The 247207-nt window shown below is 55.3% G+C and overlaps 8 protein-coding genes across 15 annotated transcripts; 6 read left to right on the forward strand and 2 right to left on the reverse strand.

Annotated features, from left to right (window-relative positions):
* The first annotated feature begins 19962 nt into the window (after positions 1-19962).
* Positions 19963-74989, forward strand: SRRM3 (serine/arginine repetitive matrix 3). Of its 4 annotated transcripts, XM_045994005.1 has the most exons (17): positions 19963-20083; positions 40072-40321; positions 46770-46871; positions 55456-55584; positions 55671-55751; positions 56195-56224; positions 56672-56734; positions 56853-56888; positions 58754-58804; positions 59236-59340; positions 59707-59888; positions 68876-68895; positions 69906-70273; positions 71119-71343; positions 71446-71583; positions 71924-72003; positions 73476-73670. In XM_045994005.1, the coding sequence occupies exons 2-17, from the start codon at positions 40089-40091 to the stop codon at positions 73535-73537; spliced, it is 1905 nt and encodes a 634-aa protein (XP_045849961.1). In that variant the 5' UTR covers positions 19963-20083; positions 40072-40088; the 3' UTR covers positions 73538-73670. The 4 variants fall into 4 exon arrangements, with proteins under 4 accessions (XP_045849961.1, XP_045849958.1, XP_045849959.1 ...); XM_045994002.1 differs by lacking the exon at positions 71924-72003 and having other exon boundaries at positions 73476-73853; XM_045994003.1 differs by lacking the exons at positions 68876-68895; positions 71924-72003 and having other exon boundaries at positions 59707-59884; positions 73476-73853.
* Positions 74990-80189: 5200 nt separating this feature from the next.
* HSPB1 (heat shock protein family B (small) member 1) lies at positions 80190-81673 on the forward strand. The gene is made up of 3 exons (XM_045993546.1): positions 80190-80664; positions 81180-81243; positions 81349-81673. Exons 1-3 carry the CDS (start codon positions 80295-80297, stop codon positions 81536-81538), a joined length of 624 nt encoding a protein of 207 aa, XP_045849502.1. The 5' UTR covers positions 80190-80294; the 3' UTR covers positions 81539-81673.
* A 12375-nt stretch (positions 81674-94048) lies between these two features.
* YWHAG (tyrosine 3-monooxygenase/tryptophan 5-monooxygenase activation protein gamma) lies at positions 94049-123243 on the reverse strand. The gene is made up of 2 exons (XM_045993733.1): positions 122935-123243; positions 94049-97481 (listed from the first exon to the last, which is right to left on the reverse strand). Exons 1-2 carry the CDS (start codon positions 123019-123021, stop codon positions 96825-96827), a joined length of 744 nt encoding a protein of 247 aa, XP_045849689.1. The 5' UTR covers positions 123022-123243; the 3' UTR covers positions 94049-96824.
* Positions 123244-144473: 21230 nt separating this feature from the next.
* SSC4D (scavenger receptor cysteine rich family member with 4 domains) lies at positions 144474-153258 on the reverse strand. The gene is made up of 10 exons (XM_045994206.1): positions 153093-153258; positions 151459-151494; positions 150885-151190; positions 150131-150208; positions 149040-149354; positions 147618-147695; positions 146970-147044; positions 146547-146858; positions 145438-145515; positions 144474-144816 (listed from the first exon to the last, which is right to left on the reverse strand). The coding sequence occupies exons 1-10, from the start codon at positions 153256-153258 to the stop codon at positions 144500-144502; spliced, it is 1761 nt and encodes a 586-aa protein (XP_045850162.1). The 3' UTR covers positions 144474-144499.
* Positions 153259-162192: 8934 nt separating this feature from the next.
* ZP3 (zona pellucida glycoprotein 3) lies at positions 162193-168447 on the forward strand. Its single transcript, XM_045994060.1, has 8 exons — positions 162193-162498; positions 164108-164226; positions 165079-165182; positions 165262-165439; positions 165537-165654; positions 167506-167597; positions 167736-167878; positions 168227-168447. Exons 1-8 carry the CDS (start codon positions 162193-162195, stop codon positions 168445-168447), a joined length of 1281 nt encoding a protein of 426 aa, XP_045850016.1.
* A 9955-nt stretch (positions 168448-178402) lies between these two features.
* DTX2 (deltex E3 ubiquitin ligase 2) lies at positions 178403-214473 on the forward strand. 3 transcript variants are annotated; one of them, XM_045993116.1, is made up of 11 exons: positions 178403-178534; positions 179693-179857; positions 191395-191750; positions 193885-194521; positions 200956-201056; positions 205616-205756; positions 208668-208741; positions 210130-210288; positions 210866-211027; positions 212228-212317; positions 213281-214473. In XM_045993116.1, the coding sequence occupies exons 3-11, from the start codon at positions 191483-191485 to the stop codon at positions 213506-213508; spliced, it is 1860 nt and encodes a 619-aa protein (XP_045849072.1). In that variant the 5' UTR covers positions 178403-178534; positions 179693-179857; positions 191395-191482; the 3' UTR covers positions 213509-214473. The 3 variants fall into 3 exon arrangements, with proteins under 3 accessions (XP_045849072.1, XP_045849075.1, XP_045849073.1); XM_045993117.1 differs by lacking the exon at positions 178403-178534 and adding an exon at positions 178660-178775; XM_045993119.1 differs by lacking the exon at positions 205616-205756.
* Positions 214474-215073: 600 nt separating this feature from the next.
* On the forward strand, positions 215074-219745 carry UPK3B (uroplakin 3B). 3 transcript variants are annotated; one of them, XM_045992550.1, is made up of 6 exons: positions 215074-215151; positions 216031-216180; positions 216402-216639; positions 217831-217910; positions 218714-218843; positions 219251-219745. In XM_045992550.1, exons 1-6 carry the CDS (start codon positions 215103-215105, stop codon positions 219408-219410), a joined length of 807 nt encoding a protein of 268 aa, XP_045848506.1. In that variant the 5' UTR covers positions 215074-215102; the 3' UTR covers positions 219411-219745. The 3 variants fall into 3 exon arrangements, with proteins under 3 accessions (XP_045848506.1, XP_045848507.1, XP_045848505.1); XM_045992549.1 differs by lacking the exon at positions 215074-215151 and adding an exon at positions 215799-215908; XM_045992551.1 differs by lacking the exon at positions 215074-215151 and adding an exon at positions 215751-215908 and having other exon boundaries at positions 216031-216639.
* Positions 219746-230222: 10477 nt separating this feature from the next.
* UPK3BL2 (uroplakin 3B like 2) lies at positions 230223-234403 on the forward strand. Its single transcript, XM_045994178.1, has 6 exons — positions 230223-230427; positions 231847-232119; positions 232316-232535; positions 233007-233083; positions 233327-233447; positions 234248-234403. Exons 1-6 carry the CDS (start codon positions 230307-230309, stop codon positions 234354-234356), a joined length of 921 nt encoding a protein of 306 aa, XP_045850134.1. The 5' UTR covers positions 230223-230306; the 3' UTR covers positions 234357-234403.
* The last annotated feature ends 12804 nt before the right edge of the window (positions 234404-247207 follow it).

Below are 247207 nucleotides of genomic sequence, written 5' to 3' on the forward strand. Positions count from 1 at the left end.
CCCCGGTCGGGGATACTTCTCCATCTACAGCAGCTTTCCTTAAAATGGGTGTTACCATGACATCGTTTCCTTACAAGAGTAATGGGCATCCGCTGTTTAAAACCTAGCAAGTTGGGTACCTGGGTGGCTCAGTCTGTTAAGCGTCTGCCTTCGGCTCAGCTCATGATCCCAGGGTCCTGGGATCGAGTCCCACATCGGGCTCTCTGCTCCGCGGGGAGCCTGCTTCCTCCTCTCTCTGCCTGCCTCTCTGCCTATTTGTGATCTCTGTCAAATAAATAAAATCTTAAAAAAAAGAAAAAATAATAAAAAAATAAAACCTAAAATGTAGCCCCAAAACAGCAGAAAATAATCCCAGATCAGATGGTATTTGTCCTCTTAATTCTGCTGCTTTCGTAAGTTGAGATAGGGCCTCAGGTGCCGTCTTGTGGCCTGCTCTTCCGGGGAAACATGCACCCGCACCTGGTCTGGTTGCTCTAGAGCCATTTTCTGTGTCCTCATCCGTTGTCCCCCCGCAGCCCCTCTGCAGGTCAACAAGTCTCCGCTGGCTGCTGCTCCCCCAGCCGCAGGGCACAGCAGCAGGCCGGCACGTCCGCGACAGTGGCTCTAGCGTGGCCGAGGTGTAGGGATGCCAGGTGGCCGGGCTTGTCATTCTTCACGGGGCCTCTGCTGCAGAGCGGGCAGATCTCTTACTGGATGGCTTGGGGTTCCCGAAAGCGTAAAACCAGAAACTTCCTGGTGGTAGGACAGGCCAGAACCGGTCCCATCCGGAAGCAAGTGCAGGGGCAGGCCCAGGCGTGTAGTGGGAGCGGACCAGCCACACAGGGCGGGAGTCCTGGGAAGGCCTGGTTCTTTGGGGGCCAACTTGGGAGACACGCTACCACTATAAGCACAGGTATATCCCCCCGCCTTTTTTTAAAGATCGTATTCATTTATTTGACAGAGACACAGCGAGCGACGGAACACAAGCAGGGGGATTGGGGGAGGAAGAAGCAGGCTTCTCCCTGAGCAGGGAGCCCCGTGCGGAGCTCAATCCCTGGACCCGGGGTTCATGACCTGAGCCAAAAGCTGAGCCACTTAGGCGCCCCCTGGTGTATTTTCCCTTATCGCTTGTCACCACGGGGTCACCCTTACGGGGAGCCCACGGTAACTACGCCACTGCCGTTGGTTAATTAAGTTGTTGAGGGTTTTGCTGTTGTACAGAGCTTGACTCTGGACACTAACTGCTCCCGGAAGCTCTATGTGTGAAACACACCAGCATCTCGGGGGCCATTCGCTGCGTCATGGGGTCCTTGCTGCAACCCTGGTGCCGGTGACTCAGAGGAGGCTGTCTCGTTCGGGAAGAGCCTGTGCATCTCTGTGTACCAGCGGTCACCGCACGGGGACGGCGGCGGGGGCCTCCCAGATGCTTTGCTAAAGATGCCAACCCCCCGCCCCTCAGAAGTTCTGACCTAGCGGTCTGAGAAGGGGGGTGGCCAAGAACAGAAAACACTGCAGGCTCTTCCAGAATTTGCTGGGGAAGGGAGATGACACACCGCGCCTTTGATGCTGGCTACCCGAGAGCTCTCTCTACTACGCAGGCCTCCTGCCTTCCAGGGCTCAGGTCGGGTACGGGACAGACAGCCTGTGAGAAGAGCGCGGGTAAGGCAGTGCGGGACTCAGGACCCAGGTCTTTCTGGATATTTTGGCAGAGACAGCGAGCAAGCTCAGCAGGGAGGAGGGGGAGCGTTTGAGTAGGTTCTGCGGGCTGCCTCGGATGCCCACGGCAGGGAGAGCAGGACCCGCTTGCCTGGCAGCTGCTGGAGTGCCTGGGCTTAAGAGGATGGGCCCATCGGGCTTGAGGAAAGGCCGAATGTTGGGCTTGCGGCCTAGGGCACAGGAGGAGGGAAAGGGACTATTCTGAGAACGGTCTGGAATGCCAGGCTGAAGAGCTTGGACCTCCTTCTGTGGAAGTGGGGACAGGGAGGGTGACACGATCCCAGGGGCCTGGGGTGGGGCCCAGGGGACGCCCTTGCTCCAGGCCTGTAGTCTGTCCTCTAAGCAGGAAAGCTGTGGCGTTGGGGCCCACCCAGGACGCTCAGCAGCAGAAGGGCTGAGGGCCCAAAACAGGGTGGCAGTGAGCAGGAGGGAAGGGACGACAGGGACACGGGGACAAAGCCTCATCTCCCAGCTCCGTTCCCACCCCTCGGGGGTTCTCTATGCCAGGTACCCGGCAGGGTTAAGCTAAGTGCGCCCCCGCCTGCAAGCTCCAGTGAAGTGCCTCCTGGTCCCCGGACTGGTCGCCATTCCTGCCTTCTGGCCCTGGGCAAGGAACGAAAACCCAGGGATTGGGTGTACAGTGGTAATGACCATGGTGAGCCGGCTGAGGCCCCCCTGCTGGGAGAAGCCAAGAACCAGGCTTTAGAGAGCAGTGGGACACCCGGTGCAAAAGTCACCTGGGCGCCCGCACCTACCGCACCAAGGGGTCATTACGTGGCCGAAGACTTGGTCGTGCAGAGGGACCGCGTGGAAGTCGGGGGCGGACACCGCCAGGCTGGCTAATTGTAAGGAAAGGAGTTCGGCGCCCTGGCGGCGGTGGCTGAACAGCTTAACCTAGAATGACCCTGAGCCCGCCTAGGAGGGGCTCGGGCGCAGCTCCCCCCTCTGCAGTTCTCCCAAGGTGCCTGGAGAGGGAGCTGGAGGCCACAAAGCAACTCCCAGGGACCCGCGGGCCAGGTGGCCGGCGGAGCCAGGATTAGCATTCCAGCGCCAAATCCGGCTCTGCCCTGTGTCGCTTCTGCTCACCCAGACTGGAGCGGTGGCTGCCTTGAACTGGGGGAGAGGAGCTGGGGGCCAGCCCAGGGAGGTCTGCGGAAACCGGCCGAGAGACATAACGGGCAAGGAGGAGGTGGCCGGAGGTGGGGGTCTGGGAAGAACACCCCCTTCCCCATTAACCTGGCCCCAAACCCAAGGCCCAGCCCCCCTCCCCTCCACCCCCCACCCCCACAGTTGGCGGAGCAGCAGGAAGGATAACTTGGCACGTCCGTTAACCAGGAACCTTGCGCTCCTCCAGTCTGCAGTGCCCTGTGCAGACAGCAAGGGCAGGCCACTGCCCCCGACACCCCGAGGAGGTGGTGGTGAATGAACCCAAACCCAGGGCGGACAGAGTCTGCCGGCCGGCCAGGAGAGAGAGCCCCAGGACCACACTAGGCCCTGCAAGGGGATGTGACCTGGGGCCTCCAGGTGCTTGCCCGAGTTCCCAGGCCGCGCTTTCCGGACCTCTCCAGTGTCTGAATTCCCCCGGAAAATCGGACGGGGTCGCTCAGAACCGGATGCCCGGAGTAGGGCCAGGTGGGTTGGTCTTTGGCTGGTTTGCCCCAGTACAGCTAATCTGGTTTGGGAAATAAATCCCTGAAACTGACTAGTAAATAGCTTCTGCTCCAGGCCACTGGTCCCTCCCCTGGGCCCGCCCCCCCCCCCCCCCCCCCGCCCCCGGGCCTCCCAAACAGATTGGCCAGTGCCAACATGCTTTTGGTGGTTAAATTTATTTTTATTTTTTATTGTTTTGGGGGGGCTGGTTAAATATTTTAATACCACCCTGGAGCGGGTCCCCTTCTGCAGGGGAACCTGAGAGGGAGGCTGGAGAACAGGCGCCCCTCCCTGCACAGCGCCCCCTGGTGGTGCTCACCGCGGGGTGCGCGGGCGGGCCCAGCCTGGCTTCAGCGGGGGGGAGGGTGGGTCCAGGTCCTGGGCTTGGGGTAGTTTCCAGCAGCTTCACCCACCCCATCTCCTTCCCCAGGGCCAAAGCGAATAAACGAAGCACCGATTTGACACAAAAGACTCCCCCCCACCTAATAAATGAAAACGAAACTGTGTAATATGATTGCATGTAGGGTAGAAAAACCACAATATTTTTAAAAGTCCCACAGAAGCCCCCAAATACCCATTTGTCTGTGAATATAAATGCGTAGGAAAAGGTCTCCAAGGAATTCATGCCAGTGAGCTTGATATTAACTTCGAGAACGAGGAAGGGAATTGTCTTTGGAGTGTAAGTTTTATGTAGGGTACCCTCAGATTTCTATCCCATATGCTTTGTGTTACGGGCTGAACTGCACCCCTAAAAATTCCCATTGGAGTCCTAACCCCAAGCACCTCAGGGTGCCACATTTTTGGAAATAGGATCGTTGCAGACGGAATTAGGTACAATGAGGCCACACCAGGGTCGGGTGGGGCCCCTAATCCAAGCGGACTGGTGTCCTTGTGTAAAGGGGACATTTGTGCACAGACACACACGCGGGGAGAACATCACGTGAACACAAAAGCAGAAATGGGCGATGCACCTGCAAGCCAAGGAATGGCACATACTGCCAGCGGACCACCAGAAGCCAGGGGAGAGGCGTCGGACGGGGTCTCCCTCGTGGCCCCCCGGAAGGACTCGATAGCACAGACGCCTCGGTCTGGCCCCCAGAACTGTGAGGCTATAAATTCCTGTTGCCTGAACCTCTCTGCAGTGGTTTGATCCAGCAGCCCCAACACACCAACACACTTTGTAGAGCTAAATATTGCACGGTGAGAAAGAGATCCCTCCCAACAGAGGTCGGAATGCATAATGAGTATCACTTATGAAATGAAAATTCGGGCCGCCTGGGTGGCTCGGTCAGCCTGACTCTCGGTTTCAGCTCAGATCATGATCTCATGAGTCATGAGATTGAGCCCCAGGTCGGGCTTCACACTCAGGGGGGCGTCTGCTTGAAGATTCTCCCCCTCTGCCCCTCCCCCTACTTGTGTGTATAGGCATTGGCAAGCGCTCTCTCTCTCCTCTCTCTCAAATAAATAAATCTTAAAAAAAAAAAAAAAAAAGAGGGACGCCTGGGTGGCTCAGTCCTTAAGCATCTGCCTTTGGCTCAGATCATGATCCCAAGGTCCTGGAATAGAGCCCCGCATCGGGCTCTCTGCTCAGCGGGAAGCCTGCTTCTCCCTCTCCCACTCCCCCTGCTTGTGTTGTCCCTCTCCTTGTGTCTCTGTCAAATAAATAAAGAGGTCATGTGTCCTCCATAAACCCAAACCTTAAAAATAATTTTTTTAAATTTAAATTTAAACCTGTGACTTTCCAAAGCACATTATTGAGATGCTAGACCCCAGACTCTAGCCCCATCCCCTGTGTTCACCCCTGGGTCTTGGCGTGTAACGCAGTGGTCATCCGTTACTGCCCCTTTTATGGGTGAGGGTGACTTGCCCCAGCTCACACAGTGTGAGTGACCGTGCAGGGCGGGAGCTCAGGCTGCTGGTCCCCAAACCCAGGGCCCTTTGCTCTTCTCAGGGTGCCGTTCCCACTCCCAGTGTTCCGGCCTCTGACCCATCCCACATTCATCAGCTGTGGTGGGCACAGTGGCACCTGGCGGGCGGTGGGAAGACCCTCCCCCCAACCTTGGAATCCAGCAGCCTGGGATTCATTCCTAGCTCTGCCATTTATACCCAATTGACCTTGGGGGGAAGCACTGTCCACTGGCCGAGCCTCAGTTTCCTCTTCCAGGAGATCACGAAAAGCCCTTTACAAACTACAAAGCCCTGCACAGCAGGGAGTTGTGATGTCTCTGCTACCTTATTCTGATGTCAACTTTTCCTGGCTGCCCCTGGAAGGCCCTACCGATGACACCACCTCCCACCACGTAAGCTGGATCACCCTGTCCAGGCTGTGAGCACAGTTTTTTCCTCTTTCACATCAACTAGGTCCTGCCTACTTCCCAGGTCTTGCAGGAGGCAGAAAAAGAGGCCCCCCCCCCCCAAAGTCGTCCACCTCCTCATCCCTGCAACCTGGGGATATGTGACCTTACATGGCCAAGGGGACTTGGGACCTGTGATTGGGTTAAATACTACAAGCTGGGGAGAGTCTCCAGCAGCGTCACAGCAGGAGGGCAGAAGGGTCAGAACCGGAGGAAGAGGCAGGAGGACGGAAGCAGGTCAGAGTGAGATTGGAAGGTGCTGCTTGGAGCCTGGAGGACGGGCGGGGGCCACCAGCCAAGGCAGGCAGGCAAGGAGACAGATCCTCCTAGACCTCCGGAACAACAGCAGCCCGGCCGCCACTTTGGTGTCGGAACTTCTGACCTCCAGAACTGTTAGATAATTGTTAGATAATAAGCCACCGAGTCTCTGGTGACGGCTGCAGCTGCCACAGGAAGCTGGCGCCCCCGTCCTAGGTGTTGGCAGGTATATTCCTTTTAACCCTCGTCACACCCTTCTCCAGTGGGTACAATTAGCATCTCCGTTCCACAGCCAAGAGAACTGAGGCTCAGAGAGGCCGAGGAACTTGCCCGAGGTCACACAGCAGGTGACATGAGCCGGGATTGAAACGCCTTCAGTAAGGTGCCCGCAGGCCAGTCCGTGCATGGACGTGTCTCCGACATCTCGCCGCTTACTAGTTCCCTCCACTGCGGGGCAAACCCTCCGTGCACGTGGGTTGGTTCTGTCCCTTGAACCCAGATCCTTGGATTTCTTGGGTTTCTGGCTCACTGGTGCTCTGATGTCCTACATGCTTCTGGGTGGGGGTGTAGGAGGGAGTCAGGGGAGGTGTGGAACACCCCACCCACAGGAGGCAGACTCTTGGCTGATCCCCGTAGTGGATGGATCCCTACTAGGGGCCGGAATAGAGGTCATTCACAGGGGGACTGGCATGGCCGAGAGGTCACATCGCAGTCCCTGCCACTGCCCGGCTACCCTCCAAGGCCGGACAGAGAGGACCCACCCTGCTCCCACCCTGTCTCTCTGTGTGTGGATGTCGGGGGGAGGGGCTGTCAGCACGGCCTTCTCCCCAGCCCCCGCCCCCACCCAGTGGGAGCCCTCTGCTAGGGAGCATTGGCAAATCCCCTTCCCCCCATCCCTGGGAGCCCCAGGCTGGCCTGGTCCCTCTTCAGGAGGCCACGGCCAGGCTGCCTCCATCCTCTGACCCGAGCCCTCCAGGCGCCGAGCCCCCTCCTCCCTAAGCCAAGGGCCCAGCTTCACTGCAGACTCCACCCCATCGCCTGAAATAACTCCTCTCCGCGCTGCTCTCTCCCTCCCAGGCTCCCGCTGGTGTTAACATTCTCCCAGCCAGGCGACAGCCAGACCAGGCCAGTAATTAGGTTAACTCCCCTCCCGCTGGGAAGGTGGGCTGGTTGGGTGCCTGGGCTGGGGATGATTGCAAATGCTTTTTCTGCGGGCTGGGGTGACTGTGTGTGTGCGTGCGTGCGTGCGTGCGTGTGTGGTGTGGTGTGCACGGGGGTGTGTGTGCGTGTGGGTGTGTGTGTGTGTTGGGGAGCCAAACCTGGAAGCTTTGAAAGCAAATGCCAGGTGTACCTGCATTGGGTTGGGCTCAGGGGAAAGGGGGGGTGCGGTGGGACCCTTGAGTGTCCGCTGGTGCCCATTGGGAGCAAGCCAAGAAGTGCCTGGGTGCCTCCCAGAGCATCCTGTCCTACCAGAACGTTCCACATCTGCCTGTGGGAGGACTCTATGACAAAGGGTGAGGCACAGGCAACGCTGCCCGGCCGCCCCCTCCCCTTCCCTGCGGGAGCCCAGGGCAACCACGGCCGCCTTTGTGGGACGGCTACTCTGCACCGCGCACCTACTAGGCATGGAAATGGTGTGAGGACAATTAGCCAACTGAGGCTCAAGTCAAGTGACCTTGCCCGTGGTGATTGCTGGCTGGGACCTGGGACCCCAGCTAAGGGGGCTTTCTACAGGGAGAAGCAGGGTCATCAGCCTGACAGAGGGGAGGGACGGTTGCTGCAGGTGGGAGAGGCCGCAGGGCCGGACACAGGGACCATGCGCTGGTGCTGGGCACCAGGCCAGGCTTCTCCATGGGGCCCTGGCGTGGCTTGGGCACACGTACTGCGATGTGTGTCTAATGTTGGAAACCAGCACGTTAAGCCTGCCTCATCCTGGGCCGCGTTGCTCACACGAGGCTGAGCTCAAACACGAGCTGATTTCGAGAAAGCGCTTGAGAGCAAGCAGCATAGAAGGCCCTCGGGGGAACAAGAATGTGGAGACGGAACTTCGAATTGCTCAAATTTCACGGGCAACATGCTACATTACAAATTTGACTCTATGCTCCTCAGGGCGGCAAAACCCTCCAGAAGGGAGGGCTAGTCCAGAAGGACAGCCTGGAAGAAGAGGCTGCTGAGAGCCAACAGGAGGTCACCTCACTCCAGACCCCACACCTCTTGCCCACCCCCAACCCACATACCCTGCCGAGACTGTGGAGCCTTGAGCAAATTACTTAACCTCTCTGGGCCCCAGCTTCCTCACTCGGAACACAGAGCTGACACAGCCCACTGCCAGCCTCGTGGCGAAAACTAAGAAACGAAGCCCACAAACACCATAGGCATCCACTCGATAAATGGTGACTGTCTTTGTCATTTTCCTCCCTTGGAGGTCACAGCCCTCCTGGGGCTCACGGGCAGGCTGCTGGTCTGAGAACAGGGGCCGCTGGGAGGAAGGCTCTGGCCGGGTCCGGCGGGAGTCAGAGATAAAGAACCGGGGGTCCATGGGCCAGCCACAGGCACAGCAGACACGCAGGACCTACCTGCCCCCGTCCTGCTTTGCCCGAGCTGGCCTGGGGCTCGGGAGGCAAACTCAGCCGGCCAGGGGCCCCGCAGAAGTCATTAAAGCAGGGCCGCGGGGAGGAGGTGTTGCTGCGGTCAGTTTAGCCGGAGATCTTTGGTAGCGTGCAATGAAATGCACCACACTTGAACCAGTCGCACGCGTGGGCACGCACACATGTGCAGTCCTTTCCCAGGTAGCCGGCTTTCTCCCTGTCCCACCCTGATAGCCTGCTCCAAGCCATCTGCGCCTCCCCAGATCGGGGCACCCCAGTGGGCGTGCTGAGGATGGGGAAGCCCAGGGAACCTGGAGCTTCCCGGGGGGGTCCCACCTAGCTCTGCCTCGCGCCCCGCCCCCAGCTCACTCTGGCTGCTGCCCCCGCTGCTGGGGCGGGGCCTGGGGCTCTGGCGGATCCCGACAAGGACACCTTTCACGTGAGGCAGGACAGTTGGGCAAGGCCCTCCTAGGAGCCACAGAGCCTGGGTTAAGACCCACGGAAGGACCCTTGGTCGATCCGCTCCTGCCTCTGGGTGCCTGGGGGTCCCGGTTACTGTGGGTGTCCTCCTTCCAAGGCAGGCCGTCTCTCTATCCCGGGGTCCGATGTGCTGGTGCACGCACACACATGTGCATGCCGAGTGTGTGTATGAGCAGTGTGTCAGGACGTGTGCGCTGTGGCGTGTAGCCGCGTTTTACCGGGAGGTGTAGCCATTTCACAACCGAGGTGTGTTGGACGAGTGCATAGGGCGTGAGGGGCGCGGGGCTGGTATGAGGCGTGCACGTGACCTGAGTGTGGACACGTGTGCAGGGTGTGTACGTGAGGCACGGTACGGGACACGTGTGGGGGGCGTGTCTACGGGCGTGTGTAGGGTATGAAGGAGTGTGGGGCACACGCATGGCACACGTATGGGACAGTGCGTGGGGCACGTACACGAGGTATAGTCGAGTTGTGCGTGCGTCTGGTGTGTGTGCTGTGTAGACGTGTGCACGGGGTTCAGACGACCGGAATCTAGTCTGCTGGCAGACGGACACGGAAATGAAACCGGGTCACATCCTCTAAGACAGCCTCAGCTGCCCTCTCCGCAGCCATACTCCCCCCTCCCCTCCCCCCGACCCTGACCCCCAGCCTATGTGCCCTGTCCCAGGTGGAACACATGGACCAAGGGGGTGCTCCAGGCCTTGTACACTCCCCGGGGGTGAGGGTCCCTAAGCCATGGCACCTGCCCAGGGGGACAGCTTGGATGCTTCCTGGACCTGGACACAGCAGGTGTCTGTGTGGGGTGGGGGGACGATGGCTGGTGTGTGATGGCCTACGGTGGCCTGCCAAGGAGAGAGAGGAGGTATCCGTCTCGGGCTGCCCCTCCCCCCTCCCTCTGCTAACACCCACCCCTCGTTTCCACCCCAGCTCCTTCCACCCTTTTCTCTCCACACCCTGCCTTCCCTCTGCTGGGCATTTAAAATGTGTTTTCTCAAAATGCAATAAACATACAGAAGTGCAGAAATTGTACAGATACAGCTCCCTGAATTTTCACAAACAGGATACACCCAAGCACCCAGCATCTCATTCGAGGAACAGAACACTCCCAGCCCTCCATGAGCTCCTTCTAGTCCCTCCCTCCAGGGAAAACCAGCATCCTGACTTTTTTTTTTTTTTTTTAAGATTTTATTTATTTGACAGAGAGAGAGATATCACAAGTAGGCAGAGAGGCAGGCAGAGAGAGGGGGAAGCAGGCTCCCCACTGAACAGAGAGCCCAATGTGGGGTTCGATCCCAGGACCCTGAGACCATGACCTGAGCTGAAGGCAGAGGCCCTAACTCACTGAGCCACCCAGGTGCCCCAGCATCCTGACTTCTGACACCATAGGTTAGTTTTGGCTCAGGAGTCAGTTTTAGCCCCCACATTGGAGCCCCTCCCTCAACCCAGAAGCAGCACGAACTCGTCCCTGAATCTGGGAGTGAGCAGAAAGCCATGAGACCGTGCTGTCTACCCCCGTCACAGACACCTGTTGACGTCTCCACGGCCCCCACTAAGTTCCATAGCTTGACAATGAACAAGTAGCTTCCGTGTGCTCGTTGAGGCAGTGCTAGCTGCTATGACAGGGAACGCCAAGTGTCAGCAGCTTATCACTACTCATCCTTTCCCAGTCTCTACCAGTCCTGTGCTGGTGTGCCTGGTAGGCAGGCAAGCTCTCCTCCACGTAATGACACAGGGACCCAGACTCCTTCCCTCTTGTGGCTCCCTCACCCCTCTGCAGGGCCTTGTGCATCCTGCCAGCAGGTGGGGGAAGAGAGGGGAAAGAGGGCACACCTGCTTCTTAGGCACCTTTGCCAGCAAAATGTCCCTTCTGCCCACATTCCATTGGTGAGAATTAGTCACACGGTCTGTCTGCATGCAAAGAATGCTGGGAGTTGTAGTCCTTGGATGGGTGCTCCCATCCCATTGACAACTATCCTCTCTGGAAGGGGAGCATGAACATGTGGTGGGCGTCTCTGTCACTGTGGTCCTCATGGGAAGGGAGAGCCCAGAAAGGACACAGTGTCTGCCCTGGCATCTACCTTGCCTGGCAAGCAGAGATCACTCACTCAACGCCTCATTCACTTATCCATTCAAGTGACTCATTCATTCATTCAATTGCAAATTCATATAGTCATTCCCCCCCCCCGCATGCTTTCCACGTGCTATATTTGCTCATCTGTGCACACGCATCCATACCCGTGTTTATACCTCCCAGATACCTGTGAGACCTAGTCAAGCCCTAAGGGCACCGTGGCTGGGCCATCGAGGGTCACACACCCACCATGTGCAACGTTCAGAGGTCAGGGTCCCAAAAGGCCCTGGCTGAAAGAAGGACGTACTGAGGAGCCAGGGAATTGGCAGCCTGGTTCTGGGAGGTCTGTCCCTCCTGCAGGGACTACATTCAAGGGCCCAAGTGGGTTCCAGCCTTAGTGGGGAAGGGAAGCTGGTTGCCCTGGTCAGGGCGGTGGTCAGGGCCCCAGACCCAGGGAGGAAAGGTAAGACTGTGTGCAGCTCTGAGGCCAGTGGTTTTGGGGGGACAGTTGGGTTTTGGACTCAAATCATTGCCCTGGTCACCTACGGACTAGGGGGCTGTGGGCAGCTCTGAACCCCTCTGATCCCCGGTGTCCTCATCTGTGAGATGGGACGATGATCTCCAGCTCACAGGCTCATCACGAGGATTTGAAAGAATGAGAAATGAACACAATGCTGGGACCACGGCGAGTCAAGAGTGTGAGCCACTCTCGCTCCTGAGTCTGCTTGACGCTGCTGCTGCTGACAGCCCCCCAACTCTAGTCCATGATAGCCTTGGGCCACGGTGGGGGCGGAACCCCTGGGACGGTTGTGAGGCTTGGTGGGGTGAAGTCCCCTGCAAAGCTCTAAGAATCAGGCAGGGCCCATAGCCTCAGAGGGGAACCCGCTCTCCCCATACCACATCGCCAATGCCACCAAAAGCTCCCTTCCTTCACGTCCCCACACCCCAGGGATTTGTGCCCCCCAAAAGTTCCCTAATGAAGGCGATGCTTACCCCAGAGCAAGTGCCCCCTATGGGAGATTCACAGGCGAAGGAGAAGAGAGCAGGAGGCAAGAGGGAGGAGGGGAGGTGAGCAGGGGAAGCTGCCGCTTCTGCTCATTTTTTATTAAAGATCCACTTCAAGGTCAGCCCTGCCCGTCTGCCACAGGGGACTCCTCAATTTCCCAGGCTCTGCAGAGAAAGAGAGAGAGAAAGAGAGAGGGAGAGAGATGTGCCAGAGGAGGAGAAGGAAATGGACCGGAAGAGGAAGCCTATGGTGGGCGAGGCAGGGGTACAAGGAGAGAAGTGATGGCCCCCTGAATGCAGTGTAGATCCCACATAGTGCTGGGCACAGACGAGACACCAGGGTGTCAGGGATGGGACCAAGGAGAAAGGACCACTTCAGAGAAACACTGATGGGTTAGGCTGCGACAGAGTGAGCAGTTAAAGTACCAGGACAGGGCAAGTGACCCAGATGCCCAGGGCTTGTCATTTACCGGAACATCACTGGCCTTATACCCACATCATCAATCTACTTCAGGCTCTCATCCTGAGAAGAACTATAATAATTGGAAAAGGAGCACAATAGTCAGGCAGGTATTACTGGCCCCATTTTGCAGATGAGAAAACCGAGACTCTGCAAGGCTTCAATCACTCTTCCAAATCTGCACAGCTAGTCAGCGGCCAATCTGGCTCCAGACCCCACTTTTCCCACGGAGTCTGTCACACCCGCCCCACGCTTTGGACCCAGCTCAAGACTCTCCTCCAAAAATACCTCCCAGATTGTTCCCATAGCTTCCTGAGGGCTCAAGTCCAGCCAGTCTTGGAAGACATTTCAAGCACCTTGACCCCTCCCCACTCTTGCTTGCATGGAGGACAGTGGCCGTGCCTTCGGAGTCCCCAGAGCCACAGCCAGCAGGGACACACCAGACACACACTCTTCACCCACTGGGGGATCAACAAGTCCAGGTGGCCTCAGACGGTCACCTCTTGTCTTAGTGCCCTGGGTGGCTTTGCACAAATCCCCTGGAGTTGAGGTTCAAGGGACTATTTTTATCTCCCGGTTCCAGCCCTTTCTCTCCGGGGAGAACAGGATTATGCAATTCGCCCAACATCCACCGCCTGGCTGGTGCGGTCTCTTGCAAATGCCTGCTGGCCGCGTGTGCTTGAATCCTGCCATCCTTCTGTGGCCGACCCACGTGTCTCACACAAGTGTCACCGTGTGCTGTGCGGAGGTAGGCCAAAGAAGGGGACTGCTGAATGCAGTCTAAATCCATGGTGACAGGGCTGGGAGGCATGCCAGGCGAAGGAACAGCCCAGGGCTCTTGGAGGGGTATGAGCTCTTGGGCAGGTGAGGGCCATAGCATCCGGTCTTCAAGTTCAGGAGCGTGATCTGGGGGTCTATGGCAGAGTATGCTCTGTAGTTACGGTGGATTAAAGATGGCCACCACGGGGCGCCCGGCTGGCTCAGTCAGTGGAGCATGGGACTCTTGATCTCAGGGTTATGAGTTCGAGCTCTACCCTGGGTGTAGAGATTACATAAAAATAAAAATAAATGTAAAGATTTTATTTATTGGGGCGCCTGGGTGGCTCAGTGGGTTAAGCCTCTGCCTTTGGCTCAGGTCATGATCCCAGGGTCCTGGGTTCAAGTCCTGCATTGGGCTCTCCGCTCAGCAGGGAGCCTGCCTGTCTCGCCTCCCCCTCTGCCTGCCTCTCTGCCTGTTTGTGATCTCTCTGTGTCAAATAAATACTTAATAAAATCTTTTTAAAAATTATTTTTTTTATTTATTTGAGAGAGAGAGAGAGAGCATGAGCGAGGGGAGGGGAGCCACCCAAGTGTCCCTAAAAATAAAATCTTAAATGAAATGAAATCTTAAAATGAAAAAAAAAAAAAAAAAAGATGGCCAGCCACTGTTTGCTCCTTCTTCCATCAAGAGGTGGGATCTATGTCCCCCACCTTTGAATACGAGTGACAATGCACTATTCTAAACCCACTGCCGTCGATAACTGCTTTGGCCAATAAAAAATGGGGAAAGTTATGCCGTGCCCTACTTCCTCTTCTTTGGAACACTTGCGTTCAGAGTCCTGAGCTGCCATGGGAGAAGTCTGAAGACTCCGCTGGAAACACCACATGGAGAGACCCAAGACTGTATGGAGAAGGAGAGAAGGCGCGCTGATTCCCACCCCGTAGCCGTCCCCGCCAGGGGTCCCGGACATGTGAAGGAAAGTGTCCTGGACCTTCCAGTCCAGGAGCCATCCCTTTGTTGAAAACCATCCCATGAAAACCCCCATTCAATGCCTTGTGGAGCAAAAGAATCACCTAGCCAGTCCCTGCCCAAATTTCTGACCCCCAAACTTGTGAGATATAATAAAATTGGTGTTGTCTTCAGTCGTTAAATTTTGGAGTATTTGTTACACAGCAATAGCTATCGTTAGCGTAAGTCTGGACGGAGGCTTGGACAGCAGCGCATTCAACAAGCATCCACAGGGGCTCTGATGTGGGGGGTCGAGGGAACACTTGGAGCACCAGAAGAGGGGCGCCTGGGTGGCTCAGTCGTTAAGCATCTGCCTTTGGCTCAGGTCATGATCCCAGGGTTCTGGGATCAAGCCCCACATCGGGCTCCTTGCTCCGCGGGAAGCCTGCTTCTCCCCCTCCCTCTGCTGCTCCCCCTGCTTGTGCTTCCTCTCTCGCTGTGTCTCTCTCTCTCTCTGTCAAATAAATAAATAAAATCTTGAAGGAAAATAAAAAAAGAAGTACCGGAAGAGAGGGATAGGCTCTAAGATCAAGGGCCCCGAGTACACGTCTGCATCACATCCTACAGAAAAACAAATGAAAGGAGACAAGGCAGAGCTAGAGAAAAAAGAGAACAGAGTAGATTGAGGGGTGGTCAGGCAAACAAACTTAAAAAGAAGGGGGAAAGACAGAGAGCTGTTTGAAGACAGACAGAAAATTAGACAACTTGATTCAGCAAGCAATGACTCTTATCTCCTGTGGCTTGAGTGGGAGACATGGAGACAGGCAGGAGGCAGCCCTGCTTTCATGGAGGTCATGTTCTAGACAAAAAGTGGCTCAGAAAGAGGGCGGCAGAGACGCAGCAGAATAAGAGAGAAGGGGCAGGGCCTGTTCTGCGGTCAAGGCCACTCTCGGAGCCTGGAACTCTGGTGAGTGAAGGATGCCAGCCTGGCCTGGCCCCTCATGACAGGGTCTTTCCTGCTCTTGCCTCTGAGTGTGAGGCCCCTGGAAGGGCTGATCAGGCATGGGGGGGTGGGGGAGTTCTCCCTGGAGCTGAATGTTGAAGGACAGGGACGTAGGAACCAGTGCTACAGTTGGGAGAAAAGCAACAACCAAGGCCAGCAGGGGATGTGGGGGTTGGGAGGGGAGGAGACGGGGGACATGGGGATTGCCAAGTCGGGTGGCAGGTTGCAGGCAAGTGAGTATGGCAAGGGTGGGGGGGGAATGGGAGAGCACAAATGGGCTCCAGGTGCCAGGCTCTGAATCAGGCCCTGGGTCCTGGATCTACTTTGGAAAGGATCATTCATGGCATTATTTTTTATTTTTTTAATTTTTTTAAAAATATTTTTTTGTTTATTTATTTGACAGAGAGACAGCGATCACAAGTAGGCAGAGAGGCAGGCAGAGAGAGAGGGGGAAGCAGGCTCCCTGCTGAGCAGAGAGCCCGATGTGAGACTTGATCCCAGGACCCTGAGATCATGACCTGAGCCGAAGGCAGAAGTTTAACCTCCTGAGCCACCCAAGCACCCCATGGCATTATTTAAAAAAAAATTTTTTTTTTAAAGTTTTTTTGAGAGAGAGAGAGAGAAATAGAGAGAGCCAACGGGGGAGAGAGAGAGAGAGAATCCCACACAGGCTCCAACCTTATCATCGATTCTAGGACCGTAAGACCATGACCCCAAGCAAAATCAAGAAAGAGTTGGACAGGGGCGCCTGGGTGGCTCAGTGGGTTAAAGCCTCTGCCTTCGGCTCAGGTCATGATCTCAGGGTCCTGGGATCAAGCCCCGCGTCGGGCTCTCTGCTCAGCAGGGAGCCTGCTTCCTCCTCTCTCTTCCTGCGTGCCTCTCTGACTACTTGTAATCTCTGTCTGTCAAATAAATAAATAAAATCTTAAAAAAAAAAAAAAGAAAAGAAAAAAGAAAGAGTTGGACGTTAACCCGACTGAGCCACCCAGGCGCCCCTCATGGATGTCCTTATTGTTCTCACCATACAAATGGCAGGAGGTGAGACGGACCAACTTTTGGCTGCTGAGGCTAGACAGAAGAGGGACTGGAAAACATCTCGGAACACATTTAGACATTCAATCCTTAACTTTTTTTTTTTTTAGATTTTATTTATTTATTTGACAGACAGAGATCACAAGTAGGTGGAGAGACAGGCAGAGAGAGAGGGGGAAGCAGGCTCCCCGCTGAGCAGAGAGCCCGATGCGGGGCTCGACCCCAGGACCCTGAGATCATGACCTGAGCTGAAGGCAGAGGCTTCACCCACTGAACCACCCAGGCGCCCCAGTGAGTAACTATTCGGTGAGCAGACCCACCATGTGTGAGAACTGGGAACAGAGTCCTCGCCCTCATGGAGCTCAAGGTTTCGGGTGTGAGGGCAGAAAAAAACCACAAGCAGGTGAGTAACAGGATAGTGGTTGACAAGATAAACACGACGGAGGTTCTCCGCAGAAGACAGACAAACGGCCGCTAAGCACACAAAGAGGCATTTGACATCACTAGTCATCAGGGAAATACAAATAGAAACCAAAAAGAGACACCAGCTTCACACCTATTATTAACAATTTTAAAGAGGGGGGACGCTTGGGTGGCTCAGTCGAGGGAGCATCAGGTCGTGATCTCAGGGCTGTGGGGTCAGCCCCACGTCGGACTCCACGATAGGCACGGAGTCTGCCGGAGATTCTTTCTCTCCCTCTCCCTCGGCCCCTCCCCCGGTTCATGCTCAATCAATCAAATCTTAACAAAAAAAAAAAATTGGATGACATGAGGCTAAGCGAAATAAGCCAGTCGCAAAAGGGCAAATACTATAGGATCCCACGTACACGAGGTCCCCAGAGTGGTCACGTTCATAGAGAGCGACAGCAAAGAGAAAGATGCCAGAGCACTGATGGGGGAGGAGATGGGGAGTTCAGGTTTCAAGTGTAGAGTTCCAGTCTGGGTTTGGATGATGCCTGCAGAACCATGTGACTGGACTTACTACCACTGAACTATACACCGGAAATGGCTAAAATGGTAAATTTTATGTGTATCTATTTTACCACGATAATTTTTTTTTTTTAAAGGAGGGTAAGAGGGAACAATAGCGCTGAGCGGGGGATGCTGGTCTATACGGGGATTCGGGTAGAGATGTATGTTCCAGGGGAGAGGGAATGGGGAGGAGCGGACACCAGACAGGGGTCCAGGACCTGGACCAGGCATGGAGGTGAAGAAGGGGGACAGTTCCAGGAGGCAGAAGGTCTGCAGGGAGAAGAAAAACCAGAGGGCTTAAGGCCTCACAAGGCTCTGACTTAGAGCCTGGGCTTGGGGCAGGGAGGTGCATGGGGCAGGGACCCGGTATCAAGTAGGAAATGAAGAGAGCTTGATAAAGGGACTTTGCACAGAGCTGTAGATCAGGATCTGAGAACAAGCCAAGAACAACAGAGAAGCATCCAGATTCATAGCGGTAGGAGCCGCCAACACTGCCTGAAGGGCCACAGAGAGGAAACAATGCCAGAGCCAGGCCAGGAGCCCCGGAGGAGGGGTCACCAGACCAGAGCCAGAGAGGAACACATCAGGGGGAATAAATACCTCGCTTCTCTTTCCTCCTGCTTTTCATTCTCCTGGTGATGCTTCCCCATGAATGAACCTAATCAGTAGCCAAGGGTAAGGGAAGCTGGGTAACGGGTCTGCAGAGGTCAGCCTCGTAAGGCCCAGAGGAGGGCAGAGAAGGGAGGAGAATGGACCCAGAGGGGCAAATAGAGAAAACCCAGCACAGATGGTAATGCCATGTGTTGAAATGACTAACCCAAGGGAAGGAGCCCTTTTTGGACAATTAGCTGGCCGGTAGCGAGCCCGAAGTAGAGACCTATGCCTGAGGCAGGGCAAGGAGGTACAAGAGGTAAGGGGGGGTACTGGGGCTGAGGGGCTACTCAGGCACCCGGGGTTCCCCCATTCCAGGTCTAGTAGAAAGAGGGTCCAAGGCAGCTGGGAAAGCTAGCCTGCACCCACTGCAGGCCCCCCTCCCCTTCTGCCCTGAACTACCTCCCACAATGAAGCCGGGGGGGGGGGGGGGGGGGCGGGGTGGCAGAGGAAGACGAGGGGAGGGCAGAGGGGGTGTGCCCGGCTAGGGCAAGGTGTGCCCAGGCACTAGTCCCAAATTGTTGAAGCCAGGGCTGGCCAGGAACCAAATCAGTGTGGTGCAGTTTCCTAAAGCCAATAGGACTCTATTTAAGGAATGGGCTTCCCTCTGAGAATGCCTCCTCCCTGCCCCTTCTCTGGCCTCCCCCACAGCCCCTCCACACACACAGCCATGGCTCCCCAGGCAAAGCAAGTCCCCCTCCAGGGCCCTCTCCCAGCCCTTGATCTGTCTACTCCCCGCTCTGCTTTGGGAGGCCTGGCCAGGCAAAGGAGGCAGGAGGAGCGAGCACACTGGTGCGAAGCCAGCCCCAGGCCCCAGCAGATGAAATATTCATGCAGCCAGAAGGCAGGAGACCAGCCGAGGACTCGCCCCTGGGGCTACTAGGCTTTGGTAATGGAGGCAGCAGCTGTAGCCCACCCCTTTCCCCCACCCCAAGCTTTGTTCTGCAGACTGGAAAGGGCCAGCAGCGCCAGGATCCCAACCACTCAAACCCAAACACACTCCAAAAACATATGTGGGTGAAGAAACGTGGGGGGAGCAGGGAGGGGAGGAGGGCACACACAGACACTCACATATACAGACGGGCACACAGGCACATAAAGCCACACACACCACAAACACACTCCATGCACGGATGACTCTCGGTGTCCTATAAATGCCTTCTTAACACCTGCTCTCCAAGACCGTCACTCGCTTCACCCTAGTCTGGATGCTGCTCAGGCCTGCTCTGGCACTTCCAGCCCTGTTCCTTGGGACAGGAAGCTTCTATGGGGACACCACTAGCGGCCCCACCCCCAACCCCACAAAGGCCTCACATTCCAGGCTTCCACTAGAGAAAGGTCTCTGGGCTTCCAAAGCCTCTCCAGGAGCCTGCCCTACCCCTGAATTCCGCCGCACTCGGCCCGCTCGCTGTTCGGCCAAGGAAAGGAAGGTGGAAGCTGCAGGACCGACAGGCCGCCCAAAGTCACGAAAAGAGGAACCAAAGGGTGACTTGAACTCACGACTCCAGACGCCCAACCAAGCACCACTGAAGGTCCAGAGGTTCCAGTCTCACATTCCTCTCCCAGTTAGGATGGCCCCTCCCCCGTCCCCTCCCAGCCTTGGTTAGCAGCTACCGGGGTGCAGGATGCATGGTAACAGGGGGCTCCTGGGGCGTCTCCCATTGGATCCCAGGGCCCTATTAGACAACAGAGGCGCAGTCAGTGTCCTGGCGAGAACTCAGGCTAGCGAGTTCTGCTTCCAGTTCCAAATTAATAACCTCCCTGGCCCCGGACGCCCCCGGGAGCTGGTGGGCTCCCACCCACAGGGAGTGGAACTGATGTCGCTGCGGCGCTAGTCCTTGCCGGACGCCCCGTTCCTTGCTTCCCCTGCGGGGGGCCCTCCGGGCCTGCGGGGGGCGCTGTGGGGGCCGGGCCTCTCTGGCCGGCGGGCGGGCAGGGAGGCCACCTCCATGGTGGTGCGCTGTCCAGCATTTCAGCAATCGGCGGCGGCGGCGGCGGCGGCGGCGGCGGCGGCGGCGTCCGCGGGGAGACGGAGGGCGCGGGGCCGCGGGGGCCGCGGAGCTGCGCTGCCGAGCCCAGCGGAGGAAGAAGCCGGGACTAGCGGGGCCGGAGGGCCTGGTTTCAGCCCCCGGCGGAGCGTGGCGGCCAGCGAGGAGGTGAGAGCCCCTAGTGGGGCGGGGGCATTTCCCAGAGGGGCTGGGGCTGGGTTGAACCTCGGGCCTCCACAGTCGGACAGGGGCTCAAGAGTCCGCAGGCCCCAGAGCAGAGGGCAGGTTGGGGGACTGCAAGAGTGTTTGATCCGGGGTGCGAGGCACTGGGAAACAGAGATAAGGAACATTGTTCATTTCACTGAGCGGAATGGAGAAAGTGGGAACACTGCGGGGTCATGGGCAGGACTCCCCTGGGCATAAATGACCATGGCCTGTCCCACGAGGATGCTAGGGAGGCCCCCAACTGCAGTCCAATTGCCCTCCCCCCCAACTGAAGAGAAGGACCTGCTCCCTAGGGGAGGGAGAGATCAATGCAGGGACCCCATGGAGATGCTGGTCCCTGGGAGGGGTGGAGGGAGGAAGTCCCCACCTGAATGCTGGGCTTCTGTCCAGCAGAGGGTGGCAGCACAGGGGACAGGCTGGCCCCTTTCCCAGCTGCCCAAATGCCCCTAGGGAGGCAGGCCTGGCAACAAGAACTGGGTCTCACACAGGATGGCAATTACTCTCACACTGGAAAGAGGATGGAGGGCACAGAAGAGAAAATAACCACAAGGAGTTTCAGGGGGTGCTCTGTGGCCTCCCCGAATGCCCAGGGAGAGTTTCTGAAGCTCTGAGTGGGCCCGAGCTCAGAGCAAATTCCTGGTCAAAAGGAGAGAGGAGAGAAGAGACGCAGCCTCTGCCTCACAGCCTCCTCCCCCTCCCTCCCAGGGCTCCTGCCAGGGCAGTGTCGAAGCCTCCTGCAGTTCCTGCTCCTGGCAGCAGGTCCATCATGGGCATGGGTTTGGTGGGAAGCAAGAGAAGGGCACCCAGGTGTAGCCTGCTTCTCCAATGCCTGTGCTCTAGCCCAGCCACGACTTCTCACTCCCCTAAGACCTCACTCACTCACCCACTTCTGGCATCAGAGGGCCTGGGCTGGCCTTTGGTCCTGTGTCAAGAGAAAAGGCAGGAACTTAGATGGAGAGCAGGGCAGGGACTGGAGACTTCTTTGTGCATCTTAAGGTCGTGGCCCCGGCAGGTACAAAATTCTTCCCCAGCCAGAAATAGGACCAAGCTGGCTAGGAACTTGCTCCCACACATTAGCAGCTTTGGGGTTTCTTAACTTTATGCCCCATCCCACTCTCCTGTGAGGAGTGGAGGAGGCATTCTTGAAGGGTGAATAAAGATTTGATTGGATTTGAAGAGGTGGGGGTAAGTCTGTAGGGTGTCACGGACTCTGAAGTCTGAGAGAAGGGTTCCGATCTCAGCTGCATGACTTCAGGTCAGCCACTTCTCCTTCCTGAACCTGTTTTCCCAATTTGTAAAACAGGTGTCATGTGGACAGCATCGACTTTGCTGTTCCAAGACACAATCCAGATAATAGAAGGAGATGAGTGTGGGGCTGGAAAATGCCGGGCGAGTGTTAGTCGATGAAAGGCAAGTAAGAATTTCTTCAGGAGGAGCTGGGTAAAGGTGGGAAAGTTTTCAGCGTTGTTTGAAGCACGTCTGTGTCTTCCCAGAAGAGGTGGACTTTGGCCCAGGGCCTGGTACCAGGCTCCGTGCTAGGCACAGGGCTACAGATGACTCAGTCCGTCCTCACAAAAGCTTCCCAAGGAAGGCACCGTTGTCCCGATTTTGCAGCTGAGAAATGAGACTGGAGTATCTTCCCCAAGGTCACAAAGCCACGCAAGCCATCTTCTCTGGGGCAGGAGTGCAGCTGATGACCTGTCCCAGCCCCTTGATAGCAAGGCCCAGTTAAATGCTAGTTTCTTGATTCGGGATGCCGGCTTTCCAGGTGGGGAGCCTGAGACCTATGAGTGAGGGTGTGCAGCACAGTGGGGAGCTGACTCCCCCAAGGTCACTGGGATATTTGGAGGGGGAACGTGCTTTGAACTGGCCAGCTGGGTGCCCCCAGCACAACCCACCCCTGCCGCTGTCACGCCTGCCAGAACGGGACTCTGGGTCTGGCAGGCCCATCTGCTCACTGCCATGCCCACTTTTCACCTCCTCTGCCTGCCAGCCTCTTGTTGACCTCAGCAAGCCAGAGACTGGCTGTTCCTTTCTGAGCAGACAGCCCCCACCCCCTGAGACCGGGCCATGGTCACACATGGTCACCGCTGGGGTCATCCTCCCCTACAGACTTTGCTTTTCCTCTGCCCACTTCTTACCGCCCCCAAGGCTCCCCCTGTCCCAGCAGCAATCAGGGGCTCTGTTGAGGAGATGAGGGGAGCCCACCCTCTCTTGTTTAACTCCCTCACCCGCTCTGAACCCCAGCCGTGCACCCGTCACTTCACATACGTGACCTCATTTCACCCTCCCAAAACCTGGTATCAAAAGTGTTTTGCTCCCTTTCATGGAGGAGCAAAACAGGGCCTGGGAGTGACGTGACTTCCCCAAGGTCACAGAGCAAGGTCTTGGTGCAGCCCACACCCACTGCCGCAGGCGCCCAGTGTGGCTTCCACAACATCACTCTGTCCTCAATTCCCTAGGCTCTCCTGGGTGACCGTCAGCCGGGGCACTGTGGGCCGGCGGAAGGTGGGAGGACGCGGGAGGGAGAGGTAGCGGAAGGGCTCTGGGACAGGAGTCTGAGGACCTTCTTTCTGCGCCCATCTCTGCCCCTGGTTCCTTATGTGACCTTGAGTAGGTCCCTTCCTGTCTCTGGGCCTCAGTGTCCTCAGCCATAAAATGATGGGGTTTGATTGGATGACCCCCAAAAGCCCTGCCAGGAGCACGATTTTAAGATCTCTCTGTTCTGTAAATCTGGATGTCGGGAAGCCTGAGGTGCTATGGGCAGAGGTCGAAGTCACCTCCAAGTGTTTCCGAATTTGACTTCTTAGTTGAAGCTGAGATTTAAAATTTACCTGTCCCTCTCATCGGCAATCTTGGGGTCTTAGCTAAAGGGAGAGAATATGACTTGGAGAGGCCCAGCGGCTTACGTGGAGACCCCAGGTTCTTTCTCTGAGGCAGGATTTAGCCGTCCTGGCTCAGGATTGGAGGTGACTTACAGGGACACTTCGAAGATGTCTTCCCGAGTTGTTCACCAAACTCCAGGAGGCTCCCAGGACACAAGCGCACAGGCCCCAAACCTAGGGAAGCGGCAGGGGTGAGGTCGTTGAGGCTGATTCGTGGTGTCTGGGTGAGAGGGAGGGGTTTTGCAAATGTTGCTCTGAAAAGCCAGTGCAGGGCCCCGGGAGAGGGCGTGAGCTGGTCTGGGGACGAGTCCAGTCTGAGCAGGGAGAGGAGGTCAGGCAAGAACGTTCCCTCTCAATTCTAACAGCCACCTGTGTTAGGTGTGGAAGGGTGGGGGACTCAGGGAGGTGGAAGGATAAAAGAGGGCACTCGGTGAAGGTGGGTTCAGAGAGGAAGGGGGGGTGGGCTGCTCTGTGAGGGGGGTGGGGTCAGTGAGGGATGAGCAGAGGGACTACGATAGGGAGCGACTCATCACCAACAGTTACAGACCCCAGGCCAGGTTCTCACTGTGGCTCAGGGCCTGCCGACACCTCTGGGTTCTGCTCCTTCACCTTCTTCTGGGCACAGGAGGGGGACAGCTCCATTCTCAGAGGCCAAGCCCTGTTGACTCCATGCCATTCAGAACGGGGGTGGGGTGGGGGGAGACTTTAGGGGGCCGGGGCAGGGGAGCAGGTCCAGGCTGCCCAAGCTGATCCTTTTGGCCTGGGGGAAAGGCCACAGTGGTCATGTGTACCTTAGCCACAGAGCAGCCCCCGACCCCAGGGACACCCCTACCCCCAGGCAAACGCTACCAGCCCATCCACCTGAGGCGCAGGCGCTGCCTCCCAGGTGTCCAGCCTGGCCTCAGCCTCCTGCCAGCCCCTCCCTGGCCTCCTGCCCGCTGCAGAGGCTGCTCTTCCAGACGAAGCTGCCAAGCGGGGCCACAGTTCCCTTAGCATCCTGCTGGGGTCTTTGAGGCCTACGAGGGGGTCTGGGCCCAGTGAACCGGACCCTGGGGTGCAGGCAGCTTCCTGAGCCGGGGAGCTCTTGGCCTACCGATTTTATTTCTACCTTCGAGTAGGGCCTGTGGCTCTGTGACCCCTCCCGTACTGAGCTCCATCCCCACCACCACGCCCCAAAACTGCCCGGTTGGAGACAGGTAAAAAGCAAGTTTCACTGAATTCTTGTGATTCGAAGAATGGCACAAAATAGAGAAGCCAAGGAGAAAATAAAGCTCATCTGTAGTCCCACTGCCCAGAGAAAGCCACTGTGAACACAGGGGATGGTGCCCTCCGGATTTTGTCCGTGTGTTCATAGCGACATGGAGTTAAATGACTGGGAATGCACTGTTCGGGGAAGCCGGCATTCTGTTTTCCACTCTATCATGAGAATTCTCTGATGTCTTTAAAGATTCTTCAAAAAGCTTGCTTTCAATGGCTATTTGAAGGTTGGAGCCGCTTCCCAAGGGAGCCGGTGAGAGCTGGGAGGAGAGCCTTGCCCCCCACCCCAGCCCCTCCTTCTTGGGTGGGGCCACACCTTTCAGGTCTTCTGGCCCGGGGAGGGGCGGTTTCCCTTGGAGAGATGGCTTTGGGCCCTGTGACAGTCAACCAGGGATGGAGGAGGGAAGGGCCAAAGCTGCTGGGGGAGAAGGAGCGTGTGAGGGTCATACATCCCCTTGGATCCAACAAGACCTCAGAAGAAAGCTCAGAATGGGGAATCAGGCGATTACCAGTCTCCTGGGCTCTGATCTCATTTGGGCCCCAACCTCTACACTCAGGTCTGTTTCCTCCCCTGTACAATGGGCATAAGGATACCTGCCTCCAGATGTGCCGTGGGAAGTGACTTGGGCCAGGATTAAGGCCAGGGCACTACCCCCAGACATGGCAGTCAGCTGAGTGTGAGACCACATGGTCAAGCTCTACTGGCTGCCTCCAATTTTCTGGTCCCAGTCTGAGCGCTGAGGACCCAGGTGAACCGGACTCCAACCATGACCTTGAGGAGCGCCCAAACTAGTGGGAAAGGCAGGCACGAGGAAACAGAGCTGATGTTCTGGTCGGGCTGAGATGACCACGCTGGGCAGCCAGAGGAGGCTTCTGGGAGGGGAGCATTGAAGTTGGGCTTTCGAGAACAACAGGGAAGGTGCCAGACAGAGAAGGCAGGGGCATGACACTCCAGAGAACCGCGTGGGCACAAAGGAATGAAAAGTCCTGGTGAGCTAAGAGGATAAGGAATGATCTAATGTGGCCATAGCACACAGAGCATGCCTGGGAGTAGAAGGTGGAGGGCAGCCCAGGGGGCAGGGATAGGCCCCGCCAGGTCGGGAAGGATCTTAAGAACCACTGTAAGAGCTGGGGATTTATTTGGAAAGCAATGGAAGTCAAAAAAGGCTTTGGAGCATTGTCAGGAAATAGTCAGATCTGCACTCTAGGAAACCCACTCTGGTTGCATTCAGGCAGGGGGTGGGGTGGGGATGGAAAGAAAGAGACCAAAGACAAACAGGTCGGGGGTTGGGAGGAGGTGAGCGCAAAGGGGACACGCACTGGAGACACCCTCTGGGAGAGCTGACAAGGGGGTACGTGCAAGGGGGAGAAAGAAAGACCTGTGGGCCGGGGGCAGGGCAGGATGGGGAGCCCAGCCTTGGCTACTGGGCCGGCCCTCAGAATCAGAGAACCCCGGGCTGGGGAAGGAGGCTTCGGGACGGGCAGAGGAGCCAAGCCACCCCTTCTCCCAAGAGAGCACCAGAGGGGGACTTCTGGGATGGGAAGGAAGCTGGAACTCAGCTGGTCCTGCCTCCAGGCAGCCCTGTCCCCTCTCCCTCTCTGTCCATCAGTGTCCCCAGAATTCCTCTCTTCCCTGCCTCCAAATGCTCTCTCCCTCTGTCCCCTGCTCCTCGGGTATCAGAAAGCAGAGATGATCATTCATTCATTCATTCATTCATACATCAGACTTTGGCTCAGCAGTCCTCTGAATTCAACAGCTGAATTACCATTGGCATCCCCAAATTCCGTGCTAGGCCCTGGAGAAAGGGGGGAGCAGCTGTCCGTCCAGTAGGGAGCGAGTCCCATAAACTGGTGAATGTTTTGAGACAGAATATGGGTTAATGAGGGAGCGTTCCAAGGACAGCTGGGGCACTGGCAGTTGGGGAGGTTGCTTGCCCAGCTGACTTTGGAGCTGGACTTAATAGGAGTACAGGTTTGCCAGCGGGAGGGAAAGGGGAAGGCATTTCCGGCAGAGGAAACAGCATGAGCAGAGGTGCGGAGGGAAAACACCAAGCTCTTGGGGGATAGTGTGGCTGGAGAGTCGGGGTCTGGGCCCAGGGCCCAGGGGCTGAGGACCAGGCTGAAGAGGGAGGGCTCATGAAGGATCTTAGTGCCAGTCCGGGGGGGGGCGGGGAGGGGGGCCCTGGCCTTTCTCCTGTGGGCAGTGGAGAAACCCAGGGATGTTTCCAGCAGGTGAGCAAATGGCCAGAGCTGTTTCAGGAAGGTCACCCCCGAAGGGCAAGCATGATGTGGGCAGATGGAGAGAACTGGGGACCTGCGACATGTTGTCACATGGCCAGGGGACTCTCCTACTGCAGCTCAGCTCCTCCCGACCCGGGACACCCAGATCCACGGCAGCCATGGGTCTCTAGGTGCAGGGTACCTACATCGGGGTTTCCAGAACAGCCTATGAAAAGCAGATTCCTGGGGCTCACCCATAATGATGGATTCAGTATGGAGCCTGGGGATCTGCATTTTTTAAAGCTCCCAGGCGAGTGTACATGCCAGAGTCGGAGACCAGCACCTCCTCACCCTGCTCGTGCTGCTGTCTTTGCCTCGATGCCCTTCTCCCCCTTCCTCTACCTCTTTGAATTTCAGCCTTTGCTCATGTGTCTTCTGAACAATACCTTGTTCCAAGCTCTCCTCCCTCCGTGTGCCCCCAAGCGTCCCGTGCTACTTCCTTCCCGGCCCCTCTTGGACTCTGTCCTGGCTGGTCGTCTACCCTTCTGGCTCCCTCGGTACTCACCGTAAACACCCCATTTCCCATGTGCTGGGTCCTGCTCTAAGGGCTTCCCATGGACTAACTCATTAGCCCTCACAACGTCCTAGGAGGTAGTCGGGCCACACTACCGTATCAGGGGGATACTGAGGCACAGAGCGGTGCCTAGCATCACCCAGCTAAGACACGGTAGGAAAAAAGAGGCCTCACCGTTTGATGATACCACAGACTAGGAGCTCCTGGAGGGCAGAAACCCTGTGTTAGCCACTGTTGTGTGTCCCCAGTGCAAACACAGGGTCTGGCCTCAGTCATCTGTAGGATGGGCTTAAGGGCAGTGATTCCCCTCCAGGGCTGCTTGGCAGCTTGGGGAAGTCCATGGCCCTACAGGGGTTGAGGCATTGAGGGGGCACAGTCTGGAGGGGTAGTAGCAGCAGAGACAGGGACGCCTGTCTGGGATTTTAGGGCAGAACAGGTTTGTAGACAATAGCTCTCCTCTGCTGTGCTGAGGTGTGGCCTCTCCAGCATAAATCAGACCCTCTCAATCCTGGCCAGGGACCAGGGGCGGGCTTGTTGGCAGCAGAGGAGGGGGGAAGGTGTCAGACGAGGCCCCGATGAAGATTCTGGGGCTGATGGCAGAGCAAGGTGGAGACTCAGAGAGCAGCCCCCGCCCAGTCACCCAGTCTGACCTTAAGGGACTTACCCCTTCCAGAGCAAGGAGAGCCCCCCACCATCCCTGCCTCCCACCCACAATCCCTCAGGAGCCATAGGTTATTGTCAATGATGTTGTTAATTAACTGCTTAATTAACTATTTAGGCTAATCAGATTAATTGACATTAATTGGCTACCATTTGTCAAGGACCCTGGAAAGCTGTGCCTCTCAGAGTTGAAGTGTGTGATCGGGGCTGAGCAGGGGAGTCAGGGAGGAGCTGTCACTGTACAGCAGAGCTGGGGGGGCAGGTGGCAGGCAGTGGCAGGACCAAGGGCACCCGGACGGCTGCACAGGGACTGTGCATCTCCCAGGGGTTCTCGGGGGCTGGGCCCTTGAACTCCTGAGTTCTGGCTCTTCATACGTTGGGAAACACATCCCTCTTCCTGTCTCTTAGTTGCATTAAGAAAAGGTCTAATGAGGGACCAGAGAGAAAGGGAGATACTTTCCATCCCTCAGGGCTGTAAAGACCTCAGAACGGGGAGAGACCTTAAAATCCTAAATAAGCCATTATATAAGTAGGTCAGCACATCACTGCTGGATGGCATGCATATATTTGGTTAAAGAAAAAAAAGAGAAAGATGAGCAGTATAGGGTAGATGAAACATGCAAAATATTAAAATGTGATCAAGTGAACAGATTTGCATTTGGTCAATTACAGCCCCCAAACCCCACAGTACATTCTTATGCCTGTTTTAAAACACAACTTACAGTTTTAAATTATAACACTTGAAACAAAAAGAAAAAAAAACTACTATGAAATGCATCCTACGTTTTGGAAAAAGAAAGAAAAAAAGTGCCAACCCACTCAAAACTGGGAGTGTGAATTCAGAGCCACTCTGTTCAGCTTAAATGGCTTCTACGTCTAGGAGCCCAATGCTGGGCTGGAAGTTGGTAGCCTTGACTTTTTCTGCAGACCCCCTGTGGGGTCTCTTCTCCTCTCCAGAATCCTAGGGCCTGTCTTCCTGACAGAGTGTTTATGGGCAGCACGGGAGGTGTGAATTTCAAGTATTCTGGAGATGAATACAAATGTGAGGGGAGAAAAGGGGTCCATTTCTGGGGGAGGGTCAAGTTGCCAGGATAGGAAGGGTGTTCCCTGGGTAAGAGGAGGGCCTCGGTGACAGAGATCTCTAGCTCGGTAAGGGAGGACCTAAAGCATGAACATGGGGTCTCTCTCTCTCTCCCCCTTTACTGCCCAATCCTGCGGCCCCTGGGGGAGGAAGGACCAGAAGAGACTGGAGGCGGTTGCCTAGCAACGGGAGGCGCATCTGGATCGATGGGAAAGGCAGAGGAGCCTCCAGCCCCCAGCCCGGCTCTGTCTTTGATCTCACCCGGCCCAGCAGAAACCTGGAGGGGGGGGGGGATGCCCAGGGCAGCCTGCTTGATTAGAGCTGAGTCAATAGAGGGAATTTTCCATAATGAGATTGTGTGGGCAGTGGAGGCAGCTGCCCTGCCTTCTCCCGTCACCCTCCCCGGTGGGTGGAAGGGGTTGTCTATCTGTCCCGCACACATCCTTCCTGCTGAGAGCTCCCAGGGCAGCCCCTCGCCACCAGCTTTGACTCTTCTTAGTCTTAGGCCACCAGAGACTCAGAGTCCGGAGCTACCCTGGCCCCAGTAGTAGTTGCCAGGCCACTGACACTTTGTCCAGATGGGGAAACTGAGTCTCAACAAGGAAAGGAGATCTGATCCTACAGCTTCTGGCCCATCTTCCTCTTCCTCAGTCCAGCTCCCAGGTGTGAGCCTGAGGGATCTGATCCTTACAGGGAGAAGGTGCGGAAGGGCATGACAGAAAGAGATGTGGGCCCCCGGGCTCAGCTGCTTTCACTGCAGCTTCAGCCCCAGAGGCCAGGGAGGGAGAGGCCTCAGAGAGTACGGACTCCTGGCACACAGGTGTCTCTCCCTAGGATGCCTTGCCAAGGCCATCTGGCTTGGACCCTCCCCAGGACACAGAGATCTCTCCCTGGCAGCCCATGCTGTCGGTGACAGCTCAGCCATGAAAAGCTTCTTTCTCAGGTTACTGCCCCCCCCACCCCTGAACCTCAAATCTCCATCCTAGCTCAGGCAGCCAGGGGGACGCTATCTGCTATCCAAAGACCAGAGGGGACCCTGAAGAGAAGCAGAGTGGGCTGGGTGGGACGGGGTTCCTTTGTTCCAGCGGAGTGCAGGGAAGGGCGACGAAAAGACCACTTGTTTGTTTGGAATCAGTACTGGTATGTACAGAGCTGCCTTCCAGGTTGCACTGGTCTGCATTATTTTTGATGACCAGTTTGCATGGTCTGCTCTCTTCCACTGGTCTATAAGGCTGGTCTGCCTTGGTCTGTGGGTTCTCCCCACCCCCGGCCTCTGTGGGTGAGTCTGGTCTGAACTCTGGCTTCAGGCTCTCTGTGGCCTGTCCTGGGCTATGCTGGTCTGTACTGGTCTCGTCTGGGCTGTACCGCCTCTGCTGTGGGCTCCTCTGTGGGGAGCCGACAGCTGAGGCCTCCTGTCCTTAGAGACCTGCCACCCAAGACCTCTGCTCTGGGACCCCAAATCAGAGCCAACAAGAACAGGGAACAGAGGCCCTGGGCTGATCGGCAAGAGCCTGGGTGCCAAGCAAGTCCTTTCTACCCAAAGACAAAGCTGAACTCCAAGGTTTAGCAAGTATATGACAATATGACCTGTGTAAAAATGCCAACGGACACACGAAGTCTGGGCACACTAAAGCAGGAACCAGGGACCTTTCCTGCTGAGGTCTCTGGAAGTGATAAAAAACAAAGTAGTGAGCTCCCCGTCAGCGCAAACACAGGCTGGATTTAAAGAAAGATTCACAGATGGTTTAAGTAAGGTTCACAACGTGGTTGCGCTGTGCCAAGATCTATGCTGGGCACGAGGCACACAAAGATGGATGTTACCCTTGGAGAGCCCCCACTAGGCCAGGGACAAGTCTCAGTAGAAAGAGGTAAAGGCAGAGAGTGGCAGCCGAGGGTAAGGCTCTGGGAGCCCAGCAGAGGGGCACGCGCCACTGGAGGTCAGGGAAGGCTTCACGGAGGAGGAGATGCTTGAGCCGCGTGTCTTGTAGGAAAACATGGAAGGGAGAGGGCATTCCAGGCAGAGGGAGCAGCAGGGACTGGTGTGTTCTAGAGTGCCATTTGGGGCCGGACAGGTTGTTCAGGACCCAGGTGTCAGCTAAGGAGCCTGGGCTTTCTCCCGTGGACAGTGGGCTTGCCCTCCCTCCCCTCCCTGCCCTGGACACCCCATCCCAGCTCTAAGAGCTTGGCCAGCCCCACCCTTCCCACGCCACAGCAGACCCAGACTGTTGGCAGAAGACAGCTCCAAGCCCCGCCCGGGGGCTGGGGGCCTTCCAGGGCCCTGCCATAGAGCTGAACCATAGAGCAGAACCGGCGGGGGGCAGGAGTGGGACCCTGCAGCCCAGGCTGTGGGGCCAGCACCCCCCGTAGGCCAGGCTGCCTGCCCCTCCTGGAACCGGCCCTTCCTCCAACCCCGCCAGACCCAGCCCTGGGGGCCTCTGGCCAGAGCCTGCCTCCTTGTGCTCCGAGGGGCAGCAGGAAGCTCCGGCTGCTGAATAATTAAAAGGAAGGCTTTCTGCGGCTCTCCCTGCCCCCTGCAGCATCTTCCGAGGGTTGGGTAACAAACAGCAGTGCCAGAACCTCCCAAGAGATTCCGAGGAGGCTGGGAGGCGGCGCACTCGGATTAACCCTCTCGTTGCCAGCCTGCCTGAAGACCTTACCCCCCAGCCTCGTGCTGCAGGGTCTCTTACCAGCTGAAAGGGGTCTGTGTGGGTTGGTCGCTGTGAGCAGCCGCCGTGTTGGCCTGCTGGTCTTCGCAAGCTAGTGCTGATCTGGAATGGTACTTATCCACCTGATCTGATTTATACTGATCTCTAGGTCTTACTGATAACTCCCGCCTGTAATGGTTTAGACTGGTTGGCATTGTTTATGGGTAAAACTGGCAGTTAACACTTCTACCTACCCTTAATTTGAGGGCTAATAACTTCACCCCTAAGCGGGGGAGGCTTTTATATTAATCCCATTTTACAGATGAGGAAACTGAGCACAGAAGTTAAGTCAGTTTAGGGCACATAGTAAGTGACTTTGAACAGCCACTTGCAAGTCTATGCCTGGGCTGGACTTGGCCCTTAGGGTCAGACCTCTCTCCAAAGGGCAGGGACCCCTAAAAGTGGGCACTGGGCAGCAAGAGAGAGCTTTCCAAAAATGCAAACCTGACCATGACCTCCCCAGCTCAACAACCCTCACTAGCTCCCCATTACCTGCAGGGTATTATCCTAGCTCCTCAGTTCCCCAGCACCCTGTCCCCCGGCCCTCTGTGCTCAGCCATGCACAAGGCACGAGCCCACGCTCTCCCATCTTTCCTCTTCAAATCTTCTTCCCACACATCTCCACATTCTGCCCAGGACATCCTTCCTCCCCTTCGTTGTCCCATAAACTCCTCCTTATGCTTTCACATCTTGCCTCCAGGAAGACCTCCCAGCTATGCTCCTCCCCACATACCCCAACTCAGTTGCTGCCTCTGCCACACCCCTCATCCCAGCACTCAGCACCAGTGCACCTTCCCCTGGACCTCTTATCCTCTGGGGGCCCCAGAGTGGCCACTTGGGGAACAGCTGTGACACAAATGAGTGGCCCAAACCTTGGGCTGAGGGGGCTGTTCTGTGGCCCAGTGGCCCTTAGCCCCCCAGCTCTATCCTCTTGGACAGGTTGCACGGGAAGGCTTCTAGTTTGTTCTACCCACTACTTGATGACTTTGTCCCTCTCCCCATGCTCATGCTTATGGCCTGGAGGTTGGGAGAAGGGACCCCCAGGGAGGGGAGGGGTACTAGGAGAGCAACCTCACCCCTCTGCTCCAGGGGATATGTCAGCGCCAGGGATGGGAGTGGGGTAGGGACACCCTCAGATTCCTTGGACCCAGCGGAGATGGTCACACACTCACTTTTACAAAGACCCAGACTTAGCTTCCCAACCCGAGTACCTGGTTTCCTATGAGTTTGTAAGTTCCATCACATTTCTGATGGGCCACATCAGAATCTTTTTCGTCCGGGAAACTCAGGAGGCCTGCCCCTGCCCATCCCCTGCCCACACACTGGGCTTCTGCTCTGGGAGGGCTCACGCTCTGTTCAGAAACCTCACCTTCAGGACACTGTGCATCCCACACACCCTGCCCCTCTTAGTCCCAGGTCCCTGGGCCCTGCCAGGCCTTTGCCCTCAGCCTGTGCTGTGCCCCGCCTCCACGCCCTCTCCCTTCCACCGACAAGACTCATCTTTGGAAGAGCCAGTTTCGCAAACAAAGACAGACCCCTCTGGTCTCTTTCTTGTTCCCCCAGCACGGGGTGGGGTAAGGAGGGTCATCAGGATCTGTCTTCCTAGCAAGCTTATCACGGAAAGAATGAACTGTCCCACCACATTATGAAGTAGGGGGTATCGTCTCCATTTTACAGATGAGAAAAATGAGCCTTAGGGAGATTTAAGGATTTCCCCTAGTCACCCAGACAGAAGTGGTAAAATTAGAATTCAAGCCCAAGTCTTCTAGCTCCAAGTCCAGTGCTCCTTGCCTACTCCCCATTCTTGTCTTGGGCCAGTTGGAGAAGGGATCTTAGTGGCACCACTAAGAAGGACCTTAGTGGCAGGATAGTGGTTAAATTGTGTGACCATGGATCCAGAGCTTGCTAAAAGCCACGGGAATCTGTACCTTGAGGGGGTGGTGGCCCCAAGTCCTGGCACTGTATCTGGGGGGGACAGGTGAAGGAGCCCCCAGTGGAAGGGTGCTGTTCTCTAGGGAGCAGAGGGGGCCCTGGGGTGCCTGCCTTGGGGGTGCCCTAGTGCTGGAGGCTGAGATGGGGAGGGGGAGAAGTGGCCAGCAGGGAGGGAAGGGAAAGTGGCTGAGGTCAGTCCAGCAAGCTCCTCGGAATGGTGCCCACTGCCCTGTCCCGGCCAACCTCTGCCCTCTCCTCCCTCCCCAGTTGACTACCTGGTTCACTCTTGGGTTTCAGTCTTCCCAATGTAATGATAACTCCCAAGTGAGGCCCAGGTCATAGCTTCCTCCCCAGTGCCAGACCTGATATAAGGCTCCCTAGGCATCTTCACCTAGACGTGTAGGGGTTCCTCACACCCGCTGTGTCCAGAAGAGGACAGTCGCCCCAACAAGCAACAATAGTGACGACCAGTACTACCTATGAGATGCTCATTGCATGCCAAGCACCCCAATAGCCTTTCCCAGGGGTTAGTCCTTTACAACAAACCCAGAGGGAGGATGCTATTCTTAGTTCCATCTTACAGGTAAGGAAACTGAGTCATAGAGTTTTAGTCATGTGACCAAGGTCACTCAGCTCATGAATTCCCTCCAAAGTCTCCCTGTCTCCCCATCACACCGGGGCTCCCGGGGACCCGTCCCACTCTCCCCCGTCAGACGCATATGTGGTCCACTGTCTTCTCTCCCAGACCTGGCCAGGCCCTGAGTATCCTCCCCTTCTGAGCCCGGGGCTGAGTGATGAGCTTATTAGCTGCACCCGAGCCCGTCAGCAGACTGGACGGGCTGTTTCACTTTCCATTAATCTCTCCCAGCAGAGCTGGACTTGAAGGTACCCGCATCCAGACTGCGTTCCATCCTTTTCTCAGCCAGGCCAGCCCAGGGGAGCCCAGCTGGGGTCTGGGGGATGGAGGCCAGCCCAGGGACTCAGCCACAAGCCTTGGAAGTCAGGGCTCTGGCCCTTGAACCACTTCCCGGCCAGCAGGAGAGGAGATGCTCCCCGTCAGCCGTCAGCCAGCTTCTTAACGTGCACATGCGTGTGGCTGGCCCGGCACCTGGGCTTGCCCTTGGGACCTGAGCCCATGCTGAGGACGGCCTCAGGGCTGAGCTCTGGGGGTGGCTGGCGCGGCTCTGGCCACTGACCACATCAGCAGGAAGGGACTGGGCTGAAGGTTTGGTGGTTACATAGGAGTTCGTATTACTTAGATTTCCAGAGAGGGAAAGCACCTGCAGGATCTTTGAGTCTATAGTCCTCACTGACCTGTGGGGGTTGGGGGGAAGGGTCCAGAGAGGGGGAGTGACTTTCTCAGGGTCTCACAGCCAATCCGCAGAAAAGACTCCCCCATTTCCTACTATATCCCCAAAAGGACTCAATGTATTTGTCCTCAAGGACCTTATCGTATTAGGGTCAGGGTGAGAGTTGGGGCTCTGGTTCCACACCTGCCTGCTTGACCCCCACAAGCTCCTCACTCTCAGCGTACCCCCAATTGGCCCTCCATGTTCCCCATCACCGGAAACAGCTGCACCATCCATCTGGTCTCCCAAACTGGTCCATGAGCTCCCAGATGGCCAGGATAGGGTCATGTTCATCTCCAAATGCCCAGCCTTTCATAGGATCGGGCCCGAGTAGATGCTGGGTGGGTGTTTGTCGAGCGGATGTCTACCTCCTGTTCCAACATTCCTGTGATGGGGAACTCGCTTATATTAGGATGAACTGAACTGCTTAGTTTTTTTCTTAAAGGTTTGATTGCTAAGGGGGAAAAAAAAAATCCTGGCTTGGGCTTAGTTGAAGTCCACTCTAGCTGACTTCCCCGCAGGAGTCCTGGCTTTCTTCTGAAACAGCCCAGATTGCCCAAGTCCTTCCTCTTCTCAGTGTGACGGGGGACAGGCAGAATCAAGGGCACTTGGGAACATGTTACAAATGCAAATTCTCAGACACCACCCCGGATCTACTGAATCAGAAACTTCGAAGCTGTGTTTTAACAAACCCTCTGGGTGACTCTGATGCAGGATAAAATCTGAGAACTGCTGCTCCAGACACCAGCGCCCCACGGCTGGTCCAGAGAGAGTCTGTATCAGAATCACTCGGGAGACATGAACGATGCCTCAGACACTCGGGTTCAGTAGGGCTGGGGTGGGTCCCAGGCAGGACTGACCTAGAAACTACAAGACACCCAGTTAAATTTGAGTTTCAAATAAACAATGATTTTTTTTGGATATGCCCCAAATATGAAATTTATGAAATTCAAATTTAATTTAACTTGTATCTTAGTATTTTTCTTAAAGACATTTATCTATTTATTTATTTGAGTGAAAGAGAGAGAGAGCACAAGCGGGGTGGAGAGGCAGAGGAAGAGGGAGAAGCAGGCTCCCCGCTGAGCAGAGACTCCCATGTGGGGCTCGATCCCAAGACCCTGGGATCATGACTTGAGCCAAAGGCAGACACTTAACCAACTGAGCCACCCAGGCACGCTTCCCTAGTATTTTTTGTTTGCCAAATCTGGCAACCCCACCTAATTCTTTTTCTTTTTCTTAGAGAGAGTGTGGACTTACGTGCAAGGGGGAGGGGGAGAGGGAGAGGGAGAGAGAGAATCTTAAGAAGGCTCCAAGCTCAGCACAGAGCCTATTGTGGGGCTTGATCTCAGGACTCTGAAATCATGACCCGAGCCAAAAATCAAGAGTTGGACACTTGACAGACTGAACCACTCAGGCTTCCCATCCCTATCTGATCCTAACAAGCTTCCCCACAGATTCAGCCAGGTTTGGCCTAAATCCTCTATAATCCTTCAAGTATTTGAAGATAGGGATTCTGACCTCCTATATATTTCTTATCACCTCCCCATTCTAGACATCATGTCTTTGTTGATGCAGCCTAAGATAACAAGCACTTTTGGCAGCCACAGGAGAGTATTGACTTAGAGCAGGTCTGTGACCATTGAAGACCCCTAAATCCTTCCTAAATATGCTGCATCTAAATCATGTCTCTCCTATTCCAGTTTAGAAAGTTCACTTGGGATCTGGCTTCAAAGTGAGGGAATTTTCTCTGTCCTGTTCCACCTTCTTCAATGTCTTCCATCTGTCCAGTCTAGTGAGTCCTTTTAGAAAATGACTCTAGGGGCGCCGGGGTGGCTCAGTGGGTTAAAGCCTCTGCCTTCAGCTCAGGTCATGATCCCAGGGACCTGGGGTTGAGGCCCGCATCGGGCTCTCTGCTTGGCGGGAAGCCTGCTTCCCCCCCCCCCCTGCCTACTTGTGATCTCTATCAAATAAATAAATATTTTTTTAAAAGGGGGGAAAAAAAAGAAAAATGACTATTTATGAGGCTCCCCAGGTGCTGTCATCGATGAATCTGATCATCAGATTATCAGTGTTCCATCCAGTCAATGGCGAACATACCAGATCAGACATGGGTGAAGACAGAGCCCTGTGGCCCTCCACTAAACATGTCCATCTAATGTGATACCAACCCATGAATCGGCTCCCTTGGAGCACAGGTCAGTCTATCCACCAGTTACAACAGTGCAGAATATTCGTTCCAATAACCACGATCGGTCTCTCTCCTTATGCAATTTCACAGGGATTCCATAAACGATAAGGTCAGATGCTTCTGAGAGAGACCTTGTGCCTGCAGTAACTCCCTGGTCTGCTGCCCCAGCACCTACAGCTTGGAAGGAAGTGGGCCGCATATGCAGGGACTGTTCTGAGGGGCCCAGCCCCTCCTCTCGGTGTTCAGGGGTCATCCCTCAATGACCTGTCAATTCCTCAATGACCCTCAATTCCTGCCTGGTGGCCGCCTTCAACACACCCAGTGAAGTTGGCAGAATCTACCGTCTGTCCCAGTGGAAATCCAGATTACCCCTGCCCCCGTACCCATGTACACTCTCTTTTCCTTCTTAGAGCCATTCCTGAAGGATTGCCCTCAGCCCTCTGGCAATCTTAGCCAGGTGTTCTCCTAGAGCTGGGGACGGAACTGCTGGGGGCAGGGGCGGTCCGGAGATCTGAGTGTGCTCAGAATGCTGCCACCAGCTTCCCCTCTCCCCTGCCCTCAAGGAGCTCAGGCCAACTTCTAGCCTGGGGAGCCTCGCCCATGTCAGAGGGGAAGCATGCCCAGCAGCACGGCTCAGAGCCTGGCTCCTTGGGCTCCCCTGGAGCCTAAGCACTTTCTCCCTCTACCCTCCAGAGGCCTCTTCCATTGCCAGGGGCTGGGTAGGCTTTGGGGAGCCAGAATGAAGGGATCCCTCTCCTCAAAGGGCTCATGGTTCAGGAGGAGGGAATCAGATGCAAACAAGATGAGCTTCAGTATCTAAAGAGGTGAGGACAAAAGCTGGAGCCCGAATAGAAGGAACAGATAGTGGCTCATTCTTCCTGAGAAGCCTGGACAGCTTCCCGGAGGAGGTGACAGTTGGGCTAGGCCCTGAAGGATGAGCAGAAGCTCCGCAGTGGAAAACAGAGGAAATAGAATTTCAGCACAGGGGAACTCTATGGGCAAGGGCCCAAAGGAGTGAGAGCGCATATCTGGGGACACATGACCAAGGCTGAGGGGCTGGATGCTGGCTGCACCATGAGGCGTAGCGACAGAGGGAAGTTGCCAGATAGCATCAGGCAAAATGCGAAGAGGTCTTGGACCCTGTTGAGGACTCTGCCCAGTATTCCTCAATCCTGTCTCCCACTTTAACTGTCTTCTATTGGTTCCATACAAGTGCATCGAGCTTCCCCTGCTCACCCAGGCACGTCGCTGGCACTAGGAGTTAAAGCTAGGCAGCCCTCTGCGCTGGCAGGGGCGGTGGGGGGTAGACCTGTGAGCCCTCGGGGACAACGGTGAGTGGCAAGAGCTCTGACTGGGTAGCACCAGCTAGAGGGGGAAGGGAAGCCTTCGAGAAAGTGGTGATGCTTACAAGCAGTGACTCCGAGGACACAAAGGAGTCAAAAAGGTGTCCCAGGGGAAGGGAGCACCAGGTGGAGAAGCCTGGACACCAGAGAGATGGAGAATCTGTGGCAGTGGGAGTGTGGTTACGGCGAGACCCGAAGGCAGGCTGTCTGACTTTAAGCGACAGGAAGCCACTAGAGGCTACTACCCAGGGCATGACACAGTCCGGTGTGCTCCTGGACTGACTCTCAGGTTACTGATGGTGACGGTGGATGCAGGGTGGAGGGCAGGGCAGGGGGGAGCCAGGATGTGGGAGGCAGAGGAGCAGAGTGAGGGACTTGGATTTTGCTGGAGACAGGCATGGAAGCGATGTCGAGAAGAGGGGCTAAGGAACCAAACTTGGTGACAGGTGGTGGGCCAGGGCAAGAGGGGTCTCCAAGCTCCATGCATGTCCCTGGCGCAGGAGACCAACAGCCAGAAGGGTCACCCGCGGCCAAGCACCATGGTCAAGGCAGGTGGAGAACAGGGCTCCCAGAGCTCCGTGTGGGGCTTGGTGAGCGTGTGTTGCAGGAAAGGCCCCATCCGGGATGTCCAGACATGCCCAGTCCCTTCTTCCCACCTCCCTCCACTCTTGCCTCTCTCCCATCCCACTCCCTGGGAAGGAGGCCTCCCTGTTGCTTAGCAACTAGCTGGAGCCTGGGAGAAAGGAAGTGGAAATAGTTGGAGGTGTCCCCCCTCTGTCCAGATAGGTCTGTCGGGACACATGAGTGTGCTTGCACGGGTGCGTGTGCATAGGCTTCTCTGAGCCCTACTGTGAAGCCAGGGCCGCCTACCCACCCCAGGTGGGGCTGACTCCCACATCAGTCCGAGCCTGCAGGAGGATGCGGCTGTCGGCGAAGCTCATGTCAGTGCCATTTTGGTCACATCTGCAGGAGCAGTGTTTCCAGAACAAAGGAGGGGACAGACCTGCGGGCTTCCCTCTGGATCTGGCCCACACCTGGAAGGTTGGCTTTGGAGAAGTTGGCCAGATCGACTGAAAACGGCATGGGTGGTGGGTGGGACTGTAGTCGACTGCGTCTCCCCGTCTCCTGCAGGGCTGCCCGGGAAGCTCTTGCAGCCTGTGACCCCCGGGGGTTGGGAGGTTTCACTGAGGCTGAAGGAAAAAATGAACAGATTTCACCTGGGGCACCTGGAAGAGGACAAAACTCTTAATCTCAGGGTTATGAGTTTGAGCGCCAGCTCGGGTGTAGATTACTTAAATAAATAAATAAACTAAAAAAAAAAAAAAACAACTAATAAATTTTCCCAGAGACCTATGTGGTTGCCTGGGGCAAGTTACAAGCAGGTGTGCAAGTAGGGGCCCAGGAATTGGTACAAGGAAGAGCGCGTTGCCGAAGTGGTTACTAGGTCCCTGGAGAGGACTATCCCAAGCTCACGGCCCTTGGAGGCCTTCTGGTCCAGCATCCACCCACTTTGCAGATGGGAAAGCCTGGTGTCCAATCCCCACCCCCTCCGCCAATGCCCTGAGGTGTGACCCAAAGGTGCTAACCTGACGTCCACCCCGGCCTTCTGCAGCATGAGGGGGAGCGGATTAGAGCCATGAGTGGGCCTTTAAATCTCCAGGATTAACCCGCGGCGCACAGGAGCTTAGCAGGTGGCCGAGAAGTGACCACCGCCTGGTGTCTGTGTCTGTCTCGCAGGGCCGAGGCCAGCTGCCATGTCCTCCACGGTCAACAACGGGGCGGCCAGCATGCCCTCCCCACCGGACGCGGCGAATGGCTTCCCGCAGCCCGGCGCCTCCTCGGGGGCCTGGCCGCGGACGGAGGAGGAGTTGCGCGCCGCGGAGCCGGGCCTGGTGAAGCGCGCGCACCGCGAGATCCTGGACCACGAGCGCAAGCGGCGCGTGGAGCTCAAGTGCATGGAGCTGCAGGAGATGATGGAGGAGCAAGGGTGAGCGGGCTGGGGGCGTGGGCGGGGGCGGGGGGGGGGGCGCGGGGTTGGGCGGGGAGGGCGGGGCCGGCCGGGGCTGGGCGGGGCTGGGAGGGGCGGGAGGGGCTCGAAACCCTGCAGTGAGGCTGGCTCTGGGTGGAGCCCTTGTCAGGCCAGAGGAACTACATTAGTTTTTTAGTTCATTCAACCAATAAGCTGTCTTGAACGCCTGCTCTAGGTCGAGCTCTGAACTAGGCTCAGATTCACTGACGCCTGGGAGACACAGTCCATGTCTTCCCGAAACATCCAGTCCCCGGGGCGGGGCGGAGAGAAGTAATGAAACATCCATGACAAGTCAAGGTCTCAGTTTGAAAAGGGCTCTATCAGAGAGCTCATGGCTCATATATTAATAAAAATATTTTTAAAAAATTTACACTTAAAATGGCTCTATCGAGCTTCCCGGACTCTGGCAAGCAGGTACCGCAGCCAGGCACGAGAGCACAGTGGGCCCTGACTGGGGGGTGGGGGTGGGGGTCCGGCGGAGGCTGCCTGTGGTTGCAGCAGAGGGGTCCCGGCCAGCAGCCACATCTGGAAGCTTCCGTTTTACCTGTGCAGTTCAGAACCAGTCACTGGGACACGCAAGGGTGCCAGGCTCTGCGCTGGGCAATGTTGGGCCCCAGAGCCAGACTGGAGTCATTTCCTCCAAGACCACCCCTCACCCCCCTACTCCCTCCCCATCTCAGAAGAGAAACAAGCATGTTTACAACCAGCTCCACCATAAAACAGATTAGAATCATGGTTCTGGGACGGGACAGGAGAGGGCCAAGTGCTTCAGGAGCTCAGAGCAGAGATTCTGAGAAAAGATGTTTGAATGGCCCTTGAAGGATGCGTAGGAGTTCACCAGCGCTTGTACGATGATCAGTCAGTAAGGATCTTTTTAGGGACTTGCCTCAAAAGTCCAGTGGAGCCAGGAGAGGCCTAGCATGTGGAGCTGGAGGCAAAGAAACAGAACAAAGCTGTTCCCTTTTGTGTAGCTCCAAGAAAGCCCGTGGTCCCAACCTTCCATTTTGCATCCGCCCTGAGTATTTTGAAACTAGTGAACTGGCTGCTGGGGGAGTCAAAGTGGGGAGCTCACCCATCAGGGCTCACCCATCAGACTTGCACTGTCCGTGAGCTGAGAAATCAGAAATGCCCAGTGCATTGGGGCCCCGAAGCCACATGGGGGCAGATGCCTGTGTCCCCAAAGTGCTTCCCAACAACTTCTTTGTCCATCCAGGCCTCCTGCTCCCCAAGAGGCAGCCAAGACATGGCTCACCATCACCAAAGAGCCCAGCATGACACTGAGGCTTAGAGACAGTCATTGGCTGTAGGCAGAGCCAAGGCTGGGCCTGGATCCAGGGTCCTCAGGGGGCAGCGGCCAAGCAGGGCCCCTGGGGCATGTCGACTTGGTTTTCATCTCCAGCTGGGGACCAGGTGGGGATGGGGAGGGTCCCCGCAGACAGCGATAAAACGGTGGAAGGCAGCTGAAGGCGGAAGGTAAGGAGGCTTCCAGCTGGCAGTGAAACCAGGTTTGATGAGCCGTGGATATGGACAGAAGAAATGAGATCCATTAGGGTCAAGTAGGGGGTGGGAAGAGGAGAAGCTGAGGACCTTAATTCAACCTACAAATCCTGCTAAGTTGGGAGACTCAGGCCTTGACGGGATTGTGAAGAGGTGGGCGCGGTCAGGGAACGGGAGTGCCTGGGCCAGAAGAGGGCCAGCCTTCTATACTACACTCTTGGAAACTGCCCTCTTCTCCTCCTAGATCCCCAACACCTTCCTGAGCTCCCTCCCTCCCGCTTGCAAAGCCCCGTCCTCTCAGGGAAGTCCGAAGGCCCCCCCCCCACCGTCTCATGGCACCCCTCCCCTCCTCAAACCTCCTCCCCCTGGCTGAGTCTCCTTCTCCTCTAGGAGGCCCCAGCCCCTCTCTGAACACAAGAGGGTCATTGTCAGATTCAGACAGCCTCAGGCAGAAGGGGAAGGCATTGGCCATGTTTTTGACGCCGGTCCCGGGCATCGAGGACCCATGCCTCTCTGGGAGGCACCCACTAGGTCTCCAGTCAGGGCCCTTTTCCCCACCCAAGCCCTCACTCCAGGTGGTCCTTAGACTGGAGTCTCCCGGAAAGCTAGCTCTCAAGTGACCAGCCCCCCACTCCCACCCCTTAGCAGCACCACTGCTCTGGAACCCCACAATCCAGGCGTGAGCAAGCCACAGCTCCTGGCCTGGGAAATAGGGAGTCGTTCAGAGAGTCCTGCGAGTTAAAGATGTTCGGGGCTCCCCCACCTCCGGCCAGTCCCCGGAAGGTGCTCCACCAGCACTGAGCACCCTCGCTCTGTCATGGCATCCGGTCATCAATATCCATTTCCACAAACACTGGTTCATTCGAGCCTCTTTACCAGGTTCTCGGGCATTTGACAAATATTCCCACTAGTCACAGGAACACACATTCTTTGGCCCCATTAAAAAGCAATCCCTTCGCTAATACTGATGGATGGCCGGCTAATTCACTGGTGATTGATGCTGTCTGGGAGTCGCCTTCCCGGCAGCCTCCGCGGGCGGCCTGTGGTCACCGGAAGGCTGGAGCCGGAGCTCCAGGCCTGTGTGGTGTCTGCTCCCACCCCAGCCCCAACTGCCCGCCACACACACACCTCTGCCCCTTCCTTTGAGGACTCCCAAGGTGCACAGAGCATGGCTCTGCCCCTGGGGCTTGGAGCTTGGAAGCCTCCCTTCTCCCTATTCCGTTTCCTCATCCTTCAAATGGGAAGAGGAAGGCCACCCACCGCCTCAGAGCTGCAGGCAAGAACAAAGTAGTGACCGAGAAAGTAATTCTGGAGGAACCTCCAGGTCTGGGCAGAGACAGGCAGAATGACACATTTTGTATTCTGGGGACCTCCTTGAAAATTCAGTGTCTCCTTACCACACTCCAACCTCAGAGGGTGGTCCAGGAAGCAACAATGAATTTGACCTGTCCCTCCTTTGTGGTCCCTGGAGTGGAGGGAGACAAGAGAGCCTGAGGGCTGGAGGGAGGGGGTGGGGACACTGAGACAGGTGTCCCCGTCCTCCCTGTCCCCAGTTCCCTGGCCAAGCCTTTGACTTGTAGTCTGAGACTTCGGCATGGCAGCTGGACCCCCTGCGTGGCCTTAGGCACCAGCCTTCCTATCTCCGCCCTTGCCTTGAGGAGAACACAGAGAAGAGGCCCAGGTGATTCCCAGCCTGGGATGATGCTGACCCGGCAGTGGTGTGGTATGGAAAAAGGCAAGGGGCCGAGGACCATGAGACCCTCTGTCCCTCCTGCTCTGAGGCAAATAGTTCTTGGTCATTACTATTTATTGAGCAGCTACTATGTGCCACCCACTGCACAAAGTGCTTTTTTTTTTTAAGATTTTATTTATTTATTTGACAGAGATCACAAGTAGGCAGAGAGGCAGGCAGAGAGAGAGAGGAGGAAGCAGACTCCCTGCTAAGCAGAGATCCTGACGCGGGGCTCGATCCCAGGACCCTGAGACCATGACCTGAGCCGAAGGCAGAGGCTTCAACCCACTGAGCCACCCAGGCGCCCCACAAAGTGCTTTTTAGGCATCATTTCCTACAGTCCTTGCGACAGCCTTGAAAGACAAGTTACTATCCCATTTCACAGATGTAGAGGCTGAGGCTAAGAGAGGTGTATGGACTCGTCCAAGGTCACAGAGCTAGGAAGTGGGGGGTGCCAGGACTCAAAAATAGGACGGCCTGGCTCTTGGCCTCTTCCCTTAATCACTGTCCAACGTGGCCTCAGCTGAGGGTTGACCTCCAGAGCCTTGAAGGAGCAGGAGACTTGGAGGTAGTGGTTGTACCTGAGACCTCCTTGCCCAGCCCCGGGTCCCCAGCTTCTCCAGCAAGATGTCCCGAAACATAGAGGGGTCCTCCCCATGTCTCCCCGTCGATTCAGCCCAGCCCTCCTGGCCTCCCAGTGACACGTGCTGGAGTCCATCAGCTTGCCTTGGACCTGCCGGCTGTGGGCTCAGCCCTCAGTCCCTGCACGTGTCCTGCTCCAGGTCTCAACGAAACCCTGACTTCTGCTCCTACCGCCCAGCCTCCACGGATTCCAGGAGTCTGGGGAACTTGACCCTGGCCTGAAGCTCATCCCATTCAACTGAGGATCTGGCCCAGCCTCATTCTTGGACCATGTACTCCCCAACCCCTCCGGGCCCAGGACCCCGTGCCTAACGGCCCAGCCAGCCTGTCTCTCCCTCCCAGAGCCCTGTGAGTCAGGGGCTGGGCGGTACCGAAGGGCCACTACTATTTTTCTCTATGCCGGTGCCAATGACAAGCTGGTCTCCTGAGGAGGAGGTGGGGTGGGAAGAGCTCCTCCGTGCCTCCACTGCTCAGAACGCGCTGCCACCCCTTCTTCCTGGGCACCAGGACAGCCCAGCTGAGCACTACCCAATGAGCAAGGCCAAGGTACCTCCAGCCAAACACAGGTCTGAGGTTAACAGAGACTGGGGTGGACGTGGATGAGCTAAGACCCAGGCTTGGAAGAGAGGGGCCCCTGCTCCGGGCAGGCAGGACTTAATCCTCCCGACGGTGGGCCACAACACATGTGCCTGAACCTGCGGAAGGACAGACCTCAGCTGGGGTCAGGGGATATGTGGCTAAGAAGCAGCTTATGCTTCTCATGCAGCTCCTGACATCCCCAGTCGGTCCCCAGACCCCAGTCATCCTGCGTCCTTGATGGATTGTTGTCCGCTTCTCCCCTGCGTCCTCATGGCCACTCTCTTGTTCCGACTGCGCAGACCCCTGCAGTAGCCCAGGGCCAGCCTCCCGGCCTCCAGATCCCTCCCCTCCAGCCATGCAGCCACCGGAGACAGATGTCCAAAAAGGAACATCCAACCTGCAAACGGTTCGAAGCCTCTCCATCACCAGCCACTCGTTTGTCTAAAAAAAATGTGGACCCCACGTTTGGCAGACAAGGTGTCTGATGCTGAGGACACGATGGCAATCCAGACAGACAAGGCCCCTGCCCTCAGGGAACTCCCAGGCCTACGCAGGACACAGAGGAGTCAGTCACAGGTAGACTAGCTTGTGAGCCACCTGCGGCCCCTGGAAGTACAGGTTGCTATGGAAACGCAAACGTGGGCACCTAACCTGGTGGTGGGGGTGTCTGTCCTGCTGTAAACATCCCATGAGTCACGCCTTTGTGCTTAGCCACGACTATTTTCATGGGGTAAACCTGCAAAGTTAATTTTATGAGTCAAAAGATGTGCTCCTTTTTTAAGGCTTTTGCAAGGACTTGCCAAATAGCTCTCCAAAAAGGGCTGGGCCAATCCCAAATGCCTGCTGGAGAAGGGGAGGGAAGGGGGGAGGAGATGAGGAGGGAGGACAGCCATGGGGTCCCTGAAGGACAACAACCTGCCATTGTCATGGAGAAGCTCCATGCAGAGGCCTGGGTCTGCTGTGTAGACAGAGCAGATGGTGAACGGAGAAGAGACAAGAAGGGACCCCGTTCGTATTTTGCCACCATATTTTCCATCTGGGATAATGACCTGCAGCCCAGGAAGGGAGGAGTGAGGGGTTTAGGACCCTAAGATTCATTCAGCAACAGACGCCTGCTATGTGCCAGGCACAGGGCAAGGGGCTGGGTGAGCAAAGATTCCCCCCACAACCCTGCCCCGGGGCAGTGTGGACACAGGCTGGAAGGGGACATTCTAGAGGAGCTGAGAAGCCCTCCAGAGGCTGTCACAGGGGTGCAGGGAGAGACGGTCGTGATGGACCCCGGAGCATGGAAGCAAGGATGGTCCTTCTGGACTTTGGTCCCTAGCCTGAGCCTGGTCTTAGGGGGGCTAGGGGGAAGGGAACAGAGAAGTCAGGGCATTCATTCAAGACCAGACATCCCTCACCTCCCGCGCCAGATGAGGAAGCCATGGGTCTGTCTAGCACTGGGATCTGGGACAAGCCACTAGGCAGCCTTGCTCATGCAGAGGTCAGGATGATCTTGAGGACTTCCCAAGGCTATGTGAGGATCAGATGTCCTTGAGGCTAGGAAAGCAGACAAGTCCTGGATCTTCGTTTGTCCCTTAATATGTCTCCAGAGAGCGCCTGTAGTCTGGCTGTGGGAGTGCGGTCTGCCGTGGGAGTGGAGGAGGACCGGGAGGAAGGGCACAGCCTCCGCTGAATCGCCTGTCTCCCCACCTCTAGGAACAACCGCTCCTTTAGTTCATTTGGTTGTTTGGCTAGTCGTTGCTTGTTTGTTTAGCTGGTGGGTTGTCTGGTGTGGTGCCAAATGGGTAGGGCTTGAGCTTCCCCAGCGCCGAAACCCTTGCTTGGTGGTGGGACCTCGGACAGGTCCTTGCAAGCTGGAAGGCGCTCTGGTGATGCGGGGGGAGGGACGGGGCAGACAGGGAGGGAAGGAAAGCCAAGAAAGCAGCCCTCACCGTCCCTGTGTCCCTACAGGTACTCAGAGGAGGAGACCCGGCAGAAGGTCAGGACTTTCCGGCAGATGCTGATGGAGAAGGAGGGAATGCTCACCAGGGAGGACCGACCTGGGGGCCACATGTGAGTGCTCCCCTGCCTGGGAGCGGGGCAAGGGAGGATGTGAGTTCAGGCAGCAGTGGGGTGCCAGAAGAGCCTTTCCAAGCTTCCTCTGGGGACTGGGACGGGGGTGCAAGGTGGAGGAGAGGCCGTGCAACCCATCTACTGGAAGCTCGAGTCTAGCCTAGGCACAAATCAGGGGCCACTGGGGCCCCGGCATCCCCCAGAGCTCTCCTGCTGCTCTGGGTTCTATCTATGGCTCAGCAGTTGGAGAGGCAGCCCAGAGCCCAACTTGGGGATCCTGGGCTATAAATCAGGGAAACCTAGAAATATTCTGACCCCGGGGTTGGCCGCTGGTTGACAGTGTGGCCCCAGGCCAGTCCGTCTTCCCCAACTATTACCACCTGTAAAATGGGCCCCAGAGTAAACATGGCTTCTGGAAAGTAGGAACCAACCCACCAAATGCCATTGCTCGCGTGGCCAAAGTCTCGTGGGTAAAGAGAGCAAGGTTTCTGCGGGGGTCCCCTTGGCACCTGTCAAGGGCCAAGAGGAGTATGCCTCTGGGCATCAAACAGGGAAGTGATGGGGAAGCAGGTTTGTCTCATGTCGGAGAACTGGGAACCACTCGAAGCCAGACGAGAATGCAGCAGGCTGCTGTAGGAGGACGGAGGCGGCCTTTCCCTGCCTGTGTCCAGGCGGGGGGGCAGGCGGCGGCGAGTGGCTGCCCGAGCCCCATGCCCGGCAGGCAGTGCACACAGAGGGAGCATCATGGAATCCACCCAGGGGACCTTCCCCTTGCTAAGCCTAGGAGCCCCCACCCAGACTGAGGCCGCGTGAGAAGCCCGGGTAAACGCTCCTGGCATTTCCTGCGCGGTGGGACTAACTTGGGGAGCAGGCATCTTGCTGAGGCCCTAAACCCCTGTCACCTTATGTCACACCAATGAAAAGGACAGCAGTACCTTCTGAGAGATTTTCCCGTTGCTGCTGTCGTAAGGACAAACGGCATTGCGGGTGTAGACGGACCTGGGTGGGCAGAGGGGAGGCCCTTTTCTTCTTCCTTCTGGCAGCTGAGGCTCCGGGGGTCGGGGGGAGTATCACCTTACCTCACCTAAACCTCACCCCTCCGGTCGGGCGTGGGCAGGAGCAAACATGGCCAGAGCAGCCGCAGGAGCCTGAGGGGCTCGTGGGGGGCTCGTGGGGGACTCGTGGGTGATCTGCGGGAGCCAGGCTCAGAGGCGATGAGGTCCCTCTCTCCGGCCACCCTGAACTCACAGCACCCTCGGCCACTCCTGTGCCCTCCCTTCAGTGATGCCCCCCAAGCCCCCCACCCCAGGAGCGGGCCCAGGCCTCTCTCCCCTTCCCAGAGCTCCCGACAACCAGATCCTCCTCGAAACCAAGAAGTCCTGGTTTTCTGACCTGTGCCCCCTCAAATCAGCCCAGAGCCATGCTTTTCCACACAGTGTGAGGGCGGGAGGCCCGTGTGGACTCTTCTGCCACTTTCCCCGGCCCTTCCAGCAACAAGCCTGCCCTTCTCCCCTCTCCTGGGCTCTTTCCTTTTAATGAAATTCCCAGCCCTCCTCAACTCTGCTTCCTGCTCCGGCCACCACACTACCTTGTTTTCTCCTTTCTCAACTGCATTTCCGTAGAGCGTGTGGTACATATTGTCTCCGCTTCCTTAGGCCACGGAGCCACGGTGGGTTTCCGCCCTAACATTGTGACCTGCTTGCCCCGTGGCCTCCAGAGTCCTACTCCTCCTGGCCTGTGCCTCTCTGCAGGCCTGGCCTCTCTCTGGCAGGTGCCACCCCTGGGCTTCCCCTTCTGGAAGCTTCCTTTTCCCTTGGCTTCCAGGATGCATCTCTGTGTTCCCCCTCCTCCCCCGGGGGCTCTCTCTGTCTCTCCTGCTGCTGCCCCCATCCCAGATGTTGGACCCTTCCCTCCACATCCTGGGGGGGGGGACCTCATCTGTGTGCCAGCTAGGACTGCCTCCTATGAGCCGGTGACTCTCCAGTCTTCTCCAGTCGTCTTGATCTTGTCTTCCTTCGGATGAAGGAATGATGCGCTTAAAAACAGGGGATGCGGCTGGGAAATCCGCCAGAGTGTCCGTCATCAGCAGAAATGTCCCTGAGGGTCTGTGCTGCGAGCCTCCCCCTGTGCTGGGGCTAGGAGTAAGGGAGGAAGAGGAGGGCAGGTGAGACCCCCACCCTCTGCAGCCTGAGACCAGGAATTACCTGTAACTCCTGACCAGGAGAGACAACAGCGTGGCCACTTGTACCCCTTAGCCCTCAGGCTTGTGTGCGCTCAGTGGGGGAAGAGAGAGGCAGGCTAGGGGGGTCAGTTGGGAAGGGTCCCTTGGGAGGGGCAGTGTCTGGAAGACTCGGCGGTCAGGGAGGACTCCTGTTCTGGAGGCAGAGGAGAATGTAGCCTTGGCTGGGTCCTGGGACCCACCCCTGTGTTCGAACATATTGACGATGAGATCTTTATAGGTTTGTTTACTGCTATCTCCTTGGGGCCTAGAACAGTGCAGCCTGCCCGATTTCCCCCCAAAGTCTGTTTCCTCCTCCACATGGGAGTAGAGATGGGGCCAGAGGCTTGTCTGGCAGCCCAAACGCTGAACCCAAGGCCCAAGGCAGAGAGGTGACAGGGAGCTGGTGACAGATCGGTCATGTGCCTTCCTGTGGAGCTGGCCTCTGAGCAGGCTTCACTTCCTACCTCAGAGTCTGGGGTAGTGGAGGGAGAGTGTGGGCTCTGGCACCAAACACCTCACCTGTGTAACCTCTAAGCTCAGTGTGAACCCCCTGGGCCCTGGATCTCAGCTCCACCGCACCCCGGCTGTGTGACGTGGGCAGGTCCTTGACTTCTCTGGGCCTTCACTTCTTTATCTTTTTAAAAAAGATTTCATTTATTTATGTGACAGACAGAGATCACAAGTAGACAGAGAGGCAGGCAGAGAGAGAGGAGGAAGCAGGCTCCCTGCTGAGCAGAGAGCCCGACGCGGGGGCTCGATCCCAGGACCCTGAGATCATGACCTGAGCTGAAGGCAGCGGCTTAACCCACTGAGCCACGCAGGCGCCCCAACTTCTTTATTTACACAGTGGACCACCCAGCCGTCCCTGTGCTCATGCCTCTGGCTTCCTGCCCCTGGGACCCCAGGCTGTCATACACCAGCCTTTTGAGACCTGGAGAAATCACGTGGCCTCTTAGAGTGAGGCGGCAAAGCCAAAGCCAGCAGGAGGGTCACCACACCGGGAGGAAGGGAGGAGGGACGTCTGACTTTCACCCATTATGGCACCTCCAAGTCAAGCAAAGAGTCTCAAAGGGGCCGAGTCACTCCTAAAGCTTTTTGTCCCCAGGGATCTTTTTTCCTTAAGTTAATGGACTGGTCTGAGTGACAGTCTCTTGAGACAGACTCCCTTGAGTCCAGTCTCCACACTGGATACGGGACATCCATTCCAGGTGATGGGAGCCAGTGGAAGGTTTCTGGGAGGTGTGATGTGGTCAGACTGGCATCTGGGGGCATTCTTCTTGGGAAGAGGAATCAGAAGGGGGTTCTTCTGATCATGGGAGATCATGGGGCAGCTGGCACGCTAATCAAAGCGAGGTGAGAGAGAGGAAGTCCCAGAGACATTGAGAGAGGACACGCCTTTGTCCTTGGAAACTGGTCTACGTGGGGAGTCTGTTTTGCTGCAGAAACCCTCTGTGGCTCCCCCCGCCCATCCATAGAGCCAAGGCTGGAGGCCCAGCACTGGAGGCTTGTCCGCACTCTCAGCCCAGCCTGGCTCCCCACTCCCAGCCCCACACAGCAGCAGCCCAACATGCTGGCAGATCCCAGGTCCCTCCTGCATGCCCTCCCGTCCAAGCCTTTGCTCATACTGGCCCCTTCTGCCCTTGGTTCACATTCACCCCATCGTCCAGGCCTGCGTCTAACGACCACTTTCCTAATATTCTCAGGATAAAAGTAAAACCTTCTCCTCCTCGGAATCCACACGATGCTTTCTTACTTCTAGTGTGCTAACAGTTCTAGTGGCTAAGGGTCCGTTTTTATTTTTCTCTCCCTCGCTCTGATAGACAGCCGTTCAGAATAATTGCTTTCATAGTTACATAACAGGACAAAATGCTTGGGAGAGAGAGGGTTTATGGAAAACGATATTCATAAGCTACTCCCTCACACAGTGAGCAAATTCCAGTGTTTTGGGTTTGTTTGTTTGTTTGTTTGTTTTCTGTGCATCTAATTTTCTGCATCCAGCCACGTCTCTGGGCCTCATTATTTTATCCATAAAATGGGAGTATTGCCGATGGTACCCATGTCATAGACTTGTTCTGTGCATTAAATGACTAAATGAGATAAACACACGTCAGGTGCTTGGACTAGTCCCTAACACCTGTGTTAGTATTATAACCTGTTAGTGACAGGTTAGTTAATAATTGTGGTATTAGCCATATGCCCCTGGGTGCTGTGAGGAGCCAGAGGAGAGGCCCCAGGCCTGACTCATCCCTGTTCCCGCCACCGCTCCCTCCCTGCCCACCTGCCTCCCCGCTGTCCAAGCCCTAGGCAGATCTGGCTCGCTGGCTGCTGCGAGAATGAGCAGAGAGGGCAGACCCTTTGCTTGAAGTCCTCCCCGCCTCTGTCTGGACTCATTCATCTGTCAGCTGGCCACTCTGCTCCTGGCTAATGGCAAACGGAATCAGTCCATCAGAGAAACGGCTGGCAGGGGAAGGACATGTGATGGGTAGTCTTTACCCAGGCCAGGGCCCTGCCCAGGGCGGCCAGTCCAGCAGGTGACCTGTGCGGTGCGGAACCCCCATCCATGCTTGGTCCCTCTGCAGGAGACCCCCGACCGTGTGGCTGGCTCTGGCCCGCTCTGTGGGGCTTGGTCTCTTCCGTCCCAGGGGAGGATGGGCTCCCCGGCCTAGTCCACAGACGGGGTGAGGCGTCGGCTAGCTAACAAACACGAGGTTAAGAGCAGGAAGTGTGAACCAGTCTGGAATTTGGTGCATACACCTGCAACGGCGTCTCTAAAGCAGAGAGGCCGTGGCTGAGCTGACTTCTGCAGCGGAGGCCAGCCGGGAAAGTCAAGGTCTGTCTGTTTGCACGTGAATTCTCAGAGCCGACTGCCTAAGTGAACTTACGTTCTTAAAGGTTCCAAAACTGTAGGGGATGTTCCTTTCCTTCTCTGGGCCTCAGTTGACTCATCTGTAAAGCGGGAGGGGCGTGCGATTTCTCTCAACCAGGTAGTGGCTCGGATTGCGATTTGTGGACCATGGGGAGTCATGGAAATTAGAGAACATCATTGTTAGGGACATTATCATCCCGGAGAGGCAGGCTAGGAGAACCCAGGGTCCTAGCCTTGGGAGAGCCTACAAAACAGATGTCCTGATACCAGCTGCACAAAGTCAGCAAGAGAGGCCGTGGCCTAGGCCCATTTATACCCCTGAAATATGCAGGGCAAGTCTTACCAGAAGGTTCTGAGATCTTGCGCCTCTCTCCCTGAGCCCGCTACACATGCTCTACGCTTGTCTTTTAAGGCTCCCAGCAGACAAGACCCCAGGTAAACCTCTCAGAAAGGACCAGAAAGTGAGAAAGGCCTCACGAGAGGACCCCAGCCGGGGAGGAGGCAGAAGCTCTGTCCCTGGACCAGAGGAAGAAAGATGTCTATAGGGATGCAGGCGGCAGGGCAGGAGGGCACAGCTCGGGGAAGGAGGAGTTTGGATGTTGCAGGCAGCAAAGGATCCCTGCAGAGGGCAGTGCCCACACGGAGCTATTCTATTTTGTAAAGAACCTTCATCGCGTTTGTGTCGAGATAAACGGAGGCTCCCTCCAGCCATCAGCTCACCCACACGATGTTTGGGGTGCCCTTAAGTTTTGCTAAAACTGTGTTTTATGTGTCAGGCATCTGTGTGGCTGAGGGCTGCGTGGGGGTGACCGGGCTGGGGATGGTGGGGGGCTAGACAGACCGAGGAGCTGGAGATTTTAGGAACAGGAAGGAGGAGGCCGCTGGCTTCAGGGAGAGCAATGTGGGGTGGGGGGGAAGCAGAGAGATTTGAATGGAGGGGTGTGGGGACATATGGCTCTGTGGGGATAGGGAGGGTGACATGAACCCCTTCCTCCACCAGCCCAGAAAAATCTCCCATCCTACCTGTGTGCCCGCAGGTTGCCCAGACCAGGTTAGTGTTTAGGAATCAAGTGGCATTCTTGGGCGCCTGGGTGGCTCAGTGGGTAAAAGCCTCTGCCTTCAGCTCAGGTCATGGTCCCAGGGTCCTGGGATCGAGCCCTGAATCCGACTCTGCTCTGTGGAGAGCTTGCTTCCTCCTCTCTCTCTGCCTGCCTCTCTGCCTACTTGTGATCTCTCTCTCAAATAAATAAATAAAATCTTTAAAAAAAGGAATCAAATGGCATTCTTGATATTGGCCCCAAGGCTAGCTAACTGTCAGATTTGGGTTACCTTCTTTTGGGGGGGGAGGTATTTGTTTGTTCGTTGTTTGTTTAGAGAGAGAGAGAGAGCAGGAGAAGGGACAGATGGAGCCTCAAGCAGGCCCCATGCCCAGCACAGAGCCTGACCCGGGGCTCGATCTCACCACACCAAGGTCATGACCTGAGCCAAAATCAAGAGTCAGATGCTTAACCAACTGAGCCACCCAGCCCCCACTCCCATCCACCCAATTCTTTTTTTTTTTTTTAAAGATTTTATTTATTTGACAGCGAGAGAGAGAGAGATCACAAGTAGGCAGAGAGGCAGGCAGAGAGAAAGAGAGAGGGAAGCAGGCTCCTGCCAAGTAGAGAGCAGAGAGCCTGATGTGGGACTCGATCCCAGGACCCTGAGATCATGACCTGAGCCGATGGCAGCGGCTTAACCCACTGAGCCACCCAGGTGCCCTTTTTTTTTTTTTTTAACACAAAATCAGTTCTTTAAAGAGCAGACTCATGGGTGCTCTCCTGGACGTGTGCCCCTGGAACTTCTTCCGCCTCATAGCTGCGGTCTGCCTCCCTTGCTCTGTCTTCCTTTCTTGTGTCACGACCCTGGAAGAGAAGGTGCCTTAGTGTCTCACAGAGGTCCCTCCGTCTATCAGTGGCGACCATGCATGGGACAGCTGTCATGGGCAGGGCCTGTTGCTTGTGTCGGGACCTTCCAGACAGAATCTTACTTAATCCTCTCCTTAGCGGGGACGTTCTTTTCCTGCTTGTGGAGCTACAAGGAGGTGGAGACTCGGTGAGCATGGTCATGCCTGGGTTGAGACTGTCTGTGAATCCAAAGTTCATGTCATATCCTTAAAGCTCTGCCCCCGCGGGCCTGCCCCCCTCTGGCCAGGGAAAGCGTGAGCCTGGTAAAGGGCACGCAGGAGTGAGGGTAGGGGAGCCCAACCAGGGATGAGCCTCCATCCGGGAGGGGCACTGTCTGAACCAGCCAGGAAAGATGGAAGGTGGGGAGGCACCCCCAACTTGGAGCCCTTGCCCTGGAGGTGGGCCTTTAGAGGGTCCCTTCCGGGCTTGTTCAAGAAAAAAATGAGCTTGTACAGTACTGGTTAGCTCAGCTAATTCTCCCAGCAGCCCCGCAACAGAGTCATCACGGTCATCCTGGAGAAGAGGGGGCAGGACAGGTACCAAGTCACACAGGGACTCAGCCCCCCACCCTCCCCGCGGGCAAGGAGGGCTCGTGTGCAGCTCCGGAGCTCATGCTCTTGCAGGGAGCCCCCCCCCCCCCCCCCCCCCCCCCCGCTGCCTTTAGGAAGCGAGCATCCCCGCGCCATGTGCCTGCAGCAGCGAGCAAACATCTGTGGCAGAGGGGGCTGGGGGCTCCGGAGCCGGCAGGAGGGACGGGCCGTGGCGGTCCCGGGGAGGGCTCTGCAAGATGGATGGGGAGCCTCGGAGGCGGCGAAGGCCCGGGGCCCGCGCTGCCGCCGCCGGACAGTGATGAATGACAGCCGGGCTGCGGGAGAAGAGCAGCCAGGCCTCGGGAGGCCGCGGAGATGAGGGCGAGGACAGGCCGTGAATATTTGAATATTTCAGAGCTGGCAGCCGGGGCTGGGGACGGGGTGTTGGGGGTGGGTGGAGGGAGAGGCGGGCGGGGGTGAGGGGGTGGGGGGGTGGGGGAGGAAAGGGACTTGGCCCGGGGGCCCGGAATAGGGAAAGGCTGACACAGGAGAGGAGGAGTTAGAAGATGGGAAGGGGCTTTGTGGGAGCTCAGGAGGGGAACGGGGGCTGCGGAGGGGGAGTGCGCAGAGCTAGGGGCAGGGGGCCAAGGGTAGGACAGTAGGGCTCAGGGGCAGGGGTGGGTGAAAGGGGCTCTGTGGGTAAGGTGGGCGGGGGAGAGGAGCACCGTGGATGGGACTGAGGGGCTGGGTGAAGGGAGGGCCTCGCTGAGACGTGAGAGCGCAGAAGGGGTGAGGACTAAGCGAGGCGGGAGGGCACCGCTGAGGCGGGGCGGGGGGATGGGGGGGCGTTGCCCTGGAGGCGGCCCTTTGGGTCATCCAGATCCCCGCCTGACCCTCTAAGGGGTCGGGGCGCACCCTGCCGACCTTGCGGGAGACCAGGTCCCGGGGCTCTGCGCGGGGAAAGGGGCAGGCGGAAGGCCCGGCCCCCAAACGCGGTGGTGAGCGTCCCTGTCGCCGGCAGCGTGGCGGAGACCCCGCGGCTGCTCGAGGGCGCGGAGCCGGGCCTGGAGTACGCGCCCTTGGACGAGGACGACGGCCCGGTGGACTGCGACTGCCCGGCCGCCTGCTACCGCGGGCACCGGGGGTACAGGTCAGCGCCCCCCGCGGGAGGGGGCGGCGGGGGGTGGGGCCTGGGGCCGCCCCTCCTCCCTCACCCCTCCTCCCCCTCTTCCCCAGAACCAAGCACTGGTCCAGCAGCTCCGCGTCGCCCCCTCCCAAGAAGAAGAAGAAAAAGAAAGGCGGCCACCGGCGAAGCCGGTGAGAGCGCTGGGGGACGGGGGGCGGGAGGGATGGTGGTCCCCGGGGCGCCCACCCCCCTGTAGGCAGGAGACCGCTATGACCCTTGCGGAGCCCCTCGGCCTTTACTGAATCCCGCCCCCTTATGAGCCCCTCACTGGCTGGGGGCCCCACCCCTGCACCTAGCTCCCTCTCCTCCCCAGTCCCCTCATTGGCACTCAACCAACGGCTCCCGCAACTGGACACACTGACCCCTGGGTGACAGTCCATCTGCTCATGCTTCCGCTTCTGGCCTCCACCATCGGTCCTGCACTCCCTCCCCACACCAAGTGCGAGTGGCCTGGGGAGGAAGGGTCAGCTGGGTCCCATCTGCGGTTCCCCCTCTGTATATCCCCCTCAACTGCCCCTAATGAGACTCTGGAGCCCCAACTGTTTGTCTGTCCTTTTCTCTCCCTGGCCCTCAGCAAAAAGAGGAGACTGGACTCCGAGTGCAGGTCAGTGATAAAGGCCCACAGGGGCTGGGGGCAGCGGTGGGGATGTCTGGGTGGGCAAGACTTCAAGGCCATCCCCCAGGGGCAGGAGGCCTGTGACAGCAGGGCCCAGACCCTGGAAACTGCCCGTGTGCCAGCTTTACCCCCCGGAGGCCAGAAATCCCACCACTGGAGCCTCTGACACTTGGGTGTGAAACAGCCCTCGCTTTCGATGCCGAGGAGGCCGAAGGGTGGCTAGGGGACAACACCGGCAGTTCTGTCACCCACCCTTAGGGACCCTGATGACCCTCGGGGCCCCAGTTCATTTTGTGCAACAGGCAGCTGGCTTCAGCTAGATGCCCCAGGCGCCCTGACTTCCCAGCCGCGTCCAGCTGCCCCCCCCCGCCCCTCCCCTCCCCGGGCAGCAGTTCACTAGAGCACACACACCCCCCCCCATCCTTGTGTCCGCAGCTGTGGCAGCTCCTCACCCCTGCGCAAGAAGAAGAAGAGCGTGAAGAAGCACCGCAGAGACAGGTACCTTCCCTCCCCGGGGCCTCTCCTCCCCTCTGCCAGCCCAGGGCTGTGGCTGTGCAGATTTGTGTCCCCGGGCCACCCCAGACAAGCTCAAGAGAGCTCTTCTGTGGTCCTCCAGGTCTGATTCCGGGTCCCGGAGGAAGAGACGACACAGGTGAGCGATGCCCGGCTGAGGATGTGGACAGAGGCTAGTGCCACGCTGCAGGGACCGCTGCAGGGACCGAAGCCCAGGGGACGCAATGGTGGGAGGAGGGTGGGGAGGGTCTTCCCTCCATCCTCTCCCCTCCTTGGACTGCTTTCCAGAGCCAAGCAGGGGAGGTGGGGGGGGGACTGGGCGGGGAGAAGAGGAGGATGGAGGCCAACTGTTTGCAACACTCACTGGTCCCATGAGTCAGCCTTGACTCTTGACTCGGGGGCCCTAAGAATTTCCAGACAACACAGCAGGTCCGTTATCCAAGGGGTGTGACCATAGAGGTGTCAGAAAGGGAGAAGCATCAGGACCCCGCATTTGCAGGGAAAGGGCACCCGTACAGAAGGAAAGCTCAGTGGGTAGGAGATCGGTAGGCAGGCTGTGGCTAGCCGTGGTGTCTGGGAGACAGGTGCCAGCCCCCAAAAGGCCTGACTGCCAGGCCAAGGAGGTGGCCTCCTAACAGAGAGGGCTGGGAGCCAGCATGGGGCTCTGAGCGGGACAGTGACTCCTTCAGGATGGACTGGGGGAGGGGATGAAAGTCAAGAGCCCTTGGGGTGGGGGTGGGAGAGTAGAACACTCAGTATGGAGGGAAGAAAGATGTAGGGCCATCACATCCCCAGGGCCGACATGGGAGACAGAGCCCCTCCCAGTGGCCCTGAAGAGGGTCAGAGACCCCAGTCTCGTTCCTGCAGTGGGACTTTGCCCATGGCCACTTGCCAGGTGGGGCAGGAGCCTAAACAAACATCTGATCCTGATCCTCCGGTTTTCCCAGTTTCCCATTCCCCCCTTCCTTCCCTTCCTCTCCTCCCCTCTTCTTGGGAGCCACTATGGACCCCCCTACTGCCCCCTAGTGGTCACCATCAGTCTGCACGGATCCTCCGGCCAGCTCCCATGGGTCCTGGGAAGGACCTAGAGGTGACCTAGGGCTAGACCAGCTCCAGATGGGGAGAATGAGGTCCAAAGCAGGCAACATGAGTTCTGGAACTGACATCTTTGGCCTCCTGGGCCTGCTCCCGCCCACTCAGCTCCTGTGAAAAACATATCCTGTTGTTTCTTAGCACCTCCTGGATATTCGGTCAGAAGAAGGCATCTATTCAGGGCTAGAAGGATCCAGCTGGAATCTGGTGGCATCAAGGAGGGCGGGGCTGAGGGCCTACAGGGGCCAGGGGTGGAGTGAGACCTCAGACACCTACTAGGAAGCTTTTCAATCCTTTTATCAAAGATAGAAGGAGAAGGACTGTAGGGCCTCCCCCCGAGAGCTGGATGGGATGGGACAGTATGGGACAGGATTGAGTGGGGTGGGAAGCTTTGGGAGCAACCCTCGATGACCCAAATATCAGGGAGATCATGCCCAAGGGAGATTACTTCTTTCCTAAACCCCTGGGGAGCTGGTCCACAGCTGAGCCAGTCTGAGGGGCCAGAGAGTCAGGAAAGTCTGGGCTCTGCCCTAGGGAGCCCCGTTTGAACGGACCTGGGACCCAGGAGACACTAACGAGGTGTGGATGACTTATAGAGGGGCCTGTCCTGAGACAGATTCCAGAAGGAAAGGACGAGTCAGCCTTCTTTCTGGGGTGGTAGACATATCACTCTTGGCACAACCAAGACAGGCAGTGGTTGTAGGCCAGGGCCTACAGGAGAAGGAAGGAAGGAGGCCTGGCTGAGTGAAAGGAACCAAAGCAGTGGGGTGGGATGAGCAAGTCCAGGCCAGCAGGGCTGGGGGCAGGGACTCAGACAGGAACAAATCTCAGATCCACACCAAGGCACAGTCCTCCTCTTGCCCCCCTGCTGGTCTCAGGCTGAGCAAGTCACCTTGCCTCCGCTTCCTGCAGATCTCGAAGCCCCAAGAGCAAAAGAAAAGAGAAGAACAAAGAGAGGAAGAGGTGAGAACCCTTCCCAGTTCTCTAGCTCCTTCCCCTTCCCCCTTCTAGAATCACAGAATTGGGTCCTTGTAGTTCATTTTGTCCCCGCTGCCCAGATGGAAAATTTCGGACCCAGAGAGAAAGCCAAGAGCCCCTGCGAATCAGCGGCAGGCTGGGAAGTGGAACCCAGGCCTCCTGCCTCCTAGTCCAGGGTTCTTTCAAGCTTGGTCCTTGTAGGACCCACATCCCTCCACCCTAGTCGCAAGAGCACCGGCTGAGGGGTCAGTGGGGTCTTGGGGACCAAGGCTCTCTAGACAAAAAGGTGCCTTTTCCTACTTCTCACCAATGACCCATCTGGACTAGGAGGGCTATCTCTGTAGGAGACTAAAGAGGGTGGGGTCCCCCTCGGGGAGGTCAGGCAGAACTTAAGTACTGGCTGGTTTCTCTCCCAGGCCACACGGGGAGTCCCCAGGTCGGAGGTCCAATCGCCACAGCAGCGGCAGCTCCCAGAGCCCCTCCCTCTCCTCCCGTTACAGCGATTCCAGATCGCCCAGCAGGTAGGTGCTGGGCCCCTGGGAGGAGTTCCAGAGGTGGTTCAGCTGCCTTCCTTGCAGATTGAACACTCCGGAGGGCAGGAGAGGGGGCTGGGGAAGAGGATGGTGGACGGAACAGCAGTGGGGGGGGGGGGGATGAGTCTACCAGGAGTGAGCAGGTGCCCACTCACCTGTCAGTGAAGGGGCAAGACCTGCCTAGAGATGCCCCAGACCCTGAACTGGAAATAGAGGCCGCGTGCAGCCTAGGGCCTTGTTCGCTAAATGCAAGGGAGAGAGCAGGTGAGGGGCTGCCCTTCGTGCAGAGGCAGCGGTTCCACTTGCAGAGGGGGCGTCCCACGCCGGCTCCCCCCGTCTCCCCTCCTCCCCAAGGCTGAGCCCCAAGCACCGAGATGACGTGCGGAAGACAGGCAGCCAGCGGTCCAGCGGGAGCCGGTCGCCCTCCCCCTCTGGCGGCAGCGGATGGGGGTCGCCCCAGCAGAACGGCGGCAGCAGACAGCGGAGCGGAGCGCACGGGGGCCGCCCCGGCTCGGCACACAGCCCGCCAGATGTACGTACGCTTCGCTTTGCACAGGGTTCCCGCGCCGTGCGGGCTGCGCCGCGCCGGGGGAAGGGGGGACGGCCCCGCCGGGTTGGGCGCGGTGAGCGTGTAACCGGGAGGAAGGCGCCGCGTCCCCCTCCTGGCCCGGGGGGCGGCCTGGAATGCTTGGTGGTTGAGCCCACCCGGCCGGAGTGTCGGGGGAGGGGGACCTGCAGGCTTGGGCCACCCTTCAGCTTGGCAAACGGACGGCCAGAGGGGGCTTGACCACTGGGGCTCTCTGCCGGCTGGGAACACAGCTGAGGAGAACCCAGGGTCTCCTGCCTCCCTCCCCCCGACAGGCATATGGGGGTGGGAGGGGCGTGGACGATGCTAGGGGTCGCAGTCAGGAACCGGATTCAAGAGACAGGATCTCCCCTGGGCATCACTGAGGCCCTGAGTCTCCCTCTCCCCACCAAGCCCTCTCCCCTTCTCTGAGCACCCTCCCTCCCTCGACCCCTCACTGCCTCACTCCCCCTCCCTCAGAGCCCTCCCCTTTCTCTGTCCCTGAGCCGCCACTGAGCTGCATTTCTAAAGTCCCTGCTGCAAGGAGAGTCTGTCCTTTTCCCGGGGACTGCCCATGCGCAGACAGATGTCTCAGCCCTGCAGGTCCCCGTGTCCCCACGTCCCATCCTTCCTAAAGCGCCTGCCAGTGTACCCATTGCTCCCTCAGAGACACCGCACCAACACCACTCAAAAACCGGCCCTACCCATCCTGCGGGAGGGGCACAGGGTCCTTGAGACCCACAAGCAGGTGTAGCGATGGTAGGGGCTGGTAAAACAGACAGGCTTCTTGGCCTTTCTCAGGTGGATGGGCTGGGCTGGGCTGGGGGGTGGGGCTCTCTTAGGGAGAAGGGGCCGCAAGCTCGGGGTGGGCACGGGGGACTTGGGGTGAGCAGGCCTGCAGGTTCCCCCCCACCAGATCCAAACTGCCCCAGAGGCCTCAGCAGGGAGGGTGGGGCTGCCCCTCCCCAGACCTCAGGTCTCAGCAGCAAACATGTCCGTGTTGGTCAGTTTCATTTTGATTTTTGGCTGTTTCCTTCACTCCCTTTCTTTTCTCAAACACCCTGACTCCCAAGGCCTTAGGGAGGAAAACCAAAGGCAGCTGACAAAAGGCTCTTGGTCTCAAGGTTAAATCTGAAGGACTTTACCTGTTTTGAGACTGCCCCACTTGGACAGGGTGCCAGGTTCCTGAGCTCCTAGGGACCTGGCTGGACCACATAGGGAAGATCACATCCATGTCCCAGGATCTGCCTTGGGGGTAGAAGAGGACACACAGAGGTAGCTGAACACCAGGACAGGGACTGGTGCCACAGGCCCCAGAGATAATGACTCGATCTGGGGAAATCCAGGAGAGGGTGTACCTAGGCCCCCACCACCAAGGGCACAGAGCCAGAGCCCCAAACACCTTCTTTTGGGAGCTTCCCATCCTCCTGGAAAAGCACAGAAGGCAGCCAGGGCCAATAGTGGGCTTGTCCCACTTCTGGTACCCTCCCCTCCCTAAGCAATGGGCCACCACCGGCCCTGGGCTCTGACAGACAGAACAGGCTTAGTCTTCCATAGACCCCAGGAGAGAGCAGTCAAGGAGGTCAGTCTAGCCTCTAGCCTTGGGGAGGATTCCGCCTCAACAGCACCCAAATCCTGACTCCCTCCCAGAGTGGGATTCCATTTTGGCACTGCCCTGGGACTTTCCTGGGAGGCAGCACTTTGTTACCCCGTTCATGAAGCATGCTCCCCAAATCCTCTCCCTGCCCTTGGGCCCTGCGAGATCTGGGACCTCAGGACATCCAGGCCTCTCACCTGCACCTCCTGGGAGGTGAGACGGGGGCGGGGGTGTTGGGAGGGTCATAGACTTAGCCATTCACCAAAAAATGTCTTTGGGGACAAGTACTTGGGGGGAGCGGGGGTATTCTTGAATGCTACCTTTAAAAAAAAAAAAAAAAAGAAGAGAGAGAACAAACGAAAAAAAAAGAAAGAAAGAAAAGCTCACCATTTTTAACCCCGTCTATGTTTTTGCTTGTTTTTTTAGCCTCCCATTTGAACCGTGGTAATACTGTGATTCCATTTCTTGTTTAGTTGGCAAGGAAAGAGGGTGGGGAAGTTTGTGTAACTTTTCCTGTTCTTTTGTTTTTATTTGTATTTTCTTCCTCTTCGTTTCCTTTGGTAATGTACAGAAATGCAAACTATCTCTCTGGGTTGGTTTGGTTTTGTTTTCCTATCTTCTATGTTGTTCTAGAACTTCGCTTTTGTGCGTGTTACTGTGGGAGCCTCTCCTAATGCAGAGATGGGTTTTGAGTCTCAAGCGAACATTAATCGTATACATACCTCTATATCCTTATTCTTTTTTCCTTTGTAACCAGAATTTAAAAGGGAAGATAACGTAAAAAGTGACCCCCACGCCAACAGCTCCTGGCAAATCTGCAGAAGCAGCCAATCCTCTCCTCGACCCCAGGGCGTAGGTCGGAACTGCCTCAGCTTTTAAATGCATGGAAGTGGCCCAGACCATTCCACCATGTCCCTGTATATACGGAACCTTGGAGGGAAGCTGGGAGGCCCAGGGAGGAAGAGAGCCTTGTCCCAGGTCACCCGGGGAGCATCCCAGGGCAGTGAGCACCTGCTTCCATCTAGTGTGAGACGGCTGGGCATGACAAGGCCAGGCTGCTGAACACCTTCCGTGCCAGGCCTCAGATCCTAGACGAGGGAGCTGTACACCCCCGAGAGAGTTTAGTTCAGGTGAAGGCTTCAAAGCCAGACACTCTCAGGCAAGAGAACAAGTCCGTCCTCGTCTTGAGACTGAGGCCAGTGGGGTGCTGGCTCCCAGCGTATTTCTGTACTGTTCTATCTCAGGCCAAGGAGAAACCCCCAAAGGGATTTCTGGGTTCTGCTATTGACTGCTCCCTGGAGCTCAGAGAGGTCAAGTGGTCAGCTCAGGTCACACAGCTTTTTAGAGGTAGACCTAAAAGGAGACTCCAGTCCTCTTACCTCAAGACCACCAGCCACGGCCAAGACGTGGAGAGAGTGGTCAATGGAAAGCACACTCTGGGAGCCCTAAGTAAGGGGAGGAGGATTCGGGAGGTGGATGCTGGTTGTCTCAGCTCCCTGGCACTAGGGCCTGCCCACAGGGAGACCAGGTTATAGGTGGGCCCAGCATTCAGCAAGCCCAACTCTATATGAGATGCTTCAGCCAGTCGGGGGACCCTGTGCCCTCCCAGTTTAGGCACACATGGGGACAGAAATAGTGAGGCAGAGAGGAAAGGGGGCTGTTTGAGGCCACACAGTTTGGAGCAAAGAAGTGAGATGCTGAGCCCAAGTCCCAGAAAAAGTGTGCAGGGTTTAAGGACTTAGAAGGAGGGCCCCTGCCTTGGCTCCACCTGTCCCTGGCATTGGAAGTGTCAAAGGGAAGCCTCGCTATTCAGTGAAGGGGGCAGAGAAGGTTCCTGAGCAAGGCCCTTAGAGGCGCTCTCTGGCCTCAACCTTTGACTCAAATGGCATCACAACATGGGCAGCCTAGGGTGACCCCAAGAAGAGGTGTCCGTGGCACTGCCTGACCTGTCCCGTCCCAGGCCTCCCCCCTTACCTGCCCCTGGAAAGAGCCGTGACCGCAAATGGAGGGAGGCAGTCAGGATAGGAAGGGGCATCTTGGCCTTTCTTCCAGGATGAAGCCAGAAGGCAGGAGGGATGCGTTTTCCTAAAATGATGCAGAAGCCCTGGGAAAGTGGTAGGCCTGAGGCAGGATCTGGCCTCCAACCGAATCTGTGGTTGCCTTCCCTTTTAAATGTACCAACACCTTCACCCCATCTATCCACTCTGCCTTGTTGAAACAGCTTTTCTCTCCTTTTCCCGTCTGGGCCTACCTCTCTCTATTCCCTGCCTGTCTGTCTGTTTCCTTCTGCCCCTCCCCTCTTTGTGTCTCTCTGTCTCTGTCTCTCTCTCTCTCTCCATCTCTCTCCCCAACATGGGCCTCTCTCCCCACGCTGCCAGCCCCTCTCCTTGGCCCACACTCTGGTTCTGCTTCCATCCGCTTCTTCCTGCATGCCCTCTGGAGGTTTTCTGTTGTTTAAAGAGTTAAGGAAAGCTTGGCTTATTGGAACCTGTGGGTTTAAAAAAAAAAAAAAAGGCAAACAGAACTGCTGGGCAGGAGCCCCCTCCCATCCCTGGGACTAGGCCAGAAGCCAGAGCGGCTACGCAGGTGCTGGTTCCCGAGGGGGAGCGCAGCTTAGAGTCACTGTCTCTCCCTCACTTCTGCATTCCCAATGCGGAGACCTTCTTTTCTTTTTTATTATTGCATTCCTGTCCCTGACCACTGAGAAGGTAGGTAACCCGGCTCAGCTGTGCGCCCGCTCGCTCCCATCTCCAGATAAGCCCTGCCACTCTGCTTGGTTTGAATGTGGTTTTCTCTCCCTTTCTCTCTCGATCTCGCTCTGGTTGGTTTTCTCCCCCTCTCCCTTTTCTTTCTTTATTTTAGTGACTACTCATTTGTAAACTTGCATTTTCTCCAAATGAGCTACAAAGCTGTGTTTCCTGGTTTGTCATTTGGTTTTCTTGACCACCCGCCCCTCCCCGCCCCCCCCCCCCGCAATTTCTCTGGTTCATTCTCCCCTCCCCCCTCCCGTCCACCTGCCCTGCTCCTTCTTCTTCCTCTCCCACCCCAGCCCCCTCCGCCCCCTCTCTTTCTCATTTTGTTGTCCGAATGCATTTCTGTGTGGTTAGCATTCCAAGTTCGTGTTCCCTTCCTGAACTGTATGCTGCGGTTGAGCCGATCTGATTTCTGTTGTCTGGAGTAGCTGCTAAGCCCCCCGCCCCTCACCCCTGCCAGCCCCTGGGGCCCATTTGGGCAGTAAGCAGTGGTGGAGACGCCTGTGCCAGGCCTCTTGGCCTCCAGATCCTGGAAGAAGTTCTGGCTGAGGCCGAGCCTGAGTAAAGAGCCCTGCCTGCCCCTCCCCTTCTCCCGGGCCTGCTGGGCTCCCAAGGGTCCTGTCCTGGTGGCAGGTGGAACTTTAGGGTGGGAGCTACAGACTCTGGGGCAGCAGCTGGCCTCAGGGCTGAACCTCCCAGCTCCATCTTTTGGGTGTAATGGTAGTTGAACTTCAGGGGGCAAGTGAGTTGGTACTGGACTTAGAGGGCCTACTTAGCAAAGTTTCTGTAGGGCAATTTGGGGAATGGAGGGAGACTCTCAGCTCACCCTCCCCCGCCTGGACCACTACGCACCCCAGACAGGGGCTCCTTCCACTCCCCCCACCCCAGCATCTTTCCGTCTTCTGAATTGGAGCTTCATGTGCAGAGAAGGAGTCAGAAAGGACAGTCAGTAGGGGCTAAGTTTCCCCCAAGGTGTTGGAGCAGAAGTGAGCCTAGGTCCTGAGACTTGCAGCTCCCAGCCCAGTGCTCATGCAGTCACATTGAGGGTGCACGTTAGGAGTAGGTCCTCAGGGGACCGACCTCCCCATCCCTGCTCTTTGAGCTGTTTCCTGTCCCATCTGGGAGTAGCCACAGAAGTCTGACATCCCAGCCCTTGTGAGGCTTTGGTGGGCCTCCATCCTCAGCTTGGGAAAGAGAAGGTCTGGCTCTTCATCCTCTCCTCCCCCCATGCTGGCCTCAAGGGCAGGTGGTGAGGAACTCCCCGACTCAGAACATTCCTCATCTGTGAGGGGGGTTGGGAGGGCCGACAGGAAGTTGTTCAGGGAGAGAGAGATTGCCTTTGGTCCCACAGGGAGACTCCATCCCAGCCTGATGGGAGGAGTAGAAGCCCCATCTTCCGGGAGGACCTGATGTGACCAGGGACCCAGAAACAGGATTGTCAAATGCTGAGTTAGGGGGTGTCATTGTGTGAGCCCTGGGGGGAGCAAGGGTAAAGCATCACAGATGCTCAGTGTTCTTGTCCTTAAAAATACCAGGATTGGGCTAGCGCACCATCTCTTGCATCTTTTCCATTGCCTTTCCCCTCAGATTTCTTCATAAGCAAAAGAGAAGAGAGCAGATAGCAAGGAGCAGAGAGGCTTCTGGAAGCCGGGCTCAAAGATAGGCAAGGTCCTGTGCGCTCATTTTTTCGTTCGTTTGCCCACACACTAAGCCAGCATTTGCTGAGCACACCTCCGTGCCTGGGTGTCCATGCCTGGTGAGGGGCAGGCTGACCGGGGTTGGGGGTCCCCACCTGCCAGGCTAGAGGACTGACAAAAAGGACTCAGAACAATTAGAGAGAAAAGCTGAACCGTGGATGGGAAGCTCGGCCCACGGCCTGCCCTAACACAGCCTGGCACAGTCCCTGTTGCAAGAAAGCGCAAGGGTCTGTGGGATCATAGAGGAAAGACCTGACTCAGGGTGAGGGTCAGCGGACGCTTCCTGGAGGAGGTGGTCTTGAGCTCAGGACCCATAGGCATTAGCCAGGCTTTGAGGGACTGGGGGATGAGGGCAGGGAAGGGGAAGAGGGGACCGGAGTCAGAAAGAGCAGGCTTCTGGAGTAGATGTTTGGAGGTCCCTGGCCACAACAGTCCTGTCCAGCTATGAAATCCCATGGTGTTTTGAACTTGGATCTTCCTCAGTTCCTGGGAAGAACGAGACCTGGCCAAGCTGAGGATGAGGCTCACCCTCCAACGGGATCATGGTGACCCTTTCTTCAAGAAGGGATGGGTGATAAGGGTGTGAGATGGACCCTAAGAATCTTCCCCCAGGGAAGGCACCATCTGCCACCCTGCCCAAAGGCACCTTCCTCCTGTCCTCCACCATGCTGTCATGTGGGGGTGCCCAGACTTCTAGCACTGGTCTGGCCCCGTGCATCTGTGAGGGGACTTTCAGTCACTAATGCTCTCTAAAGAACCCCTCAACCCCTATTCAGGCCCACCCAGCAAAGACCCCAATTATCCCCAATTTACCAATGGGGAAACTGAGGCCCCCAAGAGTTAGATTGCTTCCTTGAGGACTCACAGTAGACTCACATCAGGGCTGATTCCAGGGTGTTCCACTTTGCCAGTTACTGTCATCGGAAGCTATGGTATTGCCTTGGAGGAGGGGAGAGGGTTCGACTTCAAGGCACGCCAGGCAGGAAGCGTCCAGAGGAGCCCAGGACGCCTGGTGCAGAGGGTAGTAACATGATGGGGGGATGGGAGGTGGGGGGCATCCACCCAACCCGGACCATTTTTGTTCCTAACATTCCCACCACACTCCCAGCCCAACAGTGGGAAGGAGAGAGGACTCCCACGGTGTCTGTGGGAAGAAACATCAAGGCCTTCAGTCTGGCCTCTCTCCTGGAGTCAGGCCAGTCTCTCTCATCTGGCCTCTTTCCTGGAGTCAGAGGAGGAGGTGCTGATCCAGAGTCTAGGTAGGAGCCAGGGTTCACAGCCAGGCCCTGACCCCCAGTTTAATATTCTGCCTGCTTTCCTTGCTACGCCCCACCACCACCGCAGCAAGCAAGGGCTTCTTCAAGGCTGGGTCCAGTGTTTCCTGGGTATGTAAGGGTCACTATGCCTTGGCTCCCAGGGGTCCCACTCCCCCACCTAGGACTTGTTCACTTTATACTCTTGGACAACCCAGGAGATAGAAAGAACTTGGAAATTTGAAGAACCTGGAGATTTCTCTCTCATTTGCTTCCCCTGGAGGGAACAGAATGCTGTATGACAGAACCTAGTCCAGGGGGCTTGGGAGCCGTAGGCACAGGCCACCTGCTGAGGTGGAGGGGATATGTGTTGGGGAGCCAAGGGTCTCCTGGTGAGGTCTGGTGAGAATGGAACTGCCATCTCACCGGGGCCATAGTTAGTCAGCCCAGTTGCCATGTCTCCTAGCCTAGAACGAGGGATGAGCTGGTGATCAGGAGAGTTCGGGGTGCTCGGAGGGGCATCTCAGTACCCAGCGATATCCACTCTGCCCCAGAGGGAGACACCAGGCTCTCCCAGGAGGCCTTCATGGCCCATTTGACTCTGGACAGCTGCCGCACCTGCTGTGGCCAGTGTTCATTGGCTGCTTCAGCCGCCAATCATGAGCTGGCTATGCCTTTCTACCAATGGGAATGACTTCTTGTCTGCCTCCAAGCCCTGGCTGGATGGATGCTTGCAGAGAAAGGCCTTGGCACCACCCTGCCTCTTGCGGGAAGCGCCAGGGCCATGCCAAGGAAGCCATGCTCCTTCCAGTCTCTTGGCAGCAAGATGCCCTGAGGGATGGTAGTTGGTGTGTTCTCCCCTCCAAAGAGCCTGCCAAAAAAGCTTGGCCCAGACCCTGCCCCTCTTCTAGGATGACCTGGTTTGGCCCCTGACCCTTGTAAAGGCACTTATTCCTTCCTCAACAGAAGGCATTGAGGCCCTCCTAGAAGCCAAGTTCTGTGACCAAAACCGAGGTTACAGAGCTGAACCCAACCCAATAATCTGCCGGGGAGTGCTCAAAGTCAAGTTGGTGCTGGTGATTGGGGGTGGGGCAGGGGTGGGGGACAGACTTCTAAAACAGAGGATTGTAATCACCTATTACCAGAGGGAAACCCAAGGACAGGAGGAGGGGTCAGTTCTGTGAAGGGAAGAGGATGGAGGGGGTGGTCAGGGATGCACAGAATATTTTCTCCGGAAGGGACTTCAGGAAGCAAAGCCTAGCCCTGTCATTTTGTGAATGGGGAAACTGAGGCCCAGGACGGGGAGGTGCCGTAGGCAGGGTCACTCAGTGAGATAGTGGCAGGCTCTCAGACCCCTAGTGGCCAGCCAGGGACATTTCGATGGGACCAGGCTCCCTTTCTGGTTTTCCGAATCCCAACCCTTGTGTCCTAACTGCACTTTTGGAAAAACATTTGACATCTCTATCTGGCAGTCACCCCAGAGGTGCCTGCTCAGGCCCGAGGAGCCGGGCGCTGCCAGTCCTTCTCCTCTCGGCCTAGAATGGGGTGGTTGCGTTTTTTTTTCTCTCTCTCTCTCTATCTCTTGCATTTTTGTGAATCTAATGATGAACTTACGCTACCACACTTTTCCCTTCTCTTACACATCTTACCTACTAAAGGAGGAAGTACCACTTTGTTGGTAAGTGGACGTTAACCAAGAGGGACTTAAAAAAAAAAATCAGAACTTTAAAAAAAAAAAAAAGGAAAAGAAAAGAGAGAAACAGAAAGACAGTCGGGTGTTACTGACAGTTCCACAGGTCTCTGCAGGGCCGGAAAACAAAGAAAGAAAAATGTTAACCGAAAAAAATGTCAGTTCCCCAGGAGTTCAGACATTGTTTTTGATTTTGGTATCTAATGACATTTGTGGATTTTGGTTTTGTTTTGTTATTTTTATTTTTTTCTGTTTTTCCTCCCTTTCTTCGGTTCAGTTTTGAGTTCAGTTGTCCCGCCCCGCCCCCACCCCATCTGTGTGCCGTGTGCCCCCACCATCCCCTCACCCACCCCCACGCGCTGGGGGGCCTGGCCTGGGGGGGCTGGCCCTGGCCCGGCCTCCCGGTGCCCGCCCTCTCTCTACTCTCTGCCGGGATCGTCCGTCCCATCGGGGGGCCAATGCCAGCCCCCGTGCCCGTCCTGGAGCCCCCTCCGTTTCAGCCCCCCTCCCCCCACCGCTCCGTCCCTCTTGTGTTTTGCATGCCGAGAACCTTGCATGAGCTGCACTGTTGAGGCCAGAAGGTGGACACTCAGGAGAGGCAGAGGCAGGGCAGGCGCGGGGAACCGTTTGTGCGATGCTCCGGGACTGGCAGCCCCCGGCCTGGGCCCGGTGAAAGCCCCCTCTCCTTCTCTCCCCCCACCCCACCTGCCCGCTCTCTCGCCCTCGACATCGCTCCTTCTCTTGGTCTGTCCTCTCTGTCTCTCCTCTTTCCCTCTCTCTGCCCGCCTCCGTCTCTGCTCCCTGCTTCTCTGACTGCCCCCTGCTCTGGCTCTGTCTCCTCCGGCTCTCCCTCTCCCTCTCTCTGTCTCTCTCTCCGCTCTGGACTCTCTGCCTCCGGTTCTCTCTGTCTCTGCGGGCGTCTCTCTCGCCCCGTCTCCGTCTGTGCCTCCGTCCCCTCTCCACCCCCTCCGTGCCCTCTCTGCCTCTCTCCCCGTCAGAAGCCCAGCTCGCCCTCGCCCAGGGCCCGCGACCAGGCGGAGGCCGGCGCAGCTACGCCGCCCGCGCGGGGCAAGGAGAGCCCGAGCCCGCGCTCGGCGCCGTCGTCTCAGGGCAGAGGAGGCCGCGCGGCGGGCGGGGCGGCCAGGCGGCGGCGGCGGCGGCGGCGGAGGCGGCGCTCCCGGTCCTCGGCATCCGCGCCCCGCCGCAGGGGCCGCCGGCGCGCCCGGCCTGCGCCGCCCCGGGGCTCGTCGCGCTCGCTCAGCAGGGCCCGCTCCAGCAGCGACTCCGGCGGCGGCGGCGGCGGGGGCGCCCCGGGTCCCGGGCCCGAGCCCGGCTCCGAGCGAGGCCACGGCGCGCACGGGAAACGGTGAGCGGTCCGGCCCCCCAACCCCCGGCCCGCACGCGGCTTCCCTCCCCGCCCTGAGCCCTGCCCCGCCCCCACGGAACACCTGCCCTCACCCGCCCCCTCCATCCCCGTGGAACGCCCTTCCCCGCACTGACTCCCCTCCCTCCGCACGGAGCAGTCCCCGCACCCAGCCCCGCCCCCCCCCCCCGCCCACTAACCCCTCTCCCGGCACCGACCCTCCCCCCCCCCGCCCACTGACCCCTCTCCCCGCACTGACCACTCTCCCTTCTCAATAAGCTCTCTCCCTTCCTTGATCTCTAATCCCCCCAACCATGGAGCACCCTTCCCCACCCGATGGTCTCTCTCCCCGTCACTTGATCATTCCCCTTCCCCAGTCACCAAGTTCCCCCCTCCCTGATCGCCCTCTCCCCGCCCTGGAGCTCTTCCTTCCCCACACCGATCACTCTCCTCCCCAACAGAGTCCCAACCACCCCCCTCCCGTGATTCTCCTCCCATCAGGGAGCACTCTCCTCACACTGATCACCCTCCCTGACACCACGGAACACTCTCTAACACATTTATGTCACTACCCCACGCCCACCCGCAGTCCTTTTCCCCCCTCTGGGAATCTAGTCCCGCTCCACGAACTCATGCTCCACTTCCCCCTCGGTAACCCTTCTCATCCACATCTCCTTCTCTATAGAACTCCGTCCCTACCGAATCCCTTTCCCCTCAATGACCCCCTTGGTCCCTAGCTGAGCCCCCTCCCTGTCACCCGCACCCTTTTAAATCCCTCTCGGCCACCCCGCCCCCGCCCAGCCCACTGTCTCTCTAGCTGAGTCCCTGTCGCTCTGACTCTCCACCAGGGCCAAGGAGCGGCCCCCGCGCGCCCGGCCGGCCAGCAACTCCCCGTCCCCGGGCGCGCACGGCAGGCACGGCGGCCCGGAGGGGAAGAGCTCGTCGCGCAGCCCGGGCCCCCACCCGCGCTCGTGGAGCTCCAGCCGCTCGCCCTCCAAATCCCGCTCGCGCTCCGCGGAGAAGAGGACCCGCAGCCCCAGCCGCTCGCCGTCGCCTAAGAAAACCCTGGGCCGGTAAGTGCGGGGCCCCGGGTCACGCCGGGCGCAGGGGTGGCGACGGGGTCGGGCCCGGGCGGCCGGGCCGGGCCGCGTCGCTCACCTCGGCCGCACCCGCAGGGACAAGGACGGCGAGGGCCGCGCGAGGCACGCCGAGGCCGAGGCCGCCCGCGCGCGGCGCCGCTCCCGCAGCTACTCGCCCATCCGCAAGCGGCGCCGGGACTCGCCCAGCTTCATGGAGCCGCGGCGCATCACCAGGTGCGGAGGGGCCGGAGGGGCCGGGGCGGGACGCACTGAGCCCGGTGCAGGGAGGAGAGGTGGGGTTCGGGGGAAGGAAGAGGGCCTGGTGAGGGCTAGAGGCCCCTGTAGGAGGAGAGAGACTAGAACTGGAGATGCTGGGGAGGGCGGGACGCCCAGGCAGCGGTCTGAAGGCGCACGGTGGGGAGGGGGCTGTGTACTTGGGTCTGAGTGGGGCAGCAGCAGGCGTGCAGTTGAGCTCCGGAAGATTCCAGCCGTCCCTCCTGGAGCCGCTCCCTCTCTCCGTCCTCCCCACGTCCATTTCCCGGCAATGATGTTTCCTTTTCTCCTTCATCTCAAGGTCCAGCCTGCCGAGTGGCCTGTGGCCAGCCTGGGGGCCGGGTGGACCCCCTCCCCACAGGCTGCAGGGGAGATGCCCATGTGAGCTGATCTGGCTCTGTTCAGCTGTCATCTGTCTGCCTCTCCTTTTGTCACTAACCTCACTGCTCACCTCCCAGCGGCCCCCCCCCAGGAATTCAGAGGAGGGGGCACCAGCATCCTGCTCTCTGGGGCAGCTGTGGGAGGGCCTGTCCCTTCCGCTCTCCCCTCCCCCACCCCAGTCCAATGGGGCCCTGGGGAGTGTGTGGCAGATAGGGCAGAAGCCGCAGCAGAGAGCTCCTCCGCCAGAATGCCACAGTGTGGGCCTAAGTCTCCCTGTGAAATTATGGTCTGTGTTTGTGGAAATTACTCTGATAGCCCTAGAGCCCTGTATTGGGGTCCAGGGCTACAGGCAAAATTCTGAGCCCAGCTCTGCCACAGACCTTGCTGGGCAGCCTTGGGAGACGGGTGTGCCTCTCTGGCTCTGGGTGTCCGTGTCTGACAAACGAGCCCCTGCAAGTCCTTGGTGATGTAGATGGCTCAGGGAGGAGAGGGCATCACCTCCTACGCTCAGCCCAGAGCTAGAGGCCAGATGACCAGGCTTGGGACGCCCCCAAACAGGCCATGCGCCCCACCTGTTTGCAGAGAGCCCTAGCCGGCTGGAGTCCTGCACCCTCCACCTGGCACCCCCCTCCGCCCCTCTCCCAGGCTGCCTCCTCCTCCCACTAACTACACCTGTTTTCTTCCTCAGAATTAACCCCACGCCATGGGGCACTGTTGCCCCCTTAACCACTCTCTTTTCTCTTCTCTGGGTCACAGCCTCCTGGCTTCAAACTAACTCCGGGCCGGTGGGAGGTAGCTGAGTGAGAAGGGGCCAGTGGGACTGGGTGGGGCTGTGGCCATGGGCAGCACCGGCCAGGGCTTTCCTCCTTGTCCCCTTGAAGTGACCTGTCAAACCCAAACCCTCAATTCTGTGGGGACCAGAGAAGCAGACCTGGGCCATACCCACAACTCTTTCCATGCCCAGAAACCGCTTAGCTTGGTTGATGTGAGGTGTCTCTATATTTTTTAAAGATTTTGTTTATTTATTTGACAGACAGAGAGCACAAGTAGGCAGAGAGGCAGGCAGAGAGAGAGGAGGAAGCAGGCTCCCTGCTGAGCAGATCCCAGGACCCTGGGATCATGACCTGAGCTGAAGGCAGAGGCTTTACCCCACTGAGCTACCCAGGCGCCCTGGGGTGTCTATATTTAAAAGTTGAATTTACTCAACAAATATTTATCAAGCACCGTCTTGGGCCAAACAGAGACTTGGTCCCCTTTCTCTGAAGACAAGTGAGGAAAAACAAAACGACGAAACTGTCCAATCCCTTTGGGGCAGGGGGCACTCCAAGGCCAGAGCTCAGGGGAAACTGAGGCAGGGAAGCCCTGGCCACTGCTGGGAAAGGGCTCGGGGTCTGAGTGAGGGCCCAAGAAAGAGCTCAGGACAGAGCTCAGGGACTTGAATGGCCTGTAATCAGCTTTTTCCCTCCCGGCAGTGCCCGAAAGCGTCCCATCCCCTACTACCGGCCCAGCCCCTCGTCCTCCTCCAGCTGCCTGAGCAGCGACTACTCAAGCCGGAGCCCCAGCCACAGCCCCAGCCCAGGCCACAGCCACGGAAGCTACAGCAGCCGCAGCCGTGGGACCCGCAGCCGTGGGACCCGCAGCCGCACACGCAGCCCCTCCCGGACCCCCAGTCCCAGCTACCACAGCCGGAGCAGCTCAGAGAGTGGGGGCTTCTGAGCCCAGACAGATCCAGCTTGGTGTCCCCTGGCATAGGGAAAGGCAAGGGGTCAGGCCCCAGGACCTGTGAGGGGGCCTGCACCCCTCTGCTACAAAGAGGTCCCCAGGCCAGGGAAGACCTTGAGGGTGGGCGCCCCGCAGAGGAGGAGGAGCTGGGTTCTGCTGCTTCTAGAGGGTCCCCGCCCCCACCTCCTGCCTGCCCACCGTGTCCAGGGAACAAAGAGCCGTTGCGAACACAGGGATCACCCTGTCCCCCTTCCTGCTTGATGCCAGCTCGCCAGGCTGGGGACAGCTCAGTGGCCCCAGGGACACCTCGGAAGGTGCCAGACCTGGGAGCCTCCCCTACCCTCTCCACGGCGCCCTCGGATCCTCTCTACCAATGGGCAGACAAGGCGGTGGGAAGGCAAGCAGGATCTAAGTTAGACAGAAGGAAGAATGGCCTAACCTTCGGTGCATCACCACCCAGACTGGGATGCTGCTTCCTTCTGGACCGGTTGCAGGATCCTGGCGGAGAGCTGGAGGCCGCTCCACAGCCTCCCACAGCCCCTCCCCTGGCCCAGGAGTCCCCAGACCCAGCGGGTGGGCCGGAGCCGGGGAGCTCACTCTTGGTCTCACCTCTCCTCTCCAGGCCAGGCTTTCCCCTTCAGCCCTCACCCCATGCCCTGGGCCAGGCCTTCTGCATGACAAGAGGGGGACATTCAGACCACACTGCATCTAAAGGGGCTCCTTTGGGTCTGAAGGTGAAGGAGAGGAGGGGTAGATAGAGGAAGAGCCTGTGAGGAGCAGGAGTGGGCAATGCAGGCCGATGACCGAGCAAGGCCTGGTGTCCCAGCGTGCCCTGTGTCCGGGACACGGGCCAGATGGCAGCACAGGATCACCGGCATAAGATAACATGCACTTCAGGGCCTGCCCAAGGAGCACTTCCTTCTCGGGTTTGGTGGGGAGGTGGACAGTGGAGGCTACCCAGAGAAGGGTGCTACAGACCTTTGAAGAAAGGGTAAGATCTAGACTGAGGGCCGTGGCCTGGGCATCGATGGGGAAGCAGTGCCCCCCCCCCCCCAGCCCTCTGCTGCTGCTCCCAGCCCATTCCTCCTGGGGCCCTCAGGGATCTCACAAAGTCTTCCTTGGCCCAACAGGGCACCTGCCCTGGGCTCCCATGGGGGGAGGGGTCTGGGGTCTGGTCCGGGTTCCCCCTCTCTCTATTCCCCCCTCCCTCTTTCTCCGCGGTGCGGATAAAAATTGGACTCTAATAAAACACTTGGTGCCCGGATGGCAGGTGGTGAGACCCGGCCTCTGTGGATTTGGGCACCTGGGGCCGTGGGGAGGGCATAGGGGCCTGGGGTCCTTCCCTCCAAGAAGTGGGAGGGGCGCAGACTCCACCCCAGAGAGACCTGGAACCAATGAGCCAGAAGCTCAGAGCAGGAGCAGAACATGCAGCTTAGTGGGGAGGAAAACAGGGACCCAGGAAGACTTTCCTTTCAGCCTGGAGACTCTGGGGGCTTTGCACATCCCCACTTCCCTTAACTGCCACGCCCCACTTAGCTTCCTCTCCCTTCACTGTCTTTGACTCCAATACACCCATGTCTGGCTGACTGGCCTCCTTGTGCTCTCCATGCATGACCTCTCCACCGGGGAGCTCATGGCTCAAGACCTAGCTCAGCTGCCTCCTACTCCAAGGAGCCTTCCCGGTCCCCGGCTGCAGGCTGCAGGGTACACTCTCATGTCTGGGTCCCTCCAGCTCTTTCGGGTCTGTACCTGCTTTTAGGGTCCCAAGCTCTTGTTCAGCTTACTTGGGGGCATGTCCATCTCTCCCTAAATCCGTGTTTCTGGAGCCCTGGCCATGCCTTCTTGGCCTCTGCATCCCCCAAAACAGGCACCCTGGAGATGTCTGTCAAATGAGTAAACAAGTGAACTGGGGAGCCAGGGAGTGAGCCGGTCCAGAAACCTCGGGGGGCGGGGGGGGGGGGGGGGGGGGGACCAAAGGCAAGGTGTGGTGGTGGCAGATAGACACTAGAGGACGACAGAGAGGCAGAAAATTGCCTGTCTGTGGCTGGCCAGGAATGGCACCGAGCAGGCGGGAAGAGAGCGAGCCAGGGGCAGAGGGTCTATGTCAGCCTGGAAACCCAGAGCTTCTACCCTCAACGCCCATCCTGGCTACTTGGGGAAGCGCTGTCCAATCCCCGGGGAAGAATGGGGACAGTACGAAGCCCCTGCCTTCCCACCGACTGAGGGTTCAGCCTGAACTCTGTCCTATACCTTGGGGAAAGGGAAAAATACCTCCGGGAAGGCAAGCAGGAAAACAGGAAACTCCAATTCTGCATCTGGTAGCTGGGGGTGGGGGTGGAGGGGTGTCTGCACGGGGGAAACTTCCCAGGATGTGGGCCTTTGGGCCTCCTCGTGTCTCTGCAGATGGGGCCTCAGGGACCCCTCTGTCCTTCCCCTTCCCAAACACACGGCAGCCGGGAGTCAGGCTGGGCAGGGCTTCTGGTGTCCTGTCAGATATCTTCTCTTCTCCTTAACTGGTTTCCTGCAGCCCCAGACCCAGGGTAGCACGTTAGTGCGCTCGCCCAGTTTGGGAGAGTTTGCGTCTCCCATCTCCTGCCTCTCTGAGATGCTCTCGGAAGCCCCCTGGCCTCCCACCGGCCAGTAAGTGAATATGCTGCTGGCATATTCAGCAAACCAGCCCCACCACCAGGCACTTGCCCTTCCTTCTCCAGGCCCCTCTTCACTCAAGGACACCCAAGACACGGGAGCGCTCCAGCCATAGAGCCTCCCACCCCCACAGCCACCGCAGGGGAGGCCAGGTCCTCCCTCACCGCCTCCCACCACTCAACACACACACACACCCCCTCCCCCTCCCGCAGGATTAGGTGGCAGGGCGGACAGACCGGGGTGGGGGCAGTGAGGGCGAGTGGAAGAAAAACTGTTGATTCACTATGCTGGAAGGAGCCTTCGAGAACATCCAGTCCAATGGTCTCATTGTACAGATGAAGAAAATGAGTCACGGGAGCCGGCTGCTGGCCAAGGTCACAGAGCCAGAGACATGCGGGTCCCCAGACTCTCCAGCTAGACAGATTGTTTCTGCTAGACATCAGAGCGGGAGGGGCCAGACAATGGATCACCAGCCCTCCCCACATGGCCCTTCCTGGGCCCCCCTTCAGTGGTGAGGGGGTGAGGTGACTGACACCCAAGGCTAGCAGAAGCCTAGGGGATAGGCAGGTTAGAGAGGGACTCCCAGAGAGGCAGTGTCTAGATGCTTCCAGAAAGACCTGGTGCCCCCACCCCCATGTGCTCTAATTACTGTTGCCCACATTTTTAATTCCCAGTAAGCCCAGTGACTGGTGCAATCCATCAGCTGTCAGGTCTCTCCAGGGAGCTCGGGCAGCTGCCTGAAGACTCTCGAGCTTTCTCTGAGGCTGAGCCAGGGAGGGAGGGGCTGGCTCAGCTGCAGTTGGCAAAGGCCTGTCAAAGGTGTGGCCACTGTGGCCAAGGCCTAGGCCTCAGTGCCAGGCAAGGAGGCCGGGAGGCTGGTCTCAGGCTGGGGCGGAGTACCACAGACTCTGGGGCTGCGGGGGGTTAGGGGAAGGCCCCCTCTGATTAAGGAATCCCAGACCCGAGCTTGCCTCCCCCCACCCCTGCCCCTGTGGCTCCTGGGAAATCCATGGGGGGTGGAGTTGTCCTCTTAATCCCAGAAAAACTAGCCCTGGCAGCTCAGTGCCCAGAATGATGGAGTGGAAGATTGTCAAAGAACACGCCGGCAGGTGGGCCAGTGGGGGCTGACATTCAGCCCTCGCTCCTCTTGCCCTGTGCCCAGGGAACCTGGCTGCGACCTCTGGAAAGGGCGCCTGGTCAGGGCTGGAAGGGACTCCAGAGAGGCTGGCCCAACCTTCCCCGCCCCTTGGCTGCACACCTCCCCCAGGGTCCACCAGCCCACGGCCCATAGCCCTCCCGGGACTGCTTAGGAAGTCTCTCCCCTGCTCACAGAGAGTCAAGACACTTAAGTTCCAATCCCTCAACCCCCCTCACCAACTTTGTGACCTTGGGGCAGGTCCAGCTCAGTCTTCTCATCTCAGAAATGGGACTTGCCACAAAGTGCATACAACTGTATACAATTCTTACTAGTCTAAGTCTCAGTATGCAAAATTAAAGGCCCTCTTTCATTAATAACGATGAACACCTACTCAGCACCAAGCGTTTCCCACACCTTATTGCATTTGAGACCCACCACAACCCTAAACGATGGGTGTGTCCTTACCACCCACGTTTCGCAGATGGGGACAGCAGGCTCATGGAGGTCACCAGGCCGGTGAATAGCAGCACCCAAGTTCAAGTCCAGCCTGTCTGACCCCAAAATCCAGTTTTTCCTGCAATCCTGCCCCCTCTTGCCACCGCTCAGAGCCAGCCATGTCCCCTCCCTTGTGAAGAACAGATCCACTGAAGATGGATATGAAGTCTCAGTCCTGCCTCCCCCACCCACCATGGGCAAGGGTGCCGGGAGCTAGGTCCTGGTTGGCACAACTTCCTGGCTGGGGCAGCAGGAATGGACCCTCCCTGCCCTGGCTTCAGGCAAGATGCAGGGCGCTACTAAAGGGAGCCTCTGTCTACAAAGTGTTGGCAGGTAAGGCAACCTGGCCGCCCCCACCCATAGCATGGCTAGGCCTGGCAGGACCACACTTGAAAGCATCCATGACCACACCTGACAGCTCCTGTAGGGTGGGGCTCCTGGACTCCAGTCTGGGCCAAGGTGGGCAAGCAGAGGCAGATGAGGGCCCTCCCTAGCTCCTGACCTCACCTCGACTTTATAGAGCTGGGAATGGGTGGGGCTTGAAGGGCCAAGGAGCCAAGCTTGCTGAAGTTGAGACCCTTGTTGGAGGGGAAGGGGGGTGGTTAGCCAGTAGCAGCCAAAGGAGACCTACTGGACCCATGACCCGATCCAGCAAGGGAGGTGGAACAGAAATGGGGTCGGGCCGGCATCCAGGAGCTCCCTCGTGAAGAGAAAGCAGACACAGAGAAGGCATGAGATTTGCTGCTATCCCCAGCTCATCAAAGCGAGCGGCTGGAGTCTGGGTTCTGGTTTCTCAGGTGTCCTGGGCAGGGCAAGGCCCCCAGTAAAACTGGTGGGGGTTCAGCCTCGGCCCAGCCCTGGAAACGGGGCAGCAAGCAGAGTGGGCCTCAGAAAGAGGAAGTGGAGGACCCCATGGTGGGAGTCCTGCGAGGGTGAGCGCCATGGGCACCAGACAGGCAGGAGGATTGCCCTGCCAGTGTCTTACAGGAGACAGGGCACCAGTCACTGTATCTCTGTGAACTCGTTTCCTCATCTTAAAAAGAGGTATAACAGGGTGTAAATCAGGAGAAGGACGACTGGAGGGGGCTCATGCCTGTGAAGGCAGGAGAGAGGGAAAGTCAGAGACAGCCTAGGTGCAGCACCCTCTCTGAGGTGGGAGATGGGGGCCCGGATCCCATCAGTGGTCAGACAGGAGGTGGGGGGGTCAAGGGACAGGCCTCAGGCTCCAAGCAAGTTTGAGAGAACTGTGCTGGAGCTCTCCCCGCCTTGGTCCCTTGCAAATCATAAACAAAAGGGCTTTTGAGATCATAATCTGCAAAAAGGGAAACTAAGGTCTAGAGAAAGAAGGGGCCTTGCCCCAAATCACAGTAAGTCAACAGCAAAGCCCAGCCTAGATTCAAGGTTACTGCCTTTCAAGTCCCCTGTCCAGGGCTCCTCAAGGAACAGTAGAGACATGGTGGGATTTGACAACCACCTTCCTCTTGATCCCCTCTCAGCACCGGGTTTCTGACCTGGGTCACTGCCTCTACAACAGGGATACTTAAACACTCTCCTTCTGCTGCCCCCACACCTTTTAATTGCAGATAGATAACATAACAATAGTGAACAATTACCAGGTTCTAGGCCCGGACTAAAGTCATTACTTGTACTAAGTTGCTGAATCCTCACATCAACCCAATGATGTAAGCATTTTTATTACTATCGTCATCATCATGTCCGTTCTCTAGATGGGGAAACCGAGGCCCAGAGTCTAACTTGCGTAGGTTCATCCCATTAGTGGCAGAACAGGATGTGAAGCCAGACAGTCTGGCTCCAGAGCCCACACTCTTATCTGCGACGCCAGGCTGGTTTTTAAGACACTATTTCATGGACGCCTGGTGGTTCAAATCCTGTCTCTGCCACTTCTAGATCCATGTGGTCTCGGACAAGGAGCCCAGCCCCTCTGGGCTTTGTGCTCCGGGACCAAAGGATGGGACTGTCCACCGGCTTTAGCGTCCGGGCCCGCCAGTGTCCAGCAGTAGGCAGTGCACCAAGACCGGTGCTCCAGTCATTTGTTTTTTTGAACAAGAGAAGGTTCCAGATGTGGGCAGGGCCTTCCTTGGCCCGCCCCCGCCCCGTGTGCAGGGGGAGGAATGCAGGGGGAGGGGCTGCCCCCAGCCGGTCATTGCCTTTAATAGAGACCTGAAACACCGCCTGCTAAAAATACCCGGCTGGAGTCGCATAAAAGCGCTGCGGGTCCGACGCCCCACACTTCTCCAAGCCTCAGCCAGAAGCGCGGAGCCAAGCCAGCATGACCGAGCGCCGAGTGCCCTTCTCGCTCCTGCGGAGCCCCAGCTGGGACCCTTTCCGCGACTGGTACCCGGCCCACAGCCGCCTCTTCGACCAGGCCTTCGGGCTGCCCCGGCTGCCCGAGGAGTGGGCGCAGTGGTTCGGCCACAGCGGTTGGCCGGGCTACGTGCGCCCGCTGCCCCCGGCTGCGGTCGAGGGCCCCGCAGCGGTGGCCGCGCCCGCCTACAGCCGCGCGCTCAGCCGGCAGCTCAGCAGCGGCGTCTCGGAGATCCGGCAGACGGCCGACCGCTGGCGCGTGTCCCTGGACGTCAACCACTTCGCCCCCGAAGAGCTGACGGTCAAGACGAAGGACGGCGTGGTGGAGATCACCGGTGAGCCCCCGGCCCTGCGGGGACCCGGCTGGCGGGGCGGGAAGGGGGCAGGGAGACTCCACCAGGGACCCGGAAGACTTGGGACTCTGTGCCCCCGGGGCTGCGGCCCCGACTCTGGACTCTAGAAGGGGGGGGGGGGGGAGGCTGCGGGTGGTTCTTCAGGGCCCCTCTGGCCTGAAAAAACACTATGGAGGGAAGAAATCCACCTTCTAGCGCAGAACCCCTCCGAGCCCCGCCCCCAAATGACCAGGTCTCCCTGGGGCCACCCACAGGCCCGGGCGAAGAGCCCATTGTCCCCTGGCGCTGTTCCTTTTCCCTGTCCCCAAAACCGGGTCGCGCAGGGGGCGTGTGCGCTTCTTTGCGGCGCTAGGATCCCCACCCACCCTCCAAAGAACTGAACCCAACTTTACAGAAGCTTCTGAGGGGTCCTGAGACAGTCCGACCACCCATGGGGGCGTGTGTGGATTTGGGTGGGGCCCTTCCCGGCAGCTTCTGACCCATCCCTCTCTCCCCAGGCAAGCACGAAGAGAGGCAGGACGAGCATGGCTACATCTCCCGGTGTTTCACTCGAAAATACACGTAAGTCTTGGCCCCAGATCCGCGGGGACCTGAGGAGGGATGCAGGGGGGAGGGGGCAGTGAGGCCCAGGTGTGTAACTCTTGTCCTCCCTCTCTGCCTGTCTAGGCTGCCCCCTGGTGTGGACCCCACGCTGGTCTCCTCCTCCCTGTCCCCTGAGGGCACGCTCACCGTGGAGGCCCCGCTGCCCAAGCCAGCCACCCAGTCTGCAGAAATCACTATTCCTGTCACCTTCGAGGCACGTGCCCAGATTGGGGGCCCAGAAGCTGGAAAGTCGGAGCAGCCTGGAGCCAAGTAAAGGCCTTACTTAGCCCTGCTGTCCACACCCCCACTTCAGTAGCCGTCACTGACCATCCCTACCCGCCAATCTGTATGCTTTTTTGATACGTCTATCTTCTGTTTTTCTCAAATAAAAGTTCGAAGGGACTGCCCACTACTGTCTCCGATTCTGTGTCGAGGCCCGGGGGTTGGTGCCACTTGCTGGTTCACACGCGGATCACATGTGCAGAAGGCCTGCCGTGTGCCAAGCCCCGTGCTGGGCCCTGTGGGTACAGTGGGTTTCAGCACGGGCATACCCCAGTCCTCCAACCCTGAGTCCAGTAAGAGAGAAGTAATGATTGGAACCAGCACTGAGGGGAGAAACCAGGAGAGGCAACTGGTCCAGCCTTGAGCACTCAGGGACACCTAGGTTGGAGTCAGGTGCAGGGGGACAGAGCAGGGCCCCGGAGGGGAGCTTCTTAGAAGCTAGAGTCCCTTGCTCACTTCATTGAGACTTTGCTGTTCTCCCAGAGAGGGGCAGGACTGTGGAGAAGGCAGGGGAGGTGTGGCACTCCAGGTCACTTTCTGAGAGGAGGTTGGCCTTGTCAAAGGTTTCATCCCTTGATGCCTGTGCCTGTAGGATGAGGCCTGGGCTCTCGGGTCAAGGGCACTCGGCAGAAAGTGAGGGCCATGTGGCCAAGGTTTTGGTGGAAGAGAAGCAAAGACCCTGACAGGGAAGACTAACCCAGGTAGGGAGGGTCACACCTGCCTGGGTCCTCTGCTTTGCCTTCCTCCTACTCACCATCCTCTCACCAGGGCCCGAGAAGGGTTTGGAGGAACCTGGGGGAGGGATAGAGCAGATAGAGGTTTTGAAGCCCAGTCTCAGGTCCCCCCGGGAACTTGAGATCCCACACCATCACCACCTGCGAAGGTCACAGAGCCTGAAGGGGTGGCAAGACACTGTGACATTCTTTTCTAAGCCCACAGCCCTACTTTCCCAGGGTCTCTGAGAGCAACAGCACCCGGCAGGGAAGGGCCAGGAGCACACACACACACTCACTACCCTCGCCACTGCCCGGCTTCTTAATTTCCACTCCCTGGTGCGGGCTCCCTGTTGGGATTCCACAATCTGGAGCAGGCAGGAAGCCAAAGCAGGTCCCAGGCCTCTGAGGCCTCACCGGGACTGGAGGGAGGCCCGCCGGGGAAGCAGACACGTGAACAGCTGGCGGCACGGGTCTGGGCCTGTCGGCCAGGGCACTGCCTGGTCTACGCCACCCCTACCGCCATTCACTGCCCGAGCTGCAGTCTCCTAAATCTGCCATCCTTCTCCCTGCCAGCAGACAAGCCACATCTCAGGTGTCTCCTGGACATGTCCACATTCCTGTGGTCACGACTGAATCAGCCTGTCCGGGGCTCACCCTTGCTCTGCACACCAGCTCCCTTGACTGGCAACACGAAGGCCCCGGCCTGCAGGGCTGTGACTGCCTCTTCCCGACCTGTCAGTCTTGTCAGGGAGAGCGAGAGCAAGGCTGCCAGTCTGCCAGCACCCTGGAAGTGTGGGAAAGCTGGTGCCAAGCCTGACAAGGTAATCCTTGTATCAACACTGAGAAGGGGTGCGGTTAGCTCTGCTGAGCACCTGGGCACAGAGAGCCTTGGAGAGGTGAACAGACTTGCCCGGGTCGACACAGCTGGTCCTGGAGGGACGGGGGCACATCAGTGTGGCCACGAGCAGGGGGAGGGCAGGTTAGCTCCCCCAGCAAGGCTGGAGAGGAAGGGCGGGGGAGGGCTTGAAATGTTCCCTGAAGTGCTGAAAGAGGCTTGATAGGGCCACAGGAGGAGGACTGGGATGCAGGTGAGTCGGGGGTCCCAGGGCTGCTCAAGGGGGTCAGGCAGCAAATGACCTGGCAGGAGCTGCCAGGCAGGGGTCTCAGACCCGGAGTCCAGGGCCATGGCCTGAGGCAGGTAGGAGTCAGGCCTATCATAGGAGAGAGTCCAAGGACAACAGCTTTGAGGTCTTGGGGGCCGAGGCCATTGTTTGGGACACAGCTGGGCACAGGGCAGGTGGGAGGGGAGGAATTCGGTCCCTGCAAAGGAAACAGTCCAGTTTCCATGGGAAACTAAAGTAGGAGATGGGGAACTGTAGCCTGCCTGGGCCACCGCGGGGGCAGAGACAGGAGGGGAGTCAGGCTGGGCCAGCCATATGCCCGGAGCTCCACTCAGATGTGGGGTCTGGGGCAGCGCTTCTGCACAGAGTGAACGGGGCTGGCCGGCTGAGGTCTGTGGGTCTTCCCTGGGACAGGCTGGCAACCGGGCTGGTCTGCCCGGGTCTCCCCTGGGCATGGGGACACCTGGTGAGTTCCTGCGCTGCTGCTGTGGGGCAGGAACAGAGCCAAGCTTCTCCAGGCCTTTCCCTGATTTTCTCTGGGTCCTATCTAAAGGCCTCTGATGAACTTCAAGTCTGCAAACTCAAGATGTTGACCTTGATTCAGTGAATGCCAGCCTTTGGGCCCCTCTGCTCAGCTGAAGTGTGTCTGAGGGGCAACGCTCTGTGCTCTGGGCTGATGACTGAGGCCTCAAGACCCTGTGGCTGCCGATCACCCCTCACCAGCTGCAGCTTCCCGAAGGATCTGTGCAGTGCACAAGCCATCCTCAGTCCCAGGCCCATCCCTAGGTCTCTCCTTTTCTCTCTCCCTCCCAGTTGTGAAATCTGCCCTCCCTGTTGGCACTTCCTCTGGGCCGGGCCTGCAGCCAGGCAGTCCAAGTCCCTGCTCAAGGGGCCAAATGGAGGAAACAGCTCGGTGACAAGCAGCATTATGCCATGAGCAAAGGGGCGTGACATCCTTCGGGGTCTTACTGGAATAGGAAAAAGGGATTTCTAGAAGTGACTTTGGACAGGCAAGTGGCAATCACATAGGCCGGGGCTGGCAGGCTGGAACCGTCAGGCTGGAGAAGGAGAGCAAGTGGGCCGGTGAGAGTGGTGGGTGGAGGCCTGTCTGTGGGGGAGGGGCCTGTCTGTGGGGGAGGGGCCTGTCTGAAGGCCACATAAGTGCAGGTTCAAGCATCCCCGCTTCAGAGACAAGAGTCCAGATCTTACAGGAGAGTGATTGGGAGGAACCAGTCAAGAGGCAGGGGACAGTGTGCTTCTGAGGTGTAGTGGGCAGGAGGGGGAAAAGGGGCCAGGTGTCAGCATGTAGAAGCAGCAGGCTCTGCAGTGTGGGGTAACAGTGTGGGGGCGCAGGGGACAGGGGAGGAAAGGGATCTGCTGAGGCCCTGAGCCCTGGACTCTAATGGGTCCCTGCCCAGGGCTTGCTGACCTCCGTCTCTGCCAGGTCAGGCAGACCCCATGCCTCTGCTGCTGGGGAAGTGAATTGTTTCCCAGTAGCATCATCTTCCCTGCTACAGAATCGACCCAGGGTTTGCCAGGCACAGACTGCCCCACGGAGAGGGTGGGGTGGGAAGCAAAAGCTGCCCGGACAGTGGCTGCAGAGGACCCTAGTGCTGGGTCCAAAGGACGTGGTCAGAGCACCTTTGTGATGGAGGCAGGGGCAACCAAGCAGAGAAAGGACAGGAGGGTCAGGCAGGACTGGAGCCCTGCCCAGGGACTGGCCATGGGGTCCCACAGACACCGCAGACCCCCTGGTCTGTTGGCAGCCACCCAAGCACCATTCCACCCTGGTAGAGCCTAAGACTGGGCAGGGATCAGGCCAGTGAGGGTCTTACATGCTTGCTTTACCCTGGATTCCCCCACACCTCCCCCCCTTGCACACGCCCCCTCCATGCACGAAGTGGGACCCGGGGATTTGGGACAAACCTCGAGCTCAGGGCTTGGCCTCTGGCCCAGACTTGCATAGCAGCCATGAGCTGCCAGCTCAGGACCAAAGTAGGGAGGAAGCTGCACAGGCGAGGACAAGCCTAGGTTGGTCTTAACCAGGATCTGGCACTGGGCCTGGCAGCTCTGACCCAGTGAAATGGGGGCTAAGCCCCACCCTCATGCTGCCCTCCCAGGAACAGGACAGTGGCCCCAGGGAGTATGGAAGAAGCCAAGCGTGTGCCCTCCACCCCAAAATATATAGTCCGGCCACCACAGTCTGTCCACTCACTGCCAGCACTGAGAAGCACAGGGCTCCATGGTAGGGGGGAGACCCACGCACGAGTGGAAACTGTCTCCATCCCCACCACAATCCTCTCACTCAAGGGCTCTGGGTCCTCCCCACCTCTTCCACGAGGCCTATGGACCTCCCTGTGTGCACTTCACTGTCTATCCCAAGGATGGGCCATGTTCTCATGAGCTTCTTAGGAGACAGCTCTGCCCACCAGTCCTTGTGGAGGGAGAACTGGCGGCATGAAAAAGTCAGGAATCCCAGGCACGGTGAAGAAAGTACAGCTCCAGATCAGTAACAGAAGCGCTGGATGGTTCCATGTAGGAGCATGGAGGGCAGAAGGGCCTCCCTGGCCAGCCAGCCAGATCCCTCCATCTCTTCCGAAGGGCAGACTGAGGGCAAGGGAAAGTCAGGTGCCCGGCCAGGGCTCCTGAGAAAAGGTCATGTCTGGGGACCCTGGGGAAAACCCATCAGCCCTGCGAGGGGTCTCGGCAGTGTAATGACCCCTTCTATCCTTCCAACCTAGGACACGTACCAGCCTGGCACACCGCTCTGTCCAAACTATGGTTGAATCAAGGTGTGGTACCAGTGGTCCAGGGGCTGCCTCAGAGGAAGAAAGTCTTACCCCCACTCCCTCCCCTGGGCTGAGCAGGGCAGAACCTTCCAGAAAGGCTTGGATTAAAGAACGGACCGAGGTGGCAGAATCAGCTGCGTTCAGGAAAAGGCACTGGGCTGAGGCCAGCTCTGCCCTTGTCGGAAGTATGGTCTGGGGTGCACCCTGCTCTGGGCTCAGTTTCCATTCTGGGGTCTGGATGACCTCTGAGGTCCCTCTCCTACCTTGGCTGTCTGTGTTGTCAGCCCTCTGCAGGACAGGAATTAAGGGAGAATCATGAAGTCTGGCAGCTGCCCAGGGTCTCCTAACAATGCTAGGAAGGCCAAAGTCCCAAGGGTGTCCAAGGATGTAAGGACAGCTCTCTGTAAGGCCAACAAGGGCCTGGCATGGGGAAGGCCTTCAGTCTTGGCCTTGACCCCAGGGCAGGTCTGGGTAACCCTTTCCTTCTCAAATCATTCTGCTGCCCACCCCCCACCTCCGTTGAAAGTTTCTGCTAAAGACCCTGAAGACTCCCTTCTCTAGGCCTCACTAGCTTGAAAGCCTTGAACCCTGGGAGTGTCCCCAAGGTCCAAGGCCCTCCTTCGGTGAGGTTCTGGAGGAGGAGAAACCAATCCCCGCCAAGCAGGCTGCAGACTCTGCCTGCTCAGGCCTTGGGCAGTACGGGTCAGATACAGAAAGGAAGCCTAGCCTAGACCCCACGTACAAAGCGGATGGAGCTGTGCCAAGGCAGGCCCTGACTGACCCCTGCAGGACCCCCTGGGTCTGGGTGTCCCCATCTTCCCCTCTCCTCCCCTGGGCCCAGACAGGACAGTAAATGACTGCCCCCTGGTGCCCTCCCAGAGACACTCAGAAATCTAACACTGCCTACCCCAGAACCTTCAGCAATCTCTGCCCAGGTTCTAGGTCCTGCCAGGCCCTGAGCAGAAACGGGGCAGGAGACCTAGTCTTGGAAAACACTGACGCCCTCAGCCCCACACCTTCCGTAACTCTGGTCCTGTGCTTTGTTCTGGGGCTCACTCTCTGAGAACCCTCAAGCCTCCCAGAAGAGCCCATCTGAGTACCCAGCTCACTCCCTTCGCTGCCACCCCTGCCTCTGCAGGGTCTGGAAGCCAAGGCCTGAAGCCAGAGCCCCCGCTCTGCCCTGCTGCATAGGTGTTCACCGCTGTTTCTGTTACTGGTCACAACTGGCATGTACTGGGCACCTGCTAGCTGCCAATCACTCCTCGGCTTCTGAAATCCTCACAGCAACCCCATGCCACTGAGAGGCAGCAGAGGGTTGTGGTTATGCTTTCTCCCAGTGGTCAAAACCGTGGGGGTTCAAATCCTCATCGGGTTGGGGGCGCCTGGGTGGCTCAGTGGGTCTGCTCAGCAAGGAGCCTGTTTCCCCCCACCCCTCTCTGCCTGCCTCTCTGCCAACTTGTGTTCTCTGTCAAATAAATAAAATCTTTTTTTTTTTTTTTAAGTCCTCATTGGGCCACTTATTAACTGTGGGACCTTGGACAAGTTACTAAGTCTTGGTTTTTTCCTCTGCAAAGTGAAGCTGATTTTATTAATATTACAAGTGACGTCTGAAACAGAGCCGCAACCACACACTAAACAGCCAGTCACTGCCAGGCATTTTTATGAGGTCGACGGCATCATTCCCACTTTGCAGATAGGGAAACTGGGACACCGTCTGAAAGGCTAGGAGCTTGAGAGGTCACACCACACCACTGGACGCCGCAGGGTGCGAATTCAAACCCTGAGCTTCCAGCCACAGACAGCCCTTTCGTCTGGAACACGACAGACATGGCTGAGGGACGGAAACGTCACCTTTGTAAGCAGTAGCTGGACTGCCCATCTCCCCTCGCCCCCCCTACCCCCCCACCCCCGGGCCCCGGGCCTCCGTTTGTACTAGCTCTGTGTGGGGAGCTGCTTAGGGCAGAAAATGGGGCGCACGCGCTCCCTAACATTTCTGCCGTCTGATGCTGGGGCCGGCCCTGGGCTGCCACCATCCGTTCCAAGTTGGGAGCAAGTTGGGAGCGGCTCTCCAGGGGTGTGGGGGGACAGAAAGGCTTCAGTGCACCCCGACGCCAGGTTACGGGGCCCTGGGGCCTTCGTGTGACAGACCCAAGTCGCCTCCCTCCCTGAGCCCCTTCGACGGCTGTCAGGCTCGGGCAGGCAGCACTGAGCCCCGGCTTCCTCCTCTGCGGCCCCCCGAGGCTGGGGCGCGCAGGGGCGGGCTGCGCAGGGGAGGGCGCACAGCAAACCCGCTCCGGGCGAGGGCGGTTTCGCCAGCCGTTCGGAAACGGAGGGGCAGGCACTGATTCACTGGGAAAGCGGGCGCCTGAGCCCTGTCCCCGCCCTCCCGCCCCCCGCCACGCGCTCCATCCCCCGACCACGGCGCCCAGAGATGTGGCCAACCGCCTACACGGCGTAATAACACCCGCAGCTCCCGGACCACGCTCCGCTGTGCCACAACTGCGCACGAGGAGAGCGGAGGCGGGCTGAGGGAGGACCAAGCCCCGCGGTGGGAGCGAATCGGGCCTGCGCGCCTGCGCAGGCAGATCCCGGCGCAGGGCTAGCAACAGGCCGACCATTGGAAGAGCGGGACAGGCTGGCCTGTGATTGGCTCTTGCCACTGCCCGGGATTGGAAGGCGGGCCGTGTCCCGCCCAGCTCACATCCGGGTGCCTGGCGGGTCGTGGAACCTTCGCGACCCCGGCTTGTGAGGGCTGCGCGTTCTTCAGAGCGCGGGCTTGTCCGTAGTCCCGTAGCGGGAGCGTAGGGGCGGGCGCGCTCGCGTAGGGCCGGGCGGCTCGCCCAAGTGCCTGCGCCGAACTGAGGCCTGCAGGGCCCGGGTGTTCGGGATGGGAGGTGACCCGAGAGAAGCCCGTGCACGGGTATCCCACGTGTGCTGACACCGAGGCTGCCCAGAGGCTGGCAGGAAGCAGAACCTGGAGGAAACCCGGGGCGGGAGCTGGGGGGTGGGGGGGGTGGAGGCAGTGCCTAGGCGGGGCCCGGGCCCAGGTGGGTGGGGGAACCCCCTCCCCCTTACTCCCAACTCCAGTGCCCAGCAAACCGTCCGGTACCCCTGGGAGTGGTACAGGAGTGGCCTGACTCGTCGTCGCTGGTGCATTTGGGGGAAGAGGGCGAGTCGTGAGAGATGGGCAAAGGCGTTTTGGGGTTCTGCTATCCAGGTTCATTTTGTCACCACTAGGCAAAGAAACCTTAAATCCTACCTAATACACTGCGGGGACCAATTATTGCCCCTTTCGCTCAGAAGACGGATGCAGCAGCTGTTTGATTTTGGACAGAATTTGGGGGAGATTACGTGGAAAGGGACTTGCCCCCAAAATGTCTGCCATCATCCATAAGCTGCTCATCCTTTATACCGGTTACCTAGACATTATTCCCGAGATCTTGTCTCTTTCTAAGCCAGTCTCCTCATTTAGGGCAAGGGAATAGGTTTCACTCCTAGTCTGCCCACTAGGCAATCCTCTGCAGCCTAGAATTCATCCCTGAGGGACCACAATGTTCCCCAAAAGAAACGGTTTTAAAACTGAGGTTTGGGGCTCCTGGGTGGCTCAGTTGTTAAGCCTCTGTCATCAGCTCAGGTCATGATTCCAGGGACCTGGGATCGAGCCCCACATCTGGCTCCCTGCTTGGTGGGAGCCTGCTTCTCCTCTCCCTCTCCCACTCTCCCTGCTGGTGTTCCCTCTCACTGTGTCTTCCTCTCTCAAATAAGTAAAATCTAAAACAAAAAAACTGAGCAGGTTCCTAATGGAGAAGGCAAAAACACCTGTAAACATAATGACATTATACCTCCATATCTGGGGAGGCAAGGACTTTCAGAAGGCTTTGATAACAAACCCAACAGAACCCAAAATGAATTTTCCACCAGACTTTAAGGAACCCACCAGCCATCGAAACTTCATTCCTAAAATCTAGCTTCAGGCTAAGTGAAAAAGAAGGGTCTGATTACTCTTTTGGTCCCTAAGAGTAAGTAGGGGAAACGTCCATCACTGTAGGAAGAAGCAGTTAACACCAAGATTGTGTTAAAACAAGTCGAGGGGCACCTGGGTGGCTCAGTGGGTTAAGTCTCTGCCTTTGGCTCGGGTCATGATCCCGGGGTCCTAGGATGGAGCCCCACGTCGGGCTCTCTGCTCAGCAGAGAGCCTGCTTCCCCCTCTCTGCCTGCTTATGATCTCTCTATCTCTCTGTCAAATAAGTAAATAAATCTTTTTAAAATAATTTTTTAAATCAAGTGATGACAGGGCACCTAACACTTTATCCGTGGGGGCTGGAGGGGGGCGGCAGGAGAGGGTTGTAAGGAGGCAAAACATCCTAGCTGAGAAGACTCAGAAAACATTTGGTTCCCATGGGTGGCAGGCACTCCCTCTAGCCTGTCCTCCAGCTTAGTCCTCATGGGCTCATGTAACAGACCCTGGTGCTGACTACTCCTTAAGATCACCTGATTCCCGGTACACAAGAGCAGACTCCCATTCAATTCAAACTCAATTCCACATAAACCACTGAAAAGACTGGATGGAGGAGCAGAGTGAAAAGTCTCACCCAAGACAAAACAAAGATGGGAACCAATTAAGTAACAAGGAGGAAACTGGAAACCCCAGAACGTGGAACATTCTCTAAGACTGTCTCTTGCACTCCTGATCCCGGAGTTGTAAGTTCAAGCCCCACATTGGGTGTAGAGATTACTTAAAAATAAAATCTTAAAAAAAAAAAAAAAAAAGCCACGTCTTACAGATGCCTGGTTTCTTAAAAAAGTCATTATTTGGTTATCACTGAATCATTCTTTTCACCTTTTCTGTTTGAAGTTTCTCAAAAAAGAATGTTGGGGGTGAAATGCCCCCCACCCACCACCACCTCGCTATGCTTAAACAGGGTTAAATCTAACTCAAGAAGTACTTTCCTAGGATCACCAAATTTCAATTAAGCATGTTTAGACTCACAAGGCAAAACCTTTTATGGACCAAAGGTCACTTATTGCTCAAAAGCAGCAGAAACCCATCTCAAAGCCAGTCTAGTCTACTCTGTCCAACTGAACCAGATAAAGAACAGAGAAGAGCTGTTACCTCTGAGAAGGGGAAGTGGGCTGCTGGAAAACAGGTATGGGAGAATGAATTACTGACAAACCAGGGGTCGCCACACTACTGGCCAGATGGCAAATATTTCTAAGTTCCGTGGGGGAACATACTGTCCCTTTGCACTTTCTTTCCCTTCATAACCCTTTCAAAGTGTGGAAAACATTCTTAGCTTGAAGGCAGTACAAAAACCTGTTTTAGACTGCACTTCCATATTTCTCCTGTGTCTGCACTACCTACTGAAATAGAAATCAAAAAAATCCTTTCATGGTCCCCAAATTCCTGACTTTCCTCTCCCCCAGGGGGATCAACTGAATGCCATCTTAAGAGTGGTACTTATATTGGGAAATCTTAACCCATTTGTCTTACCACGTGTGGAGAAACATGAACATGAGATACCAAAAAAGCTGACCTGGTACTAACGACTCCCGGCCCACCCCCTACCAACCACGGGTATCTAGTTAATTAGAGCTCGTGGCCATTCGGATTCAACCATTTATCCTGATCCGTATCAGAACTGGAAAATTCAAACCAGCAGGCTACTTGGCAAGCCGGTGGACCACATTTCAATGTTCTGATTAGGCTGGGTTACCACTTAATGTCACTCCTAGAACCAGAGAAGCGTCACCCAGCTAGTTTTCAGCAGGTCTTTCCTCCAAGCTTGCTTTGACAACTTACACCCCAGAGGCGGTAGCTGCCATTCTTAGCTACTTAGATCAGCCCGTGGGAGTCAACAGGCAGTCTCAGCTGACCAGCAGAGAGGCCAATGCATGCAGTAATTACACATAAATAGAGTGGAGGGAAACTACTGGCATCAAACAGCAACTGGTTTGCTGCATTGAAAGCCCCCGCCACTGAACCTCAGTGGACAGCCCTTGTGTTCTTGGAATGGGGAATTCTGCTCCTTTATTCTGCCTTCCTCCCGCTTTCCGATCTGGAGTGCACTGAGGAGGCCCACGATCACCGGTGCCTAACATGGGGCACTGTGCGGTTTCTGAATTAGAACTTTAAGTCTTTGGGGCCACCCATGTCCGACTACTTATCCTTGTGATGTCAGGTTTGTTGTTTTTTGTTTTTTTTCTTTCCAGATAGTTCAGCTCAAAGAACGTTGTAATGGATGGAGTGCAACAGCGGCTCCGTCAAGTCCGGCTGACCTCTAGGAAGAGATCAGCAGAACTGTAAAACAATGCTCCTCTTCCCTTTTTTGGGGCGGGTCAGAGGGAGAGAGAATAGTAAGCAGGCTCCACGCCCAGTGTGGAGCCCGATGCGGGGCTCACAGCCCTGAGCCGACATCCAGAATTGGGACGTTTAACATACTGCGCCACCCAGGCGCCCCAAAACTGTTACTTATCGCAACATGTAATGGGTTTCTACTATTTTTAAACAAATGAGTATTTTTAATTTCTGGTTTTTGATGCACCCCCCCCCCCCACCCCAGGCAAAAGCTCTAAGCGTTTGTAAAGGGGTCCTGTAAAGTTTGAGAACCACTGCATGAAGGGGAACTATTCCAACTGGATAGAAATGCACCAACGGAGCGTTTTGTCCTAAGACAAATTTAAGTGTACGTGGAAGTACTCTGGGCAATTTCTGATCTTCTGTCAAATTCCAGACACTCATAAATAACGGGAAGAGAAGGTGGAAACAAGAGTGTTAACAGCAGCGAACTTCCAGGAGCCACCCTTCTTCCTGCCGAGCTTTGCTGAGCCAGTGATGGGACTGCTCTGGTGTTGGCCGCCTATGTACTGTCCCGTTGGTAAGATGTCGTCTGATCATCTCGCTACCCTCAGGAACTCCCACACTGAATGAGCTGTCACCGCGTGCTGAATGGTGGCTGCCACTCAGTTTCTTAGTCTCCTGGCTGCCCAGGACTGGGGCTCTGACGTCGTAAGAACTTGGGCACATCGGCTACTTCTCTATCCGCAGCTGTGCCCATGGTGGCACTCAGGGTGGTCCTGAGGGACAAAGGAGCCAACACAGGTGAATTCATCCAGTACGCGGCAATAACTTGGTTTGCACAAATCATTATTCCTACAAGGTGAATCCTGATTACCCCCCAAATTAAAAAACCACCCTCTTTCAAATACCCCCACCCCTTTGCTGGAGCACACCCAAGCTGATGGAGGAAAGCCTTCGCCTTGGCATTTTTCCCCCCTATAGACAAATATCCCTCCCCACAGTGATCGAGGCAGAACACCCCCACACCCAGGGACATGATTCATGCGGTGGGCGCATTCTGACAGCTGCCACCAGCAACAGCAAAGCTCCTGAGAGCTCAGGCCTCACCAACTGAGGCTGCCAACCACCTCGGAAGGACTAGACCGAAGACATTTATGAACATCTTCAACGCAGAGAACCACCTCAGCTAAGACTTACTGAGATCTCCAACAATACCGGGTGCCTCCCTGGGGGACTGAACCAGGCACGTGACCCGGTTTCCATTTAGACCTACACCCCAAAGCTCAGAAGTTTCAGAATTTGCCCCAAGACCAAAAGGAGCCATAATTCAAACTCAGGTCTGTGCTTCTCACAAATCACACCCCCGGACAGGCCTTTGGAGATCTACCTGCACGTGCTCATTCTGCAGGACAAACACTGGAGGCCCAAAAGGTGCAATGATTTTTCAAGGTCCGTAAACCTGGGTCTGACTCCCAGCTCTAGGTACTTTCCAAGACAGTGTTGTCCCTTGCCCCCCAGCCCACCAACCCTTGGAAAGCAAAGGGAAATTAAAGTCATTTAAATAAAACTAAGTGGTACTGACATCAGATCTGTAAGTTTATTTGCTCAATGTACGACAGCTACATAATGACTCACATTCATGATATTCCATCACTGAGGAAAACTGCTAAGAATGGTCCGTGTGTGAAATAATTCCTTAGAGAAACACGGAGTTGGAAAAATAATCACTGATTAGACCTTAAAAATAGTTCACTGCATAACATGACAAAAAGCACAAAGGCTCATTCAGAGAACATAGTCGTTGTTCTCCTACACTGTAATAGTTATCATTTCACCATGACAAACACCAGACATTAAGATTAAGCTAACACTGGTGTTTCTTTGCCCCGCCCCCCCCCTTGAAAACAAAATATATACTGCATGTCACTATAGCAACATCCAAAACAGATCAATTTGTTACGATCACTATTTGGTAGAGCAAACTGTACCCCCAAAGGAAAAATTAAATTAAAAAAACTTTAAAAAATTTGAAGACTTAATTTTTTTTTGTCATAGGAATACATAACACCTACAGTATAAGTTAATAAATTTCAAGCTACTGTATAGAAATACAACACTAGCATGCACAATATTGTATCAATAGAGTAATGGAGGAGTAATCATTTCACTGGAGAGACAGTATCAGAGGCAAGTGCATTTCTTTAAAAATAAAGAAAAGAAAAGAAACCATTCAAGCTGCTTAAATATCAAGTCTCCCGTTCCCTCTTCATTTTTAGCCCTCAGGTATAACTGTTATCTTGCATGATTCTAAAAAGCAGCCAGAGCCAAAGCTGAAATTTAAAAGAAAAAATAGGTTTTGTAATTCCAGTAAATCATTTCCAAAGGCTACAAGGAAGGACACAACACTGCTCACTGGACATGGAGATAAGTTAAGGAAAGCCCCACCTACCCCTCCCCCCCACCCCCAATCATTTCCCATCCATGGCATTGACTTTAGGGCCCCGGTGATGGCACAAAGCTGTACAGCTCTCTTCTAGCTCTGCTAGGGTTCAGTTAATTGGGACTTTTGCTCTAGCGTATGGAGGGAACCTTCTAAGGAAAGTCACGCTGGGTAAACTGTGCCATGCTACAGGGCATCACTGTTCTAGTCCTCACTGTCACCTGGATCCTGTCACACATACTCATTTCCCAACTGTTAAGTCCAATTTTGGTAAACAGCAAAAAGCAACGGTCAGTGTTTCCTCAATTTTCCTCATACCTCTCCTTGACTAAACTGAAGGAACAAACAAAGCGAGTCTGGCGTTACTGCCTCCATCTCCAGAGTTCACACCGTTTCCGGTCTTGTAAAGAAAGGCTGAACACACACTCAACAGGTCACGTTTTTCAGACAGATTTTTCCAAAATAAGAATGAGGGACCTAAGGCTAACTGAGAACAGATTTGTGGAAACAGCAATGTAGTTTCCTTCGATTCCAGAGCATGCGGCAACTGTACGAGAGAGAAAGGACTCTCCCGCTTCGATGCTTTCATTAAAAAGAAAAAAAAAATATGTAGAAAAAGTCTTGGTCAAATAGGAGTGATTTATTATCTGATAATGCCTTTAGTCCATCTTCCTACAACAACTGCTTAGGGAAGGAGTGTTTTCGGGGAGGAAAAACGGACGTGCTTACGAGGCTCCCGAAACTGGACAGAGTGCTTATGAAGAGAGGAGCTCTTCCTTTTGGGTTTTTCTACCAATTAAGCTTCTAGCACCTGAATTTCCACACACTGCACCACAACCTTCCTCAAGATGACTGCCCAGCTTCTCCAGCTCAACGGCATCTCCACCGTCCCGAGAGCCACCAGCAGAAGGTCCAGCGGGGAACACTCAAGAGTGATGGCAGCGTGATCCCTGAGGAAGGAGCATGGCAGCTTAAAAATCAGGAGTTCTCTGAAAATATCAACACAATAAATGACATACAGACCTGAATTTTCTCTATTTTTGTGGTGTTTAACGTTTCTATTAAAGTGATTCATCATTTTTGTGGTGGATTTGAGTTAAGAGGAAAGAAGGGCACAAATCCCACAGCCACCTGCCAAGCACCTAATAACCAAAACCTAAAAGGAGCTGCGATTCCCCTCAGGCAAGTCTTGTGGCCTGGGAGACAGCGAACAGCAAAACCCAACCTGGATAAGGCTGACTACCGATGTAAAGCCAAAGTAACTAGCAAAGGAAAACACACAATCAATGGCTTGGTGTTACGTATGGCTGTCACGGAGAAATACTGTAAACTGCAATTTAGTGTTAATACTGTCAGCTAATCCGAGACTCAGGAAACTGGCCAGGCCTAAACCATAAGGATAAACACGCCTTATGTTCCAAGTCTGTCCGTTCGGGATTTAAACTAGTCCATGGCTGGTCGAGTACACCCTGAAAAGAAGCGCACAGCTAAAACAGATGAGACAGAGTACCCAAAACGTAAGACAAGAGCGTATGTACATACAAATCCTTACTGGAACCACAGAACTCACTGAATGAGGGCCAATCCCGTTTCAGTTTTCTTTTTGTCTTAAAACCCTATTCTCTAGCAATAAGTTAGATTAAAGACAGACAGCTCCGCCTGCATTCCATCTACAGAACAGTCCAGACGCCAGTGTGAGGCTGCTATTCCAATACGAGCACAGCTAGCCTGACTTTCCACTAGTGGTATTTTGGCAAAAATGTCAAAGAGGCGATCAAAGACAGGACAGGTCGTGGGCTTCTCCCTAGGAAGGTCATCCCTCCCTTTCCCTCCCCCACCCGACCCCCAGCTCATGGGAAAAAATAAAGACTGCAGTAGTAGCATCAGCGGGCGCTGCCAGTCCACCTGGGGGCCTTAATTGTTGCCTTCGCCGCCGTCGTCGTCTTGCTGATCGCTTGTCCAGAGCGTTAGGTTGTCGCGGAGGAGCTGCATGATGAGAGTGGAGTCCTTGTAGGAGTCCTCGTTCAGAGTGTCGAGCTCGGCGATGGCGTCATCAAAGGCGGTCTTGGCCAAGTGGCAGGCTTGCTCCGGGGCATTCTGGATCTCGTAGTAGAAAACGGAGTAGTTAAGAGCCAGGCCTAATCTAATGGGGTGAGTGGGCTGCATGTGCTCCTTGCTGATCTCGTGGGCTTCGCTATAGGCCTTCTCAGAGGACTCCACGACGGTCGCCCTCTTCTCTCCAGTGGCGACTTCGGCCAGGTAGCGGTAATAGTCCCCTTTCATCTTCAGGTAGAACACTTTGCTCTCGTACTGGGTCTCACTGCAATTCTTGATCAGGTAGTTATCCAGCAGGCTCAGCACATCCTGACATACCGCCTCCAGCTCCTTCTCGATCTTCTCACGGTAAGCACGGACCATCTCTATCTTCTTCTCATTGCCATCGGCAGATGTCTTCTGCTCAATGCTACTAATGACCCTCCAGGAAGAACGGCGTGCCCCGACTACATTCTTGTAGGCCACGGACAGGAGGTTTCTCTCTTCGTTGGACAGTGGCTCATTCAGCTCTGTCACCTAAGAGGAGGAGAGAATGAAGAATAGTTATGGTCCAGATGATGTCCCTTGGGTTGATCTGATCTCTACGCCACTCAACACTAACAGATGCGCCGGCTGCCTGAAGTGCGCACAGAAAGAACGGCGAGACTGTGCAGGTGCACAGAAGGGGACAGAGGCGGGACGAACGACAAAGGCGGCAAACACTGCAGCTGCAGCAGTGGTGCCCGAACCCCCGCGTACTTTCCCCACAGCTGCTTCACCGAAGGTCTATCAAGGCGAGCTCTCAGATGACAGACTACATTGTGATCTCCATCGTACAAGGTTAGCGGCTCTCGGGGAACGTCACATACACGCCCATCCTGGGGATGTTAATTAAGCACAGAGGGCTATTGCGTACCTCAACAGTTTTTCAGGCAATCAGACTGACACTTTCCTTCTAACCGTGTCCTGTCTGCTCCGTCCTATCCCTTCGCAGTGAGAATATTCTGAAGTCAAGATCAAGCTGCCTTCTGGGAAACGAGGTGGCTTTTCTGCTCCTGGGTTAAGACGATAGGAACTACACATCTCAGGAAGGGAAGTCACGTGGGGGCACGGAACTGAGTCTTACAGAAATGTCAGCAAGTGTGAGGCCACACTTGTTGCAGGCTGAACGCTATGAGCAATACAAAAGACAGGAGAGGCAAGCAAGGTACTTCTAAGCTGGAGTGGCCAAGAGAATTTAATGCTTCTTTCAATACGGGCATTTCTAAGTTCCGATCTTTATCACCCCCACAGTTAATCACCCAGAGGAAACTAAAGCAATGACACGCCAATGCTCTGCATTTTTACGACTACCGAACAACTGCCTGTTACAAAAAAATTAAACTGAGTCAATCACACCGCATTCCCTTATGTCCCCTCATGCCTATCGTATCAGAGCCATATACCACTGTCTACCACGTCAAACAGAAACTTTTTACAAGGAGGACAGAGCTCTCGTTTATTATTCCTAATCAGAGAAGAGATTTTTATTTGTCTGGCTGTTGTGTCTAAAGTGGGGTACTACGTCAGTGGCTAAGCCAAAACACCAAGAATCCCAGGTCATTCCCTATTTCAGAAAGACTAGATACTTCTCTCGCCTGCCCTCTCCTACCTGTGGCTCTAGTCATAATACTGTTAAGTGCAACAAAAATGTCCTACTTCTGTCCCTTGTTCTTCTCCCCCAGCCCGGGAGACTTACACAAGTGTCAAGAACCAAGTTAATAGTTAATATTCACGTCCTCTAGGAATTCTTCCTCATCTCCCCTACCGCCCCATTAAGACTGGCCACTCTCTTGAACCCTCACCGATCCGGGAGAGCACCAACCACAGCATCTACGTTACATTTGTATTAATTACAGGTGTTGGAAGGGGGCAGGCGGGGAGACAGAATCCAAAGCGAAATACCAAAATTATTTTGGTGGCGCTGGGATAGCAAGAGACTTTTTCTACATGTGAATCATTCACATTTAGTATGTATGGCACTTTCTAAACCGAGAGGTGGGGAAGGTTATGCTTAGTGCAACTGGTTGTGTAAATTAAGTATTACCTCTCAAGAGAAAATTAAATCAGAACACAAACCACATCGTACTTATTAGTTTATCGCAAGCAATTCATTCATTCTTTTTTTTTTTTTTAAAGATTTTATTTATTTATTTGACGGAGAGAGAGCAATCACAAGTAGGCGGAGAGGCAGGCAGAGAGGAAGAAGCAGGCTTCCCGCTGAGCAGAGATCCCCACATGGGGCTTGAACCCAGGACCCTGAGACCATGACTGAAGTCGAAGGCAGAGGCTTAACACACTGAGCCACCCAGACGCCCCAGCAATTCATTCTTTGAAAGAATTAATCAAGCTTTGCTAATTCCCAAAATATCTAGCAAATGATATATACTCAAATATTTTTTTAAGATTTTTTATTTGTTTGAGAGAGAGAACAAAAGTTCACACAAGGGGGGGGAGGGGCAGAGGGCAAAGCAGCCGCCACACTGAGCAGGGATCCCCAGTGTGGGGACCCTGGGATAACAACCTGAGCCAAAGGCAGACACTTAACCCACTGCCTTCGGCTCCAGTCATGATCCCAGGGTCCTGGGATTGAGCCCCACTTCAGGCTCTCTGCTTGGGGGAGTTGGGGGGGGACCTGCTCCCACCCCACCCCGCCCCTGCTTGTCTACTTGTGATCTCTGTCAAATAAATAAATAAAATCTTTTAAAAATATATTTCTTATACTGATTAGCAGCCTCTTATGTTACCCTTTTACTATGCATTTTTGATTCTCCCATTATACTAAACAACAAGACCTCTACCAGACATGGCCTTCTTGTGACGGTAGAGTTGGGAGCACAATGTTTCTGTACTACTGGACTTGAGAGCAGAAGGGAACCAGGACAGAGGTGCTTTCTGTTCTATGACCCCCAACCCCATTCCCCTGTGGAGACACCACTTCTCTGGAATAAAGCAGCTCGTATCATCTTATATTCAATTCTTTTTTTTCTTCCCACATCCAATTCTTTACATATTCTAGGCTTTGGAGACCAGACTCTGCTCAACCCACAGATCACTCTTTTTTTTTAAAGATTGTTATTTATTTGACAGACAGAGATCACAAGTAGGCAGAGAGGCAGGCATAGAGAGAGGGGGAAGCAGGCTCCCTGCTGAGCAGAGAGCCCGATCCCAGGACCCTGAGATCATGACCTGAGCCAAAGGCAGAGGCTTTGAGCCACCCAAGTACCCCCACAGATCACTCTGTCACTCCTGCTGATTTCTGATGTGTATTCAGCTAACCCAGAAGACCCATTTTCCCAGTCCCACCAATCCCACTGTACCAAGTGACCTGGAGGGCAAACATTTCATCTCTGGGCCTTGATTTTCCTCTCTGTTAAACTTTTTCTGCCTTTTCCATAAAGTTATTGTAAGAGTGCATCAGATAAACGATAAAGTGCTCTTGACCTAGTAAAGTGACAGAGACATGAGCAATTACTTTTGAGAATACCTTGGATAATTTTCCATCTTAATTCTCAGCATTAAGAAGCCTCTACATTTCTTACATAACCATCTGCCAGCTTATATCCCTGTATCAAGTATCGCGTCTCCGTTTCATCCTGTTTTCTCTTCTAAGTTGAAATTTCCTGAGCTTCCATCACTTCCTTTCCATAAACTTTAGTGTCATATGGCCTGAAAACACTCCCCAGACTGGCTTTCAAACAGGCTGAGGCCTTTGTAAGCCTCAGGCGCGAATACCATAGGACTCCAGCCTATACTCACTGAATACCAAAGGCCGGCTGCCTGGCTGCCTCTAGTGCAACCGATCACCGGTCCCAGTCTCCAATGCAAAGAGAAGCCAGAGTGCCGAAGGCCACTGAGATCGAGTGCTGGCCTTTCCCCTAAATCATGCTGTCCTTAGTCCCAGAGCCAGCAACTATTTAAAGCTCACATGACCTCACCAGTACCCCACACTGCTGGGTCTCCTCCTGCTGCAAATGAAGGTATGGGTGCAGAGCCCGGAGGCAGCGCCGTGTGCGTCTGTAAAGTCTGCACAGCCGCCTGAGACCGAGAGAAACGTGGAGATCAGGAATGGCCGTGTCACCTCTGGATCCCGTAAACTCAACCACACTGGGAACACACCCAGATGTCCTCGGCCACTGAACAACTAAGTTAGAGGGGAAAACCTTTAACTCGTAAAGAGTCTGCTCAAAGTTTCTCTAAAAACCTTACATCAGAATTTCAAAAAAGTCCTTAAGATCTAAAGAACTTGTGTGACAATGAATCTGTGATGTTTACGTTGAAATAGAGATCCTGGGCCCCTGGGGGGCTCAATGGGCTGAAGCCTCTGCCTTTGGCTCAGGTCATGATCTCGGGGTCCTGGGATTGAGTTCTGCGTCAGGCTCTCTGCTCAGCGGGGAGCCTGCCTCCCCTCTCTGTCTCTGCCTGCCTCTCTGTCTACTTATGATCTGTCTGTCAAATAAATAAATAAAATCTTAAAAAAAGAGAGAGAGAGAGAGAGAGAGAGATATCCCAACCACACTAGTTTTAAAAGTTAAAAGATGGGGTGTCTGTGAGGTTCAGGTCATCTCCCCAAGCTGAGATGGAACCCCATATCAGGCTTGCTGCTCCATGGGGAATCTGCCTCTCCCCTTTCCCTGCTTGTGCCCTTCTCTTTCAAATGAATAAAAGTTTTAAATATAGTCAAAAAATAACTTTTTAAAAGGAAAAAAATTATGTTCATAGTGTCCAAGAAAAGGCTTAACCAAGACAGAATGAGAATTCAATGTGGGAAGATGAGAGATAAGTATCATCTGGGAAGGGAGGTAATTATTTTTCCAAATAGTCACTGAATTGTTTCTAAGAATGCAACTCTTGTAAATATGTTCCCTAAAATACATGGTCACCGCTGTTGTAAAATGTAGAAAGTCTGTATCCTCTGGCATGTCACATGTTCTGCTTAAAAACAAAATTAAAGTTTCTCTCTTCTCAAGGACTAGGATACTACCCCATGTTCAGATTTCTTTTAGCAAGTTAAAGATAAACAGAGGAGTAAAAAGACCCCAAAAGTCTGTTATTCTCAGACAGCTGAAGTCGGACAGTTTACGATCTGGAACTCCCCAAATCCCCCGCTAAGGGAATCAGATACTAATTAGCATCAACTGTTCTCCCCTAGGAGCTGATGAAGAGACTTTTCAATGAAGATTAGCAACCCCCTGAGAAACTTGGAAAGCTGTTTAGGTGACTTTCTGACCCCAACATTTAGAGCACCCAGTCTTCTACGATTTCCTCAAGTTATCTATCAAGAATCTTAAATGGTAGTAAATGCAACTTCATTATGTTTAATCTTCTTAAATAAGAAAAAACTTGCATCAGGCTTAGTATATTTAAAATCTATTTCTACCTTGCAAAAGCTTTTGTAGAAGTTACAAAATAAGGGGCGCCTGAGTGGCTCAGTTGGTTAAGCCTCTACCTTTGGCTCAAGTCATGGGACCCAGCTCTGCCTCGGGCTCCCTACTCAGAGGTGAGCCTGCTTCCCCCTCTCCCTCTATCCGCACCACCCCCAGCCCCGTGCGCACTCTCTCTCTCTGCTCTACTCAATAAAAAAAAATCTTTAAAAAAATTCAAAAACAGGGCGCCTGGGTGGCTCAGTTGGTTGGGCGACTGCCTTCGGCTCAGGTCATGATCTGGATTTCCAGGATCAAGTCCCGCATCGGGCTTCCAGCTCCTTGGGGAGTCCACTTCTCCCTCTGACCTTCTCTCTCTCTCATGCTCTCTCTCACTCATTCTCTCTCAAATAAATAAATAAAATATTAAAAAAAAAAAAGAAAAATACCAAAAAAATACAAAAATAAGAGTTAGAGTGGTGAACATAAGACACATTGATTTAAGAAAGCTGAAAGTCTCTACAAAAAACTGGGTTCACATCCAAAAAATAAGATAAATAAGATAGGGGGCGCCTGGGTGGCTCAGTTGGTTAAGTGGCTGCCTTCAGCTCAGGTCATGATCCCGGGGGTCCTGGGATCGAGCCCTACGTCGGGCTCCCTGCTCAGCGGAGAGCCTGCTCCCCCCTCTGCCTCTGCCTACTTGTGCTCTCTCTGTCAAATAAATAAATTAAAATATTTAATAAAAAAATAAGATAAAAGGGATTTTTAGGGGTGAAACTATTTCGTGTGATCATCTAATGGTGGATACATGTCACTACACACTTGTCAAAACCCACAGAATGTATACCACAAGTGTACCCTAAGGTAAAAACCATGGACTGGCTGATAACGATGTGTCACTATAGGTCTCAGGCCACTGACAGTAACAAACCACCGAGATGCTGATAGCAGGTGGTCCTGTGAATGGGGGAGGGGGCCTGTGGGCAGAGTGTGCGGGAACTCTGTGCTTTCCATTCAATTTCACTGTGAACCTAAAACTACTCTAAAAAAAAGGGGGAGGCTAGCAGACACTAGGCATAACATTTGGCCCCATCTTGCATTTTTTTGTGCCCCTAAGGTTTGGAGTACTAATCACCCAGAAGTGCTAAGAGGACATGAAAAAGATAAATACAGTGATTGCTATATACGAACAAAACAGAGAAAATAAGATGACAAGGTGCAGGATGGGCACCAGTGTCCATGTAATGGACACAGTACCTATACACTGTGTAGAGGACTAAACCGCTGGAAATAAATGTGACACTGTCTTGTCTGAATATACAATTAATCATGCATTCTAGAAAGGACTACTAAGTAACTACAGACATTTTCAATCATCTGAAGCTATGTCTTGCCTGAGTAAAATACCTTAAACTTGAATTATGGTCTGTGCAGAAGAATTAACACAACAGGCTTGAGAATGCGAACTTTAGAAAGGTCTGCTTGCAAAGCTGACCCTTGGCTGGCATCTGGAAACTTGAATTTTGGAAGGCTTCCCACCATTCCCAGATAAGAATGGCTCCCTGCCCCTCAACTGTTTGCGTAAACAATGTGGTTTATGGTAAACACCTGTTTTCCTTCTAGGAGTCTTGAATACTGGGATGTGCTGAGCAGACAGTACCTCTGTGCCCAGCCCCAGCAAAACCCTCCCGCACTAAACCTCTTATGACCCTCTCTGGCAGGCACCGTTTCACACGCCGCCGCCTGCACCTGGTTTCTTGCTGTCTTTTTTCCTTGCTGGTTTAGCCCTGTATCCTTTCACTGTAATAAATCACAGCCCTAAGTACAACTACACGCTTAGTCCTAGCACATCACCGACCGTGGCGGTAGTCTCGAGGACCCCGAAACATTCATTCTCAAAAAGTTGATATGACGTGTGCCGGAAGGTCCAATGACAAGGAAAATTACAGAACAGCCGCTCAGGAGCTAACTCCTCAGGCATCTGTTGAGAATCCAGCACGGGTCACACACCACCGCTCTCTGAGGACAGAAAACGTAGTGAGGTGGCCTCAAGGTGCTGCTCCTTGAGGAGGAAACACAAACTGACTCACTTTATTCTCAGGGCAGCACTCCGTCTGGAAAGTTTAGAGGAAATTTTAATTAGAAAATGACACCATTAGGGGCACCAGTTGGCTCAATTGGTTAAGCATCTGCCTTCAGCTCAGGCCATGGTCCCAGGGTCCCAGAATCAAGCCCCACCATGGGGCTCCCTGCTCAGGGGGGAGAATGTTTCTCCCTCTCCTCCTGCTTGTGCTCTCTCTCAATCTCTCTTTTTTAAAAAAAAGATCTTATTTATTCATTTGCCAGAGAGACCAAGTACAAGCAGGGGGAGCAGCAGGCAGAGTGAGAGGGAGAAGCAGGCTCCCTGCCAGAGAGCCCCATGCGGAACTCAATCCCAGGACCCTGGGATCACGACCTAGCTGAAGACAAGCTCTTAATGAACTGAGCCAACCAGGCATCCCTCAAATAAATAACATCTTTAAAAAAAGAAAGGACAACATTAGATCCTGGGGTCCTGGGATAGAGCCCCATGTTGGGCTCCCTGCTCAGTGGGGAGTCTGCTTCTGCCCCCCCAGCCCCTCTCCCCACTTCCCAGCTTGTGCTCTCCACTCTCTCATGCTCACTCGCTCTGTCAAATAAGTAAAATATTAAAAAAAAAAAAAAAAAAAAAGCCACCACCACCCCCACCACCCAGCAGCAACCACCCTGGATAAAAACTGTGCAGAAGGGAAACATTTCAGGAAGGAGAGCATCATAGGAGTCCTGTAACTTCATATTCAACAGGGCCAAGTTCAAGGTCTCACAGACGAGAGATGAGCTGGTCAAACACCCAGGCTCTCTGGACAGCCATGAAGTCCTGTATCTGTTCCACAACTTCTCCACAAGGTGGACATCACACTCACCGGCGGGATGCAGACAAACGAAGTCCATTTCCCCCCAGTCACATCACGAACGCACTGAAGAGATGGGACACAAACACGGGCCCTCCAGCTTCTAAGCCTGCGTCCTTTCTCCCATCCTGCGTCCCTGACAGTATAAACATGACCAATACACCACAGAGAAAGGGCTAACTTCTGTAATACACAGGCCTCCAAAACGAGTTTTGGACCAACTAGTAATAGGAAAAGGAGTAAAAGGAATAGGCAGTGAAAGAAAAGGGAAACACAGGTGGAGCACCCAGTCTCATCCACTCTGCATGCCCGTTCGTCTCCCATCAGACTGGCAATGACTCGCTGCGAAGGTGATACCGGGCGCCAACAGCACTCTCATCCACGGTGCAAAACTGTAACTGGTACAACCTTTATGCACGGCAATCTGGAAAGGACTAACAAAATTACACATATTCAACAACCTTCTGACTCTGCAATCCCCACCCTTCCCCCGTTTTTTAAAGGAAGCTCTAAACCCAACGCGGGGCTTGAACTCACAACCCTAAGATCAAGAGTCTGCTCAGTCTCTGCTGAGACTGAGCCAGCCAGGCACCCCTCTGCAATTCCCTTTCTAGAAACTGATTAACAATATTACTGCTAACAGCTAAAGCCTGGAACCACCTAAATGGTCTTCAATAAGAAACTCACTGGCCAGGGGAGCCTGGGTGCCTCAGTGGGTTAAGCCTCTGCCTTGAGCTCAGGTCATGATCTCAGGGTCCTGGGATTGAGGCCCATATCAGGCTCTCTGCTCAGCAGGGAGCCTGCTTCTCTCTCTCTCTCCCCCTCTCCCTGCTTGTGATCTCTGTCTGTTAAATAAATAAATAAAATCCTAAAAAAAAAAAAAAAAGAAAGAAAGAAGCTCATTAGGGGTGCCTGGGTGGTTAAGCATCTGCCTTCAGCTCAGGTCCTGATGGGAGGGTCCTGGGAATGAGCCCCACATTGGGCTCCCGGCTGAGCTTCTCCCTCTCCTGCTCCCCCTGCTTGTGCTCTCTGTCAAATAAATAAATAGAATCTTTTTAAAAAATTATATATAAAAAGAAACTAATTAAGATTAATTAATCTAATTACTTATTAATTAGTTATTAATTAAACTAATTATGATTAATTAATTAAGATGCCACATCCATACTGTGGAATTCTTAGCCATTCAAAAAGTATCTGTATCTTCTCAGTGTATTTCTAGAAAGGTCTGAAAACAGAGTGGCTGGGAATCAATCAAGATTGAGAAGACTGATTTTTGACCTGTTACAGTACCAATTCAAACAAACCCACTCCACAATTCACCCTGATAATTTTATCTACAATTAAAAGTTTAAAACCAATTTTGAGAACCAAGTTAAAAAAAAGCCCAAAGGCAGTAATTTTTTTTGAAAGATCCTATTTATTTGACAGAGAGAGATCACAAGTAGGTAGAGAGGCAGAGAGAGAGAGAAGCAGGCTCCCTGCTGAGCAGAGAGCCCAATGTGGGGTTTGAGCCCAGGATCCTGGGATCATGACGGGAGCCAAAGGCAGAGCTGCGACCCACTGAGGCACCCAGGCACCCCCAAAGGCAGTAATATTATATAAACAAGTTTACTGATGTAAATAACTGAAAATAACCCCCATTTGTTGAGAATGAGAATGTGCTCACTACCCCACCCCAAGAATATCTTTTTTGTTGTATAAAAATCTTTCACTCTATCTTTATACAGATCAGGGCCAGGATATAGAATATATACTAAAGATTTCAGTCCTGTCTTATTAAACCAATTACTAATTCATATATCTTCCCAGCTGATTCCCTCCATACATAATCTTATGGTTCCCAAGCATCACTCTCTTTCCTGTAGTTATACTCCCTATACCTGTAATGACATGTCACACGCACACATGGGCAATGTTACTAATGCTGATCACAGGCACCTTTGTTTTGTTTTGAATTTAATGGGATACTTCCAGCGTTCTTCTTAAATACTGACTCTGGGTTGAAAAGACTTCTCCTAGGGGTGCCTGGGTGGCTCAGTGGGTTAAAGCCTCTGCCTTTGGCTCAGGTCATGATCTTAGGGTCCTGGGATCAAGCCCCTGCATCAGGCTCTCTGCTCAGCAGGGAGCCTGTTTCTCCTGCTCTGCCTACTTGTGATCTCTGCCTGTCAAATAAATAAATAAGATCTTTAAAAAAATGACTTCTCTAGGGGTGCCTGGATGGCCCAGTCAGTTGAGCATCTGCCTTTGGCTTGGATCATGATCCCGGGGTCCTAGTGATCCAGCCCTGAGTTGGGCTCCCTGCTCAGCAGGGAGCCTGCTTCTCGCTCTCCTGCCTGCCTGTGTGTCCGCTCTCTAATAAAGAAAAGTCTTTTAAAAAATAAAAGCTTGGGCACCTGGGTGGCTCAGTTGGTTAAGCGACTGCCTTCGCCTCAGGTCATGGTCCTGGAGTCTCAGGATGGAGGCCTGCATCAGGCTCCCTGCTCAGCAGGGAGTCTGCTTCTCCCTTTGACCCTTCCCCCTCTCATGTTCTCTCTCTCAAATACATACAATCTTTAAAAAAAAAAAAAAAAAAAACCCGCTTTCTCTATCATGCTAGGAAAGAATCCATCCATTCCATGTTTTTCTAAGCCACTTTTGTCACATCAGAAACGGGTCCTTTACCAAATTTTAATTCCTCTTTTGACCTTCCAAATAACCCTTTATGATCCAGAATTGTTATTCCCATTTTAAAGTTAAGAAAATTAGGGCTCAGAGCCAAAGGATGGAACCCAAATCTAATGGCTCAAAATCCTCTATGCCTTCCATTATACGACTAGTTCTAGAAGAAGCTGCCTGGGGGACTCAGTTGGTTAAGCATCCAACCCTTTTTTTTTTTTTAAAGATTTTATTTATTTATTTGGCAGACAGAGATCACAAGTAGGCAGAGAGGCAGGTGGGGACGGGGGGAGCAGGCTCCCTGTTGAGCAGAGAGCCAGATGTGGGGATGTGGGGCTTGATCCTAGGACCCTGAGATCATAACCTGAGCCAAAGGCAGAAGCCACTGAGCCACCCAGGCGGCCTGCATCCAACTCTTGATTTCAGCTGTGGTCATGATCTCTTCCGGGTCACGGGACTGAGGCCCAAGCTGGGCTCGGCTCTCAGCACAGTGTCTGCTTGGGATTCTCTCTCCTCCCCCCCCAGCTTACACACGTGTGCACATGCTTTTTCTCCAAATACATGAATAAAATCTTTAAAAATAAATTAATTGAAATAAATTAAATACCCCCTACACAGCCCTATGCCTTCAAGATTCAGGGCCGTGTGGAATCCATACTTATCTGTTTCTGCGAGGTAAGATGGCGGCACAGGGGCACTTGGGTGGCTCAGTCGGTTAAGTGCCCGCCTTCGGCTCAGGTCAGGCATCGATCTTAGGGTCCTGGGATGGAGCCCAGCGTGAGGCCCCCTGCTCAGTGGGGAAGACTCCCCACTTCTCCCTCTCCTTTCCACTTGTTCTTTCTCTCCCCCCCCAAAAAAAAAAAAAAAAAAAAAAGCACGCCAGTGCTGTGTTCCTCAAAATGGCGAGTTACCACATGACTCAGCAATTCCACCCCGAAGGTGAATATATACGGGAGAAATGAAAACACAACGTCCATACACAAACTTGTACACAAACGTTCTTAGCAGCATTAGTCAAAACAGCCAAAAGCGAAAACAATCCAAATGTCAACTGGTAAGCAGACTAAATCCAATGCAGCATTATCCAAACAATGGAGCATTACTCACGCACAAAAAGGAATGGAGCAGGACATGGGCTACAACATGGATGGCAGCGAAGAGGCTCCACCTGTCACAAGGGACCACATACTATAGGATTCCAGGAATGGGAAATGTCCCGAGTATCTACAAAGACACACAACAGACTGGAGGCTGCTTAGGGCTAGGGGGCTCCGAGGGTAGGGGAGTGCCTCCCCATGCGGACAGGGTTTCTTTTTGGGGAATGACGATATTTATTCTAGGATTCAGATACTGGCGCCAGTTAACACAACCCTGAAACGCTAAAAACCACTGAGCTGTACACTTTTAATGCGTGACCCGTATGGTATGTGGATTGTATCTCAATAAAACTGTAAAAATAAAACTGCTGCCCCATACCGTAGTCTGTACAGCAACCTCTCACGCACCAGCAATGACACACGAACTCGCGTGTGGTGGCCGAATTCTGAATTCCAAGTTCTTCACAATTCACAGTACGTGGGCTTATACAAAGAAAAGTCACTGTCACAGAGCACAATCCCCTAGCAGTTAATTCTCCTCTTGTGATTTCAAATAAACTCCTGCGTCGTCTTGACGGATGTTAACAGTTAACAGTTCTCATCCCCGCCCCCGATATGAGAGGGAGAGTACTGCTCAGTTACAAGTAAGCAAACTTAAGGGCTAAGAAATGTGCATTTCCTACCGCAGGGTTGTAAAGCATCCAATCCTGCCACTATGGGGGGGGGGGGGGCGACAAGGAGAGAAACATACTGACATTACACAGGTCACTTCCCGAAGCACCGACAACCCACACGAACACCAAACCAGAGCACCTTCCCCTCTTACACACCCTGAGTGAAGGTCTTCCGCCCTGCACCCGCACACCTTCTGCAAGCACTCAGCCTAAATCCACCTTTAGAAACTAGCTTCATGGTAAAACCAAGTTTAGCTCCCTACAACTGCCATGTGCCAGCCTTAAGAATCTTCTCTCTCAGGCTCCTGGGTGGCTCAATGGGTTAAGGCCCTGACTTCGGCTCAGGTCATGATCACGGGATAGAGCCCCGCATTGGGCTCTCTGCTCAGCAAGGAGCCTGCCTCCCTGCCTACTTGTGATCTCTGTCTGTCAAATAAATAAAATAATTAAAAAAAAAAAAAACCAGCTCTACAGAAATTGTCTACTGAGCAAAGGCCAGGGATATACCAAACACCCTGCACTGTAACAGACAGCACCCCACAAGAGTGAAGAAGAACATGGTCCAAATACCAATGGGACCAAGGTAGAAAAACCCTACGCCCAGTTACTAGTACTCAGGTCATTATACTCACGCTCCTCATACCGCACATTGCTGTGCTCTCATGCTTTTCCAACCACCTCAACACACTTCCAGAACCCATAAAGAAAAATTCTCTGTATATCCTTCAAGTCCTAATTCAAATACTACATATACTTCCTTCCTGAAGCCTTCTGGAAAATTCTCAGGCAGCTGTAATCACTGCTCACTGGGTATTAGTAACTTTTACCTTGCATCTTTCGTACTGCTTACTTCTAATGCCCTGTACCACTGATTGTATACCCTTCCTTTCCACAGAAAGACTGAAGTCCTCAGGGGCAGGTACCACACTGCACTCAACAATGAATCACCCTGGTACCCAAGAGTCACTTTTGAATATGTAGGTGACATGAATCTACCCGCAATGTACCAAGCCCAGCTTGTTTGCATAAGCGGCACTAATAATTCCTCCCAGCCCTGTATAGATCTCTGTCCTCTGCAATTTGATTTTGTAGCTCCTCCCATGAAGAAATGGAATCTAGCTCCCCACGCCATCAGCGGCACTCGGTTGTGTGACTTCCTTTAGCCAGTGGAATGGCAGCAAGTATCAGGCAAGCAGAGGCCTGACAAGTGCCTGTGAATCAGGAAGGGCTTGCTGCTGGGAACCGTCCATGGCCCGTGTAGTTTCAACGAGCCACACCGAGCCTGGCCGATCAACAGAACTGTTTAAGAAATAAATCTTTCTTTTGGGTAATCTGACATAAAAAACTAAACTTATATGCTCGTTTTAATACTATTAACCTTGCAGTGCTAAATTCTGCTTAAATTAACTTCTGAAAATCAATCGGCCTCAGTTCACACGGAGATCTCAGTTAACGCCCTATGCCTCTCCCCTCAACAAGTGCTGTTAGGTGCCACCTACACCGAATGTGATCATGAAAAATTGAACCTGGGGCCCAAAGTACAAGACTTTAGGCAAAAAATAAGGCCACTTCAGTAGCCTAGATTCCAACTGTGGCTCCGGTCTGATCCCACTTTCTAACAATTAGGAGATTTGTCAAAATTTTGCAGCTTACTGTTTAACCCCACATACCAGGAAAACACCTGATCGAAAGTCTCGAAGAAATTCAGATATACTAATTCTAGCACTCCCATGGCTAGTAGTCACATAACCTTATTTTAAAAAGCAATTAAATCAAAATTAGTTAAAAATTAAACAGTTTCTGGGCACCTGGGTGGCTCAGTGGGTTAAGCCACTGCCTTCGGCTCGGGTCATGATCTCAGGGTCCTGGGATCAAGCCCCGCATCGGGCTCTCTGCTCAGCGGGGAGCCTGCTTCCCCCACCCTCCTGCCTGCCTCTCTGCCTACTTGTGATCTCTGTCAAATAAATAAAATATTAAAAAAAAAATTAAACAGTTTCTCAGGGAGCCTGGGTGGTTCAGTCGGTTAGGCATCTGCCTATGGCTAAGGTCATGGTCCCAGGGTCCTGGAATTGAGCCCCGTGCTGGGCTCCCTGCTCAGTGGGGAGCCTGCTTCTCTCTCTTCCCGCTGCTCAAGTGCTCTCAAAATAAATAAATAAACAAACAAACAGCTTCTCATACAAACCCATACTGACTCCCCTTCACAATAATTTCCTTTTAGGCTTTTTTTTTTTGGCTTCCACAACTTCCCCTGGAATCAACGCCCTGTTCACGTTCATTGGGATTGTTTGCCTACGTCAAGATCTGTGTGCAGATCTCTGGTTCTACTTCCATTATCCAAGGCTATTCCCCCAAATTAACTAAAAAAAAAAAAAAAACAATAGTTCAGTTCTCTCACCAAATCTGACAACCCCCAACCCACACCCCTGACATCCTTGTTCAAAATCACTCGCCTTTGGGGCGCCTGGGTGGCTCAGTGGGTTAAAGCCTCTGCTTTCGGCTCAGGTCATGATCTTAGGGTCCTGGGATCGAGCCCCACATCGGGCTCTCTGCTTGTCAGGGAGCCTGCTTCCTCCTCTCTCTGCCTGCCTCTCTGGCTACTTGTGATCTCTCTGTCAAATAAATAAAATCTAAAAAAAAAAACCAAAAAAAAAAAAGAATCACTCGCCTTTAAAATGAAACTCCTACAACCTCCATCCAGTACCAGTTCTCACTCCTACCTACTAGCTCGTGCTCCTGAACCACCCTTCCTTTCTCTTTTTCCTTTCAGGCTTTATTCCTTTCTTCGAAGATTCAGCAGTTCAATTACTGCTGTGTGAATATAAACTTTCCTACTGAGGTGAGAGGAGACAGGGAGGGAGGGAGGGAGACACCAACCCAAGACTAGTCCCAGCACATTAAGGTTTTTCTAACCTCAGCGGAGCCCTTTGTACTTACTGCCTTGAGAGCCTCGCTTCCTCTGGCCTCTTCACAGAGGAGAGCAACCACGAGGGAAGCCGAGCTTTTTCTTAGCAAAAAACTGGTGCTATGGCTGCCTCCTCCCTGTGCCAACCCAGTTTCTTCCCCCTCACTGCATGCCCAGCAGTCACTCTCCGCGGGAGCTTCCCTCCTCCTCTCCTGCTCTTTCCCATTAACATATCACCCAAGTTCAGGATGAAAATGAGTAAGGGAGGCCTCTTAATCTCATTTATTTCCCACACAATCAAGCTCCTGAAAATAAGCCTACACTTCTCCGCACTTCCTCACCCTTCATCCTCCCCTCACCCCACCACCCCTGCACCCACTCAAAAAAAGCCATTGACTGTCCTTCACATTTCCAGTCCCTAACCAACGCTTCCCTGTGTCTTCAACTTAAATCTCTATTCCTCAAAGAACCCAACACCGCCGACCGCTCCTCGTTTCTGACCCATTCTCTCCTGGTTTCCTGCCTTCATCACTACCAACTCTGACTCCAACTCTCCACTTTCCCTAGGTGACCTTACTAAGCCTGGTTTTAACCATGACGGACAGTGACTCCCCCCACTAGAATGTCCATTCCATGAAGGCCGTGAGGTAGGCCATGTATTCCCCAGCTCTCGGACCAGAGCCCAGTCATTAACTGGTCCCATAAAAATGTTTATTCGATGAACAAATAATATGTAACAGTGCTTGACTTGCCCCGTAACACGTAGCTGCCTCCACTTACGTGGCCCCCCAAACTCAGCTCGACCGCGATGGAATTCATCTCATCCATCAATTTTCCTCCCGCCTTTCTTCTTCAGTCTCCAGCCATCAAATTCTCTCTCAGGCCTGCCCTCACTGTCCTCGTCCAGGCGCTCATCCCTTCAGACTCGACACCCAGTAACACTCTCATCAGTCTCCTTGCCTTTGCTTCACTGTCCTTTTCAATTTCCAAATCTTTTCAGACCAAAAATCGGATTATGATCCTCTTCTGCCCACAACCCTTCCAGGACTTTCCACAGCTTAAGGAAGAACTCAGACTTCGTGAGGCCCTTTGTGAACTGGCCCCTGCTCCCCTCTGTGGACTCGTGAGCATCCCCTCAAATGCACACTCCTGAGCACTCTCTGCTCCTGGATGCTATGTAACTATACGTCCGCCCTGACAGCCCTACCTCCATGCTCTCCCCCTCCCTCCTATCCCCCAAGACCCTACTTCAAATATCCTCTGAAGTCCACAGGACTTCCATGTCCTGTCACTCTGTTTACATCTGTCTGAAATTTACCACATTACTTTCCTTTCCTCAATAAATGGATCCCCTTCCAAAAATCTCAAGTTTCCCTACAGGACCTTCAAAAGGCAAAAAAATAGATAAAAATGGCAACTTACCCACCTGAATTACTGTAGCATCATTAAATTGGTCAGCTCCATACCTGTGAGTATGGATGCAAAGCCAGGCTGTCTGGGGACAGACAGGATATACGCCTACTCCCTACCCACCACCCACCCATCCACCCGAACACCCAGTGTATACACTCAGTGTATACACACCTGAAGGCAAAAATGATTTTTTAAAAAATGTTTGGCAAGCAACAAAGCCAAACAGAAGCCAAGTTGTTTACTCACATCGTCCTCAACAAATCAACTTGGGTTTTAGCTCTTTTTTCAGGTTAGGGATAAAAGCCAGAACTGATGGAAGAATCTACCTTTCCAAAAACAGAACAAAAATTAAGGCAGTAAAAAGAGGAATCGCAGTCCTGTAAAAATCCAATTCTTTCACATCGTCCTTCCTCTGGCCCCTCAGGACCTACCCAGGCTTTCATCCCCCTCAGGAGAAAAGGCTGATGGCAGGCAGGACTTGCTAACAACTGAAGAGAAGCACCTCTTTTAAGAGAGAAAGTGAAAATCATCTGCCATCTGGAGTAAACGCTATAAAAGCAAGAAACTATATACTTGAGGTGGCCCAATTTGAATGTACAGAGATCTTGCTGGTAACTTGGGCACTTACGGCGAATAAGGGGTAATTTTAGGTCGGTAAGAAGCCATCTTCCAAGATGGTAAATCCCAAAGGGGCGGACCAGGAGGAAGGTACATCGATACAAGACTGACTGCTATGGTGACGAGTGGTGAAGCTGGTTGTATGACTTCTACTATTCACAAGTGTTTGAAAATTTCCGGATTAGTGTTTTCTTTTTATGTTTTGGAAGTTTGTTTATTTAAGTCCCCTCTACACCCAACGTAGGCTTTGCACTCACGACCCAGAGATCAAGAGTAGTACACCCTTGCGATTGAGTCAGCCAGACGCCCCCCGTGGTGGTTTTTTTTTTTTTTTTTTTTTTTGAAGATTTTATTTCTTTGACCCAGAGAGAAATCACATGTAGGCTGAGAGGCAGGGAAGAGAGGGGGAAGTTCGCTCCCCAAGGTCTTAACCGGCAGAGCCACCCAGGTGCCCCCCACCCCGTTTTCTTTTTAAATGCAATCATTCCAACCACAAGAAAGTTAACAAAAGGGAGATTTCCTGCTAACAGTCAAGCTCTCCTCAACTCCATTTTATTTTTCCTCATGATAGTAAAAGCGCAATAGGGCATCCTTAAATTTTGAACCATGTGTATGTAATGCCTACAATTACATTTTTCACTACTTTTAAGAAAACTCATTACCTACCAATGATTTTAAAAACCTTAAAAATTATCCTTGGCCAGCCTTTCAGCAATTCCACTTTTGGGTCTATATATAAATTATACTGGAAGCTTTAGCCAGAAAGGTATTCATGGAAATATTGCTTACAAATTGGGGAAGACTATAAATGTTAAATAAAAACACAATTATGACACATCCACGAAATTATTTGGCCACTGAACATACTAATAACAGGAAAAAAAAAGATCCTCGAAATAATGTCAAGGGAGAAGGCAAGGTACAAAATCAAGTCTAAAGCCTACAGGAAAAGACATGATGGAAATTTCCCTGCATGGGGAATTGTTATGGTGGTACCTGTAATTTTTCCCCCAAATTTCCTGACATCCTAAAGGCCAGACATTTTTGTCATCAGTAATCCGTCCCATTGATGACAGCCTTCCAAAAATCAGAATCCCTTAGCAAATAACAGCATCTACGGGCGTCTGGGTGGCTCAGTCCGTTAAGCCCCTGCCTTCGGCCTCAGGTCATGATCCCAGGGTCCTGGGACTGAGCCCCACATCCTGTTCCCTGCTCAGCAGGAAGCCTCTTTCTCCCTCATCCACTCCCCCTGCTTGTGTTCCCTCTCTCATTGTCTCTTTCTAATAAAAAAAATTTTTTTTTAAATATTCCTTTCTCTCCTACCCACTTGTTCCCACTACCTTTTCCTTGCCCTGGGATGTCCTTTCCTGCTGATCTCAACCTCCTATCTTACTCTCTCCTTGCCTTTCTGCACTGGGTAATTTTCAACTTAACAGTAAAAACTGAGTGCCTGAAGTCTATTTCTATTACACAAATGTAGTTTAAAAACGCTAGCTATAGGTCATATGTGAGGAGTGGAGTAACATTTGAAAATATCATTATCCTATCAGGCAGGCCCCCCGTAAGGCTGTGCTGGCGGAAGGACAGAGTATGTGCACCCCTACAATATCCACGCCCGCCCACCAGGGCAGAGGCCGATTCGTCCACTTTCTCATGTTAGACTGCTACAAAAAAGAGCACTGTGCTGATCTGAACAGCACTGAAACAATTCAGTGGAGAAAAAAAAAACAAGCTTATTCCTGCATCCTTGAACTACTTGGCACCAGAGACTGCTGTTGCCTAGATCCGGGTTATTTAAATATGGTAGGTTCAAGTGTTGTATTAAAAATTCCTTTCAGGGGGCGCCTGGGTGGCTCAGTGGGTTAAAGCCTCTGACTTCAGCTGACGTCATGATTCCAGGGATTGGGATTGGGCCCAGCATCGGGCTCTCTGCTCAGCGGGGAGCCTGCTTCCCCCCTTTCTTTGCCTGCATCTCTGCCTACTTGTGATCTCAGTCTGTCAAATAAATAAAATCTTAAAAAAAAAAAAAAGAATTCCTTTCAGAAAGCCCCCCAAATTGAAATGACCTATCTCCTCAAAACAAACCTGCATCTTTAAAAGCCTTCCTCTTGTTACCTCTTACCCTTCTCTGTGCCGCTGCAGCTGCTCTGCACACTGGGTCATGGGGGGAGGGGGGGTCTAAGGGATTCCTCTTGAGCTCCTGTCCTTACTTGTGCAGCTGCCCACTGCTGTCACTGTCCTATTCCCAGCTTTGACACCCCTGCTCTAGTAACAGAATTGAGAGGAGAGAGCTGACCCTACACCTCAGTTCTACTCAGTCCGGCTTCCGATCTCTCCAAAAATAAAACCTTGCTCCAAAGATTAAGAAGTTGAGATCAATGAATTTACCTGGAAATTTACTTTCTAAATCTCATGTTAAAAAAAAAAAAAAATGTACGGGGGCGCCTGGGAGGCTCAGTGGGTTAAAGCCTCTGCTTTCAGCTCAGGTCATGATCCCAGGGTCCTGGGATCGAGCCCCCCATAGGGCTCTCTGCTCATAAGGGAGCCTGCCTCCCCACCCCCGCCTACTTGTGATCTCTTGTCAAATAAACAAATAAAATCTTTAAAATAAAAATGTAACGTATGTGAGAACACGCTCATTCCCATTTACCTCCTCACAACCCAACCAAGGCTACGCAGAACACGAACAGTATTCAACTTGGGTAAAGAAAAATCCCCCTGTGGGACACACCCTTAACAGGTGAAAAACTGATGCCAATTTGGCTTAGACTTCACTAGTGCTTTAGAAAGGAAGGGGGAAAAAGACCCATGCAAAGTCCTTAACATTTCACTTTTATTGCTGCTGCAAAATCATAGGACCAAAGCAATTCTTTAACCATTTACCTTAAAACTGAAGCTCTCTTTTGGGAACGTCTACTGATCACGTTTCATGGAACTGGTTTTTTTACTCAAATTAATAAATAAGTAAAATCAAAATTCAAGGATCTCTACCAGGTGCCAATTTAAAGTAAGATGATATGGTGGTAGTGAACCCAAACCTGATTTGATATCTGGAACAGAATTTGGAGAAAATGAAAGGGAAATGATTATGAAAGCAAAGAATGTAAGGCAGCAGATACTGGCAGCCTTTTCAACCTACAGAAACAAGCAGCAGTGCCCTTGAGTCTTAAATATCTGCTCAAGCACTAAGAAATACAACTTAGAAAATAAGACAAAAGACTGGGGTGCCTGGGTGGCTCAGCGGCTTAAGGTCATGATCCCAGGGTCCTGGGATCGAGCCCCGCATCGGGCTCTCTGTTCCGCAGGGAGCCTGCTTCCTCCTCTCTCTCTGCCTGCCTCTCTGCCTACTTGTGATTTCTCTCTGTCAAATAAATAAAAATATTAAAAAAAAAAAAAAGGAAAGAAAATAAGACAAAAGAGGGGCAACTGGCTAGCTCCGGTGATAAGGCATACGACTCTTGATCCTGGAGTCCTGAGGTCAAGCCCCACATCAGGCAGAGTTCACTTAAGCAAAAAAAACAAAAGACAGTGATCTAATCTATATGTGATTTGTTTCCCCCTTTGACCATTAAACCTCTACAATGGTCTGTGCTTTTCTTTCACATCCCATGGAATCGGACAGCAATACAGAGTAATCAGATGCCCCGCCAGATAAAAGGGGTGAAGGCTGGTGACAATGGGAGAGACGCTCTCGGCAGCCTAGAAGCCCCCAAACGATGGACAGAACATCATACATAGGGGATTCCCATCACTTTAGCATCCGTGTTTGAATAGCTCACCCTCTCCGTGCTGTACAGTGTTCATCAGGGGGCCGCTGCCACACAGCAGTGAAGCATTGGGGTGGGAAATGAGTCATGGTAAGAACCCAGCAACATTTCCATAATCTCCAAATAGGTAATAGTTTGTTCTGATTTCAGATAAATTGTTCTTATTAATCTGGAGGAACATCAAATGGTTTTAAATCTCTGCAACTTCTTAAATGGAATATAAGCCTAGCTAAAATAGTCTCTTTTTTCAATTTATACTGAAAAGGTTCAAATGTCAGAAAACAAAGACAAAAGGGTGCCAATTACCATTGGCTGTGAGCTGCTGTGGTTACTTCATTGACACATTCCTGAATCAGTAATGGTTTGAAATCCAGCCAGCTACAGCCAAACCATCATCCCTTTTTAGAAATATCATTTTCTCATTTTTTTTCAACTAGAGATGACGGTTGCACAACATTGTGAATGTGCTAAGTGTTACCAAATTGTACACTAGGAGAATGGTTAGTTTTATTACGTGACTTTTACCTCGGTAAAAACAACATAATTTTCTCTACTTTTTAATAATTTAGAGTTTGGCTTAATAAATAAATAAGGCTTCCCAAAGGTACTAGGGGATGAAATTCTCCCCATGGTCTGCTATTAACCCAAAGCTCTGTAATAAGGATATATATTGGGGCGCCTGAGTGGCTCAGTGGCTTAAAGCCTCTGCCTTCCGCTCAGGTCATGATCTCAGGGTCCTGGGACTGAGCCCCCCATTGGGCTCTCTGCTCAGCAGGGAGCCTGCTTCCCCCATCCATGCCTGCCTCTCTGCCTACTTGGGATCTCTGTCAAATAAAAAAATTTAAAAATGAGGGTCTACATTTAGCAACACCTTTTATCTTGATGTAATTCAAAAGATACATAGGAAGCTTTTTAAAAATAATTACAAAAAGCATTTAATATGTCATTTCAGTTATTGCAAAGAATACTGCATAAAAAGCCAACTGTTATCTGTATTCTTTTCAAAGAGAACAATTGAGACCACATGACTTAGAATAATGGCTGGCAGGACTCCACCTCTAAGTCCGCAGAGGTGTCCTTACTCCATTAGTGATAATGGCTATTGATCTAGCCTCCTGGAAGAGCCAGTAGGAAAAAGAAAATATTTAAGATAGCAAGAATTTTTTTTTAAGATTTTATTTATTTATTTGATAGACGGAGATCACAAGTAGACAAAGGCAGGCAGGCCGAGAGGAGGAAGCAGACTCCCTGCTGAGCAGAGAGCCCAACTCGGGGCTCAATCCCAGGGTCCTGGGATCATGACCTGAGCCGAAGGCAGAGGCTTTAACCCACTGAGCCACCCAGGCGCCCCAAGATAGCAAGAATTTTCAACTATACTGATTCCAAGAGGACTTTTTTATATAATTAAGATAGCCTTTTGCAGCCAGTGCCCCCCAATCCAGTCACTTTAAAAAAGATGAGTAGCCCAGAACCTTTTCTCCCTCCTGAGGCAAGTACCAGTAGCCTACTTAGCTTATTAACTTCTGGAGAGGCTATCAGAATCCAAAGGACAATGCAAGAAACATCTAGGTGTTCAATCCCCCCTTACACGGAAGACTACAGGTTTCTCTTAAAAAACTAAACTTCTCGGGTGCGTGACTGACTCCGCATGTGAAGAGCATGTGACTCCTGATCTCTGGGTGGTTAGTTCAAGCCTGGCACTGTGTGTAGAGCTTCCTTGAAAAAAAAATTAACTTAAAAAAAAAAAAAAGAACAAAAAACCCCCCACAACTCTAAACGTCCCCCTTCCTTCCTCAAAACACTGCATGCTATTCCCCATTCTCGTAACCTACACACAACTACCACGCTGCACAAGTCCCAACAGTATTATTACCAGAATAATTTCATTAAATGCAAATAAATTTAAGCTCCCTATCATCAGGATGATTTCAGCCTTAGAAGGGTATTCACTTAAGTGACAGGACGGACTATTTTATTTGTATCTTTCCGTACTTTCCAAATTCTCCAGGATGAGATGACTTTTATAAACACAGGAAGAAACAAAGTTTTACAAATAGTTACTATTTTTGAGCACTACTACTTTCCTTATTTAATCCTCACAAGTTTTTCAAGTAGATATTGACCTATTTTACAGATGAGGAAAATGAGGGTCAGAGGTAAGCATACTTCCTCAGTCACAGTAAACAGATTGGAAAAAAAGGTCTGCTTTATTTTACAAACTGTTCTTTCCTCCATATTCTGACAAGAAGCAGAAGTAACTATGGTAATAGAGAACTTTCCCAAATCTCAATCTAAAAGTGTTTTGTAATGAATTCTCACTCTCACATTACTGAAAATGACCAAGGAAGTCATAATTTTTAAGGCTTTTATTAAAACCTGCCAAGTTAATAATCTGCAATAAACCCAAGCATACAGCCCACCCAGCACTATGATCAGAAGACATTCTTGTTTAAAATCACTATTTTTATTCCATTACTGTTCAATTTTTAACAATAAAAAAATGTTTTAAAATAGAAATGTATCTTATACTCTCCTAAGTAAACTAGAAATTGGAAAATGAACAGGCGTATCTAAAGGTCACTGATTTGCATGCCTAAAGGTAAATGAAATCCTTATTTTGGGGGCCACCTCCTATCTGGTGAATAAGGTGAAGGGCTCAATTCCACCTGCTTATCTGCTCATTTCTGCATTACCTTGGACAAATGCCATTTGCATACTCCCTACCAGCCCTTAGGTGCATTGCAGCCTCTGTGTCATTGTGTGTGACATCACTGGGTTGCTATGGATATAGGTGCGAGGTCACTCACTTTCCTGTGAAACTAGAAATATGGAAAAATTAGAAGAGTCTAACATGAACTAAACATATTTCCAATACTGTTATCTATTAAAAGCAGAAGTTACCCGCTGAGCTTTAAAATGTTTTAAAAGATAGCATCTGGAGCAATACATTAATACAGCAATACTCCCAATTTCAGAATCAGGGCTCTTCCTTAATGAGAAAAATCGTTTTCGTTAAGGCAGCTGGCTTAAACAAAAAAGCATCAGCACGGTTATCCTTTATGAAACAGCAAAATTATTTAAAAATCAACCTGGGATACCTACACTGCTTCATTAAAAAGATTTAACGTGCCAAGAAGATACACTCCTGAATCCACTTCACGCCAGAGATGCATTCTCAAAAACCTTTGTTACATAAGGCAGGAAGTTAAATGTTAAGACAGTGGGAAACCTAAATCATTCATTAGATAATTCTCCGTATTTCATAATGCTCAATACCTGCCCCCTCTTCCAATATCAAACTCCTTGATAGCCCATTAGAAAAATGTAGTGTTACTGACAAAATGGTGCAATACAGGCAAGGATCTGAATCCCAGACAAACTGCGACAACTGGCGATCAGCATTCTCTTTTTTCATCAGTATGAGGATGAGCTAGCTTTTCTTATTTAAAAAAAAAAAAAAAAATCCTCAGCTATACCTACAACAAATTAAAAAAAAAAAAAAAGAAGACTTTTTCCTCCTTTAAAATAACTCCTCCCAGCCTCCACCCAGTCTAGGCTCTCTGCAATATGACAAATGCAGAATCTTCTAGAATGACTTGATACTGCCTCCCACCACTGCTTTGTTTGCAACATCAGATCAGAGAGAATATTTTTTCAACTTATAGGAATTTCAACAGATGTGGGCCTATGTTTAAAAAAGAAACCGCATGTGTCACAAATTGAACCAGTCGGCTAAATGCATAACCTTTATTTTAAAGACAATTACCTACCCGTTTAAATACAAGAAAAATTAGGGGGAAATGGAGAGGGCATGTTGTGAACGATCAATGAAAAAGCTGGCGAGACATACGTTCCCCTTGCCTAAAAGCAAGAGGACTTGCTTTGGGGTATAGAGAAAGAGAAGCCTTTTGTTAAGAAAAACGTGAGAGCAGCAAGGAGGTTTCGGTTTGGCACCACTGAGCCCAGGGTTTCAGGAGAGCCTACATTTTTCCTGGATAGGTTCTAAAGGATCCATCAGGAGAGGCAGTGGGGCAGATCTGGGGGGTGGGGGGGAGGCAGTATTAGAAAACCCGGAGACCTGATGAGTGAATGGGAAAGGCGCCGCCCAGACACCGGGGAGAGAAAGAGGAACCGCATCCATGCGGTCCCCCGCCCCCACGCCCAGGATGGGAGGAGGGGAAGTGGGGCACAAAGGATGTTCACGGCCCCAGCTCAGGTCCCCCAGCGGACCCGGAGACACGGGGCCAGGGACCCCGCTCCCGAGACCAGCCCTGCAAGATCCCGCTCCAGCCCGAGCCCGGGGAGGGCCTACGAGGCAGCACCGCCGGCCCTGGGGGACGCTCGAGGAGAGGCCGCGTCACAGCTCGAGTCCCTATCGCTGTCGGGGCCCTCCCCAGCCCCGCGACTGGGTGGGGAGGGGCGGTCAACGCTGCAGTCGCGACTGGCGACTAGTCCCCGGGCCGTCCACGCGAAGACCGGTGTCTGCGAAGGGACTGGGGCGAGGCGGGGGGAGGGGAGGAGAAACTCACGTTCTTCATGGCCGCGGCCATGTCGTCGTAGCGCTCCGCCTGCTCGGCCAGCCGGGCTTTCTGCACCAGTTGCTCGCGGTCCACCATCTTCGCGGGCTGGGTCGGGCCGGGTGAGGAGACCGGGGCGACCTGAAGGGCTCGGAGGGCGGCTGCGGCGCGGCTGGAGCCCGTGTGCCGGAGGGGCCGACCCACGAAGCAAGCAGCTGAGGCGACGACGGCGGCGCGGAGACTATGGCTCGAGCTGCAACCGCGGGACCGGGCGCGAGGCGGCTGCGGCTGCTGTGCGTGCTGCGGACGGACAACCCCCTGCGGCCCCGCCCACGCCGCGTGACGCAACCGGCCCCGCCCCGGCCCCGCCCCGGCCCCTCCGCTTCTCGGGCTTCCCCTCCCCAACTGAGCTCGCGGCCCTTTTCTGGGCGTCCCCTTCTCCCCCCGACCCCCTGCCAGTGCTCCCCGTTCTTCACTTCGCCCCGATTCCTGCGCCCCAGTTTATCCAGACTACCCTACAAACTACCCCCTCACACCTCCGCCCTGTGAGGCCCGGCGCGTGGGCCCTTGGGAGTTGTAGTTCACCCATCCGTGGGGTGATACGTTGGAGAAATCAAGGACAAAGGGGCGGTCAGGACTACAACTCCCAGTGGTCATAGCGCGTGAACGGTGGCGAAGTTGGGGGGGTTCTAATTCCGCGGCCACTGGGGACCCCTGGCGGGGACTAAGGCTGCATCAGTCCGAGCGAGTGCTGATTCACGGCCCCGCCCCATATTCTCCGGGAAATTACGAGGGGAGGGGGCCAGGACCTCAGCCCTGGCCCCCGTCTCTGAGATCAAGTAGCAGCAGGCCAGGGAGGGACAGACGCCCGTCCACCGCAGATCCAGACATGCCAGGGTAGTGCCCCGCTGCGGGATGCATTGAATTAAGGAGCTTAATATTGGGAGCTAAACTGTCACCCTCCCCCACAAGGTTCTGTTTCCCCATACCCACTTCGAGGTTCGTGGACCCGAAGGGGTGAAAACATGGAAGGACAAATACTGGCCAGGCATTCTGGTTGATTTTCAGAAAGGATGCAGCTGTCCGCAGGCTGACCCCCTGGGGAGCTCCTTCCTCTCCAGGGTGGAGTGTCAAAGATTCAATTCTGTTGCGGAGAGCCTACTGCAGGCTTAACGTGAGGCTGTATCAGAGGATTAACCAACCCTTCCCCTCCCCACCTAGGACTTATACACGCAGAGGTCAGGCTGACAAATTCTTGTTCCTATGCTTCCCTTTTCCACATTCCATGTAGCTCACACACCCGCAGTTTTGACTGTACATTTTATCTGCTCAATTTTTTTCAGCAATTATCCGCTGAGCGCCTACGGTGTTCCCAGCACTGTTCTAAGCAATGGGGGGAGAACGAGGAGCAAAACAAAAAATCCCTATCCCCCCCAAAATAGGTGATACAAGGATACGTATGTAGAGTATGTTAGGAAGTGATAAGGAGTTTAAAAAAAAAAAATACAGGATAGGAAGTGTCGTGTATGAGAATCTAGAACGAAGGAGTCTCTTAAAGGATGTGTGGCATTTGAGAGCATGAAGGGGGTACAGGCAGCAGGACTCAGAGGCTGTTTCTCCCTAAAGCATTTATTTATCATTAGGCAAAGAATCCAATGTGTTTTTTGCCTTAAGTGATGGGTAGTGGAACCGGGGATGGAGTCAGGAGCCAGAACATGAGAAGTCCTGAATGGCAGGCAAGGCAGTGAAGACTTCATCCTGAAACAAATAGGAAACCTGCGGAGAGATTTTAATGAGGGGCAGAAAATGATGAGATTGGCATCTGTGTTCATCACCATTGCCTTCTCAGAGCTTAGCACCTGGCACACAGTAAATATGTAGAACATATGAAATAAATGAATTATGGAACGCATGCACTTCAGGGAGCCTGCTCTGGCAGAAGTGGAGGAGACGGACTCAGTGGAGGAGAGGCTCTAGGGAGGAAATAGCTCTCCCCACCACCACCATGGGATCTAGCCGCTCTTCCCTTACTGCAAACACCCAGCAAAATACAGGCCTGCTGGAGAATAAACCCTCCCACTTCCTTCTGTCTCTTACATGAGTGTTGGCCAATTCATTCCTCTTCCTCTCTCTTCCTGCCTGCAGGCCAGGCCTGAGCCATTCCGGCCTGGGCATCACAGGTCCGTGGCAATGAGCCCTGATTAGCCAACCCTGCTCGTCCTCCTGTGCATCGTAGGTGTCAAGGATTCGGGCCCCAGACACAAAATCTTAGGAACTTCCTGGTACACTTCAGGCTGCCTCTCTAACCTCTCCACCTCATTTCCTTCCTCCACCAGTCCAATGTGCATTACAAATCATCACCATTTTAAAAATCCAGGCCAAATCTGTTTGGGAAAAATAAAGCAGATGCGAAGAAAAGGATGTTCCAAAGCCAAAGAGGAATGACATCTGCAACCTCCACATCAAAGCTTCCCTCCAATGGTGCAGGGGAGAGCTGGCCCTGCCCTCCTTTCCTTTTTGATTTTTTTAAGACTCTAAGCTTAAAGCTGCAGCAGCCCCACAGCCCCTGGCTGTTTAGAGAATAGCTTCAGAGGCGGCATAAAACAGAGCAAATGGCTTAATATTCTGGCTCCTTTCTCCACTGCTGAAAACAAACAAACAGAACAAAAACTACAAAAAAACCTGGAGCAGGGAGGTGGAAAACTAGCTTCCTGGCTTCTGCCTAGCCCCCAGCTCTGTGTGCAAAGCCCGTCCCTTCTCAGGGTTTTAATTTCTCCAACTTTGAAGTGAGAAATCAAACAAAATAAGCACCAAGTGCCCCACCCAGCTGTGAGAAATCATTGTTCCAGTTCAGCGTGTTCCTCCTCTTTAGCTGTGGAAACAGGGAATCGGTACCTGCAGAACTGGGAGATGATTCAGTCCCAAGGGTTGAGCGGCTCAGAATCATCCCTGTTCTGGAGACCAGGAAGCCGAGACACAGAGAGACTGGGTGACCAGCCAAGTTTCACACAACAGTGACTGAGAGCCTGAATTCAAACCCAGGCAGATCTTCCATACTCCCTGCCCAGGCTAGGAGGAATCTACCCTTTGGCATCTGCTTGGGAAGAGGGGGCTCTTGCCCTCTGGTAATGGACCTGATAGAGGGTGGGCACCCTGGACAGCTCACCCTCCGCCCCATCTCCAGTACTGGAGGACGTGACCTTTAGAGGCACGCTCTCTGCCTGAGCTGGCAGACGAGCAGGCCAGCCAAAGACATTAGTGTCCCGCTGTTTCTGTGCAGTCATAAATCACTGCAGCCCCATCCCCTGGTTCCTGGCTTCCTCCTGTGGCTAGAAAGCTCCCTGATTGGAGGGGAGGCAGTAGGAGCAGCAGCATATTCTGATGCAGGCAGTACTCCCCACCCTGTCCTCTGGGAACACTTCCACGACACTCTTCTAGCCGACTGGGCTGTGGTAGGGGCAGAGCACATAACGGATTTAGAGGCCAAGGACAACAGGGAAATCTTCGTGCGTTGCCCCGCTTCCTAAGGAGAGTAGAGCAGCGAAAGAAGCCCAGGCTGGGAGACAGGACCGACACATTGAAGCGTGACTTTGCTATTGATCTTGCTGGGTGACCTTGAGAGAGTCACTTCACCTCTCTGGGCATGAGACAGTGTATCTGTAAAAGAAAAAAATTGGATGGATGCTTCTTAAGGTCTTCTAGCCTGTGGCAGCAGCCCTTCCACTGGCCTGCTTCAGCGCCTGCCCAGCCTCCCCAGTAAAAGATCTGAAAGATCTTTCCGCATATGCATCCCAACTGGAGTTAAAGGCCTTTCCTAAGGGCTCCCTGCCTGTCCCTCTAGCTGTATCTCTCACAGGACACTCGACCTGGCCGTGCAACACCCTTTTCCAACTCTGGGGTTTTTCTTTTCTTTTTTTTAAAGATTTTATTTATTTATTTATTTACTCACTTATTTATTTATAGCAGGAGTGGGAGGGGCAGAGGGAGAGGGAGAGAATCTCAAGCAGGCCCCATGCGCACAGAGCCTGACATGGGGCTTGATTCTACGACCCCAAGATCATGACCTGAACAGAAATCAAGAGGTGGACGCCCAACCCACGGAGCCACCCAGACACTGTAGCTCTGGGCCTTTCCTTCCTTCCTTCCTTTCTTTCATTTTTAAAAAATTTAAATTCAGGGGCACCTGGGTGGCTCAGTGGGTTAAAGTCTCTGCCTTCGGCTCAGGTCATGATCTCAGGGTCCTGGGATCGAGCCCCGCATCGGGCTCTCTGCTCAGCGGGGAGCCTGCTTCTCCCTCTCTCTCTCTGTCTGCCTCTGCCTACTTGTGATCTCTGTCTGTCAAATAAATAAATAAAATGTTTTTTAAAAATTTTAAATTCAATTAATTAGCATATAAAGTATTATTGGTTTCAGAGGTAGAGGTCAGTGATGCATCAGTCTTATCAGTGCTCATTATATCCCGTGCCCTCCTTACTGTCCATCACCCAGTTACCCCATCCCAGCGCCTCCCTCCCCTCCAGCAACCCTCAGTTTGTTTCCTATGACTTAAAGTCTCTTAGGGTTTGTCTTCCTCTTTGGTTTCATCTTGTTTTATTTTTTCCTCTCTTCCCTGATGATCCTCCGTTCTGTTTCTTAAATTCCACGTATCAGTGAGATCAAATGGTAATTGTCTTTCTTGGATTGACTTATTTCACTTAGCATAATACCCTCTAGTTCCATCTAGTTGCAAATGGTGAGATTTCTTTCTTTCTTTCTTTTTTTTTTTCCTTCTGCTGGAAACTCCTCCCCCAATCCCCATTCTACTGTTACCTCCTATCTTTCTGAATCAGAATCAGACACTTCAAGTTGAACTGACGGCTCCTCCTTGGGGCCCCAACCTATGCTAAGCACTTGCAGCCAGGGGACTGAATCTCCTTATTACACTTCTATCTATATGAGTCTCTTACTTCCTGAGGTCTTACCAATGGATTCCTCAAAGAGATCCTTCGGAGTCACCTCTGAGCTCCAAGCCTAGGATGGTGCAGGTGTTCAGAGAAGGTTGGTTCAATGAAAATGACTTTCCACTTCAAGAAAGGTGTGGCGTGGTGATGGTCTTACCTCTTGAGGAGGATTCGAAAAGTTTTACCCCAAAACAAGCAGTCACAACCAAATTGCGGCAAAAACTCAGGAAAGCAGAACTGTAAACAGTCCTAGAACAAATAGGGCCACAGCCAGAAAGGATCATTTTGAAGAAGCGTCTACACAGGATTTCAAAGAAGGGCCTGTTGACAGGGAGCTCACTACCAGTAGAAATGCTCTATTCTGACTCTCTGGGGCTGAACACTCCTTACCAAAACAGCTTCTCTGATCTAGGGCTTAACTCTCAAATCCCCTAAAACTGATTGAGCTGGAAAGAGGGAGAGCTTGAAAACTCTAATATATCTTTACATTTTTTTTAAAGATTTTATTTATTTGACAGACAGAGATCACAAGTAGGCAGAGAAGCAGGCAGAGAGAAAGGAGGAAGCAAGGCTCCCTGCTGAGCAGAGACCCAGATGAGGGGCTCAATCCCAGGACCCTGGGATCATGACCTGAGCCAAAGGCAGAGACTTTAACCCACTGAGCCACCCAGGTGCCCCTTTACATTTTATTTTTAAGATTTTTTTTTTCTTTAAGTAATCTCTACACCCGGTGCGGGGCTTGAACTTACAACCCAGAGATCAAGAGTCACGTGCTCTACTGACGAAGCCAGTGAGGCAACACTAATATATTTTTACATTTTAAGTTTTACATTCCCATAAAAAGAACCAACTTCAGAAGGTACCACACCAAGGAACTGTCCATGGTAAAAAGGGTTAAAAAAAAATGTGCCATTTTCTCAAAGAGAGAAACTGTGCCATTCTCAAGAGATGGGCATTCCAAAGCAGAGGAGCCTGAGATAGAATCTTCTGCCAAAACTCAGCTGTGTGAACTTGGACCAAATGCTTCACCAATCAGGACTTTGGGGTTGCCCCACTGAATCTTCATGGGAAACCTCCATCCTGCTCACCAAAATAAACAGTGACACAGATGAATTCTTTGACTTGGCAGAGGGGTCTGAAGCAATGTTTTGATGCCTGCAACTCTGACGGAGGGCACAGGATCATGGGAGACCGACAGGGATGGGATCGGTGGCAGCCGGCCCTCGATCACACAGAGTGAGGTGACCCTTTTGTCTATGGAGGACTGCTAACTTCAGAGAGCCCACCGGTTCCTGCTTATTTCCAGGAAGCAATTTCTCCATCAGCTGGGATGGTATGGTGATGACAGGAGCAGCGTCTGGAGAGGGTGGGACAGGAATCAGGGGTCAAGGATCAGCAGATAAAAGGGGTTGGAGGACTACCCACTCCCCGGTGATGCTGAGCAGTGGTTCTCCACCTGGCCGGGCATCACTGCTTCCCAATACCTGCGGGGATGTGTCTAGAATGCAGAGTCCCAGGTGCAGCCTAGACATGGCAGGTCAGGATCTCCAGCAGTGGGGTCTGGGAAGCTGTGTGCTCCTGGGAGATTCTTTCCACCACTGGGGGTCTGCCGGGTGACCTTAAAAGGCCCTGGTGACTTGGAAGGAGGCCAGGCTGGGTTTCCTAAGGAGGAAGTGGAGCGGCCATGAGGCATTCTGAGAGCCAGCTAGAAGGGGTGCGGGAACTGGCATTTTCTCGTGTTGGCCATTCTGCCGAGTCAGCCCGGCACTGATGTTTCCAGAGTGCAAATCCCACTTGGTCATGTAATAGGAACTCTGGTGCTGACACAGCAGGCAGACAGGAGCCCAGGCTGCACCAAGGGACAGATACTCTGCAGCAACTCCTCGCTCCGAGCCTGGGGACGGGCAGGGGCCAGAGGCACTCCCTCCACGCCAAGCCTTGAGTGAGCCAAGACGACTCAGGAGCATGGGGCCTCTTCTAGGCTTCAGAACCAGCCATGCTTCCTCGTTGTGTTCCTGGAGTTTGGGGTTCGTGATCGAAAGGGACAGCAGAAAAGGACCCCTGTTCATCCAGGAGGAGGACCCCTTCTGCAGCACCCCATCTCCTGGGTGGCAGCCCCAGGCCATTCATTGTTTCCTGGAGGTCCCCTTCCCTCTGTGGGACAGCACCCTTGTTCCCAGAGCATCTGTCCATCATTCCTCATTCTGCCTCCAGCATTACAAGGAAAAGGAGAACCCTTCTCCCCAAATGCCATTTATGTTTAAGGCCACAACATGTGAAGCCCAACTGTTTCCACACTAAGACAGCTGCCCCGGGCGTGGAGAGTAGGTTCAAGCACGTGTTTTCCTCAGCGGTAGCGCCTGGTGCATGATGGGAATGGAGAGAGGGCCAAGGAGCGGGACCGCCAGGCCTGGCAGTACAGACGTCCCATGGGCCAGAGTATTATACGAGGCCTAAGAGCGCTTCATCACAAGCTGAAGTTTGCTGTCCAAGCCCAGGGCAGCCGCTTCCCACATCAGCTGTATCAGCAGCCTCGCTCTGGGGGTCTTGGGGAGGGGTGGTCTCTAATCAGGGCTCCTGCCACTAAGTCCTCACCTGAGCTTCCAATACTCAGATGGCAGGGAAAGGCCAGTAAGGGAGGGACGCCTGGGTGGCTCAGTCGGTTAAGCCACTGCCTTTGGCTCAGGTCATGATCCCAGGATCCTGGGATCGAGTCCCGCATGGGGCTCCTTGCTCAGCGGGGAGCCTGCTTCTCTCTCTGCCTCTGCCTGCTACTCTGCCTGCTTGTGCTCTCTCTCTCTCTCTCTGACAAATAAATAAATCAAATCTTACAAAAAAAAAAAAAGGAACACACCCAAATCCATAAAATCAACAATGTAACAGTCGTAATCACCAGCATCAAATCAGTATTACTAGACAATGGAGAGAGTAGGCAAATTTAAAAAATTTAAAAAAAAAGGCCAGTAAGGGAGAAAAAAACCAGGAGAGCTTGCTCCCCTGCCCCTATAGCTAGGAGAGAAGCCATAGTACATATGGCAAATGCAAGACACACAGAAGGAAAGGAACCTGTCCAGGTAAGACAGCTAGTAAGTGGAGAAGCTGGGGCATAAGGGAGTTCTACGTGTCTTCCCTCTTCACCGACCGCCCAGAAGCATCACTGTCAGGGGAGATTTCTTTTTTTTTTTTTCCTTTTCTTTTTCTTTCCCTCCTGTGTGTGGGGAGCCAGTGAAGGCCGTCTGACTCCCCACACACAGCTGGGTTTATTTCTAACAGAGGGAGGAAGCGAGCGACCCGCTCACTCATGAGAGTGGGAAGGAGGGTGGTCTCTAGGAGGGTGAAGCAGATCGAAGGCCCTTCTGGAGAAGGAGGGACAGCAGTTTCCAGGTGCGCTGTCTGAGGCTGTGGCCAACCAGGCTGGAGTCAAGCCCTGGGATGGCGAACAGACCACAAGAGACCCTGGCTCCACACATGACTTGCTGAATAACCTTAAACAAATTACTTCTCTTCTCTGGAACTCTTGTCCCTCCTTTGCAAAATGAGGAACCAATGACGCATCAGCCCAACACGAGCCACTTGGCTTAATACTAAAACCTTTACACTTCGTTACCTTCTCTAAAATGATCTGAACTCAGGTGATCCTGGGCAAATCGGAAGCACCCCATGAGATCATGGGCCTTTCCTGGCTATTTACGATATCATGGGGCTTTCCGGGGTGCCGTGGGGGTAGGGGGATAAAGAAAAAGGTGCCAAGAGGGACCAAGGTTGGGAATCTCAGAATGGACCAGATGCTGCCTTTCAGATTCTTCAGGCAAGAGGGTTTTGGTTTTGTTTTTTGTTTTAAGATTTTTAGTTATTTGATAGAGAAACATTGAGAAAGGGAACACAGGCAGGGCTAGTGGGAGAGGGAGAAGCAGGCTTCCCACCAAGCAGGGAGCCTGATGCGGGGCTCGATCCCAGGACCCCGGGATCATGACCTGAGCTGAAGTCAAGACGCCCAACGACTGAGCTACCCAGGCACCCTGCCAAGAGGGGTTTTAAGTGAGGCAGAGGTGGGGTCTGATTTGCATTTGAGAACACAGGGACTCTGGCAGCTGGGATAGAGGACGGACTGGATGGGAAGAAGGCCCCCACTTGAGGGGTTCCTGTAACAGCCCCTGTGAGAGGAGGTGGCTCGGGTTAGGGCAGTAGTAGGGGCTGTGGGAGGAGATGCCCAGCATGACTCGGAGGAAGGTGGGTGGATAGGGAGGGTCCGATTCTGCTACATAGAGCAGGCTTCAGGGAAAGATGATGGGTTCCGTTGGGAAGTGACTAGTACGCAATGCTATCCAAGTGTAGGATTGTTGAATGCCTATATTGGACACCTGAAATTAACATAACAGTATATGCTAATTATACTGGAATTTAGATATAACACTTTGATTTAATAAATTTAATAAAAAGATAAAATTTAATAAAAAATAAAATTTAATAAGAAGAAAGAATATCCAAATGAGATGCCCAGGTTGTGGGGCATGGAAATAGAAATTTGAAGGGTTTGGCCCATGCAGATGGGCTCAGGAGGAGACCTGGAGGGAGCACCAGGAAAGCCAGGGTCCCTGTGTCTCAGGGGTCACAGAATGATGTGACCATCCAATCCGGGATGTCCAGGGTGCTCAATTCCTGGTGCTCCATGGGGCCAGAAGCCTGCAGAAAACTCATGTGAAGACGAGAAAAGAAGGCCTTCTCTTGAGTTAGGGCACGCTTCTTGACCTAGGCAGGAACCATTTCAGATAGCGAGGGGTAGGGGTTCAAGAATTCAAATCTGGAGCTGACTGCTTTCATCCATAATTTAATGGTTAGATGAAGGAGAGAGAAGCTGGTGTTGCTGGTGGCTCAGGCAGAGGGAGGATTTTATTTGTCGGAAGGAGGCTGAGGGTTGTTTAAATGCTGGGAGGAGAGGGTGGAGAGAATGGCAGGAAGAGAAGGGGACTGGGAGGGACAGGTGGGTGAGTTGAGGTGGGGGAGGAGTCAGCTGGGATGGCAGGTGGGCAGAGGGGCCTCCCAGGGAAAAGCAGGGAGGTTCCTGGGAACCTCTTTCTCAGAGAAGGAGAAGCTGAAGTCATTTGCTGAATCATGAGAGGAGGAGGGGAGGAAGCTGGAGAACAGGCTGAAGGTTTGAGGAAGTCTCTGGAGATGACGGGGAAGTGAGCTAGAAAGGCTAGCCCTTTGAGGACCGGCTGGATCTAGAGGCCCCGGGCACAAGGGCCCCAGTCTGCACAGCCCTGTGGTTTTTCTCCCGCAGCTCTTGCAGTGTAAGCCTGAGCCGAGAAGGTGAAGGTCACATCACCCAGAGCAGGCCAGTGGTCAGCTATGGCCAAGGGTGTGGGGGACAGGGAGCCCCATATATCAGAGGAGTGAGTGTCCAGATGGGCCAAGGACTGGGCTAGGTAAGGGAAACAGAGGCCAGAAGGGAGTCAGGGGCTGGAGGCCTCGGGGACACTAAGGCGAGCCCGGAAGGGGAGGTGTCAGGATCGAGAGGGTGGAGTGTTGTCAATCTCAGAGGTCTCGAAAGGGCTGCAGAAAATTCTGGGGGAGAGCACATGGCTAGGGTTGAGGCTCAGGAGGTTAAGGAGGTTCCCCCAGGGGGCTCTGGAGCAAGATGCTGCATCCTGTGGATGCTGGAACCTTGAAGGAGGCAGGGCCTGGGGAAAAAGGCAAACTGCAACCAGGCCACAGGCCTCAGGAATGCCACCCAGGAACAGGCTGTTTGAGCAGAGGGATGAGTCACAGAGCTAGCGGCAAGGCCTCCCCCAGGGAAGGGGACTTGCCCAAGGCATTTGCAAGGAGTCCAGCTGGCAGGAAGAGGTCCTGAGGCTCACCAATACCAAAACCAAAACAAAAAACAAGAGATGAGAAATGATATTGACAGGCAGACACACAGCGGCAGAGACAAAGCCCCAGGGAGAAAGAGAGAGAGAGGAGAGAGGCGAGGAGTCGACAGGGAGACAGACAAGAAGACAGACCGCCTGAGGCAGAGCAGGGACGAGAAGGTGCTGAGCAAGCTGGCCGGGCGCCCATGGTTCATCCGGGAAGCTGCTGGGCTGGACCCAATCAGCGCGAGATGGATGGCCGCTTTGGGAAGGCAGAGGCCACCAGGCCGGGCAGCCGGGCTCTCTCCCACCTGCACAGCGTGTGCCGCAGAAATCCCAGCCAGCTGACCCTGTTTCCCCACAGGCAGACTGAGGAGCGTGCCCTCAGGGCTTCCTCAAGGGCAGCAGGAGGGGAGGGGAGGGCACTGCTTTGGGGAAAAGGACCACCTCCCACCCCACCCCCACACCACTCTGCCCCTCACTAGCTAAGAGGTTCCCCGGGCCACTGGGTCCCCTGCCGTCTTCAGTCCCATTTCTAAAATGAGAACCACTACCACAGCCCTCAGTGATTCTGCCCCACAGAGACAAGGGATCAGGGTAACCCGGGGCATCACAGGGGTCCTTCAGGGCCAACAAGAACTTGAGGGTAACCGCTGCCTTCTGTTCCTAGCTCCCCATGGGGACAGTTCCAAAAATCTGGCCAAGCGGTTTGGGCTGAGGGTGGTTTTGACCCCAGGTCCCGGATTTGCAGAGCTGGTCAAGATCCCACCAATTAAGGGCTCCTTTATCCAGCGCCCCTTATCTCCTGCACTTATGCTGAGTGCCAAACCCTGCTGCAACAGGGAGGTAACGGCAAGCTTCATGGTTCTGTCCTAACTATCCACGGGGCATGCTCCAGACAGTAGCGCTCAGCGGTGGGGCTGGAAGAGACGCTCCTGATCACTGAGGCCACCTGCAAACTGGCCCCATCCAGCCTCTCCACCATTCACTCAAATGTTGAATGTCTACTAGGCTTAGGAAATCTAGTAGGTGTGATGAGTCCAGGATGCAGGAAGAGGACATAGAGGGACCCATCGCCCTCTCCCCACCTATCCAAACCCCAGCTTAAATGGTCCCTCTTCCAAAAGTCTTCCCAGAACTTCTACTAGGATTGATGCCTTTTTCCTCCTCTGAGCCCACAACACTTCTCTAAGCACCCACAGTCTGGGGTCTTATACAAGATCTAGGATTGTATATGCTTTCTATTCCTAGAGATGGGTCTCCTCTCTGGGGGCAGAGCCCATATCCCATTCATCTTTGCTTTCTATGAGTCCAGCACCCCTAGCAAGGGGTGAGAGTTCAATGCATCTGTACTTCCATGTCTTTGAACTCCAGTGGAGTTCAATGATGCATAATAATTACTGTCTTTAAACCTCAATCTTTTCACTTGTAAAGTGGGGATAATAATCTTCGCTTCCCACTGTGGCCAGACGATCGAATGAAATGTTGCACGTGAAGTCTTCTGGCAAGCTAGAGGCTCTATAGCTCTGTGCAGCCATGGGCTGTTGCTAATAATATAGCAATCCTGGGGCTGGAGCTGGGCTCAGAGAGGCAGGGAGCAGGCGCCCCTCTGTCTGACAATGTGAAGGGAGTCTCTGAGCCTGAAACACCCCAAATGTGGGTAGCCAGACTACAGTGAGGAGAGAAGCCATGGGAACCCGGATACCCAGTTCCCAAGTCTGCCTCTAGTTCAAGGTGAGTGACCCTGGTCCGGGCAGTCTGCTTTCTGAACATAAGTTTCTCCATCTGCTAGGCAGGAATAAAAATTCCCGGCTGACAGCAGAGGGGAGTCAAAGCCTGGTGAGGGTTGGAATGCATAGGAGCCCCCACATCAATGTCCAAATACTGTGGAGTTGTGGGGTCACAGAGAGCTCTGAAACAGCCCCTCTGCAGACATTACCCCTTGCCTTTTACCCTGAGAGGGTCAGACAGCGGAGACTGAGCATCATTTCTGCCTCCGAGTGGTTCAGAATATTTTCTGAATGACAGAATGAATGAGTGGGGCCTGAGGAAGCATTAGAGCCCCCTGCTCATCCTGGACTCACCATCTACCACTTTCACCAAAGGCCAGACCACCCTCACTTCCCCTGCATTAATCCATCAGTCTCCAACTGGTCTCGTTGCTTCTATCTTATTAACTTACTAGCTCTCTCTTCGCCACAGGATGCCCAGAGCGATCTCTGTAAAATTCAGATCTTATTATGTCTGTCCTTTATAACCCAATAGTTAGCTTCCCAGTGCCCTCAGGATAATCTCCATAATCGTTAATGACCTACAAGGCTCTCCTCCCTTCTAAACCCACCATCTGGGTTGAACCTCTAATTCTAATCATCCGATTTTCCTCCCATTCCAATAAAGCCGGGTTCCTTTTCCTCTCCTTATAAGTTCCTTTCTTCTCAAAGCAGTTACCTGGGCTCTCGTCCCAGTATAAATTAGGGGCCCCTACGACCTGCCCCTAACTTAACACTGTTCAGTCCCATTGAATGCTCATCAGGCTTTGATGGAACTTTTGCTCTGTCTCCCGCCTGGAATACAAACTCGACCGGGGAATGGACCTAGTAGCCCAGCAATCGACCTTTTCATCCCTGCATGGCACAAGGAAGGGTCTCAGAATATTTGATGAGTAGCTGGACGAGCTGGAAGGGAAGAAAGACTGCACGGAATCTTTGAGAGTAAGGTCAAGCAGACAAGTCACACTAGGAGCAGAGGCTAGCGTCAGAGACCGAGCTGATTATCCGGCCTTGACTTTGAGAAACCACTAAGAGCCAGAGACCACCTTCCCAGCCTTGCCTACATCTCAAAAAGGTTGAGGGCCAACAGGGACCACATCCTCAGTGGGACCCAGCAACCCCATCCCTTTACTGGGGTGGGTCAACCCTCCCCTCTGAAAACAAGGGTAGAGACCCCAGCCCGCCCGATTGGTGGGCCACTCCTCTAAACTGCGAATGGCTGCACAGACTAGCAAAGGCCGTCTTCACCCCAACCTCCTGTAGGCCATTTTCGAGCTTTCCTTTCCGTCCGGGTGTGGGCCGCTCCGGGGCGCCCCGCCCAGGCTCCGGCCAGCCCCACCCCTTCAGTGATCCGGCCCAGGACGCTCCCAAAAGCCCCGTGGGGCGCGCCCGGGAGGGGCTAATTCCTGGGGAGGTGGGGTCGTTTCCTTCGCCTTAGGCTGCGTCCCACCGGCACTCCGCAGCTTGCTGTGATAGGCTGGGCCGTTCCCAGTCTGTCCAATCGGGAGGCAACCGCGGAGCTAGGGGTGGGGCTTCAGTTCCCACGCGGGGCGGGATCTTACCCGCCTCCCCTCCGCGGTCCACCGCGCCCCGCCCTGCGTCGTGGCGGTGACTCAGCAGGAAGGCGCGACCCGACTGGGCTGGAAGGGTCGAGCCTTGCCCCTCTCTCCGAGTCCAAACACTGAGCGGGTGGGGCTTGGGTGACTATCAGTGTTCTGAGATGGGAGTCCCTTCATGGGCTTGACGAATCACCCTCTGTGGCTTAGAGAAAGTCCAGATCCTTCTCTGTCCATAGTTCCTCTTCTCTGCGCAGAAGAGAAGGATCCTGGGCGGTCATGAGATACAATAGAACCAGCTGGTTAGTAGGAACAGGGTGGGGCTTTGGGGAGTTTGCTCTGGGTGCAGATCCCTAACCCTGGTTAATCAGGTTTGTGACTTTGGCCAACCCCTGAATACTTGTATGTAAAATCAGAAGGATTTCACCTTCTCAGGTTGTGAAGGTGAAATGAGAAAAATGATATAGATTCATGGGAGGCAGTAAAATTTCAATTAGGAGAGCCAGCTTTGATTAGCAAAACGAAAAGGACTATATTGGAAAACTAGTCCTGGAGGCTAGGCGGTAGACAGGATAGCAAGACAGTTCTGCATAAAAATGAACAAGAACCCAACTGAAAAATGGACAAAGGCCTTGAATAGATATTTCTCCAAAGAAGATCTATAAATAGCCAATGAATAGCCAATACGAATAGGGAAAGATACTCAACATAATGTCATTAAAAAGATGCAAATCAGGCGGGGGATGGGGAATGGGTATTAAGGCAGGCACTTGTTACGATGAGCACTGAGAGTCGTATGTCAATAACGAACCACTGAATTTTTTCCTGGAACTAGTACTGCACTGTAAAACAACTAGAATTTAAATAAAAATTTGAAGAAAAAAAAAAGATGCAAATCAAAACCAGGAGATACCACTTCACAACCACTGGGACAGCTAAAATTTTTTGGGTTTTGTTTTAGATTTCATTTTATTATTATTATTTTTAATGGGGAGGGAGCAATAAGAAGTAGCAAGGATGTGGAGAGTTGGAACCCAGGTGCATTGCAGGTGGGAATGTGAGATGGTGCAGCCGCTGTGGGAAATAGGGTGGTGGTTCCTCAAAATGTCAGAGGTGGAATTACCACATGACTCAGGAATTCTCTTCCTAAGTACATACCCAAAAGAACTGAAAAATTCTCGGATGCTTGCACGCCAATGTGCATCGCAGCATTAGTCATAATTGCCAGAAGGTACAAACAGCCCAAGTGTCCATCAACAGATGAATGGATAAACACAATTGATTGCGTCCGTACAAAGGAATATTATTTCACCAGAAAAAGGAATGACGTCCTGATACACGCTTTAATGCAGATGAACGTTGAAAACATTATTCCAGGGGATAGAAGCCAGACACAAGGCCTCATGTTGCATGACTCTGTCTCTATGAAATGTCCAGAATAAGCAAATCCACAGAGACAGAAAGTAGATTAGTGGTTGCCAGGAGCTGAGGGAAGAGGAATGAGGAGTGCCAGCTAACGGGTGTAAGGGTTTTTGGAGGAGAAGGGGGATGAAATGTTCTGAAATTAGGTAGTGCCAAGTGCCAATGGTTGCACAACTCTGCAAATATACTAAAAAAAAAACAAAACAACAACAACAACAACAAAAAAAACCCACTAAGCTATATACTTTACAAGGGTGAACCTTATGATAACTGAATTTTATTTTAATAAAACTGTTATTCAAATAGGGGGAAAAGGGGGGCACCTGGGTGGCTCAGTTGGTTAAGCATCTACCTTCAGCTCGGGTCACGATCTCATGGTCCTGGGATCAGGTCCAACGTTGGGCTCTTTACTCAGAGGGGAACCTCTTCTCCCTCTCCCTCTCCCTCTGCCACGCCCCCTGCTTGTGCTCTCTCCATCTCTTGCCTCTCTTAAATAAATAAACAAAAATCTTAGGGAAAAAAAAAGAAAAGAAAAGAAAGCAATGAGCAAAAATGTGGCAGTCAGAGGGCTTGCAAAATGGGGAGGAGAAGGAAAGAGGTAATAGGAGAAAGGGAGGGTCCCAGCACTAGCATAGGCTGTTAGGGCTAGAGTAGAGAAAAATTAGTGAAAACTATCCGGAAATGTTAATGGGGGGGGGGGCAGTGGTGGTGTGTATGAATATACAAGGGCTTTGTAAAAACAAAGTATCTAGGGCACCTGGGTGGCTCAGTCAGTTACATCTCTGCCTTTGGCTCAGGTCATGATCTCAGGGTCCTGGGATCGAGCCCTGCATCGGGCTCCCTCCTCAGCAGGGAGTCTGCTTCTTCCCTCTGCCTCTCCTCCTACTTGTGATCTCTCTCTCTCAAATAAATTTTAAAAATCTTAAAAAAAAAACCCCACAAAGTATCTAATTTTCAATTTTCAGCTCTTCATTGGGCCTTTGCTCCAAATCACCAGCCAAGTGTGTCATGGGTACAGTCCAGAATTGGTGAAACCAGGAATGAAGGGCTTAGTTAGTGAACAAGAGAAAGGAGAATCACAGGGGAGGCAAAAGCAGATAAACGATTCAGAGAGTCAGGTGCCTGTGTGGCGCGCAGTCAATTGAACATCCAAACCTTGGTTTTGGCTCAGGTCATGATCTTGTGGTTGTGGGGTCAAGCCCCACTCAGGGCTTTGAACTCAGTGCAGAGACTGCTTAAGATTCTCTCTCTCCCTTCCCCCTCCCCGCTCGTGCTCTCTCTTGCTCTCAAATAAATGAATAAATCGAAGGAAGGAAAGGGAAAGGAAAGAAAGGAGAGGGAGAAAGGAATGCAAGCAAGCAAGCAAAAGTCAGCAAACGTCAGAAGTGCTCGGCAGAGTCCAAGCTTCTGAAGAATTCCTGGAGTTTTTGGTAGGGATTCTGGGTATCCTTACTATAATGGGAAATACCCAGCTGGCTTGATTCATTCATTCTTTCTTTTCTTTTCTTTCTTTCTTTCTCTCTTTCTTTCTTTCTTTCTTTCTTTCTTTCTTTTCTTTCTTTCTTTCTTTCTTTCTTTCTTTTTCTTCCGAGTGCCAGTGTGTGGATGGAGGGTGGGGCAGAGGGAGGAGAATCCCAAGCAGGCTCCACACCCAGCTTGGAGTCTGAGCTTGATGTCAAGACCCTGAGATCATGACCTGAGCCAAAACCAAGAGTCAGATGCTCAACCAACTGAACCACCCAGGCACCCCGGTGACTGGGTCCTTTTAAGTAAATTTGAAGAGGCAGGGCGCACTCAGAAAGTTGGAAGAGGTGGAAGATATTCAAGAGACTGACATTTCCCAATGGATTCCCATTGTCCTTAGAATAAAACTCCCCACAACTTAGAAAGCCCCAAGTGTCTGGCCCTTCCGGCCAAGCTAAATCCCCACTGAAGGACTTAGAATGTTCCTCCCCAAAATCTTTCCGTGGCCAAAAGGTTCATGGCCACCTCCCTCTCATTACTGAGGCCCAACTCAAGCCTCATCTCCTCGGGGACCTTCCCTGGCCACCCAGTCCCTACCACAACACCCGCTTTATGTTCTTTAGAACACTAATCACTAGCTCAAATTCTCTATGGATATGCTCTATGGATATGGACTATGGATATGCTCAGTGGCTTATCATTGGTCTCTTCTCCTCTTGAAGGTCATCTCTGTGCCTTGCAAACAGGAAGCTGGTGCGGGTCTCTTCTTGCTCTGGAGCCCCAGAGCCTGGCCCTGCACATAAGGGCTTCAGAAATATTTGCTCATGTCCTTCACTCACCTGACAACTAGTATTTGACCAGCCGCTGTGCATGGCATCCTGTGCACGAAGCTGGGCATGACAGCTCCAGCCACAGCCCTCAAAGGCCCTCTGAGCTAGTAGAAGAGACAGCCAAGTCAGCAGTCTCTGCAGGGGTGAGTGCTGTCCCTGGGGAGGTACAGAGTATGAGGCTGGCTGTGCCTCATCCACACTGGGAGGAGGAGGCATCAGAGAGGGCGTTCTGGAGAAAAGGAAAGCTAAGACATGAGGCTAAATTAGAGTTGACTCAGGGGAAGGAGGGGAGAGGGTGACGTGTAGCTCAGGCAGAGAGAACAGCGTGTGCAGAGGCCTGGTGGGAAGGGAGCCCAGACATTAGAGGAATTGAAAGTAGTTCAGTCTGGCAAGAACCTGGCAGCAAGTGGCAAGAGATGATGCTGGAAACACAGGCAGAGCCAGGCTGGAGAGGACCTTGCAAATTGAGCTAAGGAGTTGAGGAAGAGCACTGGGGAGCCATGGGAGGTGTTTGAGCAGGGTAGTGGCAGTGTTAGGTTTGTAAACAGCCCACTGTTCTTGTGGTGTGGGGACTGGGCTGGAGAGAGGGAGCCAGTGAAGAAGCCAGGGTGAGAAATGTGGGATGGAGAGAAGTGAGCAGATTCTAGCAAGGTTTGGGAGATAGAATTAGTAGCGTTTGGTGACTAATTAGTTCTGGGGGGTGGGGATTGCTGGGGATAACACCCAGGTTCCTGGCTTAAGCTAGTGATTGGTAGCGTTACTTACCAAACAGGGAAACCCAGGTTTACGTACAGTTGACAAAAGTTCTGAGTGGGACAGGCTGAGTTTCGGGAAAGCCTGTCCCACTCAGGGACAGCAAGTCAACAAGCGATTATCATGTGAGTTTTCCCAGGGCATAAGCACTGTCTTATTTATCTGTGTGCTCCCAGTCAGCAGGCCCTGGCCCCACAGAACATTAAAAAGGACCCACGACAGGGGCACCTGGGTGTCTCAGTGGGTGAAAGCCTCTGCCTTTGGCTCAGGTCATGATCCCAGGGTCCTAGGATCGAGCCCCGCATCAGGCTCTCTACTCAGAGGGGAGCCTCCTTCACCCCTCTCTCTCTGCCTGCCTCTCTGCCTACTTGTGATCTTTGTCTGTCAAATAAATAAATAAAATCTTTAAAAAAAAAAAAGGACCCACGACAGAGTCATAGCAACAGTGCTAGCCTTGATAACTGGGTGGAAAACAGGTCTCAGATAAACCCCATAGGCCAGGGGCGCCTGGATGGTTCAGTCGTTAAGCAACTGCCTTTGGCTCAGGTCATGATGCCAGGGTCCTGGGATCCAGCCATGCATCAGGCTCCCTGCTCAGCAAGAAGCCTGCTTCTCCCTTTCCCTCTGCTCCTCCCTCCCCCAACTCATGCTCGCTCTCTTTCTCTCAAATGAATAAATAAAATCTTAAAAAAAAAAAAAAAAGGACGATAATGCTTCCACAGGGCTGCTTTGAGAGTTGACAGAATGTTGATGAAAGCAGTTTGTTTAGATGGGTAAGAGGGGTCCAGGGATGGGAAGCTGTGATACTTCTCAGGACGAGGGAGGGGCACCCCTGAATGTGGGTGTGGCCAGAGGGGCTGAGCAGAACCTGAGTGCGGGGCATGCGCTCAGCTCTGGGGGTTTCAGGCTGGCAGGAGGGTCTCCGTCCCTCTGCCTGGACTCCCTGGGTCAAGTATTTTTGTTCCTTTCATTGCTTGGGTCCTCATCCTTCCAATGACACAGTGGGTCTCAGAGCTCCCTGACAAATGGAGACAAAGCCATTCCTGCCAAGTGCTGATGGACTGTGGAGCTCAAGTGTCTGCCTCGCTCCTTGGCTGGGAACCCAGGTCTGTAGCCCGTGGGAGGCAGAATAATGCCCTCCCCTACTCTCCTCCCCCAAGATGTCCCTGTCCTAATCCCTGGAGCTCCCGAATGGGTTACTTTACAGGGCTAAAGAGATTTTGCAGAGGGGATTAAGTTAAAGACTTTGAGATGGGGGAGTATCCTGGATGATCCAGGGCCTCCCATAATCACAATGGGCTTCAGAGGATGGAAGAAGGAGGCAGGAGCATCAGGAAAGGAGATGAGGTGATGGAACCAGAGGTCGGAGTGATGCATTCACTTGCTGGCTGCAAGGAGGTCATGGAGCGGGTATGGGATGTGGACAGCCTGGAAAGTTAAGGAAATAGATTCTCCGGAAAGAACACCAACCTGCCCATCCATACCTTGAGCTTAGCGCAAGGAGACCCACTTCAAACTGGTGACCTAAGAAACCGTAGGATAGGGGCGCCTAGGTAGCTGTCGGCTGAGCATCCGACTCTTGATTTCAGCTCAGGTCATGGTCTCAGGGTCCTTCAACTGAGCCCCGAGTGGGTCTCCACAGTGGGCGAGGAGTCTGCTTCTCCCTCCCCCTCTGCTCTTCTCCCCGCTCACTCTCTCAAATAAATAAAACCTTAGTGGGGGGGGAGCTTTATAGGATAATAAATTTGTGTTGTTTTAAGCCATTCCATTTATGATAGCAGGGTACTGCAGCCATCCAAAAGCAAAGAGCCTGCGGGCCAGACATGGAAGACAGAGGCTTGACCACGACAGTTGCTTTTTACTCACTCTGAGCCTGAGAGGGGCTCTGGCAAGATCCCCCTCTTCTCTCTGCCCCTAGAGCTCTGGGTGAGCTGCCCCAGGAGCAGCCCCTGGGAATGCCCCTGTGCTGCTCTGCTCTCATCAACCTGCCTCTTCTCGAGTTTTGCTTCTAGTGACCCTGCCCATCTTGCAATGTGTCTTGGAGCAGACCCTTTCCTTCAGTGGAAAAATTTCTCTATATGCAAAAGAAAGGCAGAGATGGGTTCGGAGACCCTATGGGGCCTCCCAGGCCTTGTATCATGAGTCAGCATTTCCAAGATGTGGGGCCCTGCTGAAGCTCTCCGGGATGCTTTTGAACTACCCTCCGTTCCCAAGCCAGTTTTCTCCAGAGTCCTAACCAGTCTTTCCTGCTGCTACAAATGATGCACTTGTACCCACAAGTTAAAAGATGGGGGGGCAATGCTTTATTGACTTGGCACCTATGAACAGGTGGCTACAGGCCCCCAGGGTTCTTTTTTGCTGCAAAGTGGGGGCTCTGTGGTGGGGGCAGCATAAATCAGAGATGCTGGTTCCAGCTGCTCGGAGGGGCCACTGTCCCTGCTTTGGCCCCTCCAGTCCCCTTGTCCAGCCAAGCACCATCTGAGACTGGGCCCTCTTGGAGAAGGCCAGGGCAATGACCGGGGTTCTTTTGCAGCCCCAGACAGTCAAAGGTAAGAGCTGTGGGCCTCTCTTGCCTTCCCTCTTCTTGGGGAATCCCAATATGGGTGGGGATAAGGGAGATACCCCATTTACAGAGAGCCCCTGAGCCTCCTGAACCAGGGTCCAGGAAGTTGCTATAACAGGAGCCCCACCAAAGAAGAGAGTTAAGTCATTCCCTTCCCCCCAGTTTATGTTTTGGCTGTGCAGAAAGTGGGAGCTCTCACTGAACAGGGCCCATGGTAGTTGATGACAGGTGAGGTCACACAGGAAGTCGATGGGTAGAGTCAGGCTCTAGGCTCCTCCAGGCAGGACCATACTGTCTGAGTGGGTTCTCTCCCAGGCAAGATGGGGGAAGGGTAGGGTGAACTGAAGTTGTCACAGGAGGAGGGCTTCCTGGAGGAAGAGGGAGAAGCCACAGCAGGCTCCCAGAAGAGATGGTCTGCAGAAGGGGCTGGCTCACAGTGACCGGCACAGGACACTGGCGTCCTCACTGTGGTCACAGTTGTGGGCATCCCAGCGTATGTGAGAACAGAGCAGAAGAGCACTCTCATCCCCTCGGCATTTGACATTGTCCAGGAGGATAGGGCCTCGGCCTGGGCCAAAGTGGGCCTCGCCAGGGGCTGCCAGGGCCTGGCCACAGCCCAGCTGGCGGCACAGGACAGTGGCTGCCCGCAGGTCCCAGGCGTCATCGCAAACAGTGCCCCACCGTTGCCCTAGGAAGAGTTCTACACGCCCCTCACATGGGTGGGCTCCGTTGACCAGACGCAGGTGCCCTGTGGAGACAAGGATCAGGGCTTGCAGGGGCTGGCCCATGCCAGGCCATGAAGGGGTAGACAGAAGAGGCAAATGATGGTGGTCTGAGACACAGCATTGTTCTCGGGGCTGATGGATAAGGGCAGACAAAGCAGATTAAAACAGGTTGGGGCAGCAGCCCAGACTCAGTCTCTGGACTGGAAGAGCATGCCTCAGCCTTTGTGGGGTGCTGTGCACATCCTGAGTGCTCCATGTCTGTTCTTAGTCCTCTGTTCATAATCCCAGACCCTAAGTCCCATTGCTGCTCTCTGGAGGCTGTGATTGTGTCCCCTGAAGGTCATCACTCCACTCACTCACAGGTTTAAAAGTGAATCCTTTCATTTCTCTCTTCAGGAAGGAGCCACATTCCCTTATTTTGGTTCCTGACCCTAGGAATCCCGAAGATTGCTCCCTTAAAACCCCCCTACCTCTTTTTGGACACCATATCCCTATTAATGAAAACAGAGACTAGCACAGAACAAAGATTCTCGAACCTGGTGCAAATCTGTTGAACTGTGTAACCTCAGGCTATGCTCTCCCTGGATTCTGGTCCTTCCTATCCTGATGCCTCTACTTCCATCTTTAGGGCTGTGAGCACCTACCGTCCCTTGGCCGAGGAGTGGGTACCCGGGTGGTCTCAGAACTATCCTGCTGGACTTGCATTCCCAGCTCCTCTGGGCCTGGCTCAGCAAGGACAAAGAAAAAGAAAGAGGTGGCCGTCACATTAGGGAACACGTTCCTTGAGGCCAGCTTACCTCCTGGTCTCCCAAGGGAAGCCCGATTTAGGGGTAGAGAAAAGTTGTCCTGAAGGACAACTGCTCTCTGCCACTTGGATCAGAAATGGGGTTTGCTGGCCGCCTGGGAGGCTCAGTCGGGCTCTCGGTTTCCACTGGGGTCAGGATCTCAGGGTCGGGGTGGGTCTCCCCACTCTCTCTCCCCTCTGCCTGTTCCCCCCTGCTCATGCTCTCTCTCTCTCAAATCAATAAATGAGGATTGTTTTTTGTTGTTGTTGTTTTGTTTTTACCCTGGGACCCAAAGCAGAAGCCTTTGAAGCTACCCCATTGCGGTCAAAGTTATTAGGCCCAGGGCACCAAAAGAGGGTGAAGTTATCAATTTCCACCCCAATGAATGAATACAAGCATTTAAAAATAGGTCAGACTCTACAAACACCCCTTTCCACTGATTCCTCCCGAAGGTCAGACGCTTGCTCCCAGAAGGCTGATGAACTCTCTCTGCTTACTAGAGCTTTGTGGGTCCTTGACTCAGCAGAGCCGAAGTACCGCGGACCCTGCCTTAACACAGATTTCCAGACTTTGTCCCGGGCTTTCCGCCTCTCACCACCCGCCCGCCCCGCCCTGCCGCAGAGCGCACGCCCTCACCAAGCCCCACCCCAGTCCCACTGCAGAGGGCGCTCCCTTCCCGACTCCGCCCGCGCCGCGCAGCCGCAGAGCGCGTCGATGGTCGGGCTCCGCCTCCCTCTGCGCAGTGCGCGCGTCCTCTCCGGTCCCGCTCACGCTGCCGTGCTGCAGACAGCCCCCACGCCTGACCCCGCCCATTCTCTACAGCCCGCCTTGTCCCTCCTGCGCTGCAGTACGCGCCTGCGCGCGGCCCCGCCCATTCCGCGGAGGCCGTGCTGCGCGGCCGAGGCCGTGCTGCGCGGCCCCGCCCGCGCCGAAGTAAGTGCCTCTGCTCGGTCCCGCGGCGGCTTTACCTGAGCAGAGCGCCCCGGCGTCTTCGTGGTGGCCGCAGTTGTGCTGACCCCAGCCCAGATGAAAGCAGTCGCTCAGGCGGGCCTCCGTTCCGGCGCAGCCCACGTTGTCCAGCAGCACCGGGCCGCGCCCGTAGCCGAAGTGGCCGAGGCCGGTGGCGCCCAACGCAGGCCCGCAGCCCGCCTCGCGGCAGGCCACGCGCGCATCCGCGAAGTCCCAGTCATCGTCGCACACGGTGCCCCAGCCCCCGGCGTACATCACCTCCACGCGGCCGCGGCACGGGCCCGGGCCGCCCACCAGCCGCAGCCGCCCGCCTGCGGGGCGCACAGGCCCGCGGCCATAGGGGCTGGGCTGCGGTCTCTGGTTTCCAGAGCCCCAGCCCCACCCTCGCCCACCCTCCCCAGAACCCTGGCTCTGCCACTTACTTTTCTTCCCCGCGGCCCAGGTAGCGGTGGTGAACAGTGCCATCTCCCTGGAAGGCAGGGCACCAACTCCTGTAGCTGCAGAGACAGGGTATCTAGAGCACTTGAAGGGGACAAAGAGGCCTTCTGGCCTGCAGCAGGGCACAGGGACGCCTACGAGATCCCCTAGCTTTACCACACCTGCACCCCACACGGCTTCAATCCTATTGTCGCCATGTTGGTGCCATGTCGGTCACCTGTGGTGCTTGGGAAACTTTACCGGAATGAACAGAATCCTATTTCCAGGCATTATCCTAATTTCGATCCTAATGATAGGTCCAGACCAAATCCCAAATGTGCAGGCAGCCTTCTTTCAACCTTTAGCTCAACCCTCTCAAGGCCTCTCAATTTCCACCCCCAGCACCCACCCAAATGTTACCTCAGAGCTTCAAAGCAATCCCTTACTGTCTCCTCCCACCTTGCTGAACTTTCCAGAGCTCTGGATTTCATCCTTGCTCCATCTGCTCCTCTCACCCACCTCTTCACCATCTGGCCAAAAGACCTGGTGGGCGCGCCAGGGCCCCCTTCCAGTAGATCCAGAACAGCCGTTCTAATTCCCAGCCCTGCCTACCTTGCCCCTACCATTCCAGCCTGGAAGGCTGGGCTCCTTACCTTCTGGCTTCGTGTGCCAGGCCCAGTCCTCTCTTGTGGCCAAGGGTGGTAGTGCTGTAAGAGTCGGGGGGCCCAGCACTAGAGCAGGAGAGAAGGGAGCAGGGTCAGAGGCCAAGGTTCCTGGTCAGCCTTGGGCTGTCAGGGGAGAATGGGAGGGTGTCCCTGGAGAAGACAAAAGATTTTACTTCCAGTAAAAAGCCCAGTGGGGTTCAACCCCACTGGGGTCCAAGGAGATCTGCCCTGTTTGACCGTGTATGTAATTTACTTGGGGTGCACTGTTGTACATTCCACAGTTTATAAGGGGCTTGCAAAACAAGATTCATTCCCATCCTAAAGATAAAACAGGACTAGAAAGAGCAAGGGTCATGCTGGAGACTGTGCAGAAGGTTAGCTGTGGCTTTGCCTGGGTTTGGTATGTGAATATGGGTCAGGCTCTCCCATCGGTAAACCAGGAATGACAGCCCCTGGTTTGCTGTGAGACATGGGCAAACAATTTGTATCTTGTAGACTGGAGTCCAGCTGTGAAGTGCCATTACTGGTCCTATTCTTCTTCTTTTTTTTTTTTTAAGATTTTATTTATTTATTTGACAGAGAGAGAGGTCACAAGTAGGCAGAGAGGCAGGCAGAGAGAGAGGAGAAAGCAGGCTCCCTGCAGAGCAGAGAGCCGGATGCGGGGCTCGATCCCAGGACCCTGAGATCATGACCTGAGCCGAAGGCAGCGGCTTAATCCACTGAGCCACCCAGGCGCCCCCTCTTCTTTTTTTTTTTTTTTAAGATTTTATTTATTTATTTATTTGACAGATAAAGATCACAAGTAGGCAGAGAGGCAGGTGTGGGGGTGGGGGGTGGGGTGGGAGAGCAGGCTCTCTGCTGAGCAGAGAGCGCAGGAACGGGGATCATGACCTGAGCAGAAGGCAGAGGCTTAACCCACTGAGCCACTCGGGCGCCCCTGGTCCTATTATTCTTATTTGCTCAGAAAAACTCTTAAAATAGGAGAAGGACCAGGTGGGTGAAAATGCTATTATAAGAGCTTCTAGAATCTTGATACATTGCTGGACTACAGTGAGAGAATTCAGGAGTATCTCTGGTGCAATTCTAGAGTAATATTACTTTACTCTTTAATATTCCATGAAGGGTACCTAGAAATTGCTAGAAAATTCCGGGGGCGTTCTTGGGGTGCTGCTAGATAATTCTGGAGTATTGCTGGCACAATACTGTGAAACCTACCACAAAGACTTACAGAGGCACTACTAGAGCAGTACTGAGACGGACTTTAAAAGTAATTTCGGGGTCTTCCTGGAAAGAACCCGGGAGCATTGAGGCACCCCCACCCCAGCCTTCCCCCCGGCTCGCCCAGTGCCCCGAGCCCGCCTCCGTCCCCGCCCCCGCCCCCGCCCCGAGCCACGCCCCCCAAGCCCGCACCTGCGCAGAGCGCGCCGGCGTCCTCGTGGTGGCCGCAGTTATGCACACCCCAGCCCAGGCTTAGGCAGGCTGCCAGGCGGGACTCCCCACCTTCGCAGTGTACGTTGTCCAGCAGGATGTGCCCCGTGCCATAGCCGAAGAAGGCGTTGGTGGTGGCGGCCAGGGCTGCCCCACAGCCCAGCTGGCGACAGACCACGGCAGCATCCGGCAGCCCCCAGTCGTCGTCGCACACGGTGCCCCACAGGCCGCCGTGCAGGATCTCCACCCTGCCCTGACAGGGGCCCGTGCCCCCCACCAGGCGCACGCTGCCCTCACCTGGTGGGGGGGGTGGGGACAGGGCGCATCTCCCACAGGGCTCTGCCTCGCCCGCCATCAATGCACCTGGCCTGCCGCACCTACAGCGCTTCAGGCCCCGCACGTACCCACAGCGCATGGTGCCCCAGGACCCAAAACCAAGGAGGAGCTGTTCACCCAATTTCCCCAGGGCACTGCCTCCTCACAGTCCCAGATTAGGGGAACTTTGTGGGATCAGGACAGACTGCCTTTGAGTGCGTCATTTCCTGCCTAAAACCAAACTTCCTAGCCCTGGTTCATGCTCTCATAAGCAATCCTAACCCTACAGGATATGCTGTTTCCTCACTTACTACTTCAGTGAAAGCCGCCTCACCGTTCCAGGTGCATTGCCAACAACGCTTCCTCTAGGAAGCCCTCCTTGGTCTCTGATAAAGGAGACTCACTTCCTCCTTTGGACTTCCTTTTATCTGTCCATCCTTTAGGGCACTTTGCATTTTCTCGCTCTACATCATTACGCACATTTCTGTACATCTCTGACTTTCCCATCGCATTAAGCTCCGGTATTCAGCTCTTTCACTAAACTTGTGCTGACTATTTTTACTCATCCCACAGCAATGGATTCCTCTCTCCCTCGCCAGCCTGTGAGCAGCCTGGGGGGCTGCGAGGGGCTGCATGGGGAAGGAATGACTCAGCTCACCCGGTGGTTATCCCTCTCTTCCCACCGTCAAGGGTAGATATGGGAGACTCCCCTTGGGGTTCTTAAGGCCCAGGTGATCCCCCGTGTTGCCCTTACTTACCTTTCCCGTGCTGGGGAGTTGTAGGGGGCACCCTACTCGTGAACACTTTCCTTGTTGGGGGCTGCGTGGGCAAGAATTCTGGGAAGGAAGCAGGGTGGGAGGGAGGAGGATACATGGATCTTTCTGTTCTTCATCCTCACACCCATGGTTGTCTGAGCAGCAGGGCACGGACCCCTAAGGTACCTGCCATAGGGCCTCTGGCCACACAAAGGGTCAAAGCCAGGAACCCTGGGGTATGAGAGGAGAAGGGGCCCCCTGAGTTCAGAAAGGCATACTTCAGATGACTTCTTTTAGTTCTTGGAGCAACATCCCGTTATTTGAGAACATACTGGAAATGCAAATTTCCAGGCCCCACCCCAGACCTGCAGAATCAGAAACCCACCGTCCGTGTCTTAATGAGCCCACCAGGTGATTTTCTTGGAAAACTAGAACCCTTACTCCCAAGGTCAATGCCTCTCAGGGATTTCTGCTGCAGCTCCACACCAGATGGACCTCACTGCCAGGACCGACCCCGCTTGTTTGACTTAAAAAATGGGGAGAGGCCTCTGCTGGAACCATCAAAGCCCTACACAGAAACAAGAACGCTAGTTCTCCTTCAGCCAAGATCACACCATGAAGCGGAAGGACCGCTGGGACGCTGACACCCAGGACTAGCCAATGCCACCCCTGGCGTGGCCTCCCGTGTGGAAGGCCCTTCCTTCGTCCAGCCTGCAGCCCTGCCGCCTGCCCTCCCTGGCCACAGGTCTCTGCTTACCATCGCATAGGACAGCCACGTCTTCGTAGTGGAAGCAATTGTGGACGCCCCAGCCTCGGCTGCGGCACTGGCCCAGCGCGGCTTCCTGCCCGCCACACTCCACGTTGTCCAGCAGGATGGGGCCTCGGCCTTGGCCGAAGGCCAGAGGCCGCGGCACGGGCAGCGCCAGGCCGCAGCCCAGCTGTCGACACACCACGTTGGCATCCACCACATCCCAGTCATCGTCACAGACGCTGCCCCAGGAGCCGCCGTGCAAGACCTCCAGGCGCCCCCGGCAGCGGCTCGGGCCCCCCACCAGCCTCAGCTCTGTGGAGAGGGTTGAGCTGGCACCAGGGGGATCGCAGGGCCTGATGGGCAGGACGCCCACCTTGCTGTGAAGCCGTGGGAGCCTGAGGATCAGTCCCTTTGGGGCCTCATTTCTCCCTCTCGGTCCAATGGGGAGACCAGCGCAATCCATTTGGGGGCCTCTAGCGTTACCGTGGGCTGGTTAGTCATCACTCCCCGAGGATCTGTTATAGCCTCTGAGTACGTGGGGACAGGGCAGGGTGTGGACAGGAGGGGCAGAGACACCTACCTGGAAAGGGCAGTGGGGCGGACTGTAGGGCACCGGCTGAAAACAGAACGAGGAGGAGCATTGGCCCCTCTACACCTTCCCTGGGCCTCCTGGCCCTAGGGACACAGCCTCCCCCCCCCAACCCCCCACCCCCATCCTTACCACCCCCCCTTCACTTCCCCTGCCTTCTCCAAGCTTCTCCTCTCTCTCCCCGCAACTGCCCCAGTGGGCCTCCTTGCTTCACCCTCCTCCCATTACCCCAGAGAGATCTGCCTGAAACAGGGGTCTTTTTATCCCCCTCCACTGGAAGACTCCACATTTCCCGCAGGAGTCGCCGACCCTGAGCTTTCTCTGCAAAGCCTTCTAGTACCTTCTGACCAGCTTCCCCTGACATTTTTTTTAATTATTTTTTTACATTAAATTTAATTTTTAAAAAAATTTTAAAGTAATCTTGACCCAAAGTGGGGCTGAAACTCACAACCCCGAGATCAAGAGTCATACACTATACCTGCTAAGCCAACCAGGCCCCCAGCATCCCCCTACCTCCGACTTCTTTATATCCCATCAGTCTTGTCTCTGGGCCTTTAACCCTGCAGTGTCCTCTGCTTGAACAGTTCTGCTCATTACAGCCCTGCAGCTCCTTCCAGATACAGCTCGGAACCCCCTCCTCCGGGAAGCCTTCCTGGAGCCCTCAGCTAGAAGTGCTCTCGGTTTCCTCCGCATCCCTGGGCACCAGCTACATGCCCCTTTCCGGGCCTTCTGCCTGGTGATGTGGCTGTGCCCGTCTCAGCTCAGTGTTTCCTGCCCCCCCCCCCACCCCCGCCCCAAGCCAAGGTCACTAGCTCTGCCTTAAGTGCTTTTGGGATTCATTAGGAAATCCCCCCAAACATTTACCTATACAAGACCTTCTGCTTGAGGCCTCATGTCTGTATACGCCAGGCTCTATGCTCATTTCATGTGTCTGGCTCACGAAACCATTAAGAAAACATATGAGGTGGTCGGTCGGGTTGTGCACATGGGAAAGGTCAGGTTTCATGAGTTTAGGCAACTCGCTCAAGGCCATGCAGTAAACAGGGGGTAGAGCTGGGATTCCAACCGACACAGCCACACTCTTCTTCACCACACAATTCTAGGCACATGGCCTGAGCGGCGGGGAGGTAAACAGGGACACTGGCCTGGCATGGGAAATGGAAAACCCCTAACAGCCCCTCGCTTGCATGCAGGGTATTATAGGTCCCAGACACGTTCGTGTACGTTACTTCGTAGACTCCTTACAACAGTGCTCCCAGGTGTGTACTTCTGTACCCATTTTACAGATGAAGAAACTAAGACTCGGTTTCTTCTTTTCTCAAGTTAGGATCATCCCTAGGTCATTTGGTTTATGTATTCTACCAGCTGCCTTTCGCATAGCCACTGCTGAGCCCACTCCTGTCCCTCCTTCCCTACTTCCAATGTCCCCTACCTGCCAAGACTCTGTGTAGGCTGAGTCCTCCATTTCCCCAATGCGGACCCTTAACTCAACCCTGAACAAGTGTCAGCTGGAAAGAACTTCGAAAACCACCTCACTGACAAATCATGTCCCACCATAGTTTTACAGCTGGGAAAATGGGAGAGCCAGAAAGGGGACAGGTCAGGAGTTAGGGGAGGGCACTCACCCAGGGGCAAGAGGAGGAGGAAGGACAGCGCTGGGGGGAGGGGTAAAGGGGCGTTGCTCCTGTCTCCTGGCCTCCACCCGCTGCTCCTCTCTGTCCGCTGGGGATCAATTCGCATCTCTGCTTCCCGGTGCATCCAGCCAGGGGACGGCCTTTCGGAGGGTCCCATCAAGGGGCGGTGGAGAAGTCACAGCTGGAACATCTGGAATTAAAGATCCCCAGTCACTTCCAGCTGGAAGGGGCCCAGCGAGAGCTTCAGGGGAATGTGACATTTCTGCTTGCATCTGGCATTCTGAGTGGAGACAGGAGCAGGGGCAACGGCGGGGACCGCTGGGAAGGACAGGACAGAGCACAGGACTCTAGCGAGCAGGTAGGTCTGGCGGGAGGGGTGGGTGTGTGAGAGCAAGTGGCAGGAGGCAAAGCCGGAGGGTTGCCTGGTCCCAGGCCAACACGGGTCTGGAGGTCGTGCAGAGGGCTCAGCGCATCCCAAAGCCTGGTATTGGTGCCACGGGTGGTAATCCACATAATTTTAGTGGGCGATAAAAGGATGTTTACTCTTTTCTTTTCCTTTTCTTCTGTTCTTTCTTTCTTTCAACAGTGCTTTCTATTTATGGCAAAGGCTTCTGGTTTTCCATTTACTTGGACCAATATAAAGTTCTCTTTAAAGTTAATTTAAAGGGACGCGTGACTCAGTCAGTTAAGTGTCTGCTTTCGGCTCAGGTCATGATCCCAGGACCCTGGGAGCCCTGCGTCTGGCTCCCTGCTCAGCGGGAAGCCTGCGTCTCCCTCTCCCACTCCCCCTGTGTGTGCACTCTCTCTGTCTCTCTCTCTCTGACAAATAAATAAATAAAATCTTTGAAATACATATATATACGTGTAAATAATAAAGTTAATTTAAATCAGAAGAAATGAGTCAAATTAAGGGGGGAAATCGAGGAAACATGGTTCCCATGACTCTCAAATATGCCAAAATGGTGAATGGGTGCGAGACTAGATGCCATGTGGGATGTTCTCTCCCTCTGGAGCAGGAAGCCCTTGAAGACGCTTGCTTAAGTTTTGGATTGAGGGGGCGCCTGGGTGGCTCAGTGGGTTAAAGCCTCTGCCTTTGGCTCAGGTCATGATCTCAGGGTTCTGGGATCCAGCCCCACATCTGGCTCTCTGCTCGGCAGGGAACCTGCTTCCCCCACCCCTCTGCCTCTGCCTCTCTGCCTACTTGTGATCTCTATCTGTCAAATAAATAAATTTTTTAAAAAATATTTAAAAAAAAGTTTTGGATTGAGGAGGGGCTCCTGGCCGGCTCTGTTGGAAGAGCACGTGACTTGTGATCTCAGGGTCATGAGTTTGAGCCCCATGTTGGGTGTAGAGATGACTTAAAAATAAGTAAATAAATTTGGGGGGAGGGTGTCTGGGCAGCTCAGTCGGTTAAGCCTCTGACTGTTGATTTCAGCTCAGGTCCTGGTCTTAGGGTCATGGGATCGAGTCCCACGTCAGGCTCTATGCTCAGCGCAGAGTCTCCTCGTCCCTCTCCCCATCCCCTCTCAAGAAGATGAGTGAACAAAATCTTAAATAAATAAATAAATAAACAAATAAATAAAATTTGGATCGAGGTATATAAGCCCCAAAGTGCGTAAATTGGAAGTGTAGCGCTCAGCAAACATTTGCCCCATGTAAGTGGTGTCCCGGTGAGATCCCACCTCACCCTTCCTGGCAGACTTTCCGTGGGAGTCTGATACAGTGCCTGGACAGCAGTGGGATGGCTTGTGCGGGGGAGATGGGGGTCTGGTTTAGTGGACAGGTCTGGGATGTACTGAGAGGGAGATACCTCCCAGCGGGAGAGAGCCCCCATCTCCCCCTGGCTTGGCCTCCATCCCGGCATACAAATAGTCTGGTTGGGGAAGGACTGAAAACCTATCTGCGTGTGGGCACGGGGTTTTCAATGCTCCATTCATGGGGCCCAGGACAGCCCCCAGTGGAATAATCACCTTTTGTCTTCCCTCTGCCTGACCTGGGAACAGCTGGGAGATGGGGAGTGGAGGACTGGAGGAGGGGCAGCCATGGGCCAATCTTTGCTGAGGGGCTCCATAGTGATGGAGCCTGGCCCTGCCTCACCTCCGGGACCCCAGGTGGAAGTGAGGCTTAACTGTTCCCTGCCCTCTGTGAACTGTGACTGTCTGAAGCTCTCACCCTCCCTCCCCAACCTTTATTAAAGTGCACCTTTTACCTTTATAGCTTCGCGGGGGAGGCAGACAGCATAACTTGATGCTCATCTCTACACCTACTAGCTGTGTGCCCTCACTGTCCTCATCTGTGAAATGGGCTTAGGAATACACTTCGCTCCAACCATTGTTGTTGGGTTAAAGGAGCTAAAGTTTATAAAAGGTTTAGCCCAGTGCCCAGCCCACCCTACACTTGGTACCTATTTTACTATTACTACTCTCTGTGGACCTTTGAGGGCAGAGGCAAAATCTTATCCAACGGCAGCATCTGGCACAGGGTGGGTACTCGAGAAATGTTTGTTGAACGACTGAATGAAGTTTAGGGCGGCAGAATCATAGAATGAAGCTGTCCAAAGGGGCCCGGGAGATCATCAAGGGTAATTCCACGCCTGACCAGTAGAAAACTTGCCATTTTCTCTCTCTCTCTCTCTCTCTCTCACACACACACACACACACACACACCAGCAAAAGTGAAGTAGTCATACCTGGGGGAATGAATGTTCTAGGCTCTTTCTGTCCCCTCTTCCACAGTCTTTCCAAGGTCAAATTTCAAATCACTTTTTCTGCCCCCAGGAGTTTAGGAGGGGGAAGGATTCCCCCCAAAGCAAATCAACACAGACCTTTCTTCTTCTTTTCTTTCCAGAGCTGGAAGATGAGCAGAAGCAAAGTCCCCGTCCATGGAGCTGGCTGGTGGCCCCAGCCTGTCCCCACCCGACCTCAGGGGCAGAGGGAGGCAAAGGGAGAGTGGAGGTGACCCGCACGGTCTGGAGCAGCCCCAGAGAAGGGGCACCCAGGCAGAGGAGGAGCTCCGGGGTGGGGGGACAGGCGTGGACTCTCAGGGCCAGGCAGCCCCTCCTTCCCCTTCCTCCTACCCCAGGGCTCGGGTTTCAGAAAGGCAGCTCAGCCAAGCATCCCTGAGCTCCTGCAACAGGCCCGATCCAGCCCTGACTCTGGTTGCCCCAGGGAGTCCCCTCGATCGGGCCCTGACCCACATCCCGCAGTGGGGTTGGAAACATGGCCCCAGAGTGCGTGCGATGGGCTCCCCATGCAGGTACGGCCTCTGATCTCGCTGCTCATTTGCCTTCCCGTCATTCCCCTTGACTTCTGGTGCCTTTGGAGCTTTGGGGCTTTTGTAGTTATCGGTGACGGGAATAGGCATGTGGCTTCTATAGCTTGAAGCTTCCATAATGCTTTGCTGGAACTGTGCACCTTCCCTCCCGAACCACAAACTCTCAAAGGCAGAGCGCCCCCGCAGGGCACTTCCCCAACCTGGCTGTGCACCCACATCCGCCCCGGGGAAACGTGGGGTGGGGGGGGGGGTCCTTAAAAATATATACAAATTCCTGCCCCCACCACTCTGCTATGGACATTCACAGATAGGGTCCCCCAAAAGTGTACTTCTGAAAAGCTCCTGGGGATCAAACACGTTTGGGGACCAGGGGTGTCCTTCAAAATGTTTATCCTGCAGGGCTAAGAGAGGAAAACAGAAACACAGCCCAGGCGCCTGGAAGGGCTGAATTTCCTGGCTCTGGGGCTTGATCCTGCTTCCCGTCTCTCAGAGAAAGAGAAAACTCTGCAGGGAGGTCTGCTCTCACTCTGCTCCCAAATCTGTTCGCCCTCGTGTGTCTGCACCCAGCCCTCCTTCCCTCTTGGCTCTTTCTTCCTCCCCTGGCCTGACCGAACGGCTCCCCCGCAGTCCAGACCCTGTGTCCTTCTGCCTCGTCAGGGACCTCCCTCTCTCCATCTGTGTATCTTCTCTCCCCGCTATTCAGCTGCTCTTTCCCAACTGGATTCTTTACACAAGGCTTCTGAGCATCCTCTGGTCTCTGTCATGAAAAGCAAGTGACAGGGGCTCCTGGGTGGCTCAGTGGGTTAAAGCCTCTGCCTTTGGCTCAGGTCATGGTCTCAGGGTCCTGGCGCTGAGCCCTGCATCTGGCTCTCTGCTCAGCGGGGAGCCCGCCTCCTCCTCTCTCCCTGCCTGCCTCTCTGACTACGTGTGATCTTTGTCTGTCAAATACATAAATAAAATCTTTAAAAAAAAAAAAAAAGAAGAAAAGAAAAGCAAGTGACAGAAAACCCTTTCAACCTGTTGTTGGTAGGTCCTCAGGGCAGAAATGGTCAGGCCCTAGTTTCCCTGTATGTCCCTGGCTGGAGGATGCCCCAGGAGTGACACCTTGGCTCTGATACTCAGGCCTTAGAAGGTGCTGGAACTAGAGGCTGCCCGCTGCCTGAGCTCCTCACGGATCATCAGCAAGTTCTTTTTAGCAGGGAGATCGGAGCAGGCGAGCATCGGCATGCGTGCTGCCAGGAGACACCGCGAGCCCCCCTCCTGCAGCCGGTGCGCCGTCCCTCTCCTCCCCATCACAGCCACAAAAATGCTGCGCGTACAGGCAGGTCCACCTCCTTACCTCTCCCCATGCCTGGCTTGCTCTGGTCTGCCTTCGGTGCTCACCACTCCGCTGAAGCAACTCTTCCTAAGGTCACCAGGGACCTCTGTGCCCTGAGATCCCAGGGAGGATTTTCATTCCTTGTTTTAGTTAGAATAGGAGATCTGGGGGCGCCTGGGTGGCTCAGTCAGTTATGCGTCTGCCTCTGGCTCTGGTCATGGTCCCAGGGTCCTAGGATTGAGCCAGCCCCACGTCAGGCTCCCTGCTCAGCGGGGAGCTTGCTTCTCCCTCTCCCTCTGCTCTTCTCCCTGTGGTTCTCTCTCTCTCTAATATACAAATAAGTCTTAAAAAATGAAATAAAATAGATAAATCCATAAAAGTGGGGCAACTGGCTGGCTCAGTTAAAAGAGCATGTGACTTTTTTTTTTTTTTTTTAAATACGGTAGATTTTCAAAAATCCTATCACCTAGAAGTTGAACATATATTTCCAGGTTTTAAAAAAATATTGTATTTATTTATTTGAGAGAAAGAGAGAGCAAAGGTAGAATCCCAAGCAGACTCGGCTGCTGAGCACAGAGCCCTAGCCGCGGGGCTTGATCTCACAATGCTGATATCTGGACCAGGGCCAAAAACCAAGAGTAGACTGTTCAACCGACTGTGCCACCCAGGCGCCCCCAAATGATCATTTTCTAAACGATCCTTCCTCCTCTGATAGTGTTCTACTGTAAGGAAGCTTCTTCCCTTTCATGGAAAAATATTCCCATTTTTGTGTTTTTATGCATTGTCAGAAGGATTCTTACTTTATTCTTACTTCGATGTGGAGTCCTTGTTGTCCTCATTCATTTGATGCACAGTTGTCCCCAGCTTGGCCAGTGGGACCACCTCCCCACCCCCCATTCAATTTGGCTTGTGTCCTTTTGACACATCCTTATCATTTTGTGATCATTTTTTTGCCATAACAAGATACTCCAGATTGATCTTGTACTTTCCTGGCCCTTGCTCTGGAATCAGTTAGTCCTCCAAAGAGCCCTGGGTCCCCCAATTACAAAGAATCAGCATTTAGAGACCAGTATCAGGGCTCTAAGGAATTTTAAGGAAAACGCTCTGGGCTGGTGGCTCCGCCTTTGGTGATGTTGGCCACCAGGGGGCAGCACTTCTCAGAAAAATGCAAAAGACCCAGAATCTGGGCTGGCTGGGGAGACTGAGGGCTGGACTGGCCAGTCTCCTCCATGCGGATGTCTTTGGTCCTTTTTCTGGAAAGGGGACACACAAACTTACTAGCACTTCAAGTACATAATGTCCTCACCTCCCCCCCATACATGCCTCACACCCCCTCCCCAATTTCTTCATGTCTTATTTATTTTTTTAATTAAGACTTTTTTTTAAAGAGTTTATTTATTTATTTGGCAGACAGAGATCACAAGTAGGCAGAGAGGCAGGCAGAGAGAGAGGGGCGGGGGAAGTAGGCTCCCCGCTGAGCAGAGAGCCCCATATGGGGCTCGATCCCAGGACTCTGAGACCATGACCCGAGCCGAGGGCAGAGGCTTAACCCACTGAGCCACCCAGGCGCCCCTTCCTGTCTTATTTTTTGTTTACAAACTGTAAGCCCAACGTGGAGCTTAAACCCACCACCCTGAGATCAAGAATCACATGCCCCACCAACCAACCCAGCCAGTTGCCCCGTGTCCTTTTATCCTGGATCCTTCTAGGAGGGGTTGGTTCCGGGGCAGAGAGGGAGAGGGGATGGATCCCTAGGTTTCAAGGAGGCCCTCATTTCTAGTCCCCAGCCCACCGCACCCTATTTCCAGTACAGTCCACAAACACAGCTGTGAGCTACAAGCCTGGAGAGGCCCCTTCCCCAGAGGGCCACCACTCCTAAGACAGAGTGTCTCCAACTAGCTGTTCTTTGGGGCCACAGGCCACAGCGGGCTCCCTTTCTCTGGCCCTGGTAGGTAGGTTAAAAAGAAAACCACAGGCCCAAAAAGGCATCACTTGTGTTAAGGACCCAAGTCAGTAAACCAAGATTTAATACCTAATCTATCTGCAGTTTCAACTCCTCAGAAATGTAACCTTTTTTTTTTTTAAAGTATTTATTTATTTTTGAGATTGAGTTTAGAGACAGTGAGAGAGACCGCAAAGCGGGGGAGTGGGCAGAGGGAGAGAGAGACTCTCAAACAGGCTCCCGCTGAGCCTGGAGCCTGATGTGGGGCTTAACCTCACTATGCTGAGAACAGGATCCAAGCTGAAACCAAGAGTCAGAGATTCAACAGACAGCTATCCAGGCACCCCAAAAGATTTATTTATTTTATAGAGAGACGGAGAGAGAGCATATGGGAGGGAGGGACAGAGAAAGGTGGAGAGAAGCAGACTCCCTGTGGAGCATAGAGCTGGACCTGGGACTCAGTCCCATGGCCCTGAGGTCATGACCTGAGTTGAAATCAAGAGTCAGACACCTAACTGACTGAGCCACCCAGGCACCCCAGAAATGTAACCTTTAACCTCGGAACTTCCTGCACTCGGGTCAGCACTAGAAAGTTTACTGAAAGATCCCTTCCGTTCCCCTTCGGAGGGCGACCTTGCCTAAAACAATGAATTCTTTCTAATTATTTCCTTTGTTCTACTCCCTGTGTTTATTTTTCTTTTTAAGATTTTATTTATTTATGTGAAAAAGAGAGGGAGAGAGCATGAGCGGGGGGAAGGAGAGAGGAAGAGGGAGAGAGACAAGCACACCCCCACTGACCACAGAGCCCAACTCAGAACCTGATCCTAGGACACTGAGATGATGACCCAAGCCAAAGTCAGATGCTTAGCCCCCTAAGCCACCCAGGTGCCTCTTCCTCTCTATTTTTTTTTTTTTAAGATTTTATTCATTTATTTGACAGACAGAGATCACAAGTAGGCAGAGAGGCAGGCGGGGGGGGGGGGGGGGGGAGCAGACTCCCTGCTGAGCAGAGAGCCCCGATGCAGGGCTCGATCCCAGGACCCTGAGTCCATGACCGGAGCCGAAGGCAGAGGCTTCAACCCACTAAGCCACCCAGGCACCCTGCTTCCTCTCTATTTTTAAAAACCTTTCATTTCCTGTGGTCCTTTGGGGTTCTCCTTTACCTGTTAGATGGTGTGCTGCGTGATTCAAGAACCAAATAATAAAGCCAATTAGCTCTTTAAAATTCCCTGAGTTGGGATGCCTGGCTGGCTCAGTCAGTGGTGCATGCGATTCTTGATCCTGGGGTTGTAAGTTCGAGCCCCACATTCGGTGTAGAGATCACTTAAAAATAAAATCTTTAGGGCACCTGAATGACTCAGTCGGTTTAAGCATCCAGCTCAGTTTCAGCTAAGGTCAGGGTCTCATGGGTGGTGGGATCCAGCCCCATATCAGGTTCCACACTCAGCTGTTTAAGCAACTTACATCTGTGGTTTCATTCCTTCCGAAGTAAGCATTTGCAAGTGAGTCCACACTCCTGTCCAGAGGGATTAGGTGCTATTAGTTTTGTATTTTTATTTTTAGGTACTCTCGTGCTCCCTTCGGCAGCACATATATTTTTAGGTACTCTCCACACCCAACGTGGGGGTCAAACTCGTGACCCGGAGATGAAGCGTCCCGCGCGCCGCTCCACTGAGCCAGCCAGACGCCCCAGGGCTGTTAATCTGCGTAGTTCTCCTCTCCTGCTTCCTGGCAGTGTAAATGCAAATGTTAGCCCTGCCGGTCCTTCCTGGCAGTGTAAATGCAAATGTTAGCCCTGCCGGTCCTTCACCTTCTCCCACCAGGACTGATACAGTAGCCCTCTGACCCCCCTTCTCTTAAAAGATTTTATTTATCCAACCAGAGTCCCCCAGACCGCCCCACGCACCTCCCCAGCCCCCTAAACGAACCCTCACTCCCAGGGAACCGAGACTCCAGCACCTATGAGCCCCTGGGGCTTTCCTCCCAAGCCCGCCTAGTCCCCTCTCATCGCCTCTGTTCACACAGCTGCCTCCACCTAAACTGACCTCCCCTCCTACCTCCTGTAAAATTGAGCAACGACCCCTAAAATTCCCTGGTCTCCTAACGAGCCCTCCTCCCGTTCTCTCACTTGGAATGAGCTCCCTGCCGCCCCGGATCCGTCCTCCCCACCCTCCAATCGAGACCTTTCTCCGGGTCTCCCCCGTAAACCTGGGACCGCTCTTAACTCCCTCGCTGGGCCAGCAAAGGGCTGACACATGGCAGCGGGAGTAGGGAAGGGGCACGACGGTCCGCCCACGCTTGTCAGATGCAACTCGAACACAGATCACTTGGGGAGAGAAGCAAACACCAGATTCTGACTTGGTAGATCCGGGGTGAGGCTGAGAGTCTGCCGTTCTAACAAGCTCCCAGGTGATGCGAAGCCGCTAGGTGGGGGACTGGCCCACTGATTGGTTGGGGAAAGGAGGGACGTGGGAGCCCAGGTGCAGGCGGCATCATCGGGGGTATAAGATGACTGGGGTGGCACCCGGGCGTTACCAGGGGGAGTGATGGGAGCAGCCATGGGCCTGAGCTCTGCGGTCTTCATCTGCTTTCTGCTCTTGGGAGGCTCGGAGCTATGCTACTCGCAGACCGCCTGGAGTGGTGAGACCAACTCCCCGTTGCCATCTAGGCACCCCGTGGTGGTGGAGTGTCTGGAGGCCCAGCTGGTGGTCACTGTCAGCAGAAACCTTTTCGGTACTGGGAAGCTCGTCCGGCCTGCAGACCTCACCCTGGGTCCAGAGAGCTGTGAGCCCCTGTCCTCTGCAGACACGGAGGATGCGGTCAGGTTTGAGGTCGGGCTGCACGAGTGTGGCAATGAGGTGCAGGTGAGAATGGGCCCCCGTGGTGGCGGTGGGGAGTGTGGACACAGGGCCAGGGAGAGGTGGGGCTGGGCCGGAGCCCTCTTGCTTGCTGGGGGTGGGGAGCCGCTGAGGCTTGAAGTTTGGGATCGGTGGCTTGGGGGATGGTTGAAAGCGCTCCCCTCTAGTGACTGGAATCAGGTAAGTGGGGTGGAGGCCAGAGACGGCCGTGCACTTGGGGCCAGACAGGGCGTCCCTCACCCTGATTCTTGAGAGTCCCTGAACCCCTGGAAGGCATCCAGGAGAGGTGTGACTTTGAGGGAGGGGGCAAAGGGCTTCTTGATCACCTCTGTGTTAAGGAACCTGGGCCCCTGGGGGTAGTTGCAGGAAGAGGGGTGGGGACGCTTAATGAGAGAGGCAGGTAAGAGCTAAGTAATTCAGGCACAAGGAGGGGCGTCCAGCGAGGCAGGGCTGGTCTGGGCACAGGATCCCTAGCTGGTCCACGATTCCCTGGACCCCTTTCTGCCTCTCCTCTGTCCTGGGCTCTTGCCCACCAGGCCTTGGACTCAGCTTATCTAGGGTGAGGGCAAGCCCAGTAAGTACCCGGGGCTCTGATCGTCTATGCAGCCCTCCCATTCCCATGCCAGGGCTTGCCCTGAGGCCTCCTGGCCCTTGTTTCCCCAGGAAGAGCCCAGAGAACTCCTGGGGTTATTCGAGGAATTATTCTAATTGAGTAACTCCCAAACCTTGGGCACTAAAACCACCGGAGGAGCATTTATAAAACCCCGATTCCCATCTGTGCTAACCCAGACCAGCGGTGGCAGCCAGCTAACAGCATCCTTAAGGCCTCCGGGTGACTCCAATACGCACAACCTGGCCACACCTTTTTCCGGGGCGGGGTCTCCCATTCCCGCCAGATTACCGCTTGGGGCCTGACCCGCGCGGTCTCACGCCGCTGTAGTTGGTTTGATGCCGTGAAATTCTGAACTGGGCAAGCAACAAATGTTGTTGCCGGTCCATCCCAGGCCCCAGCTAACAAAGCCAAGACTCTTCTCTACTGACCGCGTGGTTTGGGCAGGTCCCCTGGCGGTGGTTGGGGGAGGCTTGGAGGAGGTCAGTACCGGCAGCACCTGCCTGAGCTCTCCCTGCCTCAAACAACCGCTGACCCAGTTTCCCCTTCTGTGATGTGGGTACGAGACGAAGTCAGAAAATGAAGGACAATTTGAGTCTTCATGGCTGTGGCCGTGAATTTAAAACTCCTGGAACTTTCTGGGTTCTTCAAGACGGCTTTCTTGGTCCCAGGCCTTCCCTGCCAGCCTTCCACCCCCAAAAGGAAACCGTGTTGGGATGGGGGTGGCAGCCTGGGACGGGGAGCCTGTGCCCGAGACCTCTGGCCGGTGGGCACCGCTTGGGTCTGACACAGCCCATCCAAACGCCTTGGGGTGGCATCATAATTTGGGGGTTGGGGGGGCGGGAAACGGAGGTTGGGACCTGTGCAGGATTTCCCATGAGTCAGTGGGAGGGTGGGCTTTGAGGCCAGGGCCTGGGCTCTCCCCACCTCCGCTGGGCTGCGCTCCCTCTCACCGTCTGCTGAGCCAGTGATGCTCTTGGGGTTAACCCCTCCCGTTCCGTTCAGGTGACCGACAGCGCTCTGGTGTACACCACCTTCCTGCTCCACAGCCCCCGCCCTGCGGGAAACCTGTCCATCCTGAGGACTAACCGCGCCCAGATTCCCATCGAGTGCCACTATCCCAGGTGAGTGTGGGGCAGGGCCCCTCCCGTCAGCGGCATCTGGCAGCCTGACTGCGAAAGGTCTGAGTACTTGGGTTGAGGTCACTGCCCTCTGCCCCAGGAGGGAGCAGTGAGCCTGCTGAGTCCACCAGGAGCCTCTGAAATGCGGCCAGGTTGCCGCTGTCTCTTGGAAGCTGCAGGGCTGCCCAGCCCAGGCCCATCTTGAAGTTTCAAGTTGGAAGTTCAGGGAAAAACTCCATGCAGGGGCACCTGGGTGGCTCGGTGGGTTAAACCCTCTGCCTTCGGCTCAGGTCATGATCTCAGGGTCCTGGAATCGAGCCCCACATCGGGCTCTCTGCTCGGGGGGAAGCCTGCTTCCCCCCCCCCCCCCCCCCGCCTGCCTCTCTGCCTACTTGTGATCTCTGTCAAATAAAGAAAATCTTAAAACAGAACAAAACTCCGCGCAGGGGGAGGTTCAAGGCTTGGGTGATCACAGCCCCGCTGGCTTCCCCCAACACATGCATTCAGGTGAGGGAAACCCATCAAGCCTTAGCAGGGAGGGCTGACTGCCTCAGACCCAAAACCTGAGCCTCTGGGGTTAACCCTGATCAGCCGATCTGGGTCTAAGGCCCAATTCCGAACTCAAGTGTATCCCATTTTCATGCCTCAGCTGCGATGGCCTCACACATCGCAGGTGTGGAGTTTGGAGGGCCGAGGGGTGGGCTTCTGTGTCTGTTCGGTGGCCTTGGACTCGATGCCTGGGTGGGCCCCAGCTGAGGACTCTGCCGTGAGGTAGAAACGACAGACACGCCCCCACTCCACTGAAGCCGGATGGGGTGAGCGCGGGACCGGTGTGGACGGTGCTCTTCTCCACAGGCACAGGAACGTGAGCAGCCAGGCCATCCTGCCCACCTGGGTGCCCTTTAGGACCACGATGCTCTCCGAGGAGAAGCTGGTTTTCTCCCTCCGCCTGATGGAGGGTGAGCGGAGAGGGCCGGCAGGGAGGGGGGCTGGCAGGGAGGGCTCTGGCGGTCTCACCCCAGACTGTGTGACTTTCAGAGGACTGGGGCTCTGAGAAGCGGTCCCCCACCTTCCAGCTGGGAGACGTGGCCCACCTCCAGGCCGAAGTCCACACTGGTAGCCACGTGCCACTGCGACTGTTTGTGGACCACTGCGTGGCCACCCTGACACCGGACCGCAGTGCCTCCCCTCATCACACCATCGTGGACTTCCACGGGTGAGGGCTGGACCACCTCGCTAGGGAGCCTTTAGAGCAACCTGACCTCTACCACCATAGTCAGCCCCTGACTCCTGTCCCCTCCTTCTCTTCAAAGCTGTCTTGTGGATGGTCTCTCCGAGGCCTCTTCATCCTTCAAAGAGCCCAGACCCAGGCCAGAGACCCTGCAGTTCACAGTGGACATGTTCCACTTTGCCAATGACTCCAGAAACATGGTAATGAACCTTCAAAAAATAACCTAGGCGGGGGGGGGGGGGGGGGGGGGGGGCAGTTGACTGGCTCAATCAGTAGAGCATGTGACTCTTGATCTCAAGGTTGTAAGTTCAAGCCCCATGCTGGGTGTGGAGCCTGCTGTGGGGGCGGGGACTTGGAAAAAGATTGAGCCCTAGGGCAGGCTGACCAGCCTTACTGTCTGTGGGTCATCAGCTACCTCCTTAAGCAATGACTTGATTGCTCTGTCCCTGTCCCAAAACTCTGAACGCAGCAGATAAAGCCTTGGGCTCTAGTGAGATTTTCAAGGAAGAATGGGTAGCAGAAACCCATGAAAGGTGGAGAGAATCTGGGGTCTTAGAAATAGAACAAACCAGGGGAGGAGCCGATGGCTCAGATGAAGAGAGGACCACCCACCGTGGCATTGGGGGGGGCAGGTCACTAACCCGGTCTTTGCCACAGGGCGCATAGGGCCAGAAGGCAGAAGGAAGGGTTGAGCGTAGGGGGTTGACAACAGGTGTCAGCCGTCCTGGAGGTTTTCTGGAAGGGCAAGGAAAGCAGGTAGGAATTTCTTTTCCTACAGTAGTCTCTTGAACTTGATCATAAACTAGACCAGTGACTTCTTGAAACTGGAGTGCATCAGCAGCATCTGGGGGGTTTCCTGAAATAGGTTGGGCCCCACCCCCAGGACTTGGTTCTGTGTTCCTAACCCATCTCCAGGTGTTGCTGATGTTGCTGCTCTGGGAACCACCCTTTGGACGGGCTAAGCTAGAAAGCCCAGCCTGAAACTTGGGGTAGGGAGGGAGGGAGCTGAGATGCGGACTGCTTCCGATGGCTGGGGCAGGAAGCACAGGTAGGACTGGTCTCTAGCCAGAAAGTGCTGGTAAAACTCTACGAATAAAAATCAAGTAGATTGTAAGTTTCCTGGGCTAGGAGCAGGGGATGCAAAGTTTGGAATTGCTTGTCAGGAAGTGATTGTAGCAGGGATTTCTTTTTAATTTTTCTTTAAAGATTTTATTTTTTTGACGGAGATCATAAGTAGGCAGAGAAAGAGGAGGAAGCAGGCTCCCTGATGAGCAGAGAGCCCGATGCAGGGCTTGATCCCAGGACTCTGGGATCATGACCTGAGGCTTTAACCCACTGAGTCATCCAGGTGCTCCTGAAATAAGGATCCTGAGGGACACAAGAGCCCTCTGCTGGGGCAGAGAGAAAGCTGGTGGCCTGGCGCGCCTGGCTGGCTCAGTTGGTGGGACGTAGGACTCTTGACCTTGGGGTTGAGTTCTAAGCCTCCCGTTGGGTGTAGAGTTCACTTTAAAAGCTTAAATAATTTAAAAAAAAAAAAAGGTGGCTAGAAGTACATCCTTCCTTTTGCTCAAATTCCTGAGTGGCTTCCCTGCTGGCGTGCTCAGCCACTAGGTGGTGGCCAAGGTTTGTGGCTCTGCAGAACACTTCGGAGAAGGTGGTAGAACTTCTGTGCCCTTGTGGGGTTGGCAGGGGGTGCCAAGACACTACCTGGAGGATGAAGGGGGGAAACCTCTGCCTGGGGATGCCTCTGCCAAGAGGACCCGGGCTGACCTGAGCCCTGGCTTTGTGTCAAAAATTTCCCTAGCCCACCCAGGTAGTAGGGCGGTAAGTGATTGGATGGAATTCGGAGAAGAAAGGGGCTGTGTGTATAAAGCTGGTAGGTTGCAATCTAGAATCTGATCTGCCATTTGCTCAAATCCGGACAGCTTCTCTGACTCTACTCCTGTCTCTAAAATAACCGGAAACCCTGGGGGGAGTTCCAAAGAACAGGCTTACTCCAGTCACCGGTGCAGCCTAGAATTCCACCAAGTAACCGCTGCTCTTGCCTCTAGATCTATATCACGTGCCACCTGAAGGTCACTCTGGCTGACCGAGTCCCGGACCAGCAAAACAAAGCCTGTTCCTTTATCAAGTCCAGCAGGAGGTGAGGGATAGACTGAGACATGGGGGTGGAAAGCCCGAGTGGCCTCCCTGGGGTCTGTTCCCCTATCGTGTACATCAGCAGCTCGCTGCTTCCTGAGGGCAACACGGCCATCCCATCTTCCTGTCTCCCCCTGCTCAGGTGGTCCCCCGTAGAAGGCATTGCTGACATCTGTCGCTGTTGTAACAAAGGCAGCTGTGGCCTTCCAGACCGTTCCACGAGGCTGTCCCACCTAGGGCGAAGGGGGCGCAAGTCTGCTTCCCAAACCCGAAATCGCAGGCATGGTAGGTGTTAGGACCCCTCTGGGGCTCTTACCTTCCCCTCTGTCCAGGCTACCTGCTGTCCTGGCAGGGTGACATTCCTCCTTGGTGCCCCATGTAAGGCTGCTCATTGCTGGGGGGAAGACTGTTCTGGTCTTTCTTACATAGAAGCCTTGGGGGTCTTATGGGGGGGGTCCAACCCCCCCACCCCAGCATCAGACAGGGGTTCGGAGTAGGACGTGATCAGCAGTGTGGGGAGATAACACAGCTTTTAGAGGAAAACCTAGTTCGATCTGCTGAAACAGAGCAGAACCCTCAATCTGACCCCTGCTTTGGGACTAAGGTGACCCTTAGGTGTCCTGTGTCTTTCAGTGACTGAAGAAGCAGAGATCACTGTGGGGCCTCTGATCTTCCTGGGAAAGGCTGGTGATCCTGGGGCGGAGGGGTCCACCTCCCCTCACGCCTCTGTGATGCTGGGCTTGGGCCTGGCCACGGTGCTATCCCTGACCCTGGCTACCCTTGTCCTGGTCCTTGCCCGGAGGCGCTGCACTGCTTCGCGCTCTGCGATCTGCCCTGTGTCTGTTCCCCAATAAAAGAAAGTGAGCTCTGGGGTGCGGTGTGGTGATGTCATACAGGGGGGAGGGGGGCAGACGGGAGAATAGTGCTGTGGGCTCAAGTAGCATCCTCCAGCAAGGACTCTGTGTCCGGCGTGGGCCGGTCTGTCCGCAGCGGAGAGGCCCGACTGGGTGGTGAAGGCAAGCCTGCCTCTTCCTGGCTTTGGGCAACAGGGCCTTCCTGGGAGCGGGGCTCACCTTCCCAGGCGACAATCATCCTGTGGCTCCAAGGAGGCCAAGATGTCAGCTACTGGGGGCAAAAAGGAGCAATGGGCCTTGCCGGTCTGGCTTCTGAGCTAGCAGAGGGCCCGGTGTGTCTCTGGACCCCATGCACCTGAGATGGGGTTGGGGCGGGGCAGAAAGGACGGAGTCGGCTTCTCTAGGGGCAGCAGGCTAGAGACCCAGAGGTGACCAGGTCCAGGGCAGTGGTCTGGACAGTGGTGACCCTGGGTCCGAGGCTGCCATGGGGAGCATGTCTGGAGTGTAGGGTAAGTGGGAGCGGGCTGTGGCCAAGTCCCCTACTCCGACGTAGGATCCTCAGATGGCCTGAGACCTGCTTGAAGCTTCCTGTCACTGGGGGGAGCTGCTTTCCCCTCCTAGGCCCCAGGGGTGCCCGAGCAGCTTGTGGGCCCCTCTCTAGAGCAAGGAACCGGGGGGGATCCTCTTCCTCTGACAGCTGTGGCCCTTAGCTGGCTCCAACCTTACCCCAGACCCCAACTCCTTCTCCGGACGGGGTCAAGGGCCCCCTGACTTGGAGATCCCAGCCTTGCCAGTACCTTCTGTGAGGCTGAGGCTCGTTGGCAAAATGGGGCTGGCACCTGTTGAGCAGGCTTATTGGACATAAATGTATCAGAACCAAAAGGAGCTTAATTGTGCCTCTGGGATAGTTCGTCTCTGCAGCCTGGGGCCTGGCTGAGGGCAGCGGCTCGGATGTGCTGGCAGAGGCCTAGAGACAGGTTTCGAGTACATTCAGGGGATGTTGGGGTGGCTCAGTTAAGTGTTTGCCTTCGGCTCAGGTCATGCTCTTGGAGTCCTGGGAGGGAGCCCCACATCAGGTTCTCAGCTCAGTGGGGAGCCTGCTTCTCCCTCTGCCACTCCCCCTGCCTGTGCTCTCTCACTCTGTCAGCTTTAAAGTACCTTCAGAGCAAGGTTTTGGGATTCTGGGTCTGCCTTGGTTCTGGTTCTTGCCTCTCTAAGTGTGGCGTGTGAACATTCAGCATCACCGAGCGCGATTAGTGGAAAGGCAGAACCTGGGGCCCCGTCCCAGATCGAATCTACATTTAAAAATCTCCAGGTGATTCAGGTGTGTTAAAGTGCAGGGGGGCAGAGGGGGGATTTGCATCAGGAAGGAATCCTATCCCACACTCTTCCCCCCACCCCAAGCAGATCTGGGTGTGCTAGGGGAGGGAGTAAAAGGTTGGAGGCAGGAGGGGGGGGCTTCCCGGAGCTGGTGATCCTGGAGCAAATCCATGAAGAACCAGCAGGTCTTGCTGGACAAAATGGGAGAGGTGGGTGTGGAGGGAGGAGAGGAAGGGAGAGCACTTTCTCATGGAAGAATGGATGGCCTGGATGCCCATAAGAGGGGGGAGGAAAAAATGAGTCACAGTGTGAGAAGCCACCGAATGGACAGTCCATGTCTAGAAGACTCAGGAACGGGGCGCCTGGGTGGCTCAGTGGGTTAAAGCCTCTGCCTTTGGTTCAGGTCGTGATCCCAGGGTCCTGGGATCGAGCCCCACATCGGGCTCTCTGCCTCGTAGGGAGCCTGCTTCCTCCTCTCTCTCTGCCTGCCTCTCTACCTACTTGTGATCTCTGTCAAATAAAATCTTAAAAGACTCAGGAACAGCAGAACAAGGCCTGGAGGCAGAGAAGCAGCCTAGCTCTTTGCCACTGCTGGCCCGGCGTGGCGGGTCCCTTCATGTGTGAGACACACTGTCCAGAGGCTGAGTGAGGAGGGTGCTTGATGGCCTCCTGGTTCACACAGCAGGACTCAGGGCAGGGGTGGGGGGGATTGGGCCTGTGTCCCATCCCGCCGGGCTCGACTCCTCACCCAGCCTGTTTCCCACTTAGCATCGCTGCGTTTCAGATGGAGTTCTCCAGCCTTCAGGGCTCTGGGGAGGAGCAATGTGGTACTTGGGGTCCAATGAAGGGACTCCGGACGAGTATCCCCGACGTGTCCTTCTCAGCCTTCAGCCCAAGATCGGCCACACGCCAATGGAGAGCCAACAGCTTAAGAGAAATTTTTGCCCCTCCCTTAGCCACCTAGAGGTATTGACCTTTGGGTGGGGGTAGGGGGGAAGTGTCTTTCCCAGAATGGGAGTTTTTACCAGAAATTTTTATCTTTTTTTTTTTTTTTTTAAAGATTTTATTTATTTATTTGACACAGAGAGAGATCACAAGGAGACAGACAGGCAGGCAGAGAGAGAGGAGGAAGCAGGCTCCCTGCGGAGCAGAGAGCCCGATGTGGGGCTCGATCCCAGGACCCTGAGATCATGACCCGAGCCGAAGGCAGCGGCTTAATCCACTGAGCCACCCAGGCCGAGTGACGCATCTGTGTGTGTGTGGGGTGGGGTGAGGTCGGGGACAAACTTTTTTTTAAGATTTTATCAGAGTGCCCAAACGGGGAGCGGCAGGCTGAGCGAGAAGCAGGCTCCCTGCTGAGCAGGGAGCCCAATGCAGGACCCCATCCCAGGACCCCGGGATCATGACCTGAGCCAAAGGCAGACACTTAGCTGACTGAGCCACGCAGGGCCCCCAAACCCCTGTGATTCCTGCCCGCCGCCTTCCTTAGCTCAAATGTCCTGTATACTCCACGTCACCTTTGTCTTGGGGATCGCCGCATGCCGGAGCGGTTCCTTCCTACAAAATGCAATCTGATTTTTTCCTGTGCATCCATCTCCTGTCAGCCTGTAATTTACCCACGTCGGTTTGCACGCTGAGATGTCAAATGGCAGCAGGCTGAGCAAATAAGGAGATCAGGCATAGCTTCCCACACCAGGACCGCTGGAGAGATGGAGAGGGGTGGGTGGGTTCCTTTTGTTTAGACCTAAGATGACTAGATGAGGAAGTCTTGCCTTCCAATACCAGCGGGCTGAGTGTAATGTGGCGCATGCGCCTGAAGGAAACACACCAAGGCCGACCTTGTCTTTTATGTAAATGAGGCTGGGTGGAGATTTTAGTGCTCTAACCAGGTAAAGGTGATTGTGGGTGGGTCCAGAGGTCACAGCCCCGTGGGCCATCTGCATGGGCAGGAGTCAGGTTTCCCTAAAAAAGGTCTAGGTGAGGGGCGCCTGGGTGGCTCAGTGGGTTAAAGCCTCTACCTTCAGCTCTGGTCATGATCCCAGGGTCTTGGGATCGAGCCCTGCATCAGGCTCTCTGCTCAGCAGGGAGCCTGCTTCCTCCTCTCCCTCTCTGCCTGCCCCTCTGCCTGCTTGTGATCTCTGTCAAATAAATAAAATCTTAAAAAAACAAAAAAAAGGGGCGCCTGGGTGGCTCAGCAGGTTAAAGCCTCTGCCTTCAGCTCAGGTCATGATCCCAGGGTCCTGGGATCGAGCCCCACATCGGGCTCTCTGCTTAGCTGGGAGCCTGCTTCCTCCTCTCTCTCTCTCTGCCTGCCTGCCTTTCTGCCTACTTGTGGTCTCTATCTGTCAAATAAACAAATCTTTAAAAAAAAAAAAAAGGTCTGGGTGGTGGGACCCCTGGGTGGCTCAGATCATGATCCCAGGGTCCTGGGATAGAGCCCCTCATCGGGCGGGAATCCTGTTCTCCCTCTTCCATTCCCCCTGCTTGTGTTCCCTCTCTCTGTCTCTCTGTCAAAAAATCTAAAAAAAAAAAAAAAAAAGGTCGGGGTGGTCTGGGCCTGTGGGAGGCCTGGTCTGGGCAGCTGCCATCACGGGAGGGGTGGTTTCAGGTTTCATTTGCCTGAGCTCAGAGATGAGCCAAAAGAAGGGCCCAGAAGAGTGGGGGGAAGTGTAAGACGAAGTTGAGTTTGAGCAGGTGCACAGTGAACGGTCAGGTCTTGGGATCTAGCTGGTGACAAAAACCAGCCAGATTTGAGACCTTTTGAAGATGAGAGAATTTTCACTCCCCCCCCACCCCCGCCTCCAACCAGCCTGTGTTGGGACAGCAGGGTTCCATAAGCTACGGCTACTTCCAGGACATGATGCCGAGGGGACTGTCCCCGAGAAAACCACCACGCGTTATCTGCCCTCCGGTCTCTGGGGCTTGCAACATCCTGGGAACTCCTCTCCTTCAGCTTCTGCTGTCCTCAGAATGAGCAGGAGGTGGCTCTATCTGGTGACGGGGAGGAAGTGTGACTAGAATATGACCCCGGATATCAGCCTCAGCCAGTTCTAGACCCGCTTCTGCTCTGGGCAAAGCTGGCCTCGGGGCAGGGTAGGGTCGGAGAGGCCGCCCCCAGCAGTGAGGGCAGAGGGCCCTGCCTTCCAGACTGCTCGGGAAGTCTGGGGAAGTGCCTAAAACAGCCGGTACCTGAGGGTTGTCTGGATTTCCATTGCTTACAACCACTGTTTCCCTGGTGTTTGGGGCAGCTTCCGACCACATCCTGTGGCTCAGTCCTTCCTGGGTTTCAAACTTTGCCTTTGGGCTTCCTGGTAGCCAGGGGGAAAAAGGAGAGGAGGTTGCTAAAAGGGACCAGGCGGGGCAGGGTGGGTAAAAATCATGATTGCACAAATACAAAATGAGAATGTGTCCAAGGTCCGGTAACTCCTCCTTTGAGGGAAACCACAAGATGTGAAAACCGGTTCAAAGGAGAATCCAAAGACTTACATAAAGATAATCAGGAATGCAGAAATGAATTTGCTGATAGATGCAAACTTGGCTTCCTCCAAAGGGCAGAAATCAATTGCATCTTCACAGAGGGGCTGGAATCCTTTGCAATCATTTGCATTGCTACCGGCTTTCTACAATATACAGAATACCTTAGGGGTATTTAATTTAAATACCTTAGGGGTGCCTGGGTGGCTCTATGGGTTAAGAGGCTGCCTTTGGCTCGGGTGTGATATTGGGGTCCTGGGATCGAACTTTGAGTAGGGGTCCCTGCAGAACAGAGTCTGCTTCTTCCTCTCCCTCCCCCCCTGCTCTGTCTCCCCATTCATGCTCTCTGTCTATAATCTTTAAAGTGGGGGGGAACGTAAAAGAGTAGGCAAGGCAGGCTTTTATAGAATCAGATAATCTGGAAGGTTGCTAGAGGACATCAAGTCATCTTTTTGCCCATGTCCAAGACTCACACTGTTGCCTAATGGGTGTTAGATGTATCAGGCATTTTTAGCAAGAGATTCTAAGCAGCTCCTAGGAACTAATGGAAGTTTTGGGGGTGGGGGCTGGACACCACCAGAAAGATAACTCTGTCTCTCGGGGTGGGGGGGGGGTATTGCCCTCAGCCTTTAGGAAACCTGGCTTGAGCAACTCCGGCTCCCAAACCAGAATGCCAGAGTATTAACTTACAATGAGAACGACTGGGGTGGAGGGCAGAGGTCGAGTGAGATTGCCCAGTGTTAAAACAAACTTCTCGGATGAATTAGCTGAGTACATCCATTATTTCAGACTCGCAGCAAGGGAACCAGCAAAAAGGACAAGCCAGTTCAAAACATGTTCCAAGGGGCCAGGACTGACATAAGATAATGCTTTTAGGGGCTTCACTCCTGGGGCTGCAAAGCTATCATGCTTTTGTTGGCTGTGTAGGTCACACCTGGGTCCTGAGCGGGCACCGTTGCCCAGAGATGCCAGGTGCTGTCTATTAATCAGAAATAATGAGCCAGGCAGCTGTGGCTTCTAATCAGACAATCCCCCCAGAGTGTCAGATGGAAGCCAATTAGCCGAGGCACCAAGCAACAAAATTCTGCCTTTCCAAGCAAAACATCAGAAAGTGCTCGAGCCCCTTAGCGGAGAGGCCGGGCCCCCGCGTCTAGCCTTTTCCCACATTTACGTTGATCTTTTCTTGTTCCCGGGTGAGCTGGGGGCCAGTTGCAGGATTGGAACCTTCGGAAGCAGTAAACCCTGGCATCTGGAGTGGAGTCTGAGGACTTTCTGGGGAAAAAAAAAATTAAGTTTCTTTGGCCACCATCTCTCCCTACTCTGTGGCCAAGAGCCACATTCTTTCTCGGGCCACGTCATTCATTCTCAGTTGCTAGGGAGCCTTCCGAGGCCCACGGCCGTGGCACAAACCCCGGTCTTTGAGACGTGAAAAACAAGGACAACAACAAAGCTCCCCTTCTGGGCAGACGATTTCGTTAGGACAGAGAGCCAATGCCAGGAATGTGGCAGCTCCTCTCCTAGGAACACTGTGCCCGGCATCCCTAACCTCCCTTTCCGTACTCTGTGTGTGTGTGTGTGTGTGTGTGTGTGTGTGTGTGTGTGTGTGTGTGTGTGTATGGGCGGGGGAGGTCATATTTTTCAAACCAACCACACAAACAGGTGCACATTCTCTACGCTCTATAAGTTCCTTTTTTTTACTTAACAATAGCTCTTGGCCACCGTTCTGTTAGCTCCTGTGACTCTTCCTCATTCTTCCTACTCATGTTCCAAGGTCATTTAACCATCCCCCTCCTGCTTCCGGTCCTTTGCCACGGCCATTGGTTTAAAGTTCAGTCTGCAAGGGCCAGTCCCGTTTCCCTCCTTCCCAGCTCCCCTCAGACATCCCGCTGCAGACGCAGAACACAGCACACTCACTCCCTCCTACCTAAAAATTTAAAGTCCGTGCCCTACCCCCACCCCCACATTCTCCCTCTTGCTGCTGCCCTATTTCGCTGCTTTTCACGACCCAAACTCTTTATTTTTCCCGAATAAAAATAGTCTTTCTTTTTCAGGTTACAAAAAAGGAAACTATTCTTTGGGACACCCTCAAATGATGGAAGAGGAGTACAAAGAAAGTGAAAGTCACCTGCTCTCCTGCTCATCAGACGTGACTGTTGGCGAGTGTCCTTCCTGGCACATCCGGTCACGGGCGACCTTACGGAAGCAGCCTCATTCCGCCCCCTGCCCTGATGTGTGCCACACAAAGGTGGTTCTTGGAAGAGTGGGCTGCACGCCTGGACTGCACAACCTTCCCAGCCACAGACATCTAAGTGCATCTCTACGCTTGAGCCCATGATTCTCTGTGGAAACCAGTCCGGTCCCCAGTGGCCTTCCTGTGGCAAAGCCGGAGGTTTGGGGGCATTTCCTGAAGACTGCAAGATATGACAGAGCCCAGAACTGGGAGGCAGGGGCCCTGGGTTCTGGAATAGGCACCCCTCCCAGCAGACCACCTTGTGGGTGTCTCAGAAGTGTCTGTCACCACTGAGGGCCGCCTTCGTGGGACATTCTTCTTGATTCTCCGCCACCACGCTCACGCCGGGCTCCCCCCACAGTCCAGCCTCCTTTCTGGACACTTCTAGGTCTCCTCTGTTCTTCAAAACTCAGTGTTCCTTAGCCCTGGACTCACCTTTTCTTATCTTCCGTGGTCTTTCCAGGTGATCTCCATCTCATTGTCCGTGACTCCCGAATCCCTATCTCTCTACCCAGATGTCTGGATTTGCTTGCCTCCCTACCGCACACCCAACTTGTTGACTGAAGCCCCCCTCCTCTTTTCTTGCGTGCACCACCTCATGGGAAGACACTCCATGCACCCAGCTTTCCTGGCTGTGTCCTACTTCCTGCTTCTGGGAAGCTTCTCCACCGGGGCCTTGCCTCTGTCTCCCCCATACTGGTACCAAACTGGGCAGCCCCATCCAGCCGCCCTCAGAGCTGCAGCTCCTCCTGCTGTCCGAGTTTAGATGTCCTCCCTTCTCCAGAGGTTCCAGAACCTTCTGAGCCCAGCCTGCCACCGTAGTTCTGTTTGAGCCTGTGTGTGTGTGTGTGTGTGTGTGTGTGTGTGTGTGTGTGCGTGTGCGCGCAGTGGAATGTGGGAGACAATAGCTATCACTCAAGCATTTCACCGAAGAGAAAGGAAGCACTTAAGAGAACACCTTTTCAGGGTGGGAAGGCTTTTCTAATGCTTCAGACCATTTCATCTGCTCCACCCTCCCCGCCCCCACCAGGCCCCAACGAGGCCAGTCAGATCCGGCTGCTCAAGTCTGGGCTTGGACACGACCAGCTCTACCAGTTGCTAGCTCTGTGACCTTAGACACATCGCTTAAACTGTCTCAGTGTCCCCATCTTTAAAATGAGGATAACGAGGGTGCCTGGGTGGCTCAGCGGGTTAAGCCGCTGCCTTCGGCTCAGGTCATGATCTCAGGGTTCTGGGATCAAGTCCCGCATCGGGCTCTCTGCTCAGCAGGGAGCCTGCTTCCCTCTCTCTCTCTCTCTCTCTCTCTGCCTGCCTCTCTGCCAACTTGTGATCTCTGTCTGTCAAATAAATAAAATCTTAAAAAAATAATAAAATAATAATAAAAAAAAGAAAGTCACCCTTCAGTTCTAGAAAGAGGGCTGGCATCATGGGGGAGAACCTGACTTTGGTGCCTCCCCAGACTCAAGGACTATATCCTTGAAGTCGGCTCCTGTATCACGAAGAGTCCTGGCCTAGGAGCCCAGAAGAGGGCCCGCCACAGGCACTCCTTCGCCTGCTCCACTGACTTTGGTTGGATTAGTCTCCCTCTCTGGCTTCCTTTTCTCTATTTCTTTTCTTTTCTTTTTTGTTAAGATTTTATTTATTTATTTGACAGATCACAAGTAGGCAGAGAGGCAGGCAGAGAGAGAGGAGGAAGCAGGCTTCCTGCTGAGCAGAGAGCCCGATGCGGGACTCGATTCGAGGACCCTGGGATCATGACTGGAACCGAAGGCAGAGGCTTTAACCCACTGAGCCACCCAAGTGCCCCACTTTTTTTTCCTTTTCTATAAAATAAAGTTTTGAACTGAGTGATGGGGGTGGGGGTGGGAGGAGATGTCTCTTCCTTAAATCCCTGAAGAAATCTGAGTGACATATTATGTAAAGATACTCAACTTTAGTCCAAGATTCAGAGAACTCCAAACCCCCTGAAACTGTGTGCAAGACTATATGTGTGACCTGTATGTACACGGGTGTGAGCATTTCTGTCTGAGCATATTTTGGGAATAGCTTTCTTTAGCTCTGTAAAGGAGGTCTGTGATCCCAGAAGAATAGTCACTATCCTGGTTCAGGCCTTCTATCTGGACTACAGAAACAGCCTCCAAAGTGGTTTCCCCGCTCCTTCCTCTGTCCTTTAAACCTATCTTCCACCTACCACCCAGGGTATCCTTCTAAACTGCAATGCTGGCCGTCATTCTTTTGCTTGAATCTTCCTGTTGGCTCTAGTTGCCTAAACTCCTTGCACGGGAATTTCAAGACAACCATGATCTCACCCAGCCTTCTCCCCACACTCATATCCTGGTGCTTTCTAATCTATTTTCTCTGTCCTCAGCCCCTCTGTGTCCCCTCCTGCCCTGGCCACAGGGAACGTTTTTCTGCTTCCTGAATGCGTCAAGCACTTTCACAACTCTCTTCCTTTGCAGGAACTTCCCTGTGCTCCATCTGACAAATCCTGTATGTGCCTCAAAATCCAACTCAGGCGTCCGACCCCTTTGTGATGTCTCCCTGACACCTCCCCCAAATTAACCACACCCTTTGTGCTCCAGCTCTTGAGCTTAAACACATTTATCCCACTGAAATGTAATTACGTGTTTGAGTGTCTGTCTCCCCAGGTAGAGATGAAGCTCTCCAAGGAGAGAAACCAAGTTTCTGACTCATGTTTTAATCCCCAGTGCCCACCACAGGGCCTGGCACCACGTATGTACGGTAAAGACGATCTAAAATGAGTCAATAAGTTAATGAAGGAGGTCAGTGAGTGAGCAGACTAAGAAGGAAGAATGCATACACCTGAACAGGTGCGTGTTGGGTTGGGTTCCGCCCCGCCCCCAGACCATGGAACTACATTTCCCAGAAGGCCGCGCGTTCTGCGCATGCGCACCCTAGCGCTAGGAAGCTGCGACGCCGAGTTTCACTCCGGCTACCTCCTCAGAGTCGGAGCTTCAGTCGGAGCCGTGCCCAGGCCGAACCCGAGCTGTAGCCCGAGCGCGGCGGTGCCCTCCGCCTGCCCCCTCGCCTTCCTCAGCTTCGGTGAGAGGGGCGGGCAGGCCACCTGCCTGTCGCCAGGGCTGGGGTCCCCGGGACGCGGGGGAGACGGAGCCGAGCTGGGACCGGAAGGGGGCGGGCGTGGGAGTGAGGGAGGGCTGGGCCGGGCCGGGGAAGAGCCCCGGGGTGAGGTCCGGGGGGATTGGGAGGACCCGCCGCGGGGCTGGGGCGGCAGGAGGCGGGAGCTGGGGAAATCGGACGCGCTGGCAGCTTGGGACAGGACTGGGTGCGAGGGTGAACGCCGGGTGGAAGGCGAAGGGCTGGAAGGGGGAGGGGCGCAGCCCCTGGGAGTTTGGAGCGGTCGCGAGGAGGGTACCCCCTCCCACAGGGGGTCGGGGCGGTAGGGATATTGCCACCGAGCTGCGTGGTTCGGGGTGTGGATTCTGCCGGGCTCTGCCTGCGGGTGGACGACTCGCTAGAGCCCGGGGCTGTACTTTGGAAGAGTTTGCCCCCGAACTCCGCTTCCCCCGCCTCAAGCAGGGGTCGCCCCGCCAGGAAACTCCTGTTTCTTGGGGTCCTGGGTTACTTTTGAGGGGTGCATAATGTATGTTGAAGAGGGTTTAGAAGACGCTCTTTTCTGAAGCCGTCCTTTCGTGTGTCCCCCGCCCCCCTCTCCCCTCCAGCCAGCTGCTCTCCTCCACACTGGTTCCACTTCCCTAAGTGCCAGTAACAATGGAAATAGTGTGTGCACAGGCGCTTGGACCGTTAAGAATTAACTCGGAATATTTCTGCCTGCCATCCTGACTCGTCTAGAGTTCTAGAAGGCGGACTTTCTGGTAGCCAAAGTCAGGCTTTACCATCGTGCTCGCTATAACGAGGCCTCTTGTTCATTCGCTGTGTGACCTTGGGCAAACTTTTACCCTCTCTGGTGTGCAAATTTTCCTGGATACTTACACTGTACACTGGCTTACGAAGTCGGTTTAGGCCTTCCCATGAAAGAGCTGAGGTGTTTGGTTTTTTTTTTTTTCCTCCGTCTCCTTGATTATTGAGCGGGTAGAGAGGGAGACTGTTGTACCTTCTGCCCTGCCCAGGCTGTTGGAAAATAAATCCGGTGGTTTCCAGCCCCCAGCCGCAGTGCATTCGTTTTCACTGACTGCCGTTTCTCAGTTTAAAACCTGATCATCTTTTTCCTTGTTAGCAAAGGTGCCCCGGAATTTGCGTGACCGAGTCCCCAAGGCTTTCGGATTTGCTCAGTTTCTATTGTTTGCGTTTTCTGTCAAGATGGGAACTCCAACAAGTCATTCCTCCTAGGGATCTAGTGTCTTCGTCGAGAAGAGACAGTTTGTGCCGGCCCTCCAGAGAGAAAAGGTAAGAGTCACGGGGACTTCTCATTGCTGCCTTCTGGATCTGGTTTTTCAGTTGAGGAGATAGAGACCGGGGAGGGTAGAATTTGAGGCCTCCGCGATGAAAGTCAGCCTTGGGAGTCGATTGTAGATTGCCAACTGTCTCAAATAAAGTCAAGTGCTTTCTTGCCAAGGGCTTCTCCTGTTTAACCAGTCCTAGGAGATGCTTTCCACAGTTTCCACTCAAGGCATGCTTTACGGGGTGAAGGACGCAAGTCATGATTTCTGCATCTGAGAAATTGGTATTTCTTTTGTTGCATGAACAAAACTGGGTGCCTTCTTTGGGTCAAGCCCCATACTCAGTGGTGGGGCACCCTGAGGAGCGACAAGGGCTCTGTCACCTTGGAGGCCATCATTTGGTGGAACAGACAGACGGACCGTAGACGGTGACAAGACATTGTCGTTGTGCTGTGTGTTGAGGCAGGAGGAATCACAGGGCAGAGCCCCAGCCCCCGGTCCCCTAACCCCATTGGTTCAGGAAGCGGTAGGAGGGAAGGTTCCGGAAGAGGATAACTAAGGTGAGTTGTGAAGGGGTAGGACTTGAAAAGGAGGGGAGAAGCACAGCAGAGGAGTTGGCATCTGCAGAGTCCGGAAGTTACCTGGTGCGCCTGGGCCACTGGAAGTAGCTCCGTGTGGCTGGGCAACAAGGGCAGGGTGTGGGGTCTTGGAGGCTGGTGAGGTAGGCAGAGGGCTGAGTGTGGAGGGTGTTGTGGGCTGTGCCAAGGCTCTGGGGAGCAGGATTTTAGCAGAATTCCATGAGGGCATTTTAAACGAGCTCACGGGCTGGAAAGTACGGGATGGATTAGACCGGATTATGCTCTTTGTGACTCTTAGCTTACACCACGCCAGCTTCTGATAGGTGGGGAGTTAGACACGAGACGTTGCCTTCGGTTTGCTTATAGCCTCCTTGAAGAGATAGAATGGACGTAGTAGAGAACCGTCCTGGGCAGACAAGGGCTGTGGAAGTTGATAAGAGGGTGTTTTCTTTCAGTTGGGTGCCTGGAGGCATCATGGCCATGGCCGTGCTGTTTAAACCGTTGTTTTGTTTTGTTTTTTAAGATTTTATTTATTGATTTAACTTAGAGAGCGAGAGAGCACAAGTAGGCAGAGCAGCAGGCAGAGAGAGAGGGAGAAGCAGGCTTCCCACTGAGCAGGGAGCCCAATTCGGGGCTTGATCCCAGGACTCTGGGATCGTGACCCGAGCGGAAGGCAGTTGCTTAACCAACTGAGCCACCCAGGCACCCATGGCCGCGCTATTTAAACTGGGTCTTGGAAGTATGGGTAGGGGAGGACAAGTGGCCAGGTGGGCAAATTCTGCATGGAGCCGAGGCACGGGGGTGGGGAAGCTGGGTGTATGGGAGGAGGAGGGGAGCGTTGTCGCTTAAACTATTGGGGACAGTTGGGTTGGGGAAGGGGAGGCGTAGACCAAAATAGGGTACTGAAGGCACTGGTGATAGGGAGGGACCAGGTCGCAATGGGCTTTCAGCGTCAGCCCAAGGAACTTGAAATGTGTTCCGGCAGTATCCTTCGGGAGGCTCGGTCTTGCACGTGACTCTCAGGTGGACCAGGAGGGAGCGCTGGAGAAGCCAGTTGGAAGAGAATACTTAGCAGGGTGAGAGGCACAAAGGTCCCCAGCCGATGCTGGCAGCAGGGGCTGAGGAGGTGAGGAGAGAGGAGAAAGCAAGCCATGGCAGCTGCAGGACTGTGGGGGAAAGGTGGTGAAGAGCTAGAAACCCATGTTTTTCTCCTAACTGCCTGGGGCAGGGACTCCAGGGGGGAAAGCAGAATTAGGAAGGAAAGTGAGTCAGGCTTCAGACCAGGGGCCAACAGAAATGGGGCCACAGGCCCCACAGAAACTGGGTGCCAGGGCTAATGCTTGGCGCTTAGGGTAAGATGTGTTTGTTTTAATGTTTACCTTGGGTAAACACAGAGCTGGGTTAATTCCCACTCATCACCGTTCACGCGTGGCTTGCTTTTGTTTATTTCCTAAGGGATTTTTAGTGAATGTAGCCAGTGCCTGCATTCCATTGACCCAAACCAAAAGCTTGAAAGGAAAGTATACGTGTAATCCTTTGATCTTTCTCCCCATCCTGAGCTAACCAGTACCCCTCGCTGTTGGGTAGTTTTATCATACCCATGTGTTTCTAAGGGGGAAAAAAAAACATTGTTGAGATTTCTCTGAATTATTGCATGTCGTCGTCTGGTTCATTTGTTTTCACTGCCACGTAACCTGTGGAGTGAACACACGGCAGTCATGCGTCTGATCTCCCGCTGGTGGGCACGGAGTTGCTCTCAGATTTCTGCCGTTGCCAGTGTGCTGCTCTGGACATTTCCAGGCACGTCTGTAGCACATGTGCGAGAGGTTTTCTTGGGTTTGAACTTCGGGGTGACATTTTGCTGGGTTATAGGGTAAATAAAGGTGCCGCTCTCATAGACAAAGCCAGACTGTCTTCTCAAATGGTTGTACCAGCGTGTGTATTCCTGTTCCTGCCATCACTCACTACAGGCCGACTTTATTTTTGCCAATTGAGTGGGTATAAAACGGGATCATTGGGATTGTGATTTCTGTGTGCCTGACCCTGACATGGGATAAAAATAAGCTCGTTGGCATACGTGTTTCCTGTGAAATATTTGCTCGTGATTTTTGCCAACATTTTGTTATTTACTGATCGAAAAGGTTCTTTACAGATTCTTGATTTTGATCCGTTTGTTCATATTGTGAATGTTTTCTTTTTTCTTCTTTTTTTTTCTTTTTTCTTCTTTAAGCCATCTTTTGTTGAACCCTTCTTAATTTTAATGTAGTGAAATTTTGTTGCTTGTTTTTCTTTTGTAGTCAGTGTTCTGTGTCATGCTTATTTCATTTATTTTTTGTCAACGTTTTATTTACTTGTCAGAGAGAGAACAAGCAAGGGGAGCAACAGGCAGAGGGAGAGGGAGAAGCAGGCTCCCCACTGAGCAGAGAGCCCGATGGGCTCGATCCCAGGACCCCGGGATCATGACCTGAGCCAAAGGCAGACACATAACAGACTGAGCCACCCAGGCGCCCCTCTGTGTCTCGTATAATACCTCTTTTCCTGACCTTAGTCCTTGCCTTTGGACCCTGTGTCCTAGCGGAGGGCCAGTAGACACTTGGGCTCAGAATGTTACATGGACATTGGTTGTTAGAAGAGCCCCCTTCTGGGGCACCTGGGTGGCTCAGTGGGTTAAAGCCTCTGCCTTCAGCTCAGGTCATGATCCCAGGACCCTGGGGTCGAGCCCCGCATGTCTCTGCTTGGCAGGGAGCCTGCTCCCTGCCCCCGCCTGCCTCTCTGCCTACTTGTGATCTCTGTCAAATAAATAAATAAATAAAATCTTAAAAAAAAAAAAAGAAGTGTCCCCTTCTGCCTGTGGGTAGGAGTGAGTGTAGGAAAGATTTCACAGGGTAGAGAGCCTCAAACAGTAGTTCCTCCTAAGTTGCTGGGGAAAGCCGTGTCTGTAGAGGGAGAGGCACTTTCCTACTTTTTGGCAGAGAAATGGAGTCAGAGAAGTATTTGTCTCAGAGAGTAGGTCCAGGACGGTGGCAGCACGGTGATGGGTGTCGGGGGTGGGGGGAGCCGTAGACTAACCAGTTAGTTTGCACGTCGTCCGTGGCCGGTTTCCCACTCTCGGGGCAGAGTTGCATAGTTGCCTCAGACATCCAGTGCTCTGCAAAAGCCTGGAACCCGTCCTCTTTCGGCCCATAGGGAAAAGCTTGCCGACCGCTGTCGTGGGGCGTCGTGGTAACTGTGGTAACCTGACCAGTGTGTCCCAGTGGTTCAACTGGTTGTTGGATGGGTAATGAGTCTAGGTCAGCGTTGCAAATGTTGCCAGTTTTTCTGCTTTCCAGAAGCTGGAAATTTGGATTTTTTTTTTAAATGGTGAATATTCCAATTTTTAAACAACAGCTCAGTTTAAAGAAACAAAGCAAAACAAAAAACCTGGAAACTGTTGGCGAGGAAAAACCTATCCGGCAGGCCGATGTGTCCAGCATCAGCGTACCCCTCCTGTCTCGGTGGACTCTGGAAACAGATTTGGGTTGCCTTAGGCCTGTGGATTCTTGGGCAGGTTGCTTATGTTTTCTTGCCTCCCGTCCTCATCTGTAGAGTCAACCGAACACCCATGCCTGCGACCACAGGGCTTGAACAAGAACCCGTGTAAAGTGTTCAGCGCGTGGTGCCTTGTAAGCCTTGGGTTGGTGGCCATCGTTGTAACTCCTGCCACTGCTTCCACGGCTCCCCCATTTTGACCCCCTGGGGAGGCCTGGGGCCCAGGGCTCTGTCCTGACAAGCTGCTGGTGGTCACCTCGCTGAGAAAGATCAGCGGGTTCTTGTGCTGGTGGAGGAGGTTGGCTACAGGGAATTGGAAGGTTGCTAGGGCCTGCCCCCTGGCCACCCCATGGCTTGATTTTTATGTATTTACATTTATTTATTGACAGCAGGGGGAGGGGCAGAGGGAGAGAGAAAATCCCCAAAAAGCGCCCCCCACCCCCGCTTTGGCACAGAGCCTGAGGTTGGGCACGATCTCACAACCCTGAGATCATGACCTAGCTGAAATCAACCGACTGAGCCAGCCAGGTGCCCCACCTGTTGGCTTTCTGAGCCCTGTTTGGAAGGTTCTGCTCTGACCTGCCCCTGGAGGGCTCAGGCAGGCACCCACTAGAAGAGGAGTTGTCCCTTCTTGTCCTGCAGCCCCATGTGGAAGGGACAGATCAAGTACTCGTGTCCTTCCATCTCTCCGAAACCTAGTACACTCTGGGTGGCACCAGCTTGAACGATCTGCTTTTTAGACAAAAGCCCCTTCTGCGGTTCCTGCCTGTTGTGGTAGTTCAGGGCCATGGATGGTCTGTTTTATGCTTTTTCTTGGAACTCAGAGATGGGGATGTGCCCTGGCAAAGAGGTGCCTTGGTACTTCGCGGAGGTGTGCTTGCGAAACCGCCCTGGGGTGGTTAGCGGCCGTCAGAGTAATGGTGCTAAGTCACGGTGGTGGGCGTGGGGGGTTAGTTTATATTTATGGTCTTTTAAAAGTGCTGGGCAGGGGCACCTGGCTGGCTCAGGGCGTTAAGCCTGCGTCTTCAGCTCGGGTCATGATCTTGGGGTCCTGGGATCGAGCCCTGCATTGGGCTCTCTGCTCAGCAGGGAGCCTGCATTCCCCCACCCCCTCTGCCTGCCTCTCTGCCTACTTGGGATCTCTTTCTCTGTCAAATAAATAAATAAAATCTTAAAAAATAAAAGTGCTGGGCATTTGAAAGAGATGTGTTGCTCGTAACGGAAGTAATACTTTCCCACTTTAGAAAATGTGAAGCGTTCAGGTAGGTAAGAAAGTCAATCCAGAGGCCTTCTACAGTTTCTCTTGTTGAAAGGCAGCCGTGTAAACACTTCAGTGGGTTTCCGTGGAATTTCCTCTACGCTTCTCTTACCTGGTCAAAATATGGCAAATACCTTTATGCCAGAGGTTTTCTACAATCTCCTTAGATAGAGTACGGGGTCAAAGCCAAGTGAACATTTCTAAACCACTCCATACATATTAGCACACTTTTCTGGAAAGGGTTTATCCTTCCCAGGGGTGGGAGGACTCCGTGTACTCCTGCAGGCACCAAGTTGTTGAAATTAAGCTTTAGTGGTTTTTTTTTTTTAAATTTTTAAACTGTTTTGAATAATGTCGCGTTCTTTTAAATTTGCATTAAAAGCAACATTTCTAGTCAGGTAGGACATTTCTTAGCCGTGTTTGTGTGTAGGAGTGGCCTCTCCCGGGTCAGTGGGAAGGCTTCCTGCCAGGGCCCCTGATGGCTGGCTGTGCTGTCCCGAGGTCTTGGAAGGTCAAGCTGCTCGTGTCAGCTGGTGGGTATGGAGTTTCAGGCCGAGCTTCTTGGAAAGGCCCTGAAGGAGAGGCGGCTTAGGAAATAGGCCTCTGGCTTCCCGTCCATGCTCCCCAGAACTCTTCCGTTCTGCAGGAGAGCATCCTGGGCCGCTGGAGAAGTGGGCGGGGAGGCCATTTCTGTGTCCAGAGCACACCACATTCTTGCATTTTACGTATCAGTGGGCAGCTTGCCATCCCATTTGCAAATAGATTCCCGTGCTCATCAGACTCTGGGAAAACCCATCCAGCCGCCTGAGTGGGAAGTGATTGTCCCAAAGTCACCAAGGGTGGGGCGTGCTTGTCTGTGTGTGGGTTCTGACTGCTATCTCCATCTCCCCTCGGGACAGTGGAGGGTGGGGGCCAGCCACTGTGTCTGATTGGACGGAAAGGTGAACCACTGAGCCTTGGCATGCATGAAGCCAGTACAAATTTCGGTGGGCTTTGGAGGGATGGAATGGGGTCCTCACATGTTGGCAAGGTGACGATCACTCAGCCTGAGCCTTAAAAACCACACTCGGGGCGCACCTGGGTGGCTTAGTCATTAAGCGGCTGCCTTCAGCTCAGGTTGTGCATGATCCCAGGGTCCTGGGATCGAGCCCCGCATCAGGCTCCCTGCTCGGTGGGAAGCCTGCTTCTCCCTCTGCCCATTCCCCCTGCTTGTATTCCCTCTCTCACTGTCTCTCTCTGTCAAATAAATAAATAAAATCTTAAAAAAAACAAACAAACCAAAAACAACCCACACTCGGGGCCCTCTTCCCAGAGGCCGCAGCCATTGTGGGATCCGCTTATGTGGTTCCCCCACCCGGAGGCCCACAGTTAGGCAAGGTGATTTTTGTTAAGATTCTTGTGCCAGCTCAGACCTTGTTCTAAAGCTCTTCTAAATCCTCTGCACGTAGGAAGACTCTGGGACACATGTAAGTTTTTTCTTTTGTGTGACTACGCGTCCGCGGTAAGACAGCCGCAGTCCTCTGGGCCTCAGCGCGGTGCCCGTGGACAGGGTTTGCAGGTAAATCCGGCAAGAGAATATGAAGGAAAGCAAGAAGATTTTTCTCTTGGTCAAAGTTGTTGATATTTTTTAAAAAGTAACTTTGGGCTCATCCTAAGAAGTAATATGACCATTGTGGAACATTTACAGGTACACGAAGGGGCCAAACCAAACCAAAACATAATTCCCTCACTCCTGTTAACATTTTAGAGTTGTTCCTTCCAGCCTTTTTTTCCCCTTCCTTCCAGCCTTTGTTTATTTATTTAAAAGATTTTCTCTCTCTCTTTCTTTCTTCTTTCTTTGACACAGAGAGAGTGTACAAGCCGGGGGAGCAGCAGAGGGAGAGGGAGAAGCAGGCTCCTCACTGAGCAGGGAGCCCGATCTGGGGCTTGATACCAGGACCCCCGGAGTCAAAGATGCTTAACTGACTGAACCACCCAGGCATACCTTTTCTTTTTTCTTTCTTTCTTTTTTTTTTTTTTTAAAGATTTTATTTATTTATTTGACAGAGCACAAGCTGGGGGAGCAGCAGGCAGAGGGACAGGGAGAAAGCAGGTGCCCTGCCCAGGAAGCCCTATGCAAAGCTTGGTCCCAGGACCCTGGGACTTGGTGGCTGTCCCCTGTGTGCCTGAAGGCAGATGCTTAACTGACTGAGCTACCCGGTGCCCCTAGCCTTTTTTATTTCTTTTTTTAAATTTAATTTTATTTATTTGACAGAGCCCACGAATAGGCAGAGTAGCAGGCAGAGGGAGAAGCAGGCTCCCCGCCGAGCCAGGAGCCCATTGTGGGCTGGGAGCTCGAACCCAGAATCCTGGGATCATGACCAGAGTTGAAGGCAGTCGCTTAACCAACTGAGACATCCAGGTGTCCCCTTCTTTCTTTCTTTTTTTTTTTTAAAGTTTGTTTATTTTTAGCAATCTCTACCCCAGTGTAAGGCTCAAGCACATGACCCCGAGATCAGGAGTCGCACGCTCTTCTAACAACCAGCCAGGTGCCCCAGTTCTTTATTTCTTTTGGCCTCAGTTCTCTTATAAAATGGGGGACACACCCTACCTTCAAGGGCGTTTGAGGGATGAGAGAGCCTGGAGGACCAGAGCGCCCCACAGTAGGTGTCCAGTAAACGACACCTTCCTGGCCAACAGCGGAGCGGGTGCTTTTCTGTGTCCTGTATTTCCTGTTTGTCGTGAGCATTATCCTAGGTCCGTAGCCTTTTGTAAATGTCTTTGAGGACTCCTATTCCATCATTAGGTTATACTGTGACTTCTTTAAGAAGTCCCTTATTGTAGGTGTTTAGTTCCAGATGGAGGCTTTTTTTCCATGGCCAATTATAGTAATTATTATTTTCATAATTAAGGACACCCTCAATAGCCCCTGTCATTAAGAGCCGAAACAAATTGGTTTTTGAAGTACAGCTTCACGATGGCTGAGGTGGTTGTAGGGAGCGGGCACCTTGACACGGCCCTTGTGTGCCCGTAATTGCCGAGTTCAAGTGGAAAAGCGGTGGGCGTGGCCGGGCCTCACTTCAAATGTGCGCCAGGCCCCCGGAGCAGAAGGTTCTCCTCTGTTTTGTCCACTGGTGTTTCAGACCCTCGGGGATGTGCGTCATTTGAAGAGCTGAAGCCCCAGCTTCGGGTCAGCCCCGGCTCTGCCCTCGGGGAATTCCTGTTCCAGTGGGGAGACAGACACCGAAACCAATAAATGTAGTTGTTCATGTTCGGATAAGTGTAACAGGCCGGGAAGATGCCCGGGGTGGGATGGGGGTGGGGGTTGGACTCGGCACTTTTCTGGTGAGGGTGTGGGTCAGAGGGCTCAGGAGAGGGGGCTGCTGCGGCTGAGTCTGGAAAGATGGGCACATTCGCTTGGGCTCCTTGGTGGAGAGAGGATCAGAGTCTGGACACATGTAGCACCAGGATAAACAGATGGGAGGCGGTGGGCAGTGGCTTTGAACGTTCTGGCACTTGCTAGAATTAGGCTGGACCTTAGGCTGGGCCTAAGGAGGAGGCCGTGGTTTGATGGGGGACAGCGGCAGTTTGCCATGTCGTCTTCCTCTCGGGGTCTCCAGTACCCCAGCAGTGCCTGGGTGAGGCTGGGCCCTTGGGGTGTGTCGGCCGGACGCATTCATGGGAACCTCAGCTGCTGTGCTAGCCGGTATCTCTCAGGCTGTCTGGCAGAGTTCTGTGAGTTGGTTCATCCGGGGATGCGCGGACATGCTGGAACATACCACGTGCGCTGATACACGTGCGGCCCCCGCTGCCTGAGAGACGAGTGACGCCTGCCAGGAGGTGCCAGGAGGAAAGTCCGGGCTCGGGATTAATGGGCTCTGAAACCAGTCCTGTGATTTGTACCTGGATGTGGTTACAGAGACTTCTAATTGCAGTCACAGAACTAATAAGCCAGCCCGCCCGCCCGCAGGCATCTCAGGTCTGATCCTCCTGAGTGGGAGGTGTGCTTTCGCTGGAGCAGTCGGCTGCCCGGGCACCGCAGGTGTGCTGCCGAGTTCTTACAGGCCTGACTCATCCGTCGCCTGCCTTCTCGTGCTCGGTGCCGCCCCAGGCCAAGGCTCCTCCCTCAGACTTGAAGGGTGGGGATGGAGGTCCTGGAGTGGGGGGTGGGGTGGCAGGGAAAGGGAGGGAGGACAGGCTCCGGGGCTCTGCTGTGTGCGGGGGGGCTGTGCTAGGTGCTCTGTACAGAGCTGGCGGAACACCAGTGAGAGGCACTGAGAACAGATGTTGGTAATCATCATTTTCAGGTGGGAGAAAGCAAACTGGGCGAGCTTAGGTACCTTTGTCAAGACGATACAGCGAGTAGAGTAAGCCGGTGCCTGTTCATTCTCACACATTGCTCAGATCTGCCTTCCATGTGGGGCGGGTGTCTTGGGCCTTCTCGAAGCCTTGGTAGTACAGTGCCATCTCAGGGATGGCCCAGGGTCTCAGCCTTGTTACCAGCTGTGTAAGCAAGTCACTGCCACTCCCTGGGCCTCAGTTTCCTCATCTGGAAGATGGGGAGACAGTTCAGTGTCTGTGAGGGGTTTGTGTAGAAATCAGAGCAGATGCTGTGACTGGGAACTCAGGGCCCTGTCGGGGGGGTGGGGATCGTGCTGTAACAGTTGGCGGTGCTCAGGACTTCAGCCGGAGTCTCCTGTGTCCTCCCTCCTCTCTCCTCACCTGTAAGTGGACCCCGAGGTAGAGTCGAGCTGAGCTTTCCGGTCCAGGAAATGGGCATTGGAGCTGGGCTGATCTGGTTTGCTCTCTGTTGCCGCTTAGCTGTACTTGCATGCCCTTCAATAAGACCTTGAGCTGGGGCGCCTGGGTGGCTCAGTGGGTTAAAGCCTCTGCCTTCAGCTCAGGTCATGACCCCAGGGTCCTGGGATCGAGCCCCGCATCGGGCTCTGCTCCGCGGGAAGCCTGCTTCCTCCTCTCTGTCTGCCTGCTTGTGATCTCTGTCTGTCAAATAAATAAATAAAATCTTAAAAAAAAAAAAATAAGACCTTGACCTCTTTTGAGCCTTGTCACAAAGTGAAAGTACCACTTTGTCAGCCTGTGAGGCATACACGAGACAAGTATATTTGGCATTTGTCACTAAATTGGTCCTGTTCCCCTGGCACTCGGGGGGCCTGCGGCAGTACCGTGTAGCACTCTTCTCCTAACAGCTGCGGGCTCCTTCCCACTCAGCGGCGTTTTGAACTAATACGCATACAACACCTAGGACAAGGCCTCTGCCGGGGCTGGTAGTACGACAGTGCACAAGGCAGACTCCCGGCTTACTGCTCTCTGGAGAGGCAGTAAGATCTGGAACGTCATCCTACCTGTGCATGTCTCTAGGCATCAGAGTTCTGGTCGGTGCTGCAAGGGAGAAGCTTACATGATGGGCCGCCAGGGAAAGCGTCCCTGAACCACGCAGCCCGGGCCTCAAGGCTGAGTAGGCTTGACGAGGGCAGAGGATGGGCTGAGGTGGCCGGGACAGGAGCATCTCCAGAGATGGATGCAAACCCTCTGGCCTGACTGACAGGAGGCCCAGATTGGGGTGCAGAGAGGCCAGGCTTTAGCCTCCGTGAGATTGTAATGTTTAGCTAGGGGACCCTTTGCGGCTAATGATGCCTCCCAGGACAGCCTGGAGCCCTGGGCGGAGCTAGGACGGGGGTACTTTGAGTCCCAGCTCTGTGGTTGACCCTCTAGGTGTCCCCGAGCCCTCCCCTCCCCAGTCCTTTCACGTCTGTGGCATAGCAGGTGTCTCAAACAAACCTGCTTTGGAAACAGTCAAGTCTCCACCACAGTGTAAGTGAGGGTGACCACGGCCTCCGTGCACAAGGGATTTGGGCTTACTCATGAAAACGCAGGAGAAAAGGATACACTCAGTAGTTAGGTCAGAGGGAAATGATCAGTGAAAAGAAGCTGGGCTGGGGATTAGCTTCCAGAATTCACTCCACTGGATCTCCCTGAAGGTTTGAAGAGGCAGGAAGAATGCTTGATTGACTGAATTCTTCCTTCCTGCCGGAGCAAAGAGACGGGATCAGGTCCTCGACTCACAGTGCTCTTAATTTGGGGGAAAAGTGATTGTGGAGAAGTAGGATTTTTTTGCCCCTGCACTGAGACTGACTCCCAGGGGACGCTCTGTGTGTTCGTAACTGTTTGTCCTTTTTACAGGTCTTCCGGAAGCACTGGGCAATGACCCCGAGACTCCAGCCCAGAGTGGTCTGAAACCGTTTGGGAAGCAGAGGGAGTCCTGGGGAAGATGGCCATGGCCCCAAGCCCTTCCCTGGCTCAGGTGTACGCCAGCCCCGTGGCGGTGGCCGTGTGGGAATGGCAGGACGGGCTGGGCACCTGGCACCCGTACAGTGCCGCCGTCTGCAGCTACATCGAGCAGCAGTTCGTTCAGCAGAAAGGCCAGCGCTTCGGGGTGGGGAACCTGGCCCACAGCATCCCTTTGGGCCAAGCTGACCCCTCGCTGGCCCCTTACATCATTGACCTCCCCAGCTGGACCCAGTTCCGCCAGGACACTGGTAAGACACTTCCCGCCCCTAGTACGCGTCCGAGCGCCCATGCTGGGGAGAGTCACTCCTGTACATAGGAGTGACTCTCACAGCTTCATCCTGTCCCTGAAACGCGCCCGCCTGGGAGGCAGGTGCTGTGAATGGTACAGGTGCAGTGTGAAGGTACTTCTCAGTAGTAGGGAGAGCCTTGAGAGCACCGCGCAGGGGCCCTCCTGGCCCCCCCACCTTGTTTCCCAAACCCAGAAGGCCTGCTTCCACCGGCAGAGATCGGAGGGTCTCGCATTCAGGCCGGCATGGATGTGGGATGCTGGTAAGGAGGGCCCAGGAAGGAGTCCTGCCGCCGCTGCACGTGTCTGTGTGACCTGGTTACACGGGTTACTGCACTCGCCTGCGCACTCACGGGTGGGCTTTTTGTGTGTTTGATCCATATTACAGAGACTGGAACCACCACCTTCCTCCCAGAGCTGTGCCCTGTCCCTCTAACCCAGCGGCTCTCCACTGGAGGTGATTTTGTCCCGCAGGACACGTGACAGTGTTTGGAGACATTTTTGATGGTCACACGTGTGGGGCAGGGAGCCACTGGCTTCTGACTGGTAGAGGCCAGGGATGTTGCAAAGACGCACAGGACTAGCCCCTTGCCAGAGAATTCTTGGCCCAGGATGTCACTGGTGCTGGGACTGAGAAGCTCAGCTCTGGTCTCTACACCAGTGTCCTCGGGAGTGCGCGGGCTAAGGCTTCCAGTCAGCCGGCTGCAGAGGGAGGTCCCTGCCTTCGGGTGTTTGCAGTCCTCTGAGCAAAGCAGCAAGCAAGATACATCGTGTGGAAATTGTGCATTGCATAAGGTCGCAGCGGGTATCAGATCAGGGAATGGAGCCATAAAGTGTTGGGAGAGATCAAAGTTTGAACTCAGGTGGCCGGATCACCAGGAAAGAATGAAGATAGGCCCGAGGAAAGGGCAGGTTGTCCCATGAAGGGACTTTGGCTTTTATGCTGAAAGGGGGAGCGGTGGGAGGATTTGGGCAGAGGCGTGCCCTGGTCTGATTTGGAGGTGAAAAGTATCCTTCCGGCTGCCATGTAGGCAAGGCAGGGGCAGGGAGGTGGGGAGGAGAGAGGTCAGGAGACCAGTAGAAGCGAATTGTGGTGGTCCTCTTTTGGCAAGTGCTGTTGGGAGCGTGGCCCAAGTTCATTTTCTTCTTTTTGTATGTAATCTTTGGGTTCAGCTTATTAATAGCATATAAACCAACCACAGGGTGTTTCCTGGTAGTTGCTACTTGAGAAATCAGCGGGAATGGGACATCCATATAAGGGACTTATGTATCCATGAATAATGAGCTTTATAAAGTTTTAGAGACATAAGAAATACTCACGACCTAATAAAAGGAAACAGCCTGAAAAGTTTGGCGGTCAGCTCCCTAAGTGTCTGTGCGGAGGAGACCAGATGGGAGAAGGTGCACAGCCACGTAAGCCGTGTGGTTGTCTGGTCTTGACCGCTGGATTATGGATGGTTTAATTTTGTTTTTGTTTTTGTTCCAGTTTTTTTTTTTTTTTTAAGTGGGGCTGCATACTTTTCGTCACTAGAAATAATTTTGAAAAACCCTGGAGTCTGAGCCGCAGCTGTTCTCTGACCCAGGTTCCCAGCATTCCCCACTCCTGCTGAGGAACACAGGCCCCCTTCTGCCACTAGAACCTTGTGGGCCCAGTTTTTTTCTTCTTCTTTTTTTTTTTTTTTTAGATTTTATTTATTTGAGAGAGCATTTGAGTGAGGACAAGCTGCGGGGGGGGGGGAGGGGGAGGACAAAGGGAGAGAGAGCAGCAGACTCCCTGCGGAGCAAAGAGCCCGATGTGGGTCTCGATCCCAGGACCCTGAGATCATGACCTGAGCTGAAGGCAGGTGCTCAGCCAACTGAGCCACCCCGGCGCCACCCTGACCTGGTTTCCTCACCTAGAGGGAGCTTTCTGCCCCTCCTGCCCCAAATGTGGAAAGCACAGTGGTGTGAGCCTCAAGGTCAAACAGCAGCATGACCCTATACCCACTGTGACCACGCTGGTTTATTTTGGTTGTAGAAAGAGAATTTTTAAACGCCTTCTGTTCTGGGGGGGCTAGCAGGTTCACCATTCACGCGTCCTCCTCCTTTTCGAACAGGCACCATGCGGGCCGTGCGGAGGCACCTGTTCCCCCAGCATTCGGCCCCTGGCCGGGGCATCGTCTGGGAGTGGCTGAGTGACGATGGCTCCTGGACGGCTTACGAAGCCAGTGTGTGTGACTTCCTGGAGCAGCAGGTGGCCAGGGGCAACCAGCTTGTGGACTTGGCTCCCCTGGGGTACAACTACACCATCAACTACGCCACCCACACGCAGACCAATAAGACTTCAAGCTTCTGCCGTAGCGTGCGGCGCCAGGCGGGAGCCCCGTACCCGGTGACCACCATCATTGCTCCGCCAGGCCACACGGCAGTCGCCTGCTCTTGCCATCAGTGCCTCAACGGCGGTGGAACAGGCCCGGTGTCAGGCCGCTACCGCCACTCCATGACCAACCTCCCCGCGTACCCTGTCCCCCAGCCCCCCCACAGGACCGCCCTCGTCTTTGGGGCCCACCAGGCCTTTGCCCCGTACAACAAGCCTTCGCTCTCGGGGGCTAGGTCTGCACCCCGGCTGAACACCACCAACCCCGGGGGCGGGGTGCCGCCCTCCCTGGGGAGCCAGCCCCTCTACCGCTCCAGCCTCTCCCACCTGGGACCGCAGCACCAGCCCCCAGGACTGTCCGCGGCCGGTGGAGCCAGGTACCGTGTCGTGGAGGGTCAGCTTGTCTACCCGCGTGCCATGTCAGCAGGCTTGGGTTGTCGCTTTTATTCCGCTGGGAAGACGTGCCCGCGTACCTGCAGGCCTGGGCCCTGCTTCCGGTGCCTTCTGGTGCCAATGGGCCGGCCGTCCTGCTTTGCACGGAGCCTGCCTGAGCTCCGGTGCCTGAGTGCCGGCGGTTGCCTCGCGGGTCTCGTTCACTCAGCGGAGTCCGGGCCAATGTAGAGCCTTGGGGCTGCACCTGCGGGCGGCATAGCCCTGCCGTGGGCCTGAGGACGTTTCGTTGACTCCTCTGTGCTGGGCACCGAGGACACAGACGTGGAGGGTGCAGTCCCCGCCCACTTGGCCCGAGGAAGGCTGGGAGCCCAGTTCGGTGCTTCACGGTCGCTTGAGTGGAGAGCAGTGTGGCGGGTGCGTGGTGGGTGGCCACGGGTGGCTTGCACGCTGGCGCGGTCGGCCCAGTGTCTCGTGGAGCTCTCTGCGCCTGCAGGAGGATGGTGAAAGGAGCCCCACCCGGACCAGAGGGCACCGAACAGTCAGGGGAGCCCTGGGTTGGCCAGTGGGGTCTTGCTCCTGGGGTGCCCGGAGACCTGTCGCTCATGAGGAGTGTAGTCAGGGTGTGTAATTGAAGGCGTTGGGCTTGGGGGATATTCAGAGACTGCTGAGCGTTAGCCGGGAGGGTGGGGGACTGGTTTCTGAGAGGGTGACCAGTGACTGGACATGGGGCCTGTCCCAGGCCTGTGGCTGCTCTGCCTCGCCCCCCTGTTGGGTGGGGCTGATGTTGGCCTCTGGCATCTTTGAAAGCTGGGTTTCAGAGGTCTGCTGGCTTCTCTGCGACACGGCGACTACTGCCGGTCACGGAGCACGTATAGCTGGGCTGTGTGAGTGACGGCAGTCATCCTCCCAAAGGCCATCTGTCCCAGCTTACGGGGGAGCACACCAAGGCTGGCAGGGCCCCCAGCAAGTGGCAGAGCTGGGATTCAACCCAGGGCGCAGAGCAGGCCCTGAGGGACCCAGGGAGATCTGGAAGCTCTCTTAAAGGTGGAGTGAGGGGAAGGCAGAGGCGTCCTGAGAGAGGGTGTGGCGGAGTCCATAGACTGGAGGGTGTGGGCCAGGCCATCATCCTGGGCATCTGCTCCTTGTGGGCATATGGACCAGAGGCCCTCTCTGGGAATGGGGTGACCAGAACTTTCGCTTGGCCTCCTCCCTGGATTTTCACATAGGCGTTAGCAAGCAGGGCTCTGTGCTGTCTCAGCCCCACCCAACGTCCCGTGAGGCCCCCTCCTCCAGGGTGCCGGCCAGAAGCTTTCAGAGAGAAGTGTGCTGTCTGCCAGCCCAGAATGGTTATCATCTGGGCTAGAGCTGCTTCTACGAGGTCAGTTTTGCTGGGCCTCCTGGGGCTCCTTAAGTTCTTACAAATTATTTTGAGGGACATTTCTTGACAGTTCCAGAGCTAGGATTCTGGGATCGAGCAGGTGACTTAATTCATGGGCTTCGTTGCGTTCTGCTGGTAAGGGGCTCCCATCGGTCTCCCCTGATACTTCTCTGGCGTCCCCCCTCCCCCGCCTGAGGGCCCGGGAGACTGCCAGAGTGGGGCCTCCTGGTACCGGCGGGGCAAGTTCCAGAGGGGAAGGTGGCTGGGCCAGACGGCCATGCCTCTGCTTCTGGGCCGTGCGTGTTGCTACTTGCCCTGCCTGCCTTGGGTGTCAGCCAGGAAGGGAACCAGGCCAGCTGGCTCTGTTAATTGAAACCGTCTCAAAGGGGGCCTGCCTCCTGAGGTGGGCGTTATCTTTATCTCCTCCAGCTTTTCAGGAGCTGGGAGAGGCACTGTTCACTCGCCTGGGCCTATCCCTCCCTATTTTGAAAAACAGGGTTTCCCTATTTTGAAAAACAGGGTTTCCCCATGTCTTATTTGTAGGGTGGCCCTCTTCTGTGAACCCCTTTCTGATGGGTGTTGTAGAGCCGGAGTGGGGGCGCTGCTTGATGAATCCTGTCCTTGACCCAGCAGAGCCAGGAGAACTGAAATGCTTGACCCCTCGGTCTCCGTAGGGGCCTTGGTACGGTTCTCTAGGCGGAGTGAACGTCAGCTGTGTTAGGTGGAACTCTCCCAGGGGGCGGCAGGGCTGGGGGCACCGCGGACTGGGGAAGCCTGGGAAGCAGCCGTATTTACTGGCAGCCACCGGAAAGAACATGCGAGAGTGAGCGAGATCAAAATCTGTGGAACCCGTGTGGTTTTTGTTTGGGAAGCCGTGCGGTTTCAGATCGCTTCTTGCTCAACCTGGGTAAAACCTCGGCTGTCGGGCTTCTCCGGCGGGGGAAGCTTTCCGAGTAGGCAGTAAGTAATGCGCCGAGCTGCCGGGTGTGAGAAAATTTTCCGGTAGCTGAACTTGACCCCTTTAAGCACCGGAACTTGTGTTTTAATGCCTGCCGGTCTTCTTTAGCAGAGGGTGTGGTGGCTTAGGATTTTGATGGCTGCAGGCGAGGACTGGCTGCCGTTGCAGCTTTGGTGTGGCTAGGCCTGGGGAGGCGTGACCCCGCCCTGAGTGCCCCTAGGATAGGGCTCTCCCAGTTTGCTTCCATCCGCTCCGTTTTTTGCTGCTGCTGTTCTCCCAGCTTCCCGAAGCATTCCCTCCTGCTGTCCGCCTGGCTCGAACGCTCGGAGTCCCAGGGCGAGGGGGCTTGAGGGGAGCTGACTGGCTGTAGGCCCTTGGGTCAGCTCTGTTCCCTTGCCATGTCTCTCTTTTCTGCTCCTAAGTAAGATTAAGGATTTGGGCTGAGAAGTCCGAAGTTCCTTTTGCTCTAGTATTGTGGTTTTGGGGATTTCTTTGGGGGGTGCCTGGCGGCCCTTCGGCTTTCCAGTATATCCCCTTAACTGCTCTGAGAACAGGGTAACCGTGGACATTGGTATTGGGCTGCAGATTAAGCCTCACAACCACCCTGAGGGCCTTTTGGAATTATTCTCATCTTGCAGATAGAGAATTTGAAGCTCAGAAAGGGGACTCCACCTGGCCGAAGGCACGCAGCTTGAAGCCAGAGGGGGCGCTGGAAGGGGGTGCTCCAGATTGCACATCTAGGGCTCCTTATAGGGCACCCTGCTGGCAGGGCTTGCTTGCTGGTGCTAGCTCGCTGGCCTGTGCGGAGCTGGTGGGAGGCATTGCGTTTCCTTGCTCTAGCCTCCTGCCTCTGCCCTTTGCCGGGGAGTGCTATGTGCTGCCTCCATAGAACACTGAAGTCCTTGTTTCTCACGTCCTGAGCGCCTCCTGAGCTCCTGGAGATAGTCCTGGACAGGAAAGCCAGGTTGGGCCTAGTAGGTAGACCCATGAACCCGGGGAGGCTGTGACTGGAAGGAATTCTCGGAGAAGGGCACTCCATGGGGCAAATAGTGCCCATGCTGGGGAACATTCTGGTCATCTGGGCCCTTTGAGGATGGTGGAGGGGGTTCGGTAACATCTGAGGTCCTGTCCATCCTGAGGGTCCCCATCTTGGGAACCGCTGTGTCCTTTTCCTGCTCTCATGACTGCAGGGAAGCATCTGGGGGAGGAACTGGGGTGAGTGATGGGGAAGTGGCAACAGTGTGAGACCCACAGAGCTTAGTCACAGTTCCTGGCCCCAGTTCCAGGGTGAGCTTCCCAGTGGGAGCCTTAATGCCTGTCTGCTTTCTGCTCCAGTTCTTGGTGGTGGAACCTAAGGCCTTCTCCTTCAGATATGTGCTTCTCCCCAGCAAAGGAGGACCCCACTTCTGGGACCCCCTCTGGACCAGCGATGAGTAACCCACTAACGTTGAGTTGTCGAGCCAGGCTTCGGCTTTCCGGCTCCCCGGCTGAGGTTGCTCAAGCTCCGTGTCCCCTGCAGAGCTGGCTTGGGAGATGGAGGATGCCTGGAAGGGCTCTGTCATCTGGGACACCTTCACTTTTCTAGAACCTGAGAATTACAAAGACTGTCAGAGATGATCTACTGACTTTTTTTTTTTTTAAAGATTTTTATTTATTTGACAGACGGAGATCACAAGTAGGCAGAGAGGCAGGCAGAGAGAGAGGAGGAAGCAGGCTCCCTGCCGAGCAGAGAGCCCCATGTGGGGGCTCGATCCCAGGACCCTGGGATCATGACCTGAGCCGAAGGCAGAGGCTTCAACCCACTGAGCCACTCAGGCACCCCGTACTGACCTTTAAAAAACCAAAGTGGAGAGACAGGCTCATGGTGGATGGGTGGGGTTTGCTTCAAATTAGATGGTTTAGTGGGGCCAGAAGCTTCATTGGTGCAGGTGTTCTGCACGCCCAGCCCTTCCGCAGCATTATCAGAGCTCTGCGGAGTCAGGTCTGTTGTTTTCTTGGGCCTGAGAATAGCTGAGGAGGGCAAGAAGCCCTGATCTGGGCAGTGCCACACAGGTGATTCTCTTCGGGGAGAACAATCCAGAAGTGAAAACAAAACAACCTCTTTACTCAAACAAATATGGGAGTGCCTGCTCTGCTCCCAGCCCTGTGCCGGTGGGGGGCGGGGGGCCCTGCGGCTTTAGCACCAGCTGAGTGTAAGGTTCTGGTTTGGATCGGAACCGGCCAGCTCCATGTCGTTTCTGCCAGCAGGACCTGTGCCCCCTGGGCTGGTGGTGGGGAAGGATCTGGGGCAGCTTCCAGAAGCACTCACTGTAAACTAGGCAGGTTGTTGGTTTGCTGGCGGCTGCGAGGGCAGCACAGCAGATCGGAGCCGTCCATCATTTCCGGAGCACCATCCTGGCTCCAGGCTAGGCCAGTGGGACAGACGAACACAGCCCGGCCCTGTCTTTGGAGAGTTCCGGTGTAGGGACTGCGTGAAAGGGTTTCATCACCCTTCTCGTGGCGCCATCTTTAACATCGGCAGGGATGGACCCGAAGACACAGGAACTGGGGTGGCAGGTTGGTGGCGGAGGGGTTGTTTGCCAGGCATCTCAGGCCATCTGCACCAACCATTCTCCAGTGGGGGGGCAAACCACAGTGGCATAGATTCATTATCACTTGAGAAATATAATGGCTTAAAACCAAATGAATGATCCAAATATAGTTATGGGAAGCAAGACCCTCATTTAAAAAAAAAAAAAAAACAACAACCCTGAATTTTTTTAAAAAGATTTTATTTATTATTTGACAGAGAGAGCATGAGAGTGGGCAGGGTCAGAGGGAGAAGCAGACTCCCTGAAGAGCAAGAAGCCCGATGCGGGACTCGATGCTGGGACTCCGGGATCATAACCTGAGCAGGAGGCAGTCGCTTAGCTTAGCCAACTGAGCCCCCCAGATGCCCCCAAACCCCTTAATGTTGAACTAATTTTAGATTTACAGAGAAGTTTCAAAAATAGTCCAGCAGTTTGCATCCCTCCCTTCCTCGACTTATCTTGTAAAGCCAGACAGTTGCCATCAGGGGGACGTTACTGTTAACCAAGATGTTTCTTTTTTTTTTTTTTTTTTTTCTTCCCCAAGATGTTTCTTGATTCTCGCGTTTGTCCACTGCTGCTCCCAGTTCTGTCCCGGGATCGTGTGGGATCCTGCCTCATATCCAGCTGTCCTCTCTCCTCCCCGCCCTCCCTTCAGTAGGAGTTCCGCTGTCTTTATCGCCCGTGACCTTGACACTTCTGAAGAGCTATTTTGTCGAATGTCCCTCAGTTTGGGCCTGTTCGGTTGCTTTCTCATGCTTGAGGTTATGCCGTGTGGCAGGAACCACAAAAGAGGTGTTATGTCCTCAGAGCGCTGTTTCTTGGGGTTGCTGATGCTGATGGTCATATCACCGGTTATACCGGTCTGGAGTACGTGTTAGAGTGGTTTCTGCCAGATTTCCCCTCTCCAGGTACCATAGAGCCCTCATTCCGACAAAGCTCGTGAGCTCAAAATTCTCTTAGCATTGTCTTCAGAGTTTGAGTTGCCCAGAAAAAGACACTTTTTTGACAGTTAAGGCTTCCTTGATCGCTTTGCAAACTGCCGAGTCTCCCAGCACAGCCGGGTTCTTTTCCCATCATGGCTCGTGCCGATGCTCCCCCTGCCAGCGCTCTGTCCGCCTCTCCGCCTGGCTTGGAGTTTGACTCTCCCGACTTGATTGTGGCCGTGGCCGTGGGCCAGGCTCTGGGCTTCACATCCTCAGTATCCGGCTTTTCTGGGTTAATTTGAGTCTAAGAGTGGTGAACTTCACATTTTTTTGCTCCTCTTTCCAGGTATCACGGTCTTTCATTAAAAACAAACAAACAAACAAACCCCACAAAAAACCAGAAGTCCTCTGGTGACTCCAGAGGTGAAAACCAGAGTGACCTCCACATGGTCACACAGCGGCGGCCATGTGGAGTGAAGCCGTGAAGGGGCCCCGGCGGTACCCGTGTATTTGCCCCTCGGGCTGGCTCTGGCTCTTGTTTCTGCTAAGTTGGCTCCTACACTCAGCTTTGTTCTCTCTTCTCCCTAAGTGCCTCCCTCCCCAGCGGTCCTGTGAGCAGCCCCGGGAGCGTCCCCGCCTCAGTGCCCGTGCAGATGCCGAAGCCCAGCCGGGTCCAGCAAGCCCTCGCAGGTAGGCGCCCTGCCGGGTCCTGGGTTCCAGAACAGGCTGTGTCTGACGGGGCAAGACACGGAGGCGGTGGGAGAATCCGTGGGCAGGGGAGGAGACCGTGGGACGGGTGTCTGGTTACTCTCTCCGTTCTCACAGAAAGCCACAGCGGCTCCAGGTGGGTGCTCCAGGCCCGTGCCTCTTTTCCGTGTTGGCGTGCCCTCAGTGAGTGAGCCTGTCTCTCAAGGGGTGGCCTGACTGATGACAGCGGGTCCCCTGGTGTGGACCTTTCCCCATCTTTGAAATTTCCACGTCATTTTATTTTATTTTATTTTTTCATAAAGATTTTGTTTATTTGGCAAAGGGCAGGAGAGAGTGAGCGAGCGAGCACAAGCAGGGGGAGCAGCAGAGGGAGAGGGAGAAGCAGGCTCCCCGCTGAGCAGGGAGCCCAGTGCTGGGCTGGATCCCAGGACCCCGGCATCATGACCTGAGCCGAAGGCAGATGCTTAACTGACTGAGCCACCCAGGCGCCCCTCCATGTTACTTTAATTATGGTTCGAGTCACTTGTCTGTCCTGAAATGCTTTATGCATCTCCCTGAAGGGGCCCGCTGGGGAACTCAGCTGTTTTGGCTGGAGTTATGCTTTGAATAAGTGACTTTGCGTCCACGTAAATCTTTTGTTAACCAGACGCCTTCGAACTGTTTTTAAAATTCCTTTTATAGGTCAGGGAGTTACTAAAAGTTACTTTTTAATAAGTGGGAAAAGCCAGGTGTCGTAGAAGGGAGTGTAGCGAGGTTGAAGCAGGTGACTGAGCTAACCCGAGTCTGTGTGTTGAGTGAGTCACTGTGGTAGCACAGGGGGTTCGAGGGACAGGTTGGGGCAGGGAGACCCGTGCGGAGCCTGACTTCATGGCTCAGGGGAGCCAGCCAGGGCCTGACGCGAGCCTCGGCAGTGGTGGAGGTAAGAGCTTCTGACTTGGTGAGCAGGTGGGTCGCGAGAGAGGAGGACTGGACTGAGGCCCGGTGTGTGACTGTCGACGTTACTGGGACACTCAGGAGGGGCTTTGCGTGTATCTTCCTTCATTTCTTCCAGTAACAGCTCTGCGAGGTAGAGGCTTTTATTCCCACTTTATACCTGAGGAAACAGCCTCGGAGAGAGTTCCAGAAACTTCTCTTGATCAACCGACCAGCCCTTGGCAGAGCTGGGACTCCGCGCCAGGCATTCCAGGCCCCAGAACCTGGGTTCTCAGCAGGGTCACACTGTGTCGCTTCCCAGCCCGGTGGGAGCATGGGGAGGGTCGGGGGGCGCTGCTGGGTTGTAGCGGGGCCGGGTCCCGGGGCAGTGGGCATTTGGATGTGCAGCTCAGAAGAGACGTCTAGGGTGGATTGGGGTGGCCTCTGCCCCCTTGGGGTGGGTATATGAGCTCACAGAGACTGCGGGCGGGATGCCGGGAAGGGCCCTGGAAGGAGGTGGAGGGACCAGTCAGAGAGGCGGTAGGAGCCAGGAGAGTGGGCCCTTCTGGACCCTGCTTCAGCCACTCAGCCATCAGCCCTCCGCTGGGGCAGAGAACGGTGAGCAGAGAAGTGGTGGCTGCAGAGTTCCTGCCCAGTTAGGTCTCCTGTGGGCATGTGGGGGGGGGGGTGATCACTGGAGAGAGGTTGTGGGTGACCAGGCGCGGCCGGCACATGGCCAAGCTCCAGCCAGCTCTGTAATCGCTGAGACTTAAATACTGACGCTATAAAAACCTTCCTAAATGTGGCTCAGAAGCGGTCCGCGATGGAGTAGCACTCGCTCCCAAGGCTGAGGACCCTCTTAGCCTGCATCCCAGGGTGTCCTCCGTGTCCCCTGTCCCTTGGCTCTTAGATCAGTCCTGGAAGTAGGCGGGTCTTCTAACTTCTGTTTGATTCACTGGGGAAACAGACCTCGGAGATGGGGGAGCACGGCCCCGGCCAGCAAGGAGTGGAGGCCGGAGCCCATGGCCAGATGCCGCCTTCTCTAAACACAGGCTCTGCCTCATACCTGTTGGTGGGAACCTGAGGTGCCGGGGAAGGAGAGACCCTGGGCCAGCACCCAGGAGGTGGGGTCTGGAGAATGTCATCTTTCCCCGAGCCTCATTCGTGGATTCGGGAATACCCAGGCCGCCGTGAGGGGGACGGGGAGGGTTTTGCGGGTAGATTTACAAACCAGGGGTGCCACTGTGGAAGGCCCGGGTACCCTTCTGTGCAGGCAGAGGACGGTCACGGAGGAGCCGCCTCCAGGTCAGGCCAGCAGGGCCTCGGGTGACAACGTCCCTGGCTGCGGCCTGGCCCAGCCTTCGTGGAGTGCCTGCGTTCCATGCTGCCGCGGCCCCCCCGAGGCCGGGCAGCCAGGGCCGAGTGGAGCTGGGAGCCAGCTCTGTAAGACCGGTCAGAGGCCGGGTGTGGGCCGGAGCCCCGGTCACCAGACACAGGGCCAACTGCCGGTGTCCGAAAGGAGGTGTCTGCACGTCTGGCTGCTGGGGGGGCTGCTGTCTCGGGGGGTCCGGGGGATAAGTGGGACCCTCTCAGACGGGTGGGGGAGCTGTGGCTGTTCGGGCTGCTACGGTCATTTGGGGATGTTAGGATTTGGGGGGACTGTCCCTAAGCCCCGCTGCTGGGAAGACGTGACGGCCCGCTCTTGGCGTTCCCACCCAGCCATCCCGTCCGGTGGGCATTACTCCTGAGAAGTGTGGATATGGGGGGGATTCTCACACTTGCTCCCAGGAAGGCAGACCCACAGAGCAGGCACCGCTGCTTTGCAGGCTTCTCCGTTGAGATTTCTGTGTCTGTGACTGGAGCTCGGGGGCCGGCCCTACGCTGACGAGGGCAGAAGCCTTGTTCGTGCTCGCCTCACCGAGGCCACCCGGCAACGCTCGGGGGTATCTGGGTTCCCCGGCGGACAGGTTCTGTGCACCTGCTGTGACCGGGCCCTGCCCTCGGTGCTCAGCTCCCACACGCGAGTCCTTTCAGGGAGTAAGAAAGCTAACCAGGGTAAAGGACACAGACGGAGGGGACGCGGCCCTTTCAGGGGTGGTCAGGGAAGGGCTGCCTCCTAGCTCACGTGTGGGGAGAGGTCTGCCGGAAGTGGAGCAGAGAGTGCTGGGGCCGGAGGTCACGGTCAGGGCAAAGGCCAGGGTTCTACTAAAGCAAGCATTGCTCCTGTCCCCTCCATCGTTGTGCCCCCGGCCCTCTTCCCTCGCCTGCTTGTCCTGCAGTCTGCCTGACATTTAGTTCAAACCCCCTTCTGAGCTCAGGAGCGAGCAACGTGGAGACGCTGGTGGCATTGCGTGGCCTGATGAGCAGGTGCCCGGGGTGCAGCCTTGCTCTTCTGGTGGGTGCTTTGGGGTCTGTTGCAAGCGGCTGCCACAGTGCACCCTGCCCCGCCCCGCTGTGCTGCCCAGGCTGCTGGCTGGCCTCTGCTTCTGTCCCCGACTGGGCACGTTCGCCACTTTGAGTCTTGGCTCTTAGAGGCCACGGTGACAGGCCTGGATGGGGCCCCGGGGGTAGGTCTCCCCTTACCCGCCTGCATCACCTCCGGAGTGGGCAGCGCCATCTGCCTGGCCCACCCAGGGTCCCGACGTCCTGCCCCAGGCTGCCCTCGGGACCCAGCACCCGAGCCTGATTCTGAGCGCTCGGAAAGGCTCCCTTAGCCTGTAGCGGAGGTGTCACTGAGCGAGACGGACAGCAGGGAGATTGCACAGCGAGGCAGGCCCAGGGTGTGGTAGGAGCTGGGGCTCCCGTGGGAGACCGTGCTGTGTTCCAGGGAGCACCAGGGCCTCGGAGAGTGCCGAGGGAGCGGCCGGCGGTGACGGTCCGCCCAGAGTGTGTGTGAAACACCAGGCTGAGGAGTGAGGCTCCCCCCGTGGGTGTGCCCACGGTGCTACCCTCCAGGACAGAGGAGGCTGTTGGAGCCTGGACTGAGGGTGGAGAAGGGAGCCGCAGCCCAAGGCCTTTGCTGCTCCAGAGGAGCGGCACAGAGGCCACGGGGAGGCCTGTCGGGGAGCAGGCCCGAGGCCAGCATTCCTGCTCGCCCACCCTAGCAATGGCACGGGAAGCATCTAGAAGGGCCAGATGGAAAGCAGATAGCACCCCACTGGAGGGAGGGTGACCAGGAGCCCAGAGGGCATGGCCAGGGGGAGCCCAGGGGGAGGACTGAGCACGAGACTCTGTCCGTGTCTCCGTAGCTTGCCCACGTCCTTCCGTGTCACCCCTTTGGTCTCCTTCTCGCACCTGGCACCAGCAGCTCCCGCCTGGAATGGCGTCGTGCCCCCCCGAAGCAGAAGGCCTCGTCCCACCCCCTTCCCCACACGCGGGGAGCGTGGGCCAGCTGGTGGCTCAGAGCAGACCCCTGTGGGGATCTGATGAGCCGGGCATTTCCCTGGTTCCTGGCCTGGGGCTTAGTTGCCTCGAGCCTCGAGCGGCCGATTCCTCGGAAAGATCCATGGGTCCTGCTGGCCATTCACGGTGCCACCTGGACTCAGCCGGGGTTTGTGGACGTCACATGCCGAATGATTCCTTCTAACGTTTCTCCCTTCTCTGCATGTCTGATCTCGCACCCCGTGTAGGCATGACGAGTATTCTGCTGTCGGCCATTGGACTCCCTGTGTGTCTTAGCCGCGCACCCCAGCCCGCCAGCCCTCCCGCCTCCTGTCTGGCCTCTAAAAGTCACAGCTCAGTTAAGAGATTGAGGAAAATGCCCATGAAAGGTAGTTCCTGCTCACAAGTGCTCTCTGGCCTCTGCTAAGCCTCCGAGTCTTGCTGCCTCTGACTCTCCTGCATTGATCACTCTTCTCTGACCCCCACGGCCCTTCTCTGCTACCTTAACCCCCAGGGGAGGGGCTCAGTGGCCCTTCTGCCTGCCCTCGGCACGGAGGTGGGCCCTGGAAGCCACTTTCCCCCGAAAACCCAGAGTTCAGCTCCTGTCTTCTGCCACAGCCGGAGGGTGAGGGCCTGCTCTTGAGGACTCTGTGACTGTGTAAACATGAGCGTGGGGTGAGGCCAGCTCGGGATGGGGGTGACTCTGTCCCTCTTGGCAGGGCCAGCGTGCATCTCAGGAAAGGGCCCCGGCCCTGTCTGGCCACCACGAAGGGCTGCTTCGGAGGGGTCCCGCAGTGACGCCGCCCTGCCCGTCACACGGCTGGGGAGGAAGGGGTTTCAGAACCGTGGCAGGTGCTGTGGGTTTTAGCCAGACTTACGTGAAGGGGCCTGTGGGTAGTGAGTTCTAAACGTGCCATTTCGAAAGCTGATGCTTCCGTCTTTGGGCTGGAGACACACAGAGCACAGAAAGCCCTGTGACCTGAGTGTGGTGCCGTGAGCAGGGAGCACGGCCCTGGCCCAGCCGGCTTGGGTTCCGGTCTTGGTTCTGGCTTCATGTCCCACACCGGTGTCTCCGTTCGCGAGCCGGCGTCTCCTACTTAGCAGGTTGGCAGTGGGCAGAATGAGAAGAGCACACATGAGGCGCCCAGCACGTAGTCATGGGGGGCTCTGATCGTGGCCACTGCCTGTCTAACCCCAGCCCCGCAGGTGGCAGTGAGGGCCAGGGAGTGGCGGGGCTTTACACCCCATTCTCCATCTCACCCCATCCCGGCAGCTGGGCAGGGCGGGCCCGGAGCTTCCCGAGACACTCGGACTTGCCTGGGAAGAACACGGGCTCTTGGCAGACACTCTGATCTTCCTTCCTGGGCTCAGATGTCCCTTTCTTGGGGTTGGTGGTCCCCTGGCTGGCCCCCTTAAGAGAAGTGTGGCTCCTGGGCTACCTTGGGTTCTAAAAGGCTGTCGGGGGAAGGGCGAGTGGCGGGGAAATGGATGCTGAGCCAGACCTCACCAGAGGTGGGCCCGAGGCTAGTCCTGGCAGATGGGGTCCTGGGGTCCGTGTGCTTCTCTAAAATGCTTCTCCCCTCACTCTGAGTAGCTCCTGGATGGCGGCCAGGGCTGATGGTCCTTGTGCTGTGGCCTGGCTTTCTCCCCGGTGACCAGTCAGTGGCCTAGAAATCTGTGTGTACGTGTTGGGGGAGAGATGCATGCGTGTGTGTGTGTGTGACACGTTTGTGTGTCCGGAGTATGGGGGGATTGTGTGTGTGTGTGGTGGGTGGAGGGGCGGAGGTACATTTGTGTGGAGGGGTGTGTGTGTGAGGGGGTTGGAGTGGATGTTTGTGTGGAGGTGTGTAGGGCACACGGGTGAGGGTGTGTGGGAGAGACATGTCTGATGGGGACATTTGTGTGTGTGTGTGTTTTGAGGGGGTGGGGTATGTTCTTGTGGGTGGGGGGATATGTGTCAGGGTGGGGGGGCCGTTTGTGGGGGGTGTGTGAGATGGTGGGGGTGCATGGGTGGGGGGTGAGGGTTTGGGGAGACGTCTGTCGGGGGGGGTTGTCTCTGTGTTGGTGGGGTGGTGTTCCTTTGTCTGTAGCTGCCTCTCACAACAGTCACGCTGTGGGTCAGGAGGGCGTCTCCATTTTGAGGTGAGGGGAGGTTTAGGTGGTGTGCTTTGGTCCCTGCGCGACAGCCGGAATCAAACCTGACGTCGCCTGCTCCCAGCCTCTGCTCCCCTCCTCGGGTCCCCTGGCTTTCTCTGGTGTTGAGGGCCCTTGGCTGTGGAGCCCTCAGGCTTCTCTGTCTTGGCAGCCACACCTGGTGGCTCTGAGCTTAAGTTCAGGCTGGGGTCCCTCTGGTGACAGAGGCTCGGAGCGGGACCTGCCCAGCGACCCCGAGGCAGGAAGAGGAGCTTTCCCTGGCTGCGCTGGTCTTCCCCGGCCATCCTTTCTGCTCCCGCACGGCTTTGCTGCCATTCGCTGTCATTCTGCCGCTGCCTCTGGCTGGAGAAGCCCTGGGTCTGCCCAGGTCTCTCTCCGGCTGGGGGAGTCTCTCGTTTTAGGGGCATGGGGGTGCCCATGTGGGGCCAGGCTCAGAGTTGATGCCGGCCAGGCCGCCCTCCCAGCTTTGTGCACGTGGGCGGTCTCGAGACGCGTGGGGTGGCCGGGGCGCCCCTCTTCCTGCATCGGGGCTCCTTCCCGGACGCGGCGTGTCGCTGAGACCCCACAGTCCAGGGCCAGGCGAGAGAAAACCAAGGCTTGTCGTGACCGTGTCCATGTAGCATCGTCCCCAGTTGGCGTGCACACAGCCGCCCGCCGGGCAGGCGCCCGCTGCATGTTCAGCTCCCGGACCTTCTCTCGCCTTGGCTTTCTCACAGGAGTAACAGAGGTTGGGCGAAACGGCGGTGCCAGGACTCGCTCCAGAGTAGTTGTGGTCGAAGCTGCTGTTTGACTTCTCTGTGTGTCCTCAGAAGAGCCCGGGCCCAGCCTCCGGAACGAATGTGCGTGGGGATGTGGTGGAGGCCCGGCACGTGGCTCCTGAGGGCTGGGCCCGGCAGCTGTCCCTGGTCCTTGTGCGTCGCCTCCAGGGCTCCTGGGGCCGGGCCTCCCGCGGGGGGACCCCATAGGGCTCTGCCCGGCCGAGCTCCGAGCGTCCGTGCTGCCGCCGCATCTCTCCTCTTGCACGCTTGCCCCCTCTCTGGGTCCCTCCTGGCAGCTTGGGCCTCTCCCTTGCCTTCCTTCCTCTCTGGACTCCGCGACCCCGGTGCGTACTCCTCGGGACACCGCTGACGCTCTTCTCTCTTGCAGGAGAGACTCCAAAGCCTGAGCCAGAGCAGGTGATAAAGAAGTACACAGAAGAGCTGAAAGCGGCCCCGGATGAGGCACGTGTCACGGGAGCCGTGCTGCTGCTGGTTTGCTTTGGAGACGGGGGTGGCTCCGGAGGAGGGTATCAGCCTTTTCTCTGCTGGGCGGGCGCTAACCGAGGTGCCGCTGGGTGCCGGCCGTACTCCGGGTCCTGGGGTGTGATCTCCCGGCGTCCCGGAGGGGGCAGGCCGTCGCAAGGGGAGGTGGCCTGGCCTCAGAGGCCTGCATTCTGGTCTTAGCTGCGCCGCTCACGAGCCGTGGTTCGGAGCAGGGCTCCTCACCGGGCCTCTGCGGGCCCTCTGCCTGTGCCATCCTGGAGACGAGGGATGGGAGAGCCCGCCCCAGTCTCCGAGGACCGAGCTGGGGAAAAGCGAAGTGGCTTTGTCCCCATAGCGGTCCTGCCCCTCTGGCTGTGGGAGAACCGGTTGGCCTTGCTGCCATTACGGGGCCTGCCAGACCCTCATAGTAGCTTCAGTTGGACCCAAGCTTCTGTGCTGAGCTGTGTTTTGGGGGCTGCTGTGCCCCTGGTCTCTGATTTGAGTGGAGAGTCCCAAGGACTCTGGGGCGGGGTGGAGGCATGGGTCGTGGGTTAAAGGGCATTCGTGCCAGGATAGAACGGACGTCCCTGCCCTCTTTTTCCTGCAGCTCTGGCTAGTAAAGGGTTAGTAACCTGGAGGTCATCCCCGTGTCTCCCACCCTCCCTCCAGCGCTGTCTGTGCCCCCAGGGGACAGCACACCAGTCTCTGTTCTTACCTTCACCTTGTGCCCCCCCACCCCTGGAATAACTGGCTTGCTCTGCACCAGCTTCCTGGCCTCCAGGCCGCACCTTGAAACCCCTCAGCCGGTCCGCTGATGTGGGAGACAAAGTCCCGCTCCCAAGCTCGGCCTTCAGAACTTTCGGGATCTGGTCCTGCCCCGCCCGCCCCTTTTACACCCTACTCACCCCTGCCCCTGCTGCTGCCACTGCCCCTTCCAAACTAGGCTGGTTTCTGCTTCAGAACATTCTCCTCCCTTTCCCTGCTGTGCCCATTCCCGTCCTTGTCCGCCTTGTCCCTTCCCCCGTGACAGCCAGCTTTGCAGCTCTGTCCTCTCCTTTCCTGCCCTGCTATTTCCTGTCTTCCAAGAAGGAAGTCTGCTGTCTTCGGCCTTGCTGCTGTGACCTCTAAGGCCCCTGCGGCCCCTGTGCCTGTGGCCCTCTGTCATCCCCTCTGCTGTGACGGGCCCTCTGAGGGCGTCGATCCTGGTGACTCATCTGTCTCCCTGCCTGTGGACCAGCAGACTGAAGGACTGACTGCCCGTAATCCTGGTGTTTCAGCAGCGAAGGCCTTTTCCTATTAGGACCACCCCCCGCCCTTGTGGCGCAGCGGGCCATCAGTGAGCGTGCCCTGTGCTGGTCTCCCTCCAGGACTGCATCATCTGTATGGAGAAGCTGGCTGTGGTGTCCGGCTACAGCGACGTGACCGACAGCAAGACCATTGGGCCGGTGGCTGTGGGCCGCCTTGCCAAGTGCAGCCATGCCTTCCACCTGCTGTGTCTGCTGGCCATGTACTGTAACGGGAACAAGGTGCCTGCATGTCTGCCCCCGGGGGAGCGGGGTCACCTGCCCACAGTCCTTCCCCGCTCCTGCTGCTGCCCTGCGGGGCGCCCGGGACACTCTCGGAGGCGGCCTCGAGCTGTCTGTGGGCCTGGGCCCGTGGCAGGATGGAGGTCGGCCGCTGGAGGGCTGGAGGCAGCAAGTGACCCCTGGCCGCTGTCCTTCGGTGGCACTTAGCCGGAACGGACAGAGGTTGGGAGGACAGGGAGGCAGACTTCGGGGCGTGGCGTGGCCTCTCCTGCAGCGCCGCTGGGCCGCCCTGCGCCAGCCAGTGGGCCTGTGCCAGCAGCTGACCGGGCCTGGGGTCTTTTGTTGGGTCTGAAATCTGTTCGACCATGAAGACTTTCGTGCTCCAACCTGATTTGCCTACTCGATGCTGGTCTGGTACCTCGCGCCTGTGCCGACCATCTCTCTAGGGACGCGGTCGGGTTTCTGTGCTGGGAGGGAATGGAGGTGATGAGCCGGGGACCTGCAGTGGGGCAGGGGGCCATGCTAGGTGCTCTCTCGGGGCCACCGGCTCAGTCTGTGGTGCTCTGCTTTGTCTCAGGACGGAAGTTTGCAGTGTCCTTCCTGCAAGACCATCTACGGGGAGAAAACTGGGACCCAGCCCCGGGGGAAGATGGAGGTGTTCAAGTTCCAGGTGTCCCTCCCTGGCCATGAGGACTGCGGGACAATACTCATAGTTTACAACATTCCTCACGGCATCCAGGTAAGGGGCCCCGGCACGAGAGGAGCCTCCTTGGCCTGTTCTGGAATGGGTCCTTCTCAGTCTGGGGCCCTCTTCTTCCCGCGCTGCCCCTCTCCCAGCAGTCTGGTCCCTGGGGCTCTCAGGAGGCACCGGTCTCCCGATTTCAGGCTCTCAGGAACCAGGAGGCACCGGTGTCTGGGAGTAGAACAAGCTCTTAGGGCTGCGGAAGCAAAGAGATGTCCTTCAGCCCTTTCCTAATGCAGGGAGGGTATCCTGGAGGCGGAGACATCGTAGCTCGACTTGTACTGGGTAGAAGGCCAGGTGTCTAGAGCAGGAAGAATGCTTGTGTTGGGGGTGAATACCGGGGGGTCCCCCAGGGCAGGGAGGTGCCCGCAGAGAGGACTGCTCTTTGGGTGTGGTGGTGCTGGCCCTGATGGCAGGAGCAAGACAGGAGCCCGAGCCAAAGGTCCCAGGGTCCCAGTAGAGACCCACATAGGAGCTCTAGGCCCTTTATCCTCCTGCTTGGGCCCGGGTTGACCTCAGAACTGGTGGCAGGTGGGCAAGGTCCAGGGCAGTGGAGACCAGGACCCACGGGGGCCTGTCTGTGACAGGTGGGGTGTCCCTGTTTTGTTCAATCATGTGCTTTTCTGCGGTTTCCCTCCGTTTCTTCTCAGTGGGTCATAGTAAATTTTAAAAACATCCCTGACAGCCTCAGAGCCCCCGAGCAGGGGGAGTGTGGAGGTGTGTGTGGTGTGCCTCTGAGTGGCAGAGGGCACGAGCAAGGACCTTCCACCGTCACCGCGTGCTCCCCTTCCGTCCTGTTCGCGGTCCCTGCCCCGTGCCCCGCTGCAGGCCCATCTCGAGCAAACGGTGAGGGCGTCTGGAAGGAGGCCCGGCCACCCCGGTCACAGAGCCCAGCGCCCACAGGGGCACTACCGGGGTGGGGGGGGTGTCCTGGCCTTGGATGAGTTCCTGTCTCATCAGGGAGGGCTGGGACACTGGCAGAAGCGTCTGATGCCAAACCGAGTGTCACGGGGTCAGGGAAGGCGGTCGCTGGGGGGAGGCCGTATCACATTGGGTCTCTGAGGGGCGGGGTCTGTGACACGGATTGGGCTGGTCACGGGTGTACGAATAGCCCGGGCCGGAGAGGCAAAGGGTGGGCTGGGCTGCTGGGCGCCTCTCAGGACCCTCCCAGGCCCAGTGTCTGCGTTCCTCCTGCAGGGCCCGGAACACCCCAACCCCGGGAAGCCGTTCACCGCCAGGGGATTTCCCCGCCAGTGCTACCTTCCAGACAATGCCCAGGGCCGCAAGGTGAGGCAGGGCCCCCCGGCTGGTAGGGTCCCGGCTGGGCAGTCGGAGCAGGTGGGTGGGGAGGGCCCAGCCCGGGGGCCATGGCAGCTCTGCCCTGCTCTCCTGCTTCTTGTTCTGGGGCCGCCGGGCCCTCCCTCCCGCGGGTCGCTGTGCGGCGGGCTGGCTCCCCCGGGAGAGATGACTGGAGGGGAGGCCTCTTTCAGCAACCTCTCGGGCCAGGTCACCTGCTCTTTGGTCAGGCTAGCGTGACGACATCAGTGGGTCAGGGTGGGGGGCGGTGGAGGGGAGGAAGGGACAGGAGAGGACTGGGAGACTGGGACAGCCTGCGGAGCTACCTCTCGCACTGGGACTAGGGAGAGCGTTCCCAGCAGACGGAACCGCTCGGGAGTGGCAGCCGGTGGGCCTGGCTGGAGGCTGGGAAGATTCCAGGGGAGAACCAGAACCCGGTGTGGAGGCAGTGGGGCATCGGGCGTCCCTAGGCTGCCCTGGGCATTGCTGGTTGGAGGTTTGAAAACGCTCCCTCGGTGCTGTGAGTGGCCTGCGGACAGCTGAGCGAGGGGAGGAACAGAGAGGCGGGGTTCCCTGACTTGGACTTCAGGCAGAGTTAGCCTGGCCCCAGGTGCGGCTTGAGCAGCGGGTGGCGGCACCCTCCGACGTGGGGTGTCCTCTTGGGCCATCAGGTCAGCAGGGGGAGTTCTGGGAGGGGGTCAGGACTGGAGCTGGAGGCTAGGGACCCCAGCAGGTAGGGCTGACTTAGATCCGGTCACTTAGGAGAGCGGCCAGCCCGGGCCCTGCCAGCGGTTCATGGTACAGGTCGAACAGTCCAGGCAAGTGCCCGCTGCGCCTGCCCTGGTCCCCACTGGTGGGGCACATCCGACCGGGAAAGGGGAGTGGCCAGCGGATTCTGGCCTCCTGCTGCTCCGGCTCAGGAGCCCCTCCTCCCCTTCCCCTCCCCCACTGCAGGTCCTGGAGCTGTTGAAGGTGGCCTGGAAGAGGCGACTCATCTTCACAGTGGGGACGTCCAGCACCACGGGAGAGACGGACACGGTGGTGTGGAATGAGATCCACCACAAGACAGAGATGGACCGCAATGTGACAGGCCACGGCTACCCTGACCCCAACTACCTGCACAATGTGCTGGCTGAGCTGGCGGCCCAGGGGGTGACCGAGGACTGCCTGGAGCAGCAGTGACCCCCCCACCAGCCTGGCCGGGCCCCGCCCTGGCCCACCCGCCTGCCTCCGGCCACCAGCCGCCCCCTCCCCGCGCTGCCGGCTGGGCTGTCCCCAGGATGGGCAGGCAGGAAGGTGCCTTTTCTCGGAGGCTGCGGTGTTTGTCGGGGGCCTGCCTTCCGCCCCCCTCCTCCCCTGCAGGCCTGGATCTGCGTGCGAGTTGGGCAAGCCTGGAGTTTCTGCTCGTGGGGGCTTAAGAGGCAGCTACCTCAGCGCGCGGGGCCCCGGCCTGGGCTGCTTTGGGTCCGCAGTGCCGGGGGCCCGGCGTGGGGTGAGGCGAGACTGCCCCATCGTAGCCCGGTCAGCCGTGGTTCCGGGTCAGCTTCTCATACCTCAGATGTTCTGTTTGCAATAAATGCCCTATAGCCAAAGTCAGCAGGCCCCGGTGTGTTGGTCGGCGGAGAGGCCGTGCGTGCGCCCGCGCGTGTGTGCTGCTGCGTCCCAGCAGGAGGGAGCCCGCCGACGGCCCGTTCGACCCACATGCCCCAGGGACCAGGGCTGCGGTGAGGCCCGAGAGCCCACCCTCCCCACGACCTGGGCTGCTGCCCCGGGCCCTGACCCCATCCTCAAAGTTCTAATTTCTCGACCCTCTTAGGAGGATCCAGTACCCCGGCCTGCCATCTGCCTGGGTTGGGGCCTGGGGCTCCGGGGAGACCGGCCGCATCCTGAGTGGGCCGGGCGTACTTTTGCCTCCATTAAGCCCCTTTTCTCCATAAGAAAAAAAAATTAAAGTCTATTTTGTGTGTTGGTCTAAAGATGAGTATTTTATATGTTAAAGCATTTTTCTTCCATCTGTAAATTTGAGTGTTGCGGCAGGGGGGCCTGGCTGACTCAGTGGAGCATGTGACTCTTGATCTCAGGATCTGGAGTTCGAGCCTCATGTTGGGTGTGGAGATGACTTAAAACTAAGATTAAAAGGGCGCCTGGGTGGCTCAGTGGTTTAAGCCGCTGCCTTCGGCTCAGGTCATGATCTCAGGGTCCTGGGATCGAGTCCCGCATCGGGCTCTCTGCTTGGCAGGGAGCCTGCTTCCCTCTCACTCTCTCTGCCTGCCTCTCTGCCTACTTGTATCTCTCTCTGTCAAATAAATAAATAAAATCTTTAAAAAAAACAAAACAAAACTAAGATTAAAAAAGAAAAGGTAGTTACCCTGTGAGTCAGCGATTTCACCCCTAGGCGCGTATCCGAGAACAGAAAACAGGTCCACACAAAACTTGTACGTGAACGCTCGTGGCAGCATCATTCGTAACAGCCAACAGCCCAACTGTCCACTGTGGAGCCGGGAAGCAAAATGCCTGGTCTCCGTACAGTGGAGGGAGAGTTCTGGAACCCTAAGAACAGAGGCTGGTCACAGGCTACAATAGGACGCTAAGGGGAAGAAGCCAGCCCCAGCTCACCACTGGAGTGATTCCGTCCATGCAAAGTGTTCAGGACAGGGAAGTCGGTGGAGGCTGAGAGCAGATGCCTGGTTGCGGGGGGAGCAGGGAATGGGGAGGGACTTTGAATGGATACAGCGTGTCCTCTCAGGGCGAGCCGCACGTTCCGAGCTGAGTGGTGATGTTTGCACAACCTCGTGAAAGCCCGCTGAGGAGTGCACTTGAAACGGGGGAGTTTTATGTGAGTTATCTGTTTAAAAAAAATTGTATCTTAAAAAAAAAAATAGAACCAAAAAGAGTAAAGTAAGTGCGAGGCTTGTCAGCTGTCAAAGGGCCTTTCGCTGACTCCAGACTCTTGTTAGACAAGAATGTGGCCTTGTGCAGGGAGGGCAGGGGGATTGGCCCCGGGGCTGGAGCTGGACAGGTCAGGTGGGGCCTCTGCATCCCCCATCCTGCTCCCACTCCCTGGGTGGGGATGGAAGGCCAGAGGGCGGCTCCTGGCACCTGGGGTGCAGGAATCTCAGGCATGTGGCCCTGTGCCCATGTTTCCAGAGACCGGGTCCTCTCTGGGGCAGAGAGGCTGGCTGGGACCCCAATTCAGACATGGGACTCTGGGGGGCTTGGCTGGCATCTGGAGGTCTGGGGGCATCCCCCTCGGTCCTGGCATTGGGCCCCGGCCGAAGCACCCTACAGGCCTGCCCAGCTCCCTTAGGGTAGGCTGGCTGAGTGGGAGAGGGTGGGGCGCATTTACATTTTCAGGTCTTTCCAGGCCTCGGCCAGCCTCCCCCTGCAGCCGGACTAACCAGCTCCTCCGGGCGTGGGGCGGGGGTGTGGCAGGAGGTAGCCGGATCAGCCCCAGGCTGTGGATGTGGGGAGAAGGGCGAGCTCAGGGGGCCATCATGGGGTTCCCCCGGAGGCAGCCTGGCCTATGGCGGCTGCTCCTCCTCACGGGGCCACTGGTCTGTCCCCTGCCTTGTATGAGCCTGGGTGAGTGGGGATCCTGGGATGAATTCACCTGGCTGGACCCCAGGGGCTGGGGCACCCCCCCGCCCCCCGCCAACAGGAGAGAGCAGGTTCCAGGACCCTCATGCCTATCTCTGTGGCCACAGAGCTGATCCCCTACACGCCACGGATAACAGCCTGGGACCTAGAAGGGAAGGTCACAGCCACCACGTTCTCCCTGGAGCAGCCTCGCTGCGTCCTGGACGGGCTTGCCGGCGTTGCCAGCACCATCTGGCTGGTCGTGGCCTTCAGCAACGGTGGGTCATGGCGCGGGTCTGGGGCGGAGGAGAGCCAGCCGGTGGTGGACCAGGCATGGGGCTTTACCCTGCCGGGCTCTGGGAGGGTGACAAAGTTACCTGGTTTGTGCCTGGAGGGAGCCTCTGGGCCCTGAGGCATGGAGGGCCAGGTTCTGGGGGGCCTTGGACCCCGCAAGGGGCTAGGCTCCCTTGCCCCACCTGTCTGTCCCTTTCTCCCGCAGCCTCCAGGGACTTCCAGAACCCACAGACACGAGCCGAGATCCCAGCCTTCCCACGGCTGTGGACGGAGGGGCACTATATGACATTGCCCCTGTCCCTGGACCAGCTGCCCTGTCAGGACCCCGCGGGCGGCGGCGGGGACGTCCCCTTGCTGCGGGTGGGCAATGACCCCGGCTGCCTTGCTGACCTCCTCCAGCCGCCCTACTGCAACAGCCCGCTCCCCAGCCCCGGGCCTTACAGGTGGGTCCCCCTGCCTGGATCCTGGGACGGACAGGGCTGTGCTGGGGGAGAGGGGGCTCTCGGGGAGGTGAGCTGCCTTTCCCAGCCTCTCCCCAGAACTTGCCCCTTCACAAGCTCTGGTTTAGGCCTCTGTGGGGTCAAGGAGTCCTCACCCCAGCTTGGGGGCAGGCAGAATGTGGCCTTTCCAGGAGGCCTGCCCGTGACAGGTGGGGCCAGGCTGGGGTCTCTGGCCCAGAGTTGGGGACTGGGGGGGACGCTGGGCTGCAGTCACTAGCCCGCAGGCAGATCTGGCAGGAATGTGAGCCCCCGGCAAGCAGACCAGCACCCACTTTTTCAGGTGAAGGAGCTGAGGCACAGGGCAGCAAGGGTTTGCCAGGGTCATGGGTGGGGGGGGCAGGGCAGAGTGGGAGAGCAAGTGTCCAGATGGCAGCTGCCCGGGGTCCTCAGGGAGTCCAAGTCCAGCCGAGGGGAACAGCTCAGGGCACAGGGAAGGTGGGCATGGTGCGAGCGGGACCGCACTTCCATCCACACACAGCTTCCCCCTGCCCCCTGCCAGGCCCCCCGCCCTGACAGGACTGCCTTCCCACCTCCTCCCTGCCCACTTCCTGGCTCGGTCTCCTCTCACCTCCTGCCCCCATCCCCAGCAGCCACCAGAGCTGGCTGCCCTCTGTGCCCGCAGATCTGGGTCCCTCCACGCTGAGACGCCTTCGGGGCTCCCCTCCTGGAGCAAAGATGCAACCTGAGCTCCCATGCAAAGTCTATGGTGCCCTCAGTGCTCAGCCCGCCTCCCCTCCGGGATCCCAGGCTCTGAGCACGCCCTGACCTCACCCCTCCCTCCCTCCCTCCCTGGACCTTTGCTTAGGGTGCCAGAGCCAACCGGGGGGCCTTGTATGGCTTCCTAGATGCCACTTGGCCAGCCGTTCTCTCTGGGAGTCCTGGGGTTCCGAGCTCCATCCGGCCCACTGAGTCACCCTGAGGCCCTCTGCATGTGACATCCTCCTAAACCGGATAGGGTTTCTGGAGAGCAGCGGCTCAGACGCACTGGGACATGCTGGCCGGGGTCACTGTGGTCAGAGCGGTCTCAGAGGATCCCCCAATGTGCCCCAGAAGAGCCTGGCCCAGAACTGCCTGGAGCTTGGCCGCTGTGGGCAGGCAGCTGGGGCTCTGACCTCCCCCTTCTCCTCTCCGCAGGGTAAAGTTCCTCCTGATGGACGCCAGGGGCTCACCCCAGGCCGAGACCAGGTGGTCCGACCCCATCACTCTTCACCAAGGTAGCGCTGGGGGAGGGTCTGCTCTGGCTCCTGCCTACCCCTGCCGCCACGAAACCAGGGAGACCAGGGACCGGGACGCAGTGTCCAAGTCCAGCCCCTCCCCCAAGCAGAAGCTTGTGCAGGGGAGGTGGGGCACCGGGTCAGCCTCACTGGCAGAGACACCGGGTCTGTCCATGCTCAAATGCTGGCCAACGCTCAGGTGCCCAGGTCCCAGCCCAGTCATGGGCAGAAGCAGCCTTCCCCTCCAACGCCAGCCCTGGGCCAAGCCCTGCAGGTGGAGAAGGGCCGGGACATGAAGGAGGCCAGGGTCGGAGTCAAGGCGGTGGGTTCTGGGAGATTTCCCTCAGCAGGACCCTAAGGCACCCGGGATTCACCAGGCCAAGGAAACTGCACATGAGGGGAGGCCAGTGTCCGCTGTGAGGGACACCTGGGAGGCAGGCTGCAGAGGCCGGGCTGTTGGGGGGGGATGGGAGAGGGAGCGGAGGGGATGGGGGGTTCTTGTCGTCTGAAGGCCTTGAACGCCAGGCTCCAGGGAACGGGGCAGCCACGTGGTGGGTCCTGAGGTCTGCTGCAGCTCTGCCCGCGGGGGCCAGGGCAGTGGGCAGGCACATTGGCAGGAACAGCCTAGAAGGTGGGAATAAGAGGCCGGAGCCGTGGGGGTACAGGCTGGCAGGGCACGGATGCCTGGCTGAGATGGACAGAAGGGTGGGCTCAGGAGGCTGTCAGGCCTTGAGAGGCAACCTGGGTGGGGAAGGGACTGCTCTGGGGTCACGGGGCAGCCTCTGAGCGGCTGCTGTGCGCAGGGAAGTCGCCAGCCTCCATCGACATGTGGCCAGGGCGACGCAGTGGTGCTATGATCATCATCACCGCTGTCCTCTCCTCCCTGGCCGGCCTCCTGCTCCTGGCTTTCCTGGCAGCGTCCACCGCACGCTTGTGAGTGCTGATAGCCCCAGGGCCTCTCCCCCACCCCGGGGGAGACCCTCCCTTCTCACTGGTCCCAGCGCCTGGAAGCCCCTTTCCAGGGATGTTCCAGGAATTTCCACCCCCAGTCTGCCTCACCTGGAGGGCAGGGCGGTGGCCCAGCAGCCCCTCGGAAGCCAGGTTCAGAGAAGGGGTCACCTCCCTCTGCCCTGCCCTTCACTGTGCCCTTGGCCCCCGGCCTTTCTCCTCCTGGGCCTTGTTTTCTCTCCAAGGAGCCCTCAGTCACTTCAGAGACCTGATACCGGGGTAGTCAGGGCAGCCACCTGGAGGAGGTGGGCCAGCAGCTGGTTCTAGAAGGAAGGACAGGGAGAGACTGCGGGAGGACCGGGGACCCAGTGCTGCCTCCTCTCCCCATCCAGCTCCAGCCTGTGGTGGCCGGAGGAGGCCCCGGAGCAGCTGAGAATTGGCTCCTTCATGGGGAAGTGCTACGTGACCCACCACATCCCACCCAGCGAGGCCCCCACCCTGCCCGTGGGCTGTGAGCCTGGCCTGGACCCCCTCCCCAGCCTCAGCCCCTAGCCTGGCCCTTGTGGCTGGGGCGTGGCTGCCGCCAGTGTGGGGGCAAGGCCAGGGTGCTCATTCCCAGCCCCTGCACCCTCCTCCCCACCCCTGCCTGCAGTCCCACTGATGTGGAACAGATGTCAGGGTTCAAGACGTCTTTGGTGCAAAAAGGTGGTTTTATTCAAGCACAGGGACAGGACCCATGGGCAGGAAGAGCGGCACCGGGGTGGTGAGGAGTGGCTCGTTATATATACTTCCGAGTTGGGAGGGGTTAGGGAGAGCGTACGTCTCTCAGGAATTTTGGAAGCAAGGTCTCCAGGGTCTGAGGGGGCTCGCTGTTGTTAAGAAAAGTCATTTATTACTGTTTAGTAAAAACTGTCACGAGACTCTTAAATGTGTATCTGTGCGTCATATGCTTGGAGGATAATTGCCAACATGTATCTTGAGGGTTTAGAGATAAAGGAAGTTTCCAAATGAAATTTTTTTTAAGATTTTATTTATTTATTTGACAGACAGATCACAAGTAGGCAGAGAGGCAGGCAGAGAGGGGTGGGGGGGAACAGGCTCCCCGCCGAGCAGAGAGCCCGATGTGGGGCTCCATCCCAGGACCCCGGGATCACGACCTGAGCCGAAGTCAGAGGCTTTAACCCACTGAGCCACCCAGGCGCCCCTCCAAATGAATTTTTATGTGTAAAGTTGACTTACAGAGTCCTGGGGGTCAAGCTAAGATTGCCTTTTGCCCTTAGAAAAATGTCAACATCCAGGCAGCTGAGTCCCCACAGGAATGTCACTCTGCCCGTTTCAAGGACTTGTCAGTGCGCTGTGAGTAGTAAGGAAATTTAATCATTTTTTTTCTGCCTTAGTTTCCCACATCACCAACCCTAGCAGCCCTGCGAGGGTCCAGGAGAGGCTAGAGGTAATGTGCAGAGGCCGCCCCGACCAGAAGCTTCCAGCCTCCGGGAGCGGGGTGCAGGGAGCCTTGCTCTGCAGGGGACAGGGCTGGGCCCACAGAATGTACCCGGCCTGACCCTCAGTCTATCCGCCCCCCCATCACCCGTATCCTGGCTAGGTCCTGCTGTTGGCAAGGCCGGTGGTTCTTGCTGTGGCCACACGGGGGCGCCGACGCGCCGCAGCCGTCCAGCCCCGCACATGCGCACTCCCATTCACAGAGCGGCGGGACCCTGGGGGCTGGTGGCTGCGGCAGTGACCCGAAGTAGCCGCCACTCAGTGGGGTCCCCGGAGGTCAGGGCTCCAGACCTCGTCTCGGTCAAGCCAGAGGGATGAGCAGTCATGCTCCCGCTTGCGGGCCTACTCTGTGTCGTCCAAAGTGCACAACCGCCACTGTTTTCTAGATGGAGAAACTGAGGCTCCGTGACTTGTCCACCCCCACCGGCCGCAAGACCTCCTCCAGGTGCAGGCGGAAGCAGGTTCAAATGCAGTCAGGAGCTCAGGCTCCAGGGTCCTGGGTGACATGGGCCATGGGAGCCAGCCCGTTTGGGCCGCCACTTGTGAAATTCTGCTGCTATGGAACCTGGGACCGTCTGGGGCTCTTGGAATCGGAGAAGGGTTCAAAGTGCCCCCCACGCTCACCAGCTCTGTCCGGCAGAGCCTGTCTCCCACTGTCCTGTCCAGGCCTGGCTGCAACACCAGAGGGAGAGGCGCTCTACACCGGGACACCCAGCTCGGGGCCCGCCCAGGGGGGTATGGTGAGGAGGAAGACGGGAATGAGCCAGCCCAGGGCGGGAGGATGGAGCAGGAACAGGAATTGCCCTGCCCCGGGCTGTTATGTGTCCCAGGGCCCTCTCGTGGCTTATACGGATCCTAGACGCAGCCCCAGCCATGCACCATGTGTGCCCAGGGCACGCGTCGCAGCACAGTGGGTCACACGTAGCCCAGGGGAAGAAAGCGACCCCACCTGGAGGTCAAGGGGGCTTCCCAAGGGTGGCTTTGGAGAGGAGTCTTGAGGGGCACATGGAAGTGAGTCAAGCAGGGGCAGAAGGACGGAGGAAGAGAGAGCGAGAGAGTTGGGGAGTCCAGGGGTAAAAGGGCTCACCCTGTGGGGGCAGCGGCTGGCAGCAGGGACCAGGGGCCTGGAGGCCAGGATGAGGGGGACTGGCCTAGTCTTCTAGACGTATGGAACCAGGCCTGAACCAGGGCAGACAAAGGGAGCTGGAGAGGAGGGAGTGGATTCCAGAATATTCGGGAGGTGGCCAGAGGACAGGGACTTTGTAGATGAAGGAGACGCCACAGGAGAGGCCATTCTTGGGTTTCGGGGGTGGGGGTGTGTGTGACTGCAAAATGGAGGCGCTTTATGTCCTACAAGTGGTTCTGTCCCCCAGCCTGCCTCAGAGCAGACCCCCCAAAAAAGGGGGTCCTGGGGATGCCACCTTCGCAAATGGGGGAGTTCACAAGTTAATATTTTACATGGATGGCCGCCTACCCCAGGTCAGCGGGAGGCTTTCCTGGGAGCCCTGCGGACGGTGGTGTTCTGGCTCAAGGCTGTGGCGGCAGGCACGCCAGGGTGTCGCAGAAGCCACGTAGAGAAGGGGAAGCAGGACTGGTCATGGCCCAGCATGGGCCCCACCCGACTGGGCCCCGGGGAGACAAGACCAGGCCCCACAGTCATGCTCCAGAGAGGATCACCAGCTGGACCCCACACTGCGCAGGCCAGCCCATGACAGCCTTGAGCAGAGTCTGTAATGACAGCCATGTTATGGCAAATCTTTTATTAAATGGCCTTTTAAATTGTCCCCAGGACCATATTTGAGGAAAGGCCTCCAAATCCAGTGGCTAAAAACAAGTTCATTGTTAAAAAAGGAAAAAACAGCAGAGATTGTGGGGGTAATGACTCACAGATGACTCATGAGGACAAAAATCAAAGGAATCAGGATGACAGCAGGTGGAAACCGGGGGAGGGGGGCACCGCCGCTCCCTCTCACCCTCTGGGTTCACTTTGTTCCTCTTTGCCTCTGAACCACGCGTTCCTGCCCATCATCTCTGCAATCCCCAGCCAGCCACCCTGTCTCTAGCTGGTCTCTCCACATCGGTGTTCCAGACCCCCACACCCATCCTCCTCCCAGCATGGAGAGGGGCCGGACTATGAACTTTGCTCAAAACTTGCAGTCTTCCCACTGCGAGACCAGAATCTAGATTTACCATCTCAGTTTTGAGACCCCGTTGATCCATCCCTTGCTCCCTGTGTTCCAGACACGTGGGTGTCTAGTCAGCCCTCCTGCCACAGGAACTTTGCACTTGCTTTCCCCTCTCAGTGTAAAACACTTCTCTCCTTTGCTCCTCCAGATCATCCCTTAGCTCCTGCGTCTCCTCTTCAGGAAAGCTCTTCCTGACCCTTCAGCTCTCTTGGGATCCCTGTTCTTTCCCTTCGCTGCAAGTAAAATTTCTATTTTATAATTAGACATTTAAAAGGGTGAGTTTTGCCTCTCTCCCACGGGACTGGAAACTCCAGGACAGAGACCGTGTGTCTGGTTTGCTCACCGTGGCGGCGCTAGAGCTCGCGTAGTGCCTGGCTCCCCGGCAGGTGCTTACTGAACGTTTGTTGACTGACCACTTTGTGGAAGGCAAATAAATCTTTGCCTTTTTTTAAAAAATACCAGCTTCGTTGAGATATAATTCAAATCCTGTGCAGTGTACCTACCTGAAGTGTTCAGTTTGCTGATTGCCGAACCAATGTCAGAACATTTGAATCATCCTGAGAAACCCTGGGACTGGCAAAAATTTGTGACTGGCAAAATCTGGGGGGAAGAGAACCAGAAGCCCCGACATTTATTTGCCTGTCATGGGTCCCCTCACTCGCTGTTCCTCTCATTTGGATAAATCGCTTCTTAATCATTTTTCACTGGGTAGAACTACGTTCCAATGGTGGGAAAAGTGGGGTCTCTCACCCACCCAGGAAACCTGGAAACCCCTCTCCAGCCCCCAGGCCCCGGCGTGTTCTCAGCCACAAAGAGCAAGAACCAATCTTGGCAAGCTCAGTGGGGAAGGAATGTTCTAGAAGAGATTAGGAAGCTCCTGGAAACTCTGAGAGGGCCAGGGTTGGAGATCACGCTGGGGATCTCAGCGCAGAACAAACACATTCCTTGGGTCCCGCGGTGGGAGCTTCTGTCCCTGTCCTTAGGGAGTGTCCCCCACACAGGGGAGGCACATGCACTTGAGAGCCAGAATTGTGGAAAATTCTTATGTGGAAGCTGTAAGCCCTAGTGCCTCAGAATGCACCTGTATTTGGAGGTAGGGTCTCTAAAGAGGGAATTAAGTAAGGCCTTTAGAGTGGGACGTCATCCAATCCTACCGGCGGCTCGATAAAAGACGAGGACACGGGGGCGCCTGGGTGGCTCAGTGGGTTAAAGCCTCTGCCTTCGGCTCAGGTCATGATCTCAGGGTCCTGGGATCGAGCCCCGCATCGGGCTCTCCGCTCAGGAGGAGCCTGCTTCCTCCTCTCTCTCTGCCTGCCTCTCTGCCTACTTGTGATCTCTCTCTGTCAAATAAATAAATACAATCTTAAAAAAAAAAAAAAAGACAAGGACACGGGCACCAGGGGTGCACGTGCAGAGAGACCGTGGGACCAGGCCGCCACTGGGCAGCCGTGAGGTCGCCAAGGAGAGAGGTCTCCAGAGAACCCAACCCTGCCCCCTGGAGCGTGGGCTTCCAGAGTGAGAAAACAGATACTTGGTGTTTGGTTTTGAGTAAGCTCCCGACGTGGGGCTTGACCTCACAACCCGGAGACAAGGACGGCAGGCTCTACCAACTGGGCCGGCCCGGCACCCCGAGTCTTGTTGGAGCACCCCGGTCTGCGGCATCGAGCTACAGCCGCCTGAGAGGACTAAGCCCCCTGCCATACAGCCCGGTGGGCGATTTGTGGAAGTGGAGCACTTGGGTGTAGGCCGGGGTCCCCCTGCTCGCCGTCCCTGGCCCAGCTTCCTGGGTGGCCTCCCCCGCCCCCACAGAAGCCAGAAGCCTCTACGGCCACGCCCCGTCCCTCTCCTTCCAACCCTGCGCTGCTCCCCGCCTGGACGCCCCTGACTCCCAGGGCAGGGCCCCGAGCACGAAACAGAAGCCCGGGGCTCCCCTTTCTGCCGTATTTACTGGGGGAGCCCTAACACATAGCCCTGCTCTGGCCTCAGTTTCTCCTCCACAAAATGAGTGAAGACCTCCGGCTCCTAGGCTCAGACACTCCATCCAGTCCGCCTCCCCGAAACCCCACTCCCTGCGTGTGACACAGGCTAGAGTTACCCACGGGCAAGAATGTGTTGCCCTTGACAACCATTCTTCCCCCTGACTTCTCTCCCTGAGGGACAGAGAGGAATGCCTCATTAGTCATCCTGGCCTCTCCCTCCTGGTCTCCAGCCCTGCTCCCTCTGCTCACCAGCTGAGGCTGCTCAGAGCCCCCACGAGTGTTTCATGGAATCCCCGGGTTCAGCCTTGACCTCCGATCCCTGGGCCTGGAACCCCGTCCTTGTCTGAGCCCCAAATCCGTGGGGCCGGGGCAGTGGGAGAGCCCCCAAGGCACAGAGTGCCATCGGGCACAGGTGGGGGGGATGGGCAGGGGGGATGGGGAGCTGAGAGGGGGCTCAAGTCATCAGACATCCCCGGGTGCCTCTTTTGAGTGGGGTCTTCTGATGGCCTATTGGAGGGAGGAGTGGGTAAGGTGCCCACCCTTTTCCCAGCCCCCACTGCCTCCTGAGCTTCTGCCCACAGTGGTCCTGGCACATAGTAGCCCCTCAGTAAACCGCGCAGCAGGTGCACTGAACATAGTGACTAACAAGGCCCCAGTTTTCCAAGCTCCAGCTGCCCCCTGTCCAGCTGGGGAGATGTAGGCCCAGAGCAGGGAGGACTTGACCCGAGGTTTAGGTGGGTCAGGGATGAGCTCAGGTCGCTGGCCTCTTGGCCCCCAAATTGTGAGATTTCACTCAAAGGAGGCATTCCCTTTATGACTGCAGGTGTGTGATGATTTCATGAGCCCCGGTAGGTGGTGAGCTGCCTGTCTTGAGGGGTGTTCAAGCAGACCTGGGAGGGGCTGGACCACCATGCAGTAGAAAGATTCAGGACCAGGGTGGGGTCAGTGAACTCTGGGGTCTTTCCCCCTTGATATTGGCACGGGGGGGGGTCTCTGTCAACGTTCGGTGAGCGGCCCCAAGGCCACGCTGGTGCAGGCGGAAGGGCCTGGGTTACGTGCACTCCCGCTGTCTGCACCAGGAAACCCCAGACTGCCTACCTGGGGCATCGCTCTGCTGGGGAGGGCGGGGAAGAGCCTGGCCGCCCCTGGAAGGGCCCCACTTCTCCCCCTGCACCTCCACAGGACAGGCTGCGATGGCTACCACGGAGCTAGGGCCTGTTTGGCGACGTGGAGTTGGGTGGGCCTTTGGGAGCCTTTAGCCGGCTGCTCTGTGTCTGGGGGGCGGGCAGAAGCCCCACCTCGTCCCATGAGTCACCCCAAAGGTACAAGGCAGGTTAGGTCCTTGGGAACAGACAATTCGATCTGGCTTGGCCTGCCCCCCTACCCCCACCCAGTCCCTCTGGGCATTCCGGGCCCCCACCCTTCATGCTAGGACTCACTGGGGCTGGGGACATCTGGACCAGGAAGCGGGGACACAGCAGAGAAGCTGGCTTCTACCCTGACCCCACAACATGGTAGCTGTCAGTCCAATCCTGTAAAGCAAGATGGTACCCACGGGCCAACTGGCTGGGTACACAGCAGGGAGGGCTCCATATTCGCAGTCAATATTCGCTCAGCAATGACGCCAGACCCCGGGCCCGGCGCTGGGACATGGTGGTGGACTTACCATTAGCGGAGAAGAGACGCATTCATCAAATGACGATACAGACAGTATAGTTGGGGGAAATCATTTATACTGTGTCGAGTAGCATGTAGGGTAAAGTTGTCTGGCTGAAATGGCCAGACAGGGGCACCTGGCTGGCTCAGTTGTTAAACGTCCACCCTCGGCTCAGATCCTGATCCCAGGGTCCTGGGATCGAGCCCCGCATTGGGACCTCATACTTGTGCCTGGCAGGACAAAGTGAGCCGGTGGTACCCCAAGTGGGCTGTGGACACCCCTGGTATGTATGGGAGCTTGTCCTGGGCTAAGCTGAGAGGGGACCTTGAGAACTGCCTTTGTCCTTGGTGCATGAAAAAAATGGCATTTCAAATCACTAGGGGACAAAGAATACTTTTTTTAGGTATTGTACGTTTTTTCTAGTTTGGGCTTTTTTGTTTTTGCCTTTTTTTTTTTTTTAAGTAAGCTCTATACCCAACATGGGGCTTGAACTCACAACCCCACGATCAACAGCCACATGCTCTATGCGCTGAGCTAGCCAGGCCTCCCAGTTTGGGGGTTTTTATGGACGCTTCATTATGTACGCATCATCGATTGAGCCGTTGGCCACTGGGGATTAATTCGACCACCAGCCCAAGTCCTCTCTCTGGAAGAAGGAAGGAAGGGGCAGAAAGTTCCAATCTTCTCCTCAGGCTGCTTCCCTGGGCCACCAGCCCCCGACCTGGGATTCCCTAGGAGCTTTCCAAATGTCACGTCGTTGACATAAACTCAGGTGTGGTCGAAAGGGGCTCGTTATGAAAAACAGAAGCGTATTTCCCGTTTACCACGGCAGAGCTCTTTGAGGAAACCGAAGACACCCCTCTGGGCTCTTTGTGTGGGGCGCCACAGACCAAGACCACCGTGTATCTCCCAGCAGCCACTGGTGAGTGATACGGGGACGTACACCAAACCGAGGACAGAGAGGGCCTGACGGTAGAGGCAGGAGAGGGAGCGACATGGGCGGGAAGAGGGAAAATACAAGAGAAATCTCAGGGCCACGTGCAGAGTGTGGGCCACGATGTTCCCACAGGTCCCCCAGGGCAACACAGATCTAAGAGGGACAGAGTCCTGCGTCGGCCGGACCTGGACCCGGGACCAGTCTCCACTGGGTGGCAGGAAGGTCCTCTCTCTCTCGGTTGGGCCTTGGTTTCTCATCTGTGTAATGAGATCAGCCAGAACGCCCGCCCTGGGGCGCCTGGGTGGCTCAGTGGGTTAAGCCTCTGCCTTTGGCTCAGGTCATGATCTCAGGGTCCTGGGATCGAGCCCCGCATCGGGCTCTCTGCTCTGCAGGGAGCCTGCTTCCTCCTCTCTCTCTGCCTGCCTCTCTGCCTACTTGTGATCTCTGTCTGTCAAATGAATAGATAAAATCTTCTAAAAAAAGCAAAACAAAACAAAACACCTGCACTGCCCACTTCTGGGGAGCCCAGGAGATGAGTCGCCTTCAAGAAGATGAAGCAAGCTCTCCCCGTTATGATGTCCGCTCTCAATGCCTTTATTATTTTTTTTTAAAGAAATTTTTTTTTTTTTAATTTGACAGAGAGAAATCACACCAGGCAGAGAGGCAGGCAGAGACAGAGAGAGGAGGAAGCAGGCTCCCCGCAGAGCAGAGAGCCCGATGTGGGGCTCGATCCCAGGACCCTGGGATCATGACCTGAGACGAAGGCAGAGGCCCCAACCCACTGAGCCACCCAGGCACCCCTCTCAATGCCTTTAGAAGGTAGAGAGGGGGAGCCTGACTGTGGCTCAGGTCATGATCCGGGGATCCTGGGATCGAGCCCCGCATCGGGCTCCCTGCTCAGCGGGGATCCTGCTTCTCCCTCTCTCTCTGCCTGCCTCTCTGCCTGCTTGCGCACTCTCTCGGTCCAACAAACACATAAAATCTAAGAAAAAAGAAGTTTACAAAAATAAAAAGCGGGGGACTTAAAGAAAGCCCTCCTAGGGCTGGGTCTGACCAAGACCCTTGGGTTGGCCCCCCACTCTCCTCCCCTCCCCGCACCCCGCGAGTATGGGAGGGCCAGGAGCCGGGCACAGGTGTGTGCGGTGATGATGCACTTGAGGTCAACAGCACGTGACTTCACAGCGATTGGAAGACGGACATGCGCGCCTGGGGCCAGGCGAGCGTTTGGGGGAGGCGCCAAGGCCAACCAGAGCCCGTTTCTGGCACCGCCAACCCCTGGGGTAAGTAGGACTGAAGGTCGCTGGGATTTGCTAAGTAGCAGGGCCTCGGGGAGGAGACTGGCTGAGTGGCAGGAGCCTTGAAGAGGTCCTCTCGGTGGCCCTTCAGTGGCGGACCAGACTCACCCTGCTGTTCTCGGCCTTCCCTGAGCTTTTGCTCTGGTTTCCGCCCCCAGTTTCCCTGGCGCTGAGTCAATCACGAATGGAAATGCAGTGATTTCAAATCTTGAAAAGTCTGAAACGTTCTGCTGGCGTGTCCGAGTAGAGGTGGTCACAAAATATCTAGCAGGCTTGGGGCGCCTGGGTGGCTCAGTGGGTTAAGCCTCTGCCTCTGGCTCGGGTCATGATCTCAGGGTCCTGGGATCGAGCCCCGCATCAGGCTCTCTGCTCAGCGGGGAGCCTGCTTCCTCCTCTGTCTCTGCCTGCCTCTCTGCCTGCTTGTGATCTCCGCCTGTCAAATAAATAAATAAAATCTTTAAAAAAAAAATCTAGCAGGCAATTACATAGCTGGTGGGAGTGTTTACCCCTTTTGAAGTTCACCATAATAGGCAGTTGGCATCATGTAAGAACTCTGGGGGGAAAAAATAGGGTATGTGGGCTGGCAATCCAACAGCATGTAAACGCATTATAAAAACTCAAGAATATTTATAATTGTTTCAAAAGTGTGTTTGAGGGGCGCCTGGGCGCTGCAATTGCCTAGGGGTCTGACTCTTGGTTTCGGCTCCGGTTGTGATCTTGGGGTCATTAGATTGAGCCCCGCATTGGGCCCTGTACTCAGTGTGGAATCTGCCTGGGATTCTCTCTCTCTCCCTCTCCCAGTGCCCCTCCCACTCATGCTCACATGCTCGCTCGCTCTCTCTCTCTTTGTCTCAAATAAATAAATAAATATTCAGGGGAAAAAATTAGATAAATAAATAAGTAAATTTTTTTTTAAAGATTTTATTTATTTGATAGAGAAAGATCACAAGTAGGCAGAGAGGCAGGCAGAGAGAGAGAGGAGGAAGCAGGCTCTCTGCTGAGCAGAGAGCCCGATGCGGGGCTCGATCCCAGGACCCTGAGATCATGACCTGAGCCAAAGGCAGCGGCTCAATCCACTGAGCCACCCAGGCGCCCAGGAGTTTGGGTTTTAAGAGACTGGCTCTGGCCAGGGGCAGAGGTTGGGCTGAGAAGGGCTGGTGCTTGGGGCAGGGGGTGCCCATGAGGGGCTTCTGCTCCAATCCGGGTGAAAGATGGTCCGTGAGCGCTCGGCCCTACCCCCTATCCTGGCCCCAGACCCCATCTGGGACCCTTCTGTCCCGGGAAGAGTTGCCCTGTCTTGGCAGCAGCCAGAGCTGGAGGAGGAAGAGAGAGCAGGTCACCTGGATGAGGAGAGGAGGACGGGTGGTGTTGGGGAGCCCCCCTCCAGAGCCTGGGCTGCAGGGAGTGCCCCTGAGCTTGCCTTTGGGTGTGACTGTCCCATCCAGGCTCTGCCCCCCCACCCCCCCGGCTGGCTGGGCTGATCTTGGACAGGCCCCTTGAGGGTAACTCCCTTCAGCACGGGGGTGGGGGGGGTGGGAGGGTAGGGAGGGGTGGGGGGGGCTCTAGGTGCTGGGCTGGGATTGTTGGCAGGACTGTCACTGGGGCTCCCTGGATCGGAAGCTACGCCTCCTTCCTGGGGGCCCTCCCTGGCCAGGCCCTCCTGGAGTCAAGGGTGGGAGGGTCCGGGCTTGTCCTGGGCCGCAGCTGCTGATTGTTCTTTTCAGACCCCTCCCTGGGATGCCAGATCCGTAGGGCCAGAAGATTCTGCCCCCGAACCTGTCCAACCAGTTGTTTGGGGAGAGGGGGCACCTCCTGGGAGGAGTGGCGGAAAGTGCCCGAAACAGACTCCTCCATCCCCTAGCCGACAGCCGAGGCTCTGGGACGCTGGAGACGGATGCTGGGACAGACAGCTGGTCAGATGCTCTGCCTGCCCACGGGGCTCAGTGGGGGTCAGTATTGGCCGCTGATGCCACTGTTGCTGTTGCTGACCGGCCTCCATCAGGGGACAGGCCTGGGTGAGTGAAGGGGGCCGGGGCACCGTGCCTCCGGCTTCAGGAGGACAGACCCACCTCCCCCAGCCGCCTTCCGAGCCCCAAGTGTGGGGACTGGGTCCTGGGTGGGTCTGGGTGTGACCACCAGAGAGGTCACAAGACAGACACCTGTCCCCACGGGAGAGTGGACAATGCTTCCTCCCTCTTTTTAGGGTTCTCATCCCCACGCATCCTGAACCCCCTTCCATTCTCGCCAGTGCCCCCCTCCTTCCCCTCCTTCCTGTCCCTGAGGGGAGGCTCAAAGACAAAGACAATGCCCCCAAGGAAGCTTTCCTGGGGTGCAGGACACTGTGGGCTCTTAAACTGGAGGCGCTTAGAGGGGTGGCCTCCCCCCCATCTGGGCTTCTCCCCTCCTTCTCCCTTGTTAAGTGGACAGTAAGTGCCTGCTGTATGCAGGGTCCCCGGGGCCTCAGAGACAGAAGCGGGGGGCTCTGAGGAAGGAGAGGTCTGGCCTTGACCCTTTGGAGCGGAATGAAATGGAAATGAATCATACCAACCGAGAGAGGGAGAGGCTTCTGGAAACTGGCAGGAAAGCCGCCTCCCCTTTCTGCTGCCCTCCAGGGTTGGGGGCTGGAGAGAGGAGGGGCAGTGTCCTCAGGGGAGCCTTCTGGGCACCGAAATTGAGTCCCCCCCCCCCCCCGCCATCTCTGGCCCAGGCTTCCCTGCCCTTCCCCAAGCGAGGCTGTAAGGGGCAGAGAGGAGGATAAGATCCAGAAGGGGAAGGTACCTGGGGCGGGGTGGGGGACGGCAGAGCACTGGGTGGGGAGAAGAGGATATCCTCCCTCTCAGCCAGGACACCTCCTGGACGCACACGTCTGGGCCTGGGGTCTTGGTGGGGACCTTTCTGTGTCACCCCCCATCCTCCCAAGCCGCTCATTCCTCTCTTCAGGCAAACCAGCCCGGATCATGGGGGTGGCGGTGGAGGGACTGGAGAGGCGGGTAAACGGACGCCCAGAGAGTGCCAGAGCTCAAGGTCACTGGACCTTGTCAAGTCCAGTCTAGGGTTTAGGCTCAGGCTCCCCGAAATCGGAGTCTCACCCCAACAAGGGCTAAGACCCCTTCCCCACAACTGTGTATGCTGCTGGGGGCGGGGCCTCCTGTGCCGCCAAGCCCTCCCCGGGCCCCGCCCAAGGCAGGGACCCCAGTGACAGGTGCGGCAGGACCTCCCTCCTGCCCTCCCACAGTGCCTACCCCGAGTAAGCCAGCAAGGCAGGGGGCAGGGGCTGGACTCAGGCCACCCACCCGTGTCCCACGGGCACAGACTTGTTAGGGAGCCCTCCCCATTAGTGTTTGCCCGCAGCTTCCAGGAGGAGCCTCCAGGCCTCCCTCAGATTGGGGATCCCAAATCCAGTCTGTGTCTTCCCCCTCAGACTGGGTCCTCAGATTGGGGCTTCCAGGACCACCACTCCTCCCTCAGACAGGGGCTTCCAGGCCCACGACTCCTCCCTCAGACTGGGCTGTGGGGGCTTGGTTGTCCTGTTGAGCCCCTTCTGTCTGCCCCAGAGCGCATCCGCTATGTGCCCCAGCTCGCAAGCCCCAGCCTGGCAGGGACCCTCACCCAGTCTACCTTCACGCTGGAGCAGCCAAAGGGGCAGTTCAGTCTCCTCAACATCTCTGACTTGGACGCCATCTGGCTGGTGGTGGCCCACAGCAATGGTGGGTGCTGCGGGGGCACAGGCCTTGGTTTTCCCTCTGTGAGATGGGCGGGAAGCCTGGGAGGAGCCGCAGGTCTGGGGGGAGGGGAGGCAGGTCTGGGGGTGGGATGTGGCAGGAGGGCTGTCTGGCCTGGCGGGAGGGGGTGGACCCCTCGCCCCCCAGCAGCCCATGCCATCTGACTGGCGGCTACCCTCAGCCACCCAGAGCTTCACAGCCCCACAGAGGGTTGAGGACACCCCGGCCCCTGCCGACTTCACCCGGAGGGGCTACTACGTCACACTGATGGCCCACCGGGGCCTCTACCCGGGCAACCAGACTGGGAACCAGCTCCGGGTCCTCCGCGTTGGTAATGACACCAGCTGCTCCCTGGCCAAACGGGGCTGCAACGCCCCGCTGCCGGGCCCGGGCCCCTACCGGTGAGCTACCGCCGGGCCCTAACCTGAGCCTGGGGCAGCTCCCAGTGGTCGGTGGGAAGGTCTTGGGGAAATTCTCCCTTCTTTCTCCAGCAGAGGGCCCCCCACTTGACCCTCAGCCCCCCTGGACCCAGCAGGTGGAGTTTCTCTGTCCAGACAGGGTGGGCCCCAGTCCCATGTCCCCTCACTCGGGGCTTGAGTCCCGGATGCTGAGTGCTGGGGATCTAGACCATTCCACGCACACATTTCCTACGTGAGGACTTTAAGGCCCAGAGAGGGTGAGGGAAGCACCCAGGGCTACACAGCTGGGAAATGTCACAGCTGGAAGTGGAGCCCCTTCTGGAGGGTTCTAAGGCTGGCTTTTAGGTCCTGTCTCCTCTTCCCCACACCCCCCAGGCTCTGGGAGTCAAGAAGTCAGACAGACAGGTGCCAGGGGCCAGAGGCCTCACCCCCGGTCCTGGGTCTCTTTCTCAGAGTGAAGTTCCTGGTGATGAGTGACAGGGGACCTGTGGCTGAGACCGAGTGGTCCAGCGAGACCCGCCTGCAGCAAGGTATGGGGTGTGGGGGAGAAAACACTGGGGCTAGGGGCTGCGGGGCCTGGGGGGGCTCCCAAGGCTGGGCTGGGCTGGGGAGAATGGGCCAGCCCCCCATCAGAGGCATCACTACCACTGAGCTGTCTGCAGGTGCTCGGGGCCCCAAGCTGGGGAGAGGGAGGGTTGGTCTGGAGGCTGTTCCAGGTCCCCTTGCTCAGGTCAGGTCTCTCCTCCCTGGGGCGCCCCCTTCACGCCCCTCAGCTGAGGCACTGCAGGCTGCCCCAGGGCCCCAAAGCGCGGGCACCGTGGTCATCGTCGCCATTCTGTCTGTCCTGCTGGCTGTCCTCCTCACTGCCCTCCTTGCTCTGCTCATCTACACCTGGTAAGTGGACAGGGTCTCGGCCCCCCTGGGAGGGGTGGGGTCTCTGACTGGAACCACCTCTTATGCCCCTCCCCCTCCCTACCCAGACGACCGCAGGTCGCGGGGGTGTGGGTGTGTGTGCAGGCACGAACCCCTCCTCCTTCGTCCCTCTCTGCCTGCCTGTTGCCCCCGTCGGAGACGGAGGTGGCAGGGGCGTGTCCGCGCTCTCGGAGCGCGCACCACTCGCCCCCTGGCGGCAGCAGCCGGAATTGCGAGTGGGGGGCTCGCAGCAGACACCCCAGTGGGATACATCCAAGGGGAGAATTGCTTTTAGTCCAAGTCCTGAGTTTTGCCTCCAGACTTCATCTGGAGCTCGATGCTGGGGCCTGGTGAGCCGGAGGTGCCTGCAACTTCCTAGAGGAAAGGGGAAGGCTGGTGTGGGTTGGATTTGGGGAAGGGAGGAGGAGAGCAGTTCTGGGAGGGAGAGGGACTGCCTGGTGGGGGAGGGTTTCTGGCAGCCAGGAAAGCAGGGGTCTTGATTCCCCGCTGAGAAAAAGGGCTGTGTCCTGAGGGCCCGAGGGAGCCAGTGGCAGGCTTCGATCCGGGAGACGAGCAGCTCCTGGGGTGCAGGGAGTAGAGGAGAGTGGGGTGCTGGGAGGACACAGCTGGATTTGTGAAGTTTCAAGGAATAGCCTGGTTCCCTTTGGTATCCCCAGCCTGGCCAGGATAGCCTCAGTCTCCCCAATGCTCCTATGCCTAGGACTCCAAGCTGTAGGACTTGGATTGGGTCCTAAGTTCATCTCGTCTCCCCTCCCCTGAAGCTATGACACCTGCGGGAGCACTCCCATTTCGGGCCCAGAGCCATCGGTGTGTGTGAGAAGATACGACACCCACCACGTGACCAGCCCTCCAGCCACGGGGGGCTCCTGAGGGGTCCTCGTCTACCCCTCAGCCTCCGCCCTGCTCCCGGCTACGGATCCTGCCTCTTCGGGAGCCCCAGGAAGAGAGCGTTTCTGAGTGAGGGTGGGGGGAGTGTGTCCTTGGTCCCCAATTGGGCCTGTCCTTGTCAGAAATAAATGTCCCCAGCATCCCTGTGCTCATCTGAGTTGCTGAGAGGCTGAGCAGTCCCCTGAACTCCTGTCCCCAGTCTCCCTGGGAGGCTGCGTGTGTCTGGCACGGGCTGCCCCATCCTCCCAGCGTCCTTCCTGTGGCCCTCCTCTGGCTGGAAGGCTCAGAACCTCTAAGCTTGCTGGCCAGCCCGAGGCTCACTCAGGGCGTGGGGGGCAGGGTACGCAGGTGAAGCCGACCCTTTCTCCAAACTGAGTTCTGGGGAGTCTGGCATCTGTGAGCATCAACCCCACTCTGTGCCAGGTTCCCCAGAGTGGGAGATGCCCCATGCACTGTCCTGCCCTCAAGATGCCCCCTGCTGTACGGGGAGGAGAGGGACACCAGCCCTTCAAGAACGGCAGGGGCGCAGGTACCAGAGTTCCAGATGGGGCTTCAGGAGAGGCTTTCTGGGCATGTGTAGCGTTGGAGAAGGAGCAGCCCTGTGCCAGGTGACCCAGGAAGGGTGCTCAGGTGGGGGAACAGCATATGCAAAGGCCTGGGAGCCACCAGGGGCTGGTGGATGGGCAGGTTTTGAGTGGCTTGAGGTTAGGGTAAGGGATGGCAGGGAGGCTGGAGGACAGCCTGTGCTGCGTGCCCTGGGGGCTGGAGGCAGGGAGGGAAGGCAGTGGCCAGGTGCCTCTTTCTGGGAGGTGTGAATGGCCCTAATTGGTTTACTAGCCCTTGCAGACACATCTGGGTCCTGCTTTGGAGGAAGTGCTCACATGACCATGGGGGAGGCAGGCTGGGAGGGGCAGGGAGGGGAGGGGGGCAAACGGGCTTCCACACCCTGCCTAGGTCAGCCTTGGCCTCCCCAGAGCCTTTCTGGAGCAGCCATGAACGCCAACCCCGAGGCTGGGAACTCTGGACATGTTGGTTACCCTCTCTGGTCCTCAGTTTCCCCTTATGTAAAAAGGGAGGGTTGAGCTGGATGACTAAGTCCTCACTGCACAAATCAATGTCCTGTAGGGTCAGGCCTGGCAGGAGACAGATGGCACGCTGTCGCGCAGGGAATGTTTACAAAGGTGTGGTCAGCGCGCTAAGGGAGCCGACAGAAGAGGGCCGTGACCGGGGCTGCCCAGCCCTCCAGTACCCAAGGGGCCCACGGGAGGGAGTGGTGCTTCCAGAGCCAGTGAGCAGGAGTCCCGGGGGAGGGTCTGCCCCCTAGAAGCAGGGGCTGTAGATAAAAGAACGCAACCACCAGAAGGAGGGGGGGACAGGGGAGAAATACCCCTCACGCTGGTGGCTGTAGCGGACCTACCGAACCAGCAGCCAGAGGACTGCACCCCAAGACTGCCCCCCACTTCAGACAGCGGCGACAAGGACTGGGCGCCCAGGATACCCACACTTCTGTCCGACTCGGCTACGATGCAGGGATTCCCATGACTCCATCCTCGGACTGGGTCACTTGCTAGAAGGGCGCACGGAACTCAGGAAAACGGTCTCCTTACCGTTACCGGGTTCTTATAAAGGCTACAACTAGGGGGTAGACTAGAAGAGATGCATACGGAGAGGTGGGGGGAGGGGCGTGGAGTTTGCATGCCCTTTCTGGGGTCGCCCAGTGGGGTCGCCCACCCAGAAGCTCTCTGAACCCATCGGCTAGGGTCTTTTGGGGGGCTTCCCTCACGGAGGCGCGATTGATGAAATCATTGGCCGTTGGTGATGGAACTCCACTTCCAGGCTCTCGTGAAGGTCATCCCACCAGTGTGGCCTCAGGTGTGGTTGACCAGAACATGTTACAAAAACATAAGACGTTCCGGGGCGCCTGGGTGGCTCAGTCGGTTGAGCGTCTGACTCTTGATCTTGGCTCAGGTCACGATCTCAGAGTCTCTCCTCTGAGCCCCTTGCCCACGGGCCCTGCTCTCAGGGCCCTTTGCAGCCTCCAGCCTCCCCATCTCCATGCCCTGGCCCCCATCCAGACCCCGGGTGTCCCCTGCAGCAGGAACCCAGGTGGCCCAAGTGGACAGTCATGGGAAATCAGGGGGCGCCGCCCCCCACTCCCTGCAAGTGTGCATTTGTACCCCGTTCCTAGCGCGGGACCTAGGGCTCTGCTGGGAATGCTGGGTCGCACAGAGGGGTGGGCCAGAAGTCAGGCAGGCAGGAGGGGCGACGAGGCCCTGGAGAGGAAGGGATCAGCGAGTCCTGGAGGTCGGGGGTGGGCTGCTTCTGCATCCGACCACGCCAACTTAAGCTTCTCTGGGGGTGTTTCCATCCCGGGGCACAAAAATGCAGCCTCACTTGAGAGACGGGTCTCTCCGAGGTCCCAGCCACCTAATGGGGAGGCCTCTCTCCAGCAGACAGTCCAGCCCAGGAGGTCATCTCCTCCACTGTCCCAGGACCCACTGGTGAGTCCCAGGCCAAGAAGTAGGCTCTCCTGGGATCCCCCTGGGGACGTGCCGTTACGGGGCCCAAATCTCTGCTTGCTGGGGTGGCGGGGTTTGAGCTGCCCAGAGTCACATCCAAGGTCCCTGTGGCATGTTGACGGGCCCAGGGCTCACACATGATGGTCCACTTGCTGTCCTGCTGCTGGTCCCACCTCCCATCACCTCCACGGGGAGCCCAAACCCTCCCTGTCATTCAAGCCCAGCTTAAATGTCGACCTTCTCCTTGTGGCCACCTGTGACCCCTTCCACGGCAAGTTTATCCCCCCGCTGAATCTCAAGGACTCCAAGAATATCTCCCGATTGCTCCCAAAGCGGGGGACCCCGTCCACCCCTGGTGGGGTGAAGGGGCCAGGAGAGACAGACGGGGAGTGGTGGAAACAGACGGGAGACTTGCACAGCCTTGTCGGCCATCCCTGGCCCCTCCAGCCCAGCCCATCGGATGCCACACACCGAGGGCACAGTGAGTCAGAGGACTGGCTGACTCTTGTACGGTACCTACTACACAGTGTCTACCAAACAATTCACATGTGAACCTCCAAATCCTCCGGCAAGACCGTGATAGCCTCATTTTAGAGATGAAGACATAGATGCATGGTGAGGGCCATCAGGGGAAGAAACCCAGCTCGGGGGTGGGGGGGAGGGCAGAGAGGGTCTCAGAGCTCAGCCGGAGGGCTCTCGGAGGGGAGACAGGGCTGCCCAGCCCTTCCACCCCTGCCTCTGATCTGGACAGCCGCCTGGACCGTCCCCTTACCTCCCCCCAGCTCCCACCCCCAGCTTCCGTAGTGGGAGGATGAAGCAGGGCGTTTCCACGCCTTTCTGCAGGGTTCAGGAGGTTAATGAGACCAAAGCACGGAACTCCACTCAGGAGATGCACTTCTGGGAAGTCAGGAACCCGGGTCTGGGCTGAAGGCCAAGGGTGGGGTGGGCGAGGGCACCTCTGGTCACAGAACCTGACTGCCCGTGACCCTAGGACCATGGCCCGGCCCCTCCCACTGGCCAGGGGACACGCCCCCCCCAACTGGGGAGTCTCCAAAAATGTCAGAAACCTCTTCTCTCCCCATGGCTCACCTGCTCCAACCAAGGTTGCTGGGAGGTGGGCTGACACGGCTTTGGTGGTCCCTAACTCGCCAGCCTTGAGCCTAAGGCTTGATTGGCAGGTGGAAGGGAAGAACGGGTTCTGACCCCAGAGGGATGCCAGGCCTGCGTTAAGGACCCAGGACATTGAAAGCAGTAGACTGGACCTCGAGTCTCCATCTTTAGGCTTGGTCCCCAGGGTGTAGACATTCATCTCCAGACCTTCCTCTCTGTCCCTAGCAGTCTGTTGTCCTCCCCAGGCTGCATGCTGGGCACTGGGGGCAGGAACAGCTTAGCCATAGTCCCTGTCCTATGCGGGGGAGGGTGGCCAGGACAGAGGGACAGACCCCAGGTAGACCGTCCTAAAGTGTCACAGGAGGTGCTCAGGGAACAGTTTTGTGTCCTGTTCGGGGTAAGGAAGGGCTCTGTGTCTGCCGACAAATCCGGTGGGCCCTTCAGCTATGACGGGGGTGGGGGGGCCCTTGGACCACAGGACGGTGGGGGCGAGATCAGAGCCGCCCTGCTCTGCCCCAACAAGGCAGAAGTAGCTCGAGTTTCCTCTACTGGGCCGTTGCAGGGCGGTGGAGAGGCCATCTGGTGGGCCGACAGGGGAAAGTTGGGGACAGGTGTGCAACGCCCGGGGAGAGGCCTTAAGAGCTGACCTGTTCAGGATTCTACCCTAGAACCCCGCGATGCTGCTCAAAGGCATTTCCCCGAGAGAAGGCAGCACGAGTGTCCAGCAGAAGACACGTGAAGGACTCACGTTCACGGCCGTCTCATCCATGGCAGCCCCAGGCTGAACCCGGCACAGGGGTCCCTCCACCGGCCAAGGGAGGAGGAGATCGTGGGAAGCCAGGCACGGAGGCTGTATTCCGTGCGATTCCATCCAGATAAAGGTCAGAAGTAGGCAAGACTCACTGTCCGGACAGAGGTTGTCCATGGTGGGTGGCAGTGACTGGACCGGGGCTCGAGGAAGCCAGCTCGGGGCTGGGAATGTTCTAGACCTTGGCCTGGGGGAGGGTTACCCAGGTGTAAGCACGCGTAGAAATCCTTCCAGCTGTTCAGTTAAGACGTGTGTGTTTTACTGCCTGAGAAAGGGCCCGTGTTTACTCGTGAGCGTCCCAGGAGCCCGCACTGAGCAGCATCGCAGACAGAGGCCAGCGGGCAGAGGCCCTGCCCTGACAGGAGCTGGTCCCCCCCACCCCGCCCTGTTCACCGCCGGCTGCCCCTCGCCCCGTCGCGGGCCAGAGAGATGTGGGTCAGGAAGAGTGTGTGGGGTCCAGCAGGGGAAGGGGGGACGATCACACAGAAGGTGTAGGAGGTCGGTGGGGGTCCTTCTGGGGGTGGCTAGGGCAGGGGACCCCAGTGAGCCAAGGCCAGGGCCCCCCCGAGCTAGGGGAGTGGAGGAGGGGGTGATGGGGAGTGCTGCCTGGAGTGGGAGCTCTCTGCGCAGGAGTCAGGCCCAGACCCAGGAGCTGCCCCCACGTCCTGTCCCCTGCTGCCCCCACCGCCAGGACTCCTGGTTCCTGTCAGCCCGGCCTGGGCCTGTGCCGAGCTGGAGCAGGGAGGCGGTGGCGCCAGAAGCCACAGCAGGTTTACGTTCTGGCTGCGGCCGCGCTGCTCTCAAGCCAAGTCCCTGCCTCACACGACATTTTTCTCCCTTCGGAGCCCAGAGAGGCCCCGTCAGGGCCCTTTGAGCCGGGGTCTCCTTGCAGTCACGCTCTCCCCACAGCCTTGAGCTGTCCCTGCTTGAGACCTGAGCCTGGCCCCTTCGCCCGTACTTCCTGGCCCCATCCCCACTTCTTCAAGACTAGCCTGGGGCCACCTCTTCCGGGAAGCCCACCAGGAACACCTCTACCCTCCATAGGAAGGCTGTGCTTTTGGTTGCTCCCGGACCCAAGACTGTGCACTCCCTGCCTGCAGCTTTCAACACTCAGGGGCTCCTGGTTTCTCACTTGTCTTGCCATGCCTCAGTTTCCCACTTTGGGGAGGCGGAACAGTAGTTTTCACCCACAGGGGTGGAGGCTGAGGGGGTTAACAGAAAGGGGCCTCTGAGCTCCCTGCTGGCAGCAGGCGTTGCTGCCATTGGGATCCCTGTGCACACAGGGCGCCTGAGGGACACTTGTCACCAGCCCTCTGCCTGCCTCTGCCCACCTTGACTTCTGCCCACGACCATTCGTGGCCACCTGGGGGATGCCCAGAGAGGCCTGCAAGCTGTTGTCCCCTCACCTCCCAGCAAGGAGGCCCTGGGGACAACTGGGTGGGGGGACAATATTCTCCTTCCCTCTGCCCCCACCTCAGTCCAGGGGCCAGGATGTTCCCCTGTTCCCGTCTTTTCCCGTTCTGACTTCCGGTCTCTCTTTCTGCTTCTGTCTTTCTCCACCTAGTTCTCTCTTTCTCTCTGAGTGGGGTCTCTTCTCTGTCCCCTCAGGGAGGTGGGGGCCATGCGAGGAGGGGGCAGCTCCGTGGAGGGGACCCGGGGTGACAAGGGCCGGCCCTCATGCAGCAGGGGTTCACTCTGAGCTTTCCTCAGCCAGGAAAGGGGGATGACAGAGAATGGCCCTCGTGTGCTCAGCATTGGAAGGTGCCTCCCGAGGTTTGGTGACATCAGCCTGCTCTGATGAGTGGGTCAGCCACTCTCTGGGGTGCACTTTAGACATTAGGCAGGTGAGGCCCAGAGAGACAGAGTTACTTGCCCAGAACCACACAGCAAATCCTATCGGAGTGGTGGATTCAGGATTTGAACTCAGCGCCGCGTCTCCAGGACCCTCATTCTTCACTGTGGGCCTCGGTTTTAAAAATTGTGGTTAGTGCTCTCTTTCTACATGGGGTGGGTGGTGTGTCAAGACTAGTGGGAGGACAGGGGGGAGCTGGGGACAGAGCCCCCATCTGGCCTGCGAAGGCCTCTTCGTCTGCCCTTCTGGTCTTCTCACAGCTGGCGAGTCCAGATTTCTCGGCACACTGCTGTTACCCGGCCCAGAGCCTGCCAGGGTTCCCGGTGGCTCTGGGTTCAGTCCAGGGTCCTGCGCCCAGAATTTCCGGGGGTGCAGCGGGCCCCTCTAACCTTTGTGTGGGGGCTGTCCCCACCTCCTTCAGCACATCTGAAGCGCCGCCTCGCCATTCCCTGCTCCTTCCTCTCACCCACTTTCCTTGATACCCCTTAATGGTAATGCCTTAGCGCCCCCTTGCCTCGGCCTGTCACCTCCCAGCGGACTGGACAGGCACCAGCAGTCACAGCTTCAGGGGGGAGGATGGTAGGGTGTCACGAAAAGGCCTTTCTTCTGGGCAGCGACAGTTGTCTCCAAGCAACAGGGGGCTTGGGGCCTCCAGCTCAGGAAAATGCACGAGGTCCGGTTGGGACAAAAGAAAAAAAAAAAATTAAAACCCCCAAATGTAAAAAGATAACAAAGGTTTACTTAAATTTCTTCTAAATGTCACACCACGTCAGCTTCCCTTACTGTTACATTTAGTGTTTTAAAACATGTCCCTGGGCATGAAAACGATTTGTAGGTCACATCTTCTCACTTGGGAAAAATTCCCAAGATTCCCAAGAATGCGTGATGTTTGTAGAAAAATCCAGGCCAGCAGCAAGTCACAGGAGTGATTGGTACCCAAATGGTTTCCAGAAGCTAAGTTATAACGTCGTTTTCAAATGTTCCTATGACCAAAATAGACACACAAAGTTGGGGTATATCTGCATTTTTTTAAAAAAGATTTTACTTATTTGACAGAGAGAGAGAGAGAGATCCCAAGTAGGCAGAGAGGCAGGCAGAGAGTGGGGGGAAGCCGACTTCCTGCTGAGCAGAGAGCCTGATGCGGGGCTCGATCCCAGGACCCCGGGATCATGACCTGAGCTGAAGGCAGAGGCTCTAACACACCGAGCCACCCAGGCGCCCCCATCTGAATGCGTTTTTAAGGAAACGGCTCAGCAGTGAGAAGTATATTCACACCGTTGTGCAACACACCTCCAGAACTTTCTCATCTTGCGAAACTGAAACTCTATACCCACTAAACAACACGTTGCATGCCCTCTCCTTCCATCTCCAGCCCCTGGCAACCACCATCCTGCTTTCTATTTCTAAGATCCTGACGACTTGAGGTCTCACATGTAAAAGGAAGCATGCGGTGTTTGCCTCATTGTGACTGGTTTATTTCACGGAGCGTGATAGCTTCAGGCTTCATTCATGTTGTAGCACGTGACAGGATTTCCTCCTTTTCTTTCTTTTTTTTTTTTCTTTCCAGTAAACACTAACATCCAGTTTGGGGCTTGAACTCACCATCCTGAGATCAAGAGTCACATGCTCTACGGACTGAGCCAGCCAGGCACCCCCAGGAGTCCCGTCTTTTGCGAGACAAGGTAATATTGCATTGCGCGTGCGTGAACGTGTAGGCGTGTATCCTATTATCTTTGTCCATTCGCCCATTGATGGGCATTAAGGTTGCTTCTAATTCTTGACTATTGTGAATAACACAGCCGTGAACATGGCGGTGCAGATCTTTTCAAGACCCTGTTTTCAGTTCTTTTTTTTTTTTTTTTCTTAAGATTTTATTTATTTATTTGACAGAAAGAGATGCAGTCAGAGAGGGAACACAAGCAGGGGGAGTGGGAGAGGGAGAAGGAGGGTTCCCGCTGAGCAGCAAGCCCGATACAGGGCTTGATCCCAGGACCCTGAGATCATGACCTGAGCCAAAGGCAGAGGCTTAACCCACTGAGCCACCCAGGCGCCCCTATTTTTAAATTTTTGAGGAGACTGGTATGGGTGCATTTTAATCCATTTTGTTCCAGTTTTCTTTTCTTTTTTTTTTTTTTAAACATTTTAAAAAAATTATTTATTTGACAGAGAGAGATCACAAGCAGGCAGAGAGACAGGCAGAGAGAGAGGAAGGAAGCAGGCTCTCTGCTCAGCAGGGCTCGATCCTAGGACCCTGAGATCATGACCTGAGCCGAAGGCAGCGGCTTAACCCACTGAGCCACCCAGGCGCCCCAGCCCTGGGCACTTCTGACGGGCGGGGGTCAGGATCACACCCTGTATTTTCCGCTGCTTTGGTATAACGGTGAGTGCAACCCACGCCGCACTCTTCTGTTTCGTGTTCATCACTTTTATACTCACGTTTCTGTCTGATTCAAAAGAAATTAAAACATTTTTGTGGGTCCCTAAAAATACGTGGGCGGAGATACTCCATTCAACTGAGCCGGTGGGTTGGGGGTACAGTACGTTTAGGAGGGGAAGGAGATCCCCCCTGCTAACACTTCAGAATATCAGCCTTGTGTATTTCCAGCACCCATGTCCACCCACGTCACTCCCCTGCTCCAAACCCTGCCCAGGAAGACGTCAGACTGTCCCCACAGTCGGGGCCCTCCATCAGCCCCGTCCTATCTGCATTTCCAGTCTCCTGGACGCTCGCTTCCTACTCTGCCCTCTTGAATGTTTCCAGAACATTCCAGGCTTCATCACACCTCCCCACCTGGGCTCAGGCTGCTCCCCGCGTGGACAGCATTGCCTTCCCACCTGCGATCACATAGCGGACCCGCCTCCCGGTCCTCCCTGACCCGGCTCAAATGCCACTTTCTCTGTGAGATCTCCTGAGCACACCTCCCCGCTCCGTACTCCCCATTCGTTTCTCTGCTCTAGCACTTACCCACCCCTTTAAGCCCATTTCTTTCCTTCCACTGTGAACCCCTTGAGGGCAGGGACCAGGGCCTTGTACACAGCAGGTGCTCAATGAGTGCTGAGTCTATAAGCAGGTGGCTGAGTGAAGGACCGAATGAACGAGGAGGATAGGAAACAAGGGCCCCACAAAGGGGTCTGCTCTGCCGTCCTCCACAGAGGAAGGGTCTGGACCCTGGGGCGGTGGAGCCAGGGCTGGGCTCCCCTCATGGCCCCGCCCTCTGACTCACCCCTCCCCAGAGACTGGTTTCTGGGAACGAGCTGACAGCTTGGCTGGCCTCCCTGGCTGAATCCTCTTTGTTGACCGTGGTCTTCCCGGGGAGTCTGAGTGCTCAGAGGCAGTGCTCCCAGGGTGCATGGCCCAGGCCGAGGCAGTGGTGGCTGGGGGGAGGGGGGCAGTGCTCATGTGTCTGCGGCAGGGACCGTAGGTGGGGAAGGGGGCAGAATGGCAGGACGGAAGGCAGAGCTCGAGGCCAGACAGCTGCAGCCCCCACAGAGCCTCTGCCTTCCTGCAAAGTGGGGCTCACTGCTGGATGCCAAGCCCCTCCCGAGATGCCATGGGAATTCAGGGAAGGGGGGGTGACGGCGCCTGAACCCCCTTGCTCTATCCAGGGCCGTCCTCCCTCTCCCCTGCCCCATCTTCTGAGGTAGGTCCCTCCCGGCGCAGGTGCCGATGGCGCTGTCACTGGCCGCCTCAGCCCTGTGTCGATGGGGTGGGGCAGGGGGAGATGCCACAGAGAGGTACTGTGACAGCAACACCCCGGCGGCCGGTGTCCGCCTGAAATGCGGGGTCTGTGGTTAGGGCCAGCGCCGGGGGTGTCCTGACCAAGCCACTGTTTGCATTTGCTTTGAGGCGTTGTCCTTGGCTGGGTACACCCTTTGGGCCTGGTTCTCGTCCTCCCAGAGAATCTGTAACACACTCCATAGCCTTCTAAAGAATCCCTTTCTATTTAAATTAGTCAGAGCTGGTTTCTGTTGCTTGGAACTAGAAACCAGAGCGGCGTGGCCCAAAAAAGCTAAGGGGGTTGCGGATGGCATCGTTAAAGGTCTTAGTGCCCAGACAAAGGGAGGGTTTGGTCTGTTCGTGTTTGCTCTGTGCAGCACGGCACAGCAGGGAGGCTCAACCCTTCTCCGGAAGCCACACTCCAGAAAGGCCGTGACAAACTGGAGGCTTTCTAGGGATAATGACCAGGTCAGTGTGGGATCTAGAACTCATGGCAGGAGAAGGGAGCCTGGCTTGGGGTTGAGTCGGCAGAAGGCTCTGGGGAGAACAGCCATGGTTCAGGCTCCAAAAGTCCACTCTGGTAGCTTAGTGGGGTGGGGGGACGGTGGCAGGCCTGGCTCACAGCTGGAATAGTTTGAAGACGGACAGAGCTGCCTCTGGAGGAGGTGAGCTCCCCAGTTTTGGAGGTAAACAAGGCTGGATCCTGAAGTGGACAAAAAAGCCCAGGCTGGGCTTCCCCGGCTCCACTTGGAGGTGTGGGTCTCCAGGGTAGGGGAGAGATCAGCCTGCAGTAGCCCCCAAACACCGGACTTGGCAGAAGCTCTGTTTCCCACCAACTCACCAACCAGGTCTCCGTAACAGCCCACAGTGTGCGGGAGGCAGGGAGTGAGACCCCCATCTACCAAGAAGCCAACAACGCTGCTTCTCACTCTCCAGGCGACCTGGGGGTTGGGACGCGCCTGAAGAACGACAAGGCAGAGGGGGCAAATCTCAGTGACCATGAAGACTGAAGATGTCCCTGAAAAACCACCTAAAAACATAGCCTTGGGTACCCCGAGAAACCACCATTTTCCCACGGGTGACGTAGACCAAGATCACAGGTTGATAACGAGGCATGCGGGGGACAACAAGGGGGAGCCGGCACGCTCCCGGGGGTCCTGTGTCCTAGGAACCACCACTGCGGCCAGAAATCTGCATCCCGCGTGCGCACATCATCTGGCCCAGGAATTCTGCTTCTAGGAATTTATCCTTGGTTGCATTTGCTTACATACGAAATGATGTGTGAACCACGCTATTGTCTGGTGAAAGGAACAGCCCATCCACACACAGCAGAGCTGTGGAAGAGATGAGGGTGCGTCCCCACACTGGAAAATGGGGCAGTTTGGCAGAGAATGAGAATCTGTTTAATGTATAAATATGTATGGCTTTCCAAGATAAAGTAAGAGAAACTGTAAGCAGAACCCGTTAGCCATTATTTGCATGTAAAAGGCAGACACATATGTCTCCTCTCGCCTTGTAGTCAGAGGACGTCTCCAGCAGGCTGTGCAAGGCGGGGCGTGTGGGTTCCTTGGGGGAGAGAATTGTGTGGCTGGGAGAGACGAAAGACTGACTTTTTATTGAAAATGTTTATTTACTTTTTACTTTTATTATATATATATATAAAGTAGGCTCTAACGCCCAGTGTGGGGCTTGAACTCACAACCTTGAGATTAAGCGTCGCATACTTGGGGTGCCTGGGTGGCTCAGTGGGTTAATCCTCTGCCTTTGCCTCAGGTCATGATCTCGGGGTCCTGGGATCGAGTCCCACATTGGGCTTTCTGCTCAGGGGGAACCTGCTTCCCCATCTCTATCTGCCTGCCTCTCTGCCTTCCGATCTCTGTCAAATAAGTAAATAAAATCTTAAAAAAAAAAAAAAGGAGTTGCGTACTTTACCAACTGAGTCAGCCAAAAGCCCTGAAAGCATCCTTTAATTTTTAAAAATTTATTATTATTTTTTTTAAGATTTATTTGTTTGAGAGAGAGACAGAGACAGTGGCAGAGGGAGAGAATCTCGTGCAGACTCCCCACTGAGCAGGGAGCCCCCCCATGTAGGGATCAATCCTAAGACCCCAAGATCACGACCTGAGCAGAAGGCACATGCTTAACTGACTGAGCCACCCAGGCTCCCCCAAAAGCATCTTTTTTTTTTTAAGATTTAATTTATTTATTTGTCAGAGAGGGAGAGAGAGCGAGCACAGGCAGACAGAGTGGCAGGCAGAGGCAGAGGGAGAAGCAGGCTCCCGGCCGAGCAAGGAGCCCGACTCAGGACTCCCAGGACGCCGGGATCATGACCTGAGCCGAAGGCAGCTGCCCAACCAACTGAGCCACCCAGGTGTCCCCCAAAATCATCTTTTAAAAGTAACCTCTAGGTGCCTGGGTGGCTCAGTCATTAAGCATCTGCCTTCAGCTCAGGTCATGATCCCAGCGTTCTGGGATCGAGCCCCACATCAGGCTCCCCGCTCAGCGGGAAGCCTGCTTCTCCCTCTCCCACTCCCCCTGCTTGTGTTCCCTCTCTCTCTGTGTCTCTGTCAAATAAATAAATGAAATCTAAAAAAAAAAACAACAACAACCAAAAACCTAAGGTGGAGCTCCAACTCACCATCCCCAGACCAAGGGTCACATGCTGAGCCTGCCAGGCACAATTTCTTTTTTTAAAGTAACCATTGGAAACATTGTAAACATTCAACATCTTTTGCATTTAGCCAAGCGTACACGGGTTGTATACATAACAAAACAGGAAAAGAAAACAGAAAGTAAGAGAAAGATAGCACCGGTGCGAGGCACCCA

This window comes from Meles meles, chromosome 21 (assembly GCF_922984935.1).
Source record: "Meles meles chromosome 21, mMelMel3.1 paternal haplotype, whole genome shotgun sequence".
Lineage (NCBI taxonomy): Eukaryota > Metazoa > Chordata > Mammalia > Carnivora > Mustelidae > Meles > Meles meles.

What these genes read in the sequence shown, in the direction of transcription:
- ZP3 (XM_045994060.1), top strand. Translation starts at nt 162,193, where the DNA reads ATGGGCCTGAGCTCTGCGGTCTTCATCTGCTTTCTGCTCTTGGGAGGC. An exon ending in ACCATCGTGGACTTCCACGG is followed by an intron (nt 165,440 to 165,536) that starts GTGAGGGCTGGA and finishes TTCTCTTCAAAG; the next exon opens with CTGTCTTGTGGATGGTCTCT. An exon ending in AACCCGAAATCGCAGGCATG is followed by an intron (nt 167,879 to 168,226) that starts GTAGGTGTTAGG and finishes TGTGTCTTTCAG; the next exon opens with TGACTGAAGAAGCAGAGATC.
- SRRM3 (XM_045994002.1), top strand. Translation starts at nt 40,089, where the DNA reads ATGTCCTCCACGGTCAACAACGGGGCGGCCAGCATGCCCTCCCCACCG. An exon ending in AAGAACAAAGAGAGGAAGAG is followed by an intron (nt 58,805 to 59,235) that starts GTGAGAACCCTT and finishes TTTCTCTCCCAG; the next exon opens with GCCACACGGGGAGTCCCCAG. An exon ending in GATTCCAGATCGCCCAGCAG is followed by an intron (nt 59,341 to 59,706) that starts GTAGGTGCTGGG and finishes CTCCTCCCCAAG; the next exon opens with GCTGAGCCCCAAGCACCGAG.
- SSC4D (XM_045994206.1), bottom strand. Translation starts at nt 153,258, where the DNA reads ATGGGACCCTCCGAAAGGCCGTCCCCTGGCTGGATGCACCGGGAAGCA. An exon ending in CGCCGGCGCGCTCTGCGCAG is followed by an intron (nt 147,696 to 149,039) that starts GTGCGGGCTTGG and finishes CTCCTGCTCTAG; the next exon opens with TGCTGGGCCCCCCGACTCTT. An exon ending in CTGGGCCGCGGGGAAGAAAA is followed by an intron (nt 146,859 to 146,969) that starts GTAAGTGGCAGA and finishes TGCGCCCCGCAG; the next exon opens with GCGGGCGGCTGCGGCTGGTG.
- DTX2 (XM_045993116.1), top strand. Translation starts at nt 191,483, where the DNA reads ATGGCCATGGCCCCAAGCCCTTCCCTGGCTCAGGTGTACGCCAGCCCC. An exon ending in TCCGCGGCCGGTGGAGCCAG is followed by an intron (nt 194,522 to 200,955) that starts GTACCGTGTCGT and finishes CTTCTCCCTAAG; the next exon opens with TGCCTCCCTCCCCAGCGGTC. An exon ending in ACATTCCTCACGGCATCCAG is followed by an intron (nt 211,028 to 212,227) that starts GTAAGGGGCCCC and finishes TTCCTCCTGCAG; the next exon opens with GGCCCGGAACACCCCAACCC.
- UPK3B (XM_045992551.1), top strand. Translation starts at nt 215,850, where the DNA reads ATGGCGGCTGCTCCTCCTCACGGGGCCACTGGTCTGTCCCCTGCCTTG. An exon ending in CCCAGCCCCGGGCCTTACAG is followed by an intron (nt 216,640 to 217,830) that starts GTGGGTCCCCCT and finishes TCCTCTCCGCAG; the next exon opens with GGTAAAGTTCCTCCTGATGG. An exon ending in GCAGCGTCCACCGCACGCTT is followed by an intron (nt 218,844 to 219,250) that starts GTGAGTGCTGAT and finishes CTCCCCATCCAG; the next exon opens with CTCCAGCCTGTGGTGGCCGG.
- UPK3BL2 (XM_045994178.1), top strand. Translation starts at nt 230,307, where the DNA reads ATGCTGGGACAGACAGCTGGTCAGATGCTCTGCCTGCCCACGGGGCTC. An exon ending in GGTGGTGGCCCACAGCAATG is followed by an intron (nt 232,120 to 232,315) that starts GTGGGTGCTGCG and finishes GGCTACCCTCAG; the next exon opens with CCACCCAGAGCTTCACAGCC. An exon ending in GCTCTGCTCATCTACACCTG is followed by an intron (nt 233,448 to 234,247) that starts GTAAGTGGACAG and finishes CCTCCCCTGAAG; the next exon opens with CTATGACACCTGCGGGAGCA.
- HSPB1 (XM_045993546.1), top strand. Translation starts at nt 80,295, where the DNA reads ATGACCGAGCGCCGAGTGCCCTTCTCGCTCCTGCGGAGCCCCAGCTGG. An exon ending in CGGCGTGGTGGAGATCACCG is followed by an intron (nt 80,665 to 81,179) that starts GTGAGCCCCCGG and finishes CTCTCTCCCCAG; the next exon opens with GCAAGCACGAAGAGAGGCAG. An exon ending in TGTTTCACTCGAAAATACAC is followed by an intron (nt 81,244 to 81,348) that starts GTAAGTCTTGGC and finishes CTGCCTGTCTAG; the next exon opens with GCTGCCCCCTGGTGTGGACC.
- YWHAG (XM_045993733.1), bottom strand. Translation starts at nt 123,021, where the DNA reads ATGGTGGACCGCGAGCAACTGGTGCAGAAAGCCCGGCTGGCCGAGCAG. An exon ending in TGGCCGCGGCCATGAAGAAC is followed by an intron (nt 97,482 to 122,934) that starts GTGAGTTTCTCC and finishes TCCTCCTCTTAG; the next exon opens with GTGACAGAGCTGAATGAGCC.